The sequence below is a fragment of the Stigmatopora nigra genome, chromosome 17 (assembly GCF_051989575.1).
Source record: "Stigmatopora nigra isolate UIUO_SnigA chromosome 17, RoL_Snig_1.1, whole genome shotgun sequence".
Taxonomy (NCBI): Eukaryota; Metazoa; Chordata; class Actinopteri; order Syngnathiformes; family Syngnathidae; genus Stigmatopora; species Stigmatopora nigra.
The window spans coordinates 6,172,748-6,416,540 of NC_135524.1; the positions used below are offsets into that span (position 1 = coordinate 6,172,748).

Here is a 243,793-nt window from a genome sequence, read left to right on the forward strand (position 1 = left end):
GGAAAAAATGGCTATTAATTCCAGTATATATTCAATGAAGTATTATTAACTAAATTCTACTTCTGTTTATGCTAAATAGGTTTGGGTCACTGCACTACTTTCAATATTTAGCAATTATTGTACCTCAATTTAATATGAATGAAAGAAAAACAAGTGATTGTGGTCCCAAGCAGTAATAATTATTTTTACAATTTTTCACCAAATAATTAAACATACTTTACACTGTGGCATATTGATATACCCAAATATGAAATGCCCCAATATTGTGTCAAGATTTTTTTGGCATATTGCTCAGCATAAATGGGCAGCAATAGACATCTGATCCATTTGAAGTGGAAAGGTTGGCGGTGACAATTTTCATTGGGTGCCACCCTCCCATTTCAAATGGATCAGATGTGTTCTAACGATGACTCATTCAAATTCACAACAGACGTGTGAAACGTGCCATATGATTGAACATCCATCATTGTTAATGACACTAAAGCATATGTGCATATACGATGTCTAATGTACATACAATAGCTAACATATTATCACCGAAATGAAGCAGAATAGAAACCGATGGAGGCGTTTCTTTGAACGTTAAACTTTAACGGCCCAGCGGTTAACTTATTTGAAGATCTTAAACAATGTTGCAAACTAATTACCTGGGCCAGCAATCGATGTCAAAGACAGAGTGCTGTATAATCATCGGTCAAGTATTTGAACAGAGTGATTGCTTCTTTTGATCTAGTCCAGTTTACCGAGCCGATTACGAGCAGCTGGAAATTCTCAAAAGACGCATTTTCTTCATTACAACGCCTGCGATGGTCTTCCCTTTTAACATAGAGATTGTTATTTGTCCTCTAAAATCAGAAGCGGCTTTGTCAATGGAGCGATTTAAGTTATCTTTTGCTCTGTGGATTCCAAAGGTTTATTCTCAAGTACTTGCTTTGTTCCTTGTAAGTTTTCTTCAGCAGACTGTTGATGACAGACTTGATGCTACTGGTACTCGAATACATTGTTGAGCTCATTTTTGTCTCGGGCCACATTGTTGTCAGGGTTTCCTTCAAAGGGCCATTATATTGGTAGCACCATATAAAATATTTCACCCATTTGGCTGCCATTGAAGGTGCTGGATGCTCAATGTATTTTGACTGGAGAGGGCCAATGCCTATTGTAGCACACTAGCGCCTGTGTTATTAACTTATATACATGTATGTGTATATAAATGAGTTGTTCGCAATTTATCTTTGAATATAATGACATTTTAGCTATTGAAAGTCCAACTGAAAGTGTTTTTCTAAGTAATGAATGTTAATTTTAGGCCCTTTTAAGTAGAGGTAGATGGTTTGACTTAAAAAAAATTAAGCATAACAGAAGGTTTCAAAGCAATGACACTTTATACAGCTCAGAAAGAAAGACCAATTCCCTGCAGAGTACTTTGAAGGTATGCACCAAGAAAATAATGACATCCACTTATTTAATTTGCCCATTTTGTCATAAGCGGTAGTCTTCGTGTAGCAATTAGTTTTCTTTTATCTCCACTATATAGATTGTTTGTATGCCTCTCCAAGGCAGACACGTGGCCCTTCAGCAATTTATTCTACTTGGAACATCAAATCCGCAAGGTTTAAACCTTTTCATTTGCACAGTTTACTTGACTCGGTTTGACTTAGCCTGAACTAAACATAATGTTGATCGGATTAAAGATTTGAACAATTTTATTTTGCTTGTCTTTTGACCTGGCTGGTATTTCGACGTGGCAGAGAGGTCACTGACAATTTCCTGGGGTCTTCGCGACAATCATTTTTTGTGGGATTCAATTCATATGGACATTGTCATTTTTGAGCATGGGACACAATAGTGGATTACGAAGGGATTTAACATTCAGTTAAGCGAAAAGACCTTTGTGTATATATGTAACTCTTTATATGGCACTCATTTAACAGTCAATAGGTTGGTTATTCCTTTTTTTAATTTCTTTCTTTAAATATGGTTTTAATTGTGAGAAACTCAAATTATATCATTGCAATGTTTTAATTTTTCTTTGGATTATTTTAAATTTAAACACAGTCATTTAAAAAAATCTTTAATTAAAAATAATGATTAAAAACATTGAATTTATTATAATTAAGATCCTTAAAAATATATATGTTACACCACTTGAAGGATAATTTGGAAAGTAAGTTGATATCAATAACTGAAAGTGACAGATGCTTTATTTCTTTGGATAAGAAAAACTAAATCCTATTGGAAGCTTTGGCCATCTGGATCACTTTTGAAACCCTTAAAGCCATTCAATTTGATTTTTTCTTTCTTTCTTTCTTTGAGGAAAAATAAGTTACTGGACTTTATAAGAAATGCTTCCCCCTTAGTTAAGCTTTCAAAGGCCCCATCTTTTATGACAACACAAAGGATAGCAAAGTTTCTGAAGAAAAACTGACAGTGGCTAGCTTTAAGCATCACTTCCCCCTTCTTTGAATACCTTCCCTTGCATCCCATTTGAATATTTTAGAGAGCACTTGAATCGATTAAATTAAAGAAAAAAATAATAAACGCATATCAATAGGAAGAGACCCAGTGTCCTAAAACACACATAAATGTACTTAAGTTAACATGAAGTAAGTTTATCTCAACTGGAAGTGACCCAGACACAGAACAGAACCTCTATTTGTGTTGTCATTGCAATTGACAATATTACTATAAAATATAACAATGCACCTATTTAATATAACAATTTAAAGTTATTTTATTAATTAAATTATTTTCTGATGACCAAAAATAGCGACTTGCCTTATGAAGTGTGGTTTGATGTACGGAATTTTGAATATAGCGACCCCTGTCCCTGAAAGTGTTCAGTGGAATTGACTTAATTTCATCAAAAAGTTACATAGCAATCCCCAAAATCATCTGTAAGTGATCAAATATCAACAGGAATGGACCTAAAATAGACAGGAAGAATGCATTAACACCTAGCTTCTCCTGTAATGGCATCCATTGATAAATAATATATTTCTTTAAATGCCAAAAAGTTAATTGTCTAGTTAAAGGATTCCTTTCAGGCAGCCTGAACCTAACATTCACACTGGTCAGGTTTTGGATGCAGATTAAACATACAATATAAAATGACTTTCTATTCTACCCCGGAGACATTCTACTAAGGATCCGAATATTCAAAAGGAAATATGTTATTCTCTCACCCTGGTGGTCCCTGTGTGTTTTCAAATTTCTTTTTTCTGTAAGCAGGCTAGGCTGCGAGCCACTGATAACAATGTGAATATATGACACTCCCTCTATGTGCCTCCTGTTTGCACTTCAATATTGATGCGAATATTCTGTTGGACACAAATCCAGCTGCCTATCGAAGCCAAAAAAATACTACTCTTGTACTTCCCTCTGCAGATTTCAAATAGTTGCCCATTAGACCAACAGCTTGAGTTTCCTTTTTTCTTCCTCCGATAAATCTACCAAATTAACGGCAGTGGTGAAAGTACTTTTTCTTTCCATATTTCACACAGCTTTGATCAATCAAGTGCGAGACCGTTATTGGTGTCAATTAAATGTGGCCGCTGAAGAGTTTCTTTTGTACTTATGCTTGTTCCACATTCAATCACAACATTGAATGGGATCATTAGAGCATCTTTTTCAACTATTTTAAGAGTTTATTGCTGCTTCAACATAGGACACGACTGAGTTGTCAGTTTTTATTGCTGTGATCACTAAAAAGAACTAAAGAAGTAGGTTATTATTGTCATTTCTGGTTTGATTAACATGCACTTGGCATATTGTTTTCTTTTGATATGTTGGTAAAGGACTTAGTCAATTTCTCAATTTGTATAGTATAGCAAATAAGTTATGCATTTTGCCATTACAGATATTTGGATAGGGCAGCCCGGTGAGGCGAGTGGTTAGCGCGTCGGCCTCACAGCTCTGAGGTCTTGGGTTCAAATCCAGGTCACGTCCACCTGTTTGGAGTTTGCATGTTCTCCCCAGACCTGCGTGGGTTTCTTCTGGGTACTCTGGTTTCCTCCCATTTTCCAAAACCATGCATGGTAGGCTGATTGGACACTCTAAATTGCCCCTAGGTATGGGTGTTAGTGTGAATGGTTGTCCGCCCCCTCGTGCCCTGCAATTGGCTGGCCACCGATTCAGGGTGTCCCCCGCCTCTGGCCCGGAGTCATCTGCTATAGGCCTCAGCACCCCCTGCGACCTTAATGATGATAAAGTGGTTCAAAAAATGAGAAGAGTTAGATGAGAGGTATTTGCATAGTTAGAACCACTGAATGTATCTTTAACATATATGTCCAGAATTTTAATTGGTGTAATTTTTAAATTGTTCTTGGAAAATTTCAATTAGTCAGACGTCCAATCCATTTGAACTGGGAGGCCTTCCACTTGAAACAGATTGGACGTCTATCGTCGTCCACGGCAGCCAATGAGCTAACATTGTGTCCAAACCATTTTGCCAGTCCCTGTCTGCAATCAAAACAAAAAAAATGACCTTCCACCAGAAACGGGTGACATCACTTTGTGACACAAGAGTGAGGTTGCCGTTCCACACAAATGACAGCCTGCAGTTGGCAAAAGGGAGCCAAGAGGAGAAGATTAATGGCCATGCCAGCCCGAATGGAAACTTACCCTTGATTGACCACTTCCAATTGAAGCCTGACCTGCGGGTCAGTCACAGAAGATTTCATTAGGTACTGGAGGGGCTTTAGCCATGTTTGAGTAGAAAACGTGCGCAGCCATCCATCTTGAAAATGACCTCGTTTTTATCTGTTCTCCGGCCAAAGGGTCGCGTGTTTTAATAAAGGAAATCGATATGGCAGTTCAGTTTCGCCGAATACTCTTAAGAGATGCTTCACGAGCACTCAAGATTTACTATACGTGCTCATTTGCGTGTGTCACTGGTTTGATGGAATTGGTTCCATGAAATGATAAATTCCAAGTAGAGAAAACAATTTGCTAATTATTTGCCATGGAAGCTGTTTACTGTGAGTAAGCCAGCAAATCAATTCCTCCACACGTCCGTTATTAAAGAAAGGAAATTTATTTTTCTGTTTGTGTTAGCAGCATTCTTCACAAACACACACAAAAAAAATTAAAAATGAGGAACGCAATGGAGCAACAGCGCAATGAGTATCTAATTCATCACGCCGCTCACGACTTGCCTACAGGGCCACTTTAATTTATTTTCACTTCACCACTTTGAAAACTGTTGGCTCAGGCTATTGGAACATATTCATAAATCTTACGCGATAGGCTCGTGGCTCTTCCGAGATAGACTCTTGAGAAAATGCGGTAAAGAGACGAGCGAGAGAAAGCACGCGCCGCGGAAGACAAACTACTCGGCTTTTGTTTTGATGACTATTTATCGGCGGTGGTATTGGCAGTGATTGGATCCTTCTCAGATAATGTCTTTTTACATTTCTAATGCTCTGTTGATTATGTTTTAACTCATTGACAACAATAAATGTCCTTTTGAATTGGGGAGAATGGCTGCGAAAGTGCCATAGCGCCTTATCTACTATCCAATCCATTTTGACTGGGATTGGGAAATTAACATTCACAGCCAGTCCTGCCATTTTAAATGAATTGGATGTATAGCGTTGACAATGGTGGGAAATGAGTTAATTGTGGATCTGTTCCTTTTTAACTTTGGTGTACGTATGGGTCATTTATTTCTTATTTTGGGTCACTTTATGTTGTTTTGGTTCCTTCCTGTTACTTGGCGGTAATTGGAGGATGTTTTTGTTGTAAAGTATGAATGATTTATGCAGTATTTGGACATTTTTATGCAATTTTTTTACATCTGTGTTTATATATTTAGAAGTAGAGGATCCCTTTTGATAAAACAAAGTGCTTGCTAAGATCATTCATGGCAATGTCGGCTAATCTACTCATTTTACCTGTGAACTTGTACTTCAGGGTTAAGTGCTGCTGAGATTGTGAAAGTTCTTCAAAAGTGCCATTCTGAGCCATACTGCCACTCATAGAGCGTCTTATGGAAAAGAACTGAAAAGTGGATAAATAGCAGCTTTGGCTGCTCAGATGTGTGCGAAATGGTCCGACACAGCAAATATTCCGATGATATGCCGCCTCTGGTTAAAGCCTCGACAGGCAGAATAGCGTTTCCGTTTCCCAACCTATAAAAATACAAGAAGCAATAATCCACATCGGAGGTCTTTGGCTTTGATAACGATAACCTGCAATTTTCTTTTAATGTCCTCGTCTTCTTCTCCTTGCCTCATCCTCTTCCCATTCAACTAAATGCACTTTATTGCACCGCTGGATTAAGTAATGATTATTTTGCAAAATTGCGGGCCACACAATGGTCAATTAATTTGTAATGAAACACTGACTTATGAGGCGAAGCGTGGCATCGCAAAAAGCAGGCAGCCGCTTTGCAGTTACAAGCGCATCCCCCCTACACCCCCACCATCTATCAGCATTTAAAAACAGTGCATGCCACAAGGAGACATAATAGAAAGGCAAAGTCACTGTAGAGTTCATGGCCATTGTCACCATTCGCTGGTCTAGAATTAAGCGTCTTCATTGACTTTAATGCTTTTTATAGTGGCGCCCCGAAGGTCAAGATTTGCCCATTTGAAACTATAGAATAGAATTTAAGGAGCGATAAAGTACTAAAGCCCTAAACAATAGGTTAATTTTATTAAATATTCTGTTAATGTTTTAATTCCTAATCCTTTATTAGGCAAGTGGCTATTTTTTGGCATTAAAATGACCTTAACATTAACATTTTGAACTAATGATGAATGTATTTTATGGAGTAACTGATTTGGGGCATCATATTCATATTTCTATTGATTTTGATGAATTTCTAGGTCACTTGCTATTGATGTTGAAAGATTTCTAGGTCAATTCGTTCCTAACACTGGCTTATGTTTTTTAAAGTTTGGGACATTTCCAGGTCACTTGATGTTCATTTTAGGTCAGTTTTTAGTCCAATTTATATAGACTTTGAAATAGTTTTACTCTCAGATGGCATAGTTTAAATTTCATCCAGAATTCATTATGGTTACTTAAATGACAAAGTATTAACAATAGGTACATTAAAATATATATATATATTTTTTTAACCATGTAATTTGCATTGAAAAAAGAACCCAAAAAAATGTCATTTTTGGTACAGTACTCTATTGGGCAATGTGAGTACAAGTACCCCACCATTTATGCTATTTCTTGGTGTTATTCCTACATGTGCGCTCAATGCACCACCTTCTTAAAGCTCCAGCAAAATTCAAACATTTTAGACGGACCCCTGAGATTGGGTGTGGGTTCTTGTCCCATGACAGGCTTTTAGGTTTCCATCACATTACCTTTAAAGATACGACTGCTCTCAAAGTGTCAAGATTGGAAACATACGCTGTCAGATCAAACACTTACAGTGAGTGTAGACATTTATTGGAGGATGTCAACATCAGATAATCTCCAGCTTGTAAATCATTTTGTACATTAAAAGTGTTTCTCTTTACTGTAAATCTACAATTGTGATGTCTAATTGACAGTTAAGAAACATGCAAATCTTCTAAAAAAATAGATATTTCAGAATTATCTTGGGATACAGCGAATAGTTCTCTGTCACATCGTTGGTTATAATGTGACCGAACATGTCCTGTTAGGCTATTTAGTTTAAGAACAATAAAAGCCTTACACAGGTCTTCCACATGGTTTCATGTGGCTATTTATTCCTCCATTTACAAAGCAGACAGTATCATTTTAAAGTGACAAATGAGACTTTATTTCTTGGCAACAGCAGAGGATTTATTCACAATTAAAATCCTTCCTGCTTAACTACTTCACACAAATACCATCAGAGACTCAATAGCATCATTTTATCTTCAGGTCTCAGGAGAAATTTAGAATTCCACTCTAATATCAAGAACACTTCCCGAGTGTCAGTCAGGAGAAACAAATAAAAAGCACATTAATGTGCCACATCAATTAATTTTGCAAAACCAATTCAAGAAAAACAAAAAACATTTTGACACTGACCGGAATTGGAAGCCAGGTTCTTGTAAAATATTTCTTTTACTGAATTGAATGATGACTGTCAGTGAACTTCACCAAGGCAGCCAAAATTGACTTTTCAATAGAATTATTCTCAGTATATTAACTCTTTCAGGGTCATTGTCAACGATACAGAGTTCTTCATTAGTCGATGTCCAACCGTTTAAAGTGGGGGGCCTGGCAGCAAATTAACGCAGTGCAACCGTGGCATTTCCAGCAATCGAGTCGATGCGCAGTGACTGAATGTGAGTGCACAAAAGGTGAAGTCACAGGAGTTAGTGATGGAGTGAACGTGAGCCAAAGGTCACGTGGCAATGCACGGCGGGAGCACAAGTGAACGTAATGAAGTCAGACAGAGGTGCAAAGAGTAGAGACAAAGTCGACGAGCAAAAAAAGAGAGCACGGCAACTGAAGTGACGGATGTCGATGCGAGACTCGTAGCTCCTGAAGTACGGTCGGAGGATGACGAAGGAAGGAGAAGGATAGGCACTCTTGTTATTGTGCAGCAGGCCCCGCTGGCACCCAGCTCCGTCAGTGAGCGGCGTTGATCCGTGAACTTGCCATCTGGATTGTCCCACAAATCACATTAAAGTTTCAAGTCTAGGAATACATCAAGCTAAATGAATATTGGATTTGCTGGCCACAGACAGGCCTGATGGAGAGAGAGAGAAAAGGGCCAATGCAATACAACTCTTTTGTGGTCAACATCTTGAACTATCCATGCACTTTGCCCTTTCTACAACCCAACCTCACCTCCCCTTCAACTAGTTGACGGTCATTGTGCAGTGTGTACGGAAGAAGACGCAAAATAAATCACAGTCGATTCACTTTACGGGGTTCTCGTAATAGGTTCAAACGATGGTGCGTTTTAAGATGTCACTTCTTCTTTGGGCCATTTGAGCGTAGAAGACTTAGGCAGAGTATGCCCACACTAGACTTTGTAACTGCCAAGTATGGAGACTGCATTAGAACTGAATACCTGCTTTCACTCATAATAACAGAAGATTACCAAGAAACCTGAACTGTTATTTAGCTTCGGGTAAAGGAAACATTTTCCAGTAATTAAACAGCTAGGCTGTGTTAGTACTAGAAGTAAATGTAGTGGTACTTACACAGCTTGGCAACATTCACATCCGGCATGCAACTCAGGCTTCTGTACTCATTTTTATTCTTCTTTTTCTGTGTGATGTGTTATCAGATGATGCCAAAACTCAACCAATAGCACATTGCTTGAGAGAATTAAATTAAATTAATAAAGAAATACAATTAGTGCTGTAATTTGTTAAATATTCCTTCAAGGCATATCATGGAGAGTCACTGTTTTATAGATATTGCGGGTACATATTTGGGGGAAAAATAGCGCATATGTGTAATTGATTGAGTTAAATGTTGCTTAACATATAAAGCTACCAGCCCGTTCATATAGTGCTGTTTTTTTTTTCATTTCATGCTTGATTGGAGTTTTACTTTGCTGTAGTTTGTGCTTTTACTCACTACTAGTTGCAGTAAGTGTTTTGTGTTCTTTTAGGGAATATTAATTATTTAGCTAAGCGTACCGAATATGCTGTGTATAGTTGTAGGCTAAATGGCAAAATGGTGGTGATTATTAAGATCTTAATTAACTTTTCAGCTCCCCGGTTTTTTCATTAACATATTTTGCTAGTGAAAATAAGTAGTTTTAATTGAGGTGTGCATACAACAGACAATGTTTGAGTTAAACAGCGAGTTATTCAAGCATCCAAGGAATAATAATGCACTTGTTTTCACTTTCATTTCAGCTACATTACATTTATTTGGCATGAATTCATTAAATGTTTTTGCAGCTTTTGTTCAAAGTAATACATGCATGGAAAATAGAAGGGTGGAAAAATCATTCCGTACGATATTATGTTGTGGCTCCTGCGTGCATATTTTCTGCTGAGGCAACATTTGTGCTCAGGTAAAACCGATTAAAATATATATGTATATTTATATATATATTGCTTTCCAAACAACTTGTACGAAAAGGACATGAAAAAAAAACTATTTAGGTCCTTTCCGGTCCAGTGGCTTGTAGAACTGAGGATTTATTTTCCAAGGCCTGGTTGAAGAAAGAGGTTTTACTGCTGCACAACTTTCATTTCTGAGATCTCTTGAGAGATATCAATTGGCCCATAGTCCAAAAATTATACGTTTGGAGACAGTAGGATGGGCTGAAAGGCACTTTGGCTTCCACTTGTTGGCCTTTAGTTTATATACCAAACTAGACAAGTTCAATCAAACTTTACAGTTGTCTGCCTTGCAATTAGTAAATAACATATTACACTTTCAGAGAATCTTGAGAATATTAACGGTGGAAAATCAGTATTCAAGTGAAATATATATGTACTCTTTGTAAATTTATGACCAGTGAAAAAAAACTCACATAATGAGTACTTGCAATGTCTGTTTTCTTGTTTTTGAATCAATTGTCTTTCCTCTGCACAACTTCATCTAAATATTCTGTACTATAACCTCTTACATAACCATATTAGGTCAAGAAAATAGATACATTTTTTTCTGGCTGAAAAATCTATGGAAAAGAGTATGAGTGACCTCTAGTCGAGAAAACATATTTGCTAACATGAAATTAAAACAATAATTTTTGTTATGGTTTGTGGTCGATCGGGAGAGAGGTTAAAGTTTGCACTTCTGAAGAATGTTGACAAGAGCATATGTAAAATAGTGTACAACAACATTCTGCATTTTTCGTTTTATTTTCTTATTGAAATGTCAAAGTGCTAATAACACATTGAAAACTGTAAAACTCCTCAAGTTACCAAAGACAGTGTCTAATTATTCTATATGGTTAAATCAACATAATCCGCCTTCTCACTCAAAGTCATCTGAGGTAACCTCCAGGTGACCTCCTACCAAATGAGAGCATGGTCCATAAGAAATTGATGTTATAATCTTCCCCTCATTATGTTTTAATTGACATGTTTGGTGTTTTTCAGGTCTTCAAGTCATATTTCCAGATTACCTGCAAGAAAAGTTTGTCCAGTCAGCTTTGAGTTATATAATGTGTAATGGAGAAGGGGAATACCTGTGCCGAAACAACCAGTGCATCTGCCAGTGTGCTGATGAGTATCCCCAATGCAACTGTCCCATCACCGATATCCAGATAATGGAGAACACAATGCTGGGCATGGCTGATTCATGGGCATCCTCTTACAAAGACTTTGAGAATTCTGGTGAGTAGTTAAGAATACTTTTGGTGTTTGCCAGAGCCAATCAAGACTTCTAAACTTTAAAATATGATTCTTTGCCAAGTAAATTCCACCACACCTTTGAATTTATGCTGCCAAAAAAAGCAGTGGTTAAATTTCTTTAGGGGTCCAAACCCCCTACCATCATCTAATTGTAAAACCTTTTTTAATGGATTAACGGTCATAAAACAGGTCATGAAATACGGTACTTGCAATTTAAAGTGTAATAAGTGCTGATCATAGTACTGTGCCCATGACTGGATCAGTGGCGTCATAGTATACAAAGAAGAGAGATTCAGGTTTTCTCCCAAATGTTTATAATCCTACCAGGCTGTCAGTCTTAAATAGTGCTACACAAATATACCAAAAAATATTCATTTACACATTATAAACACTGTTAATATGTTTGAAGACACCACAAAGACGGCTTATCTTCTATATGTGGACATACTTGTGCGAACACTCTACCAATGCATTGAAATGCATTATTATTTTTGTTTAATGTGCCATTTTATTGTTAATGGATGCCTATTATATTTTTTTAATGAATCGTTGCCTACCATTGGCAAAACTTGGTGTCCAAGTCAATTAAACTGGGCTGATTGGCTAAAATGCGCATGTTTATGTACCATTGGCATTGCTGTATGTCTAATCCATTTGAACTGGCAGTGGTAACCCAAATGGATTGGGCATCTAGAGCCATCAAGGGGCACATAGTGAGTTAACATTTTCTTTTAAAGACTTTCTAAAGACATTTTGTGTTTTAGTTATAATCCATCTTTTCACATAGGTGCTTCAGGGAAAACTTTGACATTAGTGTTTTCATTTGATTAATCGTCAGTACATTTCATTACTTTTTCCGGGAATTTGTATTAGAGTGCAGATCCATTTATTTCCCTCACATACACGGGGTGACAGCTGTCGAGCCGACGGGGGGGAGGTAGATGCTAATTGTCTTATGAGGGTGTCTGATTCAGACGACTCTTAATCGTGAGCCAACACCCCCACGGCGGCTCATCGAGTGAAAGGTTGAGGGTGGCATGTGACATCGATGAACGCTGGGTGGAGCAAAGATAGCGGGTAGGAGGAGACGGACTCTGGTGTCTTTGAAGAAAACGAGCAAAGCAGATCTGACAAGCCTTAGGAGGACGGAGGGAAAAGTCTGAGAAATGTCTCAGCTGAGGCTGGAGGAAAAGGAAAAAAAAAGCACTTCTGCCATTGTGAAGTAGTGGAGTGTAGAGGGCATCGCTATATTACAAATTGGCCTGTAGCTTCTTTCAGCTCATAAGATAATCATAGTGCGCTCAAGGTCAAGTTGGCTTTTCTTATTTGCCTTGCATGAACTATATTATTGTAACAGTACGTGACAAATTGTTTAGCTTTGCTTATGGGGTTGGTTGCTCCTTTTACATTCGTTTTCTATGGCATGTATCCTCATTCGTGGGTTTGTTTTGACAATAGCTTGTAAGGTCATCTGGGACAGCGGTGTCAAACTATTGACCCTAGAGCCAGTTCCACCAAATGTGTTTTTTTATAAAACCTATATATACTTTTTGTAAAATGTTATTAACCTGAGATTATTTAACTTTTTTGCTTTTTAAAAATATTATTGAAACCTTTTGATGGCTATTGTTGTGTTACATTCCAGATTAAAGTCACGCAATATTTGTTTATTTCTTTTTTTAACAGAGACGCCTCAATCATGGCCAACTTTTTTTGGTGTGTTTTTTTAACTGAGGCTGACAGGTAATCTTGCAAATCTAGTCAAGTTGCTAACCAGATTTAAATTTGCAGATGCCTTGAGCTTGGAGAGGCAATGTTGTAAAGGAAACATTACAACGTTAGTTGCTCTATTATTCATGCTGAAGCATTTTAAATTTAGCTCCCCAAAGTCAAGACTTCGTGTTCTCTTGCCGAAAAAGGAACATCAAGCACCCTCTCTTGGCTTTGTCTTGAAGTCGAAGGCTAAATTCGAAATTCAGCAAGACAGTGGAACAAAATGGCACTCAAACGTCAGCTAACGATTGTCCTTCTGACATGGGCGCCTTAATTACGTTTAATCGTGTTGCTGTTGTTACAATCTTTCAGCGCCACTTAGGATGATAGATGCTTAAACATGTGGCTCGTTCTTCCGCTGTGTATTTAAATTTCTTAGGGTCTTGTGAAACAAGTTTAGTTTTTCACCTGTGTCTGTCTGTGTCTTTTTGTTTTCAGAAGAGTTCAAGTCCTTCCTGAAGAGACTGCCTTCAACTCATTTCCTACCTATTAACAGCGTGCACTTGCTGTGGGGCAGCGACTGGGACCTGCAGGCTCGCTACAGGCTGCTGCAGAGCTCCCTAGAGGTCCAGCGTCTCAAGATCCAGCGCACTGCCCGCAAGCTCTTTGGCCTCAGCATCCGCTGTCACCACAATCCCAACCACCAGATGCCCATGGAGAGGTAAGTAGAAATACAATCTTGACAGGAACCACCCAGCTTGTCATGCATCATAAATCCAAAGTAATACATGACAAGACAATGTCTTATTTTAGATTAAAACATATCTTCCAAAACAGGTTTACATTAAAATGTGTGTTAAACACATTTTTGTCAAGGGCCACATCATAAATAGGGCTTCATTGCATTGTTTCTTTTATTTATTTAAACACATTTTCATTTCTATTAACTATTTGCATGCCCATAACAGATATTTTACACTGACTATATCCTGATAACAGATAAATTTAACTTAAAGAAACTAAAAAAGCACATTAACAAACGCCTTCTGCTCTAGCAGTTTTAAAGAAAACCAAAAAGTCTCCAGTAACAGGAAATGTTAGTTTTTTTTGTTTGTTTTTGCACTTGCTAGGAAAAAAATACAACTATTCTCACTTTTACTTGAAGGGGTAACAGTCAATGCTTTTCTACCATGGGCCACAAAATTGACACGGTATAACATATTTGTCCTCCGAGCCTTAAGTTTGAGAACATCGCTCTAAGAGGACATCCAGTATAGATATCGAGTTATGGCTATGTTATTTGTGTCCTTCAAGTCGACTTAGTGCTAAGGGTTACACATGCTACCACACTCGTATAGTTCCGCGTCGCCATCTATAAAAGCAAATGCAGCTCTGGGAGTATTCGCTAAAGGTCATTGCTCACATCTGCCACCACCTACCTGCTCTCACGGCTTAAGAGCCTCAGCTTCGTGGGTGCACCAACGACTGACATGACAGCAAATAACTCGAAATATCAAAGTCAGTTGTAATGAAAGTGTGACCGCACAAATGCAAAGAGGTTAAATATTCATCTTAAAGTGTGTTGGAAATGAGCACTTTAAGCTTGTCAGGAGGCACACCAATGCAAAAACATTTGCCTGGTGAAGTGTTATCAAAAAAGCACGGCCAAGCTTTCGTATTATATAGCTTATTGCAAGAGGATTACATCGTTTTATAATTTCACACGTGCAACACTTGGATAATTCCATCCGATGTATAAATAGCTCTATTCAAATACATTGGGAGTTTACTTGCATTGTTGGTTTATCTGTTGTTTTGATGCTGGTGGTGTTAGATGGAGGAGGAGGTGGTGAGAAGCCATGTGTTGATGACAAACACGGTAGATATCACATCACTTTTTGCAGTATTTTTCTAGCGGAAAGTTGGTATTCCATGATTTCATTAGCGTTTTATAGAGACATTCATTGAGCTCCGTGGTTGTCAATATTATTATTATTGTTGTGAATAACAAAATGGCCCCAAAACATGAGCTTTCACAGTCAGATCTCCTTGTTTAAATGATTTATATATGAATATATTCCTGTTCTACGGTGTACCTGCCTACCTTCACCATAGCACCGCTAAGGAATCCTTGTAAAACGCATGTTATATACATCCAACTCTAAACGCAGAGAAAGTGGATGATGATGTGAAAGTATCTCACTGGACCGACAACACGCATTAAAGGTTCAGTCCCCAGAGCGAGACCGCTGCTATTCATACATCAGAACCCACAATGGGACTGGATATTGTCATTCAACCGCCTTTGTTTTTGCGTGTTCTCACTCCAAGAGCTGCTGTGAGAATTATGTTCAGCCGTGCCTCCTGCGGATTCCCACAATCCTCAATCTTCCCCACAGGAACTGTCACCGGTAGCCATCCATCCCTTTTCGCAATACACATTGGATGAAACAAACAAAAAGATGTCAAGCAGTTCAAAGAGGCTTTAGGGTATTAAATTGGTGGTGCGCAGCAGAAAGTAAACATTCTGACGTTCAATTTGTGTAATATAACTAATACAAATGACAAATAAATTAAAAACAGTTACAATTCCCCTTTACTTCATTAAAAACTAGAATATTTACAGTTTACTGGAGTGTTGTTACCTGCCAAACCTCCCAGTTCAAATATCTTGGACACCCAAATGAGTTTTTAACTATTTCTTTCCTTTATCTATCGTGTTTTGCCCATAGTTGCATGGGTTGGGGTTTTATTAACAAAAGAAATTGTTGAAGCACACAATTAATTTATGTTTAAAAAAGTCTGATATTCATATTTAGACTGTAAATTGATTTTTTCCCCCTGCTGCTTCGACTCTGCTCTCTTTAGAGGATTTTATGACGCATTTAATCTCCACTCATTTAACTTTGAAGGCCTACACTGATGCTAAGTTTTCTCAGCGGAAATAACCGTCTATTCCTCTTGATTGTTTTTTGATTTCCTACGACAAATCTCTACGAGATTGCTGACGCAACAAAAACAATTTGTGTTCGTATTACATCCCAGTAAAGAGATGAAATTGTTATTTAAGAATGACAAAAAAAAGTTTAATCTTTCAAGTCTTTTCGTTAGTGTGACAATTCCTGTGGGATTTTCTGCTTTGTTTGACAGAAAAAAAAAATCAAATTGCAGACTGTTTCACTGATGTTTTTTTTTATTCATTCCATATTTTGTACTCGTTTTAGCAGAACACTAAATACACTTCAGTCACGTCTTAGCGGATATAGAAGAAGGGTACTAGATGTGAAATGTCTACGGTATTACAGTAGCGTAATAAAAATGAGATATTACCATCATTGTGCCTTTCAGGAGCGAAATAAAAAAAGCACAATGAATTTTAAAAAAGCCAGAAAGCAATATGTCATCTAATCGCCTGTACCAAATAGTTCATGGTGTCAATTTAATAAAATGTCAACTGAGGGCGACCTTAACTCTTTAACTGCAATTAAAAGCTCTAGACAGCCAATGACAGGCAACTATCAGGTTAGTAGAATTAAGTATGGTTAGTACATGTGCGCTACTACAGGCTGAAGGCTTCCCTAAACTTGCAGTACTAATTCCTAAACTACAGAAGGCTGCGCTCTTAGGGCTAACTCCGAATTATATAATTTCTGCAATGTCACAATCTGCAGGCTAAATCCTTTGTTTGGTAACTTAAAAAGCATTTTCAGTGATTTAATCCACAATAGTAACATTTGGTATGCAAGTGTGACCTACATGGACCAAAATGAGATGTTCGCATCCCCAGACGCTAGTTCCCTATTATAATTATGTATATATATGTTTTTTCATTTTATTTTAGCCTGTTTACAACCTAAAGTGAGCTGGGAAAGGATGAAATTGATGTTTTTTTTATATAACCTGTATGATTAAATAAAAGTATTACTTAATAAAATATTACTAGCAACAAAAGTTACATCAATAAAATGAGGAATACACTGGTTATCACTCCTAATAACACTTTGAAATTGAATGAAATTGCAAAAATTACACAATTTCACTTCTTAATACAAAATAACAATATAAAAAATAACAAAATAAAAAGAATAATAGCAATTCAATTTGTTTTATCTAAAAAGGTTATAAAAATGGAAAGAACTATCAATTTTCTTTCCATTTTCTCTCCCTGTATTGCAATGGTTAATCGTAAAAATAAAACAAGACAAGAAACTGAAGACAAACTATTTTCAAACATATAAATCAATCAAAGGGAAAATTTGCTAGATATCCATCTTGAACTCCAATCTTTCTGAAAAAAATGGTTTATTGCTACATCAGATATTCTTTAAAAATAATAATAGTGTTAATAAAAAAATAATAATTATCCCAATGATTGACTTTTTGGGGTTTTGTTATTCACAACATTAGCAAGCTTGGAATAGCAAGTATCACTCCATCTACAGTCGCTAATTGGCGGGATGCTGTGCCCCGTCATGACACATTATGCAAATGAAGCTGCTTAAGAGTTTCATGCAAATGCACAGTTAGTACAAAAATAGATACATTTTCGCTTATGTGCACATTCTACCTGCCACCTTTTATTTAGTTCTTTCAAATACATGTCTACAAGTGTGTGTTTATAACCAGTACTCGAGTGCAGGTCAAAATAAAGCGACATTATTAACGCTTCAGGGACAATCTGTTCCAACACTCCCTGTGTATGTCAACACCAGATACCTGGCGCAACAACTGTGTGTTTCCGGCCAAACTATTACTTGGCGCTTTATTTTATTTATTTTTTCTCTGCCCCCTAATTATAGATAAACATCCAGCCAGGGCTAGTACCACGAGACTTTGAGTCAGCCCACACCCAAAATGATAATGATGTGCACATGATTATATGAATATATTCCAAGGCAGCGCATTTTCACATCGTTGATTTTGAAGGCGCTTTGAGCTGGTGCCAAGGACTGTCTAAAAACCAAAGTATAAAAACCAACAGATTAGAGAAGCGAAAGATCACAGGCCAAAACGTTATTACTATTAAAATTGGACCTGTGATATTCACTTGGGATATGATGCAATTTATTGTAATCCCTCTCCTTTTGATAACCTATTTAAAAACTAGTTGCATTTTCAAAACTATAATATCCTTTCCAGGACTCCTGATGACAGATATTAATATAATCATAGAATCTTATTCTGTATCATTCTTTATAACCGCCTGTATTGTATTATTTAATGTTAAACAAATATTTATTTTTATAGTGATGTAAAATTACTGCAATTGTCATTTCAGATCGTTCTGTGCTGCAAAACAGAAATAAATAAAAAATATATAAATATATACTTAAAATACACATTTTGAAAAATGGAACGAAGAGAACTAGCACTTTTTGTAATATTCTTTTTAACAGCAACGTGAAGCTAGTCAACATCTTGGATAGGGTCGATGGAAGAGTACATATTGCACACCATCAGCACATTAATTCTTCCTATTATTACATCATTTTAGTTGTCACCATATTTCTGTGTAACTTCCATGTTACTTATTCCATGCAACAATTGTTTAAACTCAGGATTTTAGTGCTTCCTGAAAGCATTCCAATATCACAAAGTGAACCATCTCCATTGTGCTTTTATCTTCCTTCATTGGTGACACTTTTGAACCCATTCAATACGAAATTTGAGGTTTGTTAACAATGCAATTTTATCCCTCACAGTTAGCACACGGGTTCATTACCATGTCACACTGACCTTGACCGACTCTCCACTTCAGGGAAAAAAAATTGGAATTAATTTCCTATAGTCAGAAACAAAGTTCCAATACTGTCAAGATGACAGGAAAAATGCCTGCAGGGAAGTGGAGACATGCTAAGAATAGCAAGTGATACCTTCTACCTGAGGGAAATAACTGAACTTCTCCCTCTTGTAAAAGGAAAAGAATACCCTAGTCTCTCGTCTCTTTCAGTCTACGTTTCTGCAAAAGTAGTGGCAAAACGGGCAAAATTTGTCAAGGGTATTCTTCAATTTGTCCTGGACAACAGTCGCACTTCTTCAAATAACCATTATAAGGTCGATCAATAAATAACCTTATCATTGATAGAATACACATAAATGACAATATATTCCAATTCATCATAGCTTAAAGTTTAACTCACTAACTTCCATTGAAGGTGTTTTTTTTAAACTAAGAGTATATAACATTTGAGTTGTTTTGACTAGGAGTGTGACTTGGACTGATTAATTACAATTAATTACTGTGATTAAAGGACTTCAATCAGCTGCTTTGAACCCTATGGCTTATCGTTCAGTACATTTTATTTATGGGTTTTTACAGGCTAATGAGCTGCATGTCTTTTGCAGTAAATACATCTGCGGCTTACACTCCAGTGCAGTTTATATATGAACAAAGTGGGCAGGTTGGCATCCACCCTCACAGTTCAGATGGATTGAACGTCCACTCGGGGTCACCTCATTTCGATTCACAGCCGATGGATGTGAATAGTCAGTTAAGAAATTGAACCGTATCTTTCTTTTCTTTTCCAACAAGGTCTGTGATGCAGTGGCTGAACAGGGTCCAGTCCTTTCTCTACTGCAACGAGAACGGTTTTTGGGGAACCTTCCTGGAAAGCCAGAGGACATGCGTGTGCCACACCGGAGTCACTCTTTGCCAGCGACCTATCCCCTGTGTCATCGGGGGCAACAACAGCTGTGCCATGTGCAGCCTGGCCAACATCTCGCAGTGCGGCTCGTGCAACAAAGGCTACAAGCTCTACCGTGGCCGTTGCGAGCCTCAAAATGTGGACTCTGAGCGCAGTGAGCAGTTCATCAGCTTTGAAACAGACTTGGACTTTCAGGATCTGGAACTGAAGTACCTGCTGCAGAAAATGGACTCGCGTCTGTACATCCACACGACGTTCATCAGCAACGAGATCCGCCTTGAAACATTTTTTGACCCGCGATGGCGTAAGCGCATGTCCCTGACGCTCAAAAGCAACAAAAACCGCATGGACTACCTCCACATGATTATTGGTCTGTCCATGAAGATCTGCCAGATGCGCAACAGCAGCATTGACCCAATGTTCTTCGTCTACGTCAACCCGTTTAGCGGCAGCCACTCGGAAGGTTGGAGTATGCCTTTCGGGGAGCACGGTTACCCCCGCTGGGAAAAGGTCCGACTGCAGAACTCCCAATGCTTCAACTGGACCTTGTTGCTGGGTAATCGCTGGAAGACCTTCTTCGAGACCGTGCACATCTATCTGAGAAGCCGAGCCAAGATACCCACCGGCCTCCGCAATGACACGGGGCCCGTTGATCTGGCGGACCCCAACAAACGACAGATATACATCAAAATATCCGACATCCAAGTGTTCGGCTATAGCCTACGCTTCAATGCCGACTTGCTCCGCAGCGCAGTACAACAGGTGAACCAGTCGTACACGCAGGGAAGTCAATTCTATTCGTCCTCGTCCGTCATGCTCCTGTTACTTGACATACGTGATCGGATTAACCGCCTGGCCCCGCCGTCCGCGCCCGGGAAACCCCAGCTGGACCTCTTTTCCTGTATGCTGAAGCATCGACTGAAGCTAAACAACAGCGAGATGATCCGGGTCAATCACGCCTTGGACATGTACAGCACAGAGATACTAAAACAATCAGATCACCTGACTGCAAAACTGTGTTGATAGCTTTGAGACGACAACACGAGAATGAAAAACAAAAGAAACCCCCTCTGTAAATGAATTGAACATTGGGGGTTGACTTTTATGTCAGCTTACTTTGGCTTTTTTTCCTTTTGGACCTTTTCTGCCTTTTTGACCTGACTCACACTTTGTAATGGAAGACAAAAAGGAGAAGGCATCAATCAGAGGAAAATGATCATTGGAACTAATGCAAAAGGACTGGGCTTATAAGGACTCATAAAGTATCTGTCCAAGCATGTCTCTCATTCTACTCAAAGAACTTTAATGTCAAAGAGAAGATGAGAAGAAAAAAATACTTTTTTTTCTATAATGGCCTTGTTCAGTAGCCTGGCAAGCCAATTTGATTTTGGCCGTGTACAAAATACATGGCAAATAAGTTTGGTCTTTGGTGGTTTCAATTGGATTTCTAGTCTGGCCTAATCTGGACCAATAAATGTAATGTGAATGGAGTCATAATATTACAAAATTAGGTCCTATATTGTAATCTGACTTGAAAAAGGAAATATGAGAGTTGATTTATTCTTTGTAAATTACAAGATTAAATTTGTATTATTAGGTAAACATACATTGTGACATAAATATATGAGATGAGATGTACTATGACAAAAAAGTTACTATTTTAACCAATTAAAGTTATATTTACTTAATATAGTTTAGAAAGATTCAGTATGACTAAACTAGCTATATTGGGAAGCTATTTTACCTTGCTATTGTCCAATCTTTGACAAATAATTTTGAATCCTTAGAATAATAATAATAGTTTATCCTAGCCAAAATATTAAGGATTTTCTTATTTGTGAAACCGATTCAAATATAGAAACCCATAAGATGCTGGCAATATTCGTATTAACAGAGGCAGTAAAATGCTACATAAAGTAACAAAATATATTAATACAAAACAGCACTTCCATCATTAAATTGAAATCCAGTTCAAACCATAAATAAATAACAACCAGACAAACTCATGATGTATTATTTTTTACATGACAAAAGTCACACTGGCTTGCCGGGCTACTTTTTTTGGAGCGTTGTGTCTGAAACTGCCATTCTTCTATGTGGTATATTAAAAAAAAAAAAAAAAGAAAAAAAGAAAGAAAGAAAAGAAAAAGTAGTGGTTTTCCACAGTAAAAAAAAAATGAAGCGGCCAGACCAGATATCCTTTTCTCTAACATGCAAAATGAAAATGTTTATATTCACCCTAAGGATTTAAAAACAGCCCTATAGCTTGTAACCTAGGCAACACATTTATTATAGAGTCTTTATTACTTTTCCAACCCTCAGCGAGTCGGTGAGTTATGAAGCACTCGATCATTGTTCTGACATGTAAGGCACACACAGCAGACCGGTAATGGATCGTCATGTCGAATAACAAAAAGCCAGCTGTTTATATATATATATAAATATACATAAACGTATATACATATACAGTGTATGTGGATGGATGTGTGTTTGTATGTGTGTGTGTGTCAACGCATACCTTTTTAAAATTTGGGGGTAATTGAATGTGTCCGGTTTTTGAATTTGCAGCCTTTAACGTGTTTTTGTTTGATTCTTATTATTTATGTTCTTGTATTTTCCCAAGGCTTAAACATCGTCGTGGATTTAACAGTCAATGCTAATTTTGTACTGCTTTACGTGAAATGGGCAAACATACAAAAAAAATATGGTAAAATGTTGTAACTGCTGGTTTGTGGAGCTTTTTTCTTGGGCACTGAAATGTTTGCATTCATTGTTCAGGCACATTGACGAAAAAGCCATAGACACTCCGCTCTGAACTAGAATATGGGCTGTTTCATTTTCCATGTAAAAAATAGTTTTCATCTAATTTGAGATAAAAGCACAAAAAGGATCATCTTGCAAAGTCACTGAATCTCTGATATGAACTTTTTCTTTGCCCATGACGATGATAGATGTCCAAACATGTGGCTGTTGAAAAAAAATTAAACTAGTAGTTATCCAATCTGTTCCAACATCCCAGATCAAATGGATTGGATGTATTTTGCCCTCAATGGCATCTAATGAGTGAAATTGTAGAACATCATGCTTTAATTTGGAATAATTTCACTTTTTGTTTGTTTTTTATGTGTGTATATACATATTTTGTTGAAACATTGAAGGATCAGGAGTGCCAAAATTAAATAAATATTTTTTTAGATAAAAAAATAAATATATATTAAACAATGTTGCAAATTCAACCCTTAATCTAATTATTTATTTCATTTCGGCACCCCTGGTCCTCCATGTCCACTCTTGTCATTTTTTTTTAAGCCATCCCAAAAGACAATGTATATAATCTGGCTCATTAGACAGGGAAATGCTGTTTTCCCTCATGTGCTTTACTCGTGAAAACCTGTTTTCCCGGTGTCTTTATCACTCTAATTCACTTACAAATGAAACTGTCAGCGGCCTAAGTCAAGAACAAGCCAATTTAGTTTATCTTACCATTAGCTGTAGCTTTTCGGTTTAATGTGACACCAATTGTTGTGGGCAATGCAGAAACTTTTATTCCATACCTGGGTTTGCAGTTTTTAATCAGCACCAGTTAATATTTCCAGTACTTCAAGTGGAAGGATTTGCTATTTGTAGCTGAGGCAATTTAACAGGTCGGTAATGATGACGTAATGCCTCCATGAGTGAAATACTCTTAATGTTCTCTTTCCAGTTTCGTCTCAACTTGTGGCTCTGCCCCCTTCAATGGAATGACATTTGTACTCAACATTGGCAGGTGGGGTGGACCACATAAGTTTTTTAATTGGAGAAACAACGTAAAATGCCTTCAATTTACATGATTGATTTATTATTATTATTATCGTCTTATATGATAATGACCCAATTGCAAAGTTCCCTTTACAGTTTTTGTCTTCATGACTGTTTCAAGGTTTGACTCCAAATGAACACAATGTACACATCTTTAAAGTTCCCCCCCCAAAAAAAAAAAATAACTTAATATTCATATTAATAATACCTTATTATATATAAGTTCATTCCATTCAACTAAAAAAATTCAACATCCAGTAATAGCATGATATTGATATAGTAGAATGTGGCATAACTTCCACAGTACAACATTGGCATGCTCGCATTTCTTCTAAATTTTGTAGTTGTTAAAGTTAACCTTTCCGACAAAGAAAGGAATTGTCTCGACGTCTCTTGCCGTCATCTTTTCTCATTTGCTTGTCTTTTTGTTTGTTTTGTTTTGTTCATTGTGAGTCTTGGTTGCTTTTGTACTCAGAGGCGCTACTGCCGAAATTGTGCCTGAATGCTTTCCGTTAATGGACATAAAATCAGAAAGTTTTGCAAGCTTAGGCTTGTAATAGAGAGCCACCCTTCATATTCCTGTAGCTAAATAGTTCCCAGATCTTTGGCACTAATTCATGAAATTCCTAGAAAATGCAAACATACAATTCTTGTACCTTAATTCTGTTATTAATGATATTAATATTGTATTATAAGTGCCTGTTGTCCATCCCTTTAACATGTTTAGAGCTGGAAAATGTCTCAATCAATGAAATTTCCTCTTAAGGAACTTTTGCTGTTGAAAAAAAACTGCAAACCTAAAATTGTTGTCCCCAATTACAATGACTACATCTTGAAGTGCTATCTCTTTCAAAGTAACACAATTATGGCAATGTTTTAGCACAAAATAATTTAAGTTCATCTTATTTGTTTTTGTGAAGCAACTGCAAAATCTCTAAAAAGAAAAAAAATAGCAGGTTTATGGTGTATCATACATTCAATGTGAAATTGTTCCTAATATGATTTATTTTATTAGATTTAATTAGATCCTGCAAAAATTCCATAATTCCCCTTGATGCGTACAAATATATATATATATATATATATATATATATATATATATATATATATATATATATATATATATATATATATATATATATATATATATATATATATATATATATATATATATATATATATATATATATATATATATATATATATATATATATATATATATATATATATATATATATATATATATATATATATATATATATATATGCATACATTTTTTTTATTTTTCACCTCTTAAATATTTTTATTATTATTATTTGTATTTGTTAATGTTTCTATATTCCTTTTTTCCCCTCACCAATACTATTTAGTGACAACCACATTTCCATTCTCCTCATAAGGACGTTTGGACGGCTATCATCCTCAAAGGTACTGAAAACTTTTTGATGTAACCGAAGGCATCAAAGGGTTAAGGTTAGTTATATGTAGAAAACTTAAAGACTCATTCATTGGCTGCCATTAAAAGTGATCAACATCCAATCCATTTGAAGTTGGAGCGATGGCAATGTGTCATCCATCCTCCCACTTCTAATGGATTGGACTTCTACTAGTGACCAAGTCATTTGAATTCACTCTTCTTAATGACTGTTTAATTATATTTCAATTCCATGCCCAAATGAGAAGAGTCGGAATGTTTCCCCCTATTTGCTCAATGTTAACGGCAGTCATTTACAAATCATGCTATGTAGAGTTACTTACATTGTCCATGATGCGTCCAAAAAAAAAAAAAAAAGAATCTCGCACCAATTTCCTTGCCAATGTAACATTTTTGTCCTGTTCAGTTAAGGTCATTACATCAGCTTCTTTCAATGAATGTTTCATATTATACTCTATTTCTCATTAAAAAGCTATATTTAATAATAATTGGCACACTGGATTTCTTTTCAGCGGTCTTTTTGAGGTAGATTTTTGTATTGCCTTCGTTATTTTCTTTAAGCGTCAGCACTAAAGCATGCCAGGGATTCATCTAATAGTTCAGAAAGGGGAAAGGTTTTCTTAAATTTCTTTCTGGCGCAAACTTCTCATCTGGAAAGATGAGGAAATAAGAAAAGTACCTTTTAAGATAACCTATTGTGTTGAAGCTTTTAAGCACTCTACTGGAGTTAAAGAAAAAGCTCCAGCCTTTTCCTTTTTTTTTCAAGCTGTACAAGTCCCATGTTGACATCCTTTTAAAACTAAATCTCTAATTCCCTTGATTGGCAAATAACGAAAACCTCTTTTATTTTACAACATTAAAAAAATAATAAAAATGAGTAGAGCCTTTTTGTTATATTAATAGTTGCAGCCGATCCAGTATCAAATCCCAATACAAGTTTAATTCAGAAATACTTTTATAATAAATTCCTCATAGTTTCTTGACTGAAATGTATGTTTTTTTTTCTATACATATTTATTTCTAATTAATTTTCCACATTTACTGACTGTTTTATTTCATCATTTGCAAATTGCTGCTGTTTTCTTCCATATTTAATACTGTTTTATGTCCTTATGTATTCCTCCAGGGCGGCTGAGTTGTTAGTGGGTTTTCTCCAGGTGCTCCAGTCTCCTCCCACATCCCAAAAATATGCATGCTAAGCGTATTAAAGATGCTAAATTGCCTCCAGGTAAGAGTCTGAGCGTAAATTGTTATCTGTCTCTTTGTGCCCTGTGATTGGCTGCCTTCAGGGTGTCCCCCACCTGGTGCCTTTAGTTAAATGAAGAGTAAAGTAGTGAAGTGATATATTTGTATTGAAAACAGAAAGTAGGGCAATTATAGATATATTCCCTTTTGTTCAGAAACATGTGAGAATAGGGACACAAGTCAAACCTGTAAATAAACAAAGGGCATCGGTGAGGAACAATTGAGATTAACAGTAAAGGGTGCCTTTACCTCAAAGATATTTTTATTTCATGATGCTTCTTAGTTTGGGTTTTTCTTGAAAGGAATGCACACACACACACATAAACCGGCTCCCAGCTCTCCTGATAATTGAAGACGCTCAACACAAATACCTCAAGGCTGTTTTTCTTTTCTAATGAATCAGTATGACAGTCACAAGAAAATCTTTTGGAACAAAAATAATGCCATTTAGCATTTAAAAGTAAATTGTGTGCAAATTGTTTTTTGGAGTTAAATGACTTCCCTTTTTTCAATGCCGTTTCTCAGTTCATTAAAGCTACTTTAGATCGCAATATATTGATCTCTTTTGAATATAATAATGTAATGAACAACATGAAGCAATCCTTTCCAAGATCAATGAATGGATTGAACTATTAACTTAATGCATAAAAGTCTTTAAAGTCATAGCATTTGTCAGAAGTATTTATATTTAATTGGATATATACGGCCGTAGAAAAGTTTCAGATAATCTGCAAGACTTTACGTGTTTTGCAAAAAGAAAAAAGCAGGACACATTGGCCAAAACCCAAATTCAAATAGCCAAAGAATGAACCCCATTTGCAACAAAATTAATGTAAAAAAAATAACCCGGAAGTGGATTTTAGGACTACAACTCCTGCCACACAAAGTAATATTTACCAAAATTGTAAATTTCTGAACAAATTTCCATGATTTACGTTTTTAAACTTTTTTCCAAGAACAAATAATATGCAACCAAATCAACACATCATGCATACATTAAATATTACAAAGATTCATTCAGTAATACATAGTATTTGTTACGATCGCCGCCGCGTAATGCGAGGCGATCGGAGGGGAAGTTGAACCCAGATGCAGAGTCGCCGAAGGAATGGAAAGGTGAGGCAGATCTGTAGCTCTTGTAGGTTGATTTATTGAACGGGGTAACATAACTTCAACAACTTAGCTTGACCACTCATTACAAACGAAAACAACATGCGGCGGGGCGTCAATGGAAACAGCTATGACTACGAGGATTTAACTGGAAACGAAACCAGAACTAAACCAGTACTACACCAGGACGAAAACAGACGATCCAACAGCGTCCACAGAAAGTCACAATGCTTAAATACCAAAAATAATCCAATCACGTAATTAGCCACAGGTGATAACTATCATGACGTCATGTCAGGAGAGGCGATCCAGCGACTCCTGACAGTACACCCCCTCTAAGGGACGGATTCTAGACGTCCCAAGGTCAATTACAACATGAGAAACGGGAACAAGCAGGGAGGGTGGGTGGGAGAGCTACAATTGTCCGGTGGTCTTCCACACCAACCCAAGAACAGACGGTGGGGTCGCTCCGGCGGGCGTCCGCGCCGGCCAGAAACGAGACGGGGCAGTGGCAAGTCTGGCGGGCGTCCGTGCCGGTCAGAAACAAGACGGGGCAGTGGCAAGTCTGGCGGGCGTCCGTGCCGGTCAGAAACAAGACGGGGCAGTGGCAAGTCTGGCGGGCGTCCGTGCCGGTCAGAAACAGGCCGAGGCTGTGGTCGATCCGGTGGGCGTCCGCGCCGGCCAGAAACTAGACGAGTCAGTGGCAGGTTTGGCGGGCGTCCGCGCCGGCCAGAAACGAAACGAGGCTGAGGTCGATCCGGCGGGCGTCCGCGCCGGCCAGAAACGAGACGAGGCGGTGGTCGATCCGGCGGGCGTCCGCGCCGGCCAGAAACAAGATGAGGTTGTGGTCGGTCCGGCGGGCGTCCGCGCCGGCCAGAAACGAGACGAGGCAGTGGTCGATCCGGCGGGCGTCCGCGCCGGCCAGAAACGAGACGAGTCAGTGGCCGGTCCGGCGGGCGTCCGCGTCGGCCAGGAACGAGACGAGGCTGAGGTCGATCCGGCGGGCGTCCGCGCCGGCCAGAAACGAGACGAGGCGGTGGTCGATCCGGCGGGCGTCCGCGCCGGCCAGAAACAAGATGAGGTTGTGGTCGGTCCGGCGGGCGTCCGCGCCGGCCAGAAACGAGACGAGGCAGTGGTCGATCCGGCGGGCGTCCGCGCCGGCCAGAAACGAGACGAGTCAGTGGCCGGTCCGGCGGGCGTCCGCGTCGGCCAGGAACGAGACGAGGCTGAGGTCGATCCGGCGGGCGTCCGCGCCGGCCAGAAACGAGACGAGGCTGTGGTCGATCCGGCGGGCGTCCGCGCCGGCCAGAAACGAGACGAGGCAGTGGTCGGTCCGGCGGGCGTCCGCGTTGGCCAGAAACAAGACGAGGTTGTGGTCGATCCGGCGGGCGTCCGCGCCGGCCAAGAACGAGACGAGGCAGTGGTCGGTCCGGCAGGCATCCCAGCTGGTCCCTTAAGTCTTTGCCAAACTGCCTGCCTTCAGGAAATATTAGAAGTTTAGTACGGTCGGGCACCTTACCCTGTTTGCTCGGGGGGTGGACAGCCCTCGTCTCCCAGGAACCCGGATCATTGCTTCTCTGGACGTCGCCGGCCCCGTCCTCCAGGGGCACCGGCGAATTGCCACTCTCGACGTCGCCAGCCCCTTCCTCCAGGGACTCCGGCGAATTGCCTCTCTCGACGTCGCCAGTCCCTTCCTCCAGGGACTCCGGCGAATTACCACTCTTGACCTCGCCAGTCCCTACTGCCAGGGACTCCGGCGCATTGCCACTCTCGACGTCACCGGCTTCCTCCTCCAGGGGCACCAGCGAATTACCACTCTCGACGTCACCGGCTTCTTCCTCCAGGGGCACCGTCGAATTGGCACTCTCGACATCACCAGCCCCTTCCTCCAGGGACTCCGGCGAATTGCCTCTCTCGACGTCACCGGCTTCTTCCTCCAGGGGCACCGGCGAATTGCCTCTCTCGATGTCGCCAGTCCCATCTTCCAGGGACTCCGGCGAAATACCACTCTCGACGTCGCCGGCCCCGTCTCCATCGAGCGCCGGAGCATCGTCGCCACTTCTGGGCGGGCAGGCGCTGGACGGGCAGGCGCTTGGGAGAGCGGTGCTTGGGAGAGCGGTGCTAGGGAGAGCGGTGCTAGGGAGAGCGGTGCTAGGGAGAGCGGTGCTAGGGAGAGCGGTGCTAGGGAGAGCGGTGCTAGGGAGAGCGGTGCTAGATTGACCGTTCGTCACCAGAAACCTGATCCGTGGCTTCGGTACGGGTGCGACCGGCGACCCCAAGGGCAACGGGAGTAATTTGCGTGGCCTTGGCACAGGAGCTTGGGGCACTTGAAACGGCGCGCTGGGCCGAGTAACTTCGGCCACTTGGACAGGCGTGGTCGGCCGAGTGACTTCGGGCACTTGGAACAGGGAGGGCTGCATAGTCCTTAGGAGCTGCTGGTACAGCGGGGTCGGCTGAGTAACTTCGGGCACTTGGAAAAGCGTGGTCGGCCGAGTGACTTCGGCCACTTGGAACGGGGAGGGCTGCAGCGTCCTTAGGAGCTGCTGGTACAGCGGGGTCGGCCGAGTAACTTCGGGCACTTGGAAAGGCGTGGTCGGCCGAGTAACTTCGGGCACTTGGAAAGGCGTGTTCGGCCGAGTAACTTCGGGCACTTGGAAAGGAGCTTGGAGGAACGTGGTCGGAAAAGGAGCTTGGAGGGACGTGGTCGGAAAAGGAGCTTGGAGGGACGTGGTCGGAAAAGGAGCTTGGAGGGACGTGGTCGGAAAAGGAGCTTGGAAGGACGTGGGCGGAAAGGGAGCTTGGAAGGACGTGGGCGGAAAGGGAGCTTGGAAGGACGTGGGCGGGCGCGTAACTTGGACAGTGGTTAGTGTGTCCAGGCATTGCTTTCGCTTCGCTCTACGGCGTGGCGCTCGGCGCCTCCTCTGGGAGGACTGCACAGCACCCCCGCCACCACGCCGCGCCCCACAATTGGTGGCCAGCCCACTCTGCAATTGCTGGTCGGGGTATTTGTAATAGGAATTATCGGGGAAACAATCGGGATAATCCTCCTCCAGTGGAAGGTCTCGGGGTCCGAATTGGTCAAAGAATTCATCATCGGATTCCGAAACGCCAGCGAAAAAATCAATTTCCTCAACGATGTCCTCCTCACCAGAGTCTTCAGGCTCCCTCCATGGTGAATCAATACCTCTGGGCATAGGCATAAGATAACTTGGGCGGCCTCTGGTGGTTGTACGCACCTGGGCCTCATCATGAAACGGTAAAGGCTTCCCAGGGCGGCGTGCATAGCAGTGGTGGGGCGTATGAGTACGCTGCGGCTCTAACTCTCCTCCTAGCTGTGGCTCATCTCTAGCGATGATGTGCCTGAGAGCCCCGCACCACGGTGTGTCCATTACAAAATTCCTAAACGATTCTGAGGGGTTTCTTATACATTCCAAGCAGTCCGGTGTCTTCGAGGTGGATGGTTTGCGTCGCCGAGTGCGTCGGCGCGAGCGTGGGTGGCGCTCCGCTGGGTCCATAATGGTTGGATCGTGCTGTTACGATCGCCGCCGCGTAATGCGAGGCGATCGGAGGGGAAGTTGAACCCAGATGCAGAGTCGCCGAAGGAATGGAAAGGTGAGGCAGATCTGTAGCTCTTGTAGGTTGATTTATTGAACGGGGTAACATAACTTCAACAACTTAGCTTGACCACTCATTACAAACGAAAACAACATGCGGCGGGGCGTCAATGGAAACAGCTATGACTACGAGGATTTAACTGGAAACGAAACCAGAACTAAACCAGTACTACACCAGGACGAAAACAGACGATCCAACAGCGTCCACAGAAAGTCACAATGCTTAAATACCAAAAATAATCCAATCACGTAATTAGCCACAGGTGATAACTATCATGACGTCATGTCAGGAGAGGCGATCCAGCGACTCCTGACAGTATTTCCTTTTTTAAAGCATGAAGCTCTTAACTTTTCTTTATTTTACTTAACATGGAGTGTATTTCCAATAGCTTTGTGTGTCAAGAGAGATGATGTCTTTCATTTTCAGTGCTTTTTCCGAGAAGTGAAAGTCAACTCGGGAAGGTTGTGCAGACAGCTGTGCACACACAGTGTAATGGTGTCAGGACTTTTAAGGTTATTGGATTCGCCATTGTGTGTTTTAGTTTTATGTGCCCAGCCTTACCAGCTGTATGGGCAGATCACATTTCAGGAGTGAAAGAAAATTGTAGGCTGACCTTAGTGGACGTTAAGATGGATCGTAATGGAACCTTTCAATTTTATTAGCGGGGAAACTTTGTAAAAGCCGTCAGCGCTTGCCCCGTCATAAAAAGCTTATGTCAGATTGTCCAAAACACCAAAGTCCTTGTCATTCATTTATGTGGAGAAGTACACATGGAGTAATAAAATACAATTCATGTCACGTAGAAGTGGGATAAAACTAAATTAATGCGTCAAGATATCAAGAAATGAGACAGACTGGGGTGGAACAGTGAGTTCGTTGGCTATCCACTACATAAACGAGAGCAGAACAACACCATTGTAGAGTAAATGTATTTCTAATGGTTGTCAAAGTGTCATCTTGTATAAAAGTATTGATACGGAATGCTATATTCTGCTAAAAGTATGGGTATATACATGTTTTTTTGCACTAGTATAGGTCAAAAATACCTTATATGCCAAATTGATTTTTCTACAGTTAATTCCTGTATATTTTGAATGACCTAGTACTACGTTATTCATTGTGCCTTCCCACTTTTAACATGTGGTGGATAGAATTTATAACTTTATTTACATAACAATGTCTGACAGTCTCGGCAACCTTTTTGCAAAGCAAAGCTTTGCCTGGAAAGCCACAGGGCAGATAGACGACAGTAGTAACTGGAAAGCTATCTTTCAGAATGTACGGCTAAGCTCCCTTGACAATATCCCTCGAACAGCTTCCGCTGGGAAATGTAGCAAGTGCCACTGCATCCATCTCTGTCACACAAACAAAGGCAGAAGTAAAGCGAAGACCTCTTTTTAAGGTTGACCTAGCAAAGCGCTTTTGTTTGTTCATTGTCCACATTTTAGAAAGATACTTCCTGGGTTGAGAAGAATGACAAAAAATGACAGAACAATGCCTTTTTTATTTCTATTATTTTCCTAGGATAGTCAGTGTACAGTATGGGACTTTTTACACCATAACATCTCGGCTTTTTTAGTCATCAATTAATTTAAATCAGTGGCTCCCATTTAAGATAATAGATGTCCAATACATCTGAATTGGGAGGGGTTGGCAGGCCAATTCAAATGGCCGAAAGCCCACTAGTTAACTTAATAAAAATTACATCAGTGGCCCAGTGGTGCAAGTGGTTAGTGCTTCGGCCTCACAGCTTTGGGGTCCTGGGTACAAATCCAGGTCGCTCCAACTGTGTGGAGTTTGCGTGTTCACCCCGGGCCTGCGTGGATTTCCTCCGGGCTCTCCGGTTTCCTCCCAAATTCCAAAAAACACGCATGGTAGGCTGATTCGAAACTCTAAATTGCCCCTAGCTATGGATATGAGTGTGCATGGTTGTCCGTCTCCTTCACATCACAAGCATGAAAAGAGCCATAGGATTTTACTTCTATCACATTTAATGAAATAGTTGAATTCATTCATTCATTCATTTTCCAAACCATTTATCCTCACAGGGCTCACCAAGGGTGCTGGAGCATATCCCAGCTGATTTCAGGAACCAGACGGGAGACCCCCTGAATTGTTGACCAGCCATGCCCAGGAAAAATATGCAAACTCAACACAGGAGGACCTGAGATCAAACCCAGGACCCCAGAACTGTGAGGCCGACACACTAACTACTCATCTGCCGGGTCGCCCAAAGAGGTTAGTATCCTGAATTTTATAGGGAAAGTGCTTTTAGTTTCAATCTAATCTAACTGACAATGGGTCTCATTTTTTTTGCCCTCCTTAAAAATAACATATTATTCAAAGAGGACCACCTTTATGTCCTTTACCTCCCCTTTCTTCCAAAGGACAGCGGCAGGGCGGAATAGGATTATGTGGAGGCATTCATCCGTTTACTAGTATGTGGATGGGGAAAGGAGTGAGAAGGAGGGGCGGTCAAAGACAAGAAAGTAGTTATTTCATATTGTAAAGGGTCATTGTGCTACTTTTACTAATAAGGACTTGCGTCTGTTTTAGGGACACGCTCATCCTTAGGGGTTGAGGCTAGCTCTCTCAGTGCTAAATGCCCAATTAACCTTGTGTGGCCCAGGCACATTTCCACAAGTTTAAGTGATTCCCAAATGGCTAAAGGTAATTAAAGAATTTAGCAGGACAGCACGCTCACCTCCATTGCTAAAAGGTGTTCCTTTCACCTGATACTGATCGATGATCTTGGTTTTATGATGAATGTGCAAGTGTTCGTGTAAACCAACTCATCAAAAGATGTATACTTTGTGGTTGAGACACATTATGGTACCCCGATCTTTTATGAATGTACAACCCTGCTTGAAAACCCAATGAGTCTTCAAACCCCAATATGGAACTCAAACCTAAATTTGAAGCAGTAATCCTAATTTGTAAACCCACCTGCTAACAACAGTCCTAACTTCAAACTGTGGGTTTATTTTGAAACTGATATTTGTAACCAAAATTAAATCATTCACTCTCATTGAGCTCAAGAAAAAGTCTTCTTTAAAGAGCAAAACACTAAATAATTTACTGCATATTATTGAAATGCTGAACAAAGAGATCAATTGTTTTAAATTTTTATCAACCTTATATAATAACTTTCTTTTTATAAAGAGAAAAAACCTTATTGCCCATAATTCATTTATTAAATGATATACCTTCAGCCAAACAAGGTTGATTGGGATTTTTAGCATTGAAAGAATGTTTCATCGCTACAGAAGAACGTCCAATCCATTTCGACGACTTGTAAATAAGTTCAAATCCCAAAACTAATTTGACCCCCAAATTTATAATCTCTAACCCTTGCATGCTAATACTCGTTGGCAAAGTATAAAATCCTATACCTGCGTCAAACCCCACATATAACCTAATTTCCTTGGTTAAAATTGTGTAGAATTCTACGTAATATTCATTGGCATCAGATGAGTCATGTGCATGCAGAAGCAGTAACTTTCCAGTTCACCATGTTCGAATAGGCCAGGTTGGCTGCCAACCCCCTTGGGAGCGCACGCCGTTTTGCCATCTGCCACCAAAATTGAGCAGGTTTAATGTGAGCCTCTTGCTGCTAGCGCCAACAGGCAGGAACCAGCACCGCTGCCAGTCCAGGAAATAATAAAATAAAACATTGCTGACGAGGCTGCGTGCGCTCAACACGAAATGTCTTATAAACTGTATTTCATTTCACAGGCATAACATTAGCCCTATAATGCCAAATACATAATATTCGACGCAAGCATTTCTGGACCTCATTGCATTATTGCCTGTTAAAACTTTATTCAAAGTTCTGCTATTACAAGGGTTTCCGGACTAATTAAATGATAGGATATTGTCAAAGAGGTGATGTAATGGTTTGCCTCTGCATAGTTGAAACCGATGACATAATCAAACATGTAAAACACTAGTCTCGCCTTCGTTGTGCGACCAGTCGGAATACGAAGTTGAAAGTGGGTCAGAGGAAGAAGTGAGTCCTTAAAAAACATGATTCCGGCGAGATTTTACGATATAAGTTTGAACTAGAGGCAGAATCCCTATAACACAATCCAAGTAAGTGAGAAAGAGCAGCTTACATGGAAGTATCCTGAGTTCTATTAAGTTTAGATCTCATGCGCTTACTGAATGTGAAATATCTTCCACTTACACAACTTGATACAATGCTAAATCTATCATTTATGATCCAAAATGATAAAACATTAATGCATATTGCTTTTGTATTTTTCCCTATCATGTATAACACTAACTTTCAATTTTTTTTTCTTTAAAAGGCAGGCTGTTCAGGGTTAAATTTCACAAACTTTATACTCCATATTATTTCCAACTGAAAACTGGGATCTAAAACGTGTTGGGGTATTTTTTATTTTTTTTACTGGGGCATCCAACTATTTTATTCATGAATGATTCAGTGCAGAATTGATTATGACTTAAATGAATAGACAACAACTGCAAAAGCAGAAGATATCCCAGCGGAACAATCTCTTTCAATAGGAGTACAGAATTTCTTTTTTTAAATGTGTGTGTGTGTATGAGAGGAGGAATGAAAAAGCTAGTGTTTTGAGGCAGGGGTCTATTGGCCACTCTTACTGCAGAAGGACATATTTCCAATGCCAGTAGTATTGTATCTAATCAAATGTGAATATTCAAGCTTGCCCAGCCTTCTTTGTCATGCCAGTATTAGCCAACGCCAAAGTTGATGTGCATTGAAAGTCATTGATGGCAATAGATGTCCAATACATTTGAACTGGGAGGGCTGCAGCGGATGGTTCATCCCCATTTCAAATTGACTGGACGTCGACTAGTGATAAACTCATTTAAATTCATAGCCAGGGGATGAAAAGAGCAACATGATGGGACAATTTCAAACCTCAAGCCTAGCTTGAAAGTCAGACTTTAACTCCAACCAATAGTAGAAACCTTATTTTACACTGTATTTTTTTTCCAAGCTTTTTATATTGTTCTTTCCTAACCATTGCCTAATCATTTAATCCTAAATCAACCTCTCTAGTCTATCATCCCCATCGATCGGCTCTTCTTCTTTTTTTTCCATACCCCGTCCTCGCCTCTAACCTTCTTTCGATGTGTTTTGATGTGATTCTTCACTGGTGTGTAAGTAAAAGGAAAGCACCCCAGGGGGTGGGTTCATCAAAGTGGCTGCCAAGGAGACAAAGAAGCTTGGCAGCCCCTTTGCTAGCTGCAAATGCCCTCAAAAAGGGACTTAACTGGCAATGCCACCTTTGATCAGTCCGCCATGACTTTATTCCCCACAGCACCGCACCACTGTCAGGAGTGACGGACTGACTGATAGCCGTCCTGCAATGTGGCAATGAAAGTAACTTGCTAGGCTTGTTTGACTTTTTTTGATGAAAGTTTGGAAAAAGAGGGAATCTGGAGTGTTACTCACTTTCAACGTTTGAGTTGTTCGTGTTCTGTGATGGAACTATGTTCAAAAAGAAAAGAAAAACACCGTTTTTCCCCTATTTACATTCCCCCTTATTTTAATTCAGCCTACAAAATCACATCTTCCTACATTGTTTAACTCCTCGATGCCTAAACTAAAGATTTGACCAATTTTAATTAAGATTTATAGGAATAGTACATATGTATCTGCTATTATTATATGTGGAAAATTACTCAGTATAGAAAGTTGAATATGCTAAAAAAATAAAAATAATATTAAAAAAATATTTATTCATTCCTTTGTCTTCTGCACTGCTTATCCCTTAAAAGGATCACAGGGGTGCTGGAGCCTATTCTTGCCAAGTATATATATATATAATAATAAAATACAAATAGATACAATTAAATTATGAAAAATAGAACTGATTCCCTTAAAATTCGCAGTCAAACTTTTGTCACCATTGAAAAAGCTTTCTTTTAAAGAAGTTTTTTTCGCTAACTGTCAATTTTCTACCAGCACCCTTTTCTCCCCACAGTGATGATTTAAATTTATGATAAAGCATAGTGAAGTTGACGTCTCTGTGGGTGGCATTCAACGGCTGTTAGAAGGAGGGTCCGTACACTCTCACGCAGTGCAATCTTCGGTTTTTGATATGGCAAGGTCGAGTCACGGTCGAGGCCGCCCGCTGCCCGAGCACAAGGACGAGGGCGGCCTCGCAGAGCCGAGCCAGTGCCGCGTCAGTCAAAAAGCCCAGCCGCGTTCCCGATCGGCAACTTTTCTCTCCGTCTCATGGGCTCACTGTAAAGGACAAGCAGGCCAAAGGATGGGAATGCTGCTTATGTATGTCCCACCCCTCCATCTGGTGCTGCAAGCCGCTGTCAGGATGTCAGCCGGCACACCCGTAATGAAGGGTGTCATCAAGGTTACCGCCGCCTGGAATGCTGCCTGCTTCCTGCCCAGGCTCTCTTGTCATATCCACATATCCACTTTTGCTTATAACATGTGACACAAATTTCTATTTAGCAAGTGGGTTCTTTTCAAATTGTCGAGAATGCAAAACCTCCACAGGTGGTCCTGCCCTTTAACCACAAGATTTGATCTCAGGACATTGGAATTTGGACATTTGGGCATACGAATGCGTCAGATTAACAAGAAGTGACCCACTGTCAATATAGGAAGTGTGACATTCCAAAGTATTTAAGTTATTAATGATTGCATGTGTGATGTACAACTAGTTTTGGAATAGATGTTTATCAGTGTTCAGTTATGGATGCCTTGATCCAGATAGCAAGAGTAATATGTTTAAGTCTGTATCGATATTCAATATCGATGTCTCGGTGCACATACGTTGAGGAACGGTATATTTTCAGTATTTACAGTAAAAGTTGTCTTGATGACAACAACTAACCACCGTGTGATTATTTCTCCCTGTGTTTCAGGCAATAAGAAAATGCTGGGTGCAACAGAAGTAACACAGAAAAGCCACTAAGTCAACAAAAAGCGACCTAATAAAAAGTAAGTTATACCGAAATGCCTCGAAATTAAACCCCGGTTCAGTTAACCAACCAGCCTAAAAACATTCCTGCACAATATTCCAAGAAATGGCATTATTCTTTCATTAATACTCCTACAGTTGAGCTTTTTTTGAATTCCCCAAAACAACACTTGCCTGTAAGAGGATTAAGGAGACTTCCTACATTTTTTAATTTAATTTTTTTACCATCAGTTCAAGGTTCCCTAGAGAAACTGGGTGGGATAGGCTCCATCCAACCAATGACCTTCAACAGGACAAGCACTATAGAAAAAGGATAGATGGATTTTCAATTGTATGGAATTGACCTTCAAGATGACACAGCATAGTGTTAAACAACACACATTTCCATATAGAGTTCTGGAGGACATGACGGCCGACATTCCTAGATTTTTTTCCCTATTGAGCATTAACGATTAACTGACACACCATTGTATGAACAACCTTTCCTCCATTTTGATACGTCAATGAGGTCATTGTGCCTGGTGGGAAGTTGGCAAACCTGAAAACCATCAAAACCTACATTTGCTATGTCTCTTAGGAAACACAGTTTACATCATCTAAAGTTCATCATAAAAATGCCCTCCCTAAATGTCTTACTATGAAGCATTTCCCACAGAAATTCAAGGAAAAAGTGGGATAAAACTTACATGTTTACAGGACTGTAACACACTATAGGTCACTCCCCCCAAAAAGTTACCCGATTAGTTTGAGCTGGATGGAGAAGAGAAGATATTAATGGAGGTCCAAGAGCTTTGTGGCAGCTAAATCCGTGGCCTAATGGACTGTATTGACCACATTAATAAAATAGGATGTCTTCCTAATGTCCTCGCCTAAGTGCATTAGATTTTGCTTTGATGACCCTCCTGTTTGTTTGTCAGAGTGGCAAGCAAATTCAATCCAAAATTGCACTTAGCTCTCGTCATAAAGTGAAGTCCGTTGCCTCCTTTATTTTTCATTGTTTGGGATCTGTTCCCTAATAGAAACTATGTGACTTAACCCTTCCTATGCCTTGACGACACTAGATGTCTTTTCCATGCTGCGGTTTGTTATTTGTTTGATTTATTTAATGTTTTGGCTAAATTTTAAGATGATCTGGATTGAAACTGGATGGAAATTTTGTAGTTTGTACAGTCACAAAGCTCAGAAGGACAGGTTGGAACCATGTACAGCAATTGGTTTCATATTTAATATGCAGAAGATGTTTTGGGGTTGAGGGTTTGATCCCAGGGTAGTCCTCACTGGATGGAGTTTGCATGTTTTACTGAGAACATGCAAACTCCACACAGGTGGATGTGACCAGGATTTGAACCCAGGACCCCAGAGCTGTGAGGCCGAAAGGCAGAAAGCCAAAAAAAAAAAAACAACAACAACAAAAACAAAAACACGTGCTCCCATTAAACTTAATTAACAACAACAAAACATTACACTACATAGCCTCCTCTGAGGTTTGGAATTAATTATTTGTATGAATTTGGATAATTTTGGTTTTGGTAGAATAGTAGAGTTTTAGTTCTCAAGCTAATGTCAATCTTTATTTCACAGATAAGAAGAGATTCCTGCCTCCTTACCTTGAAGTAGACAAAGGTTTTGGGGATTTGAAATCAACTTTATCCACAACCTCCATCTACCCAACGTATCTTAAAATCTTTTTATTTCAGCTTTTATATCGTTGATGTGGGAAATTATACTTTACAGGGCTTTTCCACAGCTATTTACTGGTTCATTTAGAACCGTTTGAGCTTTTCTTCAATAATCAAACTCAGGAATGAATGAGATTATTGGTATAAAAGAAAAAAAATGCTTGAATCTTCTGTGGAGGTATAAAATGCATATCTATTGTGTTATCCACAAGGGTCTCCCATTTCAAAGTAGATGACATTTCACATATTGGCTTAGTATTACTACCACTTTGGGTCATGGTGGTCGGGATATTTGTTTCCTTCCAAAGTTTGCCTCATTTCTTTTAGTTGTTATTGTCAGCAGAGGTGAAGATGTTATATCCAGCAGTATAACTCCTTTTTGTGACTGCCTTGTAATACATTTTTATCATTTACAGCTCAAAAATAACATTGCTATATTGGTCTGTCACTAAATCTTCTTGTTTCCGATGAGCTATTGGAGAAAGCAATATCACATATGTCTATTCATGCAATGTTTGACCAATAACATTAACTCATCGGCTGCTATTGACGGCCAATGCCGTTCAATCTCAATGTATTAGTAAAATATGATCACTTCGTGCCAGCCTTTCTAGTTAAAGTGCATGAGTTAAGTGGGTAAAATTCATTTGCATTTTTTTTATATAATCTTCCCATAATGCTCAATATGAACCACACAGCAATATTTATCCTTTGGATGACGCAAACCTACTTTCCCCAGGATCAATGTGCACATTTATTGCATGTGCAATATAAACTGTTGGTTTCTGTTTTTGCAATAATTAGCCCAAACCTTCTTTTTTGTTTAAGCCATGCACTTAAATATGAAAGGGAATTTAGTATTACTTACTATTTGCAATTAAAATGTATTTTTTTTCTTCAGACATGATTATAACCATATGTCTCTCCAACAATTCCACCGACCCACCTCGCAATTGTACCTTGCCCTGCCTCGTGCCACCTAATAATTCAACCGCGACCGTGCTTTACCTCTCAGCTGGTCTGAGAATACCGCGACCTTTCATTGCAAAGCTCCCCCATGCATCAAGATCATTGGCACAGCTTAGGGATTTGTCCGAAGATCGGTCGTAGGGAAGCAGCTTGCATAATGCTGGAACTGGAGCGATGTTTAAAAGAGCCCCGGGGGCTTGACAGCAAAGGCATTTTCTCTCAATTAGATTGATTCCAAAGCCGGTGGGCTTAACCTCCACAGAAACACAATTTGCCATCTTTGGCCGAGGATGTCTGAAGCAATCTGACACGTCGTGTTTTCGGACAATTCCACTTAGCATGCGTATACCACACATGCATATTTGCATGGAGAAAGTGAAAGATTTGATGCATTTATTTATAAGAATAAACCCCACGAGGTAAACCAGATTGTTTTGAGGATTGTCTTCCAAGCATAAACAACAAAAGCAAAACAGCAATCAGTTTTATGAGGAAAGGGATGTTTGCATACAAAGTTTTTAAAGAAAAAAATATTTTAAATGTGTTCCAGTCCAATTACAATTGGGTTGCTGTGAGATGTGCTTCAGGGTATGTTTTTAAACAACCATAGTCTAACTTTTGGTGGAATAATTTTTGTAGCGTTTAACATACAGATGTTAGTTAGTGCTATTAACTGACTAAAATGGATCTGATGATGAGCATGCTTGTTAGAGACAATTCTTAAAAAACGGTCCTAATCAAAAGCCAAAGGCAAACAAAGTGTTCCAAATACATAAAGATTGAATATTTAAAACAACTTTGTACATTTTATCCATCATAAAACAGCAGCTAGGTCAATTTGAGTGTTTTTTTTTTTATTTGGAAATGTAAAAAGAAAAAAAAACTACATGTTTTTATGGCAAAAACGAAATCTGCGAACCAACTGTTCAATAGAGTTCTCCATGGTGTGTTTGTATCTGTGTGTGTATGTGTTAGTGTGTGTGGTCACTACTTTGTAATTGAGGGCGAAGAGCATAAATAGGGGGGTCAATGGCTGCCATTGATGGTGATAGACGTCAATCCATTTAAACTGAGGAAGAATTAGCGAATGACTAAATGTTCATTCACTGCCAGTCCTTTCACTTCAACTGAATTAGATTCTATTTGTGATAAGTGCATTTAAATTCACTGCATACGGATGAAAAGAGTCATATGATTGGACATTTATCATTGTCAATAACACTGAAAGAAATATTTTTTTTATAAGTAGAATATCATCTGCTATGATTTGAAAATGGCCTTCTAAAAACTTTGAGTTGCATGTTACAAAAATGGATGTCAACAGAACCTTGTCCTATTACTAGACAGGTTGGCACTAATTTCTTGTCTCTTAAAACCGTCATTTCCAACTTATAGTTTAATAGGGGGAAAGGACTCAGACGATAAACCCTACATTACGTCAAAAGGGCAGACAAATAAATCCCTGCGATTCAGGCAGATGCGTAAAAAATGAAAGAAATGAAAGCCCCATGAAAGACCTTGATGTCACAATTGCCGTTTGAAAGGTGACAGGCCTTTTAGTAGAATTCTTCCCCTGCCTGATGCACATTGAGTGCAGCGTTGTGTGAACGCGACTGACGAACCTTGATCGCATCATCCCATTTCATAATCATGCCGAACTCACACTAACAGTTTTCTTAAAAGTAGGCTTAGGGAGAAAGTGTGCAGAACTCCAAATAAGTGGTTACTCGTGTCAAAATGCAAACTGATGTGCAATTGTACTAAATTACTGGCATTTAGGCAATATATGTCCAATCAATTTGAGCTGAAAGGGCTGACAGCGGATGAATGGGGAAAAATACATTAAAAATGGGAAGTATACATTGTTAGTCTAGCATATGTATGTATGTTTATATATGTATATACTATATGTATATATACATATGTATGTATGTTTATATATGTATATACTATATGTATATATACATATGTATGTATGTTTATATATGTATATACTATATGTATATATACATATGTATGTATGTTTATATGTGTATAAACATATGTATATACCATATGTATATATACATATGTATATACAATATGTATATATACATATGTATATACAATATGTATATACATGTATGTATGTGTGTATGTATGTTACTATATGTATATACAATTTTTCACTGAAAAGTAAAGTAAAAAAGAAAAATCCATTATTGGACTTCTATCCTCGTTAACCTCTTCACCTCGGAATAACCTAAAAGGTACTACTTTTAAGAAAATCTATTTAACTGCATCAACAAAGTATCCGTGGCCATTTATGCCGATGATATACTAATACTAGTCCTGGTCTACTTAAAATGTGTCTAATTAACACAATTTACACTTATTGCGACACACTGCTTGGAGAGTAATTGCTACATCCATTATTGGTGCATTGAGCTGACAAGGTGCATATTTCTGACGGAAATAAAATCAATGATGGCCTTAATAAGGGTTCTGTTCACGGGTACGGTCTGGAGAGAGCATTGTGTCCCAAGTCAAAACTAGCATCAATAGAAAAGAGCTTTTGCCAGCAATTTATAAGTGTTCTCCAGAATCGAATAGGGAACTCAAGATTGTTACTTACAATAGATAAGGCGCCCTAATGTATTTTAAATTCACAATGGGGTGTTCACATTAGGACAACCATAGAAGCTTATTTCATTGGGGTAAAAGGACATTGATGGTAATAAATGTCTAATCGTGTATCTCTTTTTTTATGTTCCGCTTTCAATTTATCAGTTGGACTATTCATGTTAATCTTGGGGCATATAGATCACTTTTTTAAGGTTTATGGATTTATGGTAAGAGTCTAACGGCATAGAAATAATGTGTGGGCTGTGCTATGCGCCGAAAAAGTAGGGAAAAATACATTAAATGCAGAGCTTTGCAATGCATTTCCACAATTGGTGAAAGTCACATAGTCACATATATATATATATACACTTTTATTTTGCAGATGTAGTAATATAGAATCTAAGAAATTATTGACTAAGATATAAGAAGGTTGGATAACATAAAATCAAAAGGGTCAGAATTTTGGAGTCAGGCTCATTAATAACACCTTCCAATGGGTGAATAAGTAGAAGCAGCAGGTGTATAATCGAGTATGAGTGGGACATGACATGCATACATGAGAGTATTAGTGAGTAGGTGATGTGAATACAAACTCAACACCATTTTGAGTCGTTTATGCTTTTAAAGCCGCTCACGTTACATTAACAGCACATTGTAAGATCTACTCTATAAAAATACATTCAGTGTGACCTCGAAAATGAACATGACAGTTACATTTGTAGGTGCTTAACCTTAATCCTTGCTCCATTCTGGTTGTATTTTCCATTTCCATATCCACACAACAGGATCCCTTACTGCAATTAAAATGCTCACTTTCTAAAATGACCTTGGCGGATTTGACTTTGATGACTCTTTCTCCATTGTCTAAACCTTTGCACTATTGCAATCTATAAATAGATGGCAGCTTAAATAGGATTTTCTCCCTAAGGGGTGGCAATAATCCACTTTGTAACGTCAGCTAACATGACAAGCAAATTTCTCAATTTTCTCTAAGTGCCAAAGTCGATATTTTGCTTAGGTTAGCATTTTGTAAACTGAAAAGTATTTAATCGGTATTAATACTTAAAAAGTAGCTTCAAAGGGTTTCATTTCATTTCCATAGTCGGCTATTATTGACTTAAATATTCCTTTTTTCTTTCAGTTTTTAGCCTCTGATTGCACTTCCATCGACCACTGGATCGGCCCCGAGTCTGAAAACAGAGCAAACATGATGATAACTTCCAACTTCGAGGCTGAAGACGACCATTCAAGTGAGTAAACACCGAAGTTCTTTTCTTTTCATGAACTAAAGCTATTTGGATTAGGGTTTTTGATTAAAGGAATTTAGGTGACCACTTATAGCATGAATATTAAAGCCATACACCTAATGCCCTTCAATTTTCAAAAATCTCTCAAATCACCTGGTTTTTGTGTACATGGAGAATTAACTTGGCTAAGTGAGATAGTAAAACAACGTAAAGGCAAAATGTGTGCTTTTGTACTGTGCATGTCTTTGGATTTAATGACAAAAATGGGTTGTTTTGCCACCAGTGAAAAGATAGCCAAAGGATTAGATTGCTCCAGTAAACATCTTTACTGCTTATCATTATAATAACTAACAAAAGTTTGTGCTTTGATGAATGGGGCTGTTTGTACATGAAAATTACGCGTCTGCTCGTTTATAGCTGAACACGACTTGTCCTTGACCCTAACGCAGCCTTTGGTTAATCTAGTTAAAGTATTGGCAGATGATACGAGTGCTCTCTTCAGGCTTTCATTATTAAATACACACACTTCTTATCTGTGTACAAACGGTATTGCAGCAAAGTGCAAAAAATAAGCCTTTAGAGAAAATTCAAAATAAATGCTAAAGAAACAGCAGATGTAAACATGAACTTGAGGCTTTTAGATATTCTTGGCTAGAATTTTGTTGTTGTTGTTGTTTTAATGCAAAGTTTTCAACCAGCAACTTTGCTTTACTATGCCAAGAAACATAAAATCCAGAACTTGTTATATAGGTTGTTTTTTTTTATTTTATACTTCCAAATTCTAGAGTTTCTCTTTAATTGTTTGGCTAGTTCGGAAGTACTGTTGCAATTGATATGCACCAGCAGTTCTTTTGTTTTATGCATAAGTTAGTAAGGTGTTGTTACTGAACTAAATTTGCACTGAAAATTGCTTCATCCTTCTCCTCGGGAGGTGCACTTATTCATTCAGTTACTTTTCTGGTCCTTTTAGAGCACTGTTGCAAATGGTCTGTACCAGGATTTTTTTTCTTATTGAATATTGCATAGTTTATAAAAATACCGTATTATTAAAATACACTGAAAACCTCATATTTCTAAGAATGGAAAATAGTTTGATTTCCCTTAACTGAATTAATCACCTCAAATACAGTTGAAACATGACTTGGAAAATGAATTTGTTCCAGAAGTGGTTTTAAAACTTTTTTGGGGGGGGAATTAGAGACATAGTTTACATTAAATTAGCACAATTAGTTCCACATTCTTAAATCAAACATCCTCAACCCTTTTATAATGATAAAACTATACCAACTTTCTACTACAAGTATGCATGAAAATGGATGTACGTCTCCAAAAGAGAAACAAAATTAATTTTAGGCTATTCAAATGAATACAAATTATAAAAAACAATGGGGTAGAATTGTGAATGGCAGCTGAGTAAACATACGTACATGACACTCAAACTCTGCTGGTGGCAGCTATCCTTTTTCTAGATGTCTTAAAATGTACTCTTGTGTAGTTTTTCTGCAAAAAAAAATCGTCAGCAATGCAAGTAAATAAAATACGCTACTTTCCAATCGATCAATTTAACTTTTCTTCTTCCGTAACCGCCACCACGCTTTCTGCCTCATCCCAGAGTAGCACCTTAACACCAGCCAGCAGTGACATACTGAAGCAAGCATAGAAGAGAAAAACACGTCATCCATCATAAATGCTCCAGGCAAGAAAAGCTGAGCTTACCGTTGCGTTCATTTCTCGCTAGAACCCCCCCACTTCTTCCTCCCACCATCCATTCTTCTTACAAACATTTTTGTCCTATTCCCATGGCTGAGTTCTAACTCTTTCTTAAATCCCTGAACTCTAACCTCAATCATTTTTTTTCTTTGAACCTATCTCCTCCACTGTCCTTCTACTTCTTACTGTCCCAGAATGCCAATTACATATATCTTCAAAAAATTAAGAAATCACAGCGCTGTTGCTACAATGTGACAAATTTTATTGTATTGCTTTATTATAGCATAAATATCACTTGAAATAGAAGCATTTTGTGAAGAATTGGTAATAAGTGTCAGTTTCTCAGTTCGGGAACAAACACAATATGAATCTGGTAATGGATGAGGCTATTTAAACCAGAGCGACATAGTACTACCCAAAGTAGTCTCAAGTGTGAAGTGCTGTGTAAACTTAAATCATGTGGAATGGGTAAAGTTGACAACCACTAGCATTCTGATAGTCTTGTGTGTTTCGAGAAGGTGCAACTAGATTCTATTCTGGCCTTTTTACACCATTTTTCTTTCACATTTTTCCCTGTTTTTTCGTTTTGTCATTTTTTTTGGAACTGCAAACCTCTCAGTTCAAATAAATTGGACATCAATCACTATCAGGCAGCCAATGAGTTAACTCTAACAGCCTGAGCTTGAGATTTAAATCTGAGCACAGTGAGGCCGCATCAATATATTGTTTGGGCAAATTGCTTCACCCGGGGTGAAACTGTGGATGTTTATTTGCAACACAGTCACTATCAAATCAACATTTTTTTGGCCTGGAGCAATATTCCATTGTCTGAGGCGTCAATTTGGTAAATCTGTAAATTTAATGGGAAATAATCTTTGGTCTTTTAGTATTACACTATTCAAAAGGTTTCCTGGAAAATAGAATATAAGAAGCCAAATAAAATAATGTAATAGTAAGAGCGAAATATATCTTAGACACTACACTGGAAGCTTCTGAAATAATGACTCTGGGAAAATCACTGCCCCTTTTTTTCCCCAGCAGTGAACAGTTTAATCACATTTTTTTCATATCATGGGGGTAAGTATTAGAAGGAAGGCACATAGCGAGAGGAAAATGTCTCAAGGACAAAAGCCTGATGCATGCTTTGCACTGTGATGACTGGAGATACCGCCTATCTCCTGGATATCTTTTATTGCTTTTATATTTGCCCTGGTCCTTGAGTTCCTTATGAATTGAAATTTGTTTCCTTGAAGCACATTTCTACTGACATTGAAGAAAAGAAGCGGCTGACACAAAAAGGATGCTGCTACTGTTGCTCTCTAAAGGCTTTTGGGGGCCATCAAAGCTACCTTTGCCGCAGTTGTTCCCGGCCATTCTGCTCCATATAATGCAGGTATATTCAATAAATCTTTCCCTTTTTATAGATACTAGTTTGCAGTTTGAATACAGCGACTAGGTTTTGTATGTTTTTAACCAAAAAAATGAGGAGAATTAACAATTTGAGTCTATTTAACTCTTTCAGTGATATCGTCTGGCACTTTTTCAGATTTTTGTTGTGACTCAAAACTATGCTCACGTTAAGGAGATGTTCAATCTATTTGACAGGGAGAACTGACAGTGAATGAACGTTGTATTTTCGGGCTTATCCACATGAAGGAGTTGAATTTCCGGTTTGTAAGCAAAACGGAAATGTGGCTTTTTTCATCTAAATGCGGCACTCTGAAGCAGATTGACCAGCGGCTTGAGTGGTTAGGGTTAGGGTTGGCCCCACAGCTCGGGGGTCTTGGGTTCGAATCCTGTTTGGAGTTTGCATGCATGGGTTTTCTCTGAGTACTCTGGTTTCTTCCCACATTCCAAAAACATGCATGGTAGGCTGAATGGACACTCTAAATTGTGATAGGCTTGCCACCAATTCTGGGTGTCCCCCGCCTCTGACCCGTAGTCTAATGGTATAGGCTCCAGCACCCCCTGCGACTCTAGTGAGTGTAAAGCACTTCATAAAATAAATGCATGATTGTTTATGAATTGAACCCTAACAAATATCATTTAAGTTAAATCTGTTCAAAAGGCATTTTGTATTTATATTCATTGGCTATGCTTCCATTTTTCAAAAGAATCTTTATGTCAATTGACCAAGGTCATAATGACAAATCCATCTCCTAGCAATACGACATTATTATTCTGTTAAACGACCAGGCCAGGTGATATGCTGTCACGCTGACAAAAATCATTTTCCTCTGATGTGATGATGAGTATGGCAAAGCCTTTCAAAATGATGAGTCCCCTAAGCCCCCTTCCACATAGCATCTTCTTCAACTTACTGGAGCCGAATGCACAGCAGTTTTCATTGGCGCCGATGATTTAGCGTGTCTACTCGCTCGGCAGGTGCATACTTTACGACTTTGTGTAGGCTCATAATTCAAGAAAAGCATAATTATAGTCAATATACAGCCAGTGCTATGAAGCCATCCTTCTATAGTTTTACTCGCAGTGAATGATTAACTCTTTAATTGCCATTGACGATGATGGACGTCCAATTATGTGCCTTTTTGCATTGTAATTTTTTTCATTAATGAAATTTTAATGAGTTTATCACTAGTAGAGGTTTAATCCATTTGAACAGTTCAAATGGATTGGACGCTGATTGGCATGAATAGTCGGCAATACGTTTTTTTCCCCAACTAAAACCTACACCTTGTGATCTCTCATATCCCATTTTTGTTTGTGCTTCTAGGACTTGGACATATTTTTCTGTCTTTTGCAGTTATGTAGTATAAAAATGTTGACTTGTTGGGCTCGTGCTTGTCAAAATATTTATTTTTGCGTGTACTTTTCATATTTAAATATCTACAGTTTTCATTTGCTCCCATTTCTTACAGTTCAAATCGACCTGATGTGACGAGCACATTTAAATGAACAGCAGCTGGATGAAAAGAGTCATGTGACTGGACATTGACAATAGGTGAGGTATCCTTGACTTCTCTGGCATTTGCATTGTGTGTACTTGTGATAAAGGCATCCATAGCACAGACAGCCATAACAACCTGGTTTTCTTTTTATTATCTTCCAACAAAAACATAGTTTGGACAAATTATTTTTGAAAATTATCTGCATAGATACATACTAGTATTTTGACAGTTTCAATAAGGTGATAATTTTATAAAATGTTATTATGGTGATTAAACTGATGGTAGATAATGGGCCATTGCTTTTTTTTTAACATCTCATATTAACTTAGATGACTTTAGGCTTCTTTTCCTGCTCATCTTATTTAGGTTAATAGCACATTTGGGAGTGTGTTCATTATTAAAGGGTCTTTTTACGCTGGTACAAAGATGAAGTTAGTCGAAGGAAGATGAAGCTGACAGATGGGAGAAATGGCCGACGTAAACTGAGACTGATCTGACAGGGGCGTTGTTAATGCAAGTGACCAGATGACGGACTGTGTCGTGCAGGCAGACGCTCTTATAGAAAGCCACTGGAGCAAAAGACAAAGACTGACAGACCCAACATGGACTGACAGATGAATGAGGGCAGCTTGAACAGAAAACTCATCCTCCAAACTTATGGGCAAAACTTGCATTTAATTACATGAATGTGATCTCATTGGCTGTCTTTGACTACAATAGACGTCTAGTTCATTTTAACTGGAAGGGAAAGCAGATAATTAATCTTAGTCTATCTATCTTTGTTGATTAAAAATCAGTTTTTACCTGGATTCCATATAAATGTAAATTAATGATTAAAAAAAACATTAATAAGGAATTCCCAGACTGACATGACAAGTTTTCAGTCCAACAATATTTTAAGAAAACAGCATGACTGAGTTGTTTTTTAACAACTTATAGATGTATTAATTAAAATGCCATCTTCCCAATGCATACCTTTTTTAAATCTGCCCTTACATGTTCAATAGGATTTAGATCAGTGCATTGAGATAGCCACTATGACTCATTTGGGCTAAATTTACAAAACAACATTCCACCTAATGTTCAAAAGCTTACAGTTTTTGTTCTCTAGCAAAGATGTTTAGTATACGTTCATCAGAAATCTACAAGGTCAAGTAAAGACCACGGCAAGCAATGAAAGGGAAAAATAATCTTTGTTTTGAAACATGTATATACACCAAATGCTCAGTAACTAAAAGTCCTCAGCCCTGACCTTGGAACAGGCGGAAGTGTGTTCACTCGGCATGCAAAGAATAATAAACTAGTTGTTGTAGAGGATGGATGGTGTATATTCCCCCCGCCAGGGGCTTATTACCTCAATGCAGACTGAAGCTATACTCTTCTGAGTGTTAGTCATTCAAACGGCAGCAGCAGCAACAACAACAACAGCAAAAAAACAGTAAATCAATTTATTCTTGCTATGCTTTGACTTTGTCTGTAATGACATTCTGACATGAGTTGAAGTTATTTGTTTTGAAAGAGAGATGCATGATTTAAAATCTAATGGCAGTCTGCTGTAAATTATTACTGCCAAAATTGTCTCTGATGGGAATAAGGATGGATGAGGATTTAGAGGATGGGTGTCCAAAGCGGGTCCACAAAGGGCCGAGAAGGGTGCAGGTTTTCATTAGAACTGATGAAGACATATTTTCACCAATCTGTTGTCTTAAAAGTAAATATAAGTCATGTGTTGCCTGGTTGAGCAGAAAGCTTGTTGGTTAAAATGTCTGTGCTCGATCTAGTGGAATTAAAACTAATGTGGTATTTTTTGGAATAGTTTGGAAACCCCTTGTTTTAGAGCATATTTTGTTGTTTTTTTTATTTTATTTTAAAACGGAGAAAATAGTATTGTACTATAAATGGTAAAGAACCATGCACCTTAACAATGAGTCACTCGGTTCTAAATTATACATCAATGTTTGCCATAACATTTTCGATTAAGGCAAAAATGATTTTTCCCCCTATAAATTCGCCCAATTATTTAAAATCCTTAAACAGCCATAAACCCTATATTTTTAAAATGCTACTTGTCCTCCTTTATTTGTCAAATCAACACATAGAAACACATATAAGATAAAATTGTCCAATCAAAACATGAACAAAATCAAGGCCTACAAATGGCAGCCAAATATTGGCAAAAATCATATAATTGAAATTGGGAGTAGATAAATGTTTATTTGGTTATTATTTATGTGGCAAAAAAATGGCAAACAAGTTCAAAGATTGGCCTTTCAAATGTTAGCCTCTATATTGTTTTTGTTATAATTGCATAAATATTGTCACTCTGCTTACTGGAGACTTGAATATTCTCAGTTTATGAAATTGGACATTTCAAATGAAAATAAAAAGCCCCAGAGATGAAGTAGGCAAAAAAATGATGAATACGTTATAGACATTGACTAGCGATACTGCGGGAAAGAGATTAGGAGATAATAGGTGAATTGTCTGTAGTTCAGTTTGTCATTAAATCCTTCCACTGGGGGTCAACTTCTGGGGCCATCGACCTAATCGGTAATGACGACACATAGTAGAAGGCTGGACCGCATCCAGATGAAAGTGCTTGTCAAATTACCCGCAGATCATCGATCCGCCATCGATTCACACTCTGGCCGAGATAGAAGAGTGGGAACGGGTGCTGAATGGCATCCTGTTCAACAGGTTAAGGCAGTTGCAAATTCTTGGAAATGAGGCTAAATAGGGTCTGGAAATGCTTTGAAGCAAAACATGTGACCTCACAGCTGAGTTTACAAGTAAAATACGTACTTGTATGTTGATTCTCAGTCATCAAGACCAGGGTAATCCGTAAGGTTGAATCAAGGCCACATAACTGAGGTTTTGGGTCATCGATCCTGACACATTTGTGCATGAATGTTTTGATTCAAATTGGATGGTTGCAACATGAATGAAAAAAAATATTGGTTATTGAATGGTCAACATTGTCTACCCTAACAACATACTGTGGAAAATCAAATTTCAAAAATACATGTTGAAGATACACTGCAAAAAAATGTATAACTTCTAAAGAAAAACACATCCATCTATATATGGCACTGTTAATTTACCTTAATTATTTCATTTTATTTCCTAACTAATATGTTACTTTTTAAAATACACTCAAACGGCTCAACAGCTAAATGACAACCATGTAATTTTAAGTGTGTACTTCATTTTTATAGGAAAATGCAGATTTGTGAGTAACTCACCTATTTGCATGAAATAAGAATTAAACAAACATCTTATATTGATTTTGTTGCAGCATTACTGCACCAGAAAAGTTTCATCAAACTATAAATAAAACAAATACACAAAAAAATAGAATAGCTCTAAAATGAAAGCAAATAACAGCTCATAAATGCACTACTGCACATTATTATCCGGTGTGCCTTAAATATGGGAGAATAAAGTAATATAGTATGATAAATAAAGTACTTATATGCAAAAAAGTAACTTGTTTTTTTAGGGAATAAAGACTTGGAATAGGTGCCTTGGTGCAAATCCATCCTACTGAAACGTAGTCCTTTGAGAAGTATTTAACGTAAATGAAGGATTTAGTATCAAATATATACCATATAATGGTTGTTTTGCAGATTTCCGTTTAAGTCGAAAGGCAGAAACAAGGAAGCCAGACGTACTGTAAGCACTCCCATATGCTTGCACACAGTTGGATGTGTGATCCAGATTTTTTTTTAAAAAAGAAGGGAGTGAAGCATATGTGATCAACACAACTCGAGTCGCAATTCCTTTGGGCTGCAGATTTGGCTGGCAGGAAACACAATGCAACATGTCAGAAGAGAGGCTATTTAATCATGGCAAGACGCTTTTGTCTGGCATTAAAGTGTGCTGTGTTCTATTTGTGAAGGTGGGATCGCTTTTGCTACAGGTATGACTGATGATTAATGGTTGGCGGGCCCAGCAACTGAACAATGAGCCACTGATTGTGAACCTTGAATCAAACTGCTGATGCCAATCAGCTAATGGATGTGTTCAATTCATCGGGCATTCTTTTTTTTAAAGGATCGCTGCGATCATATCGCTCATACTATATGAGGCCAGTGGTTAGAAAGGAGTCAGATCTGGGGCTAAGGCCATAAGGAAAGTGACTCAAATCTGCATTTTTACAAAGGCAATTGTGAGTTTCTTTAAATACATCTCTTAATAAGGAACTTTTGTTAAAAAGTGAGACCTAGAAAATCTACTTTTGAAAATTATTAGCTGTTTTTTTCATGATTTTGTCAATCCATTTGATCAATACATATGGATTGTACGATCATTCTTGTCAATGGCAGATATTGAGTAAAAAAGACTGAAACCAGTTGTTGAGAACTAGCCCTCTTCTTTTCTTAGTTTGAAATATTTGGTTTTGTTTTAGGTTAAATGCAATAATAATGGGGAATCGTTATCGGTGTTGTGAATTCTCATCACAATGTGACATTTACTTTCCGTTATATTGCATGGATACATTTTTTTTTATATACTCATGTATTACCCATGTATTTTCTTGGTTAACTACTACATAGACGGTGCCTTACCATGTGATGTCAAGGTCACACGTGATTGTCCCCGCCACCATTGACAAAAGACGCGAGACGTGTCATTGAATTGTGAATGCCAGATGCAAATTCCATTGTTATTCTAAACATACATATTTAGTGCGAGCTATTATGCTATTATACTTCATGCAAACTAACAACATTAGTTAAACATTGCTTTCTGTTTTGCATTCAGTTTGGGGAAAAAACTGACAAATATTACCAAATGTATACCATTACGTATAACAATATGCCTTTGCCTTATTTGATTAGAACGTAATATCCAGCCAAACCTAGTGCATCCCATCATATAAGTAAACTAGAGCACTTTAATTCTAATAGATTTAAAGTTAAAATAGCCAATATCAGTTGCATATGTTACCATGGTCATGTTTTTTTTTTTTCTGGTCATGTTCAGGTACAAAAAAGTGAAATTTGTAGAAAGCTGATGTTTACCACAACTTTGCATAATTCATTTATCAAATACATACATATTGAGAAAATGTTTCAGGCCTTAGAGGATGGTGTTAGGCCATAAGAATGACTTGAAAATGACTTTAACTTTGCAATAACTAAATGTGGGAGGTATCTTCAATCATGACTTCAATTTTGAAAACTCAGAATAGTTTTAAATGAAAGGGGGGGCTTATTTTCACTCATTTGTTTAGTTGATAATTAAAATAATTGAACATCACATTAAGAAATTGACTTTGACTTCTTAATAGGATTTCTGTTTTTACTTATATTTTCAAAAATGAGCCAATCGAGACTACTTAAAAGTTCTAATTTGCATCCCTCCCATGATCAATTCTAATCCCCAAACAGCAGACAAACCATTGGAGACGATCTAATTCCGAGGCTGCCGTTATATTTCTTTAATTTTTAACCCCCTTTAGCATTCTCACTGCTAATAAAGTGTCAATAAAAAACACTTTCAGCATGATTCATTGCTCCTCCGGAGACTTGCTTTGACGATACACGGCGACAGCCACTGTGCTAAACAAGTCTCCATCGGGGGCAGTGTGAGAGTGTCTCTAAAATGAGCATACATACTCCGAGGCAGGACCATCACCACACCATCTGTCGTTACTCCACGGGAACATAACCAGCATCATTTATTGCACATATGATTACTGGTTGGCATCTTTTTTTTTCTCTTTCAAATAAGCCATCTGCTCAGGAGAGGTGAGAAGGGATTTGTGAAACGGAAGAACATATTGATTCTTTAAAAAAAAAAAATGTAAAAGACGGTCATCCTTTTCTTAGTCTTTGGCGGTGCTTGAATTGCAAACGTGTTAATTCAGAGGCTGATATCAGCAGCATCATAACTCATTATGATAAACACTGATAGTGTTTGTACTCCCTGTGGAGAATCAAAGCCCTTATGAGCTTTTACAGTCTGTTTGGGAAATGTAAAGTCACCTGAATATGGGTGTTGTACTTCATACTAGTGTCATATAATCTAGTTTTAAGAATATAAGATTGTAAAGACCTGAAGACAATATATGGAAAATAATAACCATGCATTGATTTTTAGCTAATGGGATTATTACAATTAAATATTAACAGGTCTTAACAAAAAAAATCAATAGGATATTGCTGCAAATTCTGAAAAAAAATAGGAAAATTGACCGGATTGGACATGAGTTGACATGATTATTATAACAGCAATAATGTTAAACTTTTGACAAAGCCATATTATTTCAGATAATGTCATATATCACTTGTCAAAATTGTCAAAGACAATCTACCATCCCAATTATACGACTGCTATTACTAATGATTACAGCAAATTTCCAATTATTCGCCTTATATTTGTGCAATTCATACATTTATGCAATTGGTTACTTTAAATTGAACTCTCTGACTTTTTGTGACAAAGATTGGCAGAGGAATAATTTGAATAGCTCTATCAGTGACATTACCAATCCAGTCAATTTTACTCTCTTATTTTATGCTGCTTCATCTCACAGAAGTGTACTTAATGTGCTGATCCATTAGCTAGCCCCCACATTCCGATGTCTTATTAGCATTTTTGAGATGGCATCTTCAGCCTTGTGCATTATGTATAGCCCACATCTCAGTGATATCCACCCTCTGGGTTCCTTCACTGTATATTCTTTGTATTTTTAATGCTCTCTCCAAGAATCTCATTTTCTCGCCAGGACTCATTTAGGCGTCACGATTCACATTGCACATTCCGGTATGGCTCTAACATCGACTTCGTAAATTGGTACTGTGGCTCCGGGGTTTTGAATTTGATGACTGACTTTGGACTTTTGGGTGATGAGGTGAGGCTAACTTCCTTACCTTTTAAATTATTTTCTTTGGAGCAGGGTTTTTTTTTAAAGAATCGCTGTTCAAGGGTATTCTGTCTAATGATTCAGGGGTTATCTCATCGGTGGATAATGATTACTTTGAATATTGTGTTTTGAAAGTGAAACAATCATTGTGTAGAAACGCAATGGGGAAAGTTTTGCGAGAAAACCCGCTCATAGTAACTTGAGCATCTAACAGTTCTTGTCCTACTTTGTCCTACTCTATTAGTATTCAAGTCACTCGACTTTTTTCTAAGCTCACGGAAGTCATCAATGGGATCTGTTCCTAAATATATGGCTAAAATGATCAATGAACTTGGTGTGATGACCTCTGGTGGATTACAAAAACTATTTTAAATGGAAAAACTTGCAGTCTGGATTCTAACTGTATCTTAACTGCAAATCATTGAACACAATCCACATTGACAGAAGTCCCAGAATACCTACATAATTGGCAGAAATACAACTTGCAAATGCCCCCATTGCCATGTTGAGGGAGTGTAAAATGTCAATTTCCAATAGTAAGATGGCAAATGTGTGATGAAAAGCGTAAAATAACACTTTACATGAATTATAAATGTGAGTTCTTGCAAAATAGTCATTATTTGCCACAAAGGATGCTTATTTGTGTGCCTAATTTTTCATTTAGAAAGCGAGATGGGCATCTTGGTGTTTATTTATTTTTTATTATAGTATATATAGTAATTGCTGCTCAAAAACAACAATACATAGTAATAAATTGACACATTTGGGAATGTTTGTCATTGGTGCACTTGTATACTCAGTTTTCATTGGCCAGTTATGCGTCAATAATGATTGACGAATCCACAAACACAAAAGTAACATCACTCTCCAATTCTGCAGCAAAAAAAAAACGGACATTAAGAGGTCAATAATCTCATCAAAATGCATTATTTTAATTGAAATCCTTATTTTCAAACCATTTTTCAGAACCCATAGCACCACCTGTGTCTCTATATAATGATTGACATGACCACCGACAACTGATCAATTACATGTAGACTGTTTAATAACTAAAAAGAGTTATTGTCAGGTCTAATTTAAAGTGCCCCTATAGTTTTATTCCCCTATTTGTCAAAATGAACAATTACAACAAAGATCAAAATCCACGAGTGATATAGCTAATAACTTGCCATGTAACTCTATGTTTCGGTCTGCCACATCTGCGCCGCTGAGTGACGTGCTAATGAGGTTCACGCGTGCCCTGTCCCATTTCCTCCTATCATCTCACTCAAGACATTTTGACAGCAGGCAATTAGGGGTGAACAAACACAGCGGCAAAGACCCGGGCAGATTTTGGATTGATCTGTTTCCGAGTGTTTGGTAGGGTGAGATTTTGATTGGCAAGCTTGAGGAAATTAAGCTTGGCCCACACAAATTCAAACCCTCATCTTGACTTTTTAGGAGGTTTGAGTCACAAAACCGTTGGGAAATATACAGTTTACTCAATTGGTCAATTTTTCCATGTGGTAAACACAAGGAATTTTAAATTTAATGTAATCATTTAGTTTAAAAGAATCCACAATTTATGTTATCCACTGTAGGTTGAGATGCAGGACTACGATAAGACATCACAATCAACAATTGAGCCAATTGGCAAGTTCCCAAGTGCATCATGAAACTGTGTTCTGTATTCTTGACCCTTTATAAGGCAAGTGACATTTTTGGTTATCACAAACAAAGCATCAAAAGAATCTTTAGCCATAAATACTTATAAAACAATCACATTTTGGGTCACACTATTAATATTGTGGCCTACATAAATCAAATTGTTGTTCCATCTAGACCTAGAGGAATAGAACTTGAGTGTCCTGGGGATGAGCGTGGATTTTTTTTATATATACACATATATAAACATAATTTGTAGTACTAAAAAAAAGTAAATGAAATTAGTGCATTTTCGAGCTTGGTAACCGTCAAAAATCTTTCCAAATCTTACCCTGGTTGCTATGGTCATTTTTTTTTCTGCAGTCACGTGAAACTGCTAACAAAGAGCACTTCTAGCGTTCATCATGCTTCCGTTTAATTACAGTATGACGTTAACGTGCTGAGTGCAGTTCTCTCTCGCCCCTTCTTGATCAAGCCGCACTCAATATCACCTTGGGGATGCGGTGCGAGCGGAGGTGGCTTGTATTGGCTTGATGTACGACTCTCCTGCATGGATTGTGACTGCCTTATCGCTCAATCACTCAGCAAGATGGAGACCCACACTCTGACGGCTGACAGACTATAATGACTCCCCCCGCAGCCCCCTCAATTCCCAACATTCCCTACATAAACCACAAATACACAACCTGGACTTGAGTGCGAGGCCTTCAATGTAATCGAAGTTGTAGCTACTCACTGTATCGTTGCTGCAAAATAAGAATGGCAGAATGGGCCTTCAATTTCACGCATGAATCCTACTCACAGATTCAATGCGGGGGTCTTATACTACACAATATTAACTTGATTAAATTCCCCTACAGATTCTAATTTAAAGCCTCATAGAGTGATCTTCGGACCATTTGTTGTCTTGCATTTATGAATTTGTCTAGATGAGATTTTTTTGGGCAAATCTACTATAGTAATGTATCTGGTATTTTCTAATATGAAAAAAAAAACTAAACTTTTAGCCTCTTTTGTATCTAATCACATTAATGTGTCATCTTATAGTACTGCTTTGTTACCACTAGGTTGAATTGAGGGGAGGAGCTTTATTTATACAAGATGTAGCTTTGTAGGAAGTAAATTTAATCACTTTACTTCCATCTTGTGGTTTCTTTAGGCTATTACAAACATGTATGAGTGGGTGTCAATTACTTTATTCACTGCAGGGGAGTTGCTATACCAAATGAAGAGTGGTGGTTCAGTATACTGCACCATAATGAAAGGAAAGGATTTTGAATATGTAAGCACAGATGGTTCCTAAATTAAGCACATTGAATTTGAATGAATAACCCGAATGAGTTAGAATCTATTTCACTACTAAATCACATCTAAACAGGAGTGTGTAGACCAGTGGTGTCCAAACTATGGCCCGCTACACTGCTGTTGTTTTATGAAAGTTATGAAAATGTCTTGAATGTGGCTTGCAAAATAATCCTCAGTTACCCGTTGTTTCATTTCTCAGATTTAACATGAGATGGTATTATTTTTTTTAAAAGAACTAGTTTATGAAGTAATCAAACTTTCCTAACACTGCTCCTAAAATGTTTTTTTCTCCATTTTTGCGCTGTTTCATATTGTTTAATCGTTTAATAACCAAGTTTTGTTGTTAAAATATTAATCACACTTTTCTTATTTTGATATACTTGATTGAACTCACTCCAGCCAACGATCCTTTGTTTCGAATTTCATTTTCTGATACTGTTTTTGTTTACCAGTTTATTTAACTTATGTTTATCATGTTCTAATCTTTTTACCTTTACCGAGTTTGAGATTTATTACTTTTTCCCCCACTTCCTTTTTGCCCAATGGGTTTATCTTTGACATATCATGTAATTCTTTGCTTACTGAATCTGTTTATCGTTTTAAAAAGAGTAAATTTATCGCATGTCACGGTTATATTTCCAAAAATATACACACACAGGAAAAACATTGTGAATTTTTATCAACTCCCGCCAGGGCTTTTGGCATCTGCCATCTTGATAATCATTTTTTTTTCCATTTCAATCTACTCTTCTCAGATCTTTAGATCTTGAATGAACCGGGAGTCCTTGGACAGTGTAATTGAAGAGTGGCTGCATGACCTTAATTTAAGATCAATATCTCTCCTTATGTTTACCCAGGAGGTCACATGGTGGGCAAAACAGTTGGCGAAGTCGTTATACTTCTGTTGGGGAAAGATTTCATGGAGAGAAAAAAAAGTGCAACAAGTCTACATGGAGTACAAATGTGAGTTCTTCATCTACTATAATCAGACCTTATGCTATGTATTGCTTTTGATACAGTGTCTAGTGCTGCCAATGCAGTTAATAAGTTAAAATAGCAAAATTTCTGAGCTAAAAATTTTCATGTATGGGGAAAATAAGTGCCACATTGACTTTAATAATTTGACAGATGGGCCGGGTCAGGACAAGATACGATACATATAAAAAACTGCATCCGTTAAAAGTACATATGAAACATAAAATGAAAAGAATGACTAAAGTATTAACATAATCATCACTCATCATTAAAGTAAAATGATTAAAGTACAAGGTAAAGTAAAAATGAATGTATTAAGAAATATTAAAATGTAATTTTAAAAAAGAAAGAGAGGCTGTAAAACACAAAAACAAATAAGAGTCAGGATTCATGAGCAGGCATTTCCTTTAATGCATAGAAATCATATTATATCTTTAAAGCCTGCCCTATTTTGCCTGATAATGTCAAAATACCAGCAGTGTCCTTGTTAGTAGGCTCGACAGAAGCAACTGCTGTAAATTCGACAAGTCGTACGTGTCGAAGCTAAGTTATTCATGAGTGTACCCTGTTTTACATTTTAGTCATTCGATACACAGAGATGCTGTGCCAACTTCGTCGAGTGGCTCAACACCACCCATCCGTGAAGGGAGCAGAACCGGCATGTTCATCCCTTGGGGCAACTACCCATTCCCCTGGAGCCAGGGCTCTACTATCAAGGCCCACCTAGGCTCTCCAACCAGCCCCCAGGAAGCATGATTTTTTATTTTTTTGTATTATTTACCTCTTTGGGGTTGACTAAGCCTGCAGACATTTTGAACATATGACTTCAAAAAGTACACACAGCACTGGCATGTCATTTCTTAATACTTAATAAGTATAAGTAAAACAGATAATTTCATTTTAGTGTCGATATCGTCGCAACACAAATTATAAATAGGTTATGAAAAAAATGTCTATCTAAACTTTTTCAGTATCTGTTAGGTTGCACATTTATAAAAAAAAATGTCTGACGATATAGCTGAACTGTTGTAAGAAACATTTTTTCCATCCATTTTTATTTGAACTTAGGATATCTGTCTGCATTCTGTGCTATTCTGAGGTATCCGGCATTTGGGGGGCTAGTGGGGTGAGGCATTTCAAATCCCACCGTTAAATCTCCAACTGATGTCTGCCATTCCCTTTGGACTCCGGTGAGTGGCTGCCCTTCACTGTACGCATGGTTGGATTGGTGTGTTTTGCAGAGATCTCTGTGGTGTGTTTGTTTATATCTGTGTGACGAGGTGTACAGAGGGCCAGACTTTAATCCGTCAGATAACACCCGGAATGACTGCGAGCAGCCCAACAATCTGCTCAGAGCTGACACGGGTTAGCTACTGAGACAGCGGTTGTATTTCACCCGTGGATCTGGAGCGAGACCGACTTTAGTAACCTGCTAAAATAGGGCTCAAAGCTCATAGCAATGATGCGAACTCAAGTTAAAAAGGCCTAAAAGGTCAGCTATCAAGATTTTTTGTTATCCCCTTGACAAGGAGGTGTTAAGTGTCCCAACACAAGTGAGTGGCTTTCTCTTGGGAACATGACCATTAATAAAATGAACATCACAGGGGGGGGAAAAAAACAATGCTTGTTAGTTGAGATGGATTGGACGGCCATAGCCGTCAATGGTATCCAATGAGTCAAAACATGAAAATATGTGCATGTTTAAAATAGACATGAATTATAAACATAACGTACATTTTTCCCCAATTAACATGCTCTATTTAACTAATGGAATTGACAGGATTTCATGTTGGCCCTTGCATAAGTTTGAGAATATTTTCTTAACCACTTCTCCTCACAATGATCGCAGGGGGTGCTGAACCCTATTCCAAGGAAGAAAGCCTAAACTGGTCATTAGCCAAGAGACAAACAACCATTTATATTCCCACTCATACATGGGGGTAATTTAAAATGTTCAACAAGCCTACCCTGCACATTTTTGGGTTGCTTAAAGAAACCACAGTACCCGTAGAAAACCCACACAAGCCCGTATATTTTCTTGAGTGGTTAGCACGTCGGCCTCACAGCTCTGGAGTCGTGGGTTCAAATCCAGGTCGGTGGAGTTCGCATGTTCTGTCTTGGCCTGTGTGGGTTTTCTATGGGTGCTCTGGTCTTTTCCCACATTTCAAAAAATGTGCATTGTAGGCTGATTGGACACACTAAATTACCCCTAGATTTGAGTGTGAGTGTGAATGGTTGTCCATCTACTCATGACCTGTGATTGGCTGGCCCAAAGTCAGTCAGGATAGGCTCCAGCACCCCTGCGACCTTAGCGTGGATAAAGCGGTTCAGAAAATGAATGAATGAATGAATAAAATTAAATAAAAACTGTTGAATTTTACTTGGAAGTTAGCACATCACAAAGTTCTTCTAAATATAAACTTCAGCACAGAACCTAATAAGAACAAATGTTTGTATTAAGTAAAAATGAAATGGGCTAATATGCCAGTAATGCTCTTGAATTGTTCTAATGGAATGAATCTTCCAGGAGGCGCATTGCACACAACTGTGTAAACAGTTTAATCAAGAGCATGTTTGAAGAATTACAGCTGGCGACGGCTCTGTCTGTTCCAATACTTCTTTTCCTTGATTAGAACAGACATCCATCTTTGGTGCTCTTTTTCTTTTTGCCCTTTTCCCACTTTTCACTCCCCCTTTTATCTTGCCCACTTGTCCCAGAGCTAGAAACTAGTAACTATTTGATAACATTTAAATCCAACCACCAGGTAATGTGAAGTTCGCCACCAAATGGAACCATTTTTGCGAGAAAAAAGCCTTACTATTTATTATCATTTATGCATGAAAAAAACCTTATGTTATTCCATTTACTGAACTACATAGTGTCATGATAAGTCTGACGACAGCAGGATTTGAACCCCAGTCTCCCACATGAAAGTCAGGTGAGTTAACCTCTACGTCACAAAGTGGCTTCCCATTTTCTTGTCATTATTGGAAATTCTTGACTACAAATATATAGAAAGAACTGAGGGAAAATATTTCCCAACTGGGATTCGAACCCCAGCCTCCCACATGGGAGTCAGGTGAGTTAACCTCTACACCACAATTTGGTTACACTGCACTCTGTCATTATTGTAAAATGTTGTCTACACAAATATATAGAAATCATTAATGGAAAATATTTCCCAACCAGGATTAGAACCCTAGTCTCCCACATGAAAGTCAAGTGAACAAACCTCTGCGCCACAAATTGGCTACACTTTCCTTTGTCATTATTGGAAATTCTTAACTACAAAAATATAGAAACAACTAAGGGAAAATGTTTCCCAACTGGGAATCGTACTCCAGCCTCCCAAATGGGAGTCAATTGAGTCAGGTAGGTGAGTTAACCTCTACGCCACAAGCTGGCCACATTTTGTCTTGTCATTTTTTGAAAGTCTTGACCGGCACTCATGATTTACTTTCTTGGGCCGCACAAAATGATGCAGCGGGCCAGATTTGGCCCCCGGGCCGTCACTTTGAAACAAAAGTGTGATTGGTTAAATGCTTCAATATGAAAACACACATCTGGAAGCAGTGCAACCAGTGGGAAAGCAATGAAAGGAAGCTATAAGACAATTTGGAATTATTTCATAAGTATTGATGGACAAAATATAATATATGAGTCAGATATTTCTTAGGCCAGTAAAGATGGCCTTGAAGGCCCTTACGGCACACCACTGATAATATGTACTGTTTTACAGCCTCAAGACCACAAAACTCATGCCTATTCTACATCATCTTCCAAACATTGACGATGAGTTGGGAAGACAACCCGCCACTGGGAGCGCTGTAGGCAAGCCATCATCTTTTCCACTTACAACCGGATGTGGTTACGCCTATTGTTGACGTAGAAAATTTAACTAGGCGCATGCGCAATGATCATTCCTTTCCGGAAGTCATTCCAATGCTGATGGTCGGCGTGCACGCCAACGTGGTAAGAAATCAAGCGATTCACTGTCCTAAATGTGTTTTTATTACGCTATCTATATATTTTTCAGCATTCAATTGAGCCTAAAACGCCAGCAAATATCTTAGTTTAATGCCAAGTTTAACAGATCGTCGATAGTTGGAAAAGTTTGGGCTTCTTTTCCCCACTCACTCTGTGCCGTATTGTACTAGTTAGCGTTAGCGACACGATTTGACTTTAAATGTATGTGGTCCGTTTTCTCTCCATTTTTGAATCGTGTAGCAAGACTTTAAATTTAATTTAACAACGCCGATACATCAACCGTCAGTTTTCTGGGTAAATGCTCTTCCTAGAATGGGATCCATAGGCACGATTTAGTTCCAGTTGTGTTGTATGTAATGATAATTTTCATTGCGATGCTAAACACCCTTTCCCGATTTGTAAATGTTCTTTTTTTTTTTTTTTTACAACTAAATATAACTTCTACAAAACTGTTAAGCCAACTTGCTCTTAGCTATTAATGTCAGTCTGTATATTTAATCGTCTTGTCTGGACAAGGAAAAATTGCACTTAGCAATCACTAACTTATGTTCATTCTTTATCTTGATCGTTTATTACATTTATTGAAAGAGTTCTCTATCCTGTAATTGTTTGGTAACCCCCAAATACCTTGGTTAAATGAAGTTTTCCATGTTTAGCATCGTGATAAAACTACCCCCCACCCAAAAAAGTTTTTTTTTTAAAAAACTAAGCCTATCTGTTGAATCTCCAGACTCTATATATGCTAACTTGTGCATCTTATTTCCTGTTTAGCACCAAGAACACTCTTGAGCCTGAGAGATCTTCCTTGCAGGTTGCCCGCTTGAAGATGAATCTTGCATCATATGGGGTCTCTGTACTTCTGAAAATCCAAATTAAATAAAAACCTAAATCGTCATCATGTTTCACTGGCCATTCATTTCCACTGCTCTTTGACTAAATGTTTAAGGTAAGGATTTCAGTTAATGTTGGAGCAGGAATTCAAAGTGTTTATTCCCGCAAGCTTTTTTTTCTAAATGTTATTGTCTAAGTATATATAACTCCTATTCTTTTTCTAATTTTATTTTCTGACTCTATATACCCCCAGCCTTTTTTAAAATTTTCATTTTCTGAGTCAATTCATCATTTTTTTTGCCAGCTTTAAATATTTTCTGTTTATATAATTGGTTTATTTTCTAAATTTATCACCAACTTTTTATCTAAGTATAACCCCCACATTTTTATATTTTATTTTTATAAGTTTGTACCACAAGCTTTCTAAATATTCCCATGACAACACCCTCAAAATTATTGTCAGTGTTTATCCCCCTTCTTTTTTTAAAAAATTCTAAGTATTTATCCCTTTTTTATTTAAATTTTTTTTCTAAATGTTTATCCCGTTTTTTATTTATTTTTTTTTTCTAAATGTTTATCCCCTTTTTTGTTAAATTTTTTTTTCTAAATGTTTATCCCCTTTTTTATAGTTAATTTTTTTTTTCTAAGTGTTTATCCCCTTTTTTATTGCTTAATTTTTTTTTCTAAGTGTTTATCTCCTTTTTTTGTTTAATTTTTTTTTCCAAGTGTTTATCTCCTTTTTTATTGCTTAATTTTTTTTCTAAGTGTTTATCTCCTTTTTTTGTTTAATTTTTTTTCTAAGTGTTTATCTCCTTTTTGTTTAATTTTTTTTTCTAAGTGTTTATCCCCTTTTTTTGTTTAATTTTTTTTCTAAGTGTTTATCCCCTTTTTTTTGTTTAATTTTTTTAAGTGTATATCCCCTTTTTTTTTGTTTAATTTTTTTTTCTAGGTGTTTATCCCCTTTTTTATTGTTTAAGTTTTTTTCTAAGTGTTCATCCCTTTTTTTAATTTTTTTCTGTGTTTTGCATTAATTTACAAATGTTTTCTCATGTATGCTTAAGTTTAAATGTTTACTTGTAAATAAAAAAAAATAACTTTGATTATGACTTGCATTTTTTTGTTAGATAAATACCAACACATTTACATTTCAAAGCTTTTATTTTGAAAAACTTGAATAAAATGAAGTAATTCTTCTAGTCACCAGCAGGAAATCTGGAAAAACAGGAAACCAGCTTTTATTTTGAAAAAGTTTGTAGATTGGTTCCCGTCGATGGTCCAGCATCGTAAAAAATCGAATCTTCTCCACCCCCTGGTGGAAAAGATTCGAAAATTGAAAAAAGGGGGGTTAGTACAGTTAGTTAAAAAAGCAATGAGAGGGGCTCACCTTTTATTTTGAAAAACTTCATAGACTGGTTCCCGTTGGTGCTCCAGCATCATAAAAAATCGAATCTTCTCCACCCCCTGGTGGAATTCTGGAAAACAAAAAAGGGGGTTAGTACACAGAGTTAAATAGAAAACCATTGAGAAGGGCTCACCTTTTATTTTGAAAAACTTCATAGAATGGGGGCTCCTGAGGCTATCTGTTCATATGCAGAAACCAGGTCATCTCTGGTGGATTCTGGAAAACAAAAAGTAGTCAGTAAACAGAGTTAAATAAAAACCATTGAGAAAGGCTAACCTTTTATTTTGAAAAACCTCATAGATTGGGGGCTCCTGAGGCTATCTGTTCATATGCAGAAACCAGGTCCCCTCTGGTGGATTCTGAAAAAAAGGAGTCAGTACAGAGTTAAATGAAGAGCTTACCTTTTATTTTGAAAGGCATGAAACCTAGTCCCCTTGGGTGGAATTCTGAAAAATAAAAAAAACATTCACAAGGTCTTACCTTTTATTTTGAAAAAAAAAACTCATAGATATGCTCAGGCAGAACAAATCTATTAGTTTTTTTCCAAAATAAAAGGCAAGACCTTGGAAATGTTTATTTTTTATTTTTCAGAATTTCCCCCTTGGGTGGAATTCTGAAAAATAAAATAACATTCACAAGATCTTACCTTTTATTTTGAAAAAAAACTCATAGATATGCTCACACAGAACAAATCTATTAGTTTTTTTCCAAAATAAAAGGCAAGACCTTGGAAATGTTTTTTTTATTTTTCAGAATTTCCCCCTTGGGTGGAATTCTGAAAAATGAAAAAAAAACATTCACAAGGTCTTACCTTTAATTTTGAAAAAAAACTCAGATATGCTCAGGCAGAACAAATATGAGTTTTTTCAAAATAAAAGGCAAAACCTTGGAAATGTTTTTTTTTTATTTTTCAGAATTCCCCCCTTGGGTGGAATTCTGAAAAATAAAATAACATTCACAAGGTCTTACCTTTTATTTTGAAAAAAAAAACTCAGATATGCTCACGCAGAACAAATCTATTAGTTTTTTTCCAAAGTAAAAGGCAAGACCTTGGAAATGTTTTTTTTATTTTTCAGAATTTCCCCCTTGGGTGGAATTCTGAAAAATAAAAAAAAACATTCACAAGGTCTTGCCTTTAATTTTGAAAAAAACTCAGATATGCTCAGGCAGAACAAATCTAGGAGTTTTTCCAAAATAAAAGGTACAACCTTGCAAATGTTTTTTTATTTAACTATATTGACCCCTTTTTTTTTGGTTTTTCAGGTTTCCTGCCTATGTCGAGATAGGCTCAGACAGAAACCAGGTCCCCTTGGCTGGAATTCTGGAAAACAAAAAAGGCATAAAGACAATAGATTAAGTTAGATAAAAAATACAGACTAGGGCCTAATCAAGTCAAAATTTGACCAAAAATAACTCCTACATTTAGCTTTTTTTCTACAAGACATCAAATTATTCAGACAGTCTGATTTTGTCTGCTGCAGAGACTAAAATTACAATCAGAGTCTTTAAGGGACCCTATCCAGTCTAACCCTAAGGACCAGAGTTTGAGACCCATGACTAGAATTTGGAAAAGCAAGGTACAAATTACATGAAAATAATAAACAAAATAAATCCTACTTCTGCCTCGAGTTTTTCAGTCATTCATTTTTTTAAAATAAATATCCAAAATGCTTCCATTTCTCTCTTAAGCCAAGCGAAACTATGTGACACCTGCACTATTGTTGAATAAATGTCTCACTTGGGTTTTGTCAAAATCCTGAAATCTTTATGAAAGTTAAGGCAGTAAAAGTATAGTTGTTTAAGTGCAAAGCAATCCTTCAAATATTACCACTACATGGCAGGTTTTTCCTGTAAGTTTAGAAAGATGTGAAAAGCCACATTGAAACTCACAAGCAGAAGCTATTCTATTTACCACTATATTATTTTCTTTAAATTAAATTCAATAAGGATGACTCTACTTGACTGTTTTTCATTTATCACAGCCATGTCTGGTCTACATTAACCGCGATAATCGAGGGACTACTGTTTATTACTTACACATCCACTCATGGCATTTGTGTGGGTGACTTATCCACAGGTTTTAGTTATTTAAAAAAATCTAAACTAAAAATTAAAAATCGAGCCAATTGTGCAAAGCCCTGAACACTGAACGCTGGCGTTTAAATATTACAAGGATAGAGAAAACCGGAACTATTCAATAAAATGACTCCCTTTGTTATGGCGTCGACCAGCTGCTCCTTTCTGGTCGTTTTGGCCACATTCTTGATGTTTCCCAGCAGTTTGTGCTCGTTGAGGGGCTGAAAGACAAAATGGAATGATTTCTTTTTAAACAAAGAGCGATCGGTAACGCAATGTAGCCAATTTGTTTGCAAACATTTTGCTGTCTGCACACACATCGGGCTACATCACGCCAACGAATCACTCTTAAAACGAGAACTGGGGCTTCGAAATCCCCAAACGACAACGTACCAAATGCGCAGCATGGTTCTGAGAGAAGTTTGGCAGGACTTCGTCGGTAAATCGTCACTTTTGAGCTGCTCTGCAGTGCACGCACGCACGTACGCCCTTCCTGCTTCCTGGTCCATCAGGTGTTTCGGCGTCTGACGTCGGCTTTTTGAACTATGACCTCCGCCACGCCTATTAAAAAATAGACACACACAAAATATAAATTGTTTTCATAATAACGTGTATTAGAATATTCACCCATTGTGGAACGCTATTAAATCAACACAATATATAAATAAATGTGCTAGTGCTGCTCGCTACAGATACAGTTTGATGCTCTGGCTAGTCCACCCTATCAATGCCCAATCATAGCTTGTGAAAGCGATGACATAACTGCTGAATGGTTAAAGCAGGGGTAGGGAACCTATGGCTCGGGAGCCACATGTGGCTCTTTTGTGGCTCTTTTGATGGGTGCTTATGGCTCTCCAGTTTTTAATTAAACCTTTCTGGATGCATGCATGCATCCCATTGAATAGCATCAGAGTAACAATTTTGTCAACATAATTCTGGGACTTTTTCTACTTTGAAGGCAGTAAAATGAATACAAATGCACACATTTGCATGTATTTTTTACTTCTAGTAGATTCTGAGTATGGCTCTCAATGAATAACAATTGAAAATATAAATTGTTTATGGCTCTGTGTGTGTGTGTGTGTGTGTGTATATATATATATATATATATATATATATATATATATATATATATATATATATATATATATATATATATATATATATATATATATATATATATATATATATATATATATATATATATATATATATATATATATATATATATATATATATATATATATATATATATATATATATATATATATATATATATATATATATATATATATATATATATATATATATATATATATATATATATATATATATATATATATATATATATATATATATATATATATATATATATATATATATATATATATATATATATATATATATATATATATATATATATATATATATATATATATATATATATATATATATATATATATATATATATATATATATATATATATATATATATATATATATATATATATATATATATATATATATATATATATATATATATATATATATATATATATATATATATATATATATATATATAGGACTTGAGCTTGGGAAACAGCGCCATCGCGTGGCCAATCATGATTACTACCTGCCTACTCTATTTTGGGTCCTGCTGCATGATGTATATCATCAGCATATGTATACATAACTGCTGAGCTTTGTCAGGGCCCCCGAAGAAAATGGTAGATCACATAACATTTGCATATTTTTAAGGCCAGCAGAGAAGGGTTTTCTAGCTAGATTTTTTTTCTGTTTGTCTCAAAAACTCTCTTTTAGCTTATTTGATTACTGGTTTGTTAGATGGTTTCAAAAGGTATAAGTCGCACGAGTAAAAGGAAGAAAATATATACTATGTTGCAATGTAGTATACGTTATACATCATTCATTTTATGTATCGCTTATCATCAGTTGTACAATGTTGTACATACAGTACATGGCCCGGTGGAGTGAGTGGTTAATACGCTTACCTCACAGCCCTTGAGTCCTGGGTTCAAATCCAGGTTACATCTGTCTATGTGGAGTTTGCATATTCTCCCTGAGCCTATGAGAGTTTCCACTGGGTACTTTGGTTTCCTCCCACTTACCAAAAACATGCTGGCCACCAATTCTCAGTGTCCCCTTGCCTCAGCTGGGATTGGCTTCAGCACCCCCATGACCCTAAAGTGGTTCAGAAAATGAGTTAAGTACATCTTTTAATAGGAAAATGGGGACCAGTCAAAACAAGCTCCTGTTAATGTTAAATTTTAACAATTTTTTGAATGACTACAACCTAAAAACAAAGCATAACAAGCTGCTGGTACATAGTATATAAAAAATCTGATATTGAAGGCATAGTGAAACTATGACGAAAAAAAGTGTGACTTCTATTCTGTAAAAAAAAGCATTACTTGGTTTTATTGTTGACTTTTATTGGTTCATTCAGATTAGAATAAAATCAGACTTCAATAGAGATTCTTAAAATCCATTATATTTTGCCCTCCCAAAAAAGATTTTACCATACAAAAGCCCACCATCACTGGTGTCATACTTGTCCAACATCCCTTTTGATTTCCTCCCTTTGTTACTATGGTTACAAAGTAAATGAAACTGCACATCAAAATGAACTTTATGACCGTTTGCGGGTCATCCCCTTTTTTATCTATTCTTGTTTGGCATAACTTCTTTGAGGTAGTCGTGCTTTTTATGAGCCAGACAATAGCGTAGAGATCACATTGCACAATTGCCAAATCTCCCGGGCTAGGAATGAAAAAGCTTGAATTGGAATTTTGACAGAGAGATTAGGGAAGTTTCCAGGCTATTCATACTCCTTGATTCTCTCCGGAGTACTTGGCTTGGTGGTCCAATCCTCTCCTCTTCAGCCAGACCAGTCTATTTCCGATGCGTCTGTGATGCCGTTTTGGCGCGTGTCTTTGAATGGCTTTTACCTGTTTATCCCAGCGGCACACAAGCTTAGAAGATGTTTTCCTCGGAGCTTACTAGGTGATTTTCTCAGCTGGAATGCCAGGATGTTTAATTCAGACACCTAATCCCTAGGAAAGTGGACCAAACATGTCTTAGGAGGCCCCTTTTCTACCAGAGAAAATGCGGATTCTAAACTTTTGCATCTGCATGCCTGTTTAATCCACTGCACAAAATAGGCTCCAGTGAACCCACAAATAATAAGAGGGAAAGTGTACCCATGCGACACATCATTCCACAAAAATGACTGAATGTGAACTGGGATGTAGCATTTTTGCCTCTTTAAGCTTAGTGCCGTGACACAAACTTTACCTTTAGCATTCTAAAAGGTGCTTACGGTTCATGTTTCTATTGTGTCTGCAGAAATGCTTCGTCAACTTTTCTTGTATTTCCCACCATCCTAACACATCTGAGAGTTTCTCCTCACAATGATACCATAGAATAGTGAGAACAGGCTCATTTAATTCACCAACTGCATTTTAAAGCAACAAATAAATCCATATTAACACATTGCCTGAGATTGACAACAACAGAAGTCAAATTAATTTAACAGATTGAAGTGTGAATTTAATAAATAGATGAAGCATTAAAGGACTATATAAGTACACGGACACAATATCAATTAAAAAATGAAATATATACATGTAAATTAATTGCAAAATTCACTTACCGTATTTAACGGAGTATAAGTCAATTATTGTTTATAGAGTTTTTCTCCCCAGGAGTCGCTACAATTCTCTGTAACATATGAAAACAGTTTTAATATTTTTAATACAGCATTCATTTTTCTTTATAGTGTTTAATTATGATTATATTCCCTGCTGTTTTTATTTTTATTTTTTATATCTACCTGTTAAATGTAAATTAAGGCATCAAAGTAGGAAGACAAAAGAAAGAAAATTGTTCATGACAAAGCCCCAAAATATTTGCCTGTCAAAAAAGGGTTGAACGTCTATCACCGTCAATGGCAGAGTTAGCTAAGTTCAACCATCCAAAATTTCCCCTGTCTTCTATTTCTGCAAGGCTATCAAATTCATAATTTGCAGCATTTGATCACAGGAATATTCCTGGAGCTAAAAAGAGAGAAGTCAGTGCCTTGTGCTGCCTGTTGACCGTAAATGTCGCATTTGCGGGTCCACCACAAATCACTGCATCAGGTTGGGCATACGTGATGAGACTGAGGCTGTTGCTGGGCAACTGATGTAGCGGGAGCATACGTGGGCCATTCTAGGACAAATCTTGGGTTTCCAGCAGCAGCAGGGCCGGAGACGGTGTTCATCTGTCTAAGTCACCCCTGGATCATCTGTGCTTGTGTGACAGAAATACTATTTAGTAGACTACTTGTTTCTAGTGCTTCAGTAAGTATTGTCTTTAAACTGTGTAAAAATGAGGAATTTCTTTATGGATCTCCCATTGTGTTGTAGCAGCACAAGTATACACTGATAGAATAAATACATAAGTATTTAAGGTATATGTACAGCTAAAATGAATACAAGTTAATCCAATGGGACTCATTGACTGATGAAAGAAATATAAATTAAACCACACAATAAGTATATTCATATATATATCAATATAAGATGAGGTAATAATTGAGGTTGGGTGGCAGATCCCAGTGACTCATAACTTGTCTTTTTTAAGCAGTGTAATGAAAACTCATAGGTTGTTTTTTTTGGAATTTTGATTTGAAACTAGAAACCCCCACGCATTGCTCTCCCATGAATCACCTCATGTAGATTTTCAGTCATATTATATTAAATTTGAGGCAGTTTCTGGGCGACTTCTCAACTCATTGGCTGGCCAGTTCTAATGCATTAGATGTCTACTATAGGGACAAACTAATTTAAAAATGTGGTTGCTTTTCCTCTCTTTTTCCACAGTTTGAGTTCTTTTCATTTCAGTTGTTCATTTCTAGACATTTATTCCATTTAAACTGGGAGGCATATCATCTACTACCACCCCTCCCAGTTCAAACTAATTGGATTTCTATCGACGTTAATGGCAACTAGAGACACAGAGGTTAAATAACCAAAATTTAAAAAAAAAGTTCCCGCGAATGCCTCGATTCCCAGACTTTTCACAGTTGCCGAGAAAAGCTATTTTAGTCTCTCTCCCTAGTGGCTTGATATATAATCCGTACTCTGATCCCTTTGTACATCAGAGAGACAGAACATTTTCGGCCTAATGCAACTGGACCCTGGCTAATGACAGCAAATAGCACCGGCGGCCAGATGACAACAGCTGAGAACAATACTTAATGTTGACATCACTTGCTATGGGTGGATCTATTTTGAGTTTCTTCCATTTATAGGCTACTGGTCAAAATTGTATTGTGGCTTTCCCTGGATCATCCATATATAAAAGACAACTGAAACAGGGTTGGGCCTCTGTGCACTGTAGACCCTCCGCATTCCCTTCAAACGTTCTTTCGCTGCTCACGACTCAGCTGTAAAACATGGCACCCAAAAAGATTGAACCAAAGAAACCCGACTTGAAGAAACCAGAACCTAAGGCCTCTCCGGTCTCCAAGATGCTCGTTGCCGATCTGCCGGAGAAACCTAAGGAACCTGATTTCGATCCCAAGAGCATCACCCTCGAGTTCACCGCTGATCAAATCGAGGAATTCAAGGAGGCGTTTACTTTGTTCGACCGAACGCCAAAGGGTGAGATGAAAATCACCTACGCCCAATGCGGGGATGTGATGCGAGCGCTCGGGCAGAACCCGACCAACGCCGACGTGCTTAAAGTGCTCGGCAAACCTCGACCAGAAGAGATGAGTAACAAATTGGTGGACTTTGAGACCTTCTTGCCAATGCTCCAGCATATTTCCCGCGCTAAAGATCAAGGGAACTTCGAAGACTTTGTGGAGGGCCTACGAGTGTTCGACAAAGAGGGCAACGGTACCATCATGGGCGCCGAGCTGCGTCACGTCCTGGCGACTCTGGGGGAAAGGATGACGGAAGATGAGGTGGACAGACTCATGGCTGGACAGGAGGACGCCAACGGATGCATCAACTACACCTCCTTTGTCAAGCATATTCTTTCCGGATGAACTTTGACTCCGAAAAGACTAATTCCCATACCATGGAGCGGTATTTTTGACATTCACGGTCAACCGTTATGACTCTTGTCTTCCTTTTGGGAAATGTGTAATAAAATGCCAATGAGTTTCACTGGACGTCCATTCAATAAAGGGAATTTCATCACAAACCTTTTCTGAATGTCTTTTTAGTGTTGTACTAATCAAATATTTTTACAGTCATGTACAAAGCATGTAATTCTAAGGGGCCAATATCATACCTCGACAATGTATTAATAGAGAGAAATAAAGCGCAGCCATTTTTTTTTTAACCACACATCCCAAAAACATACAGCTAGTTGAACACTTCAAACAGGGATAAGAAAACTGGCCGGTGTGGGTTTTTATCCAAAATGATCCTGAAAAGACAGTTAAACTCAGGGGTAGAGAGCCTATGGCTTGGGAGCCACATTTGGCTCTTTTGATGGGTGTTTTATGGCTCTCCGCTAAATTGTGAGCTAAAATCTGGACACTACGCTTTAATTTTCCAGTTTTTAAGTAAAATTTTCTGCATGCATGCATGCATCCCATTGATTATAATCAGGGTAAATAGTTTGTCAACATAATTCTGGGAGTTTTTCTACTTTAAAGGCAGTGAAATTACAAAAAAATGCACACATTTTCATGTATGTTTACCTCTAGTAAATTCTGAGTATGGCTCTCAATGAATAATAATTGAAAATCTGAATTGTTTATTGCTCTCTCTGTCAAAAAGGTTCACGACCCCTGGTATAACCAATGAAGTTGCAGAAACAAGAAGCATCAAACTACAACCTACTGATTGCCCTTGCATCACGCCAGATTGGTGATAAGGTATAATGTGCATTCTGGAGCAAAAACCAGCACCACATTGGCCCTTGTAGAAATATAATAGAACATGAATGAATAAATAATAACTCTTTCATGATGCTTTTTTGTCAGTTTCTTTCTAATGACAACTTCATTGTCAACGTTGGTTGTTTTGTTGCTTTCTGAAAATATTACATCTTCCAAACCTTATTTTTCTGACCTAATTCTGATTTGTTGAGAATTGAGCATTTGTTTCTGACATAAGAGACACAGGAAAACTTTACAAGCCAACCAAAAACTGTTCTGTTCATTTTTTTTTTTGATTAGACATTACCTTTAGGAACTTTTTTGGTAGCCTTTTAAGAGAAAACTTTTAAATAGATGAGAAAACAATTATTGCTAACCATTTCAGTGAATGTCATTTGTTCTATTGTTGGGAATTAACATTAACAAACATAATTGGCTTTGTTTTCCAATTTTGATTGTATTCAAATTTACGCAGTCTTTTTTTTGTGTGTGTGCTGGAGGGCAGCTGCTGTGGATCGTGACAAATACGCAGACAGACAAAATCTGAACACACTCAAAGTTGACAAAGTAGAGACAGCTGCTGCAAGACTAGAATCCTCATAGTAGTTGTTCATGTATTGGTGGCTTGTTAACACTAAACCTTGACAACATTGGCCCTTTGAGAAATGGTTGACAACTTGTTAGTATCTAAGGTGGTCCTATATTCAACTAGGATAATATATGATGGTTTTATTTATTACTATTATTTTTAAGTAGACTACTAGGCTAACATTGTATGTATTAATACACACCCACTGCCACACTCCCACTTCAAACCGATTAAACATATACTAACAAAACACTAATTTCACAGCAGAAAGAGGAAAAGGGGGACATGATTGGATGTCTATCATCATCCATCTGACAAAAAATATGTTTATAAGAATTAAATTAAATTTGAAAGGATTTCAGTGGATAAATGAATGTAATCATATTTGTATACTGTGAAATTAATAGTAAGTATACTTGCATTAAAATACAAAATAGGAGAAAAAGTTAAATTGCCATATCAGAAAACTACCTAAATAACCTACTGTAAAATTTAATTGATTGATTTCAATCTTAGCAATGAAAAAATATTACAAAAAAGTTCATTTGAAATGAAATATTTGAATCTTAAGAGTAGATAATTAAGACATTCATTAATTCAAATTCACCTTCACAAACATATCTCATATTTTAAGTTTCAATGTCCTCTTTTCCTCAAGAGTAACTCCCATTAGAATTAAAATTATACTGTGTATTTATAAACAGTCTATATGAATGGCATGTCTATCCTTTCTGCTTGTAAACTTTCAGTTAGGACTAAAATATCTCAGCAAAGACGAGATAGATGGCCAATGTTGATGAGTCCAGATATCTGTGGTGCCCCAAGGAATGTAATAAATGAACGCTGTTTCTAAGCGGGGCGCCACGAAGCTGCTGGCGGGCTTGTTGAATGCTTAGTTAGGCTTGTTTATGGCCGCATATTGGGCGCTGCATTCATCGTAGGAGACGCAAATGGCAACAATGTTTGGATGAAGTTTGAATGTCAAGTTTCGTTGACATTTCTGAACATAAGTTTGGCAGCAAGTTTAAATTTTGATAGCTACTTATAAATAGCTATGTAGCCAACATTTAGGTAAAGTTCTCCAAGAATCTAGATGGTTTAACTCGTTGACAACCATTGTTGGGGATAGAGATCAAAATCATTTTCTTCATCAGATCCAATAAAAATGGAATGAAAGTCTATCGACCTCAATAGCAGTGAAAGATGATTACTCAATTCCAGGCATATGTTTGTCCATCAATATTAACTGTAAGTTGAAATATATATTTTTTTACACATAGTTGATATATTATAGTTCTTATTTACCTTTTGCATTGTAAGTAGGCCCTCTACCATTTGAGATATTAAACCACCCACCTCCCTACTATAAAAAAACTATGGACTGACCCACTATTTTGGCCCACTATTTCTCAGTTTGACCTGAAAAGAAGGAACTTGTGTCAGTAGACAAATAGTGCCAAAACTGTAAATTCCACACTAGAGTAGTGGGGGCCAACTCCGGTCCTCCAGAGCCACTATCTGATCTGTTTTTCATATCTCCCCCCTCTACTACACCAGAATAGAACGATAAACTCATCAGCAAGCCGTCCAGAAGCTTGATACCGATCCCAATTCCTTTATTCAGGTGTGTTAGTGAAGGGAGATGTGGAAAATAGAACGGATAGCGGCTCTGGAGGACTGTAGTTGGGCCCCCTGTTGTCAGGGAGTTTCTCAGGAAACCCTTTTGAAACAGTTTAATTTCTATCACATTAAGATTTAAGTCCTCTCTTTACAATTCTGCAAGTTTGCTCGGTCTCTAAAGGGAATATGTTAAATAATAATGGGTTGTTCTTCATTTACAAATCTGTCAAAAGTTTCCAAAACTTTTGGACGAATTGCCGTAAGCAAGTGCATAATTTAGAACCTTGAGATTAATCAGCATTTTCATAGGGAGGAAAAAAAAATACCTCTTGGAGGATCCAAACTCATTTTACTTCCATTGCAGAGTGGGTGGAAATATGTTAAATATTTATTGTGCTTGTCAGGCTGTGATGCAGCCACTGTAATTTTCATATCCCCATGTGCTGCATGTTGTTTTTTACGCAGCATTATGTCCAGTGTTGAATGTTCTCTGTGAGCTTTTAGCAATCTCCAACACAACCGTGGCCACATTCTCGCATATAAACATCGAGTGCCAGCATTTTCTCATTTGAAGAGGTAATTTGTGGGGTAGTAGCGCCATGGGTACCTCGCTTTGAATCTGAGCCGTTATTGCAATGTTTGCCGGCTCAAATTTTGTCAGTAAAATGACTCATTTATCTCCTGTCTTAAATTGTAGTTTTCAAGGAAGTGTATTTAGTTGCTGGGGTTGAAATGAAGCACACACTTCTCTCATTTCAAGAGCTTTCAGTGAATAATAGCTATCTGGCTTCTCACCGTTTTGTAAGAAAAATTCACTGTTTAACCTTGTTTGGCGGAAAAGTCGCAAGTCATCAAGCAAGCAATGGCAGAGATAAATGATGAACTTAAGGATGAGACAAAGCCAACATTTTATGTGTGCCAAGGTCAAGATTAGCTGGCGCCATTCGTTGGCAGGTTGTCGTTTTTCACTGTAGAGCGAAATTGACCACACTGTGTTAAGAAATGAGTAACCTCATCTGACTTTTGGGAAGATATACTAGGCTGGAATTAGTAGTTCTTTTTTTATGATGATTGGAAATGGAAAAAAAAAGAAGGGGGCGTTTCTCAGGCTTTTGTGGAAATGGGATGAGATAGGAACTTCATTAGAGCTTTAACTCATTCACTGCCACTGAAAGTGATTGACTTCAGTCATGTTTGACTGTCACTGACAGTGATGGACTTTAAATCCAATTTTACTGGAGGGGAATGGGAAATATCTTGTTTTTCCACAATACTGAAGTGTGTGTTCATTTTTAATTGTTATTTTTATCATCTGAGGGACGGTGGAAAAGTGGTTCTGAGATTGACCTTTACGAGGGTGTGCAGTAGGGGAAATGAATGAATGAATCCATGAAAAAGACACCAAATTTCTCATTCAAAATCCCTAAAAAACAATTTTTCTATAAAGGGTGTTTATAAACCCAAGATAAGTTATTTTCCAAAGACGGCCCTCAAGCTTCTTTCTTCCTACTGAAAGTCATGCTGTTGATTGATGACATCGTCAGTGAAGACATCTGGTTGATGCTGTTCTAAAAATAATTTCCAACTAAAACCATCCAATGCACCATTTCTTCAGCTTCCTCCAACTTTAGCATCCTATTTATCGCCGATGCTTTCGGCTCGTAACAATTAGCTGGATTAATCCAACATCTGGTATTCCTCTGAGGCAGTAGACTACGACATCAAGTTGTTAAGCACATGAGTTGAAGGTTTTTATAATGATCTGTTGCATATTCTTTTGTCCTATGATGTACTTTATGCTTGATGTGCCAGCAGGATGTACAATGAAAACTAAACTAGACATCAAAGTGTGGATTTATGGTTTATGAGGAGACAAAAGTTTCAGCAAAATGGCAATATTGTGTCATGGTGATGCTTGGCTCTCCCATTGGTCAAATACATGCATTTTTTTTCCATCAGTTAGCTGTTATTGACAGCACTAGATGTCCAATCAATTTGGACTGGGAGGGGAGAATGGTACCCGGACGTTGGGTCGACTGACAATTCGTTGCCGGAGTCACTCGCTTTCAAAATTTTGTGGTCTAAAAATGTACTTTAAAAAGAGGTTTAATATTAAAGCAGGGGTGTGCAATTAATTTCTCAAAAGGGGATTAACCTGTGGCTATAATCTTACATATTCACATGTATATGTTCATTAATTTGTATAGTTCGTCTATCCAATATATCTAATAAGCTTTTCTGTGGAATTTTGTCTATTCAATACTGTCATATTCTTCAATGGACAGCACAACAAACTGATCAGAGGTGCTACTACAACATGGAGACCATGTGTTTATCACCATTGGTTTGTTCATTTATTTTTGTTTGAATGGATAATTAAGTTCATTGGAGAAAAGCCAACATTAAACAATAATCAGCATTACATAGGAAATAGAACAAATTCTTGCTTCCCTATATCATAGCCTTACTAGTGAATCAGCACCATGGACAGAGGTCACATCTGTTCAAACTGGACAGATGACCTCCGAAGCCCTGATGCCGCTACACAAACTCAACAAACTTCACTAGAAAAGTTTCCAAGGGTGCTACTGTGCAGTGTGTGTTCTGTCCAAACAATAAAGCAGGAGGTTAAGTTTGTCCGATCCCAGCAATTCAAAAGATTCCAAAAATTCAAAAACAAAAGCTTTTTTCCAACAACAACAAAAAACAACAATTCCCTTTCTTTAGAAACTACTTAACTTATAGACTATTTAAAAAAATAGTTATTTCTAGTCTATCTAGCAATCCCCCACCCTTATAGTGTATCTCTTTTTTAACAATACAACAAACAGACAATGACAAATAGCTTTTATGTAAATACAGCCAAACAATAGGTGGCTCTACACTGAAGCACCAGAGAGCAGATACATTTTCAGTTCCATACATTCCCAAAAAGTGAACTTAAGCACTTTGAAATGACCCTTTAAATTGGATTAATCTAGTGTGTACATCTACAAGGTGGATAGGTATTGATCCTTGGACACTGTATTTGTTGAATGGACAGTAATGAAAGCAGCAGTGAGGGCAAAGGCGATGTATTGTATCAAGGTCTCTAAAAAGTGCATAGTTTTGGACAAAAGGCTAATTAAAGACCTCAAAACCTCACTTCACAGCTGCTGCTAAGGTCATTTTTTACTTGTTACATCTTTGCTTGTTAGTTCTCAGGGTTTCATATAAGCCAAAAAAAATTAAAGCAGCAAACTTTGATGCAAATCAGCATTCTTTTATTAATGAGAAGCACTTCTTTCACCTTACATTTTCCACATGGTAATTTTAATTAGCCATGTCTAAAACTCAAGTGTAAGAGACTTCCCTCCCAAAATATGAAACCAAATTTTAATTTAACTTTCATTACCATAACTATTTCTTTACTATTAAAACAAGGTTGCAATACAAACTTTTCCTCATTAATTTAGTATATAATGTATTCAGTATGTTGTCTCCATCCTAAAAATTTAAACTGGAGTAGAATACTAGTATGCATGCTAACTTATCGACGTTTAATATTGACACTAAAATTATGTTAATTTAATGTGGATTACTGTTGAAATGTGCATTACTTATGTTTTTAACAGCCCTATGTTTCATGAAATAATATTCAAAGTTATTAATAATAATCATAGGGATATATTGCAAAGCATAATGACATATAGTAAATACATCATTATTTTCTAAGAGTTTTTGTCAAATTGACAGAACTTACTTATCAAAACGTTCAAGCCTTTTTGTCTACTGTGCATTCTTAGCCAGAATTAGTCTCCAGCACCCCCAAAACCTCGTCGACAATAAGTAGAGCGGAAGAGGAATGAATGACTGAACTTATTTTACTATTCCAGAACATCTCCAACAAATTTAAAGGATTTACCACTTTATTTTTTACCATGAACTTGAACCAATCTTTAAATAGAACATTATATTTTTGTCTTTTTCTACTTTCCACCCCTTGTGGCGACAATTACCTATTTACTGATTAATTGATGATTAAAACGCAATTAACTCCAACCACACAAGTTCATTTTCCTTTGATGAAATTAAGTTTAAGAATTAAATTCTCTCAGCAATATCTCCAACTCTCTGACATTGACTTGATGTAGTTATGCTTCCTAAACGCAGCGTGGTAATCCTCCACCACTGACGGGGGGGAATTAGACACATTTTAAGCAGCACTCCCAGCTAAACTAAAACGTCTAGTGTGACTTAACTGTTTTTTGGCCAAAGGTGCCATCTTTAATCCTGACAATGGCTTCTCCATTACAACAATAAATAAGCAAAAGTGTTGCCTAGGGAAGTCAATCAGGATTACACCTCAGAATGCAGATTTTACGTTGTGTTTACCATGAAAAAAAAATAAGAGGGATTTTTTTTTGTGTGGATTCCCCCTTTTTTTCTCAAAATCAACCATTGAAATCATGAAAAATTTGACACACACAAAAAGCGAAAAACACCCCAAATGATCAAATTATGCCCATTGCCATAAACTAAAAAATTGCCTAATCCCGTTTGATTTCCATGATTTATTTTCTCCTATTTAACCATCCTAATGCACGAGATCATGCAGCTTTTTTTCACATTTGCATTATATTTCATGTTCAATTTGCAGTTACAAAACAGGAACAGCTCCTGAACCAAATTAAATCCATTTTTTCCCCAAATGTTAGATGTAGCTACCATTTGGAATGTTCATTCGAATCCACAGTGTGTTATTATAACTCTGTATGGTCGATTTTCACACATGAACTGTACAACAGGGCCTCAACTCAGTATTATAGATACTCTATGAATTTGGAATTTTAAAATAGACATAAATCTACAAGGTTACGATGTAATATCCTTTTCGAGCCTATGTGCGAATTAGAAATATAATTTACATTTAAACACACCGCTAGTGTTGCACCTTGCTGTTGATATTTCCATTATTCAACTGGTATGCTGCTGGGAGGACATTAAAGAAGCGGAAATGAAATTCAAGCTGCCTCGATTATGTTTTGCTGGAGAAAATGTATCATATAAGAAAATGCTCCCAAACCTCATTCAGTTCATGCAGTTACCAAATATAATCATTACTAGATCTGCACTTCATATCCATCACCACCAAGAAATGTGCTGGATAATGTGGAGGAGCAACAATTACACAAACTATTGTTTTTTCTTATTTCCTTACCCATATTTAAATGTTTTAATTAGCAATTGGGCTTTAAATGATCATTACAAATAAGTACATAAGTAAATAATAAGGTGGTAAACTAGATAGTATAGTAAAAGAAACCTGCACACATTTTTACTGGTGGATCAGTCTGGAAATACTATAGTTTCTAACTATTTTGTTTTAGGGTTAAAAGTGAGCCATTTTCAAATTTGGGGCTGAAAATAAAACAAAAAGGATATCAAGTGATCACACAAGGGTTTGTCTCACACCCAGCTGGAAGCAATTGCTTCCATGTTTACACTTGAAACTGTTAGAAAGGTAAGGGGAGCTGAACTGGTGACAATACTTCAATTTTTTCATCATTTTCCTCAAAATGTATTACATTTTGGGGGGAGCCCATGTTGCGCTGATACATAAGGACTACCAAAATGGATAAATGAGGAAAAGGCTGAAGGTTTTATGAGACCTGAACATGGTGTATCTGTGATAAATGGGTGGAGTAGTACATTAAAAATCAGCAGGTGATACTCACCAGGCTTAGGCCAACTTGCATGTAGTCACAGCATGCAGCCAGAAATCTCTAGAAGTTCCCAGAAGCAGGAAACCACTCCCTCGGTCTAAAAATAAAATGCATTCATCAGTTTTAGGACCAGGAAATAGATGGAGAAAATGGTATACAGAATAGTATTGTTAACCTATTAGGAATTCGGAATATATACAATTATTCTTACACACAAAGCTTCGACTTCATTGCCAAAGTTAATCGTTGTATAAATAATGTGGAGTACAAAAAAATGTCATTCATTTCCATTTGTAATTTACATCATTTAAATGTAAAAAAGAAACCGAACAATTTAATCAGGTTAAAACAGTCAATTATTTGTTGTTGGCAACAAAAGTTTGCTCCCAGAGTTCTAGGATAAAAAAAACTTGCCAAAATTTTATAAATTGAGTTTTTTTGTGGGTGTCCATGATTAAAAAACGATATAGATTTAATTTCTACTTGGACAGTTTGCCCCAGTTTCTTCTGGTGTTTACATGTTGGGATTTTTCAAACACATCTTTAACCATCAATGTCAACAAACTCCACACAGTGAGGATCAACCTGAGATCGAACCCACGACCCTAGAACTGTGAGGCCCACACACTAACCACTAGGTCACCAGGCCATGTCTTTAGAGTATAGATTTTGCTGATTTAACAACCTCAATTTCACTGTTTGTGCAGTTGACGATGATAACCGTCCACTCATGACAGTTTTTGTCCTTCTGTTGTACATTTAAATAGTTTCATCACTAATATCCCTCAATATAATTGGAAGTACATGACCATCAATGGCAGCCAATGATTTACGTGTCATGTTAATACTGAACAACATATCAGCAGATGACATCACAACCAAATAAAGCGGAAATTTCTATAATACATCATTAATTTAAAACCTAGGTAGGTAGGACGGAAAAAAATATATATGAAAGAACTTTCAGTAGCTGATTTTTCTCTTCCTCTAAAAGCTGTAAGTGTACATTTGAGAATTCTACCGTCTCTTATCTCAGATCAATATTGTCTTTCTAGTGAAAAAGCTTTTGATCAACTGCAAGTTGGGAGTCCCACCTGCTGACAGTCGTTCTTGGTGCTCTATCAAAGAAAAAGAAGAAAAAAAAACTTGAACGCTTATTATACCTGACCTTCTCCAGAGTTTTTTTTTAGTTGGTAGATGTTGAGAGCTAATAGTTCTCTGAAAAGTCATTCAGGGATGAGTCAGATTTGAGGCTGACAGCAGCAGTGTTGACCCTGATGTCTTAATTATTACTCAAAGGTGCACTATAGCATAACTCAACTTGGAGGAAACTTAACGAACCTTTTTTTTTATTGTATGTTTGAACGAGTTCAAATTATATACCGATATGGACTTGTATGCCTTTCTGCTTCTTTACCAAAACATATTAAAATAAATGACGCAACAGAGGCCCCGCAGTAAGAATCAATAAATAAACAGAGCTTGGCCCAACAAACTGAGATGTCATTGAAATCTAGTTAGAAAAATGGTATAAATAAGAGATGCAGGCACCATTAGGTATTACTTTATAAATCTTTGATGATAATAGATGGGCTTTGGGAAGGTCTAACTTCGGAATGACACAAGAAAGTGCATTTGAACTGTAATGATGTATAGTAGAAGACAATGAGAAATAATATTTAAATGCAACGTTGATGGATGACCTCGCAGGGAATGTGAAAATTAGAGTTAGCCGCTTTGAAATAAACTGTGAAGGTGAACTTTGTACTTGATTGTGCAGTTTAGACAATTTATATTGTTGTTGTTGCTTATAAATGTTGCCAGATACCCCTAAAGGCAAGTAGAATTTGAAGGTAATAATTTGTATTAACTATTTACTGCATCTTGTTTGTGCAAAATTAGTTTACGTGAAAACACCAATGTGTGTGTTTTATTGGCAAAAACAAGAATCAAATATAATAACTTTTTAAAATCGAGTAGTCTTTAAAACATATTTTTTACCTGCTTTGTTGTTTTTTTAATGTGTTTACTTTCTAGCATACATGAAATAGTTTATACACTTAATTGGAGGTATAAAAATGACATTTTTACTTCAGATTTTAATGCTTTGTACTGGTAATTGTAAACATATAGTTAATTTTCCCATTGCTTAATATTTCATTATCTCCAAGCAACAAGCACAACAAAATAATATTACTTTTTTGCAATACACAACGTCATATAATATCCTAAATATTGTCATATCTTTGAAGATTTGTCTGTCAGACTGACACACACAAATATAGTAGATACATATTGCACAGCGATCAATATTTGCATTTAAATTAAATGTTTGTTTACTGTACTTTTAACATAATTGTTCATATATACTTACTGTATTGTGGATAACCTTAGTACAACTGCTGTAAATCTCAGGACTGTGGTCTTTCATAACAACTTACAAAGGTTCATTATAGGACAATGTTTTACCAAAGATGAGACTCAGATCATTTTGATTCATTGGTACTTCGTTATGCTGATATTTGACTGATGGTAAATCAAAATGGCTGAAACAATGGCTATGACCACAAAGGCAGAAACAAGCCTTATCACTTTCTTTGGAAACACATAAACACAATCAAATGCCACCCCCATAGTTTGATGGTTTCACAGTAGAGGTGTTGGCTCTGCACTATTAATTGGGCAAATGAACAAAATAAGAATGGAAGTGAGCAAAGAGAGTTTTCACACTTATTAGACACTTGTGAGGAGAGTGGCAACACGTAGGGCATCGCTCAGTGACTTGTATCAACAACCCACTTTCATTAAAAAAAAAGTTATTCATGAGAATGAGTCAGCACTGGAAGGGTGGAAAGTCACATTATAGAAACCAAAGGTGGAAGATTTGACTATTTGAAATGGAGCAAACAAACATGCCTGTTTGAACTTGCTTAGTCAGTTTTTAAGTCAATTTTTCATTTATATACACAAACACACACACGTTAGTATTTGGCAGAGACAACTAATGACCCCCCAATTACTAACTCATTATAGGGTGCCGCCATGTGGCATTTTCACTAACCCTTTTATTTTTTTCTTTCTGAAAAGACGATGGCTTCCGATTGCGAGCATGTTAAAAAGGTCATTCGTCCAAATAAAGGCCAACAATGCCAAAGTATTTCCCCATACGTAAACACTCAACAACGCATGGGGCTTGCGGCACACACGGAGATCAGCTTGACGTAATACAAGCTTTGGCCTTTAATTAAATAGCACACAATCGATTTTGCGTTTTTTTTTCTCTTTTTCAAAAAAGGTTAGCAAGAGTAACTTCTGTTCATTGCGGAAAAAAATTTCAATTATTTCCATGTATTTAATACTTTAATCATTGGAAAATATTGTGTGTGGAGGTTTTAATTTTGTTTAGCTGTTTTGTGACATAAACATTATATTTCTGATGGTTTAATAGGTGTCTGGTGCCATGCATTAATGTAATTTAATAAATATTGTCATGACAAGAATTACAAATTATTTGAAGTGGAAGGGTTGGCATTTGTTCATTTACTGCCACCACTTCCAGTTCCAAAATATGTTAAAAAATGTGACAAAATCAATGAAATTCAAAGCATAAGGATGACTGTACGCCACTAAGCTTGTTCTTTTATCATCGTCAATGACTTCTAAAGAGTTAACTCATTTAAATATTTCTTGTTTATGAAGTTCAACTTGCAAAAGTCGCATTCATTTCCATCCTAAGTCATAATAGCATGCCCCAGTTTGAGGTACAGAGTAGTTAAATGAGCCATGAGATATGTTTATGAAATATAAAAAATAAAAACAACTGCAGGTGCTGGTTATGACCATAGATAATCATCGAGTTGCTTGCGTGAAATATGTAACATCAGTAATGGGAGGCCATGGTGAAGTCAATGATGTGGTAATAAATACATTTATTTGTGGAATGGCTTTTCAAAATAAGCAGGTGATGAGGTATAAAACTATTAGTATATATTTCTAATGGATTCTGCAATGCAGAAAAATAGGAAAGTTGGATATTTAGGAAAATGGGGCCAACAGATGAGAGATCAAGGAAAGGAATGAGAGCAATGTCTTTGTGTTGTATATATATTTGGCAGTGTGATTGTGGTTGTCCCTTTCAAATGATTGAAAATGATTTTCTAAACTATAAAAATGTGTCCTTGTATTCTTTAAAAATGCCCCTCGGTCAGTCCACTCTTGAGCTCTCCTGTGAATTGTTTTTCTCCAGTGGTTCAGTCTCAAATTTGTCTCCCCCTCTGCTTCCTTAATGCCCATCCTCTCGTGCTCTTCTCGCTCCACTGGACTCCTCTACTTCCCTCTTTAGCTCTCAGCTCTTCATTTCCTGGAGCTACCACAGCCAATCTGGCACCTCCGCATTTAGTAACTGGTGTGTCCTCTTCTAAAACATTTGTCCCTGTGCTAGGCTATTGTTATTCCTAAAACATTGCATTATTAGGAGCTTATTTTGACTGTTGTTGCCAATTTTTCTATTATTTTAATATATCATGTTGTATAAGTGAGGATAAGCAGTACAAAAAATGAATGAATGTTATAAAGCTACATTATTTGGCTAGTATTACTGATACATACTTAAATGTGTATTGTATTAAATTACAAAAAATAATATTTTTTATATAATATATTAATATTTTGTCATTTCTTTCCCCTTTCATTATGCATTTTTTGGCTAGTGTCTTAAAATACAGTATATAGTTTTTTTTTGGCATTGTTTTTTTTTTTTTGGGTGCTTGGAGTGTCCTTGGAGCCACGATGGCGTCGGCGCTGGAGAATTATTGTGATGTTTAGATATGAACATATCGTCCATCACCGTGAACTATTTCGAGGCTGCGGTAGAGCTTTCTGTTTCCCGCCGTTGTGGGTGGGTCCCTTTTAGCCACTCAAAAGACAAATGATGTTATATATTTAAAGATGCCATCAAATGTTTTGTCATTGGAAAATAAGTTGCACCATGCCATGTTGTATTTTGTATGCCGAAGAATATTTTACCCTAGACTGCTTTAACTCTTCCAGTACATTTGATGGTGATGCCTTACAATGTGAATCATTTTTCCCCATTTTGTTGTGATATTAAATGTGTTTGTCACTAGTGGGTTGTCATGTTTATTCATGATTCAAGGAAGTACTGGCACAAAATAGACTAAATACAATTTGTTTGTTTGCTGCCAACCTACCTGGTTCAAAAGACTTGGACGTCTGTTAACGTTAATGATAGTCAAAGTGTCAGGAGGCTTAAATATATAATAAAAAATAGATGGATCTTAATTGAGCAACAGTATATAAAGATTTGCAAACATTCCCAGATTACTTTGTTTTTTATTTGATTTTGATGCATTCCATTGTCACTTTATGTTTATTTTAATGTGGTATTTTCAGGTCACTCCTTGTGGATTTTGTGGTAACTCCTATATTATTATTAGTATTTAATTGGCATTTACACCTCTCATTTCATTTTGAGTTACACTGTGTTAATTTTAGTGAACTACGGGTTAATTCCGGTTAATTTAATTAAATGAATCACTTTCTGATGATATTGGAGGATTTATCTATCATTCCATGTTGTTTTTGGATTACTAAAAAACACATTTTATTTGATTTCATTACAATAACATATTTACCTCATTGACTTCCATTGACCAATTTTCCAATAGATTTAGTTTGGACGTCATACTCCATCAGTGGAAGGCAGTAAATGAAAGGATGTTTTTTTCTCCACAGGGTGAATTCCTGAAATTGAAGAGAAAAAAATGATCAGAGATTCTGTCAAGCTCTCATTCATTTTCAAACGTACATCTGAAAATATTTCACTCCTCATAGTCTAAATCAGTGTAGTAAAGCCACTGAATATAGCATAATCCAAGACGCCAATTAACACATGTTTCATTCAAGAGACAATAACCACACTGAATGTTAGGGTAGCGTGTAAATTTAATCTGCAGGCACTCAAAAGAAAGCCGATGCAGAAAAGGGAGCAGGGACTGTGACAGCTTAAATAAGCCGCTCAATTGTTTAGTGGCAAAATGCAAGCACAGCACAAAGCGCCACCTGAATGGCGAGGGCAATAACACGACAAACAAAAATGCTCACGCTCATGTTTTTTTCTTTTCAAAGCCTTTTATCAAGTCGAAGCAACGTTACGTTGAATGTATTATTCACATTTGGCTTTGCTGCAAAGTTAGTCTTTTTGTTTTTGTTTTGTTTTTTGGAGCTAGCCAGAGCTCATTGGTTTTCCAATTCGACAATTTAAGCAGGAGATGGACGTGTTTGTTCAATTTAATTCTGAAGTGTCTTGTTTTATTTGAATATATGGGCTAACTTCACTCCAGAAAACTCCCCACTTGGGGTCCGTCATCATTTATGTTGGCTAAGGCATTGAAAAGTCTATATTTGTAAATCTTGGCAAGACAGTACATGCCCAGTCTTGTGTTTGACACTATTCAGGTTTTTCCACACATTCAATTGCTTTCATCCTTCATTTTTTTTGTTTTAGATCTACAGCCACCTTTTATTTCCATGGGAGCATGGCATCATTCCACCGACATTAGTTGAGCCCATGGGGATTCCATCTGTCCCCTATTCTCAAGGGCCTATGCCTCATAATGATGGCGAGGCCTCGTTGCAAACTGTTTTTGTGCCATTAAATCTCAATGTTCCTACTTTTAATTGTGATATTTGACATCTCGTTAATATCAATTACGACTGAAGAATATGTGGGAGGGTGGCCAGCGAATGAATACAGTTCAAATGGATTGGCTCTGTACTTGTTTTTTTTCCTATTTTGCACATTTCTTAATTTTTTAAATTGTTTTTATCTTTGTTTTTTCAGTTTTCTGTTGTTTTTTTTTGTGTGCAAATATCACCTACAAAAACTACAACACTAAAGAGTAGATGAATTTAATATATGTTCTCACATTTCCTCTTATTGTTAAATTTTCCATGTATAGCAATTGTCCACTTGTTTCATATTTTCTGTTTAAATAATTAATATCCATATCAATGACAGTAAATGAATCAATCATGTCATAGAAGCAATATCTTTAATTGTCTATAAAAGACAATGGCAGTCATAATTGAAAGAACATTGAGCATTAATTTGGTTATAGTGTAACAGATGGTAAATTTGCTGCTCCAAACGGTCCATATGCGAAGAGCATGTCACGTTTGGTTCCTGCAGTATTTGTGTGCAGGTAAAAGTGCCCACAGCGAGAACCACCTGTTCTCTTTTGTCCCACTAAATCCCAACTCACACTAGGTGGTAAATTCCCCGTGGAGCTGAGACGGTCAGCCACACTGGTCGTATTTTTCCAGTCTGTGTGACAGTGAGGCATGGAGGTCATTACCTGCACAAGCTTTAGTCGCACAAAGGTAAACCCATAGGAGGTTTCGAGTGGATGGACGGTGCTTGGAAACCTTAGTCCATGACATTCCTAAGAGGTTATATGTCTTTACCACTTGAGATTTGTCTTCATTATGCTTTCCAACCATGTTTTGTTAGCCCAAATATCCTTTTAGAACTATAAGTGTTCGGGAAAATATTTAGTTTTAGCAGTCAGTTGTTCATTTATTCCTTTTCTGTACTGCAAATCCTGACAAGGGTCATGGGGGGTGCTGGAGCCTATCCCAGATGACCCTAAATTGGTGGCCAGCCAATCACAGAGCACAAGGAGACAGACAACCATTGACGCCCACACTCATATCTACGGGCCAACCAGCCTACATGCATGTTTTGGGGATGTGGGAGGAAACCAGATTATGTGGAGAAAAACCCACGCAAGCCCGGGGTAGAACATGCCAACTCCACACAGTGATGAGCGACCTGGGATCAAACCCTGGACCCCAGAACTATGAGGCCGACATGCTAAGACCTTGGCGGCCGGAATGTTATTATTGAGTCAGGAATGACTTTGGTTCATCTTGGATGCCATCCACAAAAATGAGTTCCTGAATAAGGCAGATGCATCCTCAGGGTTAATATAGAGTAATCAGTGCCAAAACAAACAGTGTGGCTGTTTTCATGTGTTTTTCTATTATTGTTGTTTCGTTGGGGGACATTAGATGACTTATGAAAGCACCTGACGGATCGAAAACTCCTTTCTCCGAGCCACCCACGCACGCCTATTCCATAATTTATGTCACACACTTGACGACAGAGATGGGCACGATATGTAGAGTACAAACATAATTTCTACTGCTGTCAGTATCTTCTCTTAAGAGTGAGCCATAAAATTTAGCTTACACTGCTTGCACATCACCATCCAAATATCCCACCTACAGCTACTGCTTTAAAAAGCTCATTTATTTTCTACAGCCATCCGCGAGCCCTCCACAGTGAACCCTGTCAACCGAATGAATCATTTTTGTGTGAGCCGGTTTCTTTTAGATTACCTCTGTAATGTTCAAATTCTCAAGTTAACGCATATATACGTATGTATATGAAGCATGCATTGACATTTAAACCGATGTGCACAGGGATTTGGATTTATTGTCTATTCTGAGACAGTCTGTGATTATAATAGCTCTAAATTCATAATGCATAAGGTTAAATTGAAATTGAATTCACGAGTTGTATGTCAGGGGTTTAACCGTTTCTTTGCAATAAAATGGGACTTAAAAAAAACACACACATCGTTGACCTTCACAACATGGAAAAAACAAAACATTAACATTTATTGCCGTCATTAATACTAGCATAAAAACTTAAAAATTATAGTGACTTTACTTACTTATACAGAATGCAATTCTCTTTGATCATGTGACTCTTTCCCTTGTAAATTCAAATTTGTTTATCACTACTAGTAGATGTTTAATCCAACTGAACTGGAAGGGCATGAAAACCACAGTTGTATATTGCAGAGGATTTATTTAAGTCCGCTTATGTAATGAATCGAGCAGTTTTGTTGAAGTAATCGAAAAGCTTCAAGGTCTTGTAGTATCTCCCAATTGTGTAGGCTCTCCAAACAACAATGGTCCCTTTCTCATAAATCTGGTATAAGTGAACATCTGTTGAGCAATATCAAAGAATGAGAATTTACTCTCAGGAGTCTTTTTGGGGGAGCTGAAAGTGTCTATGATTTCACTGTTGTTAGAATAATGCCCAAATGCTTACCTTGTTAACCTAAGCGTCTAGTTGCCAAAATGAGGTGAACCTAGACTATGCTTTCATTCTTGTAGTATGCTATTATTTCTACTCCTATTCTCTAATGCTAAGATGATCTTAACTGAAGTCAAAGATAAAGATGAAAAAAACCATATAAGTCATAAGGATTGTCCAATTTATTGACTATAATATTTTATTGACAGTTACTCTACGTTTGTTTTTCTTTGGTAAAATGGTTCAGTAGTAACTTCAAGCCAGAAAATGCTATTCCTGGAGCAAATGTGTCAGGTTGAGTTGCTCTTCCTGCAAATTTTAGATGACCGTATTTGGGACATTTTTGGGCACTTCCTTGAACAAATGTTCATTCGCTCCTTCCAGTCTAAATTAATTGAACGTCTAGCTCTGTTAATGGCACTGAAAAATGAACATTCACAGCCAGTCATTCCGGTTTGAATGAATTAAATGTCTATTCTTGTCAATTGCAGGCAGGACTTATTTAGATTAGGTCACTTGTTAATTTGAGGTTATTCACAGGTCAATCGATACCTGTTTAACGTTAGGGCAATTCGAGGAAGTTTTTTGTGGGAAAGGGTTTTGTCTGTATTGATATAAATTATTTTGAACAAAACCAATTTGCTCTGAGTTTTGCAGTATTGAAGACAATAAAATTGTCTATGAAATTTCTCCAATAACAGAAAAAATGCACATACACGACCTTTAATTTGGATAACATGAACTGAATTAAACTTCTATCAAATTTTCATGCATTACACCATCTGACCAGGACTGGATGAAGCTTTCACAGCATTAATGAACAAATCAACATTTGTGTCCATAATTCAATTTATAACCAACTGTTCTTCTATGACTTGCAGACGTTAGGCCCCGATTATGCTTAATTACGTATTTAAATGAGTTGCAACGAGACAGTGCACACGGTAATTCTAAGCAGACCTGCTCAATAATTTGTGTTCCTTTCAAAGGGACAAGTAAGGCCCTGATTCTGACGACATTAGAACTGCTGAATTTTCCACACTTGAACACACACCGCTACCCAAGAGTTCAGTGTCAGCTTAATTAAAATGCATGACTACCCACGCAGTTGTACCTTGTGTATGCGCAAATTAGCATGAATGATTTCGCTCTGCATTGTCCTCATTAAAGACCTTACATGACTGTATTGTTAACTCAATCCTACTACTTGAATTACATACTTATACATGTTCTAGCTGGTTCTACCATTCAGAAAGAGGTTCTATTTAAAATTGATCATTCTAGTATTACACCAATACCATTTTTGGGCTCCTGATACCAATTACGATTGTGGAATATCGGCCAAGACTCTACCGATAGCATCTCCTTGTGTCTTGTGATTGAATGGTCACCATTCAGGGTGTCCCCTGCCATGTACCCATAGTTACCATCATCCCCTGCAACCCTTGTGAGGATGAGTTGTTTGGAAAATGAATGGATGAACTAAATTTCTGAATTCTCACTTGATTAGACTAACGTTCATGCTTGATAGTGTGCATTGATGATGCCCATTTTGGGATGAGCGACCAGTCGCTGTTTCTAAGTACACTCCGATACCAATGATGTCATTTTAGTGCCCTATAGGTACCAATACTAGTATATGTACCATTGCAACACTAAACCAGGTCTAGTGTTTAAAACTGGGGTTTTAACTGAGTCCAAATTTGCAAGTGCGATTGATTAAGGAGAACTTTAGCTTTTTTTGGTAATAATTCAGATTTAAATACAGATCTGAGCTCCATCCGATGCAGCTCATCAGTCACTTTTTATGAATCACAGCGGGAACATTTTACTCTCCATTGGACTTCATGCCGGAAAGACGGCCAACCGGGGACAAAAGTCGCCTCTTTCTGGAAGGCCAATTTGTCTTTTGAGAATTTCATTTGCATTTGCCGTTATGTTAAAAGACGCTTTAATCGCATCCTGACAATTGAGATGGAGTGCTCCTTTGCTGTTGAATGCAAAAAGTATAAAGAATGTTTTTGAAGGACAGATGTTTTGACAAGTTTTGTTCTCATTTTTGCAAATGCCTTTTTAAAGACATAGACACAAATAATTTGGAACTTGCTAACCAAGAAGAGAACATTACTTAGATTTTAGATGATGATGCCCTTACTGTAGTAGTATTATTTTTTTAAATAGGCCATCCTGTCTTTTTGTACTACTGTGATAATATCTTAACTTACACACTTACGGTCATCTACATGCAAGAATTAGTTTATCACAATTAAATATCTACTTCAATTGAACTGAAAGTTAGGCAGAAAAAATAACATTTGTCTATTTATTGCCATATTTACTTAACTTCAAAATATTGGACATCTTGTGCCATCAATGGCAGCCAATCAGTTAAAATAATATGATTTTATTCTTAGATTATAAGATTATATTATAATTATATTCTCATTAACACTTTATGGTGTTTTCAAAGGCCTTCCAAAAATTCCTAGTTTATGAAGTGCATTCATTATTAGAATGATTGACATTTCAGTTAACAGATACTGTGATAACTGTGGTGTCAAATTCAACAGGAGGTGCAGGTTTGGGGTATAACTATGTTGTTAAATTCATGAGGGAATGATTGACATCTGGGCAAACCAATTTGGTGATTAATTTGGCGTTGCCAAAGTCAGCTCGCAACATATCACCCTGAACGAAATGAAAAATCCCCTTTCCCGATTATATCTTTGCAATAATATTTTGTTAACTAATTGATCAAACAAGGAGAATCTGGTAGATTTTGTCTTATTACATTTTTTTGTCAACATCAACAGCCACAACTATGAAAGCAAATGTGCAACTGATCATTTAAATTCCTGGTTTTAAAAAGAGGAGATAACTACAAAACATACTGGGCCATTAATATCCATTTTTTGGCTTCTAAAGGATTCTCCTTTGCCAACAATGTTGCATATTTAAGTTAAATAAAGCATACAAGTATCATTGTTCGTCAAAGTGGAGAATGTGGACTACAGTACTCAATATCCAGAGCAAAGACAATAAAAATTCAAAAAATGAAAAAATATATAACTCAATACTTGATTTTAATATAAAGTTTTTAAAAAAAATCTCTCTGGGAAGCAAGCCTCTATTATTTTACTCAGGAAAAAAACCCTGCAAAGACAGACGCTTCCGCCTGAGCCGAATTCATTTAGTTGCATGTCCGGTTATTAGAAATGTGTCTTCAGGCCTGTGTGATTTATAGTCAGATGGTGAGCCGAGAAAATGGTAAATGCACCGATGTGTGTTGTGCCAGCTAAGGCGCCACCTGCTCACCAGCATGTCCACAAGGAATCGCCACAATCTATTACAAGCTCTCTCTGGAGCACAGCTTGCTATGTCGCTGCATACCCAGTGGCTAACTTGGAAGATGGCCCACTAATTGCAAAAACATCCTCGATACTCAAACGGCAAAATACTGACACGTAATGTTGGTCTTTTATACGGCAGCTCAATTCACTCTACTTTTATACATAAAGATAACAGTGTGAAGGTTCATTTAAAGAGCTGACTCGACATCAAGACCCATTTCCTGCAAAGCAACTGATACTGTGATTACAGTAGGATTTTTTTTTTATCTTTGCTATTGCTCAACTGTTCCCCACTTTTTTTTCTAAACCAAACACTATGTCAAATATATCCTTCCTTAAGAGATATAAAGGAAAAAGATTAACTTCTTAATTTAATCGACAGCCAATATTAAAACCAACTTGATTCTCCTTTTGTTTTAAACTAAGTGGCTGTTTTTGACAGTAATCAAAGTCCAATCCATTTCAATTGGGGAGTTTGGCCCAAACCTCACCAGTGCATATTGCAAAAATGTGTTTTTTTTTTTATAACAGGCATGCACAATAAAAATGCAAATAATGTAAAATAAACATAAAGCTGCCACACAATGTATTCATTCATGTATGTCCAATACCGCTGATCGTGGTCAGAGTTATGGGGTGCTGGAGCCTATCCTAACTGACTATGGGGAAAAGGGTAAACTACATCCTGAGGTTTTGCATGTCAAACATGTACCCAAAGTGATTTTCAATCAAACTGAACAAGAGAATACCTTTTGCAAGTGGTTTGAGTCAAGTGTTATTTGGTCTAGAAAACATCTTATTGGTTAAACTGTCGACACATGATTGGTTGGAGTAAAGACAAGGACCCACTGCGGCCCTCTGCATCATTGGTTTGACACCCTTGCACTAAACTGATCGCCAGTCATTCGCTGACTGGGAATCAGTCCCACACTGCACGCTCCAAAGTCAGGCAAATGAACCACTACACCATCAGATTCCCTGCACAACAATATCAAACACTTTAATAGCTGATACCAACTAAAATACATTTACAAACTTAAAATGACATGCCAAGTTTCACTTCTCACAAAATATAGGAGTTTAATGCCAGCCCCAATTGCAGGTTGCCACAACAGATGGGGTAGAACCCAACAAGGGACTTGCTTTGGTGTTGCCATTTAAAATAACCCTCTCTTGTTATTTCTGTGTAGTACACACATATTGGTAACCCCTTTTTTTGAACATGTCCCTATGCAACTGCCTGGCTTTCCTATCTGGTTGCCCTGCCTTTGACTAGTGGTAAGCATGTTGAATCCTGTTCTTTCTAAAGTTAACTCATTGCCTTCCATAGAGAGAAATATATGTCCAATCCATTGGAAAAGGCGTAAACAAACAAGAGTTCAAATGAGAGACAATTATCCTCTTTAATGGTGTATGATTTCCTCCTTTTTCTTTGTCATCTTAAGCCTGTTGCTATTGCAATGTGTTCAGAATGCGGGAGCACCACAGGAGGCTTAGACATTTAGTTTTATTTCTCTGGTTATTGTTTGATTCCCAGAAAGCACTTTAACCTATCAATCAAAACATTGTTTTTATCCACCTGCACCAAATCGAAATAGGAAAAAAAAAGAAAAGAAAATAAATTAAAAGGAAATAAATAAGCATGGATATGTCCCAGCAAACAGAAAATTATAATGCAATACACTTCCAGAAGCCAACTGTTTTTCTTCCATGCTGAGTTTTTGACCATTATTCTGCCAATTTCAAAGCCGGTTCTACTTCAAATAACAATTCAGAAAGAAATGCTTGTTAATGCCAAATATTCGGAACACTAGACATCAATTCTAGCTAACATTAGAAGAATGCCTTTTTGAAATATTCTGTTTTGACAGCAGGTTGCTTTTAACTCTTTTAGTGCCAATGACGATAACAGAGAATTGCTAGGATTTAAAATGAGTTTGTCACTAGCAAGGCTGGCAGTAAATGAACACTCAATTGTTAGCTGCCAATACTTCCAGCATATGGATTGAAAATTTGATATCGAGTTGAAATATTTTCATATACTTGTGGGAAATACTGCATAATATTTTTTGTATGACAAAACATCTTTTAGTGGAAAAAAATAATAATAATAATATTATATATATATATGTATGTATGTATATTTTTCTATTTGTTATTTTATTTTTATTTACTTTTTCCTGACAGGTTTTTGGAGCATATGTACTTTATTGAAAATAACATGCCTGTTTCCAAATACAATGTACGCAAATGCAAGTGACAGGAAGCGAGTGGCAGATGGTGATACAACATTTCCACATCACAGAAGTATTATATCATAAATAATATGTTTGGGATTTCATTTTCCAAAGTCTCTGTAAATTTGGTTAGCAAATATAATTGAATTAAATAATTTGAGCAAACAAGGAGGAAGAAAGTCAAAAGAACAAGCCTGTGGGTGTAATCTGATGCTTCTTTCTGTTCCACCCTTTTGACTACATTTCATTTTCATAAAATGAAGATAACATTTTTTTGCATGCTTTGCCCCAATTTATTGCCAGATAAATGTTTTATTTTAAATGCTAGATGTAATGACATGACTCTAACTCCAATGTAAATCATGTGGATGTACTTTTTAACAGCACATTTCCGATTATAATAGATGGAATGTTAATCAAGTATTGTTTATTTATATTAAAAAAATGTGTGAAATCAGCACAGTGCACATATTGACAAACAAATAGTTACACCTAGCGTCAAATTACTCTTCAGTTGACCAAACATATGTTTTATAAATGTGGAAAGACCCCAGAATAACTAGAGAAACCTTCCAAGCACATAGGGTATAGCTGACAATGACACAGAACTACATCTCATCCATTTCAGATTATTTTAAATACCAGTGTCTTGCGTTATGAGTGAAGTCACAGAAATAATTAAAGGGCGCATATCCTTTCTGCACGCCTTCACTGTCACGGCGGCGTATACACGGCACATGGTATCTTCTTCATGACACATTCAATTAACTTGCCTCCGATTCACAGGACGCCAATAGAAAGAAATCTCTTTGAAAGACTAACAGGAAAATATAAATAAATAAATACAAAATACTAGAAAGCAGGTTATCAATATCCCAAAGGTACCTTCCAAGAATGCCTTTTTTTATTATTATTTTTTTAATAAAGGTAGTGCGGTTGCCTCATCCTTTTGATGTGTGTTGTACAGCCTGTAATTGATTCCCCTCACTCCCATCATGCTTTTGCCTGCAATTTGCTTCGCAATATGCCGCCATGAACTTTGGGAACCCTGTAGCATAATAGGAAAGCTCAGCAGCCCTTCAAGTAAAAAATGTATCTATATTTTCTTTCCTTTTTTATGCTTCTAGCAGCGGGACATGGAAGGAATGAAAAGAATTATTTGCAAAGTTAGCATGAATGAGTTACTGGGACTTGCCGATAAAAGTTCTCCATGTTAACTCAGTGGGGAACAGTGACGGCAATAGAAGTCCGATAGATTTGCCTGCCCGCCAAGAGCAAATAGATTCAATGTCTAGTACACAGGTGTCAAAGTGGCGGCCCAGGGGCCAAATATGGCCCACTGCATCCATTTGTGCGGCCGAGAAAGTAAATCATGAGTGCCAACTTTCTATTTTAGGATCAAATTAAAATGATGAGTATTATATTTCCTGATTTTCCCCTTTTTACATGAATAATCATAATTTTTCATTAAATTTTTCCAGTTTTAGTGCAAAAATATTTTGTAAAATCTAAAAATATATATTAAAAAAAGCTAAAATAAACATTGTTTTACATCTATAAAAAACTGAATAATCGGGGCCTTTAATCCAGTTCATTTAATGCATTTATAAAAAAAAAAATCTATATATTATATCGAAAATGGTCCAGCCCACATGAAATCGAGCCCGCGAACCAACCCGAGTCTGACACCCCTGGTCTAATAGATACAATCTAATGGACACATTGTAGCCTATTAAAGTTTTACAAATTATTGCCCAGTATAAAAGACACAGTGAATTTAATTCAGAGACTTTCTAATTACTTTTCGCATCCATAGCCTTAATACATATATGCACTTTATCTCTAATTCTACAGCATGCATTCATCTAGTTCTGCTATTAACTATGTTAAAATGTATCTTCACCACATGACACAGTTTACTTAACTGTTTGCTGTCGTTATTTCAACATTCCAAAACGAACAGCTGCATTGCATACAGAAATTATTTTGGTTAAGATTTATATGCAGGTTTTCAAAGCATTTGAAATGTCCTGGTTACATCTGTGTGTATGTGGAGGGTAATACATAAAGAACCACTATATTGACTGGTTGCATAATGATGATACATTTACATTGTGGGAGGTGCTGAAGGTCAGAGCATTTGGGTGGATAAAATTCTATTTTTCGGCGAGAAAGTGGTTTAGCCGTGTTATTTCACATGGAAAATGTGTTGAGAAGAACAATGAAGTTGAGCTGCAAAGGTGCTGAATGTAGAGGACTGAAAACACATTTTTTTTCACGCAAAATAGCACCGCTGACCTCAATATACAATGGTTTCAATTTTATTGCTAAAACACCAACCCCCAGCAACTCCCACAATGGAACACACAAAATTATTTTCATGTCACGGTGCTACCAGTCAATAGCCACAGAAGAAGGAAAAAACAACTTTAATAATATTCATGTTACTTGACCATGCTCAATAAACGGACCATTGACTCATTAAGAAGTTATCTTTGTGGCTCTATTTGTATTTGTTATTCTTTTTTTATTTGATGATTGAAAACACTGTGGCTTTCGGTTTAAATTTTCATTTTTTAGTGTAATGCCTTACTGTATAAACATTTGATATACAGGACATATAATAATTCTAATAACTAAGATATGGGCCACCAATTTTTATGTCGTTTAACATTGAAAAATTAAGAAAACTATTTGTGAAAGGCTCCCTGATTGGATTTGACATTTTAAAACTGTGTAAAATCTTTGGAAGAAGTATCTTGATGCAGTCATTGTTTATGTCATTCTGGCATTCACTAAATTGTGTTAACTTCATTTTAAAAATGCAAATCATGAGTAATAAAAGCAAGGAGCCGGCGTTGCAGTTTTTTTTTTTCTTGTTTTGATATGATGGCTCCCTCTCTGCCAGCAAGCAGGGAAGAGGATTATCCATAAATTCATATTCCAGCAGGAAAAAAAATCAAATTTTTACCACATATCACCAACATTTTTATCATAAGGTGAAAAGCAAAGTAGAGTATGCCAGGTATGATTAAGATGATTCAATTAGACTTAGACTCTAATCCTCATTTAGATTTGCATCAAAATGAAATTATGATGCAATGGCTCAGTGCACATATACAAAAAATAAGCATTGAAGAAGGAGAGGTGGTACTTTTAGGTAAGAAAATGGACTTAAATAGTCAGTAAAATTTGTTTCAGATTTTTAGTACTGAAACTTGTAGGTAATTGAAACATTCAATCTGCTTTTCTACTTCAAAAAAACTACAGTAGCTTCTCTCTATCGTGCAATATTCAATTTTTCATTGTCAGAAATGCATCTGTGTTTTATTTTTTTATATATATAATTTATGGGTCTGTTTCTATTTTTCTTTCTACTTGCTTGCCAGCAGGTTAGCAGCTAACCTCTCTATATATGTATAACTATATATATCAGCACCTCTCCCCAACAACAAGGGACTTTCACAGAAGTGGTTGACTTTGAATACCATGGAGGTGAAAGCAATGAATAAGAGTGCAAGATAAGAGAATACAATTGAATGACAAGTAGAATCAGCAAGACTAAAGAGAAGGACATTAGTTTAGAATTCCAAGGATACAGTATTTAACTAGTGCCTGTCCAATTATGTGGTTCTTTTCATCCTTCTGCTCTAAATTTAAAGGTGTTTAACATTAGTAGACATCTAATCCATTTGGGGTGGGATGCATAACAGCTACTGCTGCCAATGACAGCTAGTGAGTCAGACTACAATCTAAAAGCCATCCCATGTTCTCTGTAGTTCTTTCTTCTTGTTGTCTTTGCATTGCATTTCTGTTTCTGTGGTCAACTGTGACTCACTCACTTAGTGTGTGTGTGTAAGTGTGTGTTTTGGAGGAATGCAAGGAAAAGCACTCATCAGAACTGCATGTGCGTGGACCTCTGCTGCCACCCAGAGGAATTGGCCTCATTATCGGCTCCCTTGTAACAATTAAAGAATTGAGTTTGTGTAAGGTGTGCATGCATGTACGTACTGCAATTGCAGGCAAATTGCAATATGGTATTAGTAAGGAAAGGTTGATATACTATACACTACCTTACCTTTAAAGACTGGACATGTACTTATCATCACAAATATGAATGGCTACAAGTAGTAATGAGTAACTCACACTCAGAAACAGTGATGTGCAGCGAGGGTTATGGCTGTAGAGATGAACATTTTAGAGTTTGAGAAGCCACACAGAGTAGCATATTTTATATTAAAATAGTATACAGATGTATAAAATGTTTGGAAATAATCATGGTTAAAAAAAACCTATAAACATACCATATGCATTTTATTGTGTATGACTGTGTACATGTTTATAAGATGCCACCTAGTTTAGTTTAATTTACTTATGTGTATATGCAAGCAACAGTCATTGCTGAATGATGCTGTCTTAAGTGTGCTAATGTTTCAAACACCGTTCCCTGTTGGGTAAAGTTGACACACAACTTTACTTCATCCATTGGTAACTTTAACAAAAAGGCCAAATATTGTTTCCAAAGAGGGAGACATGCATTTCTCAAACTTGTAAGATGCTCACATGTCAATTCATAAATAGTGTCTGAAAATGCAGAAACTCCCCAACTAATTCAGTTCTGCACGCTTAGATCTCCCTAGTAATAGATTTTCATCAAAAAAAATATAGAAAATATGTCCAAAAGGGTGAACCAAACCAAATATGCAAAACCGAATGCATGAACCGATTCACCCTGTCTGCAGTTAAAGATATATGCATGTTGTGTTGATCATACTCAATAAACCATAAATATGTAAACACAGAACGTGACTATTTTTCTGGATATGTGTGGGATCTCTCCCTAGATAAAAATCACTAAGTATGCAACCCATTTTAGATAAACACCAAGTTACCCCTTAGTTTAATGAGGCTTAGCACACACCGCTTTTGTAATCCACCCTTTGCTTGAGCGCCTAAAGAAATGGTGTCGTCTCCCTGGAATACAGCAAAGTCCTTACGTTTTAATTTGCCGATGTCGACGCAAATCACGCGAGATAAACCTTTAAAATAATTACAAAGCTGTTAAGCCCTTTAGCTTTCGATGCGGTGAGTTGGGATGACCACTGGGATCAGGGATTTACAGACTTTCTGCTGACAAATGTAGCGTGAGAACAAAGCATTTGGGCTCTCTGTGAAGTCTGTGCTTTGAAATATTTTTTATTTTTTTGCTATAGGATGCTTGCTACCAGACTCAGGCAACTTATATATTGGAATGCACAATTGGATCCACATGCGGCAAACAGGAGTAAGAATTGCTTTCTTTGTTTTTTTTTGTGTTATCAATTTAGTAGCTCTTTCTGACACCTGGAAAATGGGACTCCTACTGCTCAAATAGAGGCCTATAAAAATGGTTACGATCTATTGAACATATGTAGTTGCAGAAAAACTATAAACACAATAATGTAAAAAAAATACAAAAAGTTGTTGAAGCCTTGACAGCATAAGAATGTCATGACAAGAAGGCAGAAGAGAAAAAAACTGCTATTATTTGAACCTGCTCCCATCATGGTGTCATCATGGCTTGGAGTTCGCATGTTCTCAAATGGCTTGTGTGGGTTTTCTCTGGGTACTCTGGTTTCCTCCCACATCCCAAAAATATGCAATGTAGGCTGGCTGAAGACTCTAAATTGCCCCTAAGTATGTGGTACGATGTTAGTTTATATATTTTATGTTTGGTAGAGATTTTTTCCGCGTAGAAAGTATAGAACTTGACATCATAGAAATAACTGGTTCACTTGTTTCACTCTAAGTTTGAGGTTGAGGCTTCAAACGTCTTCCTTTTATAGCACACACATACTTGTTTTATCATTCACTCAAAGTGGGAGAATTGGCAGCAAATGAATAAAAAATCATCTGCCGCCAACTTCCCGGTTTAAATGGATTGGCCTTCTACTCATGACACGCACAGTTGGATGAAAACAGTCACATGGATAGAAGTTTCTTCATCATTGACACTGAACTAGTTAAACGGTGAATAATACAGTCCACTTTTTCCAAAAATGAAAACAAGAACAACAACAGGAAACAATAGAGTACAGCGATAACAGTGACAGATGACAGTCAGAGGTATACTTAGATGTCACTTACCCGCACTATGATAAAGACGTCTCTGTGGGGTGGTCATGTGAGGGCTTGTGTCAAGGGTGAGTCTTGATTGGTTCTAAGTGGAATGTGACAGCAGATCACTGAGATTAGTCTCATTGAGGTGGCAGTATAAAAACATTAGGCACAAGAAAAGGCAATTTCATAAATGATGAAGAGCTAACTCCGATCTGAAGTATTGTAGAATTAATTCACATGGAAGAAATCTACATTGTAAACATAATTTTGAATTTATATTATGACTGGTCTTGTTTGAAATATTTTTGGGGGTTTAAAAAAAGGGAATTTTGGTTATAGTTGTATACAAAATTAATCAATTCTATATTTGCATCATGCAAAATGTAAAATTGGAAATGTGGAATTCATTGAAGAAGAGCAAAACCCACGCAAGACCTTACAGCGAGAACTGACCTGGGATTGAACCCTCGCCCGCAGAACTTTGAGGCCGGCCGGCTGCCATAATGATTCTTAATCCATTAATATATTAATTTGTTTTATAGATGTTCACCTAAAATACAAACTTCAACTACTAAACTACAAATTAAACTACTTAAAAAGGAAAAATACTTCTAAATAAGCAGTTCTGTAATACTATAAGCTGCATGGTAGGGGATTGGGGGGAGTAGTCTGAAAATTATGACAACTCCTGGAGAATGGAGGTTGCATAATGCGATACACTCTAGCCATTCATAAAGATGTACATAGTTCACCTTTGTCTCCCCTCCCTCTATAATACAATACGTCTCAAACTAAATGAGCTTCCAATAATGACTGTTTTGAGGTATTGCCTTGCGGGGCAAGCACGCATATTCTGAAGAACCTGGATGCAGTCTGTTCAAAAGATCAAACCGGCAATTCATCAAATCTTCCTGAGCTGGAGATTCATAAAACATGCCTTCTTTTGCTCGCGTGTAATAAGTCAAATGATACATTTTTTATCATCTAACTGATATTGAGAGCATCACTAAGGCAAGAGGGTTCTATCCATATTTTAAATTATGAATAGTACCCTCCCAATTTTTACACTCAGTGCTTCACCGCTTTAAAAAACATGGTTCTCGTGACCTGTGTAGCTAATCATTTTACCTTGGACCATAAAAGATAACTGCATTAAGCCTTCCATTTTAATTCAGGTATCCCACGTGGCATACTCACACGCACATTTTAACAATTGAAGACACTTCGCCTTTCCCAGCCTTCTTGTTATCGGCGGTAAACTGCCCACCTTGTTATTACCTCCATGTATTTCCAATTATTTTATATGTGAAGAAGGGCAAAGGGATACACGGAATGGAGAGGGGAGCCTGGTGTATTCAGGCCATTTTGTAATGCCATGGGCAGGTTATAAGAAAGATAAATAGTGTGACATCTTAATAGAGTAACGCTGTTATCCTTTATGAATAAAGTAAGATTGCTTCATAAAAGCTTCCGTTGGTGATTAACGATGGAGCTGAACCTCGAGCATCGATCCTGTATGCAAAAAGTCGAGCTTTTGAACCAGTTAATGCTACTGCAAATGGCAAAAGCGGAATATACTGCAAATCGAAGGCGAAAGATTGGAAAAAATAGTTTATTACTCGAATCATTTTAACTGGGATGAGATGTCCAATCCATTTTAACTGAAAGGTTCAGCAGCAAATGCAAGAATGTTCATTCGATGTCAACCCTATGAATACAGATGGATTAGATGTCCATCAACGTCAATGTGTTGGTTTCTTCCAAAAAAAAATAAGAAGGAAAATAAAATTGTCCTTCAGTCACATAAATCAATCCTGATTTCGAGTGTCCAAACATCAAGGCTACTTGCTTTGGTATCTCCTTCAATAGACATTGCTGTTAATCAATTCTATTAAGAGTGCAAGCTAAATATTGGTGGAATGCAGATGCTATAATCACAGCCAATATTGGAATGGTGCCAGATGTAAAAGCAATGCAGCCTAACAAAACTGTGCTCAATTTGCCAACTCATTAGCCTAATTTGATCAGGTTTCTTTTGTGTGTGTGTGTGTGTATGTGTGAGTGTAAACTGGCTGCATGCAGATGAGAAATGCTTAGCATTCACTACAGGTTCCTCACTTTTGCCTTAACATATTGTCAGATTAGTGCCTTGTCTAAAGGGCTAATTGCAAGAAATTTTCATTCTGCCTCAAACGTGTGGTCACTAAGATATCACCTATGATATCATAATATGATTTTAAATCATTAAGCCTTTAATTCTATCCATGTTTTAATACTGATCCTGAATGTCGGGATGCAAGCTGATAATATAATGAATAAAGATACAAGGCTATTGTGATTAATCTGGATGTAAAGTTTGCTAGAATTATACAAGGCCGACCTTTTTAGTGTTATGGGTCAGTTTTACATAGACACATTTTGATGGTATATTATTTCATTTTAGGAAGGACACTGACTAAAATTAAAATGACATTTGGTGTCTACTTTTTTGGGATGAATTTGATTTATTGCAGACTTATTGTTGGAACCTTAATATAAAAGGCGCCACTGAATTTCAATATCTACTTGTGATGATGAGAAGGAGGCTGTGATTCAAATCAATGCACCAGTCAGGCATGAATCAATGGTGGTGTGGCTTTAGAGAGAATGTGGCCTCTTCTAGTCCGCTTTTTTTTTTTTGTTGCCATCGTGGCTTCGTACAGAAGGCTAAGCTATTCTCTCATCCACATCCACCCACGCTCTCCATCCTCACACCCACTCTGCCCTCTATCTTTTACTCTCTCACCGGGCTAAGGAGTTTTGCCAGTAGTCCCTGCAGCATGGTAAAGTCATTGCACCTTTTGACAGAGATGGAGAGGATTTATTTTCCAACACTGTTTTGGATTCATGCTGCGAGAGGCGCAGGGGCCATGTGGATCAATACCCCCTCACAAGTGCTGTGGATGGGATTCTTGTAGATTGTCAGTGCTCATATACAGGAGAGTGTATAAGTCTTTAACATACTATGGCGACCAGTTATATATTTTTTGAGGAGAATTGTGCAAGCCCAATAATTGAACTCTCTAATCACAGTTAGTTGAAGGTCAGTTAAATCTATTGTCAGTCATTCTTTAAGTGCAATTGCCAATGACATTCATGTGCTTCTATTTATCCTACTGCTTTGAATTTAAACATGTTTATCACTAGTAAACATCCAATCCATTTGATTTTGGAAGGGTAGCTTTCGGATGAACATGAAGGAATGCACAGGTGAGACGTGACATTTCCACTAACAGAGTCGATGCACAGTGACTGACTGTAGTTCGGAGAACACGAGAGGTGAAGAAACAGGAGTGATTGATGGAGTGAATGTGAGACGTTAGTCTGTCACTATAGAGGTCCAGTCCATTTGGACTGGCAACGAATTAACATCCGTTCAGCCGCTTCCAGTAAAAATGGATTGGATGTCTATTGCCATCATTATGCCATTCTAGGCCCCACAGCAAAACCATAATATAAATGGTAATACTAGTTTAGAATATGGAATGAGTAACCATTTATGTTATGTACCAATTGCAGCCAATTCAAACAGCCAGGAAACAAGATAAAACCAAGTTAAAATAACTGTCTTTTTTGTTTTTGAACATTGTTTCATTTACAATCCCACTAAAATAATTACTTTCAAACTGTGAGACCAACATATTTCCACATATGTTAAACAATAAAATTAAAGCTGAACTGTGCTAATCCTTGTTTTGTAACAATTATATAAAAAATATGTTCATGACATAGCCTCGACCTAATACTGTATTTCCTCTTGAAATGAGTCCACCTAGTGATTGAACCACCCATGGCTGCGGCTCCCAGCCATCTGTCTCACAGTGTGACATCAAGCGCAAATTCTGCTTAAAACAAAATAAAAAGTCAATGCAATATGTGCCTGCTGCTTTACCCTGTTACCTGTTCCCTATATTTTACATGGATGCAGCATTTTCCTGCTACAAAAATAGCTATATTTTAAGTATGATTTATGTATGTACATTACATTGCCAACACGATAAAAGCTAATGTAATTTTTATAACCAATGTTAAATTAATAGTTTGAATGTACCTTAGTCTTGAATGTAGTATTTTATCCTATCCAAAGCGACACTTGTGTGACTGCCAACAAACAGGTTGCATAGTTAATTATTTTTAAATGGTTTGCATTCCATTTGTAGCACATTCACTCTATTCAAAAAAAAGATAGCTATGTTCAATTATGTCTTTAAATTGAAACTACTATCATTTGGACAGACATTTTGTCCCTCAATTGCACACAACTCTAATGAAAACAAGCACTAAAATTAATTGGCTAGTAGAGTTGGTGTAAAGGAGAATAGATCTAGAGAACAAAAAAAGTTTGCATTGCCTGCTATTGACTGCAACAGATGGACCAAAGTTTTAACTTTGACTGCACAATAACTTTAGAAAATTACCACTCTCAACACTAAAACTAAAGAAAGACCATTCAACCTCTGGTTTTAACGTTTTTTTCATGAATGAACTCAATAATTGGCATAAAATCATGATGGATGTGCAATCTATTTTAAGTGGGAGGGCTAGTAGCCATTGCCGTCAATGTTTATCGCACTATAGGAAATAAACTAGTTTTACTATAGCATAAGTAAAGGCAAATTGCCACAACCTGAACCCATGCGAAAGCTTTTCACTATTCAAAGCACAACACTATTTGGACACAATCACCCAGAGAGCTATCGATTTGGACCTATACTTTGTCATTCTTCACAGCTGTGACCAATTTTGACCATGAGGACAAGCAGTAGAATGTACAGAAAATGGACCACTTGAGAATCCAAGACAACTCGTGTTTACCTTTAGATAAGGTGGTACATTAAGTCACTCAGTCATTTTCTACGCCGCTTATCAGCACAAGGACTGCGGGTGGATTGGTGGTGCTGAACCATTGTGTTTCAGCACCATTGAAATCCAACCCATTTTCAATGGGAGGTCTGATAGTGATTATTTTCTGCCAGCTGCTTCCAGTCAAATGAATCGGACATCTATTTATAACAAACATAATTGGACGCGAGACGCCTATCCTATTCAATGTCAGCAAAATGTGGATTATCTTTGAACCTACTCTACATTTTTATCAGAGACCCTTTATTCAACATGGAAAACTATGACCATTGAATTGAGTCAGACCCTCACCCAACAGGGAAAACTATCACCATTGAATGGAGTCATTATCACAGCACAAGAAAAATATTATTTTCATGCACATCAGCAGGTTTTAAAGAAGAAAGCTATATTGTTTTGTCAGCTCTCTTAGGGGTCATTCATGTGCAAATCAGCCTATTCTTGGAATATTGCAAAAGAACTTTAGTTTCTGAAGCAAAAAGATAAAAAAAACAGTATGTGTGAGTATGTTACAGAAAATGAACACACAATGGTCCAGTATTGTTCGTCACCGTGTGACTTTTTCACAGGGTTCTTTGTTTGTTCGTTATTCCTGTCATGTACGAGCTATTGTCCGAGCTGTATCACAGCTTTTCATTTACACTATCCTTACTTTCATTGTCCAACAGCCGTCATTGCTGTACCTGCTTTGTTGCTAACTGAGCAAAAATATTGTTTCATTACTACCTGTTATGGCCTGCAAATCAAAAAGTGTGGGGGTTATTCTCAGTTCATGTGACAAACACTAGTAATTTATGGCAGCCCATAGCGAAGTCAACAAATGTTTTAAGTTGCTGCTTTGATATGGAACAATCATTTTTCAAAGAAAGGCTTTTTTTCCGGTTGAAATAAACTGTTCCAATAACTGAAAGCTATGGGTTTTTTCTTTTAAATACCTTAAAAATCTCATTTTGTGGTCTATTTTCTATCATTATTTTGTATCTTTTCCTAAATAGCAAACAAATAGTAGGGTTAAGAAATTTCTATCATGGATTGGTCAGACTGCTCTATACAATGACAGTGCTAGATGTCCAATATATTTGAAGTGGAAAGGGTGGCATCGAATGGACGTTCATTTGTTGACTCCCTCCCACATTAAATGGATTGTAAGTCTACTGGAGATGAACTCATTTAAATTCACATCAAAAAGATTATTGGACCCAACACGATTGGACATCTGTCATCATCTTGGAAAGGCCACAAGCTCTCCTTTTTCCTTTCTCTTTTCTTTTTTCCTTTTTTTACGAGTATGTGAGGCTGACGTCCATCTTGGCTAGGGCGACCAGCTGTTAAATGCCAAATTCTGAAAACTACATGTTGTACAGCATTGATATGCTATTTCTTGATACTCAATAATACTGATTAAAAGAGTAGTATAACCTTCATTTGATAACGTTGTGTGGCCACCTTATGTCTATTTAACCCATTAAATGTCCAATCTATTTTAAGACACAGGGTTGGCAGTAAATTAATGTTCTTTCAACTGCTGTCCCCCTCCCATTTCAAATGGATTGGACGGCTACCTGTGAAAGTTATTTATATTCAGAGCATAAGGATAAAAAGATAAATTGGATGTCTCGCACCTTTCCGAAGATCTACTTCTCCAATGATGCTTATCTGTTAAATAGCAATGATTCCAACAAGAGACCCCCCACACCCCTACACACACACACCACCCCTGTTGACACTGTTTTACAGTGTGATTGGTTTCAAGTTTTTCCAATCAGGCAACCCTGTCAACAGCTCTTCAAGGAAAGAATTCTATGCAGTGTGCATGTGATAAGACAGCAAAACATCCTACACATCATTATTCCGATTATTACTTTTGATACTATTTGTTTTATTTTTCTACATCTTGCATCTATTTTTATTTCTTTATATTTCTATATTTGTCTACATTTTGCCTTTGCTGCATTGGCAAGTGAATTCACAATATGGGAGATAGAAAAAAACTATTTCATTCTATATTTTGTTTGTTTTTGCATTGTTTTTGCTGTAATGAATATAATTTTTCTGTTAAACAAGAGTAAACATTAGTATTTTTTTCCATAGACTGAGTCAACAACTGATAACCTATGTTGTTGCATTTCCTCGCACTTGAAAGATGGCTTTGGCATTATTATAATGATTAAACAATTTCATCCTAATAACCAATTTTGCAGGCTCAAATGATGGTGCCCCAAGTCATTTGTTCCACCAAAAGAACTCAGCTTTGCAGTATTTTCCCTCTTTTGTTCTGCAACCTTCTCTGTAAAACACGCTTCAATGAAGACCGCCTGCAGTTATGGCTTTTAAAGGAAGAACAATGTTGCCCCCTGTTGGTGACGTCTAAGAATGGGGGTAGGGGGAGATGTTTGGGGTGCATGAGAGGTGGCTTGCTGAGTCTCATCCTGGAAAACAGCCCTTCTCTACGTTTGAAGAGGGTTTGTGCAGTCGGGTTGAACTCAGCCAAGCAGAATATTGCTTTGCTTTGCTGAGGTTGTCAGCAGGTGACAGCTGACCCAGCATATCACAGACGAATGATGTGGATGAGTGTGTGTGTTGAGGGTAGGGGTGGTATTGGGAGCTGGGGAGGAGGGGTTGCTAGGTTTGCCTATGGTGGACATATACACCCCTATCGCTCTCGTCCCTAATTTGAATTAATTCATCACTCAATTGAAGTGGCAGCCAATGAATGTTCATTCGTCCACTCCCAACCCTCCAACTTCCAATGGATTGGATGTCTCCTCTAGTCTGTAGAGTCAATAACTGCCCAATATAGTGTCCACACACTTCTGGAAAAGGGTTTGTTTGTGACTTGCTAAAGGGGGGCGTGGATGGAACTGATGGCATCACTGACACTTTGTTCAAGTAATTATCGCCAGCAGATCCACTATTTAAGTTGAACAACAACAGCAATGTTGGCAACACAAAAAAGCATCATGGGATATGTTAGCCAAGTGCAGTTGAGTTGCGGCCTCCAGAATTGCCTAAAAATGGCCAACAATTTTTAAAGGATTGGGACTGGTCTTCGACAGGTCTTGTGACAAACCAGATCTTCCACCACAGTTGGAATGTGCGGACCTTGAATTTAGACATAGCTTATGAATATCAACACTAGGACTACAAATGCTATTCAAGCCTGCAAATATTCAAAATCATGCCAACGGAGAAAGTACATGCAAAAGTTGCACTATTGTGCGTAGTAAAGATGAAAATTAAAATGTGGTTGTCGTGCATGTCCTACATCCCCTCATGACATGCATGATTCAAATGAAAAGGCTGTCATCTAGCCCTGCACACGTCTGATAACGAGTCATTTGTTTGAACTATGTTAACTGAAGCATATAAAGCAATGAGTGGCCATGGTCTCTAGGCGCAAGCTTTGGAAAGCACAGACATATCTTATTTTCATTAAAACATTGTGGATTTAAAGTCATGTTAATTTCAGGGCTGTACTAACACTGGTTATTGGAACTGTGTTCTCATGAAGTATGTTATGTATTTACTACAGTTATATAGTTTAGGAACATATCTAGCAAGCAGGGTGGGTTAACAGATGTTTTTTTTTTCTCTGTTTACATTTATTGCAACTGTATCTTTTAATAAATTGAAAACAGATTAACAATTGATAAACGGCGTGCTTTGATCAAAATGGACAGCTTTGTCAAAACAACTTTTGCAATTTTTGAACTACATTATCTTGATTTTTTGTTAATTCAGAATTTTTATATAGCTGTTCACATTGCTTGGGAATATTTGATTTAAACTTGTGAGATTTTTTGGTGATGTCACACGTACTATATGCACGGTCGGGGAGTAAAACTTATCAATCAGAAAGAAATACGTTGACTAATAGAGTACCTACGTTAAGAAAACTGAGAAATCTACTTGTACGGTATTTGTATTGCTTACTACCAAAACCCTCATTAAAAAGTATTTTTTTTTTTTAGGAGTTTTAATATTCTTCTTCTCAATTAACTTAATGGAACTCCCACATTTTTAATATGATTAAAACATATATTTTTCTATGGTGGGATAAAATAAATGTGCTGGCAACTTATTAGGTTCTGCATTATCAGCTATTTTAATTGCTGCCAATGTCCATGTAATTAGTTGGCCTTGGTTCTACAGCGGTCAGTGTGTGGGAGAATGGTGTCATCGGGTGCTGCAAATGAGGACCCGGGTCATGCTGATGAGGAAGTGGCGGTGGGGGTCGATGAAGGAGGAGGGTTGATGGGCGTGCGCCGTGACCGGATGAAAGCGATACGGTAGCCTTTCCAATAATCTCTGCCGCATTTGTAATGACTCAATCAGACTTTTTCTTTTTTCTTTTTTTTAATCGCCTCAGTTACGCTTACTAATTCATTCGATGGCCAATCCATTTGAAGTGGTAGGGCTGGCAGCAAATGAACATTCAAAAGGAATTAGCTAATGCTGAATCTACTATTACTACTAAAACTAATATAATACTCATTATTAAAACTATTGATATTATTAGTGTACTGTCTACCATTAATGTGTAAACATCTAAGCATCCTACATTAAATTCATTAAGATGAAAAATGAAATTAAAATGAAATAATACAGGTTCATAAATGATAAATTTAAAAAGTAATTTAAGTAATTTATAAACAAATTCCATCTTATTTGTTACATTTCCCCCCAAAATATATTTAGAAAAACTCTTATTTTTTTTGTACTTTTTATGTAGTCTTGATTTTTAAAACAAATGTATTAGAATCATATATTCATGCATTCCCCAAACGCCTTTTTTATGTTATGTCCTATTCTTTGTCAAATATAAATTCAGGAATCAAAGGATTAATACATAGTAGTATTTTTGTGCACAGTAAAGATTGCTTCTCTAACTCTCCAATCACAAGTTTAAATGTATAAGCAGGCTTAGCAATAAGAAATAGAATATGCCTGTCTTGGACAGTGACAGATGGAGAGTTTGGAAAGTGTGTGTGTTGAGGGGGTGGGGGTCTTCGGGGTTGATTCTGGAATTAACTGCAATGAGCAAGGCCAGGGTGATGAGAATGAGGCCGCATACGCCAGACCTTGCCGACTGTCCCTGCGCTACCTTCTGTCACCGACAAGACTAACGGATGGGCTGCTCAGCGGGGCAGGATGCGCGAGCTAAACCTGGCTTGACAAGAGTATGACGGAAGAGAGGGCGAGGCAGGGGAAGAGGAGGGTCACCCAGAGGTAGATCTCGTTCCACTCCGAGTCACTATCAATGACGAGCAGCGTGGCCTTGGATGACAAGCGTCCAGGACTCTGTGGTGCTGTAAATTTTCTTCACGGTGCCATTGCGGCAGCCATAAACATGTTTCTTGCCTCCTCTAATTCACAAATAAAAACCGTGACCTGCCTTGGACCCAAAGAAAAATGAAATTGCCGGCCTATTATTACTAAAAGCCTCAACGTATTTTCCGCTTGGTTTGAACCCTTTGACTTTTCTAACAAAATGGCTTATTTATAATATATTTAAATATTGTAAAATTGGGGGGGTGCAGCTTGTAGAGGTGTTCCCTATTGTGCAGAAATTATGGAAAATGTTCTTGTTAAATTTTCGAGGGTGCAGCTAAGAGTTTAAACTGTCAAAAAAAATACATTTTCTGCCTTAAGCTCTTAAAATTGTTATTTTTTTTTTCAATTAAGGGTCTAAAATAGAAATATGGTGGCTCCATCATGACGTTATTGACAAATAACTTGGTATTTTGTTTCAGGGTCTTTAACCTGAACTATATAAGGATAAACTATTGTTATATAATTTTACAATATCTACAACTATTTTAACATATTACATATCATCTTAGTGTGGATCAAGCCTTTCCATAGGGAATAATCATAAACTGCTTTTTCTTTTTTTTGCCAGCCGCTTCATTGCATGAGCAATTTAATACGTAATATATTGTTTATAAAAGTCGTTTTACACATATAGAAACACATTATGTTAAGGGTCCCATTCACAAAGGACGGTTTATACCAAAACTCCCCTATTGCCCATTAAAACCATACTAGGCAATTAAAAGCCATTTAGATCTTTCTATTCCTCACTTTGTCTGTAAAACACACTATTAATCAATATTGAGGATTATTAGTGCTGAAACAGAACAAAAAACCCAACTGGTTGGAAAATTTGGAATTGTTAGAAAAATATGAGTTTCAGCAAGAAAAATGGATAAAAATGTGGATACATAGTTCATTTAAATATTATGGTTAATACAAAGGCAGAGTTTAGTGCCTGCAAGATAGGTGATAAAGCTTGCTGCACAAGTGAATTACACAGAAAATGCTCTGTGCAATGGGGAAAAATACAGACGCAAATTAGAATCTGATATTAGGTAGTGGAGTTACTAATGCATTTGCTTTTTGCTGCTTATGCTGAAGCCTGCATTATCCTGTCAAGTCTGGTCTCTTCTGGGAGAATCAAAACATGTTGTTATTACATTATCAGTCAGTGTTAGCATAAAACTTTTAGACGACTGCTTGAAAGAAACTTGCTGCTATGAATCGGAAATTATGGTCATTACAGGCATTTACTTGGTCACAAGCGTGCCAAAATTATTGGCTATTTCTAAACATACTGACATTCTATTTGTTAGGGAGTGGAAACTACAACTCTATGTTTGTGATTATTTTTACTTCCTCTTTTGAATAAAAAACATATTTTATTCCCATCAAAAGTTGTTCCAGTCATATTTCACCTAATAGAAGAAAACATTTAACAATATTTTTCTCGGACTCATTTAACATTTACTGTAAATTAGCAAACCCATTTCTAATGTATAACTACCGTTATTGATTTTTTAATTCGTACATTTTATCATCTGATGCAAATGTAAAATTTTTATTTAAATTTAAAATATAAAAATCCTTCCACTGCATTTATCTTTTTGATCTCCATTTTTACTTGTTACTGTTAATTTGCTTCTCCTGTGACTCTCTCGTGAATATATAAAACGTCTTCCAAGTACCCCGAGGACGCTAAGTGGTAACTTGAGGGATGAAATTAAACTCACACAGTGGTATATTTCTTAGACTCAATGCATACGATTTAATTTTTATATATATGGTCAACTTACTGCCATTGACGGCACTAAATGTCCAATAGTTTTGAATTTGGGGGTTGACAGGGCTAACTAATATGTCATTCATTGCCATTGCCATCTATACAAATTTAAATTGATTTCTACATCTAACAGTGACAAACATGAGTGTGGGTCTCTAATTGTGAAATCGTTCATTAATTCATTAATTCTCATTTTGCATTCAGCAAATGTACTAGTCTTTCAATTGCTTACTTTTGGTGTTAACGCAATCCATCTACCACTCAGCACTATGTTAACATTAAGTACATTTAAGTTACCATATTTTCACGACTATAAGGTGCACCGCATTATAAGGCGCACCCTCAATGAATGACACATTAATTTTTTTCCCATATATAAAGCACACTGGAATTTAAGGCGCTCTGTCTGTTTTGGAGAAAATTTAAGACTTTTAAGTGCACTTTATAGTCGTGAAAATACGATAAATTAATATAAGTTAATTTCTCACTGGATCAGGACGGACAATATTTTGCTGGGAAGGCAAGCTTAAAGGTCAGCCCCCAGAGTTAGAATATATGTTTAACATCTCCGCCTCAGGTGAAGCTTGTTGTCCATCAAATTCAATTTGAGCACATTTCAAAAGCCGCTAACGCTGTCTCGTTCAGGTCAAAGCAATTTCCATCGCCATAAATCTCAAATAACCAAGTGGGGAACCTTTTTAAAAAGCTCTCAGTCAGCTAATAAAAATGCAGCTCTTCCTTGTTCCGCTCTCTTGTTTGTTGCAACTCGCCGACAGACATCGATCCCACATGATGATGTCTTGTTACTGTTTGGCCATTCAAGAGAGACGCGGTTCGATGGAATCTATCAACCAAACGGTGACAATCGCTTCCAGGCGGTACAATCGTCAGCACTTTTTACACACCTTGAAGCGAAAACGACAGCAAAAGTTTTGCCCTTTAGGCTGATTTTTTTTAAGCTCGCAGCTCAATTAATGAGTCGGTAAAGCATTTTACATACCTCGGAAGGTAAATAAATATCAAGTTGGCAATTTGGTGCGTTAACGATAGCTGCAAACTCGCTGACTGTATACTTCCTGGCATAGAGCAACATCAGGATGAGTTGTGTACATTTTTCTTTTGGGAAACGTCGGCAAAAAAAAGAAATACTGTTCAACTGCTTAACTCTCATAATACTGCATTTGACTTATTTGTTGTCATGAATTCAAAGGGCAACGGAGGCCAGAAAAGGAATATTGGGAAAGTTTGATAACAGGTGAACCCATTTAACCTGGTTTTGTATGGTAGATTTTATGTTGGGAAGAGAAAACGGGATGACATTTTGGTGCATGAGGGAGAGCCAAGATGTCATAACTTGGGGCATAAGGTGCAAAATATTTCAATTAAATTAAATTATTGATTTAAAAGGGGGGAAATCTGGAAATGGAATATACATCTTTACTCTTCATTTTGATTTGATCCTAAAACAGAAAGTCGGCACTCATGATTTACTTTCCCAGGCCACAGAAAATGATGCGGCGGGCCAGATTTGGCCCCCGAGGCCGCCACTTTGACACATGGGATTTAGACTCAATTGTGTTTGCTCACAATGTTTGAGCAAGGAGCCAAAAACAAATTCCCAGTAAATGATAAACTGTAATCTGAGCTATTCAGAGCTTTTAATTGCTTGGACAAACAAACATTTGCTAACACATCTCAGGTAAAAATCAAATCAAATTCCCCTAAATCACACTATGACAATGTTGCCGTCTGATTTTTTCCCCTTAATTAAGATGTCAAGGTGAAGGATTTTTCCTCTATTTCCTTTCTGTCCTTTTTCCTTTCTCCCAACATTGCGCAGTGAACGGCAGGGTTAAAAGTTAAGCGTGTACAACATTCCGTGTGTCTTCTTTGTAAATCTACTCCTCTCTCCCGCGAGAAATGAACTGGAAAGACGACATTTGCCGTTTCCCAGCAGGTGAAAGCTATTGCATCAAATATTCACTATATAGTGAAAGATGCGGGAAAAAAATGGCACACACTTGCTATGAATTGTGTTTTTCCTAACACCCTTTAGAGTGGATAGTCTGTGTAAACTAGATAGGGGAGGCATAGGAAGACCTCATATATGAACAGGTAATATTATTTGTAAACTGCAGACATGTCAATGCGATTGTGTGAAAATACAAATATTAAAAAAGTGAAACAATGATTTAGTAAATCATCCTTAAAACTTCAATTCCTTGTAAATGCCTTAAAACGGAACGCCAACCTGTTGTTGTTCGAAGCAATATGACATTAATGATGATGATGATGGTTTTATAGATTGTCTCATTCTCATTCACTGGTGCAGTAAAGCAGAGTGAATTACTTCATGGTGGAGTGAATATTCTGTAATTGGAACTGGGACCTCTCAGGTGAAACATTGAGTTGCAACTGTGGGATTAATTTAACTTGCATTCCACGCGTGTTCAGAAAGTTTTGAGAGAACTGCTTAAATAGAAGTATTGGTTGAATGACAATAAATCTTGGAACATAAATAATTCCTTCGGGGTAAAATTTCCACAGTCAAGGTTCCAGTTAAATTTGAACAACTTGGGCTGTCATGCAAGTCTAGCTAACTATACTATATAGCAGAACTAAAATGTGGTAAAATTACTCATCTTGTGTGGAAAGCAACGCTTATGTCCGTGAAACACAGATAAAATAAAGATTGATACAATGTTATGCTTGAAACCAGGACTCACCGAATCTAAGCGAAGGCCAAGACTTCAGAGCGATGGAAAAAAGAATATGACTTGATTGAGACCAGGACACGCCTAGAACAAAAGAAGATCAATATTATTATGACTGGCCATTCATTCATTCATTTTCTGTACTGCTTAGCTTCACAAGGCTCCCGTGGGGTGCTGGAGCTTATCCCAGTTGACTTGAGGCACCAGGCAGGGGACACCCTGAATTTGTTCGCCAGCAAATCACAGGGAACAAGGAGACGGACAACCATTGACACTAACACCCATACCTAGGGGTAGTTTAGAATTACAAACATTAAATTTATACATATATTTTCTCATTGCTTCTCAGTGTGAAATGGAATGAAAATGTTTGATGACTAAGGAAATGTTCCATTCTCTACCAAGCGATTAGGGGTGGCGGACATGTGGTAGTTGAGCCTAATGCGGCTCTATGCTTCTTATCGTAGTTTGTATATACTGTGGTTCTTTGCCACATTTTATGTTTGTCTTTTTTTCTCCTCTTAAAAACACTCAAATTCATCAGGGCCCATTAAAAACAATGGCATATTTTATTTTTTATGCTAAGTAAGGTGTGGCTCCTTGACTCTCACCGTTTCAAATGTTGGCTTTTTGTGTCTAACTTGTTCGCCACTTCCGAAATACATGAAAATGGTGTCCGGCATGACGTGTCAAGGGGGTTGTTTGGGGGTTCGATTCCCAAATATACAGCTTCCTTCCTCTTTGGTTCTCACCTGTGCTGCCGCCTCCTGGACGCTCGCGAATCGCCGTGTGCAAAAAGCGAGCGTCTGTCTGGGCTGCCTGGTTTGCTTGCTCCCTCTTCCCAAGTGCGCGTCCACGAGCTTAGTCTCTTCCAAAGCTGCATAAGCGCGCACAGGCAGCTGCGAGGGCAAATGGCAAGCACCACACCGCTGATGCTCCTCTTCCGCGTGCTCCTCGCGGGGCTCACGCCGACCACCGCGGGCGCCGCTGATGAGGGGATCCTCGGTGGAGAGGGACCGGTTGCGGGTAGCCCGTGCGAGCTCAAGAGCGTTACCGTCTCCACGTTGCCCGTGCTTCGGGAGAACGAGTTCAGCTTCACCGGCGTTGGTGCCTCCGGGGGCTCGATCGGTGGAGGCGGAGGGGGCACCTCCGCCGGATCAGGTGGCACCGCCGGGGGTGGGGAATCGCGGCTCCTGTTGTTCGTCAGGACGGATCTACCTGGGCGGATATCCGTAATGGACGATCTCGACAACACGGCTCTGCCGTACTTCGCACTCGGTAAGAACCGCTCTAATACTGACAACCTAACCCCCAATAACCCCCAACCACCACAAACAGGCACACCGGCACTTGATTACAATCATTAGCGTGGTACACCTACAAATCAAACTAGTTGGATAAATAGATAGTTATGTTTTGAAGAGTTGATCTAATAAAACTGTTGTCTTCTTACATAATATTGCATTTTGTCAACACAGAAAAGTATTAATACTGAATTGTTGTATCTGGATACATCAATTGTTTGGGATAGCAGCCCTGAATGCTACCAGAAAAGTATTTTGCATTACTTTTTGATAGTAATGGGAATATTTAGACATCGTGTACTCATTGATTGCCATCTACTGCACTGGTCGTCCAATTCAAGTGGGAGTGCTGGTAGCAAATGTTCATTTGCTCCCAGATCCCCATGTCAAATTGGGTGAATGTTTTCTAGTGACTAACTTATTTCTATTGCCAGAAAAAAATGAAATCACATTGCCTGCAATATAAAATGATGAACCTAACTTTATATGATGAATTCCTTCTCATAAGGTCATAACTACCAAGTTTTTCTATTTTTTGTTGATGCAACAAATTTATTTCAGGTCTTTTCACAGCACTATGCAGATCCACTATTTTTAAAAATCTAATTCAGATTTTATTTCTAAATGATGATGTTATCCTTCTGAATGCAAGACTATATATTTAGATTTTAACAGCACACTATTCAGACTTTTCTTTCAACAAATGCCCATTTTTTTGCTTTCAATATAAATCAAATGTAATGTCACCAATTTTTTATATTATTACAGCTTTTTCCCTATTCCTTATCCTTGTACAATGCCATTATTGACTGTTTCGTCGAGCACATTTTAGTTTTTCAGTTCTAAGTTACAGTCTCTTCTCTTTAATACTTTTCTCCAAATGTTGTAGTGCCAATACGATTACATTTCATGCACACTGTCACCCTCTCTGTACCCCAATCAAGGGATGCAATTTGGTCCTGCAAATATGCATGAAATTGATATTTTTACTTTCACACTAGTGTAGCTCACTCACTCACTTGCACAGTGGCTGCTGTTAACTTCCACTCAATGAGATGCTTGCTAGTGTCTTCACTGTCGAGCAATAAGAGACGACAGACGGGAAGCAGATGTAAATGGCTCCCCACTGCTAGTTCGACAGTTTTGAAATGTTTCACTTTTGAAAGTATCATGGGCGTAAAGATTTAGAGCTCTGTCTGCCCGGCAGCTTTGGGGCACAGTTGGTTCAGGGGGGTTTCGAGTAAGCGAAGGACAGAGTTTTAAATCTCAGCTCTCCACTGTTCAAGTTTATTCAGGTCTTATACTGAACCCAAAATTGCTTTTAAATGAACTGTTTTTTATGAATGTGAAGGTGAATGTGAACCATCATAAAGCACTCTGAATTACTGATAGGTACACAATACTAAAATGTTAAACTTTTTTTTTATTGATGCTCAAAAATAATCATTTGTACATATAATTTTGGAAGTGAATGTGGGAGAAAACCAGAGTACCTGGAGAAAACCCACCCAAGCCCGAGGAGAACATGCAAACTCTACACTGGAGGATCAACTTGGATTCGAACCCAGGAACTCAGAACGGTAAGGCCGACACACTAACCACTGTGATGCCCCTGCCACAATAATGCAAGTGTTAATTAAAACGAAAAAGTGATGTTCCTTTCCACTTCATAGAGAATAGCCGACTGAAAAATGGGAGCCACTGTGAACGCAAAGTCTTTAAATGACTTTTTTTTAAAGACTATATTTAGCCTGCTGTGTTATTTTAATCTCTTCCCTCGGTCTTAATTTTCTTTCCGAGCTACTGCATGGAGGCTAACAGGCTTGCGGGACGGTGAAGGCTTGGGAGCATTAAGGTAGCAAATCACTTTTTTTCTGTTCTTTATGATGAAAGAGAAAAAGGGGCTTCTCAATGCTGTCAGGCAGTGAGCAAGCAAATTTAAGACTTGAACTAGTATACTACATTTGCTTATCATCCCTTCATTCATCAGTGCAGTAAATACTGAAAAACAGTCATACCTTAAAGATTCAGTATCTTTAAAACCTCAAATGTCATTGTATAGTTATCTTACAATTTCATTGAAAAGAAGGGATGATGAATACACTATGGAGACTACTTCTACTTTAGTTTGACTTCAATAGCTAAATACATATATAAGAAAAAATAGTGTTATCTTTCAGTGCTGCAATCTACCCCTTCATACACAGTTTATCATGTCTATAGTCGCTCTGCACCTAATGCACTTTAAAACCCTACAAAATGTTTATGTGGGTGTTCATGAGTGTTTTTGTGAAAACGGCAAGCAGCCATAAGCGCTCTATTAATGTGTGTTTCTCTGAAGCTGCGAGGTTGTCAACATCAGTACTATGATTCTCGAAGAGTACAATACTATTCCATGTTTTATATCTGACACGATGGGGAAAAAACTGGGGATGTCCCGATAATGAATATCAGATTGGAAATAAAGAAAATACATACATAAAAAATACAACCCACCATTTTCTGTGGAAACTAGCAGTTCATGAGTGGTCAATATTTGGGGTATAAATGACAAAATCCATGACAATAATTGTAGGGTTGTTAGGATGAGATATTTTTGCATGAAGTTCAAGTTTGAGTCTAATGATTTTGAAGTTCTGCCAATACAGAGTACTTATCTGATACCTGGGGAATGTGTGAACACATTGGCTGCCACTGACTGCGATAGATATCTAATCCATTTGAAGTGGGAGAGAATGAACATTTGCTGCCACCCTCCCAGGTCAAATGTATTATACGTCTCTTAGGAATAAATGGAAGGATGTAAAGAGCTACTTGGACATTTACCTGCGTCCAAACCACTGCAAATGTCATCAAGCCCGATTATGATCACGTGAACGTATGACGTTACGAGATTTTGCTCTTTGATTTGAAAAGGGATGGTGGCAATTCACGCATTGATTTTTTTTTTTCTAAGTGACAAATGATAAACCCTTGGCAGAGGTCCACACTCTGCTGTTCGCTCCTAAGGGTGTCAGCAGAATTGTAGCAAGAGCTAATCAATACGGCGGATTCAAATCAAGTGTGTTGGAAGTGACCAGCCATTAGCCAAGGAAAGAAACAGAGAAAGGGCAATTTAAGTCACCTGAAATTTTGAGATTTTTTTTTACCGTATCATATTACGTTTAAGATTGCTGTTTATTGGCCGAATTATTCGTAAACAAAACTAGAGGCATTGTCTTATGTCTCTTCCGTCCATGTTAAACCATGGTCACAGGTTTGTAAAGGACTGAATGGTTTGAAAGCGACCACAAGTACTGTTCCGTTTCTATGCCTGCTCAGCTTTGATTTATTACCACACATGTCATGGAAAATTGCTGAGACATGTCACAAAAATATATTAGGTTTGCTGTCCCCCAATCCCTCCATCTTTGTCTCTTTCCATTTTAGTATGCGTGCAAGGTATGCACTCTATTTGGGGTCACCTGCCCAAATGGTGCATTTAGGTACCTTGGTTGTGTTGATTCATATTTTGCAGGCTTTTTTTTCATGTGCCAAATAATTACACACATCCAGAGTGCGATAAAAACCTGGCTGTATAATTTAACCACACTATCGTTCTGGAATGATGGAAAAAGGGTTACATGAAAGGACAGTACGGGTTTGTAGTGATTTATTTATTTATTTGGGAACGTGAATATGTTGTTAACTTTCATTGCAACTGACGATGACATAATTTAAATGAATTTGTCAAAAGATGTCCAATCCATTGGAATTTGGAAGATTGGCAGCAGACAAACATTTATAAAAATGTTTGGACATCTAGCAATGGCCGTCAATGAGTTAAATATCAGTACATTATCATCAAAATTATGTTGGGGTCCAACATGTGTATATATAAAAATGTATATTGTCATTAGCTTTTTTTGTTTACCAATATCTACATTATGACAATATAAAGAAACCTTGTCTTTGGTTTTAATAAGCCAAAACACTTAACCATCAACATTACTAGAAAAAAACTGCTTGAGATATGCCAATTGGAGTGTAATGGCTCTTTAAAATTTACTGGTTTAATTTTTTTATGTTAAATGGCCAAAATAAAACAACTTTTACTGCGTATTCAAATTCTTCGGGTAGTACCGCATATCTTGAGGAGAATGTCACGGCTTTCTCGCTCTCTTGTTCCCTGCCGTTGCATCTTTGTGAGCCTATAAACACCATTCTTTTTTTCCCGAGATGGGAGATGAAAAGCAGCAGTGAAATAAGAAAAAGATAATGCCTTCACTGGTGAAAATGTTGTGTATTCGGATGAAGTGTTATCTTACAGCCCCAAGTTCCTAATCAAAATTCATAAACTTACTTATATGAACAGTATACACTCTCTGGCGTGTGTGTGTGTGTGTGTGTGTGTATTGAATGCATAATTTGACACTGATTTATCTGGGCAATTTAGTTGAGTTACTGTTTTTCTACCTCGAGACTATCTGATATACCCCTGCTACATAATGGAACGCCCCAAGTGGCAAATAATATGTAATGTGTCTCTTAACGCGTGGAGTTTGGCTGCCATCCCATCACGATCCACACACAAACACAGCTAGCTACTTATAGTGTCGCTTCGAGAAAGAAAAGATGTATGCACATTGTAGGAAAGAAAAACAACAACATTAACGGCGATTGATGGCCAATCCATTTAAAATGTGAGGCCTGGTAGGCATTTGCTTTCAGCCCTCCCAGTTTAAACGGATTGGACGCCTAGCACTGAGCTAAAAGGTCTGGGTACAATTCGAAAAGATAAGGCGCATCACCCAAAGCCATTGTGGCAAATCTCATGATTCGTCGAGACAAAAGGAATTAGCCAAATCGCATCACTATCATAATTGCACACGTGACGGGCGACATGGACAGGAAAAAAGGGGGACCTTTTGTTCTCGTAAACCCTTCACAATAATGTTTAAGACCCGTTAAATTCGATTCCCGCTTGGGTTCCCCCCCACACTTTGGAATCGCTCCAGCTCTCTTACGTCCTTGTCGCCTCGTCTGATTTTGAACCACGCAACGAGTGGCATTTGCGTCTCCTGACATTTTGTTTCTCTCGTTCTGTAGCATGTGCACATTTGCCCGACTTGGCTTTTATCTGCAGAAAGACACACGCGCCATAAGTCTTCTTTGTAGCTCGTCCATTAGTCTGTCGCGTAATATCATCCTATTCACAGTCATGGCATTTTCGTTGTTGTGTGCGGTTGGTGAGATACAAAGACGTCAACCATAATGTCTGAACAGCGCTGATATATGATTATCGAGGACACATATTGCATTTAAAAGCAAAGCCATAATGTCCAGAATTGAATGACACAATCTGAAGGACATTGCGGTTATGTTTTCCATAGGAGGGCTATTGTGGCAGCCAACCCATATAAATATGTAACTCATTTGGCTACCATTGACTGCGAGAGAAGTCCATCCCATTTTGATGGCAGTCAAAATGGTCACATGGCGGGCGAGCTATAGCCGACACAAGTATTGAATAATCCATTTGCATCGATGCCACCATTTTGACTACACTAAATTGCCACCAGTTTGACATGCCTACACTAAATTGTTGAACCATTATGGACTCTCCATTTGCAATCGTATCAACCACTTGTGTGTGATAACTCGCATCTTTCCATGTAAGACGGAGTGGTGCATTCTCAGTAAATGTGACAGAAGGATAAGGCTCATTGGCATGACACGGCTGTATCCTCATTTGACCCCGTTTTCTTTTGAAGACGAGCAACACGAGCATTTTCAGGTATTTTGTCAGACGGTAGATTAAGCTCGGATCTGTCAGCAATTGCCCTTAGAAGTAAGAACACAGCCGAGCGTTGCCTCCCGAGGTTGCGGTTCGCTTAGTTGTCTGTAAACTGGTTAAATGCCCAAGGTGAGCACTGGATTTGCAGCCCATTATGTTGCCACAAGTATTTATAGAAGAGGGTTAAAATCACATCATTCACTGCAAGTCTTCCAAGTTTAAATAGAAAGAACATTTCTCTGTGAATGTTATGCATTGACTAAACAGTACAAAATTTAAAACCAAAAATGTAGTTACTATTTTTCATTTTTCTTAATTAAAAAAGTTCAACAATACAGTACATATTTTTTGTCAGGAAAACAAATAGCTTTAAGGAAATAAGATCAAGCTTGAATTATTATTCTGTTCATTCATTTTAAATGTATTTATTTATATTGAAAGAACAAAAATGTGTTTTATTATTTTGATATTAATGCCAATTAATGCCAAATGATTTGCATTTGTAGTGTTCTTAATGCCAGAATGTATTTTTGTTTTACTACCTTTATTTAAATGATGTATAATTATAACAGTACATTTTGGATAGTCTATAGTCTACAACCTATTGGGCACTCATTGATCCTTTGAGCTGCCATTGACAGTCTTAGACGTCTAATTCATTTAAACTGGGAGGAATGGCTTTGAATTATCATGTTTAAATGTCATTACCAGCGCTAAATGGTCAATTCATTTTGACTAGGAGGTGATAATGGCAGGCAATTAGTTAAAAGCTTAAATTTTAAAAAATCAACATTTTGATCTGTCTTTTTAACATGTTTCTTTTTGTATTGTTTTTTGTCCCTACAAATTATTTTTGTATATTTCATGTGGATTGGCTATAGTGCAATCTTGACACCAAAACAGCAATTTGAGTCAAAAAGCAATAAACAACAGCATCATTACTCAGCATCAGTCCCTCCCCCTGTCCAGCATCCTCCGCTGTGCTGCTGCTGCCACATTGATTCACAGTCTGCAGTCGTTCTCCAGAGGAGAGGCTGCCAGAAGTTTCGTTTACAAGGTTGGCTTGTTTTTATTTATTTATTTTTTAGACCTGAATTCTCTGAAAGCTGGATCGCTGCATAATTCAAACGGAAGTATGATTTGTTTGTTTGTTGTTTATATATTGTTATATATTATAATATTTCTATTCAGAATCACCTAAGTAAAATAATGTTTTGCGTCATCCATAATCCAGATAATCTCTAACTGTTTCAGGGACTGTAGTCACTATACTGGAAATCTATTTTAAAGATATTTTGCACTTTATATAATGACTATGATTATATGACTATACTTGCCCTTAAAAAATATAAATGTTAGCAAATAATTATCACAAATCATCGTTGTATTCTATATCATTTTTTTACATGTATAATTATGAATAAATTCCAGTCAATATGGATCGGGCAAAGAATATAAGTACTGTAATTGTAAAAAAAGAAAATAATAATAATAATGAATTCCCTAACCCTCATTCATGATGCCTGAATTTACATTGCTAGGTGTCCAATCATCGCAACCTGCCATCTTACTTATTTCAGTGAATTTTAATGTATCACTAGTATATGTCCAATTCATTTGAAGTGGCAGGGTGGATAGCTCTACAAAAGTTGCTGAGTTATGGTTAATGGGGCTGAGGCTTTTTCATTTATCAACACATAGGCTATGATAAATATCCAATAGAAAACAGAGCAGATGTTTTGCCTTCCACTGTTGTATAATTTGGTGATTTCAGGAAACTTAACAGATCATAATAGAGTTCCAGTGTTCGCAGTGTGTGCCTTCTATCCATTAACCCAATTGCGAGATCACTGTTCCGTAACTTGACCGCAATCGGGACAAATGCACAATTAACTCGGTAATGAGACAGCTCAACAAACAGTATTAATGGGTTCATTCAGGGCGCCGCTTTCAAGCAATCAGCATTTAAGTTTTGGTCTGGTAAATATAGCCTCCACTCTCACTCAGCTGGTGACTACTACTTCACCTTAGCTGAATTGACAAATGAAATATTCTCCAGGTTGTTAATGCACAACATTTGAAAAGAATCCTCATTATACGAGAGCCTATTCATTGTGACAGTTGGAAGTCATTTGCGCTTCCCATTATCTTTTCCACTTCTTGCAAACAAAGTCTGACAAACATCTTCATTGCAAAAAAAGTCAGTTATTCTTGCCAAGGACATTTCAGTTAACTCTCTGCTTGGCATTTTCAACAACATTCCATGCAAAAGTTCTGAAAACATTACAAAAATTGAAATATCGTTGATTGGTCTAAATCCAAACTGTTGCAGTTTTATTTATACTAATAGTCAATGTACTGCAATTCTCCGAGCATAATGGTGGAAGATGAGGTCATTCAATTTGTCTATTGGAGTCAGGGTCAAAAAGTGGGGCAAAATGTCATCTCTTACAAACTAATATATTTCTTTCTGAGCAGAACTCAACAAGCAAGTTTTTTTGTGGTTTGTCTTCTCACCAAGTACAACAACCACACTTAAATGGTCGGATTTAGAGTGATCTTGCTTAAATTAACACAGCATGACCCCACATTTATTATTTTACCAATTATTTAATAAAAAGAAGGTATACATAGAAGGTTAAGCAAATGGACTTAAATATCATGAAAAACTAAAGATAATGAAATCTTCCAATGGAGGCAAGGGATAAAACTCAAATTACTCAGAAAGTCTGTCCTGACATTTAATTTTCCACACTGAAGATGAGGTTGAAAATTTGACTAACCCTAAGGTTAGTGGCACTGTGCGATGGTGCTGTATTATTTATCTAGCCTCACTTAAACCTGAGGTACACTTTATTCCTTCTGTTGACAAGCAATGAGTTATTACTTTTGGTTTACCTCTTGGTAATTATAGGATACTTATAAGATGACTTTCAGCACATTATGAGCCATTCTGGGCTCACTTGCTGTTGACTTTAAGACATTTCTAGGTCCCTTTCTGTTGATATTGCACCACTTTTTAAATGTTTTGGAGAATTTGACGGTCAATTGCTGTTGATTTTGAGCCACTGACGGATTAAAGAAATATCTTTTCTACATTATATTTAGATGATGAAACAATGGCCACCAGTAGAGAAACATCAAAAGTTAATTTAAAAATATTATTCTTATTTTTTGGGGGAATTGCACTTCTTTCTTGTCTCGTGACTACAGTATTTTCAGAGCATAGTATATGATCATCAAAAATGTCTGTATGAATAATTTCTCTGTACTTTAATTCCGGCAACACTCATCTAATGGGATTTGCCCCTTTCACAATTATGATGAAGTAGGCAAATGATTGTTTGAATGCTGTTACTCATCAGTCATATTAATTGCATTTGTATGCCACTAATGGATGGTATTTTCCCATGGGTAGACTTTTTTTAATTTTGTCCTAATTGGTATGTAGCCATACTTTTTATCTTCTTCTTTTCCCCTCTTCTGATGCAGCAAGCGTTTTGTGATGTAGCCAAGTTTGGCACTTGCTTTGACTACTTAATGCTATCCGTCAGTGGATTTGAAAAGGCTTCTTAGTTTCCAACCTATTGATCCACTAGCCGTTAAAGGTTGCATGGCTTAAGAAAGTCAACAACTCATATACAAGGATCAAAACCAACATATTTTAAAAACATTGATTTTGTTTTTAATGCCTTCCAGACAATTTGTAGGTGGAAGTTTTTTTTTTTTGGGGGGGGGGGTCAAAAAGGAAATCCAGCAACGTGTTATTTGAAGATTCATTTCACAAGAGTTTTCTTTTTTTCCACTTCAACGTATTACTTGGTATTTAGGGTCTGACAGCGCAGGGACAGTAAAAATACATTTAAGATATGAGAAATGCATTTAAGATATTAAGAAACAGCATTTTCCTCGATTACTCAGGTATGTTTAAACAATCCTTGTAATTTCAGTGTTATGGCTCAATAATATTTTCACAGTTCATGATTTTACTAGAAACTAGACTTTTGGTAAAATATTTACTGCTTCTATAAAAATAAGTTAAACAAATTAGAGCTAAACGATACTAATAGTATTTCTTAATTCATTACAGTGAAACAAAAAGGCAGAGATGCTTTCCTCTTGAATCTTTTAGAATTACAAGTCAATGTGTCTTGGCTTGGTACTTGCCCCCAATTTAATAGAATAACGACTGTGGTTCCCCATGACTGAGCGAGTTTTTTATTTTTTTAAATCCTCCGTTTTTAGAGTGATTTTTTTTTTTTTTTGCTCAGCAATTTCCGCCTACTGTTAATTTGCAACATACGTATTGTGTGAACTTAATGAGATTTGGAGGTTTTAATCAGGCTAATGGGAATTATTGCAATATAAGACTACAGTTTTGTTTCTCCTTTGCAGCTTTGGAAGATACTGTTTTTACAACCAGAGACTAATAGCCTTTCCCAATACAGTCATCCTGATTCAAGAATTCCATCTATTCTTAATCATGTATATTGTTTCGATCGGCAATTTCAGTTAAATATATCATCAGTCAAACAGTATCATTTGACAGAGGAAAAAAAGTTTATAGCTTTCAAGGGAATAGTGCAATAATTCATATATACATTTCATCCAAATTATTTTTGAAGGTTCCTCGCTTGAAAGGGCCTCATTTTGATCTTTCCCAGATGGACTTGTGAAATATATATCTGGCGAATAAATGAAACAGTCTGTCGGGGGTGTCAGGTTTGATTGGACGTCTACTAGTGACAAACTCATTTGAATTCATAGCGAAGGATGAAATGTGCCACACCATTGATTGTCTATTCGTTGTTTGGTTAAAATCTGGAACTACTCTTCAATGGAATTTAATTCTCTGTCTATGTTCGGAATGTCAGGTTTTTTCAACCTGCCTTCTGTGACTTGAGGGCTATTGCATATTTCAGCAAATGTAGTGCCTAACATCTTGAATTTTGAGGTTGTGACAACAAAAGCCTTTATTGTTCGCTTGTTTTTTTTTTAAATTTCTTTTTCAGACCAGATTTGTTCTACCTTTGAGAACTTCATACATTTCTCTGCAATCCGCATTTCAGTGATAGATGGTAGATGGTAGCGTTAGAACACAGAGATAGAAAAATCACCACACCCAGAGGAGCATTTTGTATGTTAATCTAACTCTTTAGTTTTTAATGAGTTCAAGAGAGCTGTTGCTTTGCTTAAAATAAAGTTACATTTTTTGCTTGAAATTAACATGAATGACTTGAAATACATATTTGATATCCTTCACAAGGACATGCATTTACAAAGGTTAACATGTGATGCCATTCTTGACAGGTTTATAGTTTTGGGAACTTCCCGATCCATGAAACCTGCAAATAACAGCACACCGAAATCTAGACACTGGATTTAAATGCAAAATCAAGGCACTATGTGGTATTTCCAGAGAATAGGATCACAAAGCTAATCCAATATATATTGTCTGCAGGCAAAGTTGGGTAAAAGTAAAATTGGTTGCCACATCTTTGAACTGTTATTTCATCAAAAAGCTATGCCTTTACCCAATTGTCACTAGACATGCCCAAAACTTGCACCACCTCAAGCCCTTTCTTAAGGACAAAACAGTAATGTGATAATACAAGAGTGTGGTAGCTAGGTTTAATAGAATAGAGCTTTGATTATAGTCATTCAACTTGGAATAAATTAAAAAATAGATATTTCATGCTAGGGAACAGTGTTATATGAGTATTCATAGGACAGTTGGATTTCATTATTAATAGACTTGTTCTTACCATTAACATTTGGCAGGCTGCCGTAGATGCATTTAACATTATCGTTAAGTAGCCTGGGAATATTGCTTTATGACCATTCTGAAAGAAAGGTGATATCCTTTCAGGCATACGTTAGCCGCATACCTGACAGCTATTTGAGGGGATTAGGATCGGAAAATGACTTTATATGATTACTATGTTTTAGTGACATTGACAGTGGGAGAAGGGCAGTCCATTTTGACTGTAAGAATGTTGATTTGCCTCTCCAAGTCGAAATGGATTGGAGAGTTGGAGCCGTTAGTGGCACTGAAACATGAGGCTTCCCTTGAGTTTAAATTAACTGTATCTTGTTGGTTGATTTATATTTGTTTTATTGTGCGTCACCGCCATTACAATTCTTAGTGAGACATGAAGTTTTTGTCGTATAATTTTGTCGTTTGTCAAGCGTATGCAGCCAATAGAAATCAATGCACCATTCAAGTGAATGCAAAGAAATCTACTTCCAAGACTGTGATCCTTTTATTGGAGATTCAGCTTCAAACAAAATCATGGGCAGAAGGCACAGAGGGGAGACAATTCAGGGAAGAGGAAAATAGAACCACACTGTAAATGTGCATCATAGTGGAAGGCTCCTGTTTGCCACTTAGAAAGGCAGACACCAGTTTTCATTCGCTGGTGTCTTCCCACTTCAAGTGGATTGGATAGCCAAATAATTATTGTGGAGCCATTGTGATTTGAAAAATATCGAAAATGTCCATATTTAGTTTTAAAAATTATACCCGTTTTCAACATTTTAGTCTATATACTTAAATATATTTCTGGCAGTTCTGGAAAAAGCGTATCAGGCTGCAAAGTGGAGCCACTTGTGGTCAAACTGTAAGTTCAAATACTGTATGCCTATTTTTAGAAACTCATTTTCTACCGTGTCTTTCTTGCCCACTTTCCACCTTCTCATTAGAATCTAAAAAAGAAAATGTGACCTTTTTGCTTTCCATTTTTTTCCTCAATCCAACATTTCCATTTGGGGTAAAAATAGGGGCATATGGCTGAGAACCTTTCATTTCTTGGACAGGTATAGAATAATGTCTTTACCTGTCCCTGCAACTAGTACCTTCTAGTTTTATTAAAAAATTCAGATTGAAGTAGGCTTGTTGGACAGAATAACAATCGATTTATTATCTTTGAAGATGACTGTGCATTATTTTTCAGTTTTTAATCACTTTTTTAGGGCCATTTGTCAATTACATGTACATAAGTAGATCGTTGTACCTGGCTCATACAGTAATCAAACTAGATGTGTATTCCTGGTAACGGCAGCCAATGAGTTAATGGTAAAACTGTGTAATTTTACATATTTTTGAGTTCTAGCAGTGACTGCCCATTCAAGGGAAGGTAAATTCAGTGCAAGTGCAGAATTGTCTAATTAGCCAGCATTATTAGGAAAGGGTTTCTTAAACACATTTTCTGAAAGAGGCCCCTTACGAAAGAGTTACTTTAGTTGTGTTTAATTTCACACTTGATAGGTTGGCAAGCACTTAAACCTTAGACCCAAGTATTTGTATACAAGCAATTGCATAGTCAATATTCCATAATAAGCCTTATTCACATTCTCTCTTTCCGAATATTCTGAACTTGTTCCAATGCCAGAATAGTATTGATCAGAATACTTGAGTTTCTGCTGATTGTTAAATTGCGGTTTTGTTTCCCTATAAGTCAAAAAAAAATACTATATAATAACACTAACCTAACACTCGATTGAAAAATATATAATCAAGAGAAAAAAATCTTATTAAAAAACAATTTTGAAAGCACTAAAGCAAATATATTAGATTAGATTATTTGGAACTAAAACTGAAAATAATAGATAAAAATAAAGTAAATGCCAATTAATAACTATAAACATCTGAGCTTGAGCCGTAATTACAATTTGTATCCTGTAAAACTCAAGTGGATTTCATAGTCACTTATTTAAGGGTGTGATGAATAATGACCAGTTCAAGGCACTAATGAGTTGCAATAAATTGGGCAAAAGACAGGTTGAGACTGTAAATTTAAAAAAGAAAAATTGAGCTGACATGCAATGACCACAAGATTTTGACGCATTACTTTCTGTCTACTCCAAAAGAGCATTGGATGCTTATATAAATTATGTTGATTGCTGTGGTACCCCATCAATATAAATTCACTACTTGGCTGGAAAAGTATACCGTGACATAGTTAATAGACTATGTAAACCGCCAATATTGACTGCATGTCCCTACAGTTCATTTATTAGGAGCAAATCCAAGAATGGTGATATTTGTTTATTTTATGTAACATTATTGCTCATTACATTTTATGAAACAATACTTTACTATTTTGAGTGCTCACATGAGTCATTCTTTTGTGTCAAGCCACAAAATCTCCACGGTCCCTCACAGTTTTCCGCTTATCTTTTTCTCTTACTTTTCATTTTCATTGTCAATGTTGTCAGCATATACAGCTGCGGGTTTATAGAATACATTTTGATGGTGAAACTGTGCTCCTATGCTGATAATAAGCCTCTTAGGTAAATAAACTATCACAAGAAGTTGACTTGTGTCCCCAACCTGTCATATTATTTAGTGTCAAGAGGGACCACAACAAAAAGGAGCATTCAAGGAGAGAGAGATTAAGGTCCTGTGAGAGTTATTTGGTCCTACTCATATTTTTTCTATCAGTTTCGCTAAGGGAATTGGCAGGATTTTAAAGACTACCCATATTTGGATTGGCGTGAACTGACCATTATGAAGCTTTTGTGGATAGATGTATAAAGATTTAAATTTAACTGGCACTGTGTAATTATGTTTCACTGCCATAGGCAGCGATATAGGTCCATTTGACTGGGGGACTGGCAGTGATCAAACAATAGACATCCAATTGATTTAATCTGAGAAGACTAGCCGTGAATGCTTATCGGTCAGCGCCATTGGAGACGCAAGAAGTCCAATCAATTTTAACTGCTAGGGGAAAAAGAACGGACCCAAAAGTGACCCAGAATTAATAGAAAGTAAAAATTTGCATGACGTGACTCATGGGAGGGCAAAGGAGACAGTTGTTTTTCTATTATCGCTTGTTTCATATTCTATGAGAACACTTGTTGTATATGCACCAGACAGTGACAACAAATTTGCTTTTTACTCATTTTCAAGCTCTACAGCTGTGGTGTGCATATGTACAAATGTGAGTTGAGTGCTGATACTTAGATGATTTGAGCAATTTAACAGTGCTAGACAGCAACCGTTTATTCAAGAGCTTGCTGCTGCTGTCGTTATCACTCTGAATGAGCTCAAGGTTTGGAAATGAACACACTTACGTAGCCCAAAATGTTGAGATTGGCATCCATACTCTACTTCACACAACCAAAATAGGGGAATGAGTCGTGAGTATGGTACTGACTTTCCAGTCTGCTCTATGTCTGATCCATTAGAAGCCAGAACATTTGCTAACTGACTTCAACTCCCTATTTCTTACACACAAAAAAGCAAGCTGAAAAAACGCCAGCTTAGATGGGAAGTGTGAATAGGGCTATTAACTTTCCTCTTGCCTCCATAAAACTTCATTACTTTTTACTATGAGCCTTGATCTATGGCTGCAGATGTCCTGGATGTAATGTCCTGTACCTTAACTCCTTAAGCGCTATGGATAATGATAAACGCCCAATCATGTGGCTGTTTTCAACCTACTGTGAATATAAATTGATCCTGTCACCTTTGACCGCGTGATCCCAACATTTAATCATCTCATCCGTTTCCTATAACAACCATATCATACAGGAGTTTTAATTGAGTCCTTCATTATTTTTTGCATTTTGACAAATACGGGCCAAATACATAAATTCCCATGAATTTTAACACGGTTATCAATAGTAGACGTCCAATCAATTTTAACTGATGCATCTGGGAGCTAATAAACATTAGGTCAGTCCAGTGTCAAAACCTATCCTAAACCTTTCCTTTTCACAGAGAATTTCAATATTTGCAGTACAATTTGTGAGAAATGTTCTTTCTCTTTAACTGAAACTGCTTATAGGCTCTTTGCTGTGTCTCATTAAGTAGAATTAGTTGTGAAACATTAGGTACTTTATTAGGTTAAACCTCCATGGTCTTGAATTCTGAAATGAATATATAAAATGTTAAGTGGTATGATTTAAGTCCAAGTATGGAGATTTATTTCCCCACATTCCGCCAAGCCCTTGTTGGTATCTGGTGAAGGTGGCATAATTTAATACTCAAGTAACTTTTTTGTTGTTTGATTTTTTTTTAAATCACTTAGGCCCTCTACTGATTAAAAAATAATTTCAACACTGGCCCTGGCTTTACTATATTTATCAAAAAATAATATATGTATATAATTGTGAAACCAAGTCTAGGTGATGGATTAAAGTGAAACAGTGAAAAATTATTGCAATAACAACATGAATTTACATCCAGTAAAATTTGCCATTTTCTTCCTTGTAATTGTAATGAACACATCACTCATAAGTCTTCAAGAACCAACAGGAACTTCACTGAAATCAATAAAAAATTATCCAAACTGTATTTTAACGGACCCCAAATCAACAGCAATGTAAGTGCCTTAAAATTAATAAGGGCCCAAATGTAATAATTCTTCTTGTCTTTGACTGTCTGTAAATGCTCATCTTATCGTTTCAGTGTAGGACATCCACTATATTTGGATAAGGAGTAAATTAATTAGCCTATTTAACTCGCAAATGTTCTGGATATGCCATCAATGGCAGCCAATATCAACATTTCTATTTTGTATACATAAGCCATGTTCTGTTTCACTTGGATTGCTAATTAAACATACCCAACCGTTTTCTTTGTCAGGGTAATTGATAGAAAAGGCCAGGTTATTGATGACAAAAGGTCAATGAGGTGGAAATTGTTGCCAGGAACAAATCATATTGACTAAATGAGACAATTTGCATGCTGGCTCATTTTATTACTTTACTTAAGTATTGGTTCATGACTTTTTCTCAGCAGAATCAGAATCCAATGATTTGAAAGAGTGCTTGAGATAAACATCCTTAAGTTATTAAAGTAGTTATGATTAAATTAAAATTGAAGTAAAAAAATACATAATTAAAGTTAGATTGGGTAGTACATTTGTTTATCATGCGACCCTGACAAGGAAAAGTTTTTTCTTTCAATTTTCTGAGCGGGTTCATCTTCACTAGGGTCGCTTTTTATATGAGCAAGGTTTACACAGGTAGCCAAACTAAAGGATTAGCCTCTCTTAATGTTTTCTTTTTTATTTATTACAGTGTGTCCACCCCTGTTGACACTGGGATATGACTGTGGACATGCTTTATATTATGCTAAAAGACACTTAGAAAGATATGGAATCAACCAAGGTCTTGTTAATGGGATTGCAGTGCTTTAGAAGATGCCTTATGCACTCAGTGGATAAGGAGATTGTTTATTCCGTTAATATGTCACTTTAAATACATTAGTAGTAGGAAGCTTAGCTTTTGTTGTTTTTGGCACTTTGCCCCACTAATCCATGAGAGCACAGTAGATAACGTGTGTGTATAGATTTGTGCATAAATTAGGCCAGAATAGTTTTTCAAACGTTGGTTAATGATGCTTATTACCTGTTGTAAACCAGCATTATGTTTTGAATGAATTACAAAGGACATACTGCGGAGAAGCCGCCATGTGCCATGTGTATGGAATTTAAATGACCGAAATGACCTTGAACAATGGGGACATGTGCACATAACCATTGCAAAGCATCTTGTGGGCGTTTGGTCGAGATCTTTGAAAACTTCCCATTGTTTTGATGCATACATGTATGAGAGGGTACTATAGTATTTAGCAAAAATATTTCTACTTCGTGCCGCTTCTGATTATACACCATATAGTTTTACAATGTTGACATCTAATTATATTGGGATTAAAAGATGGGCATTCACGGCCAGTCCTCCCACTTTGAATGCATTTAATGAAAAAAAAATATATATATGTACATTTATATTTTTATATTATTGGTGATGGCAGGCATTTGATGCAAACATTTCTTTTTCAGGCACCTGGTGTTAGAGGCAGACCTTGGTTCAGTTTTGTGAGTTTCCTTTCCCTTTCTTGTTGAGGCCATCTCTTAAATTATGATTGCTTTTCTGTCTGACGTGCCCAGCTCTGCAGCCAAGGAGCTGGCGTTCAGATTGACTGCAGTTGGTACTGAAGTGGGGATTGAATGTGGGCCCCCATGATAAGATGGGAGTGAGCACTGGTTAGCAGAAATAGATTTTTCTGCAAAATTACCATGGAAAAGTGTGCATATTTTTTCATGTTACAAGAGACTGTTTGAAATAGTCCACTCTTAGTCTGCACCAAACAGTATTATATTAATACAAATGGCATCATATATATATATATTAAAAAACAGTGAGGCTATGTGTATCTATTTTGTTATTAATTCGCAACAATTGGCTTCAATGGTTTTAAAGTCAGTTGACCTTAAACTCCTTGGCTACAATTGACTTAACTACATATCCTCTTCTCTTCGCGATAAACATTTTTAAACTTACTTAAAGAAGATAAAAAGAGCACATGGTTAAAAGAGCACATGGTTGGATGTCCAACACCTTCAATGACAGAGTTAGTACACTAAAATGTGAAAAAAAACACCTTACTTTATTTCCAGCAAGTCACTCCCACTGGGGACTGCTATCACTTAACTGCAACAGAGAGTGAAGGCTATATTGGAAGAATATTTGGTTAAAAACTAACACGTAACATGACACCGTCAGAAATGACTGACGTTCCGAGAATTGGCAATATGAAGCCAGGATGGAAAGGACATTTTCCATTACTATGTCATCTTGCTTTGCATTTTCCGTTCCTTATTGTGACCAAACTGTCTGCGTCCGTCTCTGCTTTCTTGGTCAATTTTTCACACCGCTTCCTCCACCTCAAATGAATTATTAAAACTTCACTGGGTTTCTGTGCTGACAGGATTCAATGCTATAGGCAGACTCAACCTGCAAAAAGATGCTGTGCCACGTATTGAATGACACACAGTAGAGTGCCCTCGGGCTTCCAGCTTTCATCCCGGTAAACGCCGATGATGCGGGCTTGTTGCCGAGTTGACAAACTGTCACGGAGCTGTCGGCCTTGAACAATCAGTAAGCGTGTCAGTGCAATGATCACCTTCTACGTAGAGAAAGCAGATTTGTTATGTGCGGGTGGACAGTGAAGTGTTCTCACATGCCTAAACCGCAGCGTCAGTCTTGTCTAGACTGTCTATCAGAACAGTCGGGGTGGCGGGACCCCAATCTTGACAGTTTTTTTACAAGCCCCCTGATAACCCAGGGCTATGTCTAATCTTAAGAGAAATGTGGTGAAAATGGTCCTAATTTGAACCGTCTGCATCACTGTGCAAACAGGAGAAGTGCACTTCTGAAGGTCAATTTGAAATGAGGGACTTCGGTATCTCCGCTCTACTAGGTTTAATGAAAATTGACCTTGGTTTTGAAGTTGCAACCCCTGAGAGTTGCTATTGCTTTTGTGTATTTTACTGACACTTGATAAAGGATGTAGGGCTAGGAATACTAATGGATTATTCAATCATTAAGAATTGATCAACTGGAACTGATTGCTTAATAATTGCAAGTGGCAATATGACTGCAGCAAGGAGAAGCACTATTGATTCACCTAACTCATTTACTCTCTAATGAAAACAATACAACAACTGCTTTTAAAACAACCATTTTTGTAAAACCATGAGATTTTTTGAAAAACAATAACTAGTTGACGATCAATTTAAACTGGGAGGCCTGTCGGCCCTCACTCTTGAAATGGATTGGCTGTCCATATGATTTGAACATGTCTGACGTTGTGGATCTGTCACAACATCAGACATGTTCAAATCATGTTGCAGATAAATTGCACTATCGCCCTGCGACATCTCATTATGATATAATACATTTTGGGGGCATTCTGGTGTAATTTACTCTACATCTTCAACCTGTTGATTTTTAGGGAATTTGTTGGGTGCTTTCTATTTATTGATCACTTTGTGTTGATTACGGGTACGTTTTTGGGTAACTTTCTGTGTAATTGCAATTGTTATCAAAATTGATAACCACCAATGGAGTTACATGAAGAGTTCTTGAAAAAAAACATGTATTTCTTTACTTGTATATGTGGTATCATATTTGCATTTTTTTAGTGTATATAATAGTTTGAAAATGTTAGTATCCTTAAAACAGCACTAATGACACACACAGACACACCCACACACACACACACGCACACACACACACACCTATTTTTATCTTTAAATCACTTACAGAACTTCTCATTACCAATTCGCTACATAAATACTACATCCAACAATTTTACTTGTCGACATCTGTGCATTTGAATTTTCTGCAAAACTTTGTTCCCTCTTCCCCACTCTCACGAATCAGTTCTAATTTGAATCAAAGTGACAAGTTGTTTAAAGCCATCTGAGCAATGTTCTGTAGCAAATTTGACACGAGTGTTAAAAGTTATAGGCCAAGGGTACATCTCACTAGCATAAAGTGCTTCTTTTAATGGGGGTTGGAAAAAAGACCAGCTGGCACCCTGCTAATTCAGAAGGACAGGGGAAAAAAAGCAGCTTTTCTGGCGGGGGTTTCAAGTTTTATGATCTTCAGACGGCATATAATTTTATCATACGTTGTTGTCAGCAAAAGCGAAGAGAGTCTAACAGATTTATTACCGTGGCAGAAAGTGCACCTTCTCAGCATTACAAGGACTAAAAGGTGATTGCTTGAAAAGTATGGATTTCCCATTTTACCAATAAATCTTAAAGTATGACCTGGACTTCTGGTTTTACAGGTTAAGGTTGACCTGAATGTTTTCAACTTTTAAAGATAGTGCTGGTACACTATTTTATACTGCCTGTAAACCTTACATTCTTCTCATTTTCTGTTGCCACACTTCTGTATAAATGACGGACTAACAGACCGGAGGGCATAAAGTTGACTTGAGGACCTTACACCTTTAGAGGCAGAATGACACTTGAAAGAAATTTCTGTAAAAGCAAGGCTTTTCATGATTCACACTCTAATATTAGCATGTCTTCCCATGGAGCTTTGAAAGGGCATTGATGGCAATACGGTGAAATTGTGGAGAGAATCTTGTCACTTTCTCATTCCGTATATTGTTGACATGACTCCACTTCAGGTTGGACATGAGTTTTAGCTACCAATGGACAAACGTACTTAAGATGTTACTGCTTTTTTTGTTTTGTCTTTGTTGTTTCTTCTCTTTTGAAAGCATCTAAACATATTGGGGATGTGTTTGTTCTTAGGAACCCAATGGGGTATATTTATATAATAAGTATCATGTTTTTTTAATTGTGAAATTAGATTTTGGACTTTGCGGTCAAGGCCGACCTTCTTTATGTTCTGTAGAGAGTTCAGCTTCAGCCTGTATAGCACACTAGTGGTTGCTTTTAATGTCGGTCGCTTATTTGGTTGAACGCATTCCAGACTCAATGTTTCTTACGAATGTGGTGAACGAATAAATAATGGTGTTTCTCTATAGTATATATAGTGCCTTTTATTTAGGGAATTTTACTAGCTAATGAGCTCCATGAATTTAGATGTAAATACATTGTGGACACCTGACATCTGATATAGGACCAAATATGCTTTTCACGGTCATTGTTTTTGCTAAAAGTCAGTGGTAATCCTCGTCATTCTGATTTTAATAGATAATCTTGGTTGTTTTCTGACAAAACTGACTCCCACCATCCACCCCGCCTGCATCTCACGGCAGATCTCTGCTAAGCCTCCCTGGTATCGAAGCCTAGAGTCAGGAGGTTAATAACAAGCCACATTTGGCACCGTTCTTGATTTGCTAGCTGCCCTGCTGATGGATGCCACGAGATGTCTGCCACCTTGTAAGCCACGTGATAAAATACCAGCACACGCACAGCCAGGTCACATTTACCAGGCTGAAGCCTTTTCATTTACATATTTGCCCTTTCTGAAAGGCTGAGGTTCAAGTTTTTTTTTTTTTTTTTGCAAACGACAAGAGCATCAGATATCATATGAAAAAATTTGATTCCTTCATTATATTTTATGCTCGAAGTACATTTTGATGCAATCAAACGTAGAAACATTTCTGACTAATACTGAGCAGCATCTTTATCCGCATGCAAATTTTGCACGTGGTGAGGTTTGACGGTAATTCTTCCTGAGCAAACGTTGTGACTGTTGAAATCAGCTTATTCAAATGTTCCTTGGCTGGTGGGGTAATTTTCTGAGTTTGAACCAGGGTTGAAAGATTAATCCATTTTACATCACAGTAGTATCTTAAGACATCTCAATTTGCTCAGGACGTATTAGGGTAACGGATGAATTGTTTATTTCAGCCGCTAGGAGGAATGAAGCAATATTTATTGGTTTGATGGCTCCATGTAATTTGGATGGATTGGAAATCACACTGTAGGGCCGGAAAAAATAAATCACAATTTGATTTTTTTTTTAAATCATTCAGTCTTATTAACATTCGAAAAATCTGTCCCATTACAATTTAACTCTTATGAAGCATAGTTAAATGTCAATTTCTAAACAGAATCTCTTGTGTTTGTGTTTGCTTTACAGAGATTTCAGGTAGAGGGGAAGATATTGCCCAAGTGCACTGGAAGCAGCAGTGGCTAGAAAACGGGACACTTTACTTCCACGTCTCCATGTCAGAGTCAGAAACAGCGGTCCAGACCACGCAGGCCTCTGCACGGGAGCCAGTATATGTCACACATGAACATATGCATTTATTGCACATCTCGGTTATGGTGAGTAGAAAATTACTTTCAGTATAAGTAAGATGTAATATTTGTTGCACTTTTTCCCTCGTGTGATAACACAATCAGAATTCATTCATCTTACAAAGGTTGTAGGGGGTCTGGAGCCTACCTCAACTAACTAAAACCACAGAGTGTAGTTTGCCTTTCACCTGAAGTCATCTGGGTTATGCTCCAGCAACCCCCGCAACCCTTCCGAGGATGCACGGTATGGAAGTTGAATGAATGAATTATTTTTCGAATGAACTAGTTTGGATCCAGTCCGCTACTATGTCAACACAAAAGTGAATCAAGTCATCTCCACCTGTTGTACACCACTGTGTCATTTCATCCCACATTTTGTTTTTCCTTGTAGCTGAAAACGTGTTTGAGTGGGTGGGGAACGGCAAGGAGGAAGGTGGGTGTGAAAGAAGAGAGTTGAGAGAAAGATTGCTTGACTGACAGTTTACTGCCTAGAAGAATAGAGTCCTCAAACTGCAGTCTGGCCCCAAACTGACAGTTGCAGACATAATGATGTTCACTCGAATAGCCAGAGAACACCTTTGGGCTGGTAGGCCAAACAGCCACATGTTAAGATTCCGAGTGCCTCTGTGTGATTCTTCTTGGGAATTCAGACCTTATTTCTGAATTGGAATTTTAACACTCTTGCACAGTGTTACTTTTCAAAGTTGCTGTCACAAGAAAAACACTGATGCACCAAATTGGGACGTTAAAAAAGATCGCCTGTGGTCCAAGTATACAGAAGAACCTTTGACAAATATGTTCTTTTTCTGACACCATCGAGAAAAGACAAAATTCAAAGCGTTGTCACTAATCAACGATACAACAGTAACGGTCAGAACTGTGGGGAAACTGCTGTATTTTTTCCCCTAACAGTCCGAGTTGTGCCAAGAACATTTTATCCTTGTTGTTCGTATCCTTGTACCCTGCAATTGGATGGCCCCCGATTCAGTGTCCCCTGCCTGCTACCCATAGTTAGCTGGGATACGCTCCAGCACCCCTGTGGCTCTTGCGAAGATAAGTGGTGCATAAAATCAATTAAAAACAATTCCATGTCCTACAGTTTTTGTCAAATTCACATTTAAATGAGATCAAGAGATACAAATGTTATTAGCTTTTTTTGTAGATTAAAACATTCAATTGCACAAACGACTGAAAGCACCTCCCCAAATAATTTCAATTGCCTCATTCATTATTTCCAGTGATGCTATGTACAACACCCACAAAAATGTCATTAACTTTGAGTAAAAGTAAAAATTGCAAAGTGAATTGGGCAATTGTAATTGTCCTTTTTTTTTGTAAATAAATCATATCGCTTCATTTGCTCGAGTTGCCTAACCGTCCACAGCCATTTTTTTTTTTTACCATTGAGCACATGTAGTGCCTATGGATAGGAGAATATTATCAACCAAGCGCGTCCTACACCCCTGAAATGGCCTTCTTATAATTAAACAGTCATGGGTGATGTATGGCGGTCTGGTCATCGTGGAAGAAGAAAATTGCGGAATTGGCGGCCTGAAGAGATGAATGTTCGGCACGCTACTTTTTTTAATTGCCCTTACTTTTAATTGTTTTAGTCACCTTTGTACACATACAGTTTATTACACCATATGTCTAATTAAAAGTGCACAATGCGCTCTTTTCTTCATACTAGCGTTAAAGCTTTTAGACGAAGAGTTATTTGATGCATTATTTGCGCTTATTGTTGTAATATGGTGGATTAATGTGCACTTGCTTGAGGGAAGCTTTTATCTTGAGTATTCGGGGTAACTGGAATCAAGGCAGTGACTTAGTGACAATTAGCGGCTTTTAGCCTTGACTAAATAATTTTCTCAGTGGTAAAATATCGTCTTTAGTCATTTACTACTTTCTACCTTCTCACGTTCATGCCAAGTATTAGGAGAGTTAAGGCAGTGTTATTTTGTTATTGCTTCATACTGAAAGCATTTGGCTACCTGGCAACTGCAAGATAAGAAGAGAGAAGATCAGATAGTCCGTTGTAGGTGTGTACGGGAAACAAGGTGGGGAATCAAGCACAGTGATTTGGTACCTATAGTTACAAAATTAATTGGTCCCAGAGGTGGTTTCGTAACTTACATCTTTGTACAAACTATTGTTAAGCATTGTTCTTAAAATAGTGATTTGTTTCATGGAATTCAATTAAATGAGAAGAGTTACTAGAGTTCACCATTTTGTATTTTTTTTATAGAGCCACTGATGATTCATGAAGAGAAGAGATGATCAATGCATGGTTGATGTGCAGCCACTTTATGGTAAAATACTGCAAACAGGCGGCATAATTTTGCTTACGATGGCAGATGATCATTTCAGTACTACTGTCATTACTGGAAAAACTTGCAGGGGTGTTTGTTGGTTTTCAAATATATGGTAAATATTGCTCTTTTAGTTTAATGGCCTTGCTGGATCATTATTTGTCCAGACTAAGTAGCGTTATATGAGTTACGATTAAAGTTTTTGCGACACTCGTAAAGGCCCCTTGACTATGACGTGCTATTGTTTGTGTCATCAATCTCACTAGCTGTCGTTAAATTGCTATTAGGTTTAATCATCCGCTTTCGGTCGAGGTTTTTTGCTTGAGTGATTGCTCTAAAAAAAACGTCACCTTCACTTACCTACAATTTCTTGTCAACACTCACAGCAGTCAAGGTTAGTCTGGCCTGCATTGTTCTACTTATTATCTGCACAGGAGACAATGGAGAATTGCTATTAACTCTTTGTGTGTCATTGACGGTGATAAATGTCAAATCATCTGGCCCAGTATGAACAGAAAATGTAATTGTTGCACTTAGTCAATGGAAAATTTATTTCCATTCGATATCATTCTTGCTAAAGTTGATCATAGTTAACGAATGAGTCACAAATAACTTAATGTGCTTATTGTACGAGATTATTATGTTGACCCACAATTTGTCAAATCTTATTTTGATAGGTGCAAAATATGCATTCTTGGCATTGAATTGGTTAATAGTGGATTGCTCTACGGAACCCCCAACCCTGGTGAGGATTAGCACATGTGAAATGAATGTATTAATAATGCACAGAATTGCAATTAATCTATGGAGTAATTCTATATAGTTTATATAATTTATAATTCTAACATTGTCAATGGGAGACACTGAATTCTGATTGTAAACCCATTTTTCTCCTGTATGGCAGTCCATAATCATTTTATGCTCGCGACGCTATGAACTTGGAAGACATTGCTCTTCTTGATTTACATTACCTTTGTGGAAAATAGTTCTATCTTTATAAGAAATTCCCCCCATAAATGGCTCATTGTACAATTTCATTTTTTTAAGGCCCTACTTACAAATTGCAAGATCTTGACTGTCATGAAGTGATGAAAGAATCTCTTCAATGTGCTTTGAGCTTCTAATAGAAAAGCAGCAGAAATGTTCTCTCCTTTCTGCAATGTGTGATATAACAGCAGCTCTCATCCATTGAGAGTTATTTTTTGGAGGTGGACCTCTCCCTGGGCTCCTATTGGAAGTTACTGAGGCTATTCGAGGACAGGTCATTTCTCATTACAGATCCATTAAAGACATCGGAGTACTGGCCCTACTTTGATCTTTAAATGTCCCCAGTTTTATCATCATTGGACGACTAGTGCTGTCAATGGCAGCCAAGGGATATTTATGTGGACATTTTTATGTTTAACTTTTTTTTTCTTTCAAATTAATTTTCAAAGTTGAAAAAAATTAATAAGACCCGCATGACTCGGAGAGCAGCAATCTGTATGTCAATGGCATTTACAAGGCTGCATATAAGAAGCTTTGACATTTAGATAATGCCTCACATTTGCTTCTTGGCCTGTTCAAGTCTTTACTTACCAACCCCCCCCCCCCCCCCCAGGAATGCCAGATTACTAAGCACCTTTGCCTAAAAGTAATGTAGGATTTTTATTTTTATTTTCTTAAAACAAGGAATTGATCATGCTTAAACTGTAAGTATATTGTACTTCCAATACAATGTGATATACAAGCCTCACAATAACGATCATCTCACAATATGATGATAGAACAATTACTGATACATAGGTCAGGAAATCAAACTATTCTACCATACATTTAAATAAAACATTAAATGATTATTGCACACCTCATGATTAGAAGTCAATAATTTACAATGTCAGAGGGTTAAAAAAATAAAATATAGTGGGCATGCATTCAGTTAAATTCCCAAATCTGCAACTGTTAACCTAGTCATGGTAAGGACGTGGCGAAAAAAAACCAAACCAAACAAACAAAACAAAAACTTCATATTTTAGGTAACCACCAGTGTGCACTTTGGTGACATTTCACTGTGATTAGAATGACAAAGTCAATATTTATGGCTGTGTCACAAAAGGCCGCGGCTCCAGCGTGTTGATAACGAGGCAATAAGAGAGCCCGGGCAATGAGCCCCTTGGGGTGGCTGACTGATTGAGAAAAGAAAAGGGCAGCGTCTGTTATTGCAACAATACCAATGCCGGAGATGAAAAAAAATACACCTTTAAACGCTCATGGGTGCAATGGCACACAATATGTGATTAACAGTTTGAATCCGTGACTAGACCTTCTTTGCGGTGACTTTGAAAGTGATTTATATAATTGCTTTTGGCTTTCCCTCATGATCCGTGACCTACTCTTCTTGATGCTAGTCTTGGCTGACCTTTTAGCATTAACGCATCCTTTTCAGGCAGCTGTGACTTGGATTGCCTATGGCTGTAATATTACAGTGGTACCTCTACTATATCTATATGTATGTATGCGTGTGTATGTATATATATATATATGGAAAAATGATTAAAAATTATACATTTTTACATAGCTTCAGGTAAGTGACTCTGGCTTCCTAGCCAACAAAAAAATTGGGTTAAAGGTGTGTTTTTTTTCTTTATTTGTTTTACTTTACAAATAAACTGACTACAGGCTGTTGCTCAGTGAAGTCCAATCTATACATTTTCAGTCAAGTACACCCTAAGGCAGGAATCTGACTTTTAATTGTAATAACAAACTACTTCAGGCTTATATTATGCAGTGGGGTAAACACCATTGACAATGAAAATAAAATACAAATGTAATGTTAATATATTTTGCAATTAGATGTTTGTAGAGGCCATATTGTTCACTGCAGTAATGTTTTGTTTTCACTTTCCTTGTGGTGCCAATTAAGGGTGAAGACACTTAAAAATAGTATAAAGCAAACAGACAGTTTAATTTATATCACACTTTTTTGCTAAATAAATATGAGCTCGGCGTGGCAATTATTGTGAATTAGAAAATCAACAATGGATTCAGAAGTCAAGCACGTAGAAATAAATATTGATGTGTTCTCTGCCACATTGCGTTATTATATTAGTTGCATAAATAAAACTTTACACAGTCAAATAAGAAGGCTGGAATGTGACATTAAAACATTCAAGCTGGGTTTGAAAGATTGGACCATTGAATTGCCAGCTTGTTGCAAAGAATGTTTACTAAAAAAAAATGTCATTTCCATTTAATGTTTTACTTACATATTGAAAGCATAAAATATAAACATATTTGCTGCAGGGGAAAAATAGTTTTACGAGCAATATTTTTATGATAACATTTTTTCTCTGGATGTTTTCACAAAATATGACTCAATTATCATTTTTACAACATTTTCTTGTAATGGAATTTTTTTATGGAAAACAAACATGTTAAAATGTCTTTTCTTTTTATTACTGGTAGTTTGGTGATCATTTTGCTTTTTTAAAGTGGAACCTGTATTTTTCTCATCAATTGTTGCATGTGGAACAATTAAGGTCAAGGCAACAGTACTTTTTTCACTTATGTTTGTAAAATTCAGTCCTATACTGTTGACGACTAGCTGACAGAAATGGTAGAAATATTGGAAGGATACAGAGAAACACAATGAAAATGGGTCAGTTATTAAATGGATGTTATTGCTGCCGCATCAGCTGTCCCTGAGGACCATAAAGGCTTATTCCACATTTCTGAACTCTGTAGTCACAAACTGTGTTCAGTTGTATTATTTTTCTCTTTGTCCTTTCACCATTTGAAAGATTTCCCTCCCTGGACAAACATGGTATTAACTCTCTCAATGCCATTGACGTTGATAAACATCCAATCGATGAGTTTATCACTTGTAGATGCCCAATCAATTTTAACTGGGAGGGATGGGACTGTGAAAACAAGATTAATTGGAATATTATTTGACAGAAATAAATGATAATTCCATTGCGTCCAGTCGTCTAAAATCCTCCATGGTAACAAATTTCTGGTGACTTGAGATTGTTCAAAAAATCACAAATGATTTTAGCAATTAAATATTGTTGACAGACACAATTCAATACTTTATACAACCCTATTCTTCACTCAGGAAGCTGTAAGTGGTAAAATGTGGGATGCATGCCAACTAGCTTCCGCAGGATATAGTACTATCTCCCTTTTAAAATCATGGCAAGTAGACTTTAAACCGGTGAAGAGTATCTTTATAGATGCAGTTGGGGTTATTTGGAGTTAGGTGGGCAATGCTCTGCAACCAATGAGGGAAATTAAGCTCTCACTCCTGCCCCAAGTGTACGATTCTCCACATATCAATGCTCAGCGAGTGGCAAAATACCTGCTTTGCAAAATGCACAGCTGTTGCCTGTAAATGCTGGCGCACTCATTCATTCTAAACAAAGCCTAATTCTCATTCAAATTGAAGGTTATATCAATCTAGATAAACACAGTGCAGTGTTATGCATGCATCACAAATCCAACGACTGGAATGTTTTGCCCAAATGATTAATTTTTGTGAAAGGAGAAGTCATTCTAGTTCACTGGTGGATTTTTATTTTTAACAGAAAATGCAAATAGGAAATCATATCAGAAATGTAATGGAATAACATTTACTGACTGTGAAATCTATGTAGCTTTTTATATTTGTTAAGGCTGATTTAGGGATCAAGTGAGGTTTTATTATTAAACTATTTTTTTAAGGCGTATTTTGTCTCCCAGCACGTCGGCCTCACAACTCTGGGGTTCTGTGTTCAAAAAAAGTGGTTCATCAAATGAATTAATCAATATTAATGAGTAAATAACACTGATAAAATGAATGGCTTGTACTCCAAAAGTCAAAAGTGACATCCAGCTTCGTTAATTAGCCCCTCAGTCAATATGAGTTGGACGTCTATCACCGTCAACAGCATCCAACGAATGATTACATTCTCTGACAAAGTGATCTTGAGACAACAAGCTTGTACCATATTCATCAGGAATGAAAGCAATATTTTAAAAAAATATGAAGGCTGTACAGGAAATTGCACTGGAAGTGAATTATTGGAAACCACGCTGCTCATTACTCATCTACTCTCAGACGGACTGACAGCTGAAATTAAACCACTGCTCCTAAGCACTGTGTCTTACTTGACACATTCCATTCCCCACCATTCATATTCCCATTTATGTTCCCAGGACAGGCATTGTTTAATTTGTGTATTCTAAATATAAACCTCCCCTTTTTTAATGTTTGCATTGATAATTTTTCTCTTTATTTTCCTGTTACTGCCATAAGAAATGTTGGTTTACTTCAAAACAAAAGCAAATGCAGCATGGTTGTTATGCATCTGGAAGGAGATTAATGAACACGTTTGTCTTTGCCACCAATCGGCCTAAGGCCGCCTCCCCATATCGGCACAGCATGATTTATAGGCATATACACACGTACGAGGTGAGAGTGGAGAGGGAGGGTGCTGTTTTTCCTCGTGATTATTGTATTTTAAAATGTTGTGATGAATGACCCTCCCCGTCTGAATGTTTATTTACAGTTCAGTTTCTTTATGCGGTCGTTTTCCGTTACTAGCCCATGCATTCATCTACTTTGCACAAACAGGTTTCTTTCACAACACCTTATTCCACGTTTCTATGGTATTATAGACATATGTCACTCTATAATCACATTGGTCTCTCACAATCTCAATCTGTTGAAAATGACACCAATATTTGCCCAGATGAAGTGAACCTGTTTAAAATAGCGTAAATGTGTTTTATTTTCCATATTTACATTGGAAAATGTAACAAACAAATAATGTTCTTTCTTAAACAGTAATAAACACAAAATAAATATTATACTGTAACATCAATGGATGATGTCCAATGCTACCTACACGGATCGTGGTTTTCTATCATTGGGAAAGGCAGTGGGACTTAGGTGGCTGGACAGCTTTATTGGAGACTCATGCCTTTTTACTTTTATTGAATTCAAATAAAGAAATAAAGTTAATCCATTCAAGGTTAGTTTCTTTTGATTTTGGCGCATTTCCAGGTCACTTCAATTGATTGTAGGTCATTCCCTCCTGATTTTAATTAACTGTTCATGTTGGGGATTTTTATTTTGTGTCTCTCGCTCTTCATTCCAGTCATTCGATTTAGGTATAGGTCATTTAGGTCTGTACCTGTGGATTTTGGGTCACTTCTTTTTTTATTGGTGGCTTTCTTGGCTCGCTTACTGTTGATTGGGGGTTCATATTGTTGTTTTGGTGGCGTTCTTGGGTAATCCCCTCTTCATTTCGGGTCACTTGTTCATTTAGATTTAATTATCTCCTCGCTGTGGATTTTGGGTCACTAGCGTTGTTTTAGTGGCATTCTTGATTCTTAATTTAGTTTATGGATTACAGATTTATTTTTTATGTATTTTCAATGTGTCCATAGGGTGGTCTCATCGCCCTGCTCTTGCTCATCCTTCTCTTCACCCTGGTCCTATACACCCGCCACCGATGGTGCAAGCGCCGCAGGATCCCCCAAAAGAGCGCCAGCACGGAGGCCACCCACGAGATACACTACATCCCCTCGGTACTGCTCGGACCCCAGGGCCGGGACAGCTACCGGGGGTCACGGGGCGGCCACCAGCACGGCAGTTCCGTCATCGGCGTGCCCATCCGCGAGACGCCGATCCTTGACGATTACGACTGTGATGATGAGGATCCCGTAGGACGCTCACTGAACTCCACTCCGAACCAGTTGCACAACAAAGTGAATGACGGGACGATCCAGAAGGACTACGGAATCGGCGTCGACTACGGGGAAGATGTCAAGGAGGATGACCTCACGCATTCTTTTCACAAACGAAGTAAGTGCGATAGTGTTATCTCATGAGTAATACTGAATAATTAGGTGACCTAGAAAATCTAATATTAAATTTAAATGCCTTTTCTGATTTGTTCCAAGATGATTTCCTTTTCCTTCCCTAACACTATATTTATTATATATTTATTAAATCATGAGGTTTTCCTCCGATAATTATTTTTATTACTACTTTTCCTTTACCCTTTAAGACAAAAAAGACTACAATGGAAAACCCTTAACTAAGAATAGTATTAATAGTATATAAATTTTACATGAAGGGGGTCATTATTGATAAATTTGCTATATTTACCGTAAGTAACCCTCTCAGTGCCAAAGACGATGATAAACGACTAACCATTTGGCTCTTTTCCTCCTTAACACCAATTGCCACTAATAGTTGTCCTATCCAGTTGATCCCTCCCACTTCAAACAGATTGCACATCTATACTTGCCAATTTATGTCATTTTATTTCAATCAACTTCCGCTCCGTATTGGTTGTACTCCTTTCATGCCCAAGCTCCCAGATGGACAAGCTGCAACTTAACATTGGCTCTGGTTAGGACCGCCCACATTTTCTCTAAGGACAACATGCATCTACCACTCACTTTTGGTCAAATATAGTAGGGAATATGCATTTGGCTATCTCCTTCAAAATGTTTTTCTTAGGTTGATCGGCATAATAATCTTTCTTTTAGGTTTGATTTTAAACAAAATGTCCTATTCAGGAGGCTCTTAACAAAAATGAACCAACTTAAAAACGATTACGGGCTGAAGTTCCATTTTTTTTACTTTGCCATGGCAATTCCAGCTCAAGGTGAAGTGTGTGCCTTATTTGTTGAGGTTTTCTATTCATTAAATAAATAAATACAGACCGAGGGATTCTTGACATATAAAAAACATTTGGTAGCTGAAATAGTCTTTTTATCAGTCACATTTCCACCCATACAATTATTTATATAGTAGAATTGTTAATTTTGCAATTCAATTTATTTTTGGGTGGGGGTAACAATTAATGCATTTTGTGAATGCTAAAGGTACGGTTGACAAAGATATTGCCTCGCGTGACTTTTTGAAATGTTAGTAAGATTGGAACTGTGTCAATCGGCCAAAGCGTGCAGGCTGGGATAGAGTGGACGGAGAAAACTATAAATAATATATTGAGGGAGCTTTACTCTGCAAAGCGTCCCGTTAACAACCCCTCCTCCAGGCAACTGAGAAACCAATGTGGTCATTTATAGGCAGGTGGGAATTATTTCAGGGTAAATCAGAAGCACACTGCCAGGAAGTCCAGATATGGGATTGACAAATGAAGACTTTATAGAAATCTGATCCACCATCAGATGTAGGTTGTTCAGGGCAAACAAAAATATAAAAATAAAAACCCTTCCCAGTACAGATGGATTCACCGCAATCAATATATGCAAGATGATTGCGTGAACCTTTCAGTGATATTCTTTTGAATCGCGGTAGATTTTGCATTTCGCCCACAAAATGACATTTACCAGAGCTATAATTAAGTTAGCATGCTACTTTCCACTGCTGTGAATTTTAATGTTTGACAAAAAAATAACACAAAAGACATAATTGGTAAGGAGACTGAAAAATGCCCATTTTTCATTATTTGTTTTTAAACCAAAAAATGCTTTGTTTGAAAATGATTTCTGCAAACTGCACAATACAATACACAGAGTAGGACTCTGTGGAATTGGAGTGCAAAGACATTATGCAAATATAATTACAACATGGTGCCACTTTTTCAAATACACGAGATGATTCATTGTACACAAAGCCAATTAGGTTAATTTACTACAATACAAAGCAACATCAGTCTTCCTGGAATCACATGTTGACCAATGACAGGTTGCAGGAAAATTACATTTATAAATTGTCTGCTGAGTGTGCTTTTTTAGAAAAAAATGATGGGGAGTCGATTTCAATTATATGTGTAGCGGATGGGATGTTGAGCACTCAATGTAGTGATGTAGATCTTTCTTTTAAATTCATTGGCTTCCTTTGACTGCAATAGACATCCTAATGGTTTGAACTGGAAGGGCTGGCAGTGTTCATACAGGTTCTCCATTCTAATGGATTGGACAACTACTAGTGATGGACTCATTTAAAAATGCTAAAGCTGGGCACATAATTTGCCATCTATTATCGCCAACCACACTGAAGACTTTAAACTATTTGTGTTTTTATCTCAAATTGTGGTTTTGGTCAAAGCGGGCTCAGCAGAGTGTTCTGGCTGCACTTAACATACTGCCGACGTCTGCACATGAATGAGAAGGACACGTGTCCATTTGATCCCTTTAACTTTTAAAATTGCAATGGGCCACTTACAAAGGCCATCAAAATTGCATGCAAATTTTAAGACCGAACATTTGTGTTTTCTGCTCGGCTGCTTTTCTTTCAACCGTCTGGCATCAGCACAATACCTCCCTCCCTGCGGAGCAAGATGGACTTTACTTTGTTAATTGATTTAACTTTCTTATCCCAAAGGGACTTAATTAGACATGGGGTAATGCGACATTATAGTCATGCATGGTCAGATGAATGCTCAAGGCGTTATTTAAAGAGCTACTCACTCATTTTTCATGTAAAAACACTGTCATTTCTATAAGCAGGCTTCCAAGTTCAGAAATTAATACTGCCTTTCGTTGTATTTTAATAAATATAGGTATGCACCACAGGCGTCAAGCTGGCATCCTGTGGGCTAGATGTGGCCAGCCACATTACACACAGTGCTAAAGCCTATCCCAGCCAACTATGGGTAATAAGTGGGGGACAGGCGAGGTTGCTTGCCAACCAATCTCAGGGCACAATGAGACAGACAACCATACACGCTCACACTAATAGCTAGGGGTAATTTATAGTGTTCAACCAGCCTACCCTGGATGTTCTTGAGGGTTTGGAAGGAAACCAGAGAAAACCCACGCAAGCCCAGGCACAACATGGGAACTCCATATAGGGAGGCCAATGTGTGGGAATGAACCGTGCTCATAATTGGGCACCGTGCCACCCTTTTCTCAATTAATTTTCATAATTTAGTTTAGGGCAGCCCGGTGCACGATGGTTCCGCTTCACAGTTTTGACATTGAGGGTTCATCTCCAGTGTGGAGTTGCATGCTCCCCCATCTCAAAAACACGCATGGTAGGCTGATCGAATACCCTGAAATAGGTGAGTGGATGCGCACGAATGGTTGTAAACAATTGAAAATAAGAGAATGTTTATAGTTTTACCTCCCTTTTTTGTTCATCATTATGACATTTATCTACTACAAAAAAATATGCAGACTTAGGATTCAGATTTTGGCTGCATTGTAATACTTCCAGTTGTATCTTAGAATGAAGTTTATTTTGTCAATGTTTAGTCTGGCTGCCATTTGTTCACTGTGATTATTATAATAGTATTAAATTCCTTGTATCAATAATCTAGCATGATGAGTTTATACCCAGTCCTATTAAGATGCGTTAATTCACATTGATCCCAGTTAAGTTTCCACCTGTCTGCAGTAGGTCTGAGTTTGGTTTTACCTCTTCATCCTCCTTCAGTGTGAAGGGACACATCCATATTTTATTGTGGCCCTGTGGCAAAAGAAGCGAGCTATAGATAGCACGGGATCCATGCGACATAAACAGCGGCAAGACCCTCAAGAAACCCAAGTGCTGGCAAGAGCAGCAGAGTGAGGCAACAAACAAAGCAGGCCACTGAAACTGCCAGATTTCCAGTGATAAGGAAATGATGCAAACCTGAAATCTTGTGTTAAAATCCCAGTATTCATAGATGGGGAATAGGAAATCATCATTGGAAAAAAATGTTTCCGTTATACAAACCATGAAAGTATTAGGTTTGTCTAAAGTATTGAAAACTATCCAAGATTTGAAATGCATAAATGTGCGATCTTGATAGGCCATTTGATTGCAAAAGTCACTTCCTGCTGATATTGTGGTTAATTTTAGAGGTAGTTTCTGGGTTCCAAACTGTTGATTTTAGGTCACATTCTGTTGATTCCAGGTCATTTTCTCATGTGCATTCTGGCTCACTTCCTGTTCATTCTGTGACACTTGGAAGTTATTTTTTTTACCCATTTGTGTTCAATTATAGAGCCGAGCAGGTGCAGCAGCATACGTTTTGAAAATTAACATGCAGTTGAAAATATCATGAGAATAATAACTCGGTTTGTGCAAAAATACTCTGATTTGGACTAGCTTTCTTCAGTAATGGCTAAATGGCAATATCTTTGGAAAAGTAAGACTGGTCTTTGATGCTGCACAAGTATGTGTTGTAAAAGAATGTAATTAGTGCCATTCATGGGGATATGTGGCAGAAATACGTGGCTATGAATTTAAATTAGTTTGTCACTCGTAGTTAACATTCGTTGACTTGTTGGCACCGAGTCCGCATGGATTTTGCGTCTATCTTATCTACAGCAGCCCACAAATTAAAAACAGTGTGCTGTCTAGGTTTCAATACAAAAAATATTGCTTTGTCTGGCTCAGAATGTACCTTTTGAATGCAGTGCCTCTCTGATCTGTGAGCAGTCATCAATGTGAACGTTGCCTCAGGAGTAGTAGGGAGTGCCAGCAATAGTATAGAGCACACTCTCCATCATCTTCCATCTTTTCCCCGGTGGCACCGAAAAGCATTGGGATGCTTTTGAGCTTGTCGGTTTCCGGTTTACGACCCATAAAAATATTAGAAGTAGAGGTCAGCGAGAGAATTTTTGACACATTGTGTTGCTTTGTAGTGCAGCACGATTGGGAATGAACTGACTGCAGTCCTTTCCTTGTTTGATAGTGAGAAATTTGAGACAAAGACTCACTGCCTTGGCCTATTCCCTATTCTTTATTCAACCGTTAGCCCATGGGATCGTGAGCTGCATGTGTCTCTACGATTGTCATGTATCCTGTACACTATAACCATATCTTATCTCTCATCTGCAATCTCTGAGGAAAATGATAGCTATAAGAATAATAATGGAACCACCTTAGTGTTGTGCTGATTAGGGGTGTGACAATATGTATACATGTTGATATTTTGCATCTCAATGGGGTATTGATCGTTTTAAAAATATGTCAGTTTAATGACGAAACTGATAGTTCACTACCAAAATTGTCTTCTCTTTGACTGAAATACAAAACTTTACCGGGTCAACTCCTATCCCAATCATGTGGCTAAATGGTCCAATATTCCAAAATTAACTGTATCAGGTTATGATAATGACACTCACAACTTCCATTCTTACCTAACTATTTTAGGTCATCTGAAGGTGAGTGATGCTATTGGTGATTTCTCAACGGTCTCCCCACACTATCCATGGCTAAAAAGAAAAAGAAAAAAGCCAGTTTAAAATACAGTTTGTTTTCATAGCTAGACCTCATGTTCATGCTCATCTCCCTTATTTTTATTACACTTCATTTCATTTTTCTAAAGCATGTAGGCATCCGTCTTAAAACCAAAACAGTACAAAATATGTCCATGTGCACAATACTAGATTCGCAAAAACATGAGGCATCTGCACTGCTTCTGTTTCATTATGCAAAGCACACCATGCATGGAAAGTGCTTTCTAATTAAAAGTAGGTATTGTGATTTCAATCAGTGCTTGATTTTGAGTCTTGTATTGTTTTTCTCAGTGTATTCATGTCATATATGTAGTTATTATATTATATTTTATTTGACTTTGTGATCCTAGGCTACTGGCTAGTGTTTGGATTGCTATTTCGTAAGAAATGTGGTTATTTCCAAATTCTACTCTACAGGACCCACTAATGCAATAGTGGAGGATAAAATATTCAAAACTCCAGATATTTTGCAGCACGGTATGTATTCCCTTGCTTGCCTCAACACTGCTCGGTCCTCATTTCTCGTTTCCCGTCTTTTTTAGACATTCCATATATCATGCATCCTTTGTCTTACCAACAATTTGGTCTTTGTCTTTGTGATCGTCTTGCCGCTTAGCCCACTCTCATGTATCTGTCGCTTCTGGAAGCAGCGGCATGAGTGCTTCCTCAGATTGGTACACTCAATTTCTTCTATTGGAACACTGGCACGTCGGATATTTCACATAGGGAATCAAAGGCTTTGGCTTAAAACACTCATTTCATCCTTATCGATTGGCAGCGCCATCATTTGCTCTCCAAGGCGTGAAGGAGAAGGCAAAAACAAGGCAGCACTGACGCAACTTGATTACCAAGCCTGAGCTCTGTGTGGCTGTGTGAATTACTGGCAACACTGAAAGAAAAACAAAAGTAAAGTTGTAATTTATCAGGTTGGAATTTTTGTTTCTCCACTATGTAGACTTTTCCGCTTCAAATTAAAACAGCAGGGTACCAATGGTTTTCAGAAACTATGTGAGCCAGTTCCCTTGTGGCTGCCTCAGCTTGCTTGAATACAAATAGATCCCAGCTGGAAATGGAACACCAGAATAAAGACTGATATCAACAGCACAAGTATGCATGTGAAAAAGTTGGTGGACTTTCAATTCATCCCCTCAAAGGTCGCTATGGCGAAACCGTAGAATCGCCTATTCGATTTGACATCAACGTTTTACCCCAAATGCCCTTCCTGACGCAATCCACATGGGGGAATCGAACCCGGGCCACCATAACAGCAGTGGTACAATTCCAATAGTTATGGATGATGTGTGAGTTTTGGTGACATTTATTTTTGAATAGTGTTTAACAATTTTCTATCATTTACTTAGTGTGTTTAAAACTTGTGCTGCAGCACAACTTGCTGTGTGGTACAGAATTAAATGTGTGAAATGTGAAAATAAAGTAATATTTAGCGAATTCTTGTATACATTAGTGAGCGGCATGATTTCCGTCAGAAACGAGAGGGGAGATTGAAGTCAGGCTACATTTGAAATCTTGCTGACCTCCTGAAAACTCTTAACCTGTAGATGAGTCGATTTAAAGCACTATAATCCAGATTTAGAACATCATTGTTAACTGCTTCAGTATGCCTAAGGGTCTAAGGCTTGGTGGGAGAACTACCGATTGTTATTTAAGCTTGCTGACTTTAAGCGAAAAGGAAACATTCCATTCTGAGTCAGAGAAGTAAGGGTCAACTATTATTATTGAAGCGTTAGAAAGATAGGTGTGGTTAAATGTTTTGTGTCTACAAGCAGCAATTCCGTAGGCTGTCTTCGCAATTCTGTTAAATTTATTCTCAGTTTTGTTCATTATGCTCTTCTGGGAGCAGTAAGTTCATGTCTTTTTATTTTATCAGATGGAACAAAGCGTCATGAATCTCTGAACATTTTTTTTCTTCCTGTGAATATGAAAGAACAGATTTATCTAATGCATAAGTTATAACACTGTTAGTTGTATTAACTGAATTTTTATATTTTCCAAGGTACCACTTATTGACTACTAAGTATAAAAGACTATTATACAGGTGATACATTGACATTAATATTGCACAAGTTGAAGAGGGATTCTGGTTGAGAGAAGCGTTGAATAATTCGATTTCTTGGAAGGAAAAGCTGCAAAAAATCGTATCCGTCAGTCACTGACACGGAGGATGAAATTGGCTCCAGCCCCCCTGCAACCCTGCACTGGATAAGCATTATTGATGATTGATGGGCAGATAGCTGGGTAGATGGATGAAGGCGTGGATGCAGGATGAATTGTTTCAGCAACACACCGTAGTTTGATCGTACCTTTTTACGGTTTGCAGTGCTGTATGAAAAAAACATAGTTATCTTGGCATTTTTATCCAGAAAGCCTTTTGCTTGTAGACCAGTGTAATTAACCATGATTTAAAAATAGATATATTCAGTTCCTTAGTTAGAAATCTTCAAATATAATTTGACATCACCACCAGAATGAGCTGTATATTTTTTTTAAACTGAAAATGTTCAGTGGACTTCATTCATAGAGGCACTTTTTTAGTTTTTATTTCAGATTGACTTTTCATTGCATAATCTAATAAATACAACTAGAAAATGGGATTTCTAGGCAAATTGTGTGAACATGCGTTGGTTTCCCATGAGTCACTGTTGTGGCATTTTTGGGTCGTTTATAAATTATTTATATTCATATGTTCCCTGCCTGCCGGCGTCTGAGAGGTTACCGTGTCGGACTCACAGTTATGGGGTCCTGGATTCGAATCCAGTATAGTCAGAATAAAAGTATCTAATTCATTCAAAGAAACTAATGAATATTCTTTGCCTACATTTGTAGTGAAAGGAAAATTCACTCCCACTGTTCATTTCTGTAGTTATGTGAGCAATAGCATTATTGAATCTGATTTAATTAAGGAACCCAATACAGTACATTAAGTACGCCAGAGTCTAAATAGATTGTTTGTATTAATTGCCATTTAACTGTTGCATATTTTAAATTTGTAGAGCATTTTGACATTTTATTCACTTAAGCGTTAATTTTTCTTCGCCTTTTACTGAAGTGCTTGATTGTGATCCAAATTGATTTCCTGCAGAGAACCCACTTTTCTTAGATGTATAGATCAAAAAGTGTTTATGAAAGCCAAGGGGGGGGGTTTGCAAATAGCCGAGTGATCTTGTTTTGAATGTGCAAATTTATAACACTCGCACAGAGGAATTTAGACTAAAGTGCGGTATAATTATATTTGCTATGTTCAAAACAATGTGAACATACAAACATGGGCTAACATTTGGAATTGCAAAGGTGTTCAATTATAGAAAAGTGGGATGATTTTCATAATTTCCGACCAGCAAACATAATGTTTTTGTATGAAAGTGAGCACTGTAGTTATCTCCAGAAATGCTCTGTTACTCTGGTTAGTTTCTAAAGAGAAGTAATTCTTCTCAACAGACATGTTTTCCTAGTGGTTTAATTCACAGCAAGCACGGTACTAAGAAAAATATGTGACTATTCCAAAAGTAACCACATCGAGCACCAATATGATAAAAAAGTATAAAATATAATGCTGATATTCCTATATTTTTTAAAGCTTTACAGGTTTGGTCCATATTTTGGGGAGCTTTGCTTTGATAATAACAGTCAAAATAGATTGGATCGAAAATGACCCAAAGGAAGTGATGGAAAATCTACATTAAGTGACCCATTAGAGAGACGGCAAACTATCCCCAAAAGATGCAATTTCTTCCAAAATTGCATCTTTTAGTTTTTTTTGCACGATCATTGCAATATGGCAGCTGACTTTGATACCCTCCCTTTTGATCTTTTGTGGTTTGAAAGTGAGCAGAACAGCTTTTTCTCTTAACTATACAGTCACTTTGCCCAAAGCAAGGTGTTCTAGAGTCATCAATCAGAATGACTAAGACCGAACCACACGAGGATGTGTTGGCAGAATCCTTGTTGACAAATGAGGCAATCCTGAATTGATGAAATCCTTTGAACGCCCTAGTCCACCTCCCCCCCCAAAAAACAAAAAAAAAGTGTGCGCGTGTGTGTAAATATATATGGTATAGATGTATATGTTTAAACAAGTCAAAACAAGTTATTTTAAGCATACCCTGGAATTAACTTTAAATAAAATCCCCACCCAAATTTCATAAAAAAGCATTTTTACAGTTTTGATACTGCTCACATTTTTACTCGTGTCATTCTCTCGCACAGATATTGACCCAAGCAGGGAAGCAGTGGAAGATTTGATGCAGCGGTTCCAGGACAGCTTCCGTGTTCCCAAAACTCCGCCAGACATTTCTCGCTACCAGCATGTTACCCACAGTTCATCTACTGGCCGCAGGAGAATTCCCAGCCTCAACAGGGGTAAGTAAGCATACCAGAATTTATGTGCATATCCTGTAAATATGTACTGGGATGTCCTTGTCACATATTTTTGAGTCATCTGATCAAGATTCTCCCGATACCAAACGCAGTTTACAAATACAAAGTGTTCTAGTGACCTCATATGATACATTTCAGTATAAATATGCACCACTTTTTGAGACATTAGGAGCACAATGGGTCTTAATAGTCGCTCACCTGGAAAATTCCAAATACACTTTTGTCTGCTCAGCTCAGCCCCACAGCTGTTCGCCTGCCCTTACTTTGTAGTGTCATTAAAATTCTGGTTTGGAGTTTTGCATCGGCATGATAAATTCACACTCCTGTGTCAGCATGTGTTACCCCAGTTTCTTGCTATACCAACCATCTTTCACGTAGACTCCTCAAAACATTAAGATTAGAGTTTCACACCTGTGTGCACTACTATATATATCCCATCTTTTTTCTACCATCCTAATTTCATTTTAAATATACATTTAATAATAGTAATCAATATAAAATCAGTTTGTACCTGATACACTTTTGCCATTGAGTAGGTGTTATTTTCCATATGTTGGGGAAAATACATCCTGCCACCATATGTACCTTTTCTAGTGTCACATAACAAATCACCTTATGTGAATTCATTAAAGTGACTCTGAAATAAATGGTTTGATTTTGCTATTCCAAGATATTTTCCCACACATTTTGTAAATTGGTACAAATCAGGATCTTTTCACATAACTGATTTAAACCCATACATGTGGATGATGAAATATATCTTTGATTATTTGATCAAATATGATAGATGTGTTGGGAGTTGTGTTGCAATGACAATGGTTTGTTTTGATTAAGCCACTGTCGCAAAAGATTGTGAGTAGGCGGGCATTCTGACAAATTGTATTTGTTTTGGCCATCATGCATGCGTGCAAAAATATGCGGAACAGCACAACACCTAGGTCAGATGCATCAGAAGTTAAACACGGGATTTACTTTAAATCCTTTTTCCCCCCTGAATCGGAAGCCCACCAGATGCTCTCTAGCAGGCTGTGCTTGGGTTTGATATCAGTCTTACCAGATCCTCTTTAGAAGTACATGCCAGCAAAACCTCCAAGCAAGTTATCGCACAACAAATATGATTTACATACTTAAACGTACGGTTCATTATGCAACATTGGGTAATGACTTATACATGGATGGATGAATATATAGATGACTCATACACATGCAATTTCAGTAACAAGACACAGTTTCTTAGAGAAGTTAAAGGTTTAAAAGGCAAGCAATGTCAAAAAATATTTGCATTACACTCACAGCAATTAGTGCTTTACATCGTATGAAAAATCAGGTGGACAAAATTAAGAAACAGATATAAAAACATTTTTTGAGGCAGTTTTTTTATTTAACATTAATTACACATTAAATATTAGTAAATTAGACAAAATAGGAACTTCTTAATGTAACATATTACCATTTTTTTTACACAACTATAGTCTAAAAAATTCAGCATAGGCTGTTCACAGTCAGATTAAAAAAACACATGTTATGTACCACTAGTCACGTGAAAAGAAATGCATTCATTTCCGTGGAGATTATTTCAAGGTTACTTTGAAATGCCATTCATTTCCATTACAACATTGCTTGACCATAAAAAAACAAACTTGCAAGTGTGTAGGATTTAGGGAATATTCATAGAACATAGTTGATTATTAATTTCTCCTCTGCACATTCAAAATAGTAAAAGATGAATGACGTTAGAATAATTTAGTAGTCAATTAAGTAATTATGACAGCCGTCAAGATACGTTGTTTCGTAAAGCCTAAGATGTTTTTTTTTTGGGGGGAATTTTTCTAAAACGCAGACTGCTCTTATTAGCCCTATCAGCTTTTCAGATGCCATGTTGTGCATACAAGTGACTAATCTGCATACTCCCCCCTTTTGTGTGTGATCTTACATGCTGTCTTGCATCGAGTTTGACTAGGACATATTTAGCTAGTGTCAGAGAGGCTGGGATGTCGCCCTAATGTGATTATAGCCATGTGAGGGCCGCTGCCGCTGTCAGCTTCATTTACGCGCTCACTTTGTCCCTAGACGAGCGCACGTGCTCTCAGCGTGACTAACGCACTTGGAAAAACAGACTCGAGTTGACACTTGCTATAATTCCAACATCTGTGGGTTTAAGGGAAAAAAATCAAAATCAAAGTGCCACCGAAGTCACGTCAAACTTTGCATGCCCGTGTGCACAAAAGCCTTTCATAAACATGCAGTATTTAGGAACATGAGCCGTCAAATGCAATATATATATGCTCATAGTAGAAACTACAAATTATGTGTTTCTCTTATATGGTGCAGAAATGTCTGCTCAACTTGTTTATTTGTCCTCTTGAAGTAAAGACATAGTGGATTTTATTGAATAAGAAATTACATTTAAACTAACTCGTACTGTCTAGCAACTTTCAACCCTTCACAAATTTTATTGATACATAATCATATTGCCTATGAGGAAGAGACATTGCTTTGCCTAGGGAAATTATGTCGCTTTTTCATAGAAGAAATAGAGGTGAAATACATTAATATGCAACAGTATGGATTAGATATCATGCGAAGAACGCTAACCTTTAACTGAAAAGTACAGTTATGTTTTACAAAGTTTTTTTCCTATGTTTCCTTCCAATGTAATCAAAAAAAATGTTTGTGTAATCACAAAGACATCCACAGAAATATTTAAATATTGACCATATTGTACTGCCATTCACAGCACTAAACGTCCAATTCAATGCCAAAAGCTTAATTTTTAGGGGCAAAATAGTCATGTTTTCTAAATATTTCAAAGCTTGCACACTTTGTGACTTAATGTGAAGAGAAAACAATTAAATATTTGTGAGTAGCTTTGCTTTGTAAAGCATCCCCCAAATTATATATTGGAAATTAAATAAAAATACATGCCTTCCAACAGTATGGGTCTTAGGAGGTTAAAGATGTGATGCCTATCTTTTTTTCTCCTGATGAAGTAGGATAACCTGATTATGACAATCTTGCTGATCCATGTCATCTGGTATAGCATTGTATTCTTACTCAAAAAACCTTAACGATTAATAGTTTTTGCTGCTAGAGATTAGTCGGACTTCTCCTAATACTCCCTTTCCATTAAAAGAGATAATTGCCATTTAAGAGAGTTGGGCTGATAATATCTGGAGGGTTATGATAGAGGGTGTGTGTCCGATCTGTCAGATCTACTGTAGATGACAAGTCAATTGTGTTTCCAGGCTACTGGAGCGGTTTGAGTATTATTTTTTTTCTGATTTTTGTAACACTCTCAGAACATTTTCTTAACATGGGAAAACTTTTATCAAGTAAGAAATAAATGCCAGCTCTATTCAAATGAAGACAGTGGGTTTAAAATCAGTGAAGCATAGCATCTCTCCACAATTACTCTAGAAATTGCTTTTTCTTGTTACTTTATAAAATGCATGATCACTCTTGTCCCTTAATCATCAACTGATTAATTCCCTATTTTAATTTTCACTCCTAACCATCCCACCATATCTCCTCAAGGAACCGCAGACTTGTTTGGTCCTCAAGGAGAATCAGGGTCGGAGCCCGAGGATGACAACCAGATAAAGTTTTACACCGAGCAGAACAGAGGACGGCGACGCAGCAAAGGTGAGAAGGAAGATTCCTCGCAGTCACCGTGAGATGGGAAGGATGAGCAAGGGGAAGGAATTTAAAGATAAACACGTCAAGCTCTTAAGCCTGAACACACATTTGCTGTTGGCGCTCCCGTGTACAAACACTGAAGTGTGTCGGGTTTGCGTCCATAAAGCAAATGTTTGCTAGCGTGGGTGCACATTCTTTTGTCTACTCAGTAGGCTTTTATAGTAATTGAGAGACCCCATTCTCAAGCCCTGTGACATTACCCGCAACCCCTAGGGGATTAGCTGGCCCAGCACTTTTCCTCAAGGCTGAACACTTTTTGTCCCTTCCCACTTTCATTCATTCACCATCCTCATTCCTGATCCCTTGTCATTGACCTTCAGATCTTTCTAAGTCATGGGTTTTACAAACAGCTTACAAAGATGCAAAACTACACAGCCAGTTGAAGCGTCTGTACTATCATGTGCACGGTCAAATACAGAGAATTGGACATTCCTGTATCTTCACTTTGGAAAATAGGGACTGCGCACAGTGAGCATCCACTTTTGATAAAACCCTCGATCGCAGAACTCTAAGGTCGACACCAATCACTCATCCACCAGGATCTTATCTCAATGTGTATTTTATAAGTGCATTTTGATAAGGACATAGATATCCAGAGATATCTGCTTATTGGTTGAAGACTACGGTCAATGGAAATTGAGAAAAGCGTCCAAATTTGTCTCTTGTCTCCCTCCAGGACAACCTCACAGCCCTCTAAACAAGGTCACCCTGACGCTGATTACCATCAGCACCTGTGTTGTTGCCATTGTCTACGCCACGCAGGATTCCTGCCCACTCACAGTCAAGGTCACACTCCATGTACCTGAGCACTTTGTCGCAGATGGTAAGTAGAAGCCATTCATGGTATGGGTCCGCACTGGTTTTCCAGTCATCAATGCTTGGCCGAAGATTTAAATGACTTAGCAATCAATATATGTAGCAAAGGTCACTTCACGATACATTTAGGCTGAATATAGGTCTCTAAAATATATTCCCGATATTTTTCTCCCAGGATATGACATCTCAAAAAATCATTCAATGAACAGTCAAATAAATAAATGATAAAACTTTTTCCTTTCAGGAAAAATGCATATTTGGTCACTATGCAATAGGCAGTGATGCAGTGCTGCTAAGAATAGTGTGACAACATCATATTATATTTCAGACTTCATATCACTGCCAAAAATACAGAGGTAATATCGGCAACAATATGATGGCATGGTAATTATATTACTGGATACTTTAAATTGTTCAATAAGTCGATGGTTCCCCTCCCTTCTAGTTGGAAAGATCCTGAAGTTTTTATGAAAATGATTATTTTTTTAGTTGTTGTTCCCCTGCAAAAAAAATTATGAGCTACAGAAACTGAGAAAAGCAGCAGTTTCTAAAAGCTTATAGATGTCAGCGGGGGAGTGAGCGGACAGGTATACAAACTAACAAACCTGAAAAATACAAAAAAATCTAGACAGAGGTTGAGTGCTATGTTTTTCTGTCTGTTTGAGCGTGCAAGGGAGGCGTTGGGAGGAATAGACCACTGCGCCACAGCTTCCAGAGGTAGAAGCCACACTTTAGAAATTCTGTATGGTGGGGAAATAATGAGAGATGGAAGGAAGTTTGGAGACAGGTGATAAGGATGTGTATGGGTATAAACAACAAATGTCGACAGGAGAGACTAATGGAACACAACACTACAATAGACAGGAGAATGGTAAAAAAAAATTGGCATAGTGTGAACATTCAACAATTGGAAAAGCCAAAAAAGGCGGAGAAAATATTAAAACCAAGACTTTTTACTCTTCCACCACAGCCAACGACACCAGCTAAAGCCTTTTTTATTTTTTTTGGTTCCAATGTCTTTGTTCACAACTATTTATTGGCAACACGTCATGTCACTTGCTGAAAGCCGTCTTCAGTTAAATCTTTTAATCAAAGGAACAGAATAGGCTACTTACCGCCCGCTCCTCTCAATCCACTTAGCCCACATCGTGGTTCTGATGGAGAAAAATAGAGGCTTAAATCGGAAGTGTTGGAGCAATTTCCTACACACCACGTATAAACAATTTTTCCTGATAAAAATGATTGAATTTCTTGGGAGGAAAATAACAAAAACGGAAAAGAAAATGCAGGTTCTTACATTAATACAACTAAATCACATCCCGTAACGGACTCTGGCTTCTTAGCCAACAGTGCAATGGGATTAAAACTGAACATAGAAACAAAAATACCACAATCATCTTGTTAAGAATCAAAATCAAGTGTTACAATAGTTAAATAATCTTACATTTCACAGGTCTTGTTTGCATGACAAAATATACTGCTCAGAGAACACCGTTAGTATTCACCCATGCCCAAATGTAGTGTAAGGCTGGAGAAATAATTGCTACTGGCAAAGTGAAGCCAACACAGCAGGCCGGCTTCTATTCTCAAAATGTGTTTGTAAGGATTTTTTATTTTTCCTTATGTTCAACTGGTTGTTTTAGTACCTCCATCTGTATTCGTTCTTCCATGACTTGAAAGGGAATATTAATGCTTGCTTTTGTGTCCTACCGAGACTCTGGAATAGGTTTTAAACTGACCTTTACAAAGCGACGTGCACTACCTCCGAATGCCTTTGTCGGTGTACCTACTTTAACCATAAAAGAATCTTTATGTTCGGCACGATCTCCCTGGGCACCTTCATTGAAAGTAAAAGTCGTTGGCATCAATTAAGGATAATCTTGTTCAGTGATCAGAGTTTAATGATAGGCCTGGGAGGAATAAGAACGAAAAGTAACTCAGTGCCAATAAGCACATTCCCTCCACTGCAATTATCAAGGAGCTTCCATAAATACACACATTATAGGGCTTGCATTTTAATACAGTGGCTGCATAGGAGTGGAAAGTGTCGCAAAGAAATTAGCTCAGGTAAATGTAATCGTGTAAAACTGTAAGTGTAACTCTAAAACTAATTAAATGTCCCTTAGTTTTTTTGTGTATATGTGGTAGGGGTTCAACAAATTGTGACTTTTTTAGCAGCTCTACAGGAGTTGGAGTACAAGCAAGAAATAACAAACATTATAGCAAGTAATTTTAATAAGTATGTATGTGTTTTTCTTTTTTTTTGTTTTACACAGGTAGTAGCTTTGTTGTCGGTACGGGCAGCTTCTTGGATGTTTCAAACTGGCTCAACCCAGCCAGGCTCATCCTTTATTATCAGACCAATTCAACGACACAGTGGATCCGAGACTACTGCGGACAGAGGACTACTGACCCCTGCGAGCAGATTTGCGATCAGAATACAGGTTAGTGAAACCGGTCATCTCAAAACTGTGCAGCCACGTGCTAACCACTCGTCCACCGTGCCACCCGTCATAAATGAATAATATCACTAATTCATAATTAATGCAATTTCTGGGGAAATTATGTGGATTTCTTTCATGCTGGTTGGGTCACTTCCTATTAATATTGGTAGTGTTGCATGAATACCGCATTAAAATAACAATATTCGAATGGGCAAGTGTTGAAAAATAATGGTTCAATGCTGTGCAATATGTAACTTTTGAGATCTAGTTTGCAATGGCTGGTCGCCCTACCTAACATGGCCGCCAGCTATGCACACTGCTATATAAAAAGAACACTTGTCACCCTTCCAAAGATGATAAATCATCTGGTGTCCAACCGTCCTTCTGCTGTGAATTTAAATCAGTTTATCACTGGTAGACCTGCAAGCCATTGGAATTGAGAGGGTGATAGTGAATGAACAGTTGTATGAATGTACAAGCTCCCAGTGTTTCCGGGTATAAAGTAAAAACGATCCACAGTCTAAGTCACGAAAGAAAGGTCGTTGATTCCTTGTTCACACACTTAAGCAAGTCAAACATTTTCTTAGCATATTTGCACTGACATTAAATGGACTCTAAGCAAAGCTTCGAGTGCAGAATGTCATGCCGTTACTTGAGTGGCGTAAGTCCCGCTGGTATTCTTTGCCCACTACATCAAACCTAAGCTCATTAGAATGGATTACATCTGTAATGTATGTGAATTAATGTCACCGTGGTCAAGGGCACGTTGATGGCTGATGCATAATGGATTAATGCAACATATACTTGCATCCGTCCTTACGCATCAAGATGCGCGCCAATGAAATTTGTGGATTTTGCAACATTAAAGATCACCTATTTATACATAGCCAGAGCAGTAATCGCTCTATAATTTAATTTTGGAATCCTTTACTCTATCGTGCTTGCTGTATTCAGAGAATCTCCTTGTATCAACGCTTCTTGTCTCCTTGTCTCTCCCAATTTACTTACCCTTTCATTTGTCCTTTTTTGGCGGTAAGATTATTTGATGAGTGATTGCCCTCAAGTACGTTGCGTCTCCTCGGGGGATCGGCCTAATCTGTCCGCTAGTGAAAATTAAAGGTGCTCTTCACAAGAGCGTTCTATTTCCATCACTCTCCTCTGCCCACACCACAACATAACGTCCCACACAATCACAACAAAGTAATGATTAAAAAAAAAACTCCCTAGGCCGCATCTTGAGACGTCATGAACAAGGGCCTTTGCTAAAAAGATGGCGTATATGTTTCGTGAGTAGTACTAGTTTAAATTGTGTTCGGAAATCTATTTCGAAAAATGACTATTTCTGTCATTTGTGAACAGAAACTTTGGTTCTATGAATCATGACCAGTATCCATCAGTATTTGGACAAATTGAAGTGTCATTGACGGTGATACACATCCAATCCTTTTGAACTGGATTGAAATGGTTCTGGGGTCTTCTAGAGATAAACTCATTAGTGCGGAGGCGACTATAATCACAAGGGTGGATAGATGTCCAATCCATTTGATTTCAACTGGATTACACATCGACTTGTGACAAACATTCACAGCAGGAAAATTGAAAACAACCTCCTGACTGGTTGTCTGTCATTGTCAATGAATGTAAGAGTTAAAATACTTAAACTTTAGTGTTTTTGTAAACTTAAAGTCTGCACCAAGAAATAAAAACACAAAACAAACACACATCTTGTAATACAGTTGATTCATAAGAGTTTGTAGAAGAAAGCCACAAATAATACGTACAATACACTTTTTTATTTTTAGTTATGGGTTATGTGATCCAACCGCATATCACAATAACAAGACCAATGCTTTGAAATCATCTGCTTTTATTTATCATATGGAATGCTGGCTTGGGTGCAACTATTATCCTGCCTTCTCCAAACTTTATTGCTTTCCTATGTTGCTTTTCAGAAAGGCACCATTTACCAGACAAAGGGCAATCGGAATATTTGTTGCTGCTCTTTAACTGTATCCTATATGGCTGCCGCGTCTTCCCTTGAGCGAGTGGCGAGCCTATAAACTCAACCAGTAAATTATTAAACAGCAGGTGATAAAATGTGAATGGTGTTGCCTGCGTGACCATTACGCATTTTTCCACCATTGTGCTTCCTAAAGTGCGCCAAGCTAGTGCGGCAATCCCCATTTATTTTGAGAACAGTCAAGTGTTCTGCGAAATCTGACCTAAGACGCCACAAATGCCATCTTCCTGAAAAGGCTCATGAATTCTCTGTAGCTTTTACTTTATTTAAGAGGCAGTAAGGGGGAAAAAATCTCTCTATCAATCAATCTTTGGATTGAGTAAACACATTGAGTGTATCTTAATTTAACTACTTTGTTATAATGGATTCATTTTGGATTAATGACATTTTAATAAAATTTTCCCCCTAATAAATTTATATTTTATTTTTTTACTAGGACATAAATTCCTTTTTAGATACATTGGCACGAAGATAGAAGAACTATCTGATTATTGTGTAGAAGTAAACTGCCAAATTTGGAAAGGTACTCACAGAAAAAAGAGCCATTGCAGGACATTTGTTCACACAAACTAATATTGCCAAATGAAAAGAATAAAATAAAATGAAACGTATATATAACTAATTTAAAGTCAAATCATTGTCAATAGCTCAAATGGTGCTAAATTATATGCACTGGCATTTAAATTCATCATTATTTGGCAGTATCAAGTATTTATTCTGAATATGGTGATTAGATCTTGTCAAGGTTTTTGTTGTGAAAACTAAAGCTGGTAAATTAAATTCTACTGTTCTAAATGGTAATTTATTCAACTGCTGTCAATAAACAAATATATATCGTCCATTTCCCTTTCCTCCTCAGGAGAGTGCAGCTGTCATGATGGCTATTCCCCAGATCTTGTCCATAAACATCTCTGCGTTCGAAGTGACTGGGGTCAGAATGAAGGGTAAGCACCGCCTGCACGATGAGATTGCGATTGTGGGGGCGATGAGAAAATCTGGGATATGAACAGACGGTCTGCGAAGGCAGATACAATGACAAAGGGTTTAAGTTGATGGGGGCAATGAGAAACAGGTGGGTCACACAAGAGGCAGGGATTGGCTGAGAACACAAACAATTGGTTCGCGGAAGTGGTAAAAAATAATAATTAAAAACTCTAAAGGAATCCAAGCTAACAGTAATGGAATGTTTTAAACTAGTAAATGTTCATTATAATGATTTTTGGTATGAGTAAATGATTAACCTGTTATCATCAGGTGTGCCGTGCAATATATAGCATTGAACTATGCACGTTTTTTTCTGAAAAATCATTCAGACGCACAAAATAAATATTAAAGCAACAATGGAGTTATTGATAACAGTTAGTCGCTTTCACTTTAGATGTCATAATTCTATCTTTTGCTTGTTCAAAAAGGAAAACTATTAACTACATAGCCAAAGCTGAAAAAACGGTTTAAGGAAAAGGTTTAAAAAATATGCATAAAGCAATGGTTGAATATAAAATAGTACTGCTTTTAACAATATAATAATACAAGTAGATATTAAACTGAAAAATAGTTAAAAATGAATGAAAATTGTGAAATAAAGCAAACCACAGAAATGTTTTTAATTGTAATAAATACAAATTTGTTTAGAGTTCAGAAAAAAAGTTTTAATTTTTATTTTTCATAGAATATAATAATTAAGACTAAAACTGAAAATGAAGGATGTTCTTTATATGTTTTTTTATATACCCCTCAATTACAATTAATGTAATTTAAGATACAGAATCACCTATTTGGAAAATGCATAGGTTTCTTACACGTGTTTGAAATCCATTAATGCTCACCTCACATGAGCATGGTAAGGGAATAAAATAAGTCATATGAGACATGCGGCCAACTGCGGCAAGTGTTTAATGTTTCACATTGCCATTCACCTCTGCCTGTCATCTGCTGGATCCCTTCCAGCCACGGATCGAGTTTCCATTCACCGCTTTGTCGGAAGACTGTTGACAGACAGTAATCTAAGCCATGTGCAAACACAGCTTTTGACGTGTCTATTTTATTTAGATGCCATAAATCCTCTTCTGTACGCTACAATACATTTGTTGTTGGCTTGTAAGAGTGAGGCTGTGGAATGACATCACCTTTTTCTTTTTCTTCTGCAAAGACCTTGGCCATATGCTAACCTGGAGAAAGGTTACGACCTGGTGACGGGAGAACAGTCCCCAGAAAGGATCTTCAGGTGAGTTGTGGATGGACTCAAGGATCCATAGTTATTTATTTTTGCACTACGACCGGTCACCAATGATATGTTGCCATGCTACTCTCGATCATGTGTTGCATGATATTTTTTGCTTTTTTTGTCTCTTATGGGCCACTTTCTGTTGATTTTTATTGATTTTATGACAATGGGACTGCCCGAAAATGCTCGAAATCAACAAAAAAGCCCCTAGAATTTGCAAAAAATAAAGGAAAATTATTTAGTAAGCCATTAAAAGGACATCACTCCTTGTAATGGGTTTAAACTGCACCGTGAGTGTTGTGAAGTCGGCTAGGTTGCTGTTGCTGGAAGTAGTATCACTATTAAGCATGGCTTGAACAATAGCTATAGAAGATGAGGCTATGGCAAGTGTTGCGGCATTTCCTTGTTAATTATATATAAGCCATTTCTCTTTTGATGTTTTCTAACTTCGAACTATTGTATGTTGGAACAAAAATCTTCATATCAAAGTATTTTACATCCTGAAATTATGTAAGTAGAGGTATCACTGTATAATTAAGGTGACCGTTGCAGATATTTCACTGCCAAAAGAACAACTATCTTATCAAGAATGTGTTTATTGCAGGGGTGGGCAAACTATTCCACAATGGGCCACAATGGGTTTGGGTTTTCTTTCCAACCCATCAAGAGGACACTTTTCACCAATTTGGTGTCTTACAAGTGCAATCAGTGGATTGCAGTCACAAGCTTCTTGTTGATCAAAGTATCTGTCCTAGATTGGTTTGCACCCACAGCTGCCCTTGAGGATCGCTCATGTCTGATCTAGTGGCTAATAAAAAAAAATACATATAGCACATTTTAGATGAGATAAAATCCCTCCAAAACAATTATAATATCAGAATGATATATTGTGAAATAAACTGTATATAATTGCAAGATCAAAATATTATTTTAGATATTGTTATACGCAAAAAGTAACTTAAATGTTAAATATTATCTCACTTTTTTAAAGTGAATATTACATATAACTTTTTGCCGTGAGACTCCCCTCTCTGAAACTTATTTAGTTTTAGACTACACCTTTACAATATACAGTGCAATGACCAGGTCTGGTTTTCCATAATTCCGAGGAAAAAAATTGGATTGACAAATTAGGAAGGCCTACTGAGCACGGAGTCCATTGAGGCTGTCGTCCAATTGGTTAATGTTGGGTCAAAACAGGAGAAAATCAAACCGCCCTGCTTGGTGATAGAAGAAAAAGCTTAATCTCAGCAGGGATTTGAGTGTATAGATAGGAAGATTTGGAAGAAGCCTGCAGTTCTTTCCTCGGGTTAACTGAAAGGGGGAAAAATAGCACTGTGGCAAATTTAAAAGGACTTATTTAAGTCTGTTACCAATAGATATTTTTTCCCTGATGCTAACGAGTTTCTTAAGTGTGGCATCCAAGAAAATATTTTTGGCAAGTAGGGCATTTTACATCTGCAATTTTTGATAAGGGCTTTTTGTTGTTGTTTAGAGTGCTCTTCTCCCACCTCCTAATAGAGATCACACAGAACCTTGATAAAAAGTCTGGCTAAAATATGTTCTCTTAGTGAGGCCACGTCTAATTCTTTGTCTTAAGCACGTTGGACCCCTGTGGATTTTCTTCTTTATTTTTCCTCTTGTAGCTTCTCCAGACAAAACAAACAACATCCCTCTCATTTAAAAACCCCTTCATGCCTAAATTTACATTTGACATATATATTTATATATAACAAAAACCATTGAGGGAAGTAAATAAGTACCTAACTATAAGTACATAACAGATGAATGAAAGAAGTAACTGTAAATTAAACTATATTACTATAAATTAAACATGCATTCATTTTTCAGACCGCTTATCCTTACAAGGGTTGCGGGGGGTGCTATCTTAGCCAACTTTGGGCACCAGGTTGGGGACAACCTGAATTGGTGGTCAGCCAATCACAGGGCACACGGGGACAGACAACCATTCACACTCACACTGCTACCTACCTAGGGGCAATTGTGATTGTTCAACCAGCCGACAATGAACGTTTTTGAGATGTGGGAGGAAACTAGAGAAAATCGACACTCGCCCGGCGGGGAGAACATGCAAACTCTACGCAGGAAAGTTGGAACCCATCATGGTTTAAATCCTCGATGTCACGCTTCCGGCATCTGTTAACCTATTGTTTGTTTGTCAGACTGCATTGGTTTTGTTTTTTTATTGCCTGAACTACATGTCATGATTGTGCTAACACAGATCACTCTACAGTCTGGGCCAAGGTGTGTGGCTGCCAGTCAGCAAGAGCTTTGTGATGCCGCCGGTGGAGCTGTCCATTAATCCCATCGCCAGCTGTAAAACGGACGTGCTAGTGACTGAAGACCCGGGTGATGTCAGGTGAGCCATAATTTGCATTTTTTTGTTCAGATGTCAACTGACACTAATCCCCAAGAATAGTGGTTATCCCTCTGTGACATCTATCCATCTAGCTTTAGTTTCAAAAGGACATTGAAAGGATTTTACAGCAGAAAAAACAAAAATGGGTTTCTACTGTTGTCACTGTATCAAGCCCAAATAATCAGAAAGACCCAACATGTACCGAAAGTGATCTGGGAATACCCCCAAATCCTCTGATAGTCACCTAAAATATTCAGAAAGTGGTTATATATGGAAAACCGACAGTAAGGGATACAAATGAACAGGACATAACCATTTTTTAAACGTTTTTATGCCACCAGAGGAGCTTTCCATTAATCCCATCAGAATCTGAAGGTTAAAACAACCCTGTTATTGGATGTCAATCATTGTAAATGGCATTGAAAGAGTTAAAAGGAATATCAAAGTGTGTTTGGAAATAATCGCTTTTAAGAAACCGTTTTAAAATCTACGTACAATACAAGGATATTTACTTTCCATTTAATAATTTAATAAAATCCCACTTCAGGTAGCACAGGCTACGTGATTAGTTCCTGTAACACGGCAAACGTGTCAGACTGTCATGAATAATGCAATGACAGCTCATTATACAAATAATGAATGTCTCGGGGGAGCATTTAGCGTCTAGAGCTTGTGGAGATTTTATACAGTCACTGATGTCATTCTTGACATTGTATACAATGTTGATGATTAAAGTATTTAATCACTCTTTTGCCGTAAATTATCAGCATCAGAATTATATGAGGCCCACTCACCATAAATATATATGCCACTTCCAGTTCAAATGGATTGGACGTCTTTCAAAATCAACGGAAGCCAATTTTATTGTTTCTGGTCATAAACTCAAATATTTAAAAAGAAGTCGCTTCAAAAGAATTTCAAAAGATGCTTTTATTTGGTACCTGAAGTTAAAAAAATGTCCTTGAACAGTAGTTGAAATATGTTACATTCATTAATGAAAGCTAGTCACAAATACAATATGACCAGCAAGTTTTATAGATGTTGATTTCAAGAGCCCTACTAAAATAGATGTTAATAAGTGCAAGAGGTCTGAATAATCTTGCCCTAATTGGGAGCCTGTGGTTGCTTTCTCACTGCATGCTTTTATACTTCACCTCCCATAGGAAAACATTTTGCTATCCTTCAGAAATAAAAAAAAAGTATAATGAAAAAAAATCAAACACCAATATTTCTTGAAAAATGCGCGCAAAGCCTTAATTTAATCACTGACTTCTCGCCCATTTTTTTCCCCGCAAAGACCATCTCATTACTGTGTGACAACTACTTTGTCCACTTCAACAGCCACAAAAAAATGTGCCAAAGCACAAAAAGTACATCATGCAAAGTTGCATTTTGAAACACTCCCATGTCCTTAATTACGTACCATATGGCCAATTTTTATGTATAGGAAATGACCTAAAAAAACTAAAATCACCTATTTTTTTCTTTCTTTGAGCTTGCTTATCACAGCAATACAACAACCAAACTGTTTTCTTTGTTCTTTCGCCAACTCACCTTGTCCTTTTTGTTTGACTACTCAATAACTGCATTTTCGGAAAGGCAATATTTGACAGCCATTCGTTATGCCAGGACCTCCCCCTTGCTGACAAATGACTTCTTAATATAGAGGCAAAATGTAGGCTATGGAAAGTGCAGCAAGCCAAAAAATAATAGCTTTGGCTCAGCTGTGTGCTGCATGCTAACTGGCTTTCTCCAGAGAGAGGCAAAGATAGAAACAATCAATCAGGATTCCTGTTTCCAGAGAGTGCAAATTAAAAAAAATAAAAAATAAAAAACAGCCCGCCTTAATGTTTCTTAGACCAAGCAAGGGAAAATTATGTATGTAGCCAAAAGAGCAAATGAAAAGACAACAAATAAAAATCAGTAAGACACAATCACGAAATAGGAAAAAAATATCAAATTATAAATACATACGTAAAAGGATGCCTGTCTCCTGTGCTCTGTGATTGGCTGGCCATCAATTTAAAGCTGATAAAAATTATAGTAAAAATACAATGTGAAAAATCTTAATGTGTCTCTGACTAGTCGAAATCCAATCAAAATTAACTGGGACAGATAATATGCATTCAATGAATTGATGCTAATTTTCTCAGTTCTCGCAAAGTGTATTATATTGAACATTCACATTATGATAGTGTATGTTGATTCACTGTGATGCAAGTTCCATTGGATTGAACATCCACTACTGACACATTTAAATTCACAGGAGCAACGTGACGGTTGTTGAATGTGATCAACTGTTGCTACTTAGATCTTACCGATAGATCACATGGAACAAAAACAATTATTCCTCATGTCGTTTCCAAGCGGGCAAAGTAAGAGTAATTCCTTTTTTTTGTTTTTTTAAACTCACTTTCCCTCCAAACATATTCACTGCATCTAAACAGTGACTAATGTAGTACTGCTATAAATCTCTGTGCGTGGCACTTGCTTGCGGAGATGATAAATGAGCGAGGGGTACTACCCAAAGTTACAGCAGTGGGCCACCCTGATTACATAGTGTGTTCTTGGTGCGCCCCCTGCACTGGATTAATGTCCTTCCTATGACTGGTGTTGAATATTACACTTTTTAACGCAAACGGAGCATCAACACTGAGGGTACAAGCAGCAGATGAAAAACATCAGCAACTTCACAGGGAGGAAGTAAAAACATGCACATATTTGTGAATCCTTCGGTAGGATTTATGTATTTGTTACTGGTGTCACTCGCAGTGACTAATGTCACACTTTGATGTCCTGCTTGATCGCACTGAGTGAAGTCATTTATCAGATAGTGTCCCGCGGCTTTCGCCTCTGCAAAGTATCTCTTTCAACTGATAAAAACCGACCAAAAAGAATACCAGGGAGGTCAAAACCACTTGTTTTCCCCAAGAATATGGAATAGACAAGACAGTGACTTATCTGTATTTTCTGCTTTTGTATATATTGTGTAAAGAAAAAAAAATGTTGTCAGTTTTGACAATAGAAACGGACGTGCTGTTGCTGCGCAATATTATTATTATTTTTATTTAGCTGGTCTTCTTAACCAATATGACATTTGAATTTGTGTTCATTCAGCACCACGCATCCCAGGCAAAGGTTATGACATCTAATTGTGATAAATTTGTTTTAAATTCAAAGCAAAAGAATAAAATAAAATAAGAAAGCCACATTGTAGGCTGATTGGAAACTCTAAACGAACAGACATTCAATCTATTGAAAGTAGAAATGGAAAGTTGTGCTCCAAATTCATATCATAGTCAAACCATTATGGCTCTAAAAATATCATTTTTAATTGCATTACAAAACATATATTTACTTAGTGAATCGGCCTCACGCTGAAGACACTTGTAAAATAGTCCATGGCCTTGTAAGAGTTTATAATAATCTATTCAACTACTCAGCAACTCTTATGAAACAAATATTGTCGAGCAGTAAGAATCTATACTTTTACAACTTCCCTGCTTTGAGCAAATTAACGGCCATAAAAAAATATGACAAACGCTGTGAAGTCGCCCCTATTCAGCAGTAGGCCTGTCTCGCCGTCATTACGATGTTATAGCTGTTTATACATGCGAGTCACTCTCAGGACACTGGGTGGTCTCTGTTGCACTATTATTTGTTGTTTCCTTACAAATAAACAATGCAGAGGTCGCTCACCCCGTCTGCCACTCTGGAAAGCAGCCGCGCGAGTATGAGCCATGGCGGGGAATACTCATGTGAAGCCTGACATTCACGGGTGAAATGACGGTTTCTAAGAAGGAATTCATTAAACCTTTTGATGCTATTGATTCTTTCTATTTTCTGTGGTGACTGATCCACCTGGATAGTGCAGTGATCCTCTCGTTTCTAATGCTGTCTCATGGGGAGAATTTCTAGGATTTGTTTTATTTTATTTTATTTTTTTATGCATCTGAGACATGTGCTCTTTTGAAGGTACTCCGAATGGGAATAGGTGGAGTTTTTTTGTCATATTATGCTACTTCAATACTCCTTCTGAGGCATAAATAAGGGTTCAGTAACCACATTAGGAGGTTAAGTCATTGGCTGCCATTGTCGATGCTAGATTAGTGATTCATTTTGCCTCAAACTTTTCAGGAAGTGACCCAAAATCAACAACAAGTGACCCACAACTAACATGTTTCCTGCCATTGGCAACGATGGACATTCAATTAATTTACACGGAAGGTTAGGTATAAATGCTGATCTTTTTGCGCCATTGACGATCCTAGATGTCCAATCTATTTCAAACAACTGTTCATTTGCCCAGTTCAAATAGGAGGCGATAAATTAACAATCAAATAACCGAAAACACCCCCAAAAATATACCAATGAGAGAAAAGCATTCCCATGCAATTTCTCTCTAAAACTGTGTTTTCTAGCTTAAGTTGAATTTTCACGGTTTAAGTGTGTAAGTGTTGCATCCTGTCATGAATTAAAGAAACTGCCTCAAGGTAAAAGCTGTGCTGTCTTTCTTAGTAGACATTTCTTCTGCAACCTGACAGAAGACAAGTGTGCATATCTTTTGTGCATGTGGTTTTAGTATCTTTTTTTTGTCTCCCTCCCACAAAAAAAACACAAAAAAAACAAGACTCATTCTTTTTCATTAAACATGGATGCATGACTCACATCTTAATTGCACAAGAAGCTGCAAGGTTAGAAGAAACTACTTTCCATCTGGCGAGGGATTATGTTCAGCTACTTAAGCATTCAGTTCCATTTGTCATTTATACTCAGAAAACTTAAGGCATCTGTATTTTTTCTCCCTTTTTATCTTCAAATCCAGAGACGAAGCTATGATGTCTACATATTTTGAGACAGTTGAGGACTTGCTAGCATCTTTTGGGCCCGTCCGTGACTGCTCTCAAGACAACGGAGGTTGTAAGAAGAATTTCAAGTGTGTTTCGGACCGACAGTTAGACTCATCTGGCTGCATGGTAAGCAAACTGTTTTTATTTATTTTAAATGGAAATTTGCTTATTTAAGCCTCCTCAAGGTGTTCTATTTGCATTGTTTACTGTTTTTGGAAAGAAACAGGTCGATAACTAGTCATTACCATAGGTAAATTATTACATAGTTGTTGAACCCTGGAACCTGACTTCACAATCAATAATTCTTGTTCTCAGTAAATAATTTAAGTTTTTGTTTAATCAACATGGTAGGAATGCATACGGCCTTGTAATCTTTATTTAAGAAGCTAAAACTTGAACTGGCAGTAAGATATTTTAAACAGAGAAAGCAAATTCAATTCAAATTATTTCAAATCCAAGATTAGACTATGGTGGCCCAGTCTACAGTTCTGATTTAAAGACTTTGATCCAATGGGGCCCTGTGATTGGCTAGCCACCAATTCAGGGTGTGCCCTGCCTGGTGCTCATAGTTGGTGTGGATAGGCTCCAGCACCCTCTGTGTGTGCTGACCAATGAATGTGCAAAAATGTTATATAATTGACCACCAATTTACAGAAGGTCACTCATGGAAAAGTAAAGCGTCTTCGCACATTTTTTTCATTCATGTGTTTTTATTGACACATTTATCCATTATTCGATATACTACAGCGTTTGATACAAAACCTTCACTTTATAAATGGATAAATGGCAAGGTAGCATGGTCAAGTCCTACATGCTCAACTTATGTTTGAATCAAGTATCTCAAATATATACTGTGTAACAATGTTAGGTGGAAAAGAGAAGTTGTTGGTTTACTAATAACCCTTTTACATAAAAGCAAGCAGCCTTCAAAATGTCTTAAACATGTGATGTTTTGAGGTGCAAAACTCAAGTATGCAATGTTTGTAAAGGTGCTGCAAAGGTAAAATACTTTCAAACAACATCACTCAACATGCAAGCTGTGCATACATAAGAAGTGAGAGGAAAAATACTCAATGCCCTCCAGTCTTCAAAGATTAACTTAAAAAAGAAAATCAGGCAGTATATTTTTCTTCCCTTCATTTTTAGTTTCCCAAATCTCGTTTGGGTGAGTGTTTCAACTACCCTTGTCAGAGTGGGTGCTAGCAGAGCTGTGATATGCCACACGGAGGGCTTAAAATCCATTATGGGAGTCCTTCAAGCATGTCTGCTACACTCAAGACATTTGGAATCCATTCCAGAGAATTAAATTCTTCTCAGAGACTGTAAAAGTTTGTAAAGTATTACATTGTGGTTCAAGATGAATTTTTATTTTGGTAATTTAAAGGCTTGCTAAGCTTTAGTTCAGCTATTAAACATCAAAACGCCCTATTGACCTTTATTAGACTTGTTTTAGCAGATACAAATTTTAGCACTTGGGGTGATGATGTAAAGTAATTAATCAATATTATCGATAAAAGTAGTTACTTTCCTCCCCTTACATTGATGCGTATATTGTCAAACTGACAACTCGAGTATCGGAGAGAAATCTCCTTCTGGATTTGCCCTATTTTGTTTTATGTTTAATGAATTCTAGCAGCAACTTTCCAAGTTGAGTATGTATTAAATATAGTTTTTGTTATTTCTTTTGACGATTAAAGCGTGCACGATATTTTTGCTGAAACATAATATATCCAGTAGTTGCTGCCATTGTTATTTATGCCACTATGGAATTTTCCGGGTTTGCTTGATCCCTTGAAGTATTTTCTTTTTAAATTAATTATTTATATTTTTGTGTTTAACCACCTCAATGTTGGAGGGCCCATTTTTTTTTGTTTACGCTGTATTCAGCTCTTGGTGTCCTCATGCTAGAACATTTAGATGCCGAAGCAGATGGTGTAATATTAATGGTGCATTTTTATTTAGTTGGTGTTCCTCAGGGATAACTCAGCTACAGTTGTTTAATTGCAAATTCAAATCCATCATGTTGACCTGTTTTTAGGGAATTTGGCTGTCTCCAATCTCATTTTGCAGTTTCTGTACTCCTGCATATTGAAAATATGTGGCCAAGACTAAAAAGACAAAAATAGATACATTGTGTTGCAATGATAGTATTTTTTTCAGGTTTAAAATATAGCATGAATTAATCCATCCCTTGGCATTAACACCTTTAGCCAGATATTTCATGTTAAATTATTACCTGAATTTGACTTGCATAGAGAAAGGTAGATTTAGCATCAAAACAAAAACTTTGAAGTTAATCCGGAAAATGCATTGAGGTAGCCAAACTGTTAACTGTATTACAAATGCAAAAATAGGATGAGCTCTTTTTCAACTCATTACTATACATTGTCAAGCAATTAATTAATATTGCTATTGGAACACAGCTATATTGGTTCTGTGTGGATTACTGTAGGTGTGTGGCTATTTTAGATTGTCTTGCACTCATTACTCACATGTGGGTGCTGGAGGAACCCAATTAACCAACTCTGGAGTGGAAATGGGGACATCTTGAGCCTTGCGACTGATTGTTGGCACTGCAATGCTATATGGAATTTGAAATTAGACACTAACATCTGGCCAAAATGTGCGTTGCAGCAACAGGTTATTAATGGTGACAATAACATTTATTCATTCGTCTTCAATACTCCTCGAAAGGGTTGCATGGGTTGCTGGAGTCTAACCAAGCCCTCTTTGGGCAAAAGGCACACTACACCCTAGACTGGTCGCCAGTCAGTCATAGGGCACACAGAGACAAACAACCATCCACACTCCCAATCGCAAGTGGGAATCGAGCCTGCGCCTGCCCGCGTTAAAGTCAGGCGAGTGAACCTCTACACCACAAGGCGGCCTGCAACAATAACAGTATCCATTAAAATGCCTATAGAAAGCCTTATATCACATTAGTGTGTAACTAATGTGTACTTTGGTCAGAGTAGAAAATCCGTTGTTGAAGAGGAATTGGAATGTTGTGTGCAGTCACCAGCTTCTATTGTACCATATGAGTTAAACCTTGGCATATTTCAGTAAATGCTGTGACTCTAAAGTTTCCAACAAAAGCACCTTCCACTGTCTTTGTTTTCTTTGTAGCCGCCTTTTCCCGAGAAAGAAGCTTTTAAATACCTTTTAACCATCAAGCTGAACTACACAGTCTGATAGAGTTGCAGGACAAAGCAACCTTCATTCCTCATTTGTTATGTTGTCACCTTAGGAGAGAGTAGAGTAAAGCCAAGGCCTTATTTAAGCCACAGCCACGCTCCTCGGGGCACACAGTGAAGCAAAGGGGTGATGCAGAATAGAGCCATTAGCTAAGTGCTCCTTTTACCTTGTCGCCTCTTAACTTATTCCGTGCCATTGACTGATAGACATCCAATCCCATGGTTATTTACATCCTTCTGCTGTGGATTTGAATGAGTTCTTCACTAGTAGTGTCCAATCTTAGGGTGGCAGCACTCCCAAATGGATTGGACGTCTAGCACTGTCAACAGCAGCCAATGTGTTAAGACATACAGGCTTCAGAAGTGGTTAGTCCCACTCCCGAATGGACAAACAGAAAGGTTAAAATGGAATAGACTTTTAGCGCTGTTATGGGTAGTCACTGAGTTCACTGCATTGCAAATGCATAAATAAGATGACCGTTTATAACCTCTCCCTTCACCTTGTCACGCCATAAACTGATATTGAAATTGTATTTTAAATTGTCTTGCTTTCCCTACTCATGTACATTTGGTAGGGTTGAGGCTATTTGCTCAACGTGTATTGGAAATGGTGACATTTAAGGAGTTCTAACTCCTTCAAATGTGCTTATCAGCATAGTCTGTAGATTGATTCATCTCTTGATTCCATCACAATCAGTGTATGATAAAGAAAAATAAAGCTTATTTAATATATCTAATAATGCTAAGCGGCAATGCTGTCTAAATGTTTGTTCATGTGGTTCTGCTGTGCGTATTTGGTTGTTTTTAATGTGTTCTTTGCTTTGAATTGCTCAATTTCTCTAAAGTTAATTAGTGTGTTTATATTTTTTCTTTAAACCCCTGAAGTGTACTCAGGAGTGAAACATAATTTTGCTGGTAATTATCGCCCTAGTGAATGTCTCGTTTGTAATTGCTCTGTGAGATTGGGCACAATCCAAACACCTTTACAAAGTTTGCTTTATGACAAAACTCTGAATTGGTTTCTAGTGTTTACAGGAGACCACTGGAGAACTTTGATTAGGGAAATTGACAAACAAACCATAACCACTACAAAGTTGTATACTTTGCACTTTGTTAATATGCCCATTAAGTATATTTTAATGTATTATATATTTCAGTGGATGCACTAAAGTTAAACATGGTTATGGAGTGAGTTTTAAAGTATTTTTTTAATAATGTCAGCATGCTCTGTAGTCCTTATGCCCACTAATAGGCTGTTGCAGCTGCCAGCTTTAATTTGTTCTAATGGCATTATTGTGTACCTTTGCTGCCAGCCCTTCCATTGCAAACGAATCAGACGTCAACTAATGACGAATTCATTTAAATTAATCTCAGAAGGATCAATAGAGCATTTGTATGGACAGCTAAAACCTTAATAGAAGTGTCGTATTTTTTTTTAAAGATTATGCCTGTTCTCGCTATGTGATTGAGTTGATGTAATAGAGCAGGCTAGAATGAATATTTCTAAAAACAAAACAAAAAAACATTCCATCTTGGCTTTCTCACTTTGCTGTGGAGTGTTTTGTGAGCAACAGAGAATGATTGCCAACTTTAACTCATGTTATTCAACTGCTGAAAAGGTGCGAGACCGCAAAATTACACTGCCTGTTATGATGAATGATTCCATTTTAGTTCAGCTGAAGTTAATATTCCATTTTTGAGACTCACAAAATGGATCACAGCCTTTTCTTTTTTTTTCCTACTTAATTTCCCATGATGCAAATAGTTGCTTTTCTGTACATTTTATTGACTTGTGCCCAGTCCAATGTTTTGTTGAAGGCAACAATGTAGGTTTGTGATCTCCCTGAAATAGATTGGTAGTATAAAATATGGATAGACAGCTGGTGTTGTAACACAGGAAATCAACATGATGTTGTGTAGATCAGTCGTCAAGGGGTTGTTATGGTATGCCTGATCGAGGGGTATCCATGAAAGCTGTACCTCCAAGCTACCTTTGTGCCCACACACCAATCAAAAGCAGTAGTGAGTAGTGAGTTCAGGCGTTTTTGGTGTTTTAAAATATTTTTGGAGAATGTCTAAGAGACTACAAACAATGCCCTGCGGACAATTTCTCTGTACAAAATTCTTCCCATACAATTTTAATTCATTCACTGCCAGCTGTCATTAAAGCAGCCAACTGTACTTGTATATTACCCGCCTATTTTAGAAGATGGACTGAGTTAGAATTAATTCTATTTTGATTTTGTCCACATACTCATTTGTAACTATTTCGAACATGTTTACTGATTTATAAGATCTTCATTTGCTGCCACCCATCCCAGTTCAAATGTATCAGACATAAATGAATGCTACATTTACAAAAATAGCCACGATTGGCTATATTCATAAATGGGATGTAAAGATGTCTAACAACTGACTTCACATTCTTCTAGAATTGTCAGTAATATAGTCCTGGAAGGACAATTTTATTTTTAGTCAATCCCATTTTGTTTGATTAATACTGCTCTGATGATATGAATCAAAGAATACAAAAGCATGTGGGGCTGTCGTTAGGACATAAAACAGTCTTCAAATGCAAAAACATCAATGGGTGAACTGGCTTAGGAATACATTAATTTACTCTGGCTTTTTTTGTGTGCGTGTTTTTGATTCTTTGATTTCCTCTTTTGACATCTGCTCACTCCTCCACTCTGATCTTTGCTGCTACCTGCGCCTCTTTAGTGGCTCCTGATTAAAATGCATGTGCTGACCTGTGCGCCTCGCTCGCTTCTTCTGTCTCCCTTATCACCCTTCTTCCTTCTCTTCTTCCTATTCGCCTGCTTCTGCCATGCAGTGTCCTAATGGGCTGAGGCCGATGAAGGATGGCTCCGGTTGCTATGACTACTCCAGGGGCATCGACTGCACGGACGGCTTTAACGGAGGATGCGAACAGCTTTGTCACCAGCAGATCGTGCCCCTCGAAGATGAGCATGGGTCCAGCAACGTGCTCATGTACTGCGGGTGAGAATAAAAAAATATTTATATAACTTTGCCATCCAAAACCTTCATTAGGCAAAAAAAAAAAAAAAAAACATGAAAATCAATTCCACTGGTCATCAAATGCTATAATTTGGTGTTATTTCTCTAAAACCAAATATTGGAACTCAATGTGTCAATGTTAAAGCATTGGCTGCTACTGGGAATACACTTTCAAAATGTGTGTGTGTGTGTGTGTGTGTGTGTGTGTGTGTGTGTGTGTTGCTGCAATAGCAGTTGTAATTGTTCACTTTATTATAAATATGAATGTAAAAGGACCATTGCATATTGATGTTGTGATATTAAATAGCACACATGGAAAGATTTTTTTCCATATCACACAGGCCTTTTTACAGTACATTAACCCCCCATGGCCTCTCAGGTGTGTGCAGGAATACAAACTGGCAGCAGATGGGCGTTCATGTCTGTTGCAGTCCGACAACTGCGAGGGTCCGAAGTGTCCACGGCAGGCCGTCCACTTCAATGCCACCTTGTTTGGAGAGATGCTACGTGGATACAACAACAAAAGTCAACAAGTCAACCTGGGCCAGATCTTCCAGATGACTTTCAGGTAATTAGTATGCATGTTTACTGAGATATTATCTACACAGGGACGTAAGAAATGTTTCCTCATTGGCAGAACTATACCGTTAATTCACCAAGTTTCATTAATCACGCTTAACTAACACAACTATTAAAACAGGCTAATGCGGGACATTTAATCTTCAATCATACATCTTTTTCTCACCCTGTTTGTGCCGTCAAGGTCTAATAAATTGTTGTTAGATTTCCATTCTGACAAAAAAAAGAAAAAAACAACCACAAATTACACAAAAGACATTTTACTGCAGTAATGACATCATTTTATAAAGGCAACAGATTGAAAGAGACAATTTTCCTAATATAGTTCTTAGTGTACAGGAAATGATGCTGTGATGTTCGATGACAAGCCGACTAGAGTCATGTGACGATTGAGACTTTATGCCCCTCTGGCGGTAAAGCGGGTTGTATTCCTCCTCCCAGGTGTGTCGCGTTGATAAAACTCGCATGTGGCAAAAACGCTCCCATAATCACACGACCATGATGTCGATAAGAGCATCTCTACATAAATACGGCAGCCTTTATCAAGCTATTTACTCACTCAAATGCACACTACGCTTTTCAAGGACACGACATCAGTGGGATACCGCCCCAATTCCCCAATCGCTCGCGTCATGATAGTCGTGCTCGGCTAAACACACCCTCAGGCTTACCGGTCAGTGCATCGAGTAATAATATGATTCAAGATAGTTTGAAATATTCATGATGCTTAGACTTGCACCTTTGTCTCATGAAACAGCCTCAAGGAGAAATAATACGCTTTTTTTATATGTATATTAAATGGCCCATATGAGGTGAGGAGATTTTTTTTCTGTAAAACACAACACTGACAATCATGAGGCTCTTATAATCTGTCCGATGTAATTTTACACAAGTATACCATTAGTAGATGTCTAGTCAATCTGAACAGAGACGGATGGTAGCGTTCTTTATATTTTAAAAGGATTCCACATTTCTTTGCATTTTCTTCTTTGTTTCCCCTCTTTTGTTAGCTTTTAGTTGTTCTAGATTTTTCTTAATTATGTCATTTTGTTTTATTGTGTCTCGATCCAAAAAAATGGGAAAAAATAGATTAAATAATGCAGAAAAACAGTTGATACAAACACTAATATATGGGCCATTTAATGTACATATAAAAATTCAATGTAAGGCAATCAGTTAGCTATAAAAATCCTTTCAGTCAGCCGTTGCACATGCCATATTTATATAATTTTCATCTTAATACAGCTCAATATACTTATGGGGTGACAGCGCTTTAAAGCAGTCAATTAGTGAAGCCTCTTATTGCTAACCTGCACTATCTACAGTACATACGGAATTCATTTTGAAGGATGAAGACCACTTGCCTTGGCAAGGAGAAACACAAAATTAAAACATATACTTAGAGTTATGGGAGTTGACTGTGTGGGCGAGGAGTTAGAGGTTGTGGACTTTATTCACTTGCTGTTTTCTGCAATGAGTGTTGTGCTGTTTTGCGGATGTTATTTTTCCAGTCAATTTGCCACAGATTCAATTCTGACCCTTCAAACCTGCCTAAAAAATGTTTTACTAATGTACACGATGCTCAATTGAAGGTGCACTCTCATGATCCTTGTGAAGATAGGTGGAATGAAATATAAATGAAGGATAATGAGTTTTTTAACAGTAATTGATATATTTGACTTGAACTTTTTCAGTGCTATTGACATTGGTTGACACAATCATTTGGTCATTTTCTTCCTTTTACTGTGAATTTAAAGTTTATCACTAGTACCCATCCAATCCATTTTAACTTAGAGGGCTGGCAGTGCTGCCACCCTTCCAATTGTAATGAATTGGGCATCTAACCCTTCGTTGCATAGTTGATATTGTCTTTGTTAGGGTTACAGCATTTATGAAATCTGTTATAAGCATTCATATTCATAACAGGCATCATGTAGCACTGTCTTAAAGAACATTACATTCCGTTTTACCATTGGCGAGATCAGATGTCAGCCGTGGTCTTGGAATTAGTTTTATTTTTCAGTCCTAGCAGAGTACAGAAGAGTGCAAAAACACCACCCACTTCCCGCTAATTATACACATGTATTACCATGTGTCAGCTCACTAAAACACTTACGTCGCTTATCAAAATCCATTGTGACTTGTTTGTTAAAGGAACAAAAGCTTTGTCTTCAAACTGACTCCCTCTCTGAGCACTCATACAGCGGTATGTAAATGTGAGTTATTATTCACCTAATTCCCCCCCTCCTCCGGTCTCGCTTTGATATGCAGATGCATGTCGTCTCCCGTAGCCTTCAACTTCAGCTTTTTGCCTTTTCCCACATCAGCAAAGGCCTTTGGCGATGCAAAATAAAATATTAGATGATGGAGATGAATCTTATTTGACTTTTCCAGTCATCGCCTCACAGGTATCACATTGTATTAAAAAGGAGGGGAGGGGGGGATCCATGATTTATAACTTCATTGCATACATTTTGTCTCAAATTGATCTCACTTGACGTGCAGTCGAGCTGTAGGAAGGAATTTTTCCAGCTATGGAATTACAGAACATTACCATTTTTCGCAGACGCTGTATTCTGGGCTTGTGATAAAGTTGAGCGCCTTATTGTAAATGTTACGGTTGAAAGCAATTCCATTACACCTTGAACGCAATAGGATTCAGAATAGAAAAATATTCTAACTGAACATTGTTTGCACGTGTAGAGCCCATTTCTTAACATATTTTCTGCAAATAAAACACCTTATTTGTGTGCCGACACCCTCAAAATTTCAAAATGCGTTTGTCAAAAGGTCGCTACTGTCAGCAGAGCTAAGCAATTCTTGGCTCATGATCATAACCAGTATTGATACCGATAAGGCCCCAAAAAATAACTTGCCAATGCTCTACAATATGTACTTTTTGCCATCTATTTTACAACTGCTGGTTGCTCCAACCAACATGGGCGCCAACTAAAAGAAAAAAAAAAACACTTATCGACATTCTGATGATGATGGATAGAACGGCAAGCACGTCATTGGCAGCTGACGTGTTAAAGAATATAATTTGTTCTTCCTTTGGACAAGCTGCACTTTCCCAACAACTAATTAACACCAGTAGATATCCGATCCATTTGAAGCGGGAGGGTGGCAGCGAATAAACGTCTGTTCGACAAATGTTCATTCAGCACCCTCCTTCCTTTTCAAATTGAGTGCATGTCGGCAAATTGCTAAATCATTTCAATTAATTGCACAAGGATGAAATGACTTTTCATCCCGCCTACCTAAGTGGCCTCATAGCAGCCATGTTGGTGGTGGTAACATTCCCAACAAAGTCAAGGCATTGACATTAAAATTCAGTCGTGTTGAGCTTATTTCCTAACTGATTTTTCCAATATTATTTCTTCAATATCACAACATATGGTATTTAGTCTATGGCTGTCATTGAAGCAGAATGATCATTCACTTCCACTTTGACCAGATTAGACATATACTACTGATGAATTTATATTCTCAGCAGAAGGACATTTGTAAGCCACAAAATCGGACGTCTGTCATGCTCTATTTTTTTTATTTTTTTATGCAGCGTACGTTTCAGGCGTCCATATTTGTCAGGGCAACTGCCAGTTGGAAAGTAGAAACCAAGAGTATATGTTGCATAGCATAGGCATTTCTTAGTTTTCCCCGATTCCACATACTGGTATATGTTAGTTATTTTAATAACGAAGGTTCAACAAGTATCCAAACTAACTTTTGTCTTGTACACACTGTTAGGCTCGCACATTTTTGGAAGCCAAGAGATGTCAAATGTCCTAAGGCTTTCTCGAACCCAACAAGTATAATCTTATGTAACGGGAAAAATGCAGTTGATCAACTGCCGACTTTAAGCGAGACACACTGCTACACACTTTAATTGGCAACTCGCTCGTCCGATACTCAGCCATAATTCCCAGTAATTATCTTCTTCTACTGCGAAGCGCCGGTCGGCATGAGGCAATTTCTAAGCAATTTCCTTCTCGCTTAATTAGTAGCTATGAGACAATGAGCAGGATCGTAGGTGCTGCACTAAACTATTAGAGTGTGACGAGAAAAAAATGATTGTTTAGCTTCTGTTTTGATATTTTGTTTGCACTATTTTGTCTGCCGGAAAATGCGTGTAGAATTTATGTAGAGTAATCTACTTTTGTATTCTGCGGCAACAAAATGCCCATTAATTTGAACACATAGGAAGAAGAGGGAATAAACCAATTACAGCATCTGTTCAAAGCCAATGTGTTTATGTCATATGAAAAATATTGATTTTCAAGTATGTGTCAATTTCAGGGCAGCCATCTAAAGTACATTAGACCAGCTTTTGTAAGCAACAAATATTCTCTGTCAACATCAACAAAATGACATAGGTGGGTGGGGAGTTATGGCGGTGGGTCCGGATAAATTTCTTGTGAGGGAAGGTAGAATGAGAATGATCTCAATTTATCACATTTTAACACTTACAGTCAATTTACTTAATACTTTTTGTGTGGATATGAATCTGGATCGATAATCCCCAAAAACAGGATTACTGTTTTTTTTTTTTTTTAAGAAAGGCGTGTGAGACTCAAAAATGTCTAGAAAATATAAAAAAATAAATAAAACAACTAAATATAACACTTAAAATTGAAAAAAATATGCAAATACCAATAATTTCAATTGAAATAGATGACTATCACTACTAAATGTCCATTTTCTTTGAACTGGGAGGGCTGAGAGCAAATGAACAAACAATTCAAATGCATTGGACGTCTTGTGTTTAAACTCATTCCACTTCACTGGCAAAGGATGAAAAGAGACAGGCGATTGGACGTCATTTATTGTCAATGGGAAAAAATAGGGGAAAAAAACATGAATAATGCATAAAAAGTAAATGTTAGAAAAGTAAGATGAAAGGACGGAGACGGATGGCGTACCGGAGGGGGATGTGAAATTGCAAACCGAGCCGCTGCGAAGTTCACCGCCTCGCCAGCAGTTCATTAATCAATACTAGAAGCATCCAGTTTCTAATTCCTACTTTTTAGCCCAAGTCAAAGAAAGACTCCTCTCAAGGGCTTTTTTCTTCATTAAAGGCTAGCAGGTAGCTGAGGGCATCTATCAACGCCAGGCATTGTTAGCTACCTCCTGTGAGGCAACTCCATCAAATGTTGATGCTTTCATGCCTCATGTTGAATATTCTCGTTTGTCACCCCGCGGTTTTCTGCCGCTTCGACTGACAGCTCCGCAACTTGATTTTTGCAGCGCCTTGTCTCTATGCAGTCCGATCTGAGCTTTTTCCAATTACTCTTTTATTTATTCATTTTACAATTTACTGAATGTTTGCTTGAGACCAAACTATAAAACATACTTCTTTCGGCATTTGTTTTTAGTTTGCTTAAACAATAGATGAAAAAGAAAATTAATTATTTTGTTTTGCAAGTCTCAGTTGAAAATCATTAGGACTGATTGGAAGCATTTTTGTAAGAATGTGACCAAAAATGAACAGGAAATGTCCCAAAATCAACAGTAAGTTACTTAACCATAAACAGCATAGTTGATACATGCATTTTGAGCAATGTTAAAATGTTAAAAACAGATCAATATGATCCAATTTTATGGCCAATTATAATTCAAATGGTGTAATATTTTTGTTCTGAATGACCATTAAAGGCTCAGAGTCTTAATAATTTCAATTTGCTGTCATAATGTAGTGTAAATGGTTAACATTGATGGTGCTAAAAACCATTTGAACTGGGAGAGCCAGCCGCAAATGAACCATTGGCCAATCGCTGCAAGCCCTACCAGGTCAGATAGATTAGAAATCTTCTCAAAAAGACACGTACAATTCACAGCAGAAGGACGGAAAGAAAATAATTAAAAGGAATTGACCAGTAAATGCCCGGAAATTCACAGGAAACAACTTGAAATCAATCGGAAACGACCAATAAATGCCCTTAAAGCTACAGAAACGTGACCCGTGGGTGTTTACGGACCACAAAAGAAAATCATTTCTCCAGGAACTGCATTTTCTAGTTTTAAATTGCTGTTTCATTTTGGTCTACACCCTTATCACAACCTCCTTTTCCCCCTCCGGTCAAACTGACTGCAAGTTTTGCGGTAAGCCTCTTTGGCAGCAGCCATTATTAAGCCAGTATTACTGGAGGCACTGCCTGGCCTCGTACGAGCTGTTGACCAGCGAACAAATGCCTGAGGTATGAAAGCTCAAGGACAAACAACCCACCAAACCCCACGACAAGAAAAGATTATTGTCCGCGAATTCACCTAGCAACGGTCTTATTGACAACTGCATATTGTTGTGTTAGGCTAAAATGCGTAATGATTCTACATTTAGTGTTTAAACATTTATTTCCCGTATTTTTCTTGTTTTTTTTGTGTTTTTGTGCTTTTGGGCAGTTTATTCTCTTTTTTAAATGGACAATATACAAATACATTTTCTGTTGTGTATTGGGTTGACTTTTAAGCTACTAAGTATTTTGAATTGGACTATTGGAAGAGAAGGAACATTTGTTCATTCCGCATATTTAAATATTTTGTGATTTACGTCGTATTATTGATTTTTCCCCCCCGTTTTTTGTTGCATTTCAAGTCACTTCAAATGCGATTTTTGCAAGTTTTCGTAGTTTGTGGCCTCTTTTCATAATGTCCCTGTGGTCAGAAATGAGTTAATCACTAATAGATTTTCATTCGCTGCTGGCCTTCCAACTTGGACACAGTATTTGCACACACAGTTATAATCTGCTTGCTAAGGAAAAGCAGTTTTGCAATACATCTATTTCTATTTTCTTATGTAGTGCATATACTTTCCAATCCTCAAAAATGTAAAAGTAATGTTTCCCACTTAACTGCCCAGGTAGCTGCCTTGCATTTTCCTTTCCCCGCCTTTCGTCACTCTACATTAGGAAGTGCGGTCTCTATGCTAATGCTCCCGGCCACTGGAATTCATTTCCATACTACTATGCAGAACACTGGAAGCCGCCAATGTGTAGGTAGAAAAAAATGCAGATATAAATTGCTTTTCAATTCTATATACAACTAAAAGGAAGGACTTTTTTATGTGGATTATTCACAAGGGTTCATCAAATGTACGGTCCGCCTGAATGTCCAATCTGGGCAAAGTGTTCTGCCCGATAGAAACACTTTAGTTAATTTTTAGATTACCTACAGAATCACGTTCTTATTTTGATGTCACATATATTTTATCTAGTGTATAGTGCACACTTTGTATTCATTTAGGTAATGGTTGGGTGGGGAAAAACTTTATAACTTACCAATTATTGACTTTACCATCCCACATGAAATCTAATTGCTCTGAAAGAATGAATTTAAATTGGTTCAAAAGACTAACTATCTCTGCAAAGGACAATATTTTTTCCTCCATATTCTGCAAGTTATGCTCATATGTAAAATAAAAGTGCCACATAAAAATGATGCTTTAGCTAAAATATATTTTTTTATAAGTCAAACGTGAACGATTGAACCTTTCCCTTAGGTTTTTAGGGAATAAGTTTGCGTTCCATTTTGTTGGGCGCCTTCTTTTGACACACTTGCTAATTACCCCATTCATTGTTCAATGGCAACAGCGAGGCAGGCGGCAGAAATTGCCGGTGTGCTGTGAAATCGCTGTTTTGTGGCTCTGTTATTTTATTTTTTTTACACCACTGGATGCATGGAGACAAAAGATTGTGAGACGGCTGATGACTTCTTTACACCGATATGTGCCGAAGCGCAATTATGATAATCACGCCGCAGCTTTCATATCTATCTCTTATCTTTTAAAAACGATCAAATCCTGAGAAGGAGGAGGATTGGTTTCATGATGGGAAAGAAATAGAGCAAGATATGGGATGTATAGAGATACTGTTTGCTTCAGGGTGCATTTACACTCCTGGATTTTAAACCCCCTTATGATTTAACGCCTATCAGATTTTTTTTTGTCACTAATACTTTCCAATGACCTATATCTGATTTCTCTACGGTTAATAAAACAAATTTGCACGAACTCAGTGAGAAAACTAACATAGGCAAATAGAAACATACAGTAATACACACAGGGGAAAAAAAGGTCAATTCACGGCCAAATACACTTATATATTCATACGCCAAAATTCACCGGTAAAACAAAATAAAACTAAAAAAAATAGTTCATTTTGGGGCATTTCTCTGTCACTTTTTCCTCATTTTAGGTCTATTTTCATTGGAAAATGACCAAAACTTTCCTCAAATTGCCCTATTGAAAGAAAAAATAAACTGTAAATCTATGATATGTCCCAAAATCAACAGATGTTATTCCTCAAATGTACTGATAGTGGAAAAACCTATTTAAATTACCAGCAGAAGGACAAAATGAGCCACATGATTAAACGTCTGTTATTGTTACGTGCCGTCAAGTGTTACACACTTTTCTCCATTGACTGTTGATCTTGTGATGCCGCTGAACTGGCGGATGTTTGTTTCTTTCCAAAAGAACGACACCACACCCCCTGTCAAACATTCGTTCAGTGTAACGGGCCCTTGCTGCCCTTGCTCTTTTTGTGCCTCCATTTTTAACTGCCCTCTGACCGGTGTATTTCAAAAACACCGCAGTTATCCCAGGAGGATGCCGGGGAAACATCCGACGGATGTGTTTTGTCCACGTTCCGGACTCAGTGGTTCCTCCCCTCTCTGTGGCAAAGTGGCCGGCGTCATACCACTTCCCGACTTCATAGCAGTACCTTTCCTTGTCTTCTTGCTTTACACTAACACTGAGTCATCTTGCTCCCCTCAGTTGGAAACATAATCACTTCTGTCCCACCTTTTGAACTCCTACTCCATTCTGCAAATTACTCTAGCATTCTAGCTAGTATTATCCACTAACTCTTCCAGTGCCCGTTAGTTCAGTGCCATTGAATTTGATATAAGAAGTCCCATCCATTTTAACTGAGGACGAATAAATGAATGTTTATGTTATGGTATTATCAATTTTTATAGGGTAGGTGATTTTTTTGTCCTGTAAAAATAATCCCTTTATTTTCTTAACCGCTTTATCTTCACAAGGGCCACAGGGGGTGCTGGAGCATATCCCAGCTGACTTTGGGCCAGAGGCGGGGGACAACACCCTGAATCGTTATTTATTTTATTTTTATAATAATGTTACATTAATGCCACTTATCCTCACAAGGCATGCAGTGGTGCTGAAGCCTATTCCAGCTACCTATGGGTAAATAGGAGGGGTACACCTTGAATTTATTCCCAGATAATTGCAGGGTACTGTCAGACAAACATTTATGAAATAATCAAATGGGAATAAAAAAGAATATTCTTTGGTAGCAAATACCATTTTTTTACTAGTTCTTAAACTTTTCAAGTCATTTTACTTTTGTGCATTTGATAATGACCACATTTACTACTCTAAAGTTAATCATTCATAATTTTTCAATGAATACAGGAATCAAGACTTGAAGCCCATAGAACGCTATGAATGGTGTTGACAAGTTAATGGGTGTCCATTGTAGAAATACTGGTTCGCTTATCGCTGTCCAGGGCAACCAATGAGTTAATTGAAGTTATCCCAAATCAGACAGTTAGCTGCAGTCTTATATAAAGCATAAAAAAATTAAAGCTGATCATGCCTGCATCCATCCAAAAGCACAGTTCTTTTGATGCAGAGAAAGACTGAACTCTAGTGGAAGATTCCATTACTACCACTTCTCCTTGGTTGACACTTTATTATGTAGTTTTGTATTTGCTTAACATCAGTTTTCTCGTTTTTTTGCACTAATATTTACTCAAGGAATTAGGAGAATGTATAATGTGTATATATATTTTAAAAAATGTGTATAAGAGCACTCATAGATACATCCTTAATAGTTTCAGTCATTACACTGCTGCCGGATAGATTGGATGTCTGAGGCCGTCAATGGCAACCGATGAGAGAATTAGCAGATAGCACTTAACAATGACTTGTTTGTGATGACTAGGATTTTTTTATAATGTACTCAATTACTGAGGTAGGATTTAGAGAGCCTTTGTCAATGGATGCTTAAGGTGTTGGTATTGGAACAGATTCATTGGCTGGAGATGCTGCTGTCATTGAATTGCATAAAAGCACACCTGTTGATGGTAGATTCTATTGAAAAGCAGGGATAATTTAATAAAGCATGTTGAGAGCAGTAAAATGCAGCTGGGGACAACATGGAGCGAACTATAGTTAGACTCCATTAAGAGAAGAATGGTGACATTGATGATAACTGTCCATGAGTTCTTTGCAGGTTATCTTCATGTGCAATGTTTTATCTAAGAGACCCACTTTCACCCGAGGGGGTACTTTACTGAATTTGATGTATTGGACTTGACTGAGTCACAACTTGAGGTCCTTTTCTTTGTACGTAAACCAAAACAACACAAAACTAAGTATTAGTTCCATCTCGCTTGTTGGCCAGAAAGCTATAGTCAATTACCTGATGTTTTGTAGCCATAGGTAGGCTTTTTCAGCCGTTTATTTCATTGTGGCCAGCATCTGAGTTTTTTTTCCAGACAAATTGAATGGTTAATGTGTTGTGTGTGAGCCTTGACATTTAGTTTTTTTTTAATATGCCTTGATAAGATTCTATCATTTAATTAGTGTATATGTGATACAGATGTTCTCATGCCACGGAGCTTCCCATCTGTGCCATTTGCCTCCTTCTAGATGTCAAAATAGGCCATGTTATATCACAAAATCAATATGTCACAACATAATACATTTTAAATTATTTTGTCAACAAAACAAAAACAAATATGACAGATTTTCCTCCACTTAATATTTGTTTTGATATTAAACTGACCTACTATGAATGTTCACTTTACCAATTGTTATTTTGTCCTAAAAATGTAAAGTACAGTAGCATTCAAAGTAATATATCGTATTATCTATCAAATTATCTAAATAGATGTTAGTGTTTTTTTAGGGGGATGATTTTAAGATTTCTGTTTAAATATTAATAATGCCTGATACCATAAGCAATACATTCATTTTTATTTTCTGAACAATTGCATCCTCTATATTCTCTGGATTATTTGCTAATCTATTTTCGATTTTCTTGCATGGATTACTTACCTATGGTTGGCCAGATGATGCAATTGGCCAGGTAGTAGTACTACTACGTCATGTGGAATCCCACCAATGTAGTATACTTTATTATTGGTGATAATAACAAACAGACATGCATAATGTCAATCGACATATTTTTTAATTGTCCTATCTCACATCACTATCACAGAGTAATCAACCTGGGCTTTGGTGGGTCACAATCGACTTTCTCAAATCAATGTGTTAAACGTGAATGTTAACCACTGTAATCTCTTCGGAGTATTTCTTCCTCACTCGTACGGCCTTTGAGTCAATTATGCTGGTGTTGTAAGAGCACGGCTCAGTTCTTAGAAAAGGCACTGAGACACAGTATAAAAAAAGAAAAAAACAGTGATACCATGAAGAGTGAATCACTGTCCTCGGAGTCTCCACGGTACACGTTCTCAGCTTCCACATCTGTAAAAGTGGATTATTACACGGAATAGTTTTCTGCTCCCCGCCTGGGCTCCCATAATGCAGAGAGAAAACTCTTTTTGTCAAGAGATGAAACTGCGCCTCGCCATTCGGCCATTAAAAGGAAATCTGAAGCAATTTATCTGTGGGGGGAAAAAATGTCATCTTTCAGAGGATGATTTGTGATTGTTTTTTCTTTTTTTTTTCTTTTTATATTTCTGATGTTTCATCATTGTATCGTGTTTTCTAAGAAGAGTGACACTGACAGGATTGACAAGCCGCACTTTGTTTATTGAAAGTATGAGTCATTGTTCGTTATTAAGAGGTTTTAAAGAAAACATTCAATTGTGTTGGACACAATAGACTTTCAGCATTATTTCGATTACAGAAAAGTAGCCTAGAAATCCTTTCAAATCAACAGAAAATGCCCCAAAATATGCAGGAAATGAGCTATTAAGTGCTCAAAAATTAAGATTCAAGGTGCACTCATCAACAGAGATGCATTTGGACTCGCTGATATTCAGGTAGTAGTGCCCACCTGTGCTCTGATTCTGTTTGAGGTTTCTTCCTTAAAGGGAGTTTCCCCCCTTCTTTGGGAGCTCCAATTTTGAGCGCAATAGTATGCAGTAAAGGTTCACAAGGTTTAATCACCCTTGTTGTTCCCCACAGAGATAACAACTTCGTTAAGGACTTCCCCCAGTTAGCCGATGGCCTTATGGTTCTGCCCCTGCCAGTGGAGGAGCAGTGCAGAGGTGTGTTGTCTGAACCGCTTCCAAACTTGGACCTCCTCACAGGTAAGTTCTGCTGGATGTACTGTTTGTGTGTACCATGAATTAAGTGTCTTAAAATAAATGAAAATTAATTTGTATCTTGTTTAACTTGCTAAGATGATGAGAGTTCAAATCTGTTTTCTTCCTATGAATTACTTTTACTACATTTGCATTATTTATTTCTGTCCATCAATATTCTTTTTGACAAATCTCATGTCCTGCTGTTCTTCCTTTTTTAGGTGATGCCAAATTTAATGAGGCCAGTGGCTATCCAATGGTGCAACAGTGGCAAGTGCGGAGCAATCTATACAAAGTCAAGCTCAGTTCCATCACTTTGGCTTCAGGTCATTGCAATATATTTATTGGCCATATCTTTTTAACTTCACAGATGACTGAAAAAATATAAAATAATACTGGTTGATTTAACATATTTTGTGAATTTTTTTATCAGGTATATGTGACTATAGCAAGATTACTAACAAATAAATGTGAGAATATAATGATCATAATTGGGTCTGATGTGCCCAACTCATTAAATTAACTATTATCGGTTGTCTATTGTTGAATGTATTTCTTCTTGACCCACCATTTAGGTTTTGCAAAAGTTCTCAAGACGCTGTCGAGTGACAGTACACGTGAGGAGCTGCTGGAGTTCCTGCAGCAATATGGCAGCCACTATGTATCCGAGGCACTGTATGGCTCAGAGCTCAGCTGCTCTATTTACTTCCCCAACAAGAAGGCCCAGCAACAACTTTGGCTACAGTACCAGAAAGGTGAGACAAAGTAAACACACATTCTGTTATATTTTAAGGCTTTTATTTTTTATTTTTAGCCAGTCAGACTTTAGATTAGCTGCTCTTTCACATCGTTGACCCACAGTGTACATTTGTATACATTTGTGACTATTACAGTGCATAAATATTAAGCAAATTAATCAAAAAAACTAACAAATGTATACCCATTAAAATTATTTTAACAAGGAAAAATCAATATAACAGCTCAACATTCTCAAATATACATTTATGACATTCAAAAACAAATCAGTGACTTATATAGCCATCTAATATAGGACACACAAACACCTTCCATCCATGGATTTGGTCAGTGTTTTGATCTGTTTACAATCAATATTGTGTGAAGCTGCAACCACAGCCTCCCATACACTGTTTAGAGAGGTGTACTGTTCTCCCTTCTTGTTAATTTCGCATTTGAGTAGGCACCACAGGTTCTCTATTAGGTTTAGAACAGGTGAACAAGGAGGCCATGTCATTTAGGTTTTCTCGTCTTTCTTGCCAGCCAAAATGTAGACTACTTGAATGCATGTGATGGAGCATTGTCCTGCATGAAAAACATGTTTTTCTATAACTGGCTGTAGGACTAGGAGTTGAACTTGACTAGCTCATCTTTGATTATACCAGCCCATACCAGTATCCACCTCCACCTTTCTGGCATCTGAGTTGGACTGGGGCTCTATGCCATTTACCAATCCATCCATCCATCAAGACTCAGTCTCATTTCATCAGTCCAAAGAACATTAGAAAAATCTGTCTTGAGATATTTTTTGGCCCACCCGGTCTTGACGTTTCAGCTTGAGTGTCTTATTCAGTGGTGGTTGTTTTTTGTACCTTTCTTACCTTGGCCATGTCTTTGAGTATTGCACACCTAATGGTTTTGGGCACTACATTGATGTTGCAGCTCTGAAATTTGGCAAGACTGATGGGTGGCAAGTGGCATCTTGGCGGCTGCACGCTTGACTTTTCTCAGTTCATGGGCAGTTTTTTTATGCCTTGCTTTTTCCACATGCTTCTTGCAAAACCTCTTAACTATTTTGAATGAAACGCTTGATTGTTCAGTGATCACGCTTCAGAAGCTTGGCACTTTTAAAAGTGCTGCATCCTCTCTGCTTGATGTCTTACTATTCTTGACTTTTCAGAGCCTGGCAAGTCCCCCTTCTGGCCTATTTTGCCAAAGGAAAGGGAGTTGCCTAATAATTATCTCCACCTGATAGAGGCTGGTGATGTCATTAGACTGCACCCCTTCTCATTGCAGAGATGCATATCACCTGATGTGCTTTAGCTATGCAGTTTGGACTAAGACAATGTGTAAAAAGAGGATTATTTGTAATTATTCTGCACTCTCTTTAGATCTGGATCAAGTGGGTAAGATGCAGTTTCTAATCCAGTTAATTCCTAAAAAAGGAAAAGAAAATTGTGTGCTGCTGGAACATTATCTAGACAGAGCATGGATAGATCATTGTGACTGATTGTGAGCCTTGTATCATAACATCAGGGAACCAACATTAAAACAAATGTTTTATAGTTAAGATGCTAGACAGGTCCACAGAAAATTGGGATTTGGGTGAATTAGTTGGATCTAGTAATGGACCTTGATTAATGATTTAGTAGGTTTGAAAATTAGGATGGGAAATAGATTAGACACATTTAGAATTATTATTTCATTGAATATATGTTTTTTCTTAAATCTACATCACTTATTCATGTTGAGAATCAGATCAAAATTTAAGAGAACATTTAAGAGGAAAATAAACAACTGTTTGTATTGTGGTATACATATTTTCAATTATTTAGCATTATATAAGCATGGAAGCACAGGCTCTGAAGTTACATTACATTTAAACATAAAGACATTTAGAATTGCATGCCGGAAAATGAATAGCAGTATGTATTTAGTAGCTTCTTATCATTACTATAATGTAATATTTATTTATCTTAAAAAAAAAAATACATTCAAAGTCTATAGTCCCTACAATTGCCATGCTGAGACTATTTCTAAAGGAGTAAATGATGGCGAATTGTTTACAATTATTAACTCTGAGTGCCAGTGACTAAGACAGCCATTTCCTAGCCCTCTCAGTTCAATTGGATTGTCCCATCACTAAAATTATGTAATTGAATCTGAGTAGTGATTGCAGAAATTAACCACTGGGTGTCAGACTAATGCTTCTATTGAAATCACTAGAAACATGATTGCCGCACTGTTGAAGCAAATTAGCAAGCCAATAGTAGTAATATTTATTAGAAGTGCATTAAGTTCGAGTGTAATAATTTTCATTGCATTAAATTGTTTGAAATTAGGATTTTTCATATTAAAACTAAATTACATTTGAGTTATTTCAGTGCCCGTTGACCAGTTAAGTGTTGAATGCAAATGCATTGATTGCTTTTAAATTATATTGTAATAAGCAAATGCATTATAATTTGAATATATACATAGTGCACACTATAATGTATCTAGCCAACTAATTCAATATAATAATTGTTATTCAAAGTGCCAGTTACAAAGACACCAATGTGATCTCATATAGTTGCAGCATATTCAACATATTCAAGCTTTAAAATTGTTATCTTATACTTTACAAGCTCTGTTTTTCAATGATGTGGAACACACTTGTCCACGTTGCCCTGGGCAATGCAATGGCAACCATGGGGGTTGTGTCCCGGATGAGTAATTATACTACAATGCGTCAACAACATAATTTTATTTCACAATCTTGGTGAGATCAATGTTCTGGGAAATTGGCAACATTTGTCTTGTGTGACCATTGACAGTCAATTGTTATGTAAGATGGACACCAATAAGCAAAAGAACAATAGTAAAACAAAAATTACAATTGTTAAAAAAAATGGAAGTGTACTTTCCACTTGTGTCTCAAAATAAAATACCAGAATCAAAAGTGACGCAAGCTCAAATCAATGGACATGGTTTAATAAATGCACACAATAAATGACTCCTACTCTGAGTCAATGAGTTGTTGAACATACTCTTTTAATATGTATTCATACTGTCCAATTTTCTGTTTCAGAAGTAACAGAGCAAGGGGTTGGCGGTGGGCGCCATGAGCTCAAGTCGGTGCCCTTCATTAGCTACCTGACAGCCTTGCAAGAGACACAATTACTGTCCGACGACGCAGTCAACGGCGTGGAGATCCACTGTGAGGAGAAGGGCAGCTGCCCGCTCAGCTGTCACTTGTGCCACCATCAGGCAGGAGTGGCAGGTGGAGTTGCCTCAAAGGGCCGCGGCCGGGGCGGCGAACAGCCTTCGCCTATCCCCGTCCTGTTGGAAGTCAGCCGTGTGGTGCCACTCTACAATTTGGTCCAGGACAACGTCACCAAAGAGGTAAAGTAAGCCTTTGGATTAATTCATTTTCCCTAGCCCTTATCCTGACATGGGTTGTGGGTGGTCCTTGAGTCTATCCCAGCTTACTTCAGGCCCGAGGTGGGGGTCACCTTAAATTGGTGCCCAGCCAATCGCAGGGTTATGAGGAAATTGAAAACCATTCACGCTCATACTCATACTTGGGGGCATTTAGAAAACCCAGATAAGCCCATGTAAACTCCAGTTATCAAATCTTTAAAAAATATATTATTACTAAAATGCACTAAATTTCCTGGATGTTCCACAAAAAAATGATTGCAATGCATTTTTGGTTTAAAGTATCAGTTACATTTTGTCGCCACAAGAGGGCATTGGATTGTTAATATTTGATTATGATCCCTGAGATACAGCCCTATAAAAAGATGACATCATAGTTTTCGCTCCCCGTGAGGAAGTGTGTGTGGTGTGTATATGTATATATGTAAATATACATATATACACACAGATATACATATATGCTTCTATTCACATGCATCTATGCATATGTATATGCATGTATACAGATATACATGTATGCAGATATACATGTATGCAGATATACATGTATGCAGATATACATGTATGCAGATATACATATACACATGAAAAAGATCTGATAGCCAAATGTAATGCAATATCAGGATAATGGCGAAATGTTTGGACTGTGAAACCCAATCAGATTGTTTCTCTGTAAGACAATAAAGGGGGGTCAGGTTGTGATGTCCCAATGAAATCAGGTTTACTACATATTTGGTCACAATCCGGGTTTATCTTTCTATTGTTGCATGTATCTGCAGTGCTCGTGCGCCAACCCAACGAGAGAAGCAGGCGCAATCGATAGCAGACAATCCTTAGCGGGGTTCATCAATAACTATACGTGAAGTGGAGCAAAAATGTCTTCATTCCACCTATTTTCTGATACAGCCATGGTCTCGCGGTGAACATAGTGAGACGTACAGTAAGTGGAGAAGGAGGAGGAGGGCTGGACTGCAATGGATTGCTCGTGTGAGGTAGCTCCAGGCAGGATTATTAGCTTCTTATTGATGTCATCGACCCCTAGGGAGGGAGGGGAGTCCATCACTCTCCTCTTTTTTTCTCTCCCTTCTCTCTCTATCTCTCTTTCTCTTTCTTTTTCATTTCCCTTTGCCTCTGTTCGGGCCCTGCAAGTGCTGCTACTGCTCTGAAAGGTGCATTAAAAGGTACATGTATTGGATTAAAGTCACAAAAATGCACACACGTGGTTGTGTATGCGTGTGTCTGTAGGGCTGCGTGTGTTAGTGTGTCTTTCACACACACACCTTTGAGACTTCTTTCTACTTGGCTGCCTCGATCAGGAAAGACAGCTGCCATGTTGCAAAAGCTTTTGCCGTGATGAGCTTCTTCTTCCTTTATTTATTTATTTTTATTTTTTGGCTTAACTGCCTGGGCGAGAAAAGGGAATACTGTAAAGGAGGAGTTGCTCTGCCTAGAAGCAGGTGCATGATGTAAGGCAAGACGACTTGATGCATCGGCTAAAAAGTAGTTGAACGTCCACACTTGCAGTAGAGGGGAAATGTAGTATGTCATTGGCTGCCATTTACAGTGGTAGATGGCAAATTCATTTGGAGTAGAAGGGTTGGCCATGGATGATTCATTTTCCATGTCAGTTGTTCAAATGGACCTCTACTAGTGCTAAACTCTTATGGTTTTAGCATGGAATTATCTATTTTTAATAGGGTGTTATTTTGTTTGGTTCATATTTTTGGCTGGGCTTTTTTTTTTTCATTTTTCGTAGTATTCGAATACTGCAGTTTTTTGTTTTCATGGTTGTTTCCTCGTAATTTTTAATTTTACTTGAACACAACTATTGCAAAGTTGTCCATAGAGCATACTGATCATTGCATAATTATCTTATGTGCATTCAAACAGGAAAAACACGATTAATTTGCATTTCATCACAAATTAACCTCATGCGATTAATCAGATTAAAAAAAATAAAAAACAAGAGGCATTGACATTTCTATTAAATCAGAAACCTTATTGAAACTGATACTGTTGGCATATAATGTTAAAGCGTCAATTCCGTTCACTACTTTGTAGTTTTCCCAACAGACAATAAGTTTCTCAGTCATGTCTCTCACTTCATATCTTTTCCCACACTAAGTTCCAAACGTTTAAAAACAAAAAGTACTATTTTTCTGGACATAGGCCGACATTTCTGTCTGGAGCAAGATGGCGCTCCTGACTTGAAGTTCAAATAAAATATCGTTTCAATTTCATGGAATTAAGGTGAAGTTGGAAAACAGAAATACTATGAAAGGCTGATCCACTTAAAGTGTAGAAATATCCCGATATTTTTTTATTGCACAGTTTAACCGGACAAAAAAAGAACACATTTTCACTAAGCACTAATATGAAATAAAGCTATTTGGTTTCACTGACTGATTAAAGAAGGGAAAAATACAAGATGGGTACAAATGTAGACTCTTAGATCACCATCTACAATCTCCTGTTTGAGCTTACTCTTTACCACCACTGACCATCACTTTATAAATCAATATTGTGGGCCAGCTGGCCAGTGTTTTCTTGTATTAGCCACTAAAGATGGACAGTAATGTGGTCAGCTCATTGTAGCCAAATTGATTAATAAATTCAAGAGTTCATGACAGCCTCTGTGGCCTTCTTGTAAGTCACATCAGGCTTCTATGAAATTGAAAGATCCAAATAGAGTTTCGGTGCCAGTGAGTCTGTCGGGGGCTACATGATGACGTCAAGGCTCGGAATTTTGCAGCTGGAGTTGTCATTGACGTTGAGGGATCGCCGACGCTTACTGTCGGCTCAATTCAGATTGCTATTGATAAAGGTGAAAAGGTTTAGATCAGGGATATTTCATTTGGAAAAAAAATAGACGAGTAACATCAACAAATGTTTTCAATGTCAAAAATAACGCTTTCTTTGTAATGATTCGTCTCCCGTTATTCCAGGACACAATATATATGCTCCTATAGTGTTCTGGGAAATGTATCAATGGATAATCAATAACGCAAAAGATAGCATCCTCTTATCTAGTCACAGTAAAGTACACTGCTTCTATATGCATTCCATTACTTACCCAAACACTTTTTTTTTTACCGACAACATTTATGACTTTAGACTTTTTGTTATGCAACAAAAATTGGTGGTGGACCAACTACTTACTTAGGCTCTTATACCCGGAAAACTTAAGTAGTATTACTGCCCGCTGTGTTTTCCTGTCCAATTATTGCAGATTGTGTGTGACAACAAATTATTTTATTTTAATTTTCTCCATACTGTCATTTAGTAAGATGGTCAAAATAGGAGTCATTTAATGAAAATGAATATGCTTCAGCACTGTAATCATTCATAATGCACAATCATTGACCTTATTAGGGCAACCTGAGCTTTATGGACTTTACACTAAGTAACAAAGTCAATGTTCTATTTAATTAATTATTTGTATTACATATACGATTGAAATTTAACTGAAAGATGGAATCATTTGAACTTACCGTTGTGTTAGTACCCTCTTGTAACTCCCACCTCACCAAACCCTAAAACTACAATTACAGTCCCAGTTTTATCTAGCGGAAATCAACATGCATTTTTTTGTTAAACATAAACACGGCAGTAATGACTGTCTAATTTTCACATATTCTGCCATGCAGTAAAGCGTACAAAGCCCTGCGGGGTCTTTGTTTCTTTCGAGGAGTTTGACGGGAGCAAACTAGTGCACTGCGAGACGGTAATCTAACAAAATCACAAAAACACTCCACTCAAAGTTCAAATGGATTGGACGCCTAACAATGATAAACACATTTCAATTTTCGAACAGTAGGATGCAAACAGCCACGTGATTGGACGTCTGGCATCCTCAATCCGGACACAATTGTCTACAATGCCAATTAGGAAGAATGAAACAACTGTGGAAATCAATAATTTTTGGTATTTCCGATGTGCGACAAAATCGTAGTTGTCCTCTTAAGATGTGTTTCTCCTTTTTGGTGATGTGGCTTTCATGGTGAACAAAAGAATAGCTTCTCTTTGTGGTTTTATGTTGGGCGCCTGGTTCCTGGTGATAATGTTTCTGTGTGGGTCCGGTGTCCTATTTTCGTGACTGTGATCAAGCGCTTGTCGAGAGTTAAGTAAAGGCACATAAATAAAGTGAGGCCTCCATTGATCCATCTGTGTAATAGGGGGAGCCAGAGTGCTTGTGAACTCCCCTGAACTCCTTCTATTGCGTCTGTGGTTTCAAGGGAAGCCCTGACATTGTATTTCACTGCTTTTGTGCTCCTCTTGGCATTTCACTGCCTTTTAGACAGTGATTAGCTGCTTCTATCTTTTCCCTCTTTCACCTGTTAGCCCTAAATTGAGAACTTGTTGAAATATTATGAAATGCAATACATAGTTATTGGAGAAAATAAGCAGAGTTGATTTTGGGTTTCATTCATTTTACATCCAACAAATGTGGTGATGCAGACATGTCCAATTTTTTTCTGATTTCATATTAAGTGACCCAGAAATACCCCAACTTGAGCAGGTGACCAGATAACAATTAAACCTTGCCCCCAATATCAATCAGAAATGACACAGCTCATAAACTAACGGTATTATCCAAAATCAACATGAAGTGTTTGACCTAGAAATTGCCCAGAATTAACAAGATACTGTGAAATGTCCAAATATCCACATTTTAGTGTTACATTTTTAAATGAACAAAAACACTCCTATTATGGGCTAATGAAGCAGCGTGAAGGGGAGAGCTGATGTCATCCCATCTCTTACGCACATCTCCTGCCATCACTGTAGCCAGATGACCACGCAAGCAGACTCTAGAGTGGTTGGCTGGGCCGCTTTTCCACTCCATCACGAATGTCGCAGTGCATTTATGCTATCGCAATGTTAGAGATGTTCCTCGCCTCCTTTAATTGGGAGCAGTTGAAGTGAAAAGGTCCTCCTGTCTACGTGCCTTCACTGTACTTTCTATCAAAAGTACCAGCCTTATTTTTTTACATGTTTTTATCTGCATAAACCCCTAAAAATAATACTAGTTTAAGACTTTATACATATATCGTATGTATGCCCATGATTTATTTTAGATTACATGCAAAAGTTATCATATAGGAAGAAGTATAATGAGTCATAATGTTGGAATGAGTACACTCAGATGGACATTTAGTGCATGTTCCCTGAGATAATTGCATTTCTCTCACCTGTTAACCTTTTGCAGGCCTTCAAGAGCGCCACAATGAGTTCATACTGGTGTGGCGGAAAGGGTGACGTCATTGATAACTGGTGTCGCTGTGACCTGAGTGCCTTCAGCAAAGATGGCCTGCCTAACTGCAGTCCCCTCAGACAGCCAATGTAAGTGTGATGTGACGGCTGCCATCCTGGAATTCATACGCATGCTAGAGATATTTTATGGACGCATGCACGAATGCGCTATCTACACACAAATGAACACAAGGATCATTCCGGACTGTTATCTGCTGTAAATTTCATGGTGTTTGTCACTAGTTGGCGTCCGATGTATTTGACGTTAAAGGTTTGCTTGCCCCTCAATTCAAATGGATTGAACGTCAATTGAACTGTCAAAATACTGAATATAATATTTTTCAATTGTATGTTCATTGCATTCGGTTCTTCTTCATTTTAATTTACTTTCAGTGTGTCAAAATCACAGGATTGGGTGTTTATTAAGGTTGCAGTAACTTTTATTAGTTGTTTAATCCCCATTTGTCTTTTTTTTTTTCTTTCAGCTTGCGCTTAGCCCCTTACCTGGAGCCCTCCAGCACAATGGTTGCCTTAGAGTGGCTTGACGTGGAGCCCCTGATTGGCTGCAAGGTTTCTGACTACATCATCCAACATAAACGAGTAGAGGACCCCTCAGAGGCTGAAGTTTACACAGGTATGAAAAAAAAACCTATTTAGAAATCATCCTACCTTACCATCAGGCCAATCTATACTACTACAATATACTATACAGGATTTAGTTGGATTTTAAAATTAGACCCTAAACAAAACAGAATCATCATGTGTTAGAATGATGGATTTTTGGGAAATTATCACGTTGTTATGCTTTTTGCGTTCATGTTTATATTCCTGGGGTTCATTATATTTCACAAAATTATTATCCGGTGTGGCACAAGCGTTGCTGACCGTTGTTTGCCGCAAAATTCCAAGGTTGCAAGTGGTTGTGGCTCTTCCGAGGGACCAAGCTCTGAGTCACAGGAAGGGTGATAGAAATGGAGTAATATTGGTGTGGAAGGAGTTGGCTTTAGTCATTGGGAGGTATGGACAGGCCATCCATCACCCCTGGGAGGAGTGCTGATGAAGCATGGGCCCCAGCAAGGTGGTTGGAAGGGGCAGATGGTGTGGGTGACTCACTCAGCTATGTGCCAGTCAATGCTATAAATCATGTCATTGCAATGCGTGTAATACACATTAGACGTCTTTATCTTCTTCTTTTTTTCTTGCCCTTTTACCCTTTTCCATTTATGAACGTATATGCACTGCTTTATCTTCGGAAAATGGGAGTTTAAAATCGAATTATCACTTCGGGAGGTACTTTACGGCTTTCGATATATTGGACTTTACCTAGGAAGAGCCTGAAATATTTTTATTTTTTTGGGAAAATTAACCAATCTAATTTCGCTGTTGGCCAGAAATCCAGAGTTTGTACCGATTGACATCATGAGCGGAAGGTCTTTTTGTACACTCGTTTCAGTACTATGCTGGCTTGTTGTTTTTGTTAGAAATACCATGAATTCATAGGATCATAGTTAACGTGTTGCAAATTGGTACATGGCAAACACTGTCAATTTCAGCACCTATTTTCTTTCCCTCCGAACAGATTGTAGTGTTTTGAGCAAATAAAAGGAACTAAGTAGCCTATTTTGTTGTTTTAATCTGAATATTTCACTGAAGACTGCTTTGACCTGATGACAAATGGCGTGTGGCCAATGATTTGAGTTATTGTTTTAGCCACGATTACTGCCAAATAGCAGTGCAATTTGTCTTTGGATTAATTAACATTAATTCATTATAATGCCAATAAGTAATGAGTTCATTGCAAATAGCACTCAATATCTTAAATGACACTCCTGAAGTTGTTTCGTTGCCAGTCAAAGGATTTCTACTTTAAAGGTGAATGGCGACAACGTCAGCTTGGCCGATTTCGTTCTCCGACGGGAGCAGAACAGCGATGCCCGTTATGTGCTTGGATGGCAATACAGGAGAAGATTTATGAAATAATAGGGGCCTCTTAAAAAGATGAGATCTTGTTCTCAGGACTCAGCAAAGAGTGTGGAGATATATAATTTTCTCATACTTATAGTGACTTATTTGAAAATTATTGGATTGGTACTGGCCGGTCTTCCCGCTTGGCATCTTTTTTAGGGATAAGCTTGTATGGGGGTTCAGTTATAAAAGCAAAACTGTAAATATTTTCAGATTTGTGTAGGCCTCAATATTTTATTGGGGACTGTGGATATTTTCTACAAATGTATATTTTGAGAGGGACATAAAATCTATCGATGCACCTGTGTCAAAGTGGCGGCCGGGGGGGCCAAATCTGGTCCGCCGCATCATTTTGTGTAGCCCAGGAAAGTAAATCATGAGTGCTAACTTTCTGTTTTAGAATTAAATGAAAATGAAGAGCATAGGTTTATATTAAATTTCCTGATTTCCCCCCCTTTTAAATTAATAATTTTAATTTTTTATCAATTTTTCTGTTTTAGATCCAAAATCCTGTTGTAAAATCTAAAAATATATTTTTTTAAAGCTAAAATAAACATTTTTTGATCTATAAAATAAACGGAATATTCAGGGCTATTAATCCAGTTCTTTTAATGCATTTATAAAAACAATCTAAATATCATATTTAAAATGGTCCGGCCCACGTGAAATCAAGTTGACGTTAAAGCCACCCGCGAACAAGCCCAAGTCTAACACCCTTTATGTAGTGGGCAGGAACCATTGGAATAGGTTCAATGCTAAGCGAAGCACCTGCATCTAAAAAAAACGTCATCTCACTGAAACTCAAGAAAAAAAAGTTTTCGGGATGCCTTAAAAAAAAGTCTTTGGGATGCCTTTAGAAGCCTGCTGCACACGCACATCCACGCAAACATTGGCGAATGAGTCACGCAAGTGTGCACCATTTGAGGAATGCGCACGGCATCGCGGCCGTGGATTCTGTAGCTTTGTTTTGAATGCCAGAGCTGTCTAGACTACAGCAGAAAAAGGAAATGGTACCTGTCCTCCAGCACAGAACGTCAAAGCTCTATTAAGTGTCAAGTTAAGGTCTACGGTTGTAATTCAGCCATTGACTGATTAGGTGCATGTTTTTTTTAGTGTACTGTTTCCCACACTTATTCAAGCGGTTTAGCAAGTGTCTCTCTTTCAACTTGTTTTTTTTCATCTGTAACAGCTTCCTGAATAGATGCAATCATCCAAGTTCTTTGGTGTCTTGCCTGTGAATGCGAGTATCTGAAAAATGCATTAATGCGACTACCTCCTGTTTGATTCAAACTCCAGGAGTTATTTATTTATTTATTTTCTATCTCTCTTATATCGTCGGTTGTGAGTCGGATTTAGTCAGGGCCAATTGAGTTGCCGTTTTCTGACCCGGTCTGGACAAGCCTAGACCGTGAAATTTTTTCGCCCTGTTCGCATGCAGACGCGCAAATCCGCAAAGCGGAACACGATCCGTCCCGGGACGCTCGTCGATCTGATTTTAAAAACATTCCACAACATTCTCAAACGAGAAAATTACATGAAGTGATTCAAGTCGATTTATTGTAAAACCAGCAGTTAAAGGTTTTGGATGACGTGTTATAAGTTTAAGAGGATAATAATAACTACAAGATGCAGTTTTTTTAGAGGTGTTATTGTAAAGATGGCTGCTTTTCTGCTGCTTAAATTGTAGTGGTTTGTGATCTTTTGTTATTGGTTATTTTGTGTTGCAAAACAGACAAGGAAAACTACAAATAGCTTGTCACTAGTAGGCATCCAATCCATTCTAAGTAGGAAGCTTGACAGTGAATGAGAACAAGAAAACAAAAGTGGGGAACCCAAAGATGGCTAACGATAATTTCTGTTTGTTTTGCGTCATGTCCTGCTGTTTTTCAGTCACTTTGTTGATATGTGGGTCTCATCTTGTTACTTTTTGGGATATTTCTTCGTCAATTTCTGTACTTAAAGCACCTTTTAGGGCCAACATATTTTTGATGGACTTTTATGTCATATTGGAAAAGAATGGAGCATTAGGAAATGTATGGAGAAGTTTTGATGGAACTGCATTTCGAAAATTGAAAATATTGATTTACATTGTAACAGAAAAAAATATATATATTCAAATATTTGTGAGAAAAGCAAACTCACAAATGCTCATTTAATTCAATCTAGAACATTTTGCTGGACTGTGACATTCAGTATTGAGGGCATTTTTACAATGGCCCTTCTCAAGGAAAAATCCCCCCCCCCCCCCCCCAAAATGTCTGCCTCTCGAGGTTAAAAAAAAATGTCCTGGCGTTGAGAGGGAGGGATCACCTGTTCCCAAAACTGTAGCGAGAGGAACACTGAGTTGAGGAGATGAAGTGCAGGTGAAGATGAGGTCACAGCAGATGGCAGTCGATCATCCCTCGTGCTGAATAAAAGCAAATGTAAAGGTGAGTTGTGGTGGCATTTATAGCCTTCAAATATGAGAGCTCATCCCCATTGGCATGTAAATTGTGACTCGCCGAGACACAGCGTGCCGTCTCCAGTGACTCTGCCGGCTGTGTGAAAGTGAAAGAACTCCAAACATGAGCTGTGTTTGAATAGCTAGCAAAGAAAAACGTCACCCCGGTCTGTTTCTTCCTGTTTCAAGAGTAGGAAATAAGTCATTTGAGGCCTGGCTCGAAGTGGAGCCGACAAAGGTTGAGCGCAATGTCTTCCAGGTCTGATCGGACGACAAATGATTCTTTGTCAATGGAGTGATTTAGTCAGTTTGAGGCTCATATTATTTAGAGGTCAGGGTCATGTAAGGTAATGGCAAAAAGCAAGTCGTTTATTATGAGTTGACTGGGAAAGTGTACAAGACAATGTGGTTTGTTTTTTTAATCTTTCTGTGTTGTTTAAATGGGTTATAAATGATGACATTTCAAGTATAAAAAGTATTAGGGAAGTAATAAAAGAGGAGGGAAATTTTCGAAATCAGGAATTGAATCTTGGAAGAGATGCACGGTCTAATTTTGTTTAATTATTGCATTACATTATAACTATTAAAAATGAGAGATGTCCAATCCATTTGAATTGAGGCATTCTCAGCAAATGAATGCCATAGACGTCCAATCGTTTTGAACTGGTAGGGCGGCAGCTAACTTCAATGTTCCATAGGGATTAGACAAAACTAATTAAAAACCACATCAGAAATATTAATAATAGCAATAATAATAACGACAATAATAATAAAAGTGATGTCTGTCATCGGCAGTGTCACTGAAATCATTGAATGCCCTTTACAGTATGTAAATATATCGTCATATATATAATCTAGTAAGGTACTAACATATTTGTACATTTTGCTTAAGTAAAAAAAAAACATTCTTGATATTGAATACTCCAGAAATATCCAGGTAAACGTCTAAAAGTATTTTAAGTATTTGAACTATATGTATATGTTAATATTTTCTACTTATTTGCTTTTTCCCTTGGGGTTGCCCTTTGGAAGCCTCCCTAAAAAGACTGGGGTCTTACCTTAATGGCCCCTAGATGGCACACCAAGTCAGGGGCAGCAATCCACTATCATTTGAATAAGGATTATTGCTGTGTAAACTTGGCTACACAAATGTCCCTACGGATAATACTGTTTTCTCTATCAAATATAGTGTATTCAGATTTTAGGTTTGTTATTTTAACCTGTTTTTTTAGACAACCTCCCGAGTAAGAACCTGTAAGGGTTGGCCGCATTGATTGGAAAGTGATATGCAGGTCAAAAATCGAAAAATATACAAATATCTACCCTGCAATATTGTATCTGAATATGATATTTCATTACAAAAGTATCGGTCTTCCTGTAGTAATTTTTCACAGGTTTCCAGAACCTTGCATATTGTGATACATTTACATTATGGAGGTCAAATGGGATCTGCACTAAAATGTTGTTTCCCGGATATGATATTTCATTGTACAAGTATTGCTACTCCAATTGGCTTTTCAAAGATCAACACAGCTTTGCATTGCGTAGTAAACTTGATGTTACCTCAGTGTAATGGTTGCTTTACATTTTCTTGTTAAATTATTGGCTGCTATTGACTGCAGCGGATGTCCAATTCCAGTTTGACTGGGGGATGTGAATTAATGAATGTAGTGTATTGTGTTTTTCCTGTGTTTTTTGATCACTTTCTTTTAATTTGTTTGCATTTTCAAGTGACTTCTTCTTGGTTTGGGGGCATTACTGGGTCGCATTTTTGGGAGGGCAAACATTTTAAAAAAACTATAGTAACATGGAGAACAACTGGTTAAATAAGCATCTGTTAACATAACAGTTATTCACTAAAGCCAAAAAAAATAAACAAAAACATCACCAACTGTCATAGTGAACTTAAAAGTTTTATTTTAAAAATGTATAGCATTTAAAAACACTCAAAAGTTGTTTATTCATAGTGTTTAAATGGGTGTTCCATAAAGAGTTAAAGTTCTACTCCGACGACAGTATTCTTGGCTCAAACAATTATGTTTATTGCATGAGTGTGCTATGTGTTATGTAGTAAAAATGTACTACTGATAGGAATGAATGGCTTTTCAAAAGGCAGCCAAGTACGTTGTTCACTTTTTTTTTTTCTTTTTTGGCCAGCACCTCATCAACTCCGACGCTCAACGGCCTGGTTGCCATTAGCATCGGTCTTCGCATCACTGTGCGTTTTAAGAGTGCTCGCAAATATTCAAATCCACTTATACTCTTGATTTTATTCTTTTCTTCCCCGGCCAAACATGAGCCTCACTTGTGCTCGTCTGGGTCTCGGTTATCACATAAAGGAGATTATGGAGATCACGATATCAAGAGCGGTAATCATGATTTTATAATGATGTGAAGACAACTGCTTTCTGCAAAAACCTGACTTTCATGTTGTGGTTGAATGGTTTGTTCATTTGCTGCCAACTCCCCCATTTGAAATGGAATGGACATCTGCTAGTAACAAACACATTGTTTATTTTTGCATTCTTTTTAGTTTTTTATTTTCTCAGATTTGTTTTTTTGTTGAGTTTTTAGTGGTTAGATGTGTTTTTGTAGTCCCTTTTGTTTTGTTTTTCAAATTAGGAAAAGAGGCTTAAAACAGACAGTAAATAATTGATGAGAAATTGGGTGAAAATTAAATACATTTTAGTAAAAAAAATGTTTTAAAACGAAGGATTAAAAATGGAATACAATGGGGAAAAAATGAGTAAAAATGCTAAAGCTAGAAAAGAATCCACAATATGCGAAAACTGAGGAAAATGCAAAGAACCAGGAGAAATTGATAAAAAGTGCGTAAAATTCAAAATAAAACCGGAAGAATCTTGAAATATGATTAGAAAAATATACCAATATACATAATAATTTATTAAATACAAAAAAATGGGGACAAAATGCAAACAAAATACAAAATAAACAAAACATAAACAAAAGAACGTTCAATCTATTTACTGCCACCCTTCCAATTGAAACAGACTAGACGTCTTTCGCCGTCAATGTCCTATAGCAAGTGCAAAAAAATAGAAATGAAAGAGTCAAAAAATAGCATCGCCGAGTAAAAATTGGAAAGAATGGGTGGGAAAAAGGCAAGGCAGAAACCCCTTGGCCCACTGCCTGCGATCTGCAATCTGCTGATGGCGAGGCTCGTGACGAGGAGGTGCACAGCATCCATTTTTAGCGATGAGGTCATCTTTAATTAACAAAACAAAGAGAGTCAGCTGTGTCACTCCAATCTGTTATCTGCACCCGTGCTCAAGGACGCTGGTTATCTCCATATAATTCAATCTCTTTGAATGAGGGCTTATCGACAATTGCGCGATGACCGAGCGCTTGCATAAACAAAGGGAGCGGGATACCTCGTGGGGGAATAAAGAAACCAAAAAAGACCTTCCAAATGTCACGGCTGGCAAGGAAGGCGCAAAGATCCAATTGCCACTCGTGTTTTTTTGCTGCAATTGCGAGATGACGTCATTCCTGACCAGCCTCCAGTTCGCTGCCTCTTTTCTCCTGCCCGTTCTTCCCCGACAGATTGTGGCTTTCCTACATTTTCATACCCCCGTTTTTACACTTCCAGCCTATCTTTGCAGTCGCTTAGTCTTGGCTAGAAATAGAAATGTAGATGTAACACACAAAATTGACCTGCACATATTTTAATTGGCTTTAAACATTGGTGTGCCAATAGAAGGCCATCGCCTCAGTAAAATGTGATTTAAGGACACTGGGGGGAAAAATACAATGGCATCCAGGAAATAGGGTTCAGTATCAAAAAGAGTCAGATATGATTTTGAATTTTTTTGTAAAGCGCCAGGCAGGTGCCAAGGTAGAAAATCTTTCAGAGCTATTCTGTATTCATTGTTTAGTAATCTATACCTACAAATTATTCAACTGTGGATATATGTTACTAAACTGTGAGGATAATGCAAAAATGTCTTCCGATGTTATCAAGTGTAGTGCAAATTTAAATATATTTCATAAAAAAACACTTATCTTTACCCACATATTGCCAAACTTTAACCAGAGTTAAATAAAAAAAAAAACAATAATCTTTACCCATATATTACCAAACTTTAACCAGAGTTTAATAATCTATAGCCACAATCTAATAATCTGTACTCCTAGATGTGTGTACTCCACAGTTTAGTAATCTGTGGGTAAAGGTTGATGCATTCATAGATTATTCCCAAACTATTTAGTCATGTGAGTATGGATTACAAAATATTGGGAACATATTACAAAAAATGTAAATAGTTTGAGTAATTTGTGGTTAAAGCTTAGTTCGTTCAATGGGTATAAATGAGTACCTACAGATTACTAAACTGTTCTCATATTGTAGTAATCAGTTTTGTAAGTTGTCTGCTTTTAAAAGGCTTATGAGAGGTACATTTTCTTGGATAAATGTGAACAATTTTCACTTTCAGGTGTTTGCATGTGCACAAGCTTTGGTGCTGTCATGTCTGTGCGTACAAAAATCAACTAGTATATGTTATGTTGTTGTTTAGCTATGCCATATTAACAGCAATTGGATGAAAGTAGTGCTCCTATTCATCCATGCTTGTAAAGATTGTAGCACTGTTCATGAAGGGCAGCCTGTGTGCAGCTGCTTGGTTGGGCATTATGTGTCTCTACCAAATTTAATCAGTTGTTCATCCATCCGTCCCAGTCAAAATTGACGTCTAGAGTGGACAAAGGCAGTGACATTTCAGCATTTACACCCATATTAGATGAATTGGAGGTGTATTGTTGTGAATAGTAGTCAATAATTAACTTGAGTGGTTTCCTTTTCAATATTGTGGTCATATTTGGGCCATTCTCTGTCATTTTGGGTACTTTTTCTGACTATTTGAAGGCATTTCTGGGTCATTTTCTATACAAATTGCATCATTTTCTGTTGTTATTTTGTAATTTTTATGTCCGTAATAATCACCACTAATGGAGAAACACTGGATGAGGTAATAAAAGCCCCATTCATTATTATTTTTTTGTTGAAAATAGATTTGTGTATCAAAAATGTTCAGGAGTATTGATTGGGAGTTGAATATTTCCGTATCGTGACAACAGTTGGAGTTAAGGTGATGACGGAAGCCAGGAGTTTGTCCTCATTCGTCACATACATGAGGCGCCTTCCATTTGCAAGCATTTTATTAGGCGCTTTTCATAACGATTTTGGCACCTTCTCTTTTCCTTTTGGAAACTCACCGTGAGAGACAGGAAATACAGACGTCTGATGTTACAGACTAGGTAAGCCACTAATCATTCCCATGCAGTCAAAACATAACATGCAATTTACTGCAAAACAAACTGCAGTTGCAGTAACTGTGTGGGGTGTTTTCCTCATTTGCAAAGCCCTTAAACCTGCAGAGTTACTCTGAATTACTGTTGTCACGATATTCAAACGTTCAACTTGATATTAATGCCTTTATTCATACTACATGAATTTAAAAATATATATTTTTTATAATTTTTTAACCGTTTTAATGTTCATCCTGAGGTGGGCATTATTTATGACTGTTTGGAATAGACCCAAAATGTACATTGGCGGCTCTGGATCACCTATGTCAAAGTGGCGGCCCGAGGGCCAAATCTGGCCCGCCGCATCATTTTGTGTGGCCCTGGAAAGTAAATCACAAGTGATGACTTTCTGTTTTAAGATCAAATTTAAATGGAGTATAGATTTATATTAAATTTCCTGAGTCAAAAATAATTTTGTAAAGTCTAAAAATATATTTTTTTAAAAGCCAAAATAAACATTGTTTTAGATCTATAAAATACTGAATATTCAGGGATTTTAATTCATTGTTAAAAAACATCTACATATTAGATAATAAATTGGAAATCATTTTTCTGACAGGTAATCAATTAATACTTCAAATACATCAAACCCATTTTTTTTTTCTTTATACCGATCCTTTGGAAATGACACGCCCAGGGCAGATTTCCAATCACATGATTGAATCGAGAACATCCTAACGCAAACAACTTAGGCCAAAAAAAGCTGGCTCCAGCTTCAACACAAGAAAATAAGCGCTATAGAAAATAGATTCATGCAAGTATGTGCATTTAGAGCCCACCATGCTTTGAGAGGTCCTGGGAAAGAAGCGTTTTTATTTTTTGTATTTTTCCTCTGGAACATCAAGCGCAAAATTAAAAAAGAAAAGCATTTAATTTCCATTTGTTATTTACACACACCGACTGGCATCTGCTACCAATTTGTGGTGCGGCTGTAACAATTGACAGATGCATCGGCAGTCACAGAAAAGTCAGTAAGAGACGGTACAGTCACACCGCAATGAAAGGTGGGATTTATCGTAAATTGAAACCAAAATGGAACTATTCTAACTGCGTGAATGGAAGTGTAATTCATTTTAAATTACGAGCGGGAACTTTTTTAGTAAGTTACCACAAGGTTAAAATAGGGAATATAACAGCAATAAGTTCTACTCTACTCTCTTGCAACATTGGATTGTTTTCATTCTTATTATCTTGTTAAGATAGGGATGCCCAAACTACAGACTGTGGCCTGCAGGGCAGTTTTTATTGAAATCAAAACACAATTTAACATGACCTGCACAAGATGATTGAGTTCAGCTAATGTTCTATTCCACTTTTTGGCTTTAACCTTACGTTTATGGTAAAATAAAGGAAACTGAAGAATTTCAGTAAATCATTTCACACAAACTTATCAAAAAATAAATTGGATGTAATAAATTTGGCTACCTTAGTAATTATTATTATATTTTCTGTTGCCAGATACTTTATCTTTGTTAAGTTTATTGCGAGAGACATCCATTTCAACTGGGAAGGCTGGCATTGAGTGATCACGCATAACGGAAATGATTACTGCCAGATATCTGAGTCTAAATGGACTAAATGTCTATGACTTATCAGATAAAAAAGGAATATATTCTCAAAAATGTCAACCCGATTCCGATAAATCTGTTCAATGCAAAAAAAGTGGAAGGATTTTAAGTGGACCTTTGCATCGTTTGCAGCCCTCGTAGGAACAAGTTAGGCAACCCCTGTTTTCAAAATATGTACTTGCTCAGTGTTTCACCCTGTATTTAATAAATGTATGCTATATGGTATATTAAAGTACAAGAAGCAAAACCAAACCATCAATGAGCTACTTCCTGCTAGAACTACATTAACAGATGCCATGGAGAAGCTTACGCAAAAGAAGCATGACTCAGTCGGTCTCTCATTGGGTTTACATGGTTCTAGACTGTGTGGTAATGACGTCTACTCACTTAAACCCGTCCTGAGTGGCTTTTACTAACGCAGACGGGCATTTTCTTTACTACTAAAACGCTGACTGATATCAGTTGTCCTTTACAAAGTGACATTGACATATTTTGTCCACTATGTTCGCTTTCTCATTGTTGGTTCTCCTTTGGATTGTATGCATAGCATCGTCAATGGCACCCAATGAGTGACCCAAAATGCCTTTAAATTGATAGGAATTTTCCAAGAGTAAAATAAGGAAGATATGTGAAGGGTTAAAATTCAGAAGCACATAAGCAGAGGAATGCATTTTGGGAAAATCTTAAGATTACTCACCTATTTTTTTTTTTTTTTGTTCAACAAAAATGTCAAATCACTCATTCATGGAGTTATTTTCCATCCCTTTTCCAACTTCTCTTCTTACCTCGTGGTCTGCCAGCCAGATTAGTCTTGCCTTTACAAGTTGGCACTTGTATTATAAATGCAAACTAAGCTGCCCTTTGCCTGTGTGAAGAAATAGTTGGAAATCAAACCTTTTCACAGCTTTTCAAATGTTTTGATAGCTCCCACCTTTCCATCATTTTCAAGAGTCTTAGAAAATGGCAATGTCTTCAACTGCACACCAAATCTAAACAAATAATGTTTTGTTTGGCACTCTTTACACAAAGTCATCATGATTATAAAGTATTGAAGTAACATTAATATTTTCAAAATTGTACACTAAATGTGTAGATATTAAGAACTCACAACACACATTCACTTTTTAATACTTTTTTTTTATAAAAAAATGAAATAACAAAAACACATGTTCGCAAGTTTGAGTTATCAGCCAGTTTTGAGCAAAAAATAATAATAATTACAAAGAATTGCCCAAACAATGAACCATCCACAAAAACTTTGTTTCCAGTGGCACTTTTTATTCCCATTCACTCCTTTTTATTCTAAATTCAGACCTGCAAAAATGTTTTTATTGTTGCTCAAGATGTCCCCAAATTAACACAAACTGATCCTAGAGTAGATAAATGAATGAATGTTTTTTTTACTTGGGCATCACTTATCATTCTAATCATCTCCATCTTTTTGCCAGGTGAAGTGCTGAGCTTGCTGGACGATCTCTTTTCGGGTTTGGGTTCATCTTGTGTCGTGCCCGGGAAAAGGAGCGGCGAACATCCACACACACTCCTTTATTCCATCGTCTTCAAGTGCCTGGAGCCTGACAGTCTCTACAAGTAAGTTGTTTGGTCTTTTCCAAGCTTTGGTGGAAAAAGTAATCACCCTGTTTCGGTTGATTTCATTATTGCCACGTGGTCATTTTCATGATGCAACTGGAGGCATTACTCACGTTTCCTGTGGTAAAGTCAAAAAAGTATGGAGTGGTTCGTAACTATGATATGTCATTGGAAGAAATATTAAGGAGATCTTGGCGTAGCTACAGTCAGCAAATCCAAATATTAAGCAAGGTGTCTATGATGTTTCTCTATCGTAAGCCAAGCATTTTGATGGAACATTTGGCTGCAAGTTTCAAAAATGTTCAAAACATCTTCACAATGAGTGAAATTACTAACTTATAATATTCCAGGAAAAGAGACGTGGGGTTTCATTGGAGTGCTAGGGTTTAAATATACAATAAGATACGAGCGTTGCTGGGGGGCGTGCAGAGATTTGGTTCTCGAAAATTGATGGTGTAGATCTTCATAACGTTTTTTGAGGGCTCACAGATTTGCCAAAGTAAATGTCTGTAGGTGATCAGAGCAAACTCGACACACTTCAGTTTGATTTCAGGTTGGACCGTCTCTTATCTGTGGTTTCTTACACATCGGAATGATAGCAAGGAACTCCAAAAATAACAATTGTGCTTGAGCAAGGTTCTCTGAAGTGCACCATATCCTAAAACAAGAACAGACATAATCAACTTTGTGGTTATATTGAATTTTTTTTGCAATGTTGATCGGCTATTATTGGCCACTGACAGTCAGCACTTTGGACAAAAAGTCCCAGGAAAAAAAAACAATGGTTGATATGCCTTGTTTTTGGCCATGTACAAATGTTTCTCCCATGTATTTTATGACTGAATGGAAAACAATATAAACAGGATAGATGTTTTGTTTTAAATTACTTAAATGGGGGAAAATTACAGTTGATTTTTTTTAGAACAAGGCAAATTGCTGATAATCTTCATTTGCGATAGAATGAAGTGTTCCATTGAATATTATTGAAATAAACCCTAAGGAGTCACTATGTTTTGTGGGATTACAAGCTTAAGCATTTGTGGTCACCCCAGCCTGCAACAGATGCAAATTTGGTATCTATTTCACCTCTATCCCTGTCTAGTTGCAGATAGAGGAGCAAGTGAATCATGTTGTGGACAAAGCCCACATGTTGTTGTGGCTGTCACTGGAACCAATGATTCTACTCTTTATTGGCCTTGGTCTGTTTTGAGAAGCTCAACTTTGCCCCTCACCCATAAAAAAATAATAAAAACAGGTCTTAAATCTGTGGGAACAATGTCTCAAATAACAGTCATACTATAGTTCCTATATGACATTAAAGTGATATACTTAGAACATATGACAATATACTTTAAACATATTTTACTACACTATAATTCACAGTTGAAAACACACAACTAGTCTGTCGCATTTGCTTAACTCTTTCAGTTTATTTTACAAGCACAGTAACTGAGTTCTATGAATTAAAGTCATAATGGCTTTGCCAAAAAAAGCTTTATTAGTAGATAAGAATATATGGGGAATGACCAATGGGTTTAATCTAAAGAAATCTGTCTTTTTCTTCAAACGAGGCAAATGTCAAACTTTGTTTCGACGTTATCTTTGGTTATGCATTCTTCTAGAGTTGTTTTAGACCGATAAGGGTCGATTTTATGTTGAAATTACCTCTGGGAGCACATCTGTTTGCAGCCAGCCCCACTTGTCGTCAAGTAGCCAGATAAAACCTCCACTGGAGTTGGCGTCAAGTTTGATCATTACCATGGCTGTCGTGGCGGGCTTTTTCTTGTGGTGGAGCCAATAGTGTCAGACTCCCGTTTTGAAAAGCACTACTTTTCCAACACTGTAAACAGTAAATATTATGCAATCCATTCAATTTAATAATCACAAATACACGTATCTTTTTTGCTGGAGACTATGCCAGCCAACGATGGTCTTAGTATTCAATCAGCCTAGCATATATGTTTTTGGGATGTGGGAAGAAACTGGAGTAATCTCAATCTAAGAGCTGTGAGGCCTAAATAAATGTGTTGATATAAATCACAAAGCAGATAAACAAAAAATAATTTTAGAAAATGCCCTTAGATGGGATATGATGATGAATCTATCTGTTTAAACACTCTTAGTCATTTCATCATCTCTTGATTTTGATCCTAATCTATACATCAACAATAAATGTTCCTGGTTAGATTAAAATGAAAAGGAGAATAAGACCATACCAAACAATTGATTAACAATAACTTGCTAATTGGCCAGCAGCTCTCAATGAAGTAATTCTGCAAAGTTGTGCAAGAATTACAACAACTAACTAAAGTACCATGGTTAATCCTATGTCTAGGAAATTGTTTCAGCATTTGTTACAGCAAATAATTACCAACAAGAAAATCATTTCTATACCATCAAGGGCTGTTGTGGAATGAAGTTGCTAAATTTAGTCAATTTAAACACATTTGGATGGCTAATCCTCTGTTTGCAATGATTTTGAACAAAGCCTTCAGTCTGAGAAGCTCCCAACATGCCCCACAATTTCTTGTTTTCTTTCACAAGTCAGATGGCCTCTTGACTTATGAATCATTCATTGCCTAAAAATGGTCCGCTGATAGATGTGTTTGTACCTCCCGGTTGTTTTTAACTGCGTGCATTGTTGGACAATGTCCTCATCTCCTGCAAACTGCCCAACATCATTCTGATTACTCCTCAGCTGCTTCTAATTGTCTACGAAAGTGAGTCTCCAGACTAGACGGTTTATTCTTTGGAATTCCTTTACCACCCCATCCATCTTATTGTTGGCCTGTCTGAACTGCTTTGTGTCCCTTTGTTTTCCCACCCTATGAGATTATATGTAACACACCCCATTATGGCAACCCTGCCCTTGGAAACCATCTATAATATTTTCAGAGAGAGAAATAGTTTCATCAGCTGGTGTTGGTTGAGATAGATGTGAATTGTTTCAATTCAAATGGGTTTGGTCATAGATGTGTGAGAAACTCATTTAAATTAATGACATTTAGTTTTTGAATATTTCTTCTCTGGTCTATCATGCTTCTTTGCATATTTTTGAGTTTTTGGGAATATTTTTTGCTGTTTTTGTTAGTTTTTGGTGGGTTTCCTTTTTGCTTTTTTTCACTTAATTTTCAGCTTTTTGATGTCATAGCAAGGACCCGGAGTTCATTTTTATTAATCAGACAAATCTATAAATCTGTATTGAGGAATACACTATAAACCATGAGAAATTAAAAAACACAACATAATAGGAAAAATGACAAGAGAATTAAACAAACTAAGAAAAACTATAAGAATAATTGAGAAAACCAAAAGAACTGCAAAAAAATCACAAACATGAAATACATAAATGAGTAGTCATCCAATAAGTTTGATTTTGGGGCATTCCCATATCCCTCCTTGTTTTTTTCAAGCATTGACTTATTGTTGATTTCCAGCCACTTTGTTTATTTTGGACAATTCAAGGAAGATTATTTTGTTAACAATAGTAACGAGTTTGTGGGGTTTTAACGTGCCATTCGGAAATTAATGGTTTTTGTCATTTTCTTTTGAAACCATGAGTTGTTGTTTGGTTTTTGGCTTATTATATGACACAGGCCTCTCTCTCCCCCCTCTCATTCTCTCCCTCTCTCTCTCTCTCTCTCTCTCTCTCTCTCTCTCTCTCTCTCTCTCTCTCTCTGGGTTAAAAAAAAATCCAATTATCTTGTTAATACAGTGATTCAAAAATTCAACTTTTTTTCTTTCATTTTCTCCATTTGGCAGTACATCAACTTTCTTGTTTTCATTTCCTTAAGCTTCTTCTTTCTTTTCATTCCACTGTATTCCTCATCCATATCCAAAATGTAATAAGTTGTTGGCCAGTTGAACCCATTCTCCCAAAAAAATTAGCAGGTATTGCCGCGGAATTGCAGCATAGTCCGTTTTCCTACCGGGACCCTGTTTGCTTGCCAAAGTGGATAAAATAACAGAAAAAAAAACAAAACAAATCGACAGCCTTCAATAGATTTTGAACCACTGCTTTTCAAGACGCTGTCACCGTTATTTTGGCTCGTGACACTACTTGTGACCGACAAGATTTGAGGATTTCGAAGCGTTCTGATGTTCTGAGCTGCCGCAAATTCTTGCAAGAGTGAGAAACAATTGCACGCTGCTCGGATTGATTTGCGTGTCCGTCGGCTTGACTGATGTTGGTCCAAAATGCTGATGTCATGGAAAAGGCGTCCCCTTCTGCCCTGGCATCCACCCGCATGCCAAAAATACTGTCCTAATTGATCCTCTAACTCTGTCTCTATCTCTATCTCCCCTTTCTAACAGGCATGCTCTGCCCTGTTAGACTTTCTTGTCCTGTCATCTCTTGTTTGGACATATCTTGACTGTCTCATTAGATTACATGGAAACAACTCACGTTAATACCCAGGTTGTTCATTTGTACGCTAATCCGGCATTCGTGCGCCTCGTTGCTTGCTGAGCTTTGACCCAACTATGGCACAAGGTCAGAAGCAGTCAGACGCCAGACCTCTCTGTGTGCGTGTGTGCGTCTGTTGGATTAAATCACCCAACTTGTGGGGTCTTGACAATTTCACAGGGCCCCAATTGCATGGGGTGCCAAATTGCAATGACAGACTTCAGATCAATCCAAGTTCATCCATTTAAATTAAAAAAAAAAAGCCCATATAACTACCTAGAGTTCAAAATTATTATTTTTGTTATTTTGTACATTTTTGTATCATAAATAAGGGTTAACCATGGTGGGAGATAGTGTTGAAATCAATGCTATTTTGCCAATTAACATGATGGGAAATGTTTTTTTTTTTCTAAGTGAAAACTGATGATGAATTATTATTATTAGAATGTTGATGCTATTAACCAAAGTGCATTCTGGATGATGTAGTTTTTCTTGAAGTTGATCAAAACTAAAAGCAAACCTGTCAATAACCAGACTATGAAAAATAACAAAAAAAATAGTGCATTTGGGAGGCTGACAGCAAATTAACGTTCCTTTGTTCGCTGCTCTTCAAAAGTATTGAATGTCATCTTTTGTCAATATTAAAAAATATAGTAAAAAATAAATAATCCCCCCCAAAAATTTAAAATTGACATAAAATTACAAGAGCCACACTTCTATCATTATCAATGACACTGAAAGCATTAAATGTATTCACATTGGACTTAAAGTGTCAAGTAGTGGATAGAATTACCTGTCATTTCAATTGACAAATAACCCTACTTGTGCCGTGTTTAACTACACTTTAATTATGAAAGTGTCTATTTACGATGGTGTGTTTGTCGTGTGTCTTAAGTTGAATGACTATACCTGTGGGGTCTTGACAAAATCACAGTTTCCCATCATGTTAGGCAAGACATTTGTTCCAGTGGGAAAGTATGCATTGTTGTGATTTTGCCATTATACCTGTGGGGTCTGACCGATTTGTTAGACCAAGGTGTTTGACGTGAAGTCTTAAGGTCATTCATTGGCATCTGTATATGTTGAATGACTTATACCTGTGGGGTCTGACAGGTTTGCAGGGACCCAAAGTGTTGCACCAGACAAGTGGCCCCTTAAAAAGTGTGCGTGTGTGCATGTAAATGCGTGTGTTCTTGACTTTGCTCTTTTTCAAGGACACTTTTGGCACTTAAGATCAGTTAAAGCGAAAGGGGAGCTTGTTAAAATGAGGACAAAGGCCAAGCCTGCTGTTTAGTAGGGAAAGGACTGCCATTTAGGGTCAAGATTAGGGTTCGTTTTTGGTCAATTGCTGATGGGAATGGATTTATGCTGCAAATACATGTGCACAATGGGGAATAATATGTATTTTTTATGAAATGAGCAGCAAAAATGTGATTTAAGCACAGATTAATATTATGGCATGGAAACTAAAGGCAAACATGTTTTATATATTTACTCATTTATTTGCCATGATCATATTTTATTTATATGTATTTTTAAACTTTATAGATGTTATCTTTACATGTATGTACTTGTTGATTTAGGCATTTTGTTGTTTTGTTTTGTTTTTTTTACACTTTTCCGACAAAATCAGTTCAGACATTCTCTTTATTATTTTTTTAATCGACTTAAACATTAAGGACTATACAGTAAATATGCTCTTTTTATTTATATTGATTAATTTAGTTTTAACATAAAAAGAAGGAAATTAATCTTAACTTCTGATTTCCAGACTGTGGAAATAGTGACATAACTTTTATTTTGTCCAACAGAAAAAAAAAAAGACACGACAGCCTGCTCGAAATAATCTGCAGGTGTGAGTGTTTGTCTGTTCAGGTTTTGTAATCTGCTGGCAACTAATCCCTACACCGCAGAAAAAAAATGATACAGATAATGGATGACTGGATGTTGGTTAGTGTCTTTACACTATGAAGGGTTATCCAGCTCTTGTTTCAAAACAGCAAACAAAAACATCTACACAGTGGAGTCCCTGGGGAGACCTTAAACTCTTGGCAGAAAATATTTTATAACCGCACATAACAACTTTGTAATTGCCGTTGGAGTACACTGAAGCCTAGTTTTAAAATACAGCTGAGAAATGTTGCCAACTAGAGACGTAGCATTGCCTTGATAGAATGTCTCACTTTTAAAGAATTGAGTAAAATATTTACTTCTTCAATAACAACAGCATGTAATAGTAATGTTAATGTCGCAAAAACAATTCATTTTCAGAGAATCAGAAGCCAGTGAAAGTGTTTTTAAAAATGTTTTTGTTCATTTTTGTTTGTGAACTCATTGGCTGCTTAATGCAATTCCTGAATGAACTCCCATAAAAATGTCTCCATTCACTCCTCTTGATTTTCAACTCAGACCTGCACAAACGTCTTCATTAGTGGTAATTATTTTTTAACAATATGGATAGAAAACTAGTCAGGAATGCCCCAAAATAATCAGAAAGTGTCCCCTCAGATCCACAAACCCAACCAAAATTCCAATATTGTAAACTAATGTTTATATCTTAATTAATTTCAGCTCATACTTGAAAAAATCCTCTCAGTTGGGGTTCTTTATTTTTCAAATAGATAAAAACACTCTCCACCTGCCCCAAAAAATTTCACAGACCAGTTAATGAACAGGAACTGACCTGGAAATGCCCTAAAATCAAAAGGAAGTGATCACGCAATGTCTCAAAATACACGCGTCGTAAAGTTTACAAGGTTAGCAATATTAAATGGCAGCCAATGAGTTAACGACGTGTTATATTTTTCGTAGAAATATTGAACCAGAACTACAGTATGAGCGCAATATTCTGAAAATATAAGATGCCCTGCCCAGTTACCGCTGGATAAACGAGCAGACATTCAGTAAAAGTTTCCATGGGAGGATCTGCGCAGGTGCTTTTACTTATACCGGTTGTTGGACTTTGCGGCCAGACTGAGGTTTTGGCATGACCACACTTGGATATAAGATATTACGAGGTGACACAGGTGCGACAAAACAAACAGAGACTTTGGGGAAATGTCATGGGTTTTCCCCACAGAAAGCTGAATAAAACTCAAAGACATTATCCTTAATATTTTTCTGGTTTTGCATGAAAATAACTAGAAAGGTTTCTTAACTTTTTCAGTGCCTTTGGAGATTATATACGTTAAAATATGTGGGTCTTTTCATCCCTCTGCTGGGAATTGGGTCATTTGCCGACCACTCCTCCCACTTTAAATTGATTGGACATGTAGTACTGTTTAAGTTTTTTTTGTGTTTATTTGTATTCTTCTATCTCCTTCTTCATTAATATTCATATGTTTGCAGTTTTGTACGTATTTTGGAAATGTTGCTGTTGTTTTGGGGTTGACGGTTTGGATTCAAAACTCCCAAAAATACGGAATAGGGAAAAAATGCTTGGGATAAAACGTTAAAGCGGTATTAAAGAAAACGTGTATTTATGAGTAATCAAAAAAATGCAAGTACTTCGAAGAAAAAAACGCAAAAATATACAAAAAACAGGAAACCCACCCAAAAAAAATTACTAGATTTTCACTTGTAGACATTTGATTAATTTGATGCCCTAATCTGTTTGGTGCCATACCTCCATATTAAATAGATTGGACGTCTATCGCTGTCAACTTTCAGGCAATGAGTGAGACCACAATTATTTTCCCTTGCCAGATGAATGCAAATTTGCTTCAAATCCACCATTTTTTTCTTATACTTGCTTTTTCCTGGGCATGCTACATCTTGACATTTACAAAGACCACATAAAGGTGAGCCGCATTGTGCATGTGAACTCCCACCATCTCAAATTATTTCCAATGTCACATTATCGGCGTACAAAGGGCTCCTGAAGTCTGTCACTGAGCCCCCCCTTAGTATTTATGTAAGATCTGACATTTCCCATTGCACTTGGCCCTCGTATAGTTCAAGAGGGGGGGCGGGGGGATTCTGACCCACTTTATATCCTAATAAAATGATTCAATCTTTTGGAACCTAGCAAGTATGCACATTTTAGAACTGTATAAATATGACGTGAAACAAAAGACTATATTCGCCTTTGTCATTTTAATACTTTAATATTCACTAGTCTGTAAGAATTACTGTATTTTCCGGACTATAAGTCGCACCAGCCAAATAATGCACAATGACAGGTAGGGCAATTTTTTATTTGGTCAGAAAACAAGAAAAAAACATGTTTTTACGTTTAGAATAGTTCAATGGGAACTGCAGGCTAAATATACACCTTTTAGTGTAATATGTACATTTTTTTGGGAGAACTATACCCTTAAAAAACAGGCTTTTGGTGGTCCGAGAGAAACAAAAATATGCACTTGAGTATTCGGTTGGCAGGCATGGCCAAACTATGGAAAAAAATACAACTTATAGTCCGGACAATACAGGAAATCGAATGTAAATGTCAGATTTTTTAGATTTCACTTTATGTTTTGCTTTAATTTGGCGTGAATGTTCAAATAAGTCAAAATCCTAGCGTTAGAAATGCGTATAATTTGAATACTGTAATTTATGTTCCGTCACCAGTAGGTGTCACTATTTGAGATGGATTCCTTTCAGTTTCGTCAATAACACACAACACAATTTGGGTGAAGTTAGATAGAAGAAGTGAGTGTTCTGGGGGGAGGGGGGGTACACTAACAAATCCTCGCAAAATGGCTGACAATGGAGAAGAGTGCATGAACAAAGTGTCCTTCTGTTTTTTTATGAATTGTGGGACAGCACTTGCTGTGTCGTAACTGTCTTCAAACAGACACTTTGCAGGATGCTGCTTCTGAATTGAGACAATAGCCTGAGACCACAATAAAACCTCCCGTTTTACGCCGTAGCACACGGGTGCAGTCAATGAAAATAGTTCGCTGTGTCTTTAAAAAAATGAAATGAAAACCTTTATGGTTTTACAAGTGGAGGTGGAGAACGGTTGCCTTTTACTAGGACAGAAATGCATTGCTTATTTGTCTTAAATTCAAACACAAAATGGCAGAAAAAGCAATAGATTGCTGTTAATGTTGCTTCTTGTATTTAGAAAACGGTAATGGATGTTTTGGGGAGTGATTGGTTTGGTTATAATAATATACTGTTTTCCAGATTCACGCTCTATGCAGTGGACAGCCGAGGAAGTCACTCCGACCCCAGCTATGTCTCTGTGCGGACGTCCTGTCCAATGGTTGACGATAACCGAGCAGAAGGTACAAAGATTATTTTCTTTTGTGTGTGTGTGTGTGTGTGTGTGTGTGTGTGTGTGTGTGTGTGTGTGTGTGTGTGTGTGTGTGTGTGTGTGTGTGTGTGTGTGATTCCTTGTCAACCCTAACTAAGACAAATTGCAAAAATCTTCTTATGATACAATCGAGCAATGTTCCAATTACAGTTTCTCAAGTGCCGGGTGGTTTTGTTTTTCTTCATTCTGTAATTTATGCTAATAAATCATTTGAAGTTGGTCTGCTTTTCTGGAGGAAGCACATCTGAAGGGCATAAACACACAAACTTGTTTTCCCTGCTATTGCACTGACTTAAATGACCTTGGCAGTGAACTGTTGGAAGAATGTTTTTAAAAAAAACAAAAAACCCTCCAAACCTGAGCTTATATAAACTTGTTGTTCTCAAAGAAATTGCAGATAAGGTGTACAACCTGTACAACGGCTACACAAGTGGCAAGGAACAACAGCTGGCATACAACACCTTGATGGAAATCCCTCCTCCGCTACTCTACCGAGTCCAGCACCACTACAATTCCCTCTACGAGAAGTTTGGCGACTTTGTGTGGCGCAGCGAAGACGAGCTGGGCCCCAGGTGAGATACCTTTTCAACTGAGGGAACAGATGTACAATCCATTCTGGGGAAAAAAATGGGAAAAAACAGGAATGTTTGCTTACTCTTGATTATTTGGCATTTCCAGGTCAACTCCTGTTGATTTTGGAGTTTTTCATCTCATCTCTCATCTCATTTTCTGAAACGCATTATCCTCACTAGCGTTGCGGGGGGTGCTGGAGCCTATCCCGGCTGACTTTAGGCTAGAGGCGGGGGACAACCTGAATTGGTGGCCAGCCAATCGTAGGGCACAAGAGGGACAAACACCCATTCACATTCATACCTAGGGGCAATTTTCATCTTCAATTAGCTTATCATGCATGTTTTTGGAATGTGGGAAGAAAGCAGAGTACCCGGAGGAAACCCACACAGACCCAGGGACAACATATAAACTCCACACAGGTGGGACATAACTTGGATTTGAACCCAGGGCCCCAAAGGTGTGAGGCCACCGCGCTGCCCTGGAATTTTCCAGTCATTTATAATTGGTTTTGAGTACCTCACGTCTATTTTTGGTCAATTCCTGGTCATTTTATGTCACATATATTAAGTGGGGTATCTCTGCCTCACTTTCGGTCACCATCTATTGATTTTAGGGCTGTTGATTTTGGGGTTTGAGGACATCACATGTTTTTTACGGTTCTTTTTGGGCCACTTCATTTACATTGTATGTCTCTTAAAAGCACCTTTAATAAGGGAGCTTTATTAATTATTTCTTTTTTTATTTTGGGTCACTTAGTGTTGAATTTGGGGCATTCACGTGTCACTTTCTCTTGTGTCAACTTGGCTCAATTTAAGGTGACTTCTTGGTGATTTAGGGGCAATTTGAAGATTTTTTGAGGGCCAAAGTAATGATGTTTTTATAGAAATGTAAGTCCTCCCAGATCAAAATGTTTGGGCGCCTACCACTGTCAATGGCAGCAATGGGTTAAGTGATAATAGGACGACAGAGACGTGGACTGTTGAACCTGAACTGAAGTTATACAGCAGGCAAAAATAGGAAATAATTCCCCTAATTAAGTTTGAACAATTATTGTTCTCAGTTTCCTCTAATTTATGTTTGTGGGCACTGGTGAAGTGGTCTGGGATGCGGTAAAGGGATTTAGGACTGGCAGTATAGATGAGTTTTGGATTATTTACTACCTGTTGACACGTTTGGGGACTCATTTGGAGTGATTCATAAGCTGGTTTGACGGTGTCTTGTTTTTCAAAGGCCAATGCAAGAGCAGCCACAGGAAACCTAAGCACAATCAGTACTCCTTAGGAACCAACAGTCCCAGATGATTTTGTCTATTTATATACCCACATTATTATCAAGAGCAATAATGAATGAACAATACTTTTTCTTAAACACACATATGCAAAAAAGTATTTGCATGCTTAAGTCTGACATCACAAAAAAAAAAAAAAACCATATTAGAACCAGAGGAGGACACTGAGAGAGCAGACTTTTCAAATTCAAAGCATCACCCCATTTGGTAGAATGGACAGTCTCTTCTCTCATGCACCAAAATGTCATCACGCTTTCTCTTCTTGTCATCTGACTTCTGTTATCAACTTATCATTTTTTTGTTTTTTAACCTCTCTAACCTTTGACTGTTTTACCCCAAAATTCTTGCACCTCATCAGTTCATTAAGAAACATGCAAGTTTGACTGGCCAGTGATTCAGGGTGTCATCTGCCTCTGGTCTGCAGTCAGCTGGGACACAAACATGTTTCTGACCTTTGACCTGATAACCCTAACATTTAAATGATTCTTCCATTTCATATTACACACATCCTACTCTTTGTTCATCATATATTTGACCTTTATGACCTCATAGGTCCAAATATCCTCCACTCTTCCCTTTAAAGTTTGAAACATATTCAACATTGTTTTAATGATTATTATTATTTTGCTTTCAATGAAAAAAATCATACATATACACATTTTTGCTACAAACTGTAGTAAATTAAGGGCTACCTGCAAGTCAATTCCCAGGCCCAAACCCACTTCCATTTGTATGTGTATTTTTTTTTTGTTTCCTACGCTATTTATTCAGCGTCATAAATGTTTCATTTGCCTCCAGTTCACACGCTCACGAATCCCTTTTGATTATGTGTTTGCTATTCAGTTGTGTCAGACACAAGAACTTTCAAGGGGAAAATGTTTCCCCCAAATTTCAGCAAATAAGTGAAAAGGATGTCTGTACTTCTTTTTACTAAACTAGAGACAGATGCCGATGCTCAGCAGATGCTGCTTTTCAAAACAAATGGAATTTTACCCCCTTCTCCGTATGTGTTTTCTTCATTTTAGTATCCCCACTAGCTTTACAACCTTGAATTCAAACCTGACGCAAGGTGTATTTGCTTGTTTATTTTTTTATTTTTGTGTTCCTTCTTTTGGGTTTTTTTTGCATCGTAAACAGTGGCAAGTAGTAGAGACACATATCCAAAAATTTGTGTTCTACCGACTCCAGACAGCTGCCTCTGGTTGGGTGTTCAACAACATCGCTATTGGACTATTCGACACGCAGCTGCATGTGATTGTTTTTACTCAGACTGGCAGGCGGGCAAGCACGAAAGGATTCCTCAGCTACAGAATCAGACAATGTGTGAATGCTACCATAAATATTTTGCATGCGGAGGATTTTTGGGCAGACGTTTGTATCTGTTAGCACTGAAATCATGATAACACAGTTGAAAGAATTTGGAGGTTTTTTTTTCTTCTTTAGAACGATGAGTATGTTTGGTACTGTTTGGAAACAATACCTAAAATTAGGGTAGATTTTTTCAAGTTCAAAATCACTTGTTTTAAGGGGTGAAGTTTGTCAAATATGATGTTTTTGACTATATTGTTAATGGTCATTTGGCAGGGAAATGTAAAAATCAGGGAGGCATTTATATATAGCAGGATTTCAGCATTATTTCCAAAATATGGTCAGTGCTTGTACAATTTGGGTTATTTCCTTTTATTTACTTTGTCACATGTGGATTTTTGGGTAACTCCCTCTTGATTTTAGGGCATTTCCAGGTCACTTCTTGGTTTAAGTGCAGTTTGTGTTGATTTTGGGAGCATTCCTGCGTCACTTGCTGTTCATTTTGGCTCAATACAGACACTTTCTATTGATTTAGGAGCATTTTAGAGTGGATTTTTACTCATTTGCTATCATTTTCATCCAATTACTCATTCTCTTTTATTTCTTGGTAGTTTTTTTTGTCACTTTTTCTTTTTTGGTGACAATTCATTTCCTTTTTACTTTGGTTTTGGGTGCAATTCAACAGGTTTCTTGATTTTTTTTTGTCCAACTGAAAGACATTTGGGTGGAAATCTATAGAAAGTTTTTGTCAAATTTGGATTATTCATCCGCTGGCAACCCTCACAATCTCAATGATTTCCATAAACTCATTTAACATCCATCCATTCCATCACCATCAATCACAAATATTGCATTCAGTAACAGGTTGACAAAAATGTTTGCAAATGAACACTTTGTTCATTCTGTCAACTTAACAGAAAAGCCAACCTGATCCTCCGAAGGGTGGAAAAGATTAGCCGCTACTGCCGCTCCCTCCTGCGTAGCACTCACATCCAGAGCCGTACCGACACCATGGCCTACGTCTATTGCCGTAGCGACGACGGCCGGACGCCCGACGGCGGTGCCGCGTGGAGCGGTTCTTTACACGAAGGCCGCACTGCCTGCACAGAGAAACTTATTTCCGTCCAGCGCAATACATACAGCAACACCAAACTTCGGTGAAACACAAAAAAACTGAGGTACGCTCGCCCGTGGTGACGTCACTGACTGAGGCGTCAGCGAGAGCTGGACAAAAAAACAGCAATTGCAAGCGACTTACCTCTTGACGGGAAATGTCACGTTGCACAACCAATGAGAAGAGCAATGTGAACATGTAGATATGGGAGAAAGATGGATGGAAGAGCATCCAATCAGTCAATCAATTGTTGATTTGAATATGATGAATGTAACATTGTCGTTGCTTTGTTCACACTTCAGGAAGCAATTAACTCATTGGCTGCTATTGACAGCCACCGACACACTTTTTTAAAAGCTTTTTTATCACTTTTTCCACAACATTTACATCAACACACATTTGGAAGTAGGTTAACAACCTTTTTATTGTTTAAAACACATTAAAATGATTTAATATTAACTAATTGGCCATGTTAGTGTAGCATTTCACATTTTTTGCAATATTTTGTTGTTGGATTTTTGGGACCTTTTAGTAGTTTGCCATTTTTTCCCCCTTTTGCTTTTGTTTTTTTGCTGTTTTGCTGGCCTAGTATATTCATTACACCCGATCATGAGACTAAAAAAATTGTCAAATTGGATTTTTATCCCTGTCAATCACAGCCAATGAGTTAGAAAAAAACAAACAAACATTGAAATAGCCAAAATGTTTGAATTCAGCAAGGACATTTCAAATGTGCCCAAAACACTATCCATTTTGTCTTCAAAAAACTGTTATTGTCTTGGCTAGTCAAAACCACAGTACCAGACCTTTAAATGAGTAAACCTTTTGGTTGCCAGCTAAAAAAAATAAATAATAAAAAATACAAAAAATATTATCAAGAAAAAATGCAAACATACATGTTTCACTTACTAAACTCATGGGGAATAATTTAGAAAAGCTCACTGGAATTTTATGTCCGAACACATTGACAGCTCTTGCACGCAGCCATTTTGACTTTGGGTCAGGATGTGGGTGAATTCACCCGTAGAAATGCCGTCCCAATACTTGACCAATCATGGTGCAATGCAAAACATATGGATGTCTCAATGATTTATTTATTTATTCCTTATTTATTGGTGTGTTTAGCAATGACCAGTTTCTAAAAAAAAATCTGTAGGATTTGGTACAAAAATATTACTTGGTAAGTTTAAGGTTTAATATTTGAACTTTATTTTTACCCATATTTTTTTAAAAGGAAATACTTTACTGCTTTGAATGTAGTGTTTATAGCTATGTATGTCTATGTTTTGTCTTGTTGTACAAAATTTACCCATTTATGAACTCTGAAGTGTTTTAACTGTCCGTGCAATTTCATACCAGGTTTTGACTGCATTTTATTGCAAGTTTAAACTGCCTAAAGCAGGAAAAACATAGATTGGTGAAATGATGAAACCAATCACTCTTTGCTTTTTTATTTTTTAAACTTTTTTTTTAAACCTAGACAATGCCTTTTATTCCTATTTTGGGTATTACATCTCATGTTATATAAATTGTAAAATTAAATTATAAAACACATTGTACACTTGTATAAAACTGTATAATGTGGAGCTAATTGTCATTTTATTCTCAAGAATGTGAAATATTAAAATATGTAGATACATTACAGAGCATTGGTTTCTAAAACAAATCAGTTCTGGAGCATAAAATACTTATCATTAAAACTTTTACATTTTTTTTTCATTCATTCATTTTGCAGGTCATCCACCCTCGAAAGGGTTGCAGGGGTTGCTGGAGACTAACCCATCAATTGTAAGGTATATAGAGAAATAAATGACCATCTACATAACCAATCATACCACCACCAATGGGTATTGAACCCACATCTGCCTGCAACAAAGTCAGGTGAGTGAACCACTCATTACCCATAGTTGTTTCTGTGGACTTGTAGTCAAGACACTTAAATAGTTACAAAGGGAAATGTAGCTACTTGGTTGGCGCAGTGGTTAGTTCACTGGACTCCCATTCGGGAGACCTGAGTTCAATTCCCAGTCGGCATACATTTTCACTTAGTTGTTTCTGTGGACTTGTCAAGACATTCAGATGATTACTGAGGAAAGTGTTGTCACTTGGATGGCACAGAGGTTAGTTCACTGCACTCCCATCCAGGAGGCCTGGGTTCGATACCTGGTCGGCACACATTTTCACTTAGTTCTTTCTGTGTACTTCTTGTTGAGAAACTCAGATAATTACTGAGGAAAGTGTAGTCACTTGGTTGGCGCAGAGGTTAGTTCACTGGACTCCTGTCCAGGGGTCCTGGGTTCGATTCCCGATCGGCACACTTTTTCACTAGAATGTTTCTGTGTACTTCTTGTTAAGAAACTCAGATGATTACTGAGGAAAGTGTAGTCACTTGGTTGGCGCAGAGGTTAGTTCACTGCACTCCCATCCAGGAGGCCTGGGTTCGATTCCCGGTCGGCACACTTTTTCACTTGTATGTTTCTGTGTACTTCTTGTTAAGAAACTCAGATGATTACTGAGGAAAGTGTAGTCACTTGGTTGGCGCAGAGGTTAGATCACAGGACTCCCGTCTGGGAGACCTGGGTTCGATTCCCGGTCGAGACACTTTTTCACTTAGTTGTTTCTTTGGACTTCTTCTCAAGAAACTCAAATGATTACAAAGAAAAGTGTAGTCACTTGGTTGGCGCAGAAGTTAGATCACAGGACTCCCGTCTGGGAGACCTGGGTTCGATTCCCGGTCGAGACACTTTTTCACTTAGTTGTTTCTTTGGACTTCTTCTCAAGAAACTCAAATGATTACAAAGAAAAGTGTAGTCGCTTGGTTGGCGCAGAGGTTAGTTCACTGGACTCTTGTCCAGGGGACCTGGGTTCGATTCCCGGACAGCACACCTTTTCACTTAATTCTTTCTGTGTACTTCTTGGAAAGACACTCAAATGATTACAGAGAAAAGTGTAGTCACTTGGTTGGCGCAGAGGTTAGTTCACTGGACTCCCGTCCAGGGGACCTTAGTTCAATTCCCGGTCGGGACACCTTTTCACTTAGTTCTTTCTGTGTACTTCTTGGAAAGACACTCAAATGATTACAAAGAAAAGTGTAGTCACTTGGTTGGCGCAGAGGTTAGTTCACTGGACTCCCGTCTGGGAGACCTGGGTTCGAATCTCGCTGTCGTTTGGCTGAAGTTGGAATTGGAAAGAAGAATTGGTCAATGGAAAAAGAAGAAGGAAAAAAAAAAAGAAAAAAACTTTTTAATTTATATTAAACACTTAGTCATACTTTTCAGCAAAAGGTTATATTCCGAACTGCCTTCGGCAGTTCGGAAGACACTTGATGGACCTGTATGTGCGAAAGGCGTTCTCGGGTCGGCCTTCGGCCGACCCTCGACCGCTTGCTTGGTCAGTCAACCGCCGACACCGGGAAGCGAACTCACGTTCTCTCGGTGCAAAGGCGAGTGTGCAACCCACTACACCAACTCGTGCCCCACTTATACATGGGTGTTGAAACGTTTTATCCATGGAAATTGGGGTGAAACACTTAGTCATTTTTTGACAAAATGCTTCATCCACCACTGAAGATTTATACACTTAGACACTTAGGCAGTATTTGTTCTTTTACCTGAATAAGATTTAGAAAATCTTTGCTGGCACTTGGATTTGAACCCAGGACCACACATATGGGAGACTGATGACTTAACCACTGGGCCACCACCCTGTGAGAGAAAGCAGTATTACTTGTACTCTTATTCCGTTCATTTACCTGAATAATAGTGGGAAAAATCTTTGCAAGCACATACACCCACACATACATATACACATTTATATACAGACATATATACACACATCTACACACACACATTTATACACATACACACATTTATACACATACACACATTTATACATATATATCCATATATACACATCCACACATATATACATACTTATACACACACACATCTACACGTTTACACATTTATACATATATATCCATATATACACATCCACACATATATACATACTTATACACACACACATCTACACATTTACACATTTACACATATAAACACACGTACGTACACACATACACACATACGGACACACTAACACACATATATACACTTATACCAACATACACACACACATTTATACACACATACAAATTTATACACAGACATATATACACACATCTACACACACATATACACACACATATACACACATATATAGTATACACATACACACACTTATACACATATATACACACACACACACATCTACACATTTATACACACAGTTACACATTTGTACACATGCACGTATGTACACACATAAACAGACATATACACACAGACATATACACAGACATATATACACAGACATATACACACAAACACACATGTATACACATACATATATAAACACATGTACACACATACACACACATATACACACATCTACACACACTTTTACACATACATACACATACACACCTATACACATACATATATAAACACATACACACATCTACACACACTTTTACACATACATACACATACACACCTATACACATACATATATACACATACATATATACACATATACACATTTATACACATACATATATACACATATACACATTTATACACATACATATATACACATCTACACACTTACACATACATACACACATACACACATATACACATACACACATATACACACAAACACACATTCATACACATACATATAGACACGTATACACACATCTACACACGCTTACACATTCATACACGTATACACACATCTACACACGCTTACACATTCATACACGTATACACACATCTACACAGACATATACACAGACATATATACACATACACACAAACACACATTTATACACATACATATATAAACACATATACACACACACACACATATACACACATATACACACATCTACACACACTTTTACAAATACACACACACATATACACACAAACACACATTTATACACATACATATATACACATATACACACATTCATACACGTATACACACATCTACACACATACACACATGCGTGCACATACATACACACATTCATACACACACAACCACACATACACTCACACACATCTATACACATACACACATCTATACACACCTGTACACATACATACACGTACACACATACATACATACACACACACACATCTATACACACCTGTACACATACACATACATACACGTTCACACATACATACATACACACACACTTTTATATTTATATTTTTCCTTCCTCATGTGACTTTAATGTTGTCTTCTTGTGCAGTGGAATGAAGGCCTGCTGACAACAAAGAACAGCCTTCCTGATGCAATATATTTTTACTTAGTCCCCAGGCTATATATTTCTTTTGTACTTAATCTATTGTACCTGACTTTTTTTTCTTACAGAATCTTACCCTAGGGGAAGGCGATTCTCCGTCCATTTGCTGAAGGACATTCGCAATGCTCCATTTTTAAGCCGATGCCAACCTCAAAAGCCCCAATTTTGGTGGAAAAAAATAAATGTTCTTGAATTGTATACATGTCTCATTATTTTTTTTAGCAAACCATTCCAAGTTAAAGTTTTTATTAACAGGTAAACATCTTCCAAACAGCATATTTAGCGGTGTTGATTGGTGTGGCCAGTCTTTTCTCCTCCTGCAGATATAAACTAAGAGTTAAATTACAATTACAAATATATTTAACTGAAAAAAAACACTAAGAAATATTATTAGAAATAAAAACACTTAGAATTGTACCAAAATGATTACTGCTCCAAAATCTACATTTACAAATGCAATATGAAATGAAATTTCCCAAATATGGGATGAATAAAGTTATCCAATCCAATTAAATGAAGTTTCTAATAAGATTTTTCGTACCTTACGGGTCTGGTCTTTCACTTTGCCTGCACGAGTCAGATATATGGCACACTTAACCTAAACGAGAAGGGGTATATTAAATCTCACCATGGTGATACAATTGAAAATAAATCGGATTGGATGTCACTGAGTTACACAAGATTATAATAATAATAATAATGGTTTAAGATTGTATTTAATTTGGATGAATACTTGGATATTTTACAAATATATTCATTCACCTGCCAGCATTCTCCAGAGATGCAAGAGACGCGTCATCTTCAAGAAGGCAACCTGTGATGAAGATCACTTCGAGGCCATCCAGAGTCTAAACATGGAGTTGAGGTGTGCCACAAAAAAAGCAAAAGTTATGAAATAAAGTGACTGGTGATTCAATATATGGGCTGTTTTTTTTTTCTTTTTTCGGGAACTAGTTTTACCTTGATGTGACCCAGTCCTCTCATGTAACCTCGTGTGAGCGTTCTGGGCATACAGGAAAAGCTGCAAAAAAAAGTAACAGTTATATATGGAGACTCATAAGATAGGCTTTGGTGGGGTTTTTAAACTAGTTTTACATCCATCTGGTCTAGTCTAACGACAAGGGTACGTGTTTTGAGCACACAATAGCTGCATCTTGAAGGAAAACTTGATTTAACCAAGTTATTTTGGGAGTTGCCAAACAATTATGACAGGAAAGATAAGTCTTACAATAAATTTAATAAAAAATGAAGGTGAATATAAAGATCAAGCATGACAATTAGTCAGTGATCTGTGCTATTTTCCAGACAAGGCAATTAAATATTGGCTTAACATTTTTTTTTTTTTATAAATGTTTTTTTTGGGGTGAAAACAGAACAAGTATTTTGCACTTGCAGTGAAAACTATCATTGCATACAACACACCAGGAACTAAGTTGTGCCTATGGATGTCATTTTTTTAGGGATCCTTTACCCATCAAACTGTCTATTGATGTCTCGGCTTGGTTTGATTAAATTACAATCGTTCTGTACGACTCAATAACGTAGATAACAAGGTTAACATACTTTTTAAGTCAAATGGGACACGCTGCCGTGACGCCAAGGTAACTAGGCACATACAGCACACAACAGGGGAGGAAAAGTAGCCCAAACATAAATTATCGACGGTGTATTCAACCCGGCATTAAACTAGACGATTTGTTGGCGTTCTGGGGTCAATTGATTCCTAAAAAATCTCCCGATCGCGTGATAAAAATGAACTTATGATAGTAAATTGCTCACCTTACCACGTTGGCGTGCAGGGCGTCCGGCAGTGCAGAAGCGTGTGGGAAATAACGCGATACTGCTGCGCATGTTCAAAATTAACGCACCTGCATCAACGATGGGCGCAACCTCCCGAATTTCGGATACAGTGTAGATGTGCTTGTATATATATGTATGTGTATGTATATATATATCTCACCAACACAGTTACCTATTTATATATTTATTCATGTATTTATTTATTAACTTACTATTAAGTACCCATTTGTGTATAATGCCTTTTCTATTCCTGCATCCTCACCCTCTTCCTATTGCAACAAAGAAATTTCCCGATTACGGGATGAATAAAGTTATCCAATCCAATCCAATCCAATCCAATATTGTCCTGCGACATTAAATGAGGAAAAGATGGTGATTTGTCCTCCCACCTCAATGTCCATGTTTTGAAGAGGATTTAGAATAGTTGTGATTTTTGTGGTCGTCATGCTATAAAACAGTCTAATTTTTTGAACAGCTTTATCCCCACGAGAGTCGCAGGGGGTGCTGGAGCATAACCCACTTGACTTCAGGCCAGAGGCAGGGGACACCCTGAAATGATGGCCAGGCAATCACAGGACACATGTAGACAAACAACCAGTCACACTGACACTTGAAGTGTCCAATCAGCATATCATGCATGTCTTTGTAATATGGGAGCACCCGGATAACCCCGGGAGAACATGCAAACTCCACACATTTGGACCGAGCTGGATTTGAACCCAGATGTGGGCCGACACGCTAACCACTCAGCCGCCGGGCCACCCAGATTATTATTAATGCACGGCCTGCCACTGCCAAAACTGTGTTAATACAATGAGTCCATCGTGATTAATCCATCAGTAGTTTGTGATTCGGTTAATAACTTAGACATTTCTTCCCAAAGGTACCAAGGAATTGCATTTATACATTTTCCACAATTACTCTATTAATCACAATCTAACCATGGATTCTTATGATTCTACTTTTTTTTATGTGCCATTTATAATGTTATTAGAGGAAGAGAAATAACCATCTGCCTTCTAATGTCCAATGGATTCTTTATGGCAGGTGGTGAGCCGCTGTATTTGTTAAGCAATGTACGTTTTAATGAAGTTTAGCACGGAACGTCCTTTTTGACATAATAACCCAGTTTTACAGCCCCTTAGATGAAACTCAAGTCGTCAATTCTGCCCATGCCTGGAAGCGTCCCGTTGCCCTTCTATCAAGAGAAACTGAAGAAGTTCTTGTTGATACTTGGCCTCCAAAGAAAGCACTAACACATGTTGGAACACCCACATCCAAAACCAATTGCATTCACGACTTCAAAACCAATGAGCTGCAGCACATATTTCTTCAATGACTGCGAAGGACGACTGAAAATGTTTTAAACGTCTGTCACATCTCATTACTGACATTTGATGCATTTAGTATTTTGTTCTTTTCACCTTTGTTTTGTTTAGTTGAAGTGTTGTTGTCAAACTATCATTTGTTATTGGCATCCTGTGAATTAAAAGACACTTTCCATTTATTTTGATGATTATCTTATCTTTATGATTATTACACCCAACATTGGGATTTGATTGGATAACTTGGATAACTTTATGGACATTCTATATGCATTTGCTCCAAGCCCAAACTCATTGGAAGACAGCCTTATTTCTTTGCAGTTAGCACAATCCATAAGGCAAATATTTGCATTAGCTCCTGAACTAACACACCACTTGGTCTCTCTAATTGATATCATTAAGCAAAAAAAAAAAAAAAAAAAGGTGCCCATGCCTCCCTACGCGTGCAAACTGCCGGGAAAGCGTTTTCTTTTTCCACCTCCCCCCTCCGCAAAATCGTTCCTCTAAGCTCCCCATCTCGTTTCTTTCCAGTCATGCAACATTAGGGGCCACTTTTAAAAATCAGTAGCACGGTGTTCATTCTCACGGAATTAGGCCACGGTCATCAAACGGCACGCCAGAAACAACACTCTAATTTCCGTGCCGACGTGTCTATGATGTTGTCACAACCACCCGCGAATATTGAAATTCTGCAAGCTCGGTGTTTGTCGGCCATGTTTAAGTGATGCGGTCTCGCAATTGAACTTTTTGGGATTATCTC

At 37.4% G+C, this 243,793-nt stretch overlaps 4 protein-coding genes and 4 long non-coding RNA genes across 22 annotated transcripts in view; 5 read left to right on the top strand and 3 right to left on the bottom strand.

Moving 5' to 3' along the window:
- brinp1 (bone morphogenetic protein/retinoic acid inducible neural-specific 1) overlaps positions 1–21,176 on the top strand; it is an 84,165-nt gene extending 62,989 nt beyond the window's left edge. The window contains exons 6-8 of the mRNA XM_077737592.1: positions 10,989–11,225; positions 13,455–13,677; positions 19,489–21,176. Of these exons, the coding sequence (XP_077593718.1) occupies positions 10,989–11,225; positions 13,455–13,677; positions 19,489–20,623 (1,595 nt within the window). The 3' untranslated portion in view covers positions 20,624–21,176. The remainder of the gene's footprint in view (positions 1–10,988; positions 11,226–13,454; positions 13,678–19,488) is intronic.
- A 31-nt stretch (positions 21,177–21,207) lies between these two features.
- Positions 21,208–37,763, top strand: LOC144210748 (uncharacterized). Its single transcript, XR_013329451.1, has 5 exons — positions 21,208–23,366; positions 24,769–24,826; positions 25,960–26,061; positions 32,852–33,041; positions 37,683–37,763. It is a non-coding gene; the product is annotated as an uncharacterized LOC144210748 (long non-coding RNA).
- Positions 37,764–39,319: 1,556 nt separating this feature from the next.
- On the top strand, positions 39,320–64,534 carry LOC144211054 (uncharacterized). Of its 4 annotated transcripts, none has more exons than XR_013329516.1 (8): positions 39,320–39,410; positions 44,132–44,240; positions 47,201–47,340; positions 48,827–48,909; positions 59,534–59,639; positions 60,233–60,841; positions 63,392–63,624; positions 64,411–64,534. XR_013329516.1 is itself a non-coding variant. In XM_077738060.1 (5 exons), exons 3-5 carry the CDS (start codon positions 47,248–47,250, stop codon positions 60,376–60,378), a joined length of 345 nt encoding a protein of 114 aa, XP_077594186.1. In that variant the 5' UTR covers positions 39,320–39,410; positions 44,132–44,240; positions 47,201–47,247; the 3' UTR covers positions 60,379–61,258. The 4 variants fall into 4 exon arrangements, 1 of the variants encoding a protein (XP_077594186.1); XR_013329517.1 differs by having other exon boundaries at positions 60,248–60,841; XR_013329515.1 differs by lacking the exon at positions 48,827–48,909.
- Positions 64,535–65,609: 1,075 nt separating this feature from the next.
- LOC144210321 (uncharacterized) lies at positions 65,610–119,593 on the bottom strand. 6 transcript variants are annotated; one of them, XR_013329354.1, is made up of 13 exons: positions 119,041–119,593; positions 118,301–118,372; positions 103,601–103,673; positions 88,415–88,523; positions 82,773–82,857; positions 71,802–72,254; positions 71,622–71,689; positions 68,342–68,509; positions 67,081–68,169; positions 66,149–66,231; positions 66,006–66,088; positions 65,855–65,942; positions 65,610–65,779 (listed from the first exon to the last, which is right to left on the bottom strand). It is a non-coding gene; the product is annotated as an uncharacterized LOC144210321 (long non-coding RNA). The 6 variants fall into 6 exon arrangements; XR_013329356.1 differs by having other exon boundaries at positions 71,802–72,259; XR_013329355.1 differs by lacking the exon at positions 71,802–72,254 and having other exon boundaries at positions 67,114–68,169; positions 119,041–119,590.
- Positions 73,353–74,173, top strand: LOC144210403 (myosin light chain 4). The gene has a single exon (XM_077737060.1). It carries the CDS (start codon positions 73,407–73,409, stop codon positions 74,001–74,003), a length of 597 nt encoding a protein of 198 aa, XP_077593186.1. The 5' UTR covers positions 73,353–73,406; the 3' UTR covers positions 74,004–74,173.
- On the top strand, positions 119,025–240,240 carry astn2 (astrotactin 2). 7 transcript variants are annotated; one of them, XR_013329353.1, is made up of 24 exons: positions 119,025–119,566; positions 141,737–141,924; positions 150,618–151,035; positions 160,602–160,754; positions 164,307–164,414; positions 165,145–165,291; positions 167,561–167,728; positions 170,608–170,692; positions 171,898–171,972; positions 174,215–174,352; positions 179,178–179,328; positions 185,230–185,396; positions 185,794–185,982; positions 198,169–198,293; positions 198,509–198,613; positions 198,863–199,042; positions 202,093–202,406; positions 207,652–207,785; positions 208,181–208,329; positions 220,442–220,583; positions 230,119–230,219; positions 230,637–230,820; positions 236,267–236,412; positions 239,977–240,240. XR_013329353.1 is itself a non-coding variant. In XM_077736935.1 (23 exons), exons 1-23 carry the CDS (start codon positions 119,200–119,202, stop codon positions 236,307–236,309), a joined length of 3,831 nt encoding a protein of 1,276 aa, XP_077593061.1. In that variant the 5' UTR covers positions 119,025–119,199; the 3' UTR covers positions 236,310–236,523. The 7 variants fall into 7 exon arrangements, 6 of the variants coding, with proteins under 6 accessions (XP_077593061.1, XP_077593062.1, XP_077593060.1 ...); XM_077736935.1 differs by lacking the exon at positions 239,977–240,240 and having other exon boundaries at positions 236,267–236,523; XM_077736936.1 differs by lacking the exons at positions 236,267–236,412; positions 239,977–240,240 and adding an exon at positions 232,052–232,223.
- On the bottom strand, positions 235,754–239,306 carry LOC144210323 (uncharacterized). Its single transcript, XR_013329360.1, has 2 exons — positions 238,142–239,306; positions 235,754–237,702 (listed from the first exon to the last, which is right to left on the bottom strand). It is a non-coding gene; the product is annotated as an uncharacterized LOC144210323 (long non-coding RNA).
- A 251-nt stretch (positions 240,241–240,491) lies between the features above and the next one.
- On the bottom strand, positions 240,492–241,799 carry LOC144210743 (uncharacterized). The gene is made up of 3 exons (XR_013329450.1): positions 241,688–241,799; positions 240,869–240,929; positions 240,492–240,756 (listed from the first exon to the last, which is right to left on the bottom strand). It is a non-coding gene; the product is annotated as an uncharacterized LOC144210743 (long non-coding RNA).
- Positions 241,800–243,793: the final 1,994 nt, after the last annotated feature.

What these genes read in the sequence shown, in the direction of transcription:
- LOC144211054 (XM_077738060.1), top strand. Translation starts at nt 47,248, where the DNA reads ATGCTGCTACTGTTGCTCTCTAAAGGCTTTTGGGGGCCATCAAAGCTA. An exon ending in TTCTGCTCCATATAATGCAG is followed by an intron (nt 47,341 to 59,533) that starts GTATATTCAATA and finishes ATGTTTACCCAG; the next exon opens with GAGGTCACATGGTGGGCAAA. An exon ending in AGTCTACATGGAGTACAAAT is followed by an intron (nt 59,640 to 60,232) that starts GTGAGTTCTTCA and finishes TTTACATTTTAG; the next exon opens with TCATTCGATACACAGAGATG.
- LOC144210403 (XM_077737060.1), top strand. Translation starts at nt 73,407, where the DNA reads ATGGCACCCAAAAAGATTGAACCAAAGAAACCCGACTTGAAGAAACCA.
- astn2 (XM_077736933.1), top strand. Translation starts at nt 119,200, where the DNA reads ATGGCAAGCACCACACCGCTGATGCTCCTCTTCCGCGTGCTCCTCGCG. An exon ending in TTGGCTACAGTACCAGAAAG is followed by an intron (nt 199,043 to 202,092) that starts GTGAGACAAAGT and finishes TTTCTGTTTCAG; the next exon opens with AAGTAACAGAGCAAGGGGTT. An exon ending in AGAGGCTGAAGTTTACACAG is followed by an intron (nt 208,330 to 220,441) that starts GTATGAAAAAAA and finishes TCTTTTTGCCAG; the next exon opens with GTGAAGTGCTGAGCTTGCTG.